Consider the following 280,128-nt stretch of genomic DNA (forward strand, 5'->3'; position numbering starts at 1 on the left):
GAAGAAAGAACCCGCAAAGAAGCCAAAGACCAGCTACAGTTCTCCATCCCTAATTCTAAATCATGGATGAATGGGAACGAAGTGAGGCAGGTGACTGTGGAATGCTGTCAGGGCACAGCACAGCACAGCCTTTACGGTCTCAGCAGATGTGCTTGTGAGGACCTGCATGAGATTCAGTAAGAGGAGACCTGCTGATGTTCCTTCATCGAATGAATGGGTAGACCCTCACCTAAGAGTCCAACTCGTCCCTCCTGTGCTTGCGGAGCAGCTGTGTGTAATTCTATCCCCGCTGCACATAAACTCAGAGTGTACCAGAGAAACTGTGGGAAATAGCCCAGTAGGTGAGGGTGCTTGCCACCAAGTTTGATAACCTAGGTTTGATCCCCAGAATCTACATAGAGGGAAGAAAGAACTGACTCCCAAATGTTGTCTTCTGACCTCAATTCATGGGCCCTAAAGTATACACATATACATGCATGCAAGCATGCACACACACATGTAGGTAAATGAATATAATTTTTCCAAAACAAACATGCTCACATACAAATGAGGTAGACACCATCTAGGAAAGGCTATAGCAAGCGAGTGAGTTTTCTGGATATGGTCCACCATTTTGTATGGATGCAATAGGTACACTCTGAGATGCAGGTTCCTCAGAGACTTAATCCCAGGATTGCCTCTCACTGCTGTTATGCCTTTCCTATCACTATTACATAACCTAATGATTCCTGGGCATCAGCTCATCCAATTGGGCAGATTTTCTGCAGAATCAATATGAAGATGTGCTTTCATGTAGTAACGCTGTGTAGACAAATGGATGGTTTCATAATTCCTGACAATGATTTTATAGAATTCCCAAATTAATATAAGTAATCTCAAGGCCCCTATAGAATAAAAGCTGTAATAGAGCTCTGTAAACCTTTATGTGTCACAGGCTAATTACACTAAGAAAAGAAAGCAGGCTTGGAACAAATTTACGATCGAGAAAAACATTCCTTCTAGGTTAGGAATGAAGCCACTATCTGGTAACTAAAAGTCATAAACTGGGAATGGACAATTTATTGTAGGTGCAAGGACAGAAAATAAATAATGGACTAGTTTATCTATACAAGACTTCAACATAATAAGACACAAGGCAGATGATTTGTCTCTTGACAGATTGTGATAACATGATATAAAAAGTATTGCTTTAAACTTATAATGAACTTATGGAGCTTGTAACTGATAATGAATATTTAGTCAGGTACTAGTTTTAATGGAAAGACATGTAAACAATTCTGCTGTAACTCCTTAAGTCTTATCAATCTATGACATGAACTATTGCCTTAAACTTACTATGAACTTATGGAATGTAAAAATGCTTAGAAACTCATGTGATCAATTATCCTGAGAAAGCATAAAAACTAAGAACAACAATAAAGTGGTAGTGCAGGCTTCCTCAGCTTCATCTGGTATGTGTGTTGTCTATGTGTGTCTTCCTTCCTTCCTTCTTTTCTTTTCTCTCTGGCTTAGGAAGAGTTAAGGAATTTCAAGCCTTTCACTTGGCCAGCCAGAGGCCTGAGTCAAAGAGAAATGCAGCCAGGTAACTAAATTTCTTTTCACTGCTACTATCAGCTTTTGGCTCCACATAGCAAGAAAGAGAGAAATTGCCAGAAGCTAGTAGCTTTTTGGCCCTGGACTAACAAGAGAGAGTTAAATGGCCAAAGGTAAGCAGCTTTTGGCTTTTATCATCAGACTTCATACCCCTTCTTGGCCTGCCTCGGTTTGCCCTGTGATGTCAAGCTGGTCCTTGACAGTTGACTAAAAGGAGCATTCCATCTGTGCAGCTTTTGAGTATTCATGTCACCCATGCTGGAGTGGGGCTTTGCCGCTGTTTCAGGGTCACCCACACTTCTTCTATAAGTTCTCACACATGCAAATGTAAGTAAACTCAATAAAGTCACTGGCCCACTCACCTGGACTTACACGGAGTAACTGCTTTCAGCTGTCCTTGATGCCCTATCTAGCATGATTAGATGTTTGCTTACTGATCCAAAGAAATTTTCTCAGTAGTGGTCTATTATGACATGTGTGTGTGTGTGTGTGTGTGTGTGTGTCTGTGTGTCTGTGTGTCTATTTGTGTGTGTATATGTGTGTATGTGTAAAACACCTGTTCCCTTCAGAGGGTAATATCATATGCCATAAGGCAAAAGTTTTAATTACAATGACTGACTATTTATACATATTTCAAGGATATTTCTTTGATATTACAGTATAATGTAATTGATAATGTCTATGTAAGCATGCATCTATCTATCTATCTATCTATCTATCTATCTATCTATCTATCTATCTATCTATATTTGAGGCAATGTATTACTATGGATCCCTGGCTGGCTGAAGCTAGGATAAGTAGACCAAGCTGGCCTAGAACTCACATAGAACTGCCTTTCTTTGCCTCCCAAGTGCTAAGATTAAAGGCACAGGCCACTATGCCCTAAGTATTTAAGATAGCTATGGTTTGTTGGGCATAATGGTTTACACACACTATACTCAAAACATTTTAGAGATAAGGGCAGGAGGATCAGGCATTAAAAACCATCTTTGGCTGGGCCGGAGAGACATGATGACTCAGTGGATTAAGGCTAGTGCCACCAAGCCTGACAGCCTGAATTCAACCTCAGAGTCCATGTGGTGAAAGGGAAGGGTGAAAGGTGAAAGGGTTCCACCTTTCAAAAAAGGAACCCCATCCTTGGCTATATTGCAAGTTAAAGCCAGCATGAGCTACATAGTAAGAATCAAACAAAAGGCCAGCAGAGTGACACATGCCTGTAATCACAGTACTCTGAAGACAGAGGCAGGTGGGTCTCTGAGTTCAAGGCCAGCCTGGTCTACGTAGAGTTGTAGGATAGCCAGAACTATCTAGAGGGATCCTTTCCCAGAGCAAAACAAAACAAGAAACATAAAGTTAATCAAATTAGAAACAATAACAACAAAGTAATTATAGGAAAGAGAACTAGCAGTTTATGCCTGTACCCCCCTCCTAGTGTGGAGGCTGAAGCAAGAGAAACAGGTTCACTCACGTCTAGCCTGGGCACAATAGAAAGCAAATAACCCCAGGGATGAAGCATTTGTTCAGTATGTGCAAAGCATGAGGTTCAAACCTCATTATACATGCATAAAAATTGAACGATTTTCTAATCAAAATTATACAGTAACAGGAGTAGATGAAAGCTGATAATTAGAGACGGCTAATTATGTGACACCGTTTCTTCTACCTCAGCAGAATGATAGGCAGCCATTGAGATGAGACCGAGACAACGTTAGTTACTATTACTATCATGACCAAAAGCAATCTGGGGAGGAAAGGGTTTAGTTTGCTTACATTTTCACATCATAGTCTGTCACTGAAGGAAGTCAGGACAGGAATTCACACAAGAGCAGGAACCTGGAGGCAAGGGTGTTGCTCACTGGTTTGCTCCCCATGACTTGCTCAGCCTGGTTTCTCATAGAACCCAGTATCATCAGCCCAAAGATGGCACTACCTACAATGAACTGGGCCTTCCTCTATCAATCCATAATTCATAAAATGCCCTAGAGCCTTGCCTACAGTCCATTCCTTTAGAGGCATTTCTCAACTGACATTCCTTCCTCTCTGATGACTCTAGTTTGTGTCAGGTTGACATAAAGCTAGCCAGCACATGTAGCAAGACTTGTCTCAATAATAAATAAATGAATAACAAACCAGAAGATACACAGTGTGTGCATGTATAAAAATATCACTTTGTCTACTATGGAAACACTCATACATACACACTTGGTTTTCTTTTTAATTATTATTTATGTATGTATGTACTTATTTATCTAATGTGCATTGGTGTTTTGCCTGCATGTATGTCTGTGTGAAGGTACTGGACCCTCTGAAACTGTAGTTACAGACAGTTCTGAGCTGCTAGGTGGGTGCTGGGAATTGAACTTGGGTCCTCTGGAAGAACAGTCAGTTCTCTTAACCACTGAGCCACCTCTCCAGCCCCCATTAAAACAACTTTTAATTATTTTGTTTTATGTGTTTGAGTGCTTTGCCTTTCTGTAGTTTGTGCAGCACATGTGTGCCTACACAGAGACATACGTGTAGATACCCAGTATAAATAAAGATGTTGTACAACTTAAACTTTTATTAATTGGCCAAAAAAAAAAAAAAAAAAAAAAAAAAAAGTAAAGCCTATAATTCTAGCACTAGGGAGTCTGAAGGAGAAGGAGTGCTTGTGTTAGGGTCCAGCCTGGACTATAAACCAAAAAACCAAGTCAGCAAAATATCTTAAGACCAGACCTTGAATTTGTGCCTTTCTTTGAGCTCAGGCTGGCCCCAACTCATTCCATAGCCAAGAATGCCTTTGAATTCTGGACCCTGCTGCCTTCACTTCCCACAGGCTGGGATCATAGACACACACAGTCTGAGTGTGGACCAGTACCTTTGTTTTCTACTCTCTCCTGCTTTACTTGCCTTTATGAATCTACTGGTTAAAAAAAAAAAAATAGAAATTACCGATACTATAAATATTTTTTTTCTTTCCTCTGCCCATTTTCCTTATTTAAAAAAAAAAAAAAAAAAGTTGTCATTACCAACCTTTCTGTGTGAATGAAACAGGAGCAAAACAAATGGCCTGGAACCCACTCTCCTCAGATAAAAGTAAAATCCAGCCTCCTAGTGTCCTGCAGGGAATGTACCCTGGGGCTGCATTTGCATTTCATCCTGGATCCAGCTTCCCTAGCTGAAGAGAGCTGCCTGGGCTCTGGGCTCTCAGCTCAGAGCTGTGTTTTGAGCATTAGTAGATTAGTTGCTTCCGGTTCACACTAGCTTTCTCAGAAGAGTGTTAGGCAGATGGACATAGGAGAAGGCTTATTGGTCTCCCTGTCCCCAGAGTAAAACAAAAAGTGACACCCCTGTTGTTGCAGACACTCTTGTGCCATCTTTTACCCCAGCCCTATGGTGCTCTGTTGTGTGGGCTAAAGACCCTTAGTTGTTGAAAAAAATATTTTCATGATTCAAAGCCCAAAGCAATCCACTCCTGGCTTGAATGCAATGGGTAATGTTGATGGGAGGTTCCCGGGTCCAGAGCCCACACTTGTTCCCTGCCCCCACCCCAAGGAGCAGTGCTTAGTGGATCCAGCTGCTGTCCTTACTGATTTATGACCCAGCTGTTGGCCTTGAATCACAGCTGCTCAAGGTTCAGCAGGTCCTGTGTGAGGGACGTGACAAGAAATGGCCCTATGCAGTTGTTCCTCTCTGGGCTATGGGGGTGATTACATTGCCAGTACCATGTTCCTCCTATCTTTACCCCAAACAGGGTTTCTCTGTGTAGCCCTGGCTGTCCTGGAACTCACTCTGTAGACCAGGCTGGCCTCGAACTCAGAAATCTGTCTGCCTCAGCCTCTCAAGTGCTGGGATTAAAGGTGTGCATCACCACTACCTAGCTGGTACATGCCTTTAATCCCAGCATCTGGGAGGCAGAGATAGGCAGATCTCTGTGAGTGAAAAGCCATCTGAGCAAGGGCTGAGAAAGACAAGAAGGGACCATCCAGTTTTTGTTTTTTTTTGTTTTTTTGGGTTTTTTTTTTGTTTTTTTCTGACTCGGTCTCAAGTGGTGCAGACTGGCCTCAAATTCACTCTATAAATGATAACCTTGGACTTCTGGTCATCTTATCTCCACCTCCCAAGTGCCGAGATCACAGACATGTGCTACTCACTCAGTTTAATGAGGTGCTGAGGAATCGAACCCAGGGCTTTGTGCAGGCTAGGGAAGCACTCTACCAACTGAGCCACACTTCCTTTCCCAGGAACATCTGACTGCAGGACCTTATGTGCTCCAGCCCCTGTCTAAATGCTGTGGTAGCAGCTTCTCTTGTCATTCTTGCCAATAAGCGTGTGAGAGAATCAGAATAGGAGAATAGATTTTCTCAGTATTTCATTAAATGGAAGGCCAGACAAGTTATAGGAAGTGATTGAGTAACACAGCTAGTTATCTGTCTGAGGAGCCAGAACCTTTTAACAACTACTGTGCCTGTTCTAGGTAGGTTTTTAACAACTACTGTGCCTGTTCTAGGTAGCTTTTAACAACTACTGTGCCTGTTCTAGGTAGCTTTTAACAACTACTGTGCCTGTTCTAGGTAGCTTGCATGTCCTACAGTACTGTTCTCTCTGTATAAAAGCTTACAGGACCTTCAGGATTGGTCCTGTCGAGGAGCTAATGAATCAATGCAGGGCCATTCTTAAAGTTACTGAGACTGTTGCTGGTGTAGGTGACACAAGAAAATTCTCTTTTTCTGTATCCTTTAACTTACCTAACCCTATTTCTGTGGGAGATTTTGGCTGGTCCCATTGCTCTTTTTGTTTGTTTGTTTGTTTTTTGAGACAGGGTTTCTCTGTGTAGCCCTGGCTGTCCTGGAACTCACTCTGTAGACCAGACTGGCCTAGAACTCAGAAATCCACCTGCCTCTGCCTCCCAAGTGCTGGGATTAAAGGCATGCGCCGCCACCACCCGGCTTGCTCATTTTTTCTTAAAGGTGTAGGATAGCTTGAGATATCCCATGTGTTACCCTGATAGCCTCAGCCCACTCGGTGCCCTTAGCACCTGTGACCTGTTCTTCCCCATTTTCTCTTGGTTCCAGCATGTCCGCCTTAAAAATATGTATTAAATTTGCAGGGGTTGATGGGGGAAATGTATATGCTGCTCTGTGTGTGTTGTGGATGTGTGAATGACAGGGACAGCTGCTGAAGTCACTATGGTGGTCATGTGGATTAACTCAGGTTGCCAGGTTTGGTGGCAAGCTTCTTTGCCCACTGCACCCTTGCCAGCCCTTTATCAACAGGTTCTAGGATTCTTGACTGACTCTATGGGGCTTGTTCCCTTCCTGAAGCGTCCACTCTGTTTCTCTCCAGTGTGGAAGAACCCCAGGACTTGATCCTGAATGTCTTAGAGTTTCACTGATGACCAAGGCAACTCTTATAAGGACAGCATTTAATTGGGGCTGCTTTACAGGTTCAGAGGTTCAGTCCATTATCATCAAGGCAGGCAGGCATATTAGCATCCAGGAAGGCATGGTGCACGTGGAGTTGAGAGTTCTACATCTTCATCTAAATACTGTTGGAAGAAGACTGGCTTCCAGTTAGCTAGGATGAGAGTCTTAAGGCCCAAGCTCACAGTGACACACTTCCTCCAACAAGGCCACACCTCCAAATAGTGCCACTCCCTGGGCCAAGCATATACAAACCATCACACTAAATTTGTGTGCCTGTCTAAGTGTCCTTGCAGTGACATTTTGCTCATTCCTGCCTGTGTCACTAGCTTCTAACTTATTTCTCCTGCTGCAGCCTCTTCTGTAAGAGATTGAGCCAACCATTCCTTCCACAGTGTGCAGATGCTTCATACCGCAAACCATCCATGATATCTACAGTTCCATGGCTTGCAGCACAGCCACATTCTTGCATGAACCTTACTACCATTGTGTTTTGTTTGCTAGGCCTGTTTTTTTCTGAGACAGGGTCTCCCACTTGCAGTCAAGGTTGGCCTGGAACTCACTATGTAGCGTATAGGCTAACCACAGTTCATTTAAAAACATTTTTCTAGCCAGACAATAGTGGCACATGCTTTTAATTTTGGCATTCAGGAGACAAAGGCAGAAGAATCTCTGAGTTCCAAGCCAGAACAGTCAAGGCTGCACAGAGAAACCCTGTTTTGGAGGCAGGAGAAGGGATGACCAAAAAAAAAAAAAAAAAAAAAAAAAAAAAAAAAATTAAACTCTCTGTTACCCCCAATTTCTATATGCTCTTACCATTATTAATCTGCTTTCGGCCTACCTACATTATTCTGGACATTTTATATAAATGAGATTAGTCAACATGTACCCTTTACGGATGCCTCCTTTTCTCTCCTTTCCTTCTTCCTTCCCATTTCTCTTTCCTCACTTTTTTTGAGACAGGCTTTTGTGTACCCAAGGCTGGCCTGGAACTCAATATATAACCCAGTGTGACCTTGAACTTCTGATCTTCCCACGTTTACCCTCCTGCCAAGGGCTGAGGTGATCCTCACAGACCAGCACTCCCATTGGAACTCACTGATAGCATCTGTAGACTGGCAAGGGTGTGACTCACCCTCATCTTGCCTCAGCGTGTCCAGTGGCTTTGATCACAAACCTGTCCCACCAGGCTCAGCTTTATATTTGCCCTTCTTCACCTTCCGTATGTGTGTGTGTGTGTATGTGTGTGTATGTGTGTGTATGTGTGTGTATGTGTGTATATGTGTGTGTGTATGTGAGTGTGTATGTGTGTGTATGTGTGTATGTGTGTATGTGTGTGTATGTATGTATATGTGTGTATATGTGTGTATATGTGTGTATGTGTGCGTATGTGTGTGTGTATGTGTGTGTGTATGTATGTGTGTGTGAGTGTGTGTGTGATAACCCCCATATTTTTCTTTTGGGTAGAACTGCTTGCTACACTATTTTCCATAGTAATATGCCATTTTATACTTCTACCACTCACTAATGAGAATCTCATCTTCCCTGTATCTCCAACACTTATTATCGTCTCATTAAAACATATATATTTCATTGTTTATGTGGGTGGATAGGTGTGGGTGCCTGTGGGAGCCCACAGAAGTTCACCAGGCCACTTGGAGGTGGAATTACAGTGGTTGTGAGCTACCCACTGAAGATGCAGAAAACCAGACTTGGGTCTCTTAACCACTTACCCATCTCTGCAAATCCTGTTCAGTTTTTGTTGTTGTTGTTATTTGTTTTTGAAGCAGGGTTTTACTACATAGCCCCGACTTGTCTGGAACTCCCTATATAGACCAGTCTGTCAGCTTTTGAATTTTGAATTAGAGATGTGTCTGCCTCTACCTCCTGGGTGCTGAGATTAAAGGTGCTTGCCACTACGGCAGGCTCCTGTTTAGATTTTATGTATGTATGATTGTGTACCATCTGCATGCCTGGTGTTTTTTGCAGGGTAGAAGAAGGCAGTTGATACCCGGAACTAGAGTTACAGATAGTTGTCAGTTGCCATGTGGGTGCTGAAAATCAAACCTGGGTCTTCTGGAGAAGCAGCCAGTGCTCTTGATTGGCAGGCCCCATATTTAGTCTTTTGACAAAATATAACTGTGAACTTCTTCTCTGACCTGGAACTCAGGACTTTTCTTTCCCAGTGCAAGTGTGAGCTACCAGTACTAGTATTTATTTGTTGGTTTTGATACAGGGCTTTATGTAGCCTGAGATAACCTCAGCCTTACTATCAAGCCAAAAATGACTGTGAAATCCTGATCCTCAGGCCTCTGCTGGGATTACAGACATGTACCCCTATGCCTAGCTCTTTTTAATATTTTTTAAAGTGTGTGTGTGTGTGTGTGTGTGTGTGTGTGTGTGATTTTGTTTTTATTGTTGTTAATTTTTTTTTTGTTTGTTTTGTTTTGAGATAGGTTCTCTCTATAAAGCCCTGGTTAGCCTGGAGTTCCATATGTAAACCAGGCTTTTCTCTAACTCAGTTATCTGCCTACCTCTGCCTCTTGAGTGCTAGAATTAACAGCCTATGCAACCATACCCAGTCCAGATTATTTGGTTCTTGAGACAGAGTCTCAATGTGTGGCCCAGACTAGCTTCAAATTTGTGGCAGTCCACTTGCCTCACTCGGCCTGATGAATTCTGGGATTATAGAATGAACCACCCAGCCATACTCACTTTTCTGAAAAGCCCTCACTGTCAAATATAGTGATGTGAAGCTGTACACGCCTTTATCTCAGAACTAGGGAGGCAGAGATGAACAGATTTCTGAATTCAGAACTAGACTTGTCTCCTTGTCTACACAAGGACTTTCAGGACAATGGCTACACAGAGACACCCTGTCTCAAAAAATGTACATACAGGCCAGGCAGTGGTGGCACATGCCTTTAATCCCAGCACTTGGGAGGCAGAGGCAGGTGGATTTCTGAGTTTGAGGCCAGCCTGGTCTACAGAGTGAGTTCCAGGACAGCCAGGGCTACACAGAGAAACTCTTTCTCGAAAAACAAAAACCAACCAACCAAACAAACAAAAACATACACACATATATACTACAACTACATATGTATATATGTGTGAGTGTATGAGAAAAGCTTTCTTTTTCTGATAGGTAAGCTAGCCTGCCAATGACTAAATGCTCCTCTATCTTTCAATGTGTCTCTTTGTCTAACACATGACCTATGGCTACCTTTTCCTTCACATTGATAGCTAATTGGGAAAGATTGTGAAGTCGAGCTCCTACCAATGGGATGAGAGTTTCTTCTTGCCTTATAATAAAAACTAAGTGAAGCCAGGTGGTGGTGGTGTACATCTTTAATCCCAACACTTGGGGAAGTAGAGGCGGGTAGATCTTTGTGAGTTCCAGGCCGGCCAAGTCTACACAGTTCCAGTACAGCCAGGGCCATACAGAGATACCTTGTCTCAAAACAAACAAACTAACTAACAAACAAACTAACTAACTAATTAACTAAGTGAAACTGTTGCGCAGCCTTGTGCCTGATGGGGAGGGGGGATGGGTAGTCACGCCCTTTTTTCTGAAAAGAAAATGCCTTGCCAGGTTACTTTCTTGTGTTTTCTTGTGCAACAATGAGAATCTTCTTTTCCAACAGTGGCAAAACCTAGACAGCCCCAGTACTTGAGAGGTTAAGGATCATGAGTTGAAGGGGAGCCTAGGGTACATAGGGACATCCTTCTAAACAAACATACAAACAAACAAAAAACCCAAACAAACCAATAAACCGGGCATGGTGGTACCCAGCCTCTGCCTCCCCAGGTCCTGGGAATCCCTGGAATCCCTGACTAGTGCCAGGAATCCCAGGTCCTCAGAATGTATGTTTCCTGGAACTACTTCCATATAGGCTTGGATCAAAGGTTAGTGACAGTACTGGGAACCGGTCACTTTTCCCAGTTCTCAGTTCCATTGGCTCCATTCCTGATTCCTATACGATTATTTCTCACTGGAGCCAGCAAATTAAAGACTTAAAATAGAAATTTACCTGCTCTAGGTAGCCAGGGTCACATCGTGAACTGTCTTGGGTTATTGTATTTAAGAGTGCTGTGGTGGCACACGTCTATATTCATAATACACAGGAGGCTCAAATAGAAGGGTCGGGAGTTTGAAATCAAGCTAGACATGGTGCTCTCGCCTGTATCGCAGCAGCTGGGAACCTGGGGCAGGATTGCCATGAGTTTCAGAATCGGATCGATTAGGCTTAGTGAGACTCTGTCTCAAAAACAAACAAACAAACAAAAACGAGGAGTAGTTGGAGAGAAAGCTCAGGGGTTGAAGTATTTGCTATTCAATCTTGAAGACTGGAAGCTGGGCTTCCCAGAACCCAGAAATGCCACAAATGCTGAGTATGGTTGGAGGCTTAACAGTAACCTCACTTAACTGTAAGGTTGTTTTGTTTTGTTTTGAGATAGGGACCATGTAATGTAGGCTAGCCTTACAGTCACCACGATCTAACTGCCTTCTGTCTTCCAAGTGCTGAGGTTAACTGTGCTTTCATGCCTGACTGTTTTCTTCCTTCACACAAGCACCTATGATTGTGCCCCTTATAATTCCCAAGCACCTCTTTCCCCGTTTCCTCAGGCTGCCTTTCTGCCTCCAATGGGCTTCTGCCCCTCAGTTCTCTGGCATGAATGGTTCATCTATGAAGGAAACTCTCCCTGCTTGTTCTGTTTTTCTCTCTATGCTGTGCTTCCTAAGTGTCCTGAACCCAACACATTGTCTTTTCATTTTTTATTATTACTATGTACGTACATGATATATGTGCAGAGGAGGGGTATCATCGTTCATACCATGATGTAGGCATGTATGGAGGAGGAGTATGAGTCATTCCATGATGTATGAATGTATGTATGTGTCGGGGAGGAGTGTCAGTCATTCCATGATGTATGCATGTGGGGAGGGCAGGGAACAACTTTGTAGAGTCAGTTCTCTCATTTCACCTTGAAGTGGCTTCCGGGGTTGAACTCAGGTCTTTTAGCTTGTATGGGATCTTAGTTAGGTTTCTATTGCTGTGCTAAAAACCATGTCCAAGAACAATCTGAAGAGGAAAGAGTTTATTTTACCTCACAGCTTATAGTCCTTCATGAGGGAAGTCAGAGGAAGGCCTGGAGACAGGAGCTGAAGCAGCCCACGGAGGAGCCTGCTTGTTGGCTTGATCCTCCTGGTTTGCTCTGTATGTTTTTTCCTTCCTTCCTTCCTTCCTTCCTTCCTTCCTTCCTTCCTTCCTTTCTTCCAGTTTAGTTTACTTTACTTTAGTTTCTTTCAGCCAGGGTTCTTCTGTGTATCTTTGACTGCCCAGTAACTCTCCCTGTAAACCAGGCTGGCCTAGAACACAGAAATCCACCTGCCTCTGCCTCAGGGGTACTGGGATCAAAATTTTGAGCCTCTATGCTAGGCCTATTTGTTTTCTTGTACAACCCAGGCTCCTCCTACCATGGCCTGGCCCCTCACACATCAAGAATTAATCAAGAAAAATGCTCAGGCAGGCTTGCCTAAGGCCTTTCTTAGGGAGACATTTTCTCGGCTAACCTTTCCTCTCCAAGATCACTCTAGCTGGGGTCAAGTAGACAAAACACTAAGAAGCACATATGGCTAGTGGTTTACCCACTGAGAAATCTTGCCAGCCCCACCCTGCTTCTCTACAGCACTGGCTCACTAGGATCACTCTAATCCTGGTCACTAAGTCTCCTGAGGTCAGGGTTAGGGAGGGTCTGGTTTGCCTCTGTGCTCCTGGGCTTTGCCTGTGTTCATTTATAACTGTGGTGAGATGCCTGACACCCGAACAGAAAGGAAGACTGGTTTTTGCCTCATGGTCTCATTCCATTGTGGTAGGGAGAGTGTTGTAAAGATGAACAGGTCACGTAACTGGGAGGTTGGGACAGGAGGTGAAGAAGGGAGAAAAGAATAAAATGGGAGAGGAGAGGGGAGGAGGGAAGGGAGAATGAGGGGGAGGGGGAAAGCAGAGGGAGGAGGAGGTAAAGGAAGAGAGTGGAGAAGAAAGGGGAGGAAGGAGGGTAACTGCTTCATCTGGCAATGTCAAGGGAAGATGCTTATCACGTTCTGGGTGACTCCTCCCTTTGTAGGTTTATCCTCTCTGGACCTTTGGTCCCAGACACATCCAAAGGCGTGTTTTAGTAATCACCTCTTAGCCATGATTCAATCCAATCCATTCAAGCTGAAGGTTAGCTAGCAAGGTAGACCCTGGCGCACAATGTTTGGTGATATCTGGCAGACCAGGACACAAACATTGGTTTCCTTTCCTTTCCTTTCCCTCCCTCCTTCCCTCCCTCCTTCCTTCTTTCTCTCTTTCCTTGCCTCCTTCATTCTCCCTTCCTCCCTCCCTCCCTTTTCTCACTATATGATCTCAGTACATGGTCCTGGCTGTCTTGGGAACGCCCATGTAGACCAGGCTGGCCTCCAATTCGTAGAGATCCAGAAATCCCCTTTCCTTTACCTCTGGAACCCTCAGATCAAAGAAATTCAAAATTATACTCAGGTACTTTGGTTTCTCACCCACTGGTTTTCCAAATGAAGATTGCAGATTGTTGCTGGAATTATATCTCCTACAAACAGTAGTTCATTCTGAAAACCATCTAAGGGCCAGGCCATTCTGGCACATGCTTTCAATCCCAGGCCCCTGGAGGTAGAAGCAGGTGGCTCTTTGTGAGTTCTAGGCTAACTGGTCTAGAGAGGGAGTTTCAGGGCAACCAGGGCTGTCATACCACACACACCCACACCCACACACACACACACACACACATACACACACACAAACCCTGTCTAGAAAAACTAAACCAAACCAACAACCAAACTAAAGCAAAGCAAAATAAAACAGAAACCAAAAGCCTATCTTATCTTCACTTTCTTCTTAGTCTCTCAGACTTTGCTTTTCTTTGATTTTAGCCACGGTTGATAGGCTAATGATGTACCAGTCCCAGTTCTCAGCTCCGCACCGTCTCTCCAGCTCCCCTCTCTCTCCCTTCTTGCACCCAGCAGTACTTTATGGTACTCAATCACTTGGACATCAGGCAGAGACTTTATATATTCAAATGCTCACATCCCCTTTCAAACTTTTTTCCTTTCTTGGATTTTCTCTTGATAAATAACATGTATCAATAGGGGGATGGCTCAGCAGGAAAAATGCTTGCCCTGAAAGCTTGAGGACCAGAGTTCAGATCCCCAGATGTGAGGAGCCGCATTTGCCATTAAAAAATGGCGCAGGCTTCTGCTTCCTGGTTCTTCACGGAAGCTTTACTTGAGAATGCGCCTGCGCATGGCGCGAAAACCGAGTATGACAATTGGATGAAAGATTTGAGCCAATGAGGGATCTGCACGTCTCACAAAGCTCTATTTAAGCAGCGGGCTTTCTGAGCTCGGCGTCCTTCCCTCCACCTCACCATATTGAAGAGCTGTTCAATAAATGCTGTCAGAAGAATCCTGAGTGTGGCGTTCTCCTTATCGGGCGAGGCTGTGCGCTACACCCAGAACCCATGAAAACACCAAGGCACAGCTCTTTGTAATCCTAGTACTCAGAAAGTAGAGATGAAATCCCCAGAGCAAGCCACCTAGGTAGACTAGCTGCATCCTTGTGCTCTGGACTCAGTGGAAAGACCTTCCTTCAATGAAGGTGGAGAATATTCAATGAAGACATCTGATGTCAGTTTTGGGCCACTGCATGATCCAGAACACATATGTGTTCACACACTTACAAACACATACACACATGCAACACATACACCCCACATACATAAACACATGAAAACTAAGATCATCAACTGTTAAGTTATTCAGACTTGAAACCTGGGTGTCACCTAGAACATCTTAGGCAATGGGTTAAAAGCCTGAACTTGGCAGTTAGACAAATGGCTTTAAATATTATTTCTAAGAAAATAAATATTCTGGGTAGTGGTGGCACACAGCTTTAATCCCAGCATTCAGGAGGCAGATTTAGAGGCCAGTCTGGTCTACAGAATGAGTTCCAGGATAGCCAGTGCCACACAGAGAAATCCTGTCTAGAAAAAAAGAACAAAAAAAGAGAATACTATCTACCATATATCACAAAGAAGTTTCTTATCCTCTTTAGCTTTATTATGTTATTTTTTTATATTACATTTGTTTGTTTGATTGTTTTTTTCTGGCAGGGTCCCACTATGTATCCTTAGCTGGCCTGGAACTCATAGACTGGCCCTGAACTCACAGAGATCAACCTGTCTCTACCTTCCCAGTACTGGGATTAAAAGTATGTGCCACCATGCCTGGCTTGCTTGCCTGTTGTTGTTTTGTGACAGGGTTTCTCTATATAGTCCTGGCTGTCCTGGCTGTCCTGGCTGTGTACATAGCTGGCCGCAAACTCACGGCGCTCCTTCTATCTGTGCCTTCCAAGTGTTGAGATTATGCCCAGCTATGTCTTTCTTTTTAAACATTTTTTTTATTTTTACTTAAAAAAATTCTATGTGTTTGTTGCACAGTGGTTAACGAGGTGGCAGAAAAGTTAACTGCAAGAGAAATTCTCCTGTTACTACAGAGTCATTCCAGGTGTAAGCACCTGGATGTGGGCCTGGACGTAACCCTCTGATGTTGGTGTTGGCAACAAAGCCTAGCCTGCCGGAGTCTCCCAGGCTTGGGCTTCAATTTGTGAGCAGAGTAAAAAGTTGTACCATGATGTTCTGAGAAGGCAGCAGCCGAGTGATGCTCCTTCTGGTGGCCTCACTGTCTGTTCTATGGCCCTCTGGCATCCGAAAACATCTGAAAACCTCTTACAAGCTCCCAGGTGATGCTTGGTTCAGGAGTCAGTCACAACAGAGTGCTGTTACTTCAGTGATTTCCTACTTGAGAGCACCATGTTCCAGCTTCTTCTTGAAAGCTGAGGTGCTACCTAGCCTACATGGCAGAGATCAGCTGACAACGCCTAAATTTCTGGAAATAACGTCAAGCCTTAAAGACCTGAGTACAGCATCTCCTTTCATTGACCAGTGCAGCTTCTAGAAGGCACCACATTGCAAGGCACCATAGGAGCAAGAAGGGAAAGGAGTATAGGAAAACTTCAAACCCAGAGGTTTCCTCCAATCATGGAACACATCTTTGTAGCATCCTTTCCATGTGCTAACACTGACCAGGGTATAGGCAGCCTGTGGTCACCTTTGTTTTTTGTTTTGTTTTGTTTTTTGGTTTTGGGTTTTGTTTTTTGTTTTTTGTTGTTTTGTTTTGTTTTGTTTTGTTTTTGAGACAGGGTTTCTCTGTATAGCCCTGGCTGTCCTGGAACTCACTCTGTAGACCAGGCTGGCCTCGAACTCAGAAATCTGCCTGCCTCTGCCTTCCAAGTGCTGGGATTAATGATATGCACCACCACTGCCCGGCTGTGTGGTCACCTTTGAATGCAGGGTCTATTTATTTATTTACTATGTAGCCCAGGGCCAGCATGGAACTCAGTACGTGAAACAGACTGGCATCAGACTCACAGAGATCCACCTGCCTCTACCTCCCATATACTGAGGTTAGAAAGTATGTTCATGTCTGGAAGGTTTGGTTTGGTTTGGTTTTTTGAGACAGAGTTTTTGAGACAGGGCTGTCCTGGAACTTGCTGGGTAGACCATGGGGCAAACCCTCAGAGATCGGCCTGTCTCTACCTCCCAAGTGCTGGGATTCACAGAGTGCATTCTCAGAGGCTGTCTTAGTTGCTGTTCTGTTGCTGTGAAGAGACACCATGACCACAGAAACTCTCATAAAGAAAAGCACGTAATTGGGACTGACTTACAGTTTTTAGAGAGTTAGTCCATTATCATGGCAGGAAGCATAGTAGCCGGCAGGCAGACATTGTACCGGAGAAGGAGCTTGAGAGTTCTACAGTGGACACATAGGTAACAGGAAGAGAGAGACCTGGAACTAACTTAAGCATGGAAACTCCTAAGCCTGCCCCTCCACCCCCATGACATACTTACTCCAATAAGACCACACCTACTCAAACAAGGTCATACCTAACCATTGTCAAGTAGTGTCACTTCCTAATGACCAAGAATTCAAATACATAAGCCAATGGAGGCCATTCTTATTCAAACTACCAGTTGAGGTTAACAATTGCTTTGCTGAAGACCTGACTTCAGTGCCCAGCACCACACGGCAACTCACAACTGTCTGTAACTCCTGTTCTAGGGGATCTGTTGCTTCCTTCTGGCCACTGTGGGCCCTAGTCATTCAAGCATTGCAAATATATATATATATATATATATATATATATATATATATATATATATACATATACATATATGATACAGGTGAAGTATTAATGTAATAAAATAAAAATAATCTTTTAACAAAATATCATATTTTACTTATATGTGTATATGTATGTGTGTGTGTGCAAGTGCCCAGAAGTCAGAAGGGAAGCGCATAAACATCATTTGAAGCTAGAGTCGTGGATTTCCGAATTTGAGGCCAGCCTGGTCTACAGAGTGAGGTCCATGACAGCCAAGGCTATACAGAGAAATCCTGTCTCGAAAAACCAAAAAAAGGGGGGGTGGGGGGAATGGGGATAGGGGATGCCATCTGAAGTGTAAATAAAATATCTAATAAAAAAAAAAGAAAGAAAGAAAAGAAAAAAAAAAAGAAGCTAGAGTCGTGGAAGATGCCTACCATAGGTGAGTTCTAGAATTCTGGTCCACCAGTACATCAGTAATTCTCTTAACTACTGTGCCACATTTCTAGCCACCCCCTTGTTAAAAATCATTTATTTATTTATTTATTTATTTATTTATGTGTGTGAGTGAGTGAGTGAGTGAGTGCAAGTAAGTGTGTAAAAGTATGTGAGTACAGGGCTGCCATGGTGTGAGGCTGGAGGCCAGAGAACAACTGTGAGCCTGTTCCCTCTACCACCCTGGGTCCTGAGGCTTGATACCAGGTCCTAAGGCTTAGTGTCAGGCACCTTCACCCACTGAGCTATCTCATAGGTCCTCTTTTAGGTTTTCTACATCCCTCTACCTCCAACAAGGCCACACCTCCTAATCCCACCAAGTAGTACCACTCCCTAATGACCAAGCACGCAAAAATGGAGGCCACGCTTATTCAAACCAGCACAGAGACTGAACACAGAGGCTGCAAAGCTTTTTTTTTTTTTTTTAAAAAAAAAAAAAAAAAAAAAACAGCCTGTGATGCACACTCAGGAAGCAGAGGCAGGCAGGCAAATCTGAGGCCAGCATGGTCTACAGAACAAGTTCCAGAACAGCCAGGGCTAAGCGGAAAAATCCTGTCTCAACAAACAAGCAAAGAACAAAACAAAATCACTTTTTTAAAAAAACATTTATTTATTTATTTATTTATTGGGGAGAGGGCAGCCATTCCAGAATGGGTATGTCAGAGGACTGTGAAGAGTCAGTTTCTCCCTCCACCATGTGGATTCCAATTACTGAACAGTTACACCAAATTATTAGACTTGCTGTGAACAGCCTCGCTGTTCTTATGATAAAGCTGCTGCTTTCCCTCCTCTTCTTCCTCTTTCTCCTTCTCCTCCTCTCCTGCTCCTCCTCCTCCCCCTCCTCTCCTCCACCTCCCTTTCTTCTCCTCCGTCTCCTCCTCCTTCTTCTTTCTGTCTTCTTGTTTTGTTTTTGTTTGTTTGTTTTGGGACAGAGACAGAGTTTCTCTGTGTAGTCCTGGCTGTCCTGGAACTCTGTAGATCAGGCTGGCCTCAAACTCAAGAGATCTCCCTCCCTCTGCCTCCCAAGTGTTGGGATTGAAGGTGTGCACCACCACTGCCCTGCTCTGCAGAAGCTTCTTAACTGATTTTTTTCCCCCTTGAGACAGAGTCCCACTCTATAACACAAGCTGCCCTAGAACTCACTATATAGCACAGACGCCTTTCAAATTTACCACAATCCTCCTGCATCTGCCTCCCACTGGCTGGAATTACAGGCATGCAGCACCACGCCCAGCTGGTCTTGTCCCTTTTGGGTTTTTTTTTCTCCATATTATACCTGGTTTCTTGCATGGCTTCTTCTAAACAGGCTCTTGTCTACTTCCGGCTGCACAGAATTTCTTTCAGTTCCTCAAATGGGCTTTGGTCTGTTCCCTCCAAAAATGTTGTTTTCTCTACTGGAGCTTCTCTTCCTTTAAAACCACTTCCACTGGTTGGTTTTCTGTCTCTCTCTGTCTCTGTCTCTCTCTGTCTCTCTCTCTGCCTCTCTCTCTGTCTCTTTCTGTCTCTGACTCTCTCTGCCTCTGTCTATCTCTGTCTCTCTGTGTCTCTCTGCCTCCCTCTCTGTCTTTCTGTCTCTCTCTCTGGTGCAAATCTGCTCCCAAGTCCACTCCAAGTAAATCTTAGGCCTCCTGCCCACCTATAAGACCACCAGATGTCCCTGCTTCCTGTGTCTTTGTGTGTCCAGTCACAGAGCTTATCACACACAGCTGCTTTGCTGGATTCAGTGTGTGTCTCCGTATATTCATGTTTCCTGTTTAGTTCAGTGCTGTACCTTCAGACCTTAGCCCTAGCCTGGCCTGTAATAAGAATTCAGCCAGGCGGTGGTGGCGCATGCCTTCAAACCTAGCAAATGGAAGGCAGAAGCAGGCTGATTATTGATTTTTGTTTGGTTTTGCTGTGTGTGTGTGTGTGTGTGTGTGTGTGTGTGTGTGTGTCTAACATTCCTTCCCAGGAGAAGACATAAGCAATGAAGAAACAACTACCCCTTCTCCTAAGGTCCCAATGACAAATCAAGGCACAATTTAACCAAAGTTCATTCTGGAAAACCAGTGAGTTCATTGGGTTCCTTACAGAGAGGCTACTTACAGGAGTGTCGGTGCCTCTCCGCCAAACAGGCCGTACCTGAAAAGCCATTACCTAGCAGGGATGAAGGCTTTTTCTTAACCCAATAGATGAAATTTTCTTTAGTTTTCCCTAGACCACATACTCTAGCCCTACCCTGACGCCAAGTTCAGTTAAGGCACAGTTTCGAATCATGTGTGATAAGGAGGAGCTGGATACTCCTTAAGAGTAAGAGTCCCACAACCTCCTACCCCTCCGTTGGGGGTGTAAACAGTCAACAGAAGGTCCAGCTGGATCTTTTGAAAGGGGGTGAAGCTGACTTCTCCAAGATGGTAGTTGCTTGAAGGGCAGTCACGAACAATGAATGTGTTTGTTTGTGTGTGTGAGTGTGTGCAAGTATGCTTGTGTGTACTTGCTCATGCAGAAAGCCAGAAGTCTACATCAGGTGTCTTCCTCTGCTTTCTTTTATGAGAGAGGGATTCTCACTGGCTTGGAACACACTGATTGGTCAGACTGATTGCCTAGGTAGCATAAAGGTCCACCTGTCCCCACCCAGCATCATCATCATTACATATAAATTAATTATATAAGAAAAGGAATATCTCCCAAGATATATGCTATGGGTAAGGAGAACTGTACTGGTACTACAACTCAGTGGGAGAGACTTGGCCAATATGTACAAGACCTTAGGTTCAATCCCCAGCACTACAAAAAAAAAAAAAAAAAAAAAAAAAAAAAAGAAAATAGGCAGACAGAAAAAGAATCCTGGGGTTGGAGAGATGGCTCAGTGTTAAGTACATTAGCTGCTCTTGCAGAGGCCCCAGGTTCAGTTGCCAGCACCCACGCTGCTCACAACCATGCCTACAGCCAGTGCCGGGGAGTCCCAACACCCACTTCTAACTTCCTTAGGTACCAGTACACATACAATGCACAGCCATACACATAGGCAAAACAGTCATACACAGAAAATAAAATAAGTGAATCTAAAACAAATGTATTGGATTCTTTCTTTCTTTCTTTCTTTCTTTCTTTTATTTTAGAGGTAGGTTTGGAGACAGGGTTTCTCTGTGTATTTCTGGCTATCCTGGAACTTGCTCTGAAGACCGGGCTGGCTTTAAACTGAGATCTGCCTGCCTCTGCCTCCTAAGTGCTGAGTTTAAAGGTGTACACCACCACTGGTACCACTGCAAAGGCAGATTTATTTTTTATTATTTTATTATTTTATTTATTTATTTATTTATTTATTTATTTATTTTGGTTCTTCTAGACAGGGTTTCTCTGTGTAGCCCTGGCTGTCCTAGAACTCACTCTGTAGACCAGGCTGGCCTCGAACTCAGAAATCCACCTGCCTCTGCCTCCCAAGTGCTGGGATTAAAGGCGTGAGCCACCACTACCCAGCCAGCTAGTGCTTTTAATTGTAAGTCTGATGACCTGAGTTCAAGTCCCATAGACCCCTGTGGGGAGAGAGAACCAACTTCTGTTTGTTTTGTCTGTGTAATCTTGGCTGTTCTGGAGCACCAAGTGTGGTGTGGTGAGCCAACTCTTAAACCTTGTCTTCTGAACTCTACATGCATTTTGTAGTATGTGCTGTCCCATACTCAGACACAACAATAGCAGGTTTTTTTTTTTTTTTTAAACAAATAAGCTGTTGTTGTTTTGTTTTGTTTGTCTGCTTTTATTTCTTTTTTTGTGTGTGTGTGTAGCCCTAACTATCCTGGAACTCTTATAGACCAGGTTGTCCTTGAACTTAGAAATCCACCTGCCTTTCTTGTCCAAGTGCTGGGATTCAACATGTGGGCTACCACTTCCCAGTTACAAATGACTTTAAAGGAATGATTTAAAAACCTCCTCCTTGGCAATACTTTTTAAAGAACACTAAACTTAGCCATGTGTGGTGCACGGCTTTAGTCACAGTACTAAGGAGATAGTTAGATGAATATCTGTAGGTTCAAAACCAACCTGGTCTATATAACAAGTTCCAGGCCAGCCAGGGTTACATGGTAAGAACTTCGTAAAACACACAAACAAAAAAAAGAATATTAATCTGTGCTTAACCAGTCTTTGGTCATCGGGCACTTAAATTGTTATGCAGTCCTTGCTCGCCTGGCTGGTCTGAAACTTTATACTATACATGTCATTTTGGCCTTGAAATCAGATATCTTCTTGCCTCTGCCTCCCAGATACTTGGTTTAAAGGCTCGTATCACCACACCAAGAACACGGTTGGTTCCCTTTGATCATCCTTAACTGGTCTTCTTAAGCTGCTGCAGTTTGGATAAGACACTTATTTGTTTAAACATTTGGTTTCCTAATGCCAGGTTTAGAGAATTCATAGTTAGATATTACATATTGGGAGGTAATGACAGGGTGAGTGGTTGGAGGAAGTCGATTGATCCCTCAGAGGATGTTTTTCAAGGGTCCAATTTATTGAATTTCTCCCTTTTCTCTCAGCTTCCTGGCTGGGCAGTGGTGGTGCACATCTTTAATTGTAGCACTCAGGAGGCAGAGGCAGGCGGATCTCTGAGTTTGATGCCAACCTGGCCTACAGAGTGAGTTCCAGGAGAGCCAGGACCACACAGAGAAACCCTGTTTCAATCAAACAAATAACGAACAAGACAAAAACAAAACAAACAAACAAAACAAAACAAATACTGGGTATGGAACCAAGACTGTGATCAGCCATAGAGCACTTGCCCAGAAATTCAAGGCCCCAAATTGTTTGGGAAACACTAACCAACACCTACAATCCCAGGCAAGAGAGATTCAGGATGGAGGGTAGGAAGTTCAAAGTCATCCTTTGCTTTTATCAACCAGAGGCTAAAATTAAGAAATTTGACAACACCAAGCTGGGCAGGATGTCCCACGCCTTTGTTTTCAGTCCTTGTGAGAAAGAAGCAGGTCCTTTCTGTGAGTTCTAGGGTAGTCAGGGTTGCAAGAGATCTTCTGTTAAACAAACAATCAAACACACAAATACACATAAAATAAAAACACATGACAAACTAGTAACTACAACAAAAGTACAACAAAAGCAGCAGTTCTTGCTCTTTGGAGTGGTTAAAATTGACGAATTTGAAACACCAGGCTGAATGTGATGTCATGTATCTTTGATCACAGCACACCCAAGAAAGAGACAAATAGATCTCTCTAAGTTTGAGGACAGCCTATATAGTTTACAAGTGAGGTTCAGGATAGCCAGAGCTACATAATAGAAACCCTATCTCAAGGGGAAAAAAAAAAAAGGAAAAAAAGGAAGGAAGGAAGAGAAAGAAATTTGATAATAGCAACACATGGGCCATTTTCTGTGGTTTAAATTCATCAATACTCAGAAGTTTGATATTATCTAGAAAAAAGGATAGTAATATCCTATAGCTGACCAATTCTGCCCTTAACATATATGATCCTTAAGTCATGTAAGTCTGTGTTCAAAGTTATATGGTCTGTAACCCAACAAAAACCAGGAAGATATTTTGTTAACTTTTTTTGGTACTGGGGATCGAGTGGGGCCAGGGTATTGTGCATGCTATGTATATTCTTTGCTATCAAGCTGCCCAGCTTCCCCCAGAGTTATAAGTAAGATGTCAGCTAGCTCTCTTTGCATGTGCATGGGTGGGAACATCTGAGTTTGTACTGCACGAATGCATGAGTGACAATGCTTGTTTAGCTTAGCCTAGGGTGGAAAGATCAGAGGATAGCTTCAGCTATCTTTCCTTCTTTCTACTTGCTTGAGGCAGAATCTCTTCCTTGTTTCTAGTTGTATAGCCCTTGCTCACAGTTCTTTCTTTCTTTCTTTCTTCCATCCTTCCTTCCTTCTTTCTTTCTTTCTTTCTTTCTTTCTTTCTTTCTTTCTTTCTTTCTTTTGTAAGGGTTAAAATTTTTCAAAAACTCCTAACAAGCTGAGCAGAACCAAGAGTGCAGGTCAGCTTGGTCGTGAGCTCTGTGTTTCAGGAACTTGGCTGACCACAAGGTAGATGGTTGGTTACGAATAGGCTCTTAGAGAATAGCCTATACAAAATGTTCCCCATGACTGTTCCTTGGACCCTGTCACAAACTGAATAATGGGCTGGGATTTTCCACAGGTACTTTTCAATAGCCCCCCTTTACTCCCCCTGGGTTGTGGTTTTCCCCCTGAGTTGTGGTTTTTGGCTTTAAATTCTCTCTGTCTCCAAAGCCCCGGGGTCAGACCCCATTGCCCCTGCGTGGGCTACAGGTCTTGACCTCAACATGTTGATCGAAATATACCTCTTGCTGATTGCATCAAGTTCAGTGTTTTGTAAGTTAATGGGTGGCCTCAAATTCCTGAGGCTTGGGTGAGGTCTTCCCTTCATGGGGGCCTTACACTTTTTTTCTTTTCTTTCTTTCATGTATATAGGTATTCTATCTGCATGTATGTCTGCACACACCAGAAGGAGGAATCGGATCCTGTGGGATACATAACTACATCTATAACTACAGTTATGGATGGTTGTCAGCTGCTTTGTGGGTGCTGAGAATTGAACTCAGGACCTCTAGAAGAGCGGCCAGTGTGCTTAACCGCTGACCCATCTTTTCAGCCTATTTTTTAAAAAAAGATTTATTTAATTTCTCTTTATGTGGCTGTCTATCTTGTCTGTCTGTGTGAATATATTCTGTGGGGGAGTTGGGGGCTGGGATGATATTTGCAGAGGCCAGAAGAGGGCTGTAATTTTCTCCAAGGCCTAATAGGTCTCCTGGGAAAGTCAAGTCTTAATCATTGAGCCAACACTCCAGCTACCTGTATGGTTTTTTTGAGACAGGCTCTTGTGAATTCCAAGGTGGACTGGATTTAGTATGGAGGTCATGGTGCCACCATGACACAGTTACTGTCCTGCTGGGTAAGTATTCTATAAACTGAGCTACATTCAGAGCTCTAAGACAGGATAATATCCTGCTTTCTGTTTTAAAATGTTACACTGCATTTATTCCTTTATTTTTGTGTGTCTATGTGTGTGCCTGGTGGGGGTGCATTAGTGCAAGTCAGAAGACAACTTGTGGGAATCAGTTCTCTCCTACCATCTGGGTCACAGGAACTAACATCATAATACTTGAGCTATCTCTATCCCCTTCCGTCTCTCCTTCTATACAGAATTTTGCTTAGTAGCCCAGGCTGATCTAGAACTGTGTATCCCAGACTTGACTAGGCCTCCTAATTTATGCTAAGGTGAGTTAAGAAAGTAGTTTAAAGGATTAACCTGCAGTAAATCTTGTGGTTAAGAGGATAAGTAGAGGTTCCTTTTGTGTCACCTGAACTTGTACCTGATGTCACATGGTCTGGGGTCTTTGTCGCATTGAAAGTGTGGTTCCATACAGCCTTGCTGTCCTGCTTGCCTCTAGTGACCCTTAGGCTATGCATTTAGCTCCCCAATAATCTACATCACCAATGCCCATGGTTCAGACTAAACACTTTGCCCATATGGATCCAAAGAGATATCTGATTATATCGCATGAGTTTTTCCCAGTTTTAAATAAAATTTAATTTAAAATTTATTTAATTTAGGTTTTTTTTTTCAAGACAGAGACAGGGTTTCTCTGCTTCTCCTTGGTTGTTCCTGTGTAGACCTGTCTGTCCTAGAACTCATAGAGATCCACCTGCTTCTGCTTTCCAAGTACTCGCATTAAAGGCCTGTCTCACCACTACCCAGGCAAAACTATCTATTTTTATTTTAAATTACATGTCTGTGTGTCTGTGTGAGTATATGCACATAACTGCAGGTACCTGAGGAATTCAGAGGCATAGAATTGCCCTGGAATGGGCTGGAGAGATGGCTCAGTGGTTAGGAGCACTGGCTGCTCTTCTGAAGGTCCTGAGTTCAATTCCCAGCAACTACATGGTGGCTCACAACCATCTATGACAGGATCTGATGCCCTCTTCTGGTATGTCTGAAGCCAGCTACAATGTACTCATAAATAAAATAAAATCTTAAAAAAAAAAAAAAAAAAAAAAAAAAAAAAAAAAGAATTGCCCTGGAATTGGAGTTATAGGTAGTCCAGTATCCGAATTTCCAGGCCAGGATCCTCAGTGCATTGTCCTATTGTTGGCTCTAGAGTATTGTGGTTGGTATATTGTACTCAGACTGACTCTGTCTGACTCTAGCAGATATTTCAGCACAAGGATTTTCTGATTTTACTACTGGACTGTCTGTCCCATGGCTGAATCCTCTATGAACATCCAGCAATCATGTTGCCATGTCCAATGCTGAGCTCCTCTGAAGTGCTCTTCAAGAGAGGTTGCACATTGGGTCCACATTGTGCCCAATAAAGCCATTATTCTATCAACTGTCCTATGGTATTGGTCCTCATTTGTGAGTTTGTCGTTCTCTAAATAACCAGCAGAGGAAGATAGAAAACATATGACTTTTATTAACTTTGAATCTGGAGCCCAACTTCAAGTTCACAAATGTCCATTGAACTCACACTAGATGTTTGTTTTGTTTTGTTTTATAGACAAGGTTTTTCTGTGTAGCTCTGGCTGTCCTGGAACCCAGTAGACCTGTCTGGCCTTGAACGTTGATATCTGTCTCTGCCTGTGAATTGCTGGGATTAAAAGGAATGGGCCACCACTGCCCAACTAGAACTAGGTTTTTGTTTGTTTGTTTGATATTTTTATCTCCATGTGCTCTAGGGTCCTCCTGAGATGCCTTGGGTTATATCTCCTGCTGATGACATTCCAGTTACATTAGATTCTGGGAAAGATGCTCTTCCAAATGCCCTCTGCCCACCCTCCCTCTTTGGAGGCTGGGATTAGGGTTGAGAGCCAATAGTTTGTCACATAGCAACAATAGTAAAGAATGTGCTATTCTGATTGGAGCAGAGGCCGGCCAGCCATAGCAAGCAGAGCAGAGCTATTTTGAGATCTTTTAGGTAGCATCCCAGTCTGATAGGTCCACACATTGCAGTCATAGTTACCATGCATAGCCCGAGCTAAGGGGCTACAAGGCATCAGAAAGACATCTCCTTTGCATATCGTTTTTTTTTTTTTTTTTTTTTTTTTTTTTTTTTTTTTTTTTTTTTTTTTTTACCATCCGTTGAAGCTTTCTTTTGATTACATAGGAACAATTCTGAATCATGGTTTTGCTTATTTTGAGTCTATCAGAATGTATTTGCAATACATTTAGTATATCATGTATGTGTTGTGTGGTGAATATGTGTGTGTGTGTGCATTCATGTCTGTTTTGCATGTGCCTGGGCTGGCTAGTTTTATATCAGTTTGATGCAAGCTAGCATCATTTGAAGAGGGAACTTTGGTTGAGAAAAGGCTCCCACTGGATTGGCCTTGCTATTTTCTTAATTGATGATTGATGTAGGCAGGCCCAGTTTACTGTGGGCAGTGCCACTCCAGGCTGAGTGAATGAAGAAGCAGCACTCCTTTATGGTCTCTGTATCAGCTTCTATCTCCAGGTTTCTACCTAGATTTCCTGCCCTGGCTTCTCTGGATGATGAACTACAAGCTGTAAGATGAGATAGACCCTCTCCTCCTCAGGTTGGTTTTGATCACGATTTATTACAATAGTAGAAACCCTGACTAAGAGAGTACCCCTGTATGGGGCAGTGTGTGGGGCATGTGCTTAGGCCAAGGGTTGATGTTGGCTGTTTTTCCTTTCACTTTCCATATTATTTTTTTTTGAGACAGGCTCTCACTGGATGTAGATTTCATTAATTAGGTAGACTAGTTGGCCAGCAACCCTCCTTCCTCTGCCTCCCAGCACCGGGATTGCAGGTATATAGTATTTGCTATCTGGATTTTCTTGTGGACACTAAGGGTCCAAGCCTAGCCTCTCATGTTGTGTAGCAGGCACTTCATCCACTGAGCATCTTACTGGATCCACTGGTCTCTCTTTCTTTCTTTCTTTCTTTCTTTCTTTCTTTTTTTAAGATTTATTATATATATATATATATATATATATGAGTATACTGTCACAGTCAGATCCTATTACAGATGATTGTAAGTCACCATGTGGTTGCTGGGAATTGAACTCAGGACCTTTGTAAGAGCAGTCAGTGCTCTTAACCGCTGAGCCATCTCACTCAGAAATCTGCCTGCCTCTTTAATTTTTAAAAATTTTGTGTTTGTGGGAATTCTGATTGCATGTATGTTTGTGTACCACCACATATGTGTCTGATACCCTCAGAGGCTGGAGGTCAAAAGGTTTTGAATGCTTTAGAACTGGAATAGAAGCCTGGCGATGGTGGCGCACGCCTTTAATCCCAGCACTTGGGAGGCAGAGGCAGGCAGATTTCTGAGTTCAAGGCCAGCCTGGTCTACAGAGTGAGTTCCAGGATAGCCAAGGCTACACAGAGAAACCCTGTTTCGAAAAACCAAAAAAAAAAAAAAAAAAAAAAAAAAAAAGTTATTAGAACTGGAGTAGAGGGTTGTGAGGGGTCATGTGAGTGTTGGCGTTGGAAATCAAACCCAGGTCCTCTACAAGTGCTCTTGAGTGCTGAGCCATCTCTTTAGCCTGAGAATTGTACAGAATGTGTACTGTATATGTGTGTTTATATGCAAAATATTTCATCGGGCAGTGGTGGCGCACGCCTGTAATCCCAGCACTTGGGAGGCAGAGGCAGGTGGATTTCTGAGTTCGAGGCCAGCCTGGTCTACAGAGTGAGTTCCAGGACAGCCAGGGCTACACAGAGAAACCCTGTCTCGAAAAACCAAAAAACAAAACAAAACAAAAAAAAACAAAAAAAAAAAAACAACAAAAAAAACCACCACCAACAACAAAAAACAAAACAAAAAAAATTTTCTTTTGCCTCTTTTCCTCCCTTTCATCCTGGTTTTTGTTTTTTTCCATACAGTTTTTCTTCTTGTGGTCCTGGCTGTCCTGGAACTTGCTTTGTTTATCAGACTGGCCTTGAACTCAGAGAGATTTAACTACTTCTGCCTCCTAAATGCTGGGATTAAAGATGTGTGCCACCAATTTAAATGTTATTTAGGGTTTTTTTTTTTTTTTTTTTTTTGAGACAGGATACAACAGGTGTGGTTTACCATATAGAGCAGGCTGGCCTTGAACTCACAGAGATCCACTTGGCTCTGGCATTAAAGGTATGGGCCACCACCAATCTGCTAAAAATCCTAGTTTTAAAGACAGCTGTGTCTGTTTCCTAGGCTGGCTTTGGACTTTCAGACTTTGACTCTTTTGCCTCTGTCTCCTTAGTGTTCATGGGTCTGCGCTGCCATCCTCAGCTTGTTTTAAGTTCATAGTTCAGTGCTCTTATATGGACTGGCATCGTCTTCAGCATTTTATTTTCCCAAAATGACATTCCATATCTAGTAAGAACTCTCCACAGTCTCTCTCCCTGTGCCCTATCAAGAACTGTTCTCTCTAGTGCTCTCAGGTATTCACTAATCCAGATATCCTTAAGTAGCAATTGACTAATTTCTGGAGATGGTTCATTAAGAGTATTGAAATAAAGCCAGGTGGTGGTGGCATTCACCTCTAATCCCAACATTTAGGAAGTAGAGGCCAGTGAGTCTCTGTGAGTTCAAGGCCAGCCTGGTCTACAAAGTGAGTTCCAGGACAGCCAGGGCTACCCAGAGAAGAGACTCAGTCTCAATTAACCTAAAAAGAAATTAAAGAAAGAAAGAAAGAAAGAAAGAAAGAAAGAAAGAAAGAGAGAGAGAGAGAAAGAAAGAGAGAAAGGAAGGAAGGAAGAAAAAAAAAAGAAACCAAAGAAAGGAAAGGGGGCAGGACTGGACAGAAATTAAATATGACGCTATGCCCGTGGATCGTGTGGAGATATCTTGACCAAGTATAACTGATGTGAGCACAGACAAGGAGATCGTGTTCCCTCTTCTGTCTAGGGTTCAAATCTATGGCAATCATCAGGGTACTTGCAAAGGTTCACGAGGAGGTTTCAGTGTTAACATGTTCATGCTGCTGTTCCATTTTTCATTCTTCCGGTAGCTGGTGTCACATATGCATGAGTATGTGATCGTGTGTACGTCAATGTTGGATGTTTTCCTCTATACCTCTGCACCTCAGTGTTATTTTTTTTTAGGCTCTTCAAAGACAGGGTTTCTCTGCATATCCTCTTATTTTTTGAGATAGGATCTCATTAAGCTTGGAGCTCACTTGTCTGATTGAGGTCTGTGCTTCCTCTGTGTCTTTGTCCTCCTCCGTGGTAGTGTTACAGGTATGTGCTCCCCTTCCTTGGAAATTGTATTTCATTATGAGTGATGGGGATCAAAGCTTGGGTCTATGCTCTGTGGCAATCACTTTTTTTCCCAGTGGGCCATCTCCTTAGGGCTCTAGTGCCTCCTCTGAGTTACATACACTTCTTACTTTTTCACTGATTTAGTATTCAGAGTTTTGAGTCTATCATCTAGGCTGTTCTCAGACTTGAGTACCTTCTGCCTCCATCCCTTCTGGATTCCATAGGACGGTGTAAAATGGTAAAGGTATATTGAGTGGTCACTAGCTACTAGGCATTATATGTAGTATCACTATTCTTTCTCCACCCCTTGGATAGAGGCCAAGGCTTTGTTGCAAACTAACTCCATGCTCTACCTCTCAGCCATAGAATAAAGTAGGCCTGACTATGAAACCCACCTTACAGGTGATTAATCAGCCTAAATTTTAAAGCTTCTAGTTGATGAACCCAGACTTGAAGCCCTCCTGGTTCTTTCTGGCTTCATTGTCTCAGTTCTTACCTGCTAGTCTTTATTGTTTCCTTGGTCTACTAAATGACAATAGACAACTTCTTTTGCATGTTTTCTTTTCTTTTTTTTCAGTGCTGAGTACAGATTCTAAAATTCCCATCAGCCCTCTACTCTACCAGAGAGCTACATCCCCAACCCAGTGATCAGTCTTTTTCTTTTGGTTGTTTCTATGTAGCCTTGGCTTTTCTGGTAGACTAGACTGTCCCTGAACTCCCAAGATACCTGCCTGTCTCCATCTCTGGAGTGTTGAGATTAAAGACATGTCCCACCCTGCCTGACTACCACAATCTATACATGTAAACCTATGACTGATTAAATCTCCCTTGATTGCATTACATGTAATCCTGCTTTAGGAGTGTTTTGTCTACATGTATGTATGTGGGCCATGCCTGGTGTTTTTGAAGAAGAGGGTGTAGGGCCCCCTTAAACTGAGTTATAGACGGTTGGAAGTTGCCATGTCGATGCTGGGAATCAAGTCTGGAGTCTTCTGGAGAGGGTGGTCTTTCCAGCCCCTAAAATCCCTTGGTTTTGTTTGTTTGTAGATAGGGTCTCTCTAAGGCCTCAAACTAAGAGATCTTTCTGTCTCTTCCTCCCAAAAGGCATAATCCCACTTCTGATGTAGTACAGGTTAGTGTTAATATGAAGGTCCTGTTCTTGATCTGCCTTCTCCTCAACCTCTGGGCCCCCAACTCTTCAATGCTGGTATTACAAGTATGTATAAGCCATGCCCAGTCATGATGTTAGAGAGTTGAACCCAGGATCTCACACATGCTGGGAGAAGAGCACTCTTGAAAATGAGCCGCATCCCCAGCCTATCCTGTGACAGTTGTCAGGAGGCACTGCATGTGGTGGGCTACACCTATCATTACAGTGCTCAAGGGACAAGACAGGTGGTTTGCATGTGCAAAGATATCCTGGGCAATTTAATGATGAGACCTTGCTCAAAGTAAAAATCGACTTGCCTCTCTAAGCCAACCCATGGCTTCAATACTCAGGTTCTGCATCCCCCAATTCCCCCAACTAGTTTGCCTGAACTAGGTTTAAAGATCACAGGGCAGGATTCCTATGGTGGGCAGCTAGAGTTGATACATAGGATCAATCCCATCAGTTTTAGATGCCTGCCATGTCTCAGAGCTAGTTCTCATTCTACCACATGGTTCCTGGGGATGGAAATCTGGTCTTCACCTCACCAGCTTAGAGGTCTCTCTTCTTGGAGAGAGGGCTTGTCTGTGTAATCCTGGAACCTGGAGACCCACTGCTCCCCCCCACCCCCAACCCCTGCTAATTCTGGTTTCTCAAGCTATACTCTTAGAAGTCAAACAGCAAAAACAGAGAATGTCCGCCCACTAGCAAAACAGGTTAAGATATGAAATATGAGAAAATAAGACCCGATGAGACAGTTGAACAAGTGTAGAACCAATTGCTCAGCCTGAGTTTTTGGATGGATCCTTGGAACAATAACAAGGGTACAGAAGGAGAAATGACTCCTCCAGGTTGTCCTCTGACCTCCCCATGGGGGTCATGGGTATATATGTTCACACATTTATACATGCCTACAGACAGACAGACAGACACACACACACACACACACAGTAAATATAAAACACAAATCTGACAAAAAATTTTATTTTTTTGATAGTACTGGTGACTGAACTTTTAAGGCCACAGGAATATTAGGCAAGTTTACTACACATCCAATAGGTAATGTCTTGAAGGTTTCCTTTAGTGTCACATAGCACCTTGGTACTTTCCCTATATTTGAGGATCCTAAACACAGAGACATCCTGTAATTTGAGAACTCTAAAAGCGTGCTGCTTGCTTTCTGCCTGGATTTGGGCTGCCCTACACACTAGACTTGATAGCATTTCCTCACTTTTTTCTAGTGTTACATTATTTTTAGCACCTAACATTTTTTTGTCCTCTCCCATATTTATATTTAAGGCACTGCAGAAAGTGGTCTTTTATTAAGCTCATCTGCTAGAAATGCGTGGAAATACCTTCAAAAGAACTTGGAAGTTTCAGGGAGGTTCAGAAAAAGAGTTCTCAAGGATTTTAAGAGTGGTAGCTGGTAAAGATGTATAGACACGTGATGGGCAAAACTGTATGTAGGGTCTAGCCCTGAATAGCCTCCCATGCTGTGGTACCTTCTTCCCCCAGGGTTTTTCTAACAATCTTATCGTAGTTCAGATTTTTCATTTTTGAATCAGACATTTCAGAGAAAACTTAAAGGACTAGCTAGCAATGTGCCTTTGAGATATGAACTGCTCCTTCCGAAAAGGCTATGAAGAGGATGGAAAGTGTTTTTACTCTGAAACACAGGGGCTTGGCCGATTTAATGGGGCTCCAAAGATCAATCTGAGAGGGCAAAACCAGGGCGCTCCGACCCTGGTGAGCTCTGATTACATTCTACGCAGAGACCCAGCCCAGCCACCTAAGTGTCTACCGACTGAAAATACGTTTTAAGTCCACTCCCGACCCCCCCCCCTTCAAGACCTCCCCTTTAAAGGGAGCCACCGAGTGACGCCGGGGGAGTTTGCGGAAGCGCCTACCGCGTTGGGCCCTTGGGCGGATCCCGTGATTGGAGCCGGCACCGCCCCCCGGCGCCGCTTCCCCCATTGTGTGAGCTGCAAGGCAGAGGCCCCGCCCTCGCCCCGCCCCCGGTTCCTCAGCCCCTCCCCTCTCTGCTCCCCCCCCCCCCATCTTGGCTCATTTCCGGCCGCCGCCGCTACCGCTATCCTGTAAGGAGGTTTCGGCAGAGGCAAGAAACAACAGCCGCCATCTTGTTTGTGTGCTAGCCTGTGGGGGGGTGGGGGGGGAGGAGAGTACTAAAGGGACCGGGCGAGAGTCGGGCAAGCGGGACGCCCGGCTGAGTGAGAACTGCGCGAGCAGGGAGTGCGGAGGGTACCTGGCCGGAGCGACAGAGACAGTGGTTGGGGGCCCGGGGCGCAAAGGCTGAGGCGACCCTTAGCCCCCTCCTGCCCGCACACACCCCCACCGCAGCCCGGCCAGCGTCGACGCCTAAGGGGGGACCATTACATAACCCCGCGCCCCGCGGCGCCTTTGCCCGCCGTCCAGGGCGGCCCCCGAGCCGAGCCCCCGGGTGGGGGGCGGGAGCTCCCGACACCTGGCTGCCGGGGGTGAGGGCCAGAGAGGCGGCCGTACTTATTTCTCCTCCACGGGCTTGCGAGTGGAGGCGGAGAGCGCGGCGCGCGGAGAGGCCGCGTCGGTGGGCTTGGCGTCAGCGCGGGCTTGCGGGCGGGCGGCCCTGCTCGGCCCGGCCCCCCTGGCCCTCCGGGCCGGCGAGCTCCACGCTCGGCGTCGTCGCCGCGCCTCCGCTGTCCGCTGCGCGATGTGAGCTGGCTCCGGTGCCAGTCTGGCTCTCGGCTCGGGTGAGCTCAGTGCGGCCATTAGGGGCCGGTGCGGCAGCGGCGGCGCGGAGCGCAGCGGCAGGAGGAGGAGGAGGAGGGCTCGCAGGGTGGGGGCGCAGGCCCGGGAGGGGGCACCGGGAGGAGGTGAGTGTGTCTGGTCGCCTCCTCCTCTCCCCCTTTTTCGCCCCCGCCTCCTTGTGGCGATGAGAAGGAGGAGGACAGCGCCGAGGAGGAAGAGGCTGATGGCGGCGGCGGAGCTCCGAGAGACCTCGGCTGGGCAGGGGCTCGCTGTGGCGGGCTGGGGACTGCGTCTGTAGAGCTGTGAGTTCCCGAGAATTCGCTGCAGCGGACGTGCTCGTGGGATCAGTGTTGCTGTACCCTCCTCCCGGCCTGCTTTAGGCCCGGCCCCTCGCACTTGCCCCTACCATTTCTGTTGAGTCCGCATCCCTCTCCGGCCACCGCAACCAGGCGAAGAGAAAAAGGAACTTCCCCCACCCCTCTTGGGTGGCGGCGGAGCTCCGGAGCCCACCCTTAGGAGCGGGGCGGGGACCCCGTTTTGAAGAAGAGATTTCCTCAGGATTCTTGTTTTTTCCTCGGTTGTATCTCCGAAAGAATTAAAAATGGCCGAGAATGTGGTGGAACCCGGGCCGCCTTCAGCCAAGCGGCCTAAACTCTCATCTCCGGCCCTCTCGGCGTCCGCCAGCGATGGCACAGGTTAGTCTCGGGACTCCCGGCCTTCCATAGTTCCCTTCTGCTTTTCTGCTCGTTGCACCTTCATTATAGGGTATTTCTGTGTATCTCTTCCCATTTCTCTGCCCGGTGTTTAATTTTAAAGGTTTTTGAATGGACTGGTCGAAGGCGTCCAGTAGCCCAACCATTTTCTTTGCCTTCTGATACATTCATTGCAACACTGTGTCATGTCAGATCGTTGTGTGTTCTGGAATTAAGAGCTTGGAAGTGTGAGCTGCATGGACCTTTATTGTTGGTTCCATGCAATTTAATTTGGGAAATGCCGATACAATTGTGTGTAAGGGCTTTTATACTTTTATACACTTTTACTATTTTTTGTTACTGGCGAATGAGGGTTTTCCAATCTTTCTCCACTATTGCACTTAATTCTTTTTCCTCAGCTTTCCCACCTTTAAAGATTTTTTTGCTCCTGTGAAGCAGGAATGGGGGTGGAAGACAAATCTTGGTGTCTGTGATCCAAGGTTTTAAGTGTAACGTAAAGTTCAGCAAAATACTGTTAAGTCCCCTCTCTCCATCCTTGCCTTAAGAGGCAGTATGAACTGCAGTTTATTTTGTATCTGTTTGGTTTGAAACTAAAATGTCTCAAACTGTGTGTTAAGGTGAGGAGACCTGAGACGTTTGTTTTGCAGGTTGTCACTTTTTTATTTAGCAGGGAAAGAGAAAAGATGAAGACTTTCTGCAATTAGGTACTTAAAATGGAGATAGTAAGTTGGAAGAGTCCCAGTCATGAACTTCCAACTAAAGTGATTGTACAAGTTTAAAAGTATACAGTAGGTTTTGTACTTGCATGTTTGTTTTGTTTTGCTTTTTGGACCTTTGTAATTTCAGTTTACAAGATCAAGGAATTCTTTTCTTCAGTCAGCCCCTTTGTTAGGAGACCTTCAGGGAGACTTTCTTTCCATCATCTGTTCTTTTTTTTTTGCTTACTGTCAGTTTAGTGTTATGATTCTGATGATCACTGACCTGGTCCTCTTTTGCTGTCTGACTTGTTTGAGAGGCCAGGATAATGAGGAATAATGGCTGGTCATCTGACAGTTCACAAGATGTTCCCCCTTACTACAAGCATCCCTTTAACTCAGAACAGGCTCAACATCCCTCCATCTGCCAATGAGAGTGTATAATAGAGTTAAAGGTACCCTGCAAGCGTAGAGAACCTGTGGGCCATGTTTTTGAGTAGGATTTATATTAAGGCATGAAAATAAGGTAGAGCCAGTGCTTTCCTCTTTTAGCAGCTGTATTATGAACCATGAGTTTTGCTCACCTGCAACAGTTGGGAAGGATGAGTCTTGCAGTGTAACTTTAGTTATATTGAGCATTTACCTGTGAAGTTCCTGTAGTCTTAGAGAATTTTTTTGAAAGTATGTCTTTGAAATTCATAGGCATAGACATTAATATTAAAGACTCATTCACTTTGCAGTTTTGTTTCATCCCCTGGCCCCCATAATAAATGTACTTTTGTAACATGTTCACAAGTTACTATATTTGACATAGCCAGTAGTATGAAATATTGTATGGAAAACTTTTTAAAATGAAATTTTTGATGTTCTGATTTGAGAGACTTAGTCTTTTGTTTTTTGTTTTTCGAGACAGGGTTTCTCTGTGTAGCCCTGGCTGTCCTGGAACTCACTCTGTAGACCAGGCTAGCCTCGAACTCAGAAATCCACCTGCCTCTGCCTCCTGAGTGCTGGGATTAAAGGCGTGCGCCACCACCACCCGGCGGAGAGACTTAGTCTTAAAGTCTGTTCATACATTTCTGTTCAGGTGGAGGACTACTGGACTCTTTGATCTGTGTATTTTGCTAAATTGTATATCTTTTGGCTAACTTTCATGGTTAAAAAAAGCAAAACTTGCTTTGTATATCTCTGAATGCAATTACTGGAGTCCTTTTTTGGGGCAAGGGGTAGGGTCTGGGGTTTTCTTTGTGTAGATATGGATGTCCTGCAACTCAGATCACCAGCCTCTCTACCTCCTAAGTGCTGGGATTAAAGGCAGGTGCCACCACTGACCTGCATCAATTACTAGAGTCTTTTTTTTTGGGTGGGGGGGTTTAAAGACAGGGTTTCTCTGTGTAGCCCTGGCTGTCCTGGAACTCACTCTGTAGACCAGGCTGGCCTCGAACTCAGAAGTCTGCCTGCCTCTGCCTCCCAAGTGCTGGGATTAAAGGCGTGCGCCACCACCGCCCGGCTTTTTTGTTCTTCTTAAAATTTTTATTTCAATAGGCTTGTTTTGTTTTGAGGCAGGATTTTTGTAGCTTTGACTGTCCTAGAACTCCTCATGTTGATCAGACTGGCCTTAGACTCACAGAGAGCCTCCTGCCTCTTCCTCCTGTTTGTTGGGGTTTAAGGCCCATGTCAAAGGACTGGCTTGCTTTAAGTTTTTTTTTTTTCCCCCTTTTTAATTTGATACATGGTGTCACTACATAGCCATCACTGGCCCACAGTTGAGACAGAGATGATTGCCTCTGCCTCCCTCCCTGGTGGGATTAAAGGTGTGTGCTACCAAGCCCAGCAGGTATATAATTTAAATTATACCAGCCTAGTTTTCTTTGTTTTGTCACAGCTGGGAGATTGAATTTACCATGAGGGTGCCATTACATTTTGGTGGTTCTTTGGATCCAGAAATGTGGTAGCAACCCGTTTTTAGGCAGCTTGTAAGGAAGCATTTTACATTTAAAACCTGGCAGTGTTTTTATTTGATCATTCTCCCCACCCCCCGCTCCCGCCCTTGCCCCCTCCCCCTCAGGGTTGTGTGGTCTTGGTCATCCTGGAACTCATGTGGAGTTCAAGATCTGTCTGCCTCAGCCTGTTGAGTGGTGGGATTAAAGGTATTGATCACCACTGCCTGGCTTGCATTTTTAAGATGTCCATTGGGTATTTAATAAACATGAAAGTTGGTTGTTGTGCCTGATTTTAATTTTATCTAGAGCTGGCCAAAGTTCTAAAAAAATTCTTTAAATTTGCATTGGTGTTTTGCCTATGTATATATGTGTGTATGTATGTGTGCATGTATATATGTATATATATGTTTGTGTGACAGTGTGGCATCTCCTGTAACTGTTGTTACAGGCAGGGGTAAGCTCCTATGTGGTTGCTGGGGATTGAACTGCTGCCCTCTGGAAGAGCAGCCAGTGTCATTATTGCTGAACCATCTCTCCAGCTGGACCCTATAAACTTTTTAAAAAGCAAATTAGGCTTATATAATATGTAGTGTATGTATATCTATCATATTTGAATGCATTTTCTTTATAAGAAAGCAACTAGCAGGGCGGTGGTGGCACACGCCTTTAATCCCAGCACTTGGGAGGCAGAGGCAGGCGGATTTCTGAGTTCGAGGCCAGCTTGGTCTACAGAGTGAGTTCCAAGACAGCCAGGGCTACACAAAGAAACCCTGTCTTGAAAAACCAAAAAAAAAAAAAAAAAGCAACTAAATCTGTGAGTTGGTAAGCGCTGAAGTATCACAAAACAAGTAAGTATTTACGCCAACTTGTGACACACACACACCCCCTTAACACCCTTATTTTCTTTTTGGGCTTTCAAGACAAAGTTTTTCTGTGTAACAGCCAGTCTGGCTTTCCTGGAACTCTGTATGTAGACCAAGCTAGCCTTGTGTTCATAGAGATCTGTCTGCTTCTGCCTCCCAAGTGCTTGGGATTAAAGGTGTGAGCCAAGTCCTGCCAACTTTTGGATTTAGGTGGTAATGCAGAATTAAGAGGACCCCAGGTACATTATGAAATTGCCATGTTGAGTCCCATGACTTGATTTATTGAAATGGGAAAGAATAAAAGCCTGCCCTCTTTTTTTTCTTTCTTTGTTTTTGTACTTTAGTATTTTTTTCTCTTTTCTGAGGTAGAGACTCATTCTGTAGCTCTAGCAGTCCTGAAACTATGAAGACCATGCTCACAGAGATTTGTTTGTTGCTTGTCTCTGAGTGTCCTGCTTGAAACTTAACTTTCTTCTATTCTTTCTCCCCTAGAAGAACATAAAAGCTATTTGTAAACTTTATATATATATATACATATAAAATTGTTCACAGAAGTTAATAGGTAAGTTTTTGAATACTTGTTGAACTGACTATTTCAGCTGATCTTAAATGATGGCAGTGATGAGTGTGATCTTTTTCCTTCATTCCTCAGTGAACATTTTGTCACTGCCTGAAAATCACTTAAAAGACACTTAAGAACAGGCTATGTAAAGATGAGTTTTAGGACTTATCACGGTTCTGTAGGGTAAAGATTTTCTTCTGTAACCCTACTGTGTTGATAACTGAAGTGGCTTGGATTTATGTTACAAACCAATATTCTCTACCCCAGTTTCAAAGGCACTAAAGACCCAGTGTATGAAGTCTACTTTGAATTTTGACCACTGGGTTAATGTATGCCCTAGAGAACTGGTAAAGATGATTACTTTGCTACAGCTTTTTTGCCTCTGCCTCCCCAGTGAGGGATTACAGAGGCAAGCCACACCTTTTGTTTTGTTTTGTTTGTTTGTTTGGTTTTCGAGACAGGGTTTCTCTGTGTAGTCCTGGCTGTCCTGGAACTCATTCTGTAGACCAGGCTGGCCTTGGTCTACAGAAATCTACCTGCCTCTGCCTCCCAAGTGCTGGGATTAGAGGCGTTCACCACCACTGTCCTGCTTTTTTTTTTTTTTTTTTAAGTTTTATTTTTCTCAAGATAACACTGTATAAAGTAAATGACTTACTATCCTACCTAGAATACCTCTGTTGAGTTGTGTTTTGTTTTTGCTTAGCTCTTGGCATTATGCTTTAATTTTGTTTTTTTAATTGTTTTGTTTTTAATTGCAAAATGTGTATATTAGAGTTGCTTTAAAATCAGATAGGTTGAACAATCAACCCCATGGTTTAGTGAGGTATTGCTTTGCTGACTGGTGAAATATAGCAGAACACTTTTGCCCCATACCTTAAATTTCTCAAGGCCTTGTAAATTCAGTTGATAGGTCCTCAAACTGATTGCCTGGTTGGCAGTGACTTTTATAGTGTGGGTGCCTTTCCCCAGCAGGAGCCTGTGTTCAGTGAGAGAAGAGGGCTAGTTCCCTCTGGCACTTAGTTTTCTAACTCCTCTTGTCTATTCAACGTGAAGAAAATAATTTGAAACACTTGAAGATGAATGCGAAGTGGTGTTTGTAGACATGCTAAATATTGCCTGATAAGTTGGGGTATAAAGTAATTAATTATTTGTGGTAAATTTACAAAAAAATTTAGATGTCATTTTTCCAGTTTAATACCCAGCAATTAATTAATAAGAAATAGGAAATAGTCATTTTGTGGTTTTTGTTTTCATTCAGTTTTTTTTTTTTTTTAAACTTTCAAGATGGGGTCCTGTGGTGTTGCCTAGGCGGTCTGAAAACTCTAGGGTTCAACCAACTTTCCAGTTAAGCCTCCTTAGTAGCTAGGACCACAGGTATGCTGCATTACACCTGCTTGAAGCTATTGTGAGTGTGAGGAACTTTAGTGAAACAATTTCTACTAAAGATTAAGACAAACCAAACATTTAACTTTGTGCTTGTTTTGGCTGCACATATACTAAGATTGGAATAGTACAGAGAAGATTAGCATGGTCCCTGCATAAGGATGACAGGAAAATGAGTTGGGCATGATCATTTGTACACACTGTAATTCCAGCAGTCAGGAGGCTATGGCAAGGAGGATTGAGTGTTTGAGCTCAGTCTTGGTTATAATGTAGCAAGGCTCTGCCTACCTCAAAACAAAAAAATGAAGAAATCAAAACATAACAGTGTTTTTTTGTTGTTGTTATTTTAGCAAATGACCATTTTTTTTCATATGATGGCTAGTTTCTGAAATTTTAATACTTTTTTTCTGTTGCTCATTTCTTGAACAGACTATTAAAATGGGGCTGTTAAGATGGGTGAATGGGTAAAAGTACTTGCTTATGCAGTCCTGTAGATTTGAGTTCAATATATAAAACCTATGTAAAAGTTAAAAAAGGAGAGCCAGCTCTACAAATTTGTCCTCTGACAACCATATGCATGACTGTGACTAGCATGCATAGACAGACACAGTGGGGAGCTAAGAAAATAAATACTAATTAAGCCTTTTAGCAGTTTAGTATGGGTTTTTTTTTTTGTTGTTGTTTTTTTTTTTTTACTTTTTTAGTTTTAGATTTATTTTGTATATGAGTATTTTGCTTCCATGTGTATGCCATAAATGTGCCTGGTGTCCTCAGATCAGAAGAGGGTGTGGGTCCCTGAGACTGGAGCTGTCATGTGTGTGCTTGGAACTGAACCCAGATTTTCTGTAAGAGCAGTAAGTGATCTTAACCATTGTGCCATTTCTTCAGCTCCATATAAAATTTGTTTTTAGATAACATTCTTTTTATATGCCTCTAAGAACAATCCTCAGTTTTGTTGAGAAGATAATTTTGAGGCTAGCGGGGTCCATCTACATAGCAAGTTCTAGGTCACCTAAGGATATGTAGTGAGAGCCAGTCTCAAAAAACAAAACAAAACCCTGGACAACAAAGATGAGTGGTGAAAGAGAATGGCATTGGAATCAGTCTTTTACCACTGAGAATCCCATGCCTTTATTAACTGAACCAGTTCACAGTCCATCTTTCTTACCTCTGGTACCCACTATTACAGGGCTGTGGTAAGGAATAAATGAGAATGTTGTATACAATGTTTAGGAAAACTGCAATCCTAAAACTCTGGGAGGATCAGGCTAATTATTTCTAGTTAGAGTCTAGCCTGGGCTACAAAGTAATACTGCTACATAAATGACCCTGAGACAAAAGAAAACTAAAGTTCAGGACAGCACTTGATGTACAATGTGTACACACATGAAGTGTTAACTAGTTATTGCCAACTCCACCACAGGACATTAGTGGCAGACTTTTATTTTAATGGACATACAGATATGGTGGATAAAGACACAGGGAAGGACTTAGAGTGTAGAGAGGTAGTGATCAAGTAAGTCTTGTAGCAGACTTCTATATCACCCACCTAAATATTAAGTCTTCTAGCACTATAAGAATATGGGGTGCAGAGAGGCAAACTTAAGAATAAAAGCACTCTTAGTCATGGTGTACCTATAATCTTAGAATTTGGGAGTTGGAAGCAAGAAACTGCAAGTTTTCTAGGCAGAAGTGTATTAGAGTGAGAGTTTGTTCTAAGAAAATTAACCAAAGCAATGTATGTGTTTCCTACCACATAATGTTTTGTATCTAAATAATTAAAAACTAGTTGGTATTTTTAAACAGTATGAGAAATGGGGAATCAAATTGTTCTTATTGGCAGCATTCAAGGTTGTTTTTTTTTTTTCTTCAAAATTTGGTTATTGAATACTTTTTAAAAAATTTTAATTCAATTTTTAAAAAATTGAATAATTTTTTTCAGTTTTTCAATTTTCATTTGCTAGTCTAGATGGGTTTTATTATATATTTGTTTTTATTTTGATTATTTTTATTTATGTGTGATTGTTTTGCCTGCATGCACGTATGCACACTGTCTGTGTCTGGAACCCACAAAGGCCAGAAAAGGGTATTGGATCCTTTGAAACTAAAGGTACAGACAGTTATGAGGTACAATGTGGGTGCCAGAAATTGAACCCTAGCAGTAGCAACAAGTACTGACTACTGAGCCATCTCTTCAGGCACTGTTTTTGTTGTTTTGAGACAAAGTCTCATTTTGTACTACAAGGTGGCCTGGAACTCACTGTAATAATAGCATAGTAGCTCAGACTTTGCTTCTGCTTGGCCTGGTTATCTGAGGTAGAATCACTGTGCCTGTCCAAAAAGATCCATTTATTTATTTATCTATCTATCTATCTATCTATCTATCTATCTATCTATCTATCTCTAGCTATCTATTTATTTTGAGACAGGGTTTCTCTTTGTGTAACCCTTACCTTGCTGCCCTAGAATTCACTCTATAGACCAGGCTGGCCTAGAACTTAAGATCTGCTTACTTCTGCTTCCTGAGGCATGATCTACCATCACCCAGCCAAAAGATACTTTCCTATAAAGAGGAAGAAAAATGTAGTGCTTTTTAGTTTTCTTTTATCACACCAAGACATAAATCATACGTACATACATATATACATACATGAACGACAGACTCATACTATAAGTCAGGCTGACTTCAAACTATGACAATCCTACCTGCTTCCTGTGTGTCAGGATTACAGGTCTGAAGCATCAACACCTAGTTTAAGGATTAAGAACTACATTTAAATGTAAAGCCAGAAATTTTGGTCACAGTGTAAAATTTATTATTGTGTATGTACATGTGTGTTTGTATGTTGGTGTATATGTCTGGACCAGCAGATGATTTTTTTTTTTTTTTTTTTTTTTTTTTTTGTCTTCTGTAATCACACTTCACCTTATTTTTTTGAGATGGGGTCTCACTGAATCAAAAGCTCGTTGTTTAGGCTAGATAGGCTGGGCAGCAAGGCTCAGGGATCCTCCTCTCTCTACTTCCCCAGGGTTGGGAATACATTGGGAATATATATCACTGCTTGGCTTTTACATGGGTACTGGGGGCTCAAACACAGGTCTTTATGCTTGAGTAGCAAGCATTTTATTAACAGAAGCCATCTCCCCAACCCTACTGATAAATGGTATTTCCTCCCTTCTGCCTTAGCCTCCTTGAGTGCTGGGATTACAGTGATGTGCCACCATATCCAGGTATTTAGTTTTGGTTTTTCAAAGCACTGATGCTACCACCCCCTTGATGAGTTTCATGACCTATTGTTAGCTTGTGAACCACAATTTAAAGAGTATTAGAACAAAGAGTTAACAAGATGGCAGTAGTCTTTTGGTCTAATGTTTTTTATATACTTGTATGCTGGGTGTTTATGCTTGCTTGGTTTATGAAACACTTCATGTTCAAACAGACATGTTTTTGTTACTGTTTTTGTTTTCCCTTCTCAGAATTTACAGATAAAGGGTAAAAGACTGATATTGGAAAAGTTGGACGTGACCAGCATGTATTTGGGAAGTATAGATAGGAACAGATAGGTGAATATGAAGCCTAGGTTATAGACACTGGTGGGTGTCTGTGAGGAGTTTGTGTCTTGTCCTGGAATCTCATAATACTTACGATGTCCCTTGGCTGAACAAGGGTACATGGGGCTAGAAAGTGTGATCATTCTAATAACCTGTATATCCCAATTGACTGGAGAGATAGTAAGTTTAGAGATGATAATCAAGGGGTTAGACATGTGTAGCTGACAATATTTATAGAAACTTAAACTGTACATTTTAGCCATTTAAATGGATGCAGAGCTATACTTAAGATATTAAAGTGAGGTAAGACTTGGAAAGAGGCAGTAAGAGAAATGAAATGTAAAGGATTCTGGCTTTAGTAAGGGTGGTCTTTATCACAGAAGATGGAAAAAAGTAAGGTTTGACAGTTAGGTGGCTAAGATATAATGTGGTATTGATTCCCAGTATAAGTAGCCAGGTGGGGAAATCTACGATTATTTCCAAGTTTCAAGTTGGGGAAGATGGTAGGGTAATTAACTAAGAGATTATAGGAAGAGAAGTGAGTGTGGGAGGTGTATGTATGTGTTACATGAACAAATAAAGGAATGAATGGGTATACTGGGGAAGTGAGTAAAACTTGGACATTTGAAGTTGCTTCTGAATTGAGAAAGGCACTGTCTTCATTTGATGTCTATTCCTTTGTAGTAAGCTGTTGCTAAATATTTACCAAAGATTAGGCTTTTGGAACATAAAGATGAACCAAGGTAGTTTCTGCTCTTGTGTAGGATCTGCTAAGGTGGTGGTATACACACACACACACACACACACACACACACACACACACACACGGAGTTTCCTTACAAACAGTGCACTGGTAATCTTTAAAGGTACATGATAGGGGCCAGGCGGTGGTGGCACACACCTTTAATTCTAGCACTGGGGAGGCAGAAGCAGGTGGATTTCTTTTGAGTTCGAGGCCAGCCTGGTCTACCTACCGATTGAGTTCCAGAAGAGCCACAAACCTGTAGGCCTGGTTGAATGAACACTACCTCCCCCAAGCCCCCCAAAAAGGTAGCTAATAGAGATATTTCAGATTTCAGACGTGGGTCTTGGATATTGCTGGAAAAAATTCATATAACAAAACATACATTTTAACAAAAGTCATTAGGGTTCAAAGTACTTAGCTTTTGTTAGACATGAGGAAGGGTATTTCACAGAAATGCAAATGATGTGGCTAGAACGTATGTTGTGTGGTTGGATGTTTTCATGGAGACAGAAGTGGGTAAGACAAACATGGTAAGGAATTTGCCATTATTGGGTTTTCACAGCAAAATGTAGGAGTAAGAAAATGATTGGAAAAAGACTGTTCTGATGGCCATGTATTCGGGGAGAGCCTGATAGCAGAAAAGCTGTTCTAAGAGACTCCCTTTTAGACCAAGCTGGACTAGAAATCAAGAGATCTGCCTGAGTAGATTAAAGGTGTGTGCCACCACTGCCTGGCCAGACGGTTTTTATTTATTTTTATTGAATCTACATTTGGTGTGTGGGTTAGAGAACTTTGTGGAGTTGTTTCTGTTACTTTTATATGTATTCTAGGATTTGAATTCAGATGGTCGGGCTTTTCGGGCAAGTTTCTTTACCTACAGAGCCATCTATCTATCTTTTTGGAGATTTAAAAATAAATGCTATGACACTTTATCTGTTACTGAAAATCAAGATGTTGTACAGTGATAAATTAACATGAAGTTTGGGTTTAATGTGAATATACCATTCACTTGATTTTTAAAATCAAGTGATTTTTGTTTGTATATGTAGGTGCACCTGTGTGCATGTGCGTGTGCTTACAGAGACCAGTAGAATATGTCAAATCCCCTGGAGCTGGATTTAGGGCAGTTGTGAACTGCCCACTTTGGTGCTGGGAACTGAACTCAGGTCTGTTGCAAGAGCAGCAAATGCTCTTAACCACCGAGCCTGTTTGTAGCCCATTCAGCTAATGTTTATTTACTTTTTTACATGTGTTTGCCTGTACATATATGTGTGCGTACCATGTATATGCATATAGGTTCTTTGACTAAAACTGAGTCATCTGCAAGAGTAGCAAGTGCTTTTATTTCCCTCTGAGCTGTCACTCCAGTCCCGAGTTCTTATTTTTATTTATTTTTATTTTTTATTTATTTTTTTTTAAGGTAAGGTTTTACTATGTAGCCCTGGCTGATCTGGAACTCCCTGTATAGACCAGGCTATTCTCAAACTGGAAGAGATCTGCCTACTTGGTATTTCTCTTATTTTTCTTTTGTGTGTATGGGTGTTTTACCCCTATGCATGTCTGTGTACATGGGGTATTGGATCCTCTGGAACTTTAGTTACAGACGATTTTGAGCCATCAGTATATTGATACCATAAATTCAATTGGTTTCTCTGTAAGAACAACTATTGCTTTTAACTTCTGAGCCATCTCTCCCGCTCCTGCAATTTATTAATTTGTTTTAGGTTGTTTTTTGTTGTTGTTGTTGTTGTTGTTTTGAGAGAGTCTTTCTGTCCTGGCTGGCCTTGAACTCACAGAGACCCATCTGCCTCTGCCTCCTAAGAACTGGGCTTAAAGGCCTGTGCTAAGCACATACATGTAAGTAGTAGACCTAAACTGGAATTCTGCAAGAACAATATGCTCACCTGCTGAGCTATCTGGGCACTCCTCAAGACTAGTTTTGTTTGGGACTGGGGAGGAAATCTACCCATCATGTGTTTTAAAACAATTCCTCTAACAACTGAGCTGTATTCCCACCCCTTAGGGTGTTTGTTTGTTTGTTTTGGTTTTTCGAGACAGGGTTTCTCTGTGTAGCCCTGGCTGTCCTGGAACTCACTCTGTAGACCAGGCTGGCCTTGAACTCAGAAATCCGCTTGTCTCTGCCTCCCAAGTGCTGGGATTAGAGGCGTGCGCCACCACCGCCCAGCCACCCCTTAGTTTTTAAATGGGTTTTCTTCTCATGTTATTTGTGTGTGCCACTACTGGACAACTTGTGTGAATCCAAGTAGTCTCTTTTTCCACCATGATGTCAGCTCATTTTCAAACATCCAGTGTCGTCTGCCTTTACTAGCTGAGCCATCTTGGTGGACTGCCCTGGCTATTTTTATTACTGTTTATTTGGTGATTTTTCTCCATAATTTGTGACATGTATAAATTTTAAGTAGTTGAAGGTTATCTTTCTTAGTTCCTTCACTATGTTCAGTATGCTGATAATAGACTATTTCCTTGGATATTCTAGTGTAAAGTAAAAAAAAATACTTAAAATAATCTTAATTATGTAAATATCAAGGATATAATGAAAAAAGTATTAGTTTATTAAGCAATTTTTGAATGGTAGCTTTAGATCACTTTCATTCAAAATTTATGTTCCAAAACTATCCATGATTTTTTTTTTTTAACTAATTTTTATTTTCATCATCTGTATATCTGTGTTTGGGGTTTGTACACATGAATGTGCTGCTTTTGGAGGCCAGCAGAGAATGTCAAGTCTCTTGGAATTACAAATGGTTCTGAGCTTCATGAATTGAGTGGCTTGCATCCTCTGCAGTAGTTGTACACTCTGTTGTCTGAGCAGTCTCTTTAGCTCCTGCATGGCTCCTTATTATGTGTTTGTGGTGGAAGGAAAGAAAACTCAAACACTTGAATGTTAAAACAGGTCAATAAGATGTCAATGTCTAGAAACTTTGGTTTTTGGCATTGTCTCATAGGCTAGAATGACCTTGAACTCCTTATCTGGCCTCTACTTCTCAGATGCTGGAATTATAGGCTCATGCTGTAACTATGGGCTAAAATAATACTGGCCACACATGCGTGTGCGTGTGTGTGTGTGTGTGTGTGTGTGTGTAAGGAAGTTTTGTAGTCAAATGCAGAGAAAAGTATCTGAATATGTTAAGAACCATTAAGATATTCTCCCCTTGCCACACAGTAAAGCATTTGCTGGTGTAGAATGCTAAAAAGTACCAATATTGAGGAGCCCAAGTCTATAATATGTACTATAATTCTTGGCTGAGGTAGAGAGTGGCTGACAGCCCATCACCTGTGGCTCATACTATTCTGATTCTATTCTATTGCATCCAGACTTGTGTGGGTTCTATATGTATTACAGTACTTACTTAGTTTTCATTTTAACTTTCTTTCTAAGGAACACTGGAATTGCCTTTTTTAATTTCAAAAGTTAGAGGTTTTTGTTTTGAGACAAGATTTCACTGGCTAAGTAAGCCCATTCTTTCCTCCTGAGTGCGAGGGCTATGGGCAGGAGCCATCACACTGAATTTAGATTAGCATTTTGAAAAAATTATTAAAGGTCTGGAAAGAAGGCTCAGTGGTTATAAGCATCTCCTGCCTTTCTGCATCTTAAGTTCAGTTTTTAGCACCCAAGTCAGGCAGCTCACAAGTGCTTCTAATTCCATCTGCAGAGAAGATGCTCTTTTCTGATCTCTTGACGGCATACACATCAACACTAAGAAGTAATAATTAGAAAACAAAGTTTTTACATTAATTTGTTACATGTCTTTGTGGTTGTCCTTGTGGGTGTGAATGAAAGTCAAAGGACAGCTTATAGGAATCATTTCTCTTCTTTATTCATGAGGGTTCTGGGGCATGAATTCAGGTTGTCAGGCTTAGCTGCAAGTGCCATTCTCTAGTGAGTCTCTCCAATCTCTCTGATCCAGCATATCTTCTAATAATTGTTGGTACTAAGTTTTCAGCTACTCATTTAGTAAGTATTGTGCCAACATGCAGTCCTTTTGACTTGGTGTTATGCCTCAGTTCTTAGGTTTTGGGTTGGGTTTTTGTTTTTTTTTTTTGTTGTTGTTGTTGTTATTGTTGGTTTTGGTTTTGGTTTGTTTTTCAAGACAGGGTTTCTCTATGTAACAAACCCTAGCTGTCCTGGATTTTTTGTAGACCAGGCTGGCCTCAAACTCACCAAAATCTGCCTGCCTCTGCTTTCTGAGTTCTGGGATTAAAGGCACACGCCATCATATCTGGCCAGTTTTTAAGTTTTATAGCTTATTTGGCTAACCAAAATTAACCTTTTAAAAAGAATACAATACTGTTTTAGTAAATGAAAAGCTTCAATAAAAAACACTTATTTTGTCTTTGGAGAGTTGTAGATGTAATTAACTTATGCTTACCAAGAATTAAATTGTCTTAAGATGTTCTGATTTTGGTTGTGTCATGTTTAACCTTTATCTTTTCTATTTGATTTTAGATTTTGGTTCACTGTTTGACCTGGAACATGACTTACCAGATGAATTAATCAACTCTTCGGAATTGGGACTAACAAATGGTGGCGATATTAGTCAGCTTCAGACAAGTCTTGGCATAGTACCAGATGCAGCCTCTAAACATAAACAGCTGTCAGAATTGCTAAGGTCTGGTAGTTCCCCTAACCTCAATATGGGAGTTGGTGGCCCAGGCCAAGTTATGGCCAGCCAGTCCCAACAGAACAGCCCTGGATTAAGTTTGATAAATAGCATGGTCAAAAGCCCAATGGCACCGACAGGCTTGACTTCTCCCAACATGGGGATGGGTAGTAGTGGACCAAATCAGGGTCCTGCTCAGTCCACAGCAGGTATGATGAACAGTCCAGTAAATCAACCTGCCATGGGAATGAACACAGGGATGAATGCTGGCATGAATCCTGGAGTGTTGGCTGCAGGCAATGGACAAGGGATAATGCCCAATCAAGTCATGAATGGTTCAATTGGAGCAGGCCGGGGACGGCCAAACATGCAATACCCAAACGCAGGCATGGGCAGTGCTGGCAATTTATTGACTGAGCCACTACAGCAGGGCTCTCCTCAGCTGGGAGGACAACCAGGATTGAGAGGCCCCCAGCCACTTAAGGTGAGTACTGTTTGTGTTTGTGTATATAGTACCCTTTTGACCATTTTAGCGGTTATTTATTTATATACCAAGGATCTAATATGTTGGTTCAAGTCATAAGCTCTTTTATTACATTTATAGAAAATATTTTTATACTTGACTGGTATCCTGTACCATTATGATTCTTCCAAAATGGTGGCCTATGAATTCCTAGTCTTTCTGGCCTCTTAACTATTGGAATATTTTTATCTCCTTTTAGATTCCACGTTATCCTTGCAGCTTCCTTATAAAAGTACAATTTTAAGATAGTAGGTATTAACAATGTTTAGGTAGAGAATTCATTTGTTCTACTTCTTCAGTGCCTCTGTATATTTGTATGCTTGTGTGTGTTTATTACAAGACTAGATTTGGACTGTTTTTTTGTTTTTTTTTTTGTTGTTGTTGTTAGTTTGTTTTTGGTTTTTCTTTTTGGTTTTTCGAGACAGGGTTTCTCTGTGTAGTCCCGGCTGTCCTGGAACTCACTCTGTAGACCAGGTTGGCCTCGAACTCAGAAATCCGCCTGCCTCTGCCTTCTGTGCTGGGATTAAGCATATGTGTCACCACTGGATCTTGGGCTATTCTTACAGAACACTAGAGTTCAGTTCCTAGCACTCACAACAAGTGTCTCACAATTGTCTGTAACTCCAGTTCCAGAGGATCCAGCTCTCTCTGGCCTCTGCAGTTACATGGATATGTATACATTGTGCATAAAAACTAATCAAGCACATACACATATCCACAAATAGAAATATATTTTTAAAAAAAGCCGGGCGTGGTGTGGTGGTGAAATGGCTCAGAGGTTAAGAGCACTGACTGCTCTTTCAGGGGTCCTGAGTTCAATTCCCAGCAACCACATGGTGGCTTACAATCATCTGTAATAGGATCTGATGCCCTCACTGGTGTGTCTGAAGACAGTCACAGTGTAGGCATATTTAAAAAAAAAAAAAGGCCAAGGTGTTGATAGATATTTTGGCTAACCTAGAATTCACTATGTAGACCAAGCTGACCTGAGTCTTAGTGGTTTTCCTGCCTCTGCCTCCTCTGATCCACTGATCAGCTCCCCTTCCAAATCTTAATTTTTTTCTTCATTCAAGGGGTATGGGAGAGGTGAGAGAGGGTAGTTCTGTCTTTCACTTTAAACATTATTTATAGTTGATTGAGAATTAAAAAACAAAAGAAACTTAAGAAACTTAATAACCAAATAGTTATTGGACCTTGTTTGAGTTTTTGTTGTTGCTTTGAGACAACGTTTTGCTTGTATCCTTGATTGGATTGGTCTCTAACCCAGAGAGCTGCCACTCTCTGTAATGTTGGGATTAATAGCATGGGCCTTTGCACTCAGCTTTTTGTGTCTTAATTGTTGTTCTTTGTGACCTGCTGAGTTTAGTTAGGATCATGAGGTGTCACTTACTGGAGCATGAGCAACTGTCCTGTGCCCTCAAGAAAATGAATTCTCCTTCCCCAGCAACATTAACTGCCAGTAATAAATAAACTTTTCCCCTGTCTATGATGAGAGGTTAATGGGCTCCATCTTGTACAGGCACCCCTTTTCCTTGTGGTCCTTCTCACTTCTTTTAAAAAAATATATAATGTGAGTGTGCATTGCATGTTACAGCAGGTGTATGAAGATCCCAACAACTCTGGAATTTGTTCTCTCCTTTTCACCTTAACGTGCATTCTAGTTGAACCCTGTTATCAAACATGTGTGCACACAAGCTCCTGTACCCACTGAACCATCTTACTGACTCTGTTGCAGGTCTTATTCAGGGAACGACACTTGTGCATTCATTTACTGTAGCAGTCATATTGTGTCTGGCATTTTACAGAGGAGTCGTCCTTCATGTTTCTTGAGTCTAGGGGTGATAAAGTATCCCATCTGTTCCTTAACACTCAACAGTCACTTTTTCTCCGTACCTTGACCAGTTGTAATTAATGCAACTCTGTGTTAATCACTCTCCTGTGCAAAACAAAGCTTCTCTGACCAAGGACCAAGGCTTACAGCAGCATTGGTATGTAGGTATAAACAAAAATATTAAGAAGGTACTTTGGCACCCTATTAATTTGGTTAGCAAATAGCTATGGGCTACTACATGAATTTCCTCCCATGGAGTAGACCTGAAATCCAATCAAGAAACTTGGTTTACCCTCATAATAGTAAGGATGCTATTGCAACATTGGGGACATCTTACTTGGAAGCTTTGTTGTAGCTTGCAAGGTGCATGGCTTGGTAAGACCATCAGTGGCTTTACTCCCTAGCAGCCTGCTGCATTTTACCTTCTAGCAAATTAAAGCTAGTCAGCAGGGATGAGTCTTCCAGCTCCATTCCATCTCCATTCTCCATGTTCTGTAACCAAAGTGTGTGTTTTTCAGAAGTAGTGTTCTACTATCTAGATCAGGTAGACAGTTGAAACAACAGCAATAGTCGATATTGGTGGCTTCTGGAGCATCTCCGATTGGCACTGAGAGTTTCGTGAAGTAACCCTATGGCTTTGGGAGCAGACTTATGCAGAATACTTACTTTTAATTTTTTTTCCTGCCAGAGTGGTGGTACATTTTTAATCCCAGTACTTGAGAGGCAGAGAGAGGCAGGTGGATTTCAGTCAATTCCAAGCCAGCCAGGGCTCTACAATGAGAACCTGATTCCAAAAACAACAACAAACCCAAAAAAACAAAAACAAAACACTTTTTTTTTCTTGTTCACACGTAACAGCTGTATTTTTATTTAATGTTTTTGTGTATAAGGGTGGGCAGCAAGTTTAGTATTAATAGGTATTTAATGTGTGCTAAAAATAAGGCTCATTTTAGAATAGGAAGAATGACACCTTGAAGACTTTTGTAGGGTAGAGGATGTTTTTTCCTTGTCCTTGCCTGGTTGTTGTGTGACACAACTTTCCCTGGGGAGACACAACACACAATGGCTACTTACCCAAATAGGGAATCACAGACTAAAGTATAAATATCACCAAAATCCAATTTGGTGAATCAGTGAGCTTTATTAGGGTATTTTACCAGAGTATGAGTTAAGGGGTTATAAGAGAAGAAATGACTCAAAGACAACTGCATTACTAAAGCCCATCCAGCCTGGGTAATAATTCACAAAGCTGTGAACCTAGACAAGCCTGCAGGCAGCTCAACAGCTTGAAGAAAATCATTTCCACGTGCCTCAATTGGTCTAAGCCTCTTCGAGACAGCTTGGTTACTTTCTACTGCTGGTGTGTCCTCAGAGTCCTCTTTTGAAGCTTTTCTCTCAGCTGCAGCTCAGCTTCTGTCTGCAGGGGAACCCAGCCTTTTGCTTACTCTGGCAAGGAGGGAATCTAGTGAATCTGATCAGTTTCAGGAAGTTCCTGAAGCTATTTTTAATTGATTGCTTACTTCCTATTTAAGGAGCTCCCAGCAGGGTGGAATGTTTCAATCTGGGATTATAACACTGGTACTTTCTTTGCCTTTTCAGGTTAGGTCAGTGTATTATGGTGGGTAATCGGACATCAGGAACTATCATCTATAAAAGGAAGTAAAATCAAATAACTGTGTAGCAGATACAAATGTAGTCTTGTCTTAATTCTCTTTGGGGGAGAAAAAAAAGGCTTCATGAGACAAAGTATAATAATGGGAAGGTGGCAATTCTGAGATAGAACACCAATTTGTATTGAGATATATGTAAATGCAGACATTATACTTATTTATAGACACTGAGGCAGCTTACAAGTGTCTGCATTTTATTTTCTTCTGTGAACTTTTAGAAACATTTGTTATTTTATTGTGCCATTCAGAGTTCTTTCATACTATGTGTCAATGAATTTCCATTTTTAATTATGGACACAATTATAAATTATAAATATACTGTAATTCAGTATAGTCATGGATATTATAATTATTTTAGAATAAATATTACTACTTTAAAATCCAAATAAGCAAAGGATTGAAGAGGACCCAGGCACTATTCCCAGAATCTATGTTGCAGCCAACCCTAACACCAGTTGCAGGGATCTGATGCCCTCTACTGTCCTTGAAAAGCACTGCATGTAAGTGGTACACAGACATACATCCAGGCAGAACACTCACTTACAAAATAAGCACAGTTGTGGTGATACATGTTCATGATCTAGCCTTGGGAGGCTAAGCAGGGGGGTTGCCCTTCCAAGGCATCCTTGGTTACATAGTGAGATTATGTCTTAAAAGAGTGTAAGTGGTACTACTTAAGAAAACCACTTGCATTATTGTGATCTTAATGTTTCCTTTACAAGTTAATAATAGTCCCATAAGAGTGAGAATGTGACAGCCATGGTACTGGTAATTCTGCTTCTCTTTCCTAAGTGCTAGGATTATAGACTTCACAGAACCAATCCTGGTATGAAAATGCAGTTGGAGTGGGGTTAAGAAAGATTATTTGGTTAAATACTTGCCACAAAAGTACAGTGACTTATTAGTTCCCAGCACCCAAGTAAAAAGCTGCCTCTGGTGCTATTTAATCTCAACAATGGAGAGGCAAAGGCCAGACTCCTTGGCCTAGTCGGCAAGATCCAAGTTTAGTGAGAGACTTGCTTGTGAGATGTCTTGGTAGGTAAAGACACTTGCCAGGCATGGTGTCTTGACTCAGATAGTTTTCTAGATTCTTTACAGGCACTATGGTAAGTGCTTGCAAGTGCATGTGGCTGGTGGTCACACATGAGTACACAAACAAATTCAATGTAAAAAACTACTTAACATTCTTCATTGTATAGTAGGATGGCTCCAGATAAACTGAGCTCAAAGAAGATAATGTTTCTAAAAAAAAGTTTTATGTAGCCCTGGCTTTATAGCTGAGGCTGACCTTGAAATTTTGGATCCTTTAGCCTCTACCTGTTGCTCAGCTTTTTTAAACCTTAATTTGTGAAATACACTTTGATAAGCATACACTTTTATTCAGTGTGTTTTTGGGTTGTATTTATTTATTTTGATTGTATAGGCATTCTTTTTTTATTTTAGAACTATTTATTTTATATATATGAGTACACTGTAGCTGTCCTCAGAACACCAGAAAAGGGCATTGGATTCCATTGCAGATGGTTGTAAACCATCAAGCGGTTGCTGGGAATTGAACTCATGACCTCTGGAAGAGCAGTTAGTGCTCTTAACTGCTGAGCCATCTCTCCAGCCTGTATGCACATTCTTAAGAGCATATATACCACCCAGGTGTATCGGTTATAGAGGACAGCCTTGTGGAGTCAGTCTTCTCCTTTCACTTTTACAAGTATAGGGGATCTAATTCAGATTGATAGAATTTTGCAGTAAGCACCTTTACCTGCTAAGCTATGTTCCTGAGTCTTGCAGTATGTTTTTTAGAATAATCAAAGGATTTTATTTAAGATGGTTTTCTAATATAGAACATGAAGTATGGTCATGGTGATGTCTTAGTAATATAGAGAATGACACTTTGTTTTCTAATTTTATGTAGATGGGAATGATGAGCAATCCCAGTCCTTATGGTTCACCATACACTCAGAATTCTGGACAGCAGATTGGAGCAACTGGCCTTGGTCTCCAAATTCACACAAAGACTGTTTTACCAAATAACTTATCTCCATTTTCAATGGACAAAAAGGCAGTTCCTGGTGGGGGAATGCCCAACATGGTGAGTACTTAGCACTGTTTCATTAAGACTTTTTCTTGTCTTTTGTTTTGTGTTCTCTCTCTCTCTCTCTCTCTCTCTCTCTCTCTCTCTCTCTCTTCCCTTCTTTCAGTTTAGTTTTTGGAGATGTAGTTTCTCTGTGTAGCCCTGGCTGTACTGGAACTTGCTCTGTAGACCAGGCTGTCCTTGAACTCAGAGGTCTGCCTGCCTCTGCCTCCATCTCTGCCTGGCTTTTTTCTCATTTTAACATTTATGTACCCGCAGAGTAGGTGTGATGTGACTCTTGAACCTCACTTAGGTCATCAATTACTTACCTATTGAGCCATTTTGTGAGCATATTAGGTTTGCATTTAGTACACTGGCATTTAGTATATATTTATTATATATACACTCGCGCCTTAGGATACATGATGTATATCATCCTTGTGCCTTGGAATGGAATTTCCACATGGAATTTTTTATTTGCTGTGCCTATTGATCAGTTGGAAGAATAATTCAGAATAAGACTAAATGTGTGTTACTATGAGAATCCTTCAGCAGGCTCTCTGGTAAGCATTGTTACTGAAGGACAGGAAAATAGAACCTTTCTGCTCTTGGAGACAGACTCTTATGGAAAGGCTTCTCTCAACGACTCTGAATACTAATTTTATTTCTGTAATTTTTCAATTAACAAAATGATTTTTTTTTGTTTGTTTTTTTGTTTTTCTCTGTTGGAATGGAACCAAGTGCATGAGTGGCTACCCTTAAGCTTCATTCAGTAGCATCTATAATGGACAATTTTCATATGTTTAAAATTTCTAGTAAGGTGGCTCTCAGTAAGCTTAGGTCAGCCATATCTATGTAGGAAGTTCCAAGCCGTCCTGAGCTGATATCAGACCTTATAAAAGACCAAAGGAAGGGGACATGTTAGGCATGGTAGAACACACTTTTTTTTTTTTATGTTTATGTTTGTTTGTTTATTTATTCTTTTTTTATATATAATTTTTTATTAGATATTTTATTTACACTTCAGATGCCATCCCCTTTCCCCATTCCCCCCCCTTAGAAAACCCCTATCCCATGCCCCCTTTTTCTTTTTGCACATACACATTTTTTTTAAATGTTAATCATAGGCTTTATAAGTTTGGTATTGCTCAATCAGAGGTGTAACCCACTACCCAACCTAGATATATCAACTATCTTTGACTGGTGGAGATACATGAACATCTGCCTCCCTGTCTCCCCCCTCTTTCTCTCTTTCATCACCTAGCTTCTCCTCTCCTTCTTCTCCTCCTCTTCTTACTCCTTCTCTTCCTCTAGGTAGAACACACTTTTAATCTGTGGAGACGGAGACCCACACCTGTGGAGGTGAATCTGATTTGGGTTCAAACAGTTTCTACTTAGGAATTAAATGGTTTGTTTTTACTTTTTAAAATTTGTTCTAGAGCAATTTTATCTTACAAGTTTATATTATTTTGTGTTGTCTTCATTGTCTGTATTTCAAAAAATATGCAAAGATTCCTAAGGAGTAATTTCTACAGGGAAAAGTTATTTTTTTTTTTTTAGAGGTATAAAAACTAATTTTTGCTGGACATGGTAGCACATGTCTTCAGTTCCAACACTTGTTTTTTTTTGTTTACTTTTTTTGTTTTAAGATTTTTTTCTTTTGTGTGCGTGTGTGCACGCATGTATATTAGTCCCCAAGTAGGCTAGAAGAGTGAGTATCTTGGGTTTCTAGAGCTGGAGTTACAGGAGTCCGTGAGCTCTGGATATGTATGCTGTGAACTGAATGCAGGTCTCTGGAAGAATTAGCAGTGCATTGAAGCACTGTGACTTCACTCCAGCCCCCTGTATGTTTTTGAGGCAGGATCTGGGACAGGCTGGCTTCAGACTTGCTCTGTAGAAACAAGACTAGCCTTGAGTCTGGATCTTACAGTTCCCTGTGAGCCTCTGATACTGAGAATGTGGAGTTTACCTATTCTTCCTTTTGGTTTAGTTCTCTTAGTCATAACTTTGACTATTATTGAAAGGTGTTATAATTTATTTTCTTATTGCATGAATCTTTCTAATAATAAGAGCTATTTATCATGTATATATTGAATTCTTCCCATCCAAATGAAAGAATGAAGTTTAGCCATATAGTAGATCATCACCACCAAGGGTTTAATTTGAAAATACTTAGTCTCTGTTAAAAGATGGCACACTGTTAAAATATATCTTTGCTACATTTGTTAGGGCCAGCAGCCTACCCCATCGGTCCAGCAGCCAGGCCTGGTGACACAAGTTGCCCCAGGGATGGGTTCTGGAGCACATACAGCTGATCCAGAGAAGCGCAAGCTCATCCAGCAGCAGCTTGTTCTCCTTTTACATGCTCACAAGTGCCAGCGCCGGGAGCAAGCTAATGGGGAAGTGAGGCAGTGCAATCTTCCTCACTGTCGCACCATGAAAAATGTTCTAAATCATATGACACATTGTCAGTCAGGCAAATCCTGTCAAGGTGAGTAGCTTTTAGGATATTTTATTTAGTACTTTGATTATGTTGATGACATTTTAGACACAGACATGTTCTGACAGTATATTTTGCTCTCCCCTTTTATAAGTAAAGCAACTTGGTACACCAGGTGCATTCCTGACCAATAAACTACACTTCTTAGTGTATGTTTTCTTTGTGTTGTTCCTAAAAATTGAACCCTGAGCCTTGTATGTGGCAGAGGAGCACTCTATTGCTGAGCTACATTTCTACCCTTAAATTTGCCAGAGGCTACTGCTGAGGCTACTGTGGCTATCAGCTAGTTTGTTCTGGGAGTTCAGTATCACCAGCTCCGAAGCATTGGGGTTAACATGACATAGTTCAGGTCCTAGGGTCTGAACTCTGGTCCTCATGCTTGTATTGCAAACCCTTAACTGACTGAGCTGTCTTTACAACTTACACATTACTCATTTGCCTCTCACGATGCTTTGAAAGGCTACCATATGGATGAAGTACAATCTATGTACTTTGTTAATTGTATTGATTGTATTTTCTTTGGGAAATCATGAAGATAGCTGCTATATGACAACAAAAAATATTCTTATTAAGTAGTGCATGCTAAAAGAGGAAGTTGTGGTATTTGTTGATTTGTTCCAGTATAGCCATATCAGCAATTACTCAACACAATACAGTTTTGCCCAATTGAATACTTTTGTGTCTGGTGTCACTGTTGTATAGGCATGTATTCTGCACTATAGCTTAGGTTGTCTTTACACTTTGAGCACTTACTAAGTTGGATGTTATTCCTGTAAAAAAAAAAAAAATTACAATATTTTGTTTTGTTTTAGTGGCACATTGTGCATCTTCTCGGCAAATCATCTCACACTGGAAAAATTGTACAAGACATGATTGTCCTGTGTGTCTTCCTCTCAAAAATGCTGGGGATAAGCGAAATCAGCAGTGTAAGTGATTAAATTTTCCTTTCAATCAAGTATTTTGAGCAGCACACTAGTGCCCTTTGACAGAGTGTAGACTATTGCTTGACTTTTGAGACTCTGGTCCTGCCATGCCATTCTGAAAGAAAGGTTTTCTATTTCTCTTTTAATTAGTAAAACCAAAAAAAAAAAAAAAAAAAAAAAGTGCAGGGCAGTGGTGGTGCAAACCTTTAGCCCCAGTGCTTGGGAGGCAGAGGCAGGCGGATTTCTGAGTTCGATTCCAGCCTGGTCTACAGAGTGAGTTCCAGGACAGCCAGGGCTACGCAGAGAAACCCTGTCTTGGAAAACCAAAACAAAACAAATAAGTATTCTTTATTCTTGTGATGGAGAGAGGGCTCAGCGGTTAGGAGCACTGACTGCCCTTCCAGAGGTCCTGAATTCAATTCTCAGCAACTACATGGTGACTCATAAACATCTTTAATGGGATCAGATGCCCTCTTGTGATGTGTATGAAGACAGGAATAGTGTACTCACACATGTAAAATAAGTAAATATTTTTTAAAAAAGTGCAGCTGCCATATTTTTCTTAGAAAACATTTTTTTGTTTTGTTTTGTTTTTCGAGACAGGGTTTCTCTGTGTAGCCCTGGCTGTCCTGGAACTCTGTAGACCAGGCTGGCCTCGAACTCAGAAATCCACCTGCCTCTGCCTCCCAAGTGCTGGGATTAAAGGCGTGCGCCACCACCGCCAGGCTAGAGACTATTTTAAAAAACTAATTGGAGACATCTATACTACTCAGACACTTTATTAAATGAGACTTTAAATTTTTTTATTCAAGTATTTTAATATTTTTTTTCTTATTAACTATAGTAGTCTAATACTGTGTTTTTTCTCTTTTCTAGCAATTTTGACTGGAGCACCAGTCGGGCTTGGAAGCTCTAGTTCTCTAGGAGTGGGACAACAGTCCACCCCTAGCCTAAGCACTGTTAGTCAGATTGACCCCAGTTCTATAGAGCGAGCTTATGCTGCTCTTGGGCTACCCTATCAAGTCAACCAGATTCCATCACAGCCCCAGGTACAAGCAAAGAATCAACACAGTCAGCCATCTGGACAGTCTCCCCAAGGCATGCGGTCCATTAACAACATGAGTAAGTGCATCTTTCAGTCCAGAGGTGATACTGGTCAAATGTGTAAATAGCATGTATAAATCAGAATTAACCCGACTGTAGGCATGCTTCCTTTCCCCTCCCTGGCCCTGTCCCTGTACTTCTGTCTCTACCTCTGCTCTTCTCCCTCCCTACCTTTTGTCTCTTTCTGCTTCGTTTTTTACTAAATGATTTGGGAAATTGAGATTTTTTTTTTTAAGTTATACCATAAAGAGCACTCTTATAGTCCATATGCCGAACACAATTACTGCCAATGCTTGATACCTTTTTGATACCTTCCTTCTTCCGTCTCTTCATAGTTGAATTTGAATTTACAGACATTAGAACCTTTCTAATAATTTATCATCATATGTCTCACGGGCCTTTACCCCAAATGATCTCATTGGTCAACCCTAGGCATTCTTGTTTTACATTTGTTTTTTCAGACAGTATCTTTCTATATGGTCCTGGCTGTCCTAGAGCTTGTTATATAGACCAGGCTGACCTCAAACACCTGCCTCTGCCTCCCAAGTGCTGGGATTAAAGTCATGCACCACCACACCTGGCTAAGCTATTCTTGTTTTTAAACTGTTAAATTTTTGGTTTGCTGGAATGCCAGCAAGTGTTCTTTTTGGTTTTGGTTGCTGCCTGCCCTCCCCCCCCCCCCCGTGTGTGTGTGTGTGTGTGTGTGTGTGTGTGTGTGTGTATGTATGTGTATACATACTTATACACAATGTTTTATTGTTGTTTTTGTTTTCAGACAAGGTCTCTGTATAAACCTAGCTGTTGAGTAACTCAATTCACCAAGCTGACTTCCAACCTCTGAGCCCTTTGTCAGTCCTACTCTTTTCATTGGCTCTTAAGAGGTTGTCTTTTTTTCCTCCCCTTGCTTGTATGTCATTGTTCTACATACATACAGAGTCCAGAAATGAGGTGGCAGTACCCTGAAACGAAAGTTACCGATGTTGGGAACCACTGTGTAGGTGTTGGCAATCAAACCCAGGTCCTATTGGAGTCAGTGCTCTTAAGATCTCCAACCTCTGTTTTTAAAGGTGTTTTTACTTTCAGTATTTTTAAACTATCTTTATTTTATGTGCATCAGTGTTTGCTTACATATTTTTCTGTGTGAAGGGGTTGGATCTATGGAACTGGGGTTCCAGACAGTTGTGAGCTACCATATAGGTCCTGGGAATTGAACCTGGGTCCTCTGGAAGAATAGCCAGTACATGCTCTTAACCGCTGAGCCATCTCTCCAGCCCCTGCATTTCACTATTTTTATTTGTAAGAGTGTGTGTTTGTGTGCAAGCATGCTTTAGGGTCCACCCCCATGTTTATTTATGTGTGTCTACGTTTCCCTGTCCATAAGTGCATGTTAGTACATGTGCCCTTAGAGGTCAGAATTACTGAATTTTGAGTTAAGGTACTCGTTGTGGTGACTTTGTTTTTTCTACAGTTTCTCACTGGGACCTTCAGCATGCCCTTTATGCTCTGCTGACTACCTACAGTGTTCTAGAGACTGTGTTGTCTTCTCCTTCCCATCACTGAGATTACAAATACACATACTATATCATAGGTGGTGTGGAATCTAAGCTCAGAGAGAACTCCTTTTAGCATGGCATGCATTCTATATCAAGCCCTCTGGTCCTGTTTTTGCTTTTTAATTTTTTATTTATCTAGAATTTGCTTGTTTTTGTATTATTAAATTTCTTGGATTAGAAATTTGTATGATGGTGGGCTGTCATGTGTTAAGAACTGAGCCCAGATCCTCTTCAAAAACAAGTAGTTTTTACCTCTGAGTCAATTTTCCAGCTTCCATTTTTGTTTGTTTGTTTGTTTTGAGAAAGGATCTCACTGGATAACTCCAACTGTCCCAGAACTCACCTCTGACTTACAGAGATTAGCTTTCCTCTGCTTTCTAAATGCTAGGATTAAAAATGTCATGCCCCTGACACCCTGTTTTGAGGCAAGGTCTGTGTTTTCCTATTTCACTCTCTGCCGTATTGAGTCCATGTCTTCTTTATTAGCCTGGAGCTCCCACATTAGCCAGATTGACTGACCAATAAGGTCTGGAGATGATCCCTTTTGCCAGTAGGTGACATTGGAGCATCACCACAGCCATGTTTCACATACGTACATGAGATTTGGACTCTGGTACTCCTGTAGCAACACTTCACCAGCTGAGTCTTTTTTTCCAACTTCTGTGCCTCTTTTTTTTACTTCATATGTTAGTCTTTATATGTTGTTAATTGCATTGTTAATAACATGTAATAACTTTTTTCTAATTTGACATTTTTCTTTGTTTATGGTATGTTTTACAGTGGCCATTTTATTTGTTTTGCCCTAGGTGCTAGTCCTATGGGTGTAAATGGAGGTGTAGGGGTTCAGACGCCAAATCTTCTTTCTGACTCCATGTTGCATTCAACCATAAATTCTCAAAAGTAAGTTTGCACCCTGTGTTCCTTCAAATTCTTAAGAATTCCTTGAGTGTTTTATTTAGTTTTTTAAATTTGCAGGTAGATTTTAGGACAGGAATGAGCAGGATGTCCACGTACAGCCTTACTTGATGTTTGAGTAACTGAGTAATGTGCTTGGGTTAATCTATACCCTCCAAAAGAAATAGGGAGTTGCAGTGTGGAACCTCAAGTGCATTCATTCTTCAATGATGGGTATTATCAGAATGTATTGTGCACATGTATGAGGTTTCTTTTAATGTTGTTTTCCAGTTATTGCTTAATAGCTTTTGTGAAAGTTAACAAGTGTCCACCGTGTCTTGGATTTTAAATAAAGAACTCCTTCCTTCATAAAGAAATGTAATACTTTTCTTTACTGAAGTACATATACACAGTGTGTAGTCTCATACACATGCCCCTTACATAGACTCAGTCAACATTAATGGCAGTAATTACTGTTAGCTCTAATTAAATGAAGTCTATCTCCAGTACTTTTTCACTCACCAGTACTTTTTCACTCACGCTATTTTCTCTTTCATTTTTAAAGCCCAATGATGAGTGAAAATGCCAGTGTGGCCTCCCTGGGTCCTTTGCCAACAGCAGCCCAGCCGCCTAGTACTGGAATTCGAAAACAGTGGCATGAAGATATTACTCAGGATCTTCGAAACCACCTTGTTCATAAACTGTAAGTAAGACTGTGTATGGCATGTATCATTCATAAGAGCTGTGTCAGCTGGGTTGTGGTGGAGTGAGCACTCAATCCCAGCACTTAGAGGCTGAGGTTGACTACACAGAGAATCTCTGTCTCAGGGAAAAAAGTTTTCATGAAAATAATGCTTCTAGGGGACTGGAGATATGGTTCAGTGATTAAGAGCTCTAAACATTCTTCCAGAGGTCCTAAGTTCCATTTCCAGCAACCACATGGTGGCTCACAACCATGTGTAATGGAATCGGATGCCCTTTTCTAGTGTGTCTGAAGACACACTAGTGTGTTCTAGTATTCATACATTTAAAAAATTTATTAAAAAGACATAATGCCTCCAAAGTGTTGGGCATATTAGCACCAATGACGTTACTACTTTTGTGTAACCAAGCTATTGATAATTTACTTTGTATGTCTTTCTCTCTTTTGAGGAGGAAGCAGGTTGTGAGAGGGTCTCTATATATCCCAAGTTAACCTTGAATTTCTAATCCTCTCTTCTCCTGTGTACTTGGGGTTGCTGTGTGCATATGTATGTCATAATGACTGGCTTCTTAAATCAATTCTCTGCTTCCTTCTTTGTTTTTCTTAATTTTATTTTACAAGTCTTTCTTCATTAAAATATAAATTAATGTGCCTAGATCAGAATAACTATTTTTAAATTTACTTTAAATTTGTTATCTGATCATGATATGGCTCAGTTGGTAAAGGCTCTTGCTGTCAAGTCTACCCCCAGACTCACATGGTGGAATGGGAAAATTGACTCCTGAAGGGGTGCTTTGCTCTGGCCTTCACACTCACTAATCCCATAGACTGCACACATGAACAACAAACAGGTTGAATAAGAATTGTTGATTTTTGGGTCTAGCAGTATGGCTCAGTTGGTAAAATTTATATATTTTATGTATTTTGAGTATTCTGTCTTCATTTACAACTTACATACCACAGGAAGACCAAGAGTCAACTAATCTGGACCCTTGGGGGTTGAACCATCAAAGAGCATACAAGGGGTAGACCAAGTCACACCCATCCCAACATATGTAGCCGATTTGCAGCTTGAGCTTGCCTTGTCTGGCCTCAATAAGAGGAAGTGCCTAGTACTGGAGAGACTTGATGTATCACGTTAAGGGGATAACCAGGGGGGACTCCACCTTCTCAGAAGAGATGGGGAGGGGAGAATGGAGAGAATGGGAGAGGGGACGGAGAAGTGGGAGCAATGATTAGGATGTAAATAAAGAGAGAGAAAATACCCCAAAAACAACTCAAACATTTTAAGAACTCATAAAGAAAAGAGAATGCAAATTAGCTACTGTAAAATTTTCCAATTGTAAAGTTGGGTATGGTGGCCGCCATCTTTAATCTCAGTACTCAGCAAGTAGAGAGGCAGAAGAATCTCTAAATTCAAGGCCATCCTGTTTAACATATCCAGCAACAAGACGACTAAGACCCTACCTCAAAATAAACAGGTATCCACTATATTAACTCTTATTTCATTTAAAAATGTGTGTGAGGCTAGAGATACAGCTCAGTAGTTAAGAGCACTGTCTGTACTTCTAGAGCTCAATTTCCAGCAACAACATGGCCCGTCACAACATCTATGAATACATGGTGTGTGGATGTGATGCTAGACGGTGTTTGATCCACTGGAGCTGCCTGATATTGGTACTAAGAAGTAAACTGGATTCCTCTAAAAGAAAGGAGTCCAGAAAGTATTTTTATGAGGATACTTTTGATGATTACAATACCTTTTGACTATCACTATAATACTATAAGTATTCTGTGTTTTTGTATTGTGAATTTATGTAAAGCTGACATGTTACTACAGTGGGTCTATTTTATGTTCTAGTGTTCAAGCCATATTTCCCACTCCGGATCCTGCTGCTTTAAAAGACCGACGGATGGAAAACCTTGTTGCATATGCTCGTAAAGTAGAAGGGGATATGTATGAATCTGCAAACAATAGAGTGAGCATGTAATTTTTTTTCTTATCTGAAGTAGGACTGTTGAGTTTTAAATGGCTTGTCTTTGTAAGGCATGGTAGTATATGTGAATTTGAGGCCACATAGTGAGAGCCTGTCTCAAAGAAAACCCCTAAACATACTTCTATAAAATTATAATCTTGGGGTTTTTTTTATTTTTTTTGGTTTTTCGAGACAGGGTTTCTCTGTGTAGCCCTGGCTGTCCTGGAACTCACTCTGTAGACCAGGCTGGCCTCGAACTCAGAAATCCGCCTGCCTCTGCCTCCCAAGTGCTGGGATTAAAGGCGTGCGCCACCACCACCCAGCTGTGGGCTCATTTATTAATGACTTTTTGTTTGTTTTTGTTGGTGGTGGTTTTTAGTTTTTTTTCAAGACAGGGTTTCTCTGTGTAGCCCTTGTGTCCTGAAACTTGTTCTGTAGACCAGGCTATGCTCAAACTCAAATCTGCCTGCCTCTGCCTCACAGCCTGCTTTAGTTCTTGCCTATTGTTTATATGAAACCAATATTTGCTTACTTTATTTTTTTCTGTTACTCAATTTTTTTCTTCCTTTCTTGAAGGCGGAATACTATCACCTCCTAGCTGAGAAGATCTATAAAATCCAGAAAGAGCTAGAAGAGAAACGGAGGACTAGACTACAGAAACAAAGCATGCTACCAAGTGCTCCTGCCATGGTTCCAGTGCCTATGAATACTGGGCCTAACATGGGACAGCAACCAACAGGAATGACTACCAGTAAGTACTTTTAATTATACATAATAAAAAGAAAATAATGCATCCAATTTTTTAAAGATTTGAAGAATAGAACATTTCTGAATATGATAATTGGCATAAATTGATAATCTACAATTGTTTTTACTGCCCAAGGGAGCCTTTCAAATAGAAAATGTTTCTATTGGCTCTCTCTAGCATCCACTGTCTTGTGTTTGAAAGGTAGCCAGTAGGTTTTGGTATACCAACTATCTTCAGGGTTCACTCAAAACTTCACTAATTGCTTTTTATTATTCAAGGTTTGTTGTTGTTGTTGTTGTTATTTTAGTTGGTGGGCTGATTTGGTATGGTTTGGTTTTTGCTTTTAGTTTTTTTGAGACAGGGTATCTTCGTGTTCTCTTTCTATAAAGAGATACTGTGACCAAGACCATAAAAGAAAGCACATAACTTGGGAAATGTTTACAGTTTTAGAGGATTAGTCCATGATCCTAGTGGGAATTAAACATGTGTAGTATGGGAGCAGGAGTTGAGAACTTTACATTCTGATCCACAGGTGGAGAAAGATAGAGACAGACAGAGACTGGGTGTAGCTGTGCTTTTGAAACCTCAAAGCCAGTGACATACCTTCTTCAGGGAGACTACACTCATTCCATAAAGGCCATACTTCCTACTCCTTCCCAAGTAGTCCCACTCACTGGAAGCCTGTGTGGCTGTTTTCATTCGGACCACTGCATGGGGTCTCACTATGTAGAGCAGGCTGTCCTTGAGCTCAGAGTTCTGCTTGCCCCCGCCTCCCATGTGCTGGGACTAAAGGTGTGGACCACCACCTTATACTTCAATATAAACAGCTTCATGTTACAATAACATTTTACTGTATATTCTAAGGCTAAAGACAATTCATTTGGTAAAGGTATCATTTCATAGCATGTATTAGCTCTATTTCTCATTTAACACCATTCTGACCTGTTAAGTAATCATTCATATATATATATATGTATATATATATATATGACTATTATGAATTATTTAATTTATTTCCTGATGAACTTCTAGATTCTAAGTAGTAAAATACAGAGTAAGAAGTAGTTGCGAAGATTAACACAAGGTGCATAAGTTATGTAGTCTTTGTTGTGTTGAGGAAAACAACAGGGCAGGCAAGTGTGAATCTTAGCAGCTATAGGAGGATGGAACAGGAAGCCATGCCTTTGTCAGTGGAGGTCAGCAACAAAGACATGTACAAAGTGAAGAGAGGAGCTTCAGCAAATAAGTGTAGAAATCCAAAGTGCCCTGGGAAAGCATACTTTAGGCTTAAGTTTTTGGCTAGTTAACAGAAGGAAAACTATTGAAGTATGAAAGCTGGCAGGCTCTGTATAATGGAAGGTCTGCAAGCAGCTCTTGTTTGTTTGTTTGTTTGTTTGTTTGAGACTGGCTCTTAAATTGGACTTGAACTCAAAATAATACTTCTTTTAGTTTTCTAAGTGCTTGGTTAGAAATTTAAGTCCACCTTACCCAGAACAATAGAAACTGCTGATGGTGGTTGACTTGAACACACCATATAGAGGTCAGAGGACGACTTGACAATAGTCACTTCTCTACTTCTGCCCTGTGGATCCTGGGTATCAGACTCTGGTTATCTGGTTTTAAAAAAAGTACCTTTATTCAAACACCTGTCTTACTGGCCAGCACACTATTCTGTGTACCTTGTTGAAAGTGTTTAACTAGAAGATATAATCTAACAAGATACCACCACAAGTTATATGTTTTAATCTCATTTTAAGTTTTATATTTAAGAAGCATTTAAGGGTCTAGTATAATATGGAGGCCATTTCTTGAGATTCTTGCCTAGTTAGAGATTGTTTAAGCTATTATTAATACTTATTAATTTTGTTGTTTTTAAGAAACAAAAGGATATTTAACTCTTTGTATTTTCCACTCCAGATGGTCCTCTACCTGATCCATCTATGATCCGTGGCAGTGTGCCAAACCAGATGATGCCTCGGATGACTCCACAACCTGGTAAATATTGAAAGAAAAAAAAATACATGATTTTTTTTTTTTTTTTAAGTCTCTGATGAAGAGCAAAATGACTGTTGCCACCTTAGTTCTTGACTTAACCCAGTAGCAAGTCTCGTAATTTTCTGCTTTGGAAATTTGAAAGTTTCTTGTGGAAATCTTCCAAGAGTGAGAGAATTAGGTTGTCTGACAGGTCCAGGAGTACAACCCAGTAAGTAAGCAAGCATCTATTTAAAACCAACTCTGGAGTCAGAGGCAGGAGGATAGCACTCTTGTGAATTCAAAGCCTACCCGGTCTATATAGTGAATTCTAGACTAGGCAGAACTACATAGTGAAGCCGTGCCTCAAAAATGAACTAAAATGAACTAAAATAATAATACCAGTTTACTAGCTGTCAGTGAGCATTTGGGAGGCCAGGATCATGTGGTGTGGGTGTCTGAGTTCAGGCTGGCCAGCACTGCAGAGTGAGACTCTTTCAAAAACTTAATGTTACAAGTAATATATAGCATGTTGCAAAATTTAGTTCAGAAACTATCAATAATACTCCTGCTTTGGGCTAGAGAATTGGCAACAGAATTGGCTGCTGTTCCAGAGGAACGCCATTATGGCAGTTTCACAAAGAAACAAACTAATAAATCAAAAAATGTCCAATGGTGGTGCACATCTTTTTTTTTTTTTTTTTTTTTTTAAAGAACTATTTATTTATTTTTATGTGAGTACACTGTCATTGTCTTCAGACATGCCAGAAAGGGTCATCTGATCCCATTAGAGATGGTTCTGAGCCACCATATGGTTGCTGGGAATTGAACTCATGACCTCTGGAAGAGCAGTCAGTGCTCTTAACCACTGAGCCATCTCACCAGCCCTTTTTTTTTTTTTTTCAAGACAGGGTTTCTCTGTGTAGTCCTGGCTGTCCTGGAACTCACTCTGTAGACCAGGCTGACCTCGAACTCAGAAATCCGCCTGCCTCTGCCTCCCAAGTGCTGGGATTAAAGGTGTGCGCCACCACCGCCCCGCTTACTTTCCATTTTTTGATTCCAGACAGTGCTCTTAACTGATGAACTGTCTCTCCAGCCCTAGTGGTACACACCTTTAATCTTAATACTCAGGAGGCAGAGATAAGCAGATCTCTGTAAATTCAAGGACAGCCAGGGTTACATAGTAAGATTCTGGCTGGAAAAACAAACATATACATATATCCATATATGCATATATACATACATACGTGCATACATACATTGCCCTTGTTTAGCCGGTATGAATGAAACAAATTGATTCAGAGTTTGAATATTATTTTGTTGGTTCTGAGAAAATGAGGAGAATCTCATCTGAATTTATGTCTTTTTCTTAAATTCAACAAAAGTATTGAGATATAATATTTTACATGTATTCACAGGTTTGAATCAATTTGGGCAGATGAACATGCCACAGCCCCCTATTGGACCCAGGCAGCCCTCTCCTCTTCAGCACCATGGACAGTTGGCTCAATCTGGGTCACTGAATCCGGTTAGTTTTATCCTTTCTGTCTTTTTTTTTCTTTGTTACTATTTCAGGAAGCACTAATGTTCATACTTGTCTTAAGCAGAACACTTTTTAGTCCATGACTAAGGTATATGTTCCTGCAAGGTTTATGCAGAAGTCTGAGTACAGATTAAACAAATTATCTGTCCTTCCATGTGTGTTTTCCAGTGATCAAAGTCAAGGGTCTCAATCTTAGTGACAAGTGCCTTTTATCTCTGACACATCTTGACTACTTGAGGTCTTTTTAAATAATGTAGTTTTCTTATATTTGGCCTTTAATATTACATAGTTGTTATAGCTCAGATTGTATCTCGGTGAAGGAGCATTTATGTAGCACATGGAAGATTTAGTTGTCTCTTTAGCACCATAAAATAGCCCTCAATCCCAGTTAAGTAGACTGTATTTTAGAGATGAGAGTAAGTTTAGTTGTATGTCATCCAGGATTTCACTACATAGCTCTTACTGTTCTAGAATTCTTTATGAAAACCAGTCTGACTTCAAAGTCAGAAATCCTGTCACTGTCTGCTTCTAGAGTGCTAGGCTTAAAGGTGCGTGCTATCATGCCTGGCTAAATACAAAATCTGAAAAACATGGGAGAGCAGAAATTAATATACAGCACAGTTGATTTGTGCTGAGGAGATGTTGTGAAAGCTTAAGCAATTGAGTCCAGATCCCCAGCAGCCTGTAAAATCCAGGCGGTGTTGGAACACACTTTGAACCCCAGTGCTACAGTTGGAGATTTCTAAGAGCTCACTGGCTATCCATCCTAGCCTAAAATGTGAACTCCACGTTTAATGTGAGATCCTGTCTCATAAAAGGAAGTTGAGGACCCTGGGTATTTGCTCAGCTAATAAGAGAGTTGTTGCTCTTGCATAGAATTCTGGCTCAGTTATGCTAGCAACAGATCTAAGTTATATGATAACCCCATCTGACTTCCACGAGTTCTCGGCATGCATGTGGTGTACATATATACATATAAGTAACGTATACACATAAAATATATCATAAGAAAATAGCAATAATTTCTTTTTAAGTAAAATGAGGTGGAGAGTAAGTAGGTACATTTCTATTGCTATGGTAAAAATACCATGACAAACAGCAGCTTAAGGAACAATTTTATTTTGGCATATAATTTCAGAGGCTAGACATGTGTAATGACATGCAAGGTATGGCAGCAGGTGCACAAATCTGAGAGGCTACATTTCAGCCACAAACAAGGAGCAGAGTGTTCCAAAAAGAAGGGGGTTAATAAGTCTATAAACTCAATCCTCACCTACTGACATACTTTGTCCTACAAGGCTGTACTTGATAAAGGTTTTATAACAGTGCCCCTAGCTGAAGACCAAATTTTCAACTACCCAAGACTGTGGAGAGAGGTTTCTCACTCATATTACCATAGTTTCTTAATTCTCCATGTTTCCTTTTATTAAAGGTCTAGACTCATGTAAGGCAGTTTTAGAAGGGAAAAGTGGATCGGTCCCAGCACGTTTGCTGATCATGATTACCACATTAGCCAGTAGTCATGTGACTTTTGCTTGTTTCCAGCCATTTAGGTTTGTGCTGTTTCAGCACCAGTAGTGAAAACAGAAAACTCAGGCAGTTACTGATTTTTTTTTTTTTTTTCAGTGTGAAGAAAATACTCATTTGTTTGTTTCTTACTAGAGTTCTAGATATCTCCGAGGCATGTGTCTCTTCACCCTCTTCTTTCTTGACCTTATGTTTGGTACTTAGAAGCCTGTTGTTACTTGTTTCTCTTAGTTTTTAAGTAATTACTAGTTCTTTTACTTATATTTCTCCTCCTCAAACTATTGTCTTTTATTTTCTCTGTGCAAACATCTGGATAGCAGAACAAGAATTATTGATAATTACAGTTGGAGAATAATTGTAAAGAAGCATTTGGTGATTTATGTTTTGGCATGGGTTTATTTTATTTTATTTTTCCTCTCTTGTTTATTTTCAGCCTATGGGCTATGGACCTCGAATGCAGCAGGCTTCCGGCCAAAACCAGTTCCTCTCCCAGACTCAGTTTCCATCTCAAGGAATGAATGTAACAAACATGCCTTTGGCTCCATCCAGTGGTCAAGCACCAGTGTCTCAAGTATGTTTTTACTATTTAAAATGATGCTTAGTGTGCAAGTATAGACCCACGGGGCACACACATAGGACAACAGTATATACTCTACTCTCTCCTACGTTTATGTGGGGTCTGAGGATTGTATTCAGATTCCCAGGCTTGACAGGCAGACTTTCTTTCTTGCTGATAAAAGTTTTCATGAGAGATGTGCCATAGAAATAGTCTATTTTTTCTTCTGTTTAAAGACAGGTCTCACCATTTAACCTTGGCCTTTAACTCAGAAAACAAATCTTTTCAAAAATATTTATTTGGAGTTTTGATATTAGATCTCATGTATTTCAAGCTGGTGTGAACCTCACTGTGTAGCCTAGGATCACCCTGAATGTCATACACTTCTGCTTACCCTCACAATTCCCAATTGCTAGGATTCTAGGTTTACCTTATCATAGTTACTCTGTTTTGTACTTATAGTGTCTTGAGCAACAGGACAATGGTTTTGTAATATTAAGCTAGACATTTCAACCTTTCAAAAAAAATACTTTTTTGGTAGTATTAGGGATCAAATCTAGTATATGCATATGCATTGAAAGTATTGTACCTGCCGGGCAGTGGTGGCACACGCCTTTAATTCCAGCACTTTGGAGGCAGAGGCAGGCCAACTTCTGAGTTTGAGGACAGCCAGGGCTACATAGAGAAACCCTGTCTCAAAAAACAAAAGAAAATAAAGTATTGTGCTTTATGAACAAATCAGCTTAGGATAACACTGAATTTTTTTCAGGTAGTCTAAGTTTCAATTCATGATACTCCTGCTTCCTAGCAACTGGCTGGAATTAAGGCCTGTACTACCAGGACTGGCCAAAGATGAACGCTTAAAAGTAAAATTTTAGGGTTGTTAGAGATGGCTTTGAAGTTAAGACCACTTGCTGTTCTTCAAATAGACTCTTGTTCAGATTCCATCTTTGTGTCAGGTGTCTCACAGGTATCTGTAACTCCACTTCCAGTTGATATGATTTCCTCTTTCGCCTGTTTTCTAATCAGGCATGCATAAATTCTAACCCTATATGATTTTGAATGTTCCCCCTTTGAAAACTGATTGTGTTTAGGTATGCACACCTTTAATCCTTGCTCTAGAGACAGGCAGGTGCATGGATCTGTTAAGGCTAGCCAGGTGTACATAGTGAAACTTTATCTCAGAATGAAAAACATTTAGTATGGGTTTTTGTTTATACTCACTGTGTGTACTAAGTACTATATGTCCTGCCTTTGTAATACTGTATATTTTTCATTTTTACAGGCACAAATGTCCAGTTCTTCCTGCCCAGTGAACTCTCCTATAATGCCTCCGGGGTCTCAAGGGAGCCATATTCACTGTCCTACTCTGCCTCAACAAGCTCATCAGAATTCACCTTCTCCTGTTCCTAGCCGAACCCCTACTCCTCATCATACTCCCCCAAGCATAGGGACTCAACAACCACCAGCAACAGCAATTCCAGCACCTGTTCCTACACCTCCTGCCATACCACCTGGACCACAGCCCCAGTCTCTACATCCCCCATCTAGACAGACACCTACACCACCAACACATCTGCCTCCCCAAGTGCAGCCCTCACTTCCTGCTGCTCCTTCTGCTGACCAGTCCCAGCAACAGCCTCGCTCACAGCAGAGCACAACAGCTTCTGTTCCTACCCCAACAGCACCATTGCTGCCTCCTCAGCCTTCCACTCCAGTAAGTACATGTTGATTGGAGTGTCCTTAGAACAAGTTAAACTCCAGCAGTGTTTTAGGTTTTCTTTCTCATTGTTTTGTTTAGTTTTGCTCCCCATTTTGCTTTATTCTGTGTTCTAGGGCCTGAAGACTCTAAGGGTAAAAGAAGTATGTCTTCACAGTAATCATAAAAATATTCTGAAACAGATTAAGTTGCAGTACTGAGAAGTTAAACTAAAACATTGTGGGACTAATTACACATAAACACACAAGTCAGAGGACAACCTGTAGCAGTCGGTTCTCCTTTTCTACAATATGGGTCCCAGGGATCAAATTCAGGTTGTCAGACTTTGATAGCAGGTGCCTTTACCCAGTGAACCATCATACTGTCCCCAATTTTATTTTTTAATACTTTGAGTTTCTCTGAGGAAGTCATCTTTGGAACGAACACTAAAATTTTGGTAGCCATTCAGGTAAAACTAACCTGCCAGCATTGGCAAACCTTGTACCTCCCATTCTTCAGATGAGCTGAGTAGTAAAAGGAGTCACCAGTGGGTCCAGTGGCACTGCTCCCAACAGAAACGGTCACTGCTGTGCAGCTTAAAGTTAAACTCTGATTGAGCAATTGACAAACTTTTGTGTGCTTTTCTTTTTTTCCCCTTCAGCTTTCTCAGCCAGCTGTAAGCATTGAAGGACAGGTATCAAACCCTCCATCTACTAGTAGCACAGAAGTGAACTCTCAGACTATTCCTGAGAAGCAGCCTTCACAGGAAGTAAAAATGGAGGTTAAAATGGAGGCGGGTCAGCCAGAGCAAGCAGATGCTCAACCTGATGGTAAAAAGGAGGTGAGGTTCTATTAGGAAAGGAGATCTGTGGGTTTCCCTAGTGGAAAAAGTAAATAAATAAGGTGATGGTCATGGACTTATTCCCAGGGGTACGTCTGTGAAATACTGAAAGTTCCTGACTTGTCTTTCAGACTAAAGCTGAGGATGGTAAAGTAGAACCTACAGAAACAGAGGAGAGAGGCCCTGAGTTAAAAACTGAAGGGAAAGAGGATCTGGAAGACCAGCCGAGCACCTCTGCTACACAGTCCTCTCCAGCTCCTGGGCAGTCAAAGAAGAAAAGTAAGTAAAGGCACAGAAGATCATCCATTTGGTAAAATGCTTGTTTCATAAACAATCACGATTTGAATTTGTTTGCCCCAATTGTGTGGATACGCCAATTGTTTACACATCTTTAATCCTAGTGCTTGGAAGGCAGAGGCAGAACAATTTGAATTCAAGGCTAGCCTTGTTTACTACACAGCAAATTCCAGGTAAAGTTAAGTTAGATAGTGAGACCCTGTGTCATAGCTGAGCATTGTGATACACTTGTAATTTGACTACTGGGGAAGTAGAGATTGCAGGTTCCTGGAACTCGCTTGTTAATGAGTTCAAACTCTACTATGACTCCTTTTTCCCAGGGTTTGGGGATAGAGGATGGAGAGAGTTAAGAATCTTTAACAGCTTTTATAGAGGACCCAGATTTGACTCCCAGCAACCACATGGTAGGTTATAACTACTTGTAACTCCAGTTCTGGGGACCAAACACCCACATTGTCCTCAGGCTTTAGCACATAAATTCATTCAAACATAGGAACGCATAAAATGAAATATTAAATGTGAAAAACAAGGTTATTAACCTGAACAAAAACACTCATCTAATGTGGACCCTTGGTCTACAGACACAGAGAGACACACAGACATATGCACATGCAGCCATGCTGGAAAGAGTGTTGACTCCTGCAAATAGTTCTTTGACCTCTACAAATGTATTTGTGCACAGATACACAAATTCTCACTGAAAAATAATACTAATATAACTTAAATTTTTAAAATTATTATTCTCTTATTTACTGAATTCTTCATTGCTTGCACTCCATAATCGGACCTTGATGTATCCTTTTTCTTTCTTTCTTTTTTTTTTTTTTTTCTTTTTTTTTTTTAAGACAGTGTTTCTCTGTGTAGCCCTGTCTGTCCTGGAACTCACTCTGTAGACCATTCTGGCCTCGAACTCAGAAATCAGCCTCCCTCTGCCTCCCAAGTGCTGGGATTAAAGGCGTGCGCCACCACCACCTGGCTTAATCTCTCTGTATCCCACAACCCTACCTCAAACATCTTCCTGCATTATCATGCCTGGTGTTAGGAGTGCTCCCATGTCCAACCATACCAGTTCAAAGAGGGCATTTCTAGCTCTGCTTGACAGAACCCTTCTTTCCACAAACAGCTTTTAGACTGCTTTTTTTTGAGAAGTTTCTTCTTGTGTTTCTAGGAGCCTTTGATTTCTGTTTTTATTTGGCCAAGTTGATTCTCAATAAATCTGTAGCTGGAAAAGTAACTCAGCTAGAAAGGAATGGAACAGCTCTGTGTTACAGGAAGTGGTTAAATCGGAGTAGGAATTAAAATTAGAAAGTGAGCCCTTACTCAAGTTTCTCTGAGGACAGTGTCACTTTAGTGTTCTGGGATACTTCAGGTACTTTTAGAACCTTTAATGTGAATATGGTTTTAACATCCCTTTGTTCAGTCAGTAATTGATTTCAATGGACTCTCCTTAAAGTTTTCAAACCAGAAGAATTACGCCAGGCTCTGATGCCAACATTGGAGGCACTTTACCGGCAGGATCCGGAATCTCTTCCCTTTCGCCAGCCTGTGGACCCACAGCTTCTAGGAATCCCTGTAAGTATTTGGAACTTTTTTATTTCCTTTTAGATGGAGAAACAGCTTTATTAGCATGATTCGTGTTACAGAAGTTACTCTACTTACTGTGTACAAGTTTTAGCATTTTCATTGTTATACAACTATCACCATGGTTTTAATTCATTTTCAAAACTTCCCCAAAATAAACCCTACCTCCATTAAAATCACTAGTTGCAGTGCTCTGACTTCTCTAACCTTAGGGCTGCCTAATTCCTCTGGTGTCTTGTAGTTTGGCTTTTCTATTCTAGTGTTGAGAGTCTCACTAGGTGTGGAATGAAAGCTTAGCAAGTGCTCTACACTGACCCCAGGCTCCAGTACAACCGTTGAGGTTCTTCCATGTTATGTTACTGTGTCACCCACTGCTTCCTTTTAATCATATAATATTCAGTTATGTTGATATTACTGCATTTTGTGTATGTATTTGATTGGCAAGTCTTTGATTATTTCTAGTTTTTGGCTATTGAGAATATGACTTCTGTGAATGTCATTGTACAAGAAAGCACTGCTTTGCCTATTTGTTTAGATTTTGAAAGAGAGTCTTAATTTATACCCCCAGTTATCCTTGAACGTTTAGGTCCTGCCTTGGCCTTCATGCACTGATATTACAGAAGTGTGTAAATTTTTATGTTTTATGATTTATGTTTTTCTTTGGTATGTTAAGAGGTGCAGTTGTTGAGTCAACAACTTATTATCATTTGAACAGCTATAGATTATGGCAGAAAGATGAGTCCCTTGGTTCTGAAGATTTATTTATATTTTGTGTGTATGAAGTTTTGTGAGTGTACGTGTGTGCATGTGTTATCCTGGTTCCTTGGTCAAAAGAGGGTGGTGAATCCCCCTAGAACTGGCGTTAAAGATGGTTTTGAGCTATCCTGTAGATGAAGAAAGCTGAACCTATGTCCTCTGTAAGAGCAGCAAATGCTTTTAACTGCTGAGTCTCTTCCTCTATTTCAACCCTCAGATTTTTGGGTTTTGTTTTTGTTGTTTTTTGTTTGTTTGTTTGTTTTGTGGGGGGGGGGTTGAGACAAGGGTTGGGTTGAGGGGTGTGTATATATTCCTAGTTGGTCTGAAATTGACTATGGAGACCTGTAGAGCAGGTCATCTATCTGCTCTCTCCTAAAGTTAGTTTTGAAATGTTTGGAAATTGTCATGCACCCAGGTTGCTTGCAGTTTTTATTCAAAGATTTCCTGAGTATTATTGAGTGGATATGGTATTGGAGTGCTGTTCAGGGGCACAGTTTATTTAAGATTTTTTTCATGTTTTCCTGTTACCTTAGAACACTTAATTCTCCAGGATTTTTAGGCCTCTTCTAATACTTAATCCTCAAAGCCTCTTAATACATTAATAGATTAATACTTTAAAGAAGTGACAGGCTTAAGTCAACTCCTGAGACGTAAGACATATCAAGACGTATAACATTATGTGGAAAATTAATGATGATAATAGAAAGACACTCCCTCTTCCCTAAATACCTTGCTCATGAGTATGTGATGTGGTGTTGCTTATACTTCTAGGATTACTTTGATATTGTGAAGAGCCCCATGGATCTTTCTACAATCAAGAGGAAGTTAGATACTGGACAGTACCAAGAGCCCTGGCAATATATAGATGATATTTGGCTTATGTTCAACAATGCCTGGTTATATAACCGCAAAACTTCAAGGGTATACAAATATTGCTCCAAACTTTCTGAAGTATTTGATCAAGAAATTGACCCTGTCATGCAAAGCCTTGGATACTGTTGTGGCAGAAAGGTAAGAAGTAGCTTTCAGATCTATCTTAAACTTCTAAGATACCTAGAATCTAGTGATGACTTGGGCTAAAAATACTCTGCTTCTGACTTTGACAGAATCTCTGCATTTCTGTTCCTCTTCTCATGTGGTTGGAGGTCAAACAGATTATTGGATCACTTTACCAGTGCACTGCCAACCCTAACAGGCATTTTTTCTCAACACATGATAATGACTATTTAGAATTTGCTTTCTGTGAGGACTTTTATATATATATAAATAATATGGATTATATGGCAGAGCTGAGCCTTTAGTGTTAGTGACTTCTTGACTCATCAGACTAAGCTTATGGAGTAGAAGGTTTACTATGTCTCTATAGGTGCAGCTTGTTCTGCACATGATGTTTTCTTGTCCTCAGTGTAACTACACATGTTGCCTGTAGGTATCTATAGATGTGTGCACATATACCTGCTCAGCCTGATGAAATTGTGTAGTAAACTGCTGGTGGTTTTTATAAGTTGATATGGCCGATTGTGATTTCTCTAAGTGAGGGCTGAGTTGGCACTGGCTTGTTTCTGATTTGCCCTTGTGACTATTCTGCCTTGTACTTGAGGTCTTTGCACTCTTAAACAAATACTATCTTTTGCAGTTGGAGTTCTCTCCACAGACTCTATGTTGCTATGGCAAACAGTTATGCACAATCCCCCGTGATGCTACTTACTACAGTTACCAGAACAGGTAAGCTCAACCACGTGTGGACCATGGTCCATGTGTCCTTGTATATAGATATACATACAATCTAGACACATTGGTGCATGTGTGCACACTCTCTAGTGTGCAGACTTACACACATTGTGGTTCATGTTACCTGCTTGAAAACATCTGCATTGCGTACATTTTTTTTCTATAGTATTTCCTAGTTTCAAAAAAAAAAAAAAAAGCCAAAAAAACTAGTTTAAACAAGTTTTTGACCCTTATCTCATCCTAATTTCTTATTTTTGGATTATAATTAAAAGGTATTCAGGCCAATTAAAAACAAAGTTATCTCCCAGAGCTGAGGCCTAGCTAATTTGTAGAGCACTTGTCTGGCATACATGAAGCTCTGGGTTTGAGCTTAGCACCTTGTAAACGGGGTATAGTGGTTCAAAGCTATAATCCAAGTACTGGGAGGGTAGAGGTTCAGGGATCACTTGAGAGTTGTTCTTGGCTGGCTACATAAGTAAATTTGAGGGCAGCCTAGCTAGATGGCATGAGACCCTGTCTAAAAAAATAGGGAAAAAAAAAAACTATATGTATGTATATATAGTTTGTTTTTCTCTATGTAGACATGAGTATCTCTGCCATATTCTTCACTTACCCAGTGGCTATAATCACAAAGTTGCATACACTAATCTCTTGATTGTGAATAATTAATCTCTTGTTGGTAGTAATCAGCCTGCATTAGAGATTATTCTAGTGGTTCTTCTTGAACCTCTCCAACAGACTTGTACGTCTAAGCAGTGACTGCCCTGGCTTGTTCAACACTGCCAACACTGGCTCAGAGGTTAAGAGTAACCTCATGGTGGCTCACAACCCCTTGTAATGTAGCCGTGTCCTTCTTCTGGTTTTGCATGAGAACAGAACACTCACATACATTAAATAAATAATAAATCTTGCATGATGGTGGCAGTGCACACCTTTACTCCCAGCACTGGGGAGGCAGAGGCAGGTGAATCTCCAAGGTTTAGACCAGTCTTGTCTACAGAGAGAGATCTAGGGTGGTCAGGACTATTCAGAGAAATCCTGTCTCAAGGGGGAAAAAAGACATGCAATACACACACAATGTATATGTGTGCGAGCGCGCACAGTAATAGTAGCACCAGCACTGGGTAGTAAAAAATCAAGTAGTATGGGTCTAAGTGAAAGGTCTTTTATTTGGTGTAATCATTTGCTACTTGTGATCCCATTGAAATAGTTAATGCTAATATGTGCTTTGCGTTGGCTTTCTGCTTTGTGTTGTCTTGTCTTGCTTTTGTTTTTTGTTGTCTTGCAATCCCTCATTTCTTCGTTTGTTTTGTTTTTTTTTTCTCCCTCATGCTTGTCGTTGTCTGCGCTTGGCTTTGATTGCAAAAACACAAAAACACAAAAACAAAAAACAATTAAAAAAAAAAACCAAAAACCAAAACAAACCCATACTATGGGTCCCATAAATCTGCATCATTGAATGTCCTTGTCGCCGTTGATGACCTGCTCTCTGCTCCCGTTCCCCTCCTTGGCCTGCTGTGATTGGTGGCTTCGTTGCTTGGCTTGGGCTGTGTTGTGTGAACGGAACAGTTCACCCCAGTATGGCCTTCTTGCCGACAGGTATCATTTCTGTGAGAAGTGTTTCAATGAGATCCAAGGGGAGAGCGTTTCTTTGGGTGATGACCCTTCCCAGCCTCAAACGTAAGTAACTGTGTCATTTGGAATCTGCTGTTTTAATTCTCCCTTCTCACAGGAGTGTTCTCAGGCACGTTGGAGTTGTCTTATACTGTTGTCTGTCTAATAATGTATCCCGCCAGTCATAGGTTACTGTTGAAATTCATATGATTTTGAGATAAATTAGATACTGGTCTCAGTTTCCTTCTCACATAGAGGTACCTATACTTTTCTCTAGCTATTGGCTACTCAACTGGTTAGCCTAGATTCTGGGATAAGTGTTTTCTGAGCATTGGACAGTCATCTTAGTAATAATAATATAAGTACTTATAAAAGTATACCTTCTCTAATCTCAGACAGGAATCTAAATTTTAGGCTAGGACAGGGAAATGGGCTCAGATACTTTGGTCATCCTGATAAGCCTTTAGAAACAGTGATCACGAGAGGGTTTGTGTAATTGTGTTTAATGCCTTGCTTTTTTTTTTTTTTGACTATTTGTGTTATTGTATTGCTTGTTCCTTGACTATCTGCATCTATTGTATTGCTAGACCCTCAACCTAGATCTGACCTTATTACATGCATGTAATCAAAATGGTATAAAAGCATAAAGGAAGAGGGGGTATAGGATAGGGGGTTCTAGGGAGGAGGGGAAAGGGGTTGACATCTGTATTATAAATAAATAGCCAATAAAAAAATAAGTATACCTTCTCTTCTAAAAATTGAAAGGTTTGTACACGAGCATTTTATTATTAAGTATATTGAGTTTAAAGGAGGCTGGACTCATAATGCTCTTCTATCTTCTCTAGTAGGTTAACAGAATACCCCCAGTTAGTAGACTTTACTATATAGCTTTAGGTGAGCCTGCCTGGAGCTTAGTAATTTCATAAGTTTTTAGTGTTTAGTAAATGCTAAGAAAAATTTCAACACATGGCCTAAACTGTGAACTATTATTGTTAATCTCTTTAACATAGAGTTAGACACTATATTTCAACTAATTGGAGAATGCTTACATTGAATTTAAAATTCGTAGTGCTGAAAAGATAGTATTAGTGAAACAAGTCTCTGTGGCACCCTGGGTCATTTAGTTTATTTTATACAGCAGCACTCCCCCCCCCTTTTTTTTTTTTAATTTAATTTTTTGTTTGTTTGTTTAAGGTTTATTTATTTTATGTATATGAGTACACTGTAGCTGTCTTCAGACACATTGGGAAGAGGGCATCAGATCCCATTAGAGATGGTTGTGAGCCACCATGTGGTTGCTGGGAATTGAACTCAGGACCTCTGAAAGAGCAGTTAAGTGCACTTAACTGCTGAGCCATCTCTCCAGCCCAACACTTTCTTTTTCAATTACTGTTGAAATACAATGTAATAGCTGAAATACAGCGTAGTAGACTCTGGGTGCCCATGTAGAATGGATGCTGAGAACCTACAAAGAGACACTTGACTCAGAACCAGAGAAGTTGACACTAGGGAAGCCTTTCCTGCTGTGGGAAGGGAAGTCAGTCAGTTTTACCCTTGGAACCACAGAGTGGCCTGTTGGTTATTCTACACTTTAAATGAGTAAGGCTGTAAGGTTGGAAAGTATCGGATTTCCTTTCTGGTTCTGCATGTCTATAATGAGCCTAAGAGACTACATTTTTAAAAAGCTCCCATGTCATTCTGGGATGTTCTTGGCCTTTGGGTCTTCCATCAAGATCTTAGGACAATCAGGAAGGTGAATGAATCTTGAGACTTACTAATTTTTGTAAGATATGCTTTTAAATTTGGATGCTGTTTTATGGGGGAGTCAGGGATCCTGGGCAGTATGGGAAGTGATAGCATATAATACTATGAAATGAAAATGTTTTGTCCCTTCAAATTTAGTCTGAGATAACTGTAGGAACCTAAAGCATGCACTTTAGTCTCTGTTCCCACCCTTGATAAATACAAGACTTAAAACAAAACAAAACAAAACAAAACAGGACATGACCATCTGGTTCCTAAAACCAAACTCCCCTACCCCTGTAGGATGTCACTGTGTAGCCCAAATTGGTCTGTAATTTCAGATCTTTTTGCCTCTGAACACTGGGATTAGAGGTGCACACCACCATAGCTACCTGTTACCTGGTTGATTTCTTTGTGCTTTTTGGAGGAGTTATAAGGGTAGGGTATTACTCTCTTTTCTTTTTTCTTTTTTTTTTTTTTTTTTTTTTTTTTTTTTTTTTTTTTTTGTCTTTCTTAAGACAGGGTTCCTCTGTGTAGCCCTGGCTGTCCTGGAACTCACTCTGTAGACCAAGCTGCCCTTGAACTCAGAAACCCACCTGCCTCTGCCTCCCAAGTGCTGGGATTAAAGGCATGCGCTACTGCTGCCAGGCTAGGGTGTTACTCTCTATTCAGCCTCCCAAATAAAACTATTCCTTTTTTTTTGTTTTGGTTTGTTTGGTTTGGTTTTTTCCCCAAGATAAGATCTCAACTACATACCTCTTGCAAAACTCACTATGTAAACCAGGCTGGCCTCAAACTCACAGAGCTCCATTTGCCCTTCCCTCCAGAGTGAACACCAGGTTTACAATCTGGAAACTGCAGATTAAGAGAACTTCATAGAACCAGATTTTAAATAGAACTGTACGTGTTAACAGACTCTTTAGTCTGCACTATAGAAGCAGAGGGAGGTGAGCTCTTGTGAGCTCAAAGCCAACCATAGCTACATATGACCTGGTTTCAAAAGGATGTATCTATGTCTGTTATTATGATGTACAACTGCATTTTCTTTTTTTTTTTCTTTTTCTTTTTCTTTTTCTTTTTTTTTTTTTTTTTTTTTTTTGGTTTTTGGTTTTTTGAGACAGGGTTTCTCTGTGTAGCCCTGGCTGTCCTGGAACACACTCTGTAGACCAGGCTGGCCTTGAACTCAGAAATCCGCCTGCCTCTGCCTCCCAAGTGAAATACTCACAGAGAATGAATTTTGTTCAGGGCATATTCAAATAGTCATTATTTTTGTTTATTTTCTCTTGTCTATTTTCTTTCCTTAGTACAATAAATAAAGAACAATTTTCCAAGAGAAAAAATGACACGCTGGATCCTGAACTGTAAGTAGTTTCCCTTGAATTATCGGTACACTCGCTGACCTTTTTTCAAGATAGCTTAATGTTCTTGGGCTAACATCTGCATATCATACAGGGGCTAAGGCTGTCACCTTACAGTGTTCATTTAGTTTTCCCTGTCAAGCATCACACTACTTCTGCCTAGTGTTGTGCTCTCCTCACTGCATTTCCTGTGCATCCTTAGACTCCCTTAGTCTACCTGACAGATTTTTCAAGCCTAGCACACTGAAGAGGACAGGTTTCCTCTTCTTACTCTGAAAATGGATGGGATGATTCTAGGGCCTCAGAAGTGATAACTGCCTTTCTGGATTGAAATTTTAGGTCGTTGATGAATAACTGTGGTTTATTGCTTCTGAAATTCGCCCTCACTGTAACATTAAAGTCAGAAAAACTCCACTGAGCTAATTTTTTTTTAACTCTTTGGGCATGACAGTTATCTTTTGATTTGTTAGAATTTACAGAAGATATTGGACATTTTTGTTTGATGCTTCAAAATCTTACAATTCGTAATGTTTATTTCCAGGTTTGTTGAGTGCACAGAGTGTGGAAGAAAGATGCACCAGATCTGTGTCCTTCACCACGAGATCATCTGGCCATCGGGGTGAGGCTTAAGACATTAGCAGATCTGTTTTGTTTTCTTTCCATGAACATTCTTTTCCATATTTTCCATATGTTTTGTATGTTCAAGGTTGCTGATTTTGATAGGGCCTCACTATGTAGCTTTGGCTGAACATGCTACCTCCTGAGTGCTGAGATCAAAGGTGTACATCGCCCTACCTGGACAAAGCTATGTTCTTCTAAGTATTTTCTTTGGGATTAGGAATCTATCTAGCTTATTGGTACAGCACATGCCTACCACAGTATGGATTTTATCCTAACACTACCAAACTGTTTTTTCTTTGGATTGTAAAAGGATTAGTACAAACCCAGTTTAAAACTATAAATAGTAGCTGAGGAGATGACACACTGGATAAAGCACTTGCCATTTAAGTGTTAAGATTCCCAAAACATCTGTAATAGCTCTATAGGTGTGGCACCCACCAATAATCCCAGCCTAGGGTAGGCATGTTTCCATATATATATATTCCATATATAATATAAAGTCTGGACCACACAGTGAACACCTATCTCCATAAAAGGAAGGAAATGTTAAATGTTGGTTTAAAAGCCAATATGGCTATAACAGAATTTGCCATATTTGAAAGTGTTTACTGATAACTATAGTCTTAAAAAGGGAATGGGTATTGGTATAAAGCCAAAGAACACTTAGTCGTCCTTCCTGAAGCATCCTAATTTGAATGATAAACTAATGACTCTTGTCCAGGCTGGAGGACCAGTAACTTATAGACTCATAGTATTTCACATGAAAGTTAAAAATGATACTTTTCATTTTGGGAGAAAGGGGCTGACCTTTTGGGTATGTGGTTTTTTTGTTGTTTTTTTTGTTTTGTTTTGTTTTGTTTTCCTCTGTAACCCTGGCTGTCCTGGAACTCTGAGATCTACTGGCCTCTGCCTCCCAAGTACTGGGATTAAAGGTGTACGCCACCACCATTTTCTGTTATGTATGTTTAAGAGACATGCTCGGTAAGATTGACATGTTAAAAATGGCTTAAGAAATTTCTTAATTGCAATTCAGAATTGAAGACCAATCTGCTTATTAAAGACCGTCATTGATACTAAATTGTGGCTGAAATAAATGGCTCTTGCAGAGGGCCTAGTTCAGTTCTCAGCTCTCAAGTCAACAGTTTACAACTACTTGTAACTGTTATTAGAATGAATCCATAAGTAACCACATATACATACGTGGCACATACTCAGCCTTTTTTTTTTTTTTTTTTTTTTTTTTTTTTTTTTTTTTTTTTTTGAGGTAGGGTTTCTCTTATAGACCTGGATGACCTTGAACTCAGTGTTGGGATTGAAAGCGTGTGCCGCCACCACCACCTGACTAAATTATTTTTTAAAAAAAACATATATTAAGTTTGCTTTGGTTTTTTTGTTTTGTTTTGTTTTGTTTTGTTTTTAATTAGAAGTTCTTTTATTATAGAATTTAATGTCAATACTCTAACTTCAAAGGTTGACACAGGAAAATTCAGAGTTGAAGATCAGCCTGGGTATAATAGCTAGGGATACATACAGTTCAGTAGTAGGGAACTTCCCTAGTGTGTTCTTATAGAAATCTGTGTGGGTATGGCTATGTGGTTGAGTGATTGGTGTGAGGAAACATGGATCTATAGACAAACTTGCTTTATAATATATATAGAACCTTGACCAACCCTTCCTCACACCCCTTTTAGGTTCTGGGATTATAAGCATGTAGCACAGAAGTGCACAAAGGCTTCTGTTTTGTTGGTAGTTGTTTTTTGAGATGCTCTCACTGGCTGGCCAGGGTCTCCTTGCTCTTCCTGTCTCCCATTCTCAGTTGGGATTGCAGTTGTTCTCTTGTTTCTGTCAGCTAGAAATCCTATAACTCTCATCTAAAAGTTGTATACCGGTTCTATCAACTTGGTTAAAGATACAGGAACTTATGCCAAGTTGTGTTTTGAGTTTACCTGGATTTGAATGATAGATTTTGTTACATGGTGCTTTAATTTTTATGTTATATAAGCAAAGTCCTGGTTTACATTTTAGGTTTGTCTGTGATGGCTGTTTAAAGAAAACTGCACGAACTAGGAAAGAAAATAAGTATTCTGCTAAAAGTAAGTCTCATTCTTAGAGGTAAACCTTGCTTTAAAAAATTACCAGTAGCTGGGAGGTGGTGGCCCACGCCTTTAGTCCCAGCATGTGGGAGGGACGGGCAGCCAGAGCTCTGAGTGTGAGGCCAACTTTCCCCGTCTTTAAAATTATCTCCTGAATCTTAGTGAAAATGAAACTAGCCAAGATTAATCAATTTTTAACTCTTTATAACAAGTATTGTGGTGCACACCTCTAAGCCCTGTACTCGGAAGGCAGGCGGATCTCTGAGTTTGAGGCCAGCCTTGTCTATATAGTGAGCCCCTCTTTCAAAAGAAAAAAAGTAATTTAGCTAAAATAATTCTATAGCAGAGTGAATATTGAACTATAAAAATTTGCTGAAAATTTTAATACATTTTTCCTCTATATTTCTGTTTTGGCACATGTCGTAATGTGGGGCACATGTCAAAGTGATAGTGACTAGAATCACTATAGAATTAATTTACAGACAACTTCTAGCCTTACGTAATACTTTGTTTTGAGGGATAAGATATCAGAGTTACCTTACTATATTGAAAGACAAATACATCAGGCTAGTTGAGCCTCAGTATTGACAGTACAATCTGAGCCATGGTAACTTTCTTCCCACTCTTTAACACTAGGAATTGTACACAAGGCCTTGGTAACTTGTAACTTTTTTATTCCTAGGATTGCCATCTACCAGGCTTGGGACCTTTCTAGAGAATCGAGTGAATGACTTTCTGAGGCGACAAAATCACCCTGAATCAGGAGAGGTCACTGTTCGAGTTGTTCATGCTTCTGACAAAACTGTGGAAGTGAAACCAGGCATGAAAGCAAGGTGTCTAGTAATCTCCATTTCATTTTTTATAGATCCACAATTGTGCACACTCCATTATTGTCGATTTCAACCTGAATGATTTGTGGTTTCCCTTTAATCTTAATTATGTAGGTTTGTAGATAGTGGAGAGATGGCAGAATCTTTTCCATACCGAACAAAGGCCCTGTTTGCCTTTGAAGAAATTGATGGTGTGGACTTGTGTTTCTTCGGCATGCATGTTCAAGAATATGGCTCTGACTGTCCCCCTCCCAACCAGAGGTAGGACTGGATGTGACCAGCTTCTCACTTTGTGGGAGAGGGAATGGCAAGAGGATTGGGTTCATGTTATAACTAGTAGAAAGGCACACTGGGCAGGAACAGGTTAGTGAGCATAGCATGTGCCAGGCTAATCAGACATGGAAGCCAAGGCTAGCCCAGTCCCCTAGTCACACCTGTGACTGAGCACAAGAGAGGATGGTGATGTCTTTGCCATATAAATAGTAATGTATGTGATGTAATGTTTTCTTTTCTTGTTTTTGATATAGGAGAGTATACATATCTTACCTCGATAGTGTTCATTTCTTCCGTCCTAAATGCTTGCGGACTGCAGTCTATCATGAAATTCTAATTGGATATTTGGAATATGTCAAGAAATTAGGGTAAGCATATTAAAAAGTGGTATGTTGTGGAAAATGTGTAAGTATTTTGGCTTTCTCATATTGGTTATAATATAGTGAAGCCATGACCTCAGTTTGTTAGTTCTGTGATATGAAGATGATATATCACCATGTGTTAACCAATAAACTAATCCTTTAGTCTGTTTTGAAACCATTGGTATTATTCATTTGAAAATGAAATGTTTCTTGAGCGTTTTATAAATGAATATAAGGACTGAAAACAGGCTGGATGTGATGGTATACACTTAGAATCCCAGCATACAGGAGGCCTAGGGGAGAGAGCACAAGTTCATTTGTCAGTTACCATGTGAAGATAGTCTTTACCTTAAAGTACATCCTGGAGAGTACTTGGCACCTAACTTGTAGCAGTTCACCTTGCACTTAATTTGTTAGGATGGGTTTCTTCTTTTTGGTCTTAAAATACAGATTTGGGGTTTTAGGATCAAGAATCAAGCCCTTCTATAAATAAAATCCACAGCATTCCTCCATGCCTTTCAAAATAATTAGGTAGTATGAGAACTGTTAGTGCATCTGGTTTTGGGTCTTGGGGTGGGGGTGTTTGTTTGTTTGTTTGTTTGTTTCTAGACAAGGTTTCTCTGTGTAGTCCTGGCTGTCCTGGACTCACTCTGTAGGCCAGGCTGGCCTCAAACTCAGAAATCCACCTGCCTCTGCCTCCCAAGTGCTGGGATTAAAGTCGTGCGCCACCACCGCCCGGCTGGTTTTGGGTCTTATTGAGAGTAAGCATTGTGTCCTTGTCCTTTTGCCTTCTTGTTTACGATATACTATGTGCAGTGGTTTGTACCGGTAGCCACCACTACTCTAGTAGGACTACTTTAACCTTCTCTAACACAAGTGATATCTTGATGTGTTAGATACACAACAGGGCATATCTGGGCCTGTCCACCAAGTGAAGGCGATGACTATATCTTCCATTGCCATCCACCTGATCAGAAGATACCAAAGCCCAAGCGCCTGCAAGAATGGTACAAAAAGATGCTGGACAAGGCTGTGTCAGAGCGTATTGTCCATGATTACAAGGTCAGTGGGGACATAGAAATGGACCAGTCTGCTATTTTCTGTCTTCTCTGACAAGTCTTGTTCAATCTTATAACGTGTAATAACTGTTATATTAATTCACTAAAGTTTATTTTTAATACATAAAATTTCAAATTTAGAATGGCTAGGTATTAGGTGATTTGATTTACAGATGAGCAAAGTAGTGCTTGCCTATAATCTCATTTTGGAAACTGAGGCAGGATGATTCAAAGTTCAAATGTGTCATGGGGGTTTGGAGAAAAGGATCAGCAGTTGAGAGCACTTGTTCTTGCAGAGGACCCAGATTTGGTTCCCAGCAGCCACATGGTCACTCACATCCATCCTTGACTTTAATTCTAGGTGATCTGTCTTTCTTTTTTGGCTTCTGTGGGCACATGGTGCACACATGTGCACACACATCAAACACTTATAAAATAAATCTAATTTTTAATAGTCATGGGTAGGATATAGTGGTATATGTCTTTACTAGCAGTAGATAGGCAAAGGCAGGTAGATCTCTCCCATACTTGTCTATATAGGGAATTGCAGGCCATCCTTGGCTAAGTAGGGACGCTTAGTCTCAAAAAGAAAGAGCTAGGTATGGTAATTATATGTGTTTAATTCCAGCATTTAAGAGACTGAAGTAGATGGAGCTCCAGGAGATTTGAGGATACCAGCCAGCCTGCTTTACATAGTGAGCTTTGTGTGTAGTGAACCAAGGGTAGATAGTGATACAAATTAGTATTCTAAATATCTCTGGCATGTGCTCTAGAGTAAGTCTTCATTTTTGCCATACAGTGAAAGCTTTTTAAAAACAGAAAGCCAGCTGGGTAGTTGTGGTGCATGTGCACACCTTTAGTCCCAGCACTCAGGAGGCAGAGGCAGGTAGATCTTTGTGAGTTCGAGGCCAGTCTGGTCTACAGAATGAGTTCCAGGATAGCCAGGGCTATACAGAAAAACCCCATCTCAAAAAATAAATAAAAATTTTAAAAAGAAAGCATAGACATTTCTAATCATATTTACATGGGGTTTTGTTTTGTTTTACAGGATATTTTAAAACAAGCTACTGAAGATCGATTAACAAGTGCAAAGGAATTGCCCTACTTTGAAGGTGATTTCTGGCCCAATGTTCTGGAAGAAAGCATCAAGGAGCTTGAACAGGAAGAGGAAGAAAGGAAGCGAGAAGAGAACACCAGCAACGAGAGTACTGATGTAAGAGCTTTCTGTGTCCACAGTGTTTACTTTGACATCTCATTGATAATACAGAAAGGAGTTGACACTTTTAGTATGGCATGAAAGAGCAATTTAAATTCAGCTAGGTGTAATGTGCTTAATCTCAGCACTTAGGGCCACATAATCAAGGCCAACCTTGGCTGCATAGCCGGCAAACTATCTCAGAACTAAGGGTTTCTGTGTTTCTAAGTAGTTTCCTGGACATTGAGTAATATAAGTTCTTGAAAAACTATACCAAAAAAGTATATCTAATAGGCCAAATTATCACTGCTACAGGTTTTGCTGACTACATATCCTTTCTAGTGTATTTTTCCAGAAGTGCTGGGGATCACAGCAGGCACAAGCCTGGAACTGAGTCAACTTGTCTCCTTCATAGTAGCCTGGTCAGTTATTGACCAGAGCACATCTAGACTTGTCTCTGGATTTTAACTTAATAAAGTCAGGGGGCTGGTTAGGTGGGTTAACACACACCTTTTTAGTTCAGCACTCAGGAGGCAGAAGTAGGCAGGTAAGTGTGAGTTCCAAGGCCAGATATAGTGAAACCTTGTCCAAAAAGAAGGAAAAAATAAAAAGGCTCGGGCACTTGGCCACCTGACCTCTACAGGTGTGTGCCATGGTGTACACAAATACAAGGGCCCTAGATGGATGAGTTTGGACTCCCGCACCAAAAAAAAAAAGTGAAAGTTTTTAAGGCAAGCATAGCAGTACCTGTACCCACAGCAAAAATCTCATAACTTTCTATAACTTAAGTTTTTGCATCAGAAAGCCTCTAAAAGAACCTGCACACAGATGGCATACAATCATCAAGCTATACATATACAGACAAAAAAAAAAGCCTTTGCTTGTAAGTTTAAAAAAAGGAAACATTAAAAGGAAAATAGTAGGTGTGACAAGCAGCTACAGAAAATTTTAAAGATTATCAGCCAAGCGTCAAAGAGGGTCTTTTACCTTCAGTGTCATTTCTAAATCTGTCTTAGAACCGAGCATTTTCATGTCTCCTTTGTGCTGCCCTACAGGTAACAAAAGGAGACAGCAAAAATGCCAAGAAGAAGAACAACAAGAAAACCAGCAAGAACAAGAGCAGCCTGAGTAGGGGCAATAAGAAGAAGCCTGGTATGCCCAATGTGTCTAATGACCTTTCTCAGAAACTGTATGCCACCATGGAAAAGCATAAAGAGGTGAGAGGCAGCCACCAGGGTAGAGGGGCGTGGCAGGCAGGTGGGGTTCTAAACTGCTCTCCCCAACTGGCATGATGAGAACTCCAGGATGCTGGAAAGTCGGAGGGAAGAAATGGTTTGACTGGAAGAGGGTTGACTGGGATAAAGAGAGTTTGTATGCATATATAGAGAGTTTGCTTATGAGAAAATGTTCTAACTGAGGCTTTTATAAATTTACATGGTGTTGTATTGTGTCTTAAAGTAGAAGCATGGTTTGTCTATTGATAAATTTTCTTGGGTTTCTGACTTTTTTTTTTTTCCCCTTCATTTTTCAAGACAGTTGTTGTTGTTGTTTCCCGAGACAGAGTTTCTTTTTTGGTTTTTTGAGACAGGGTTTCTATGTGTAGCCCTGGCTGTCCTGGAACTCACTCTGTAGACCAGGCTGGCCTTGAACTCAGAAATCGGCCTGCCTCTGCCTGCTGGGATTAAAGGCGTGTGCCACCACTGCCTGGCAAGGGTTTCTGACTTTTTAAAGACAGGGTCTTCTGTAACCCCCTGTGTAGCCTTGATAGAGATCCACCTGCCTCCTAGTTCTGAGATTGATGTCATGTGCCAACATTTTTTCAGATTTGCTATAACCGTGCTTAATGTTAGATACAAGCACTGACTCAGACACATTCACAATCATAGTCATGTATTTAAACCCCCTTCTAAATTAAAACTTAACTACAGGTCCCTCACATGGCTTTACTTATTTTTATGTGTATGAGTGTTTTGCTTGCATGCCAGAAAAGGAAGCCAAATCCTTTGCAAGTGGGTTAAAGACAGTTACCATGAAGGTATTGGGAATGGAACTTGGGTCCTCTGCAAAAGCAGCTAATGACAGAGAACAACCCCTAACTCCACTGAGCCACTGTTCTCTGTCCCCTTAACATGCTTTTCTGAGAAATTTGGGAATGGAAACAAAGCATGATTAGTAAGAAAGGAATTGTTGAGATCATTTTATGATGTAGCTGGTTCCCACTCATTGTAGCTGAGGACAGTCTTACATGCCCAGTCTAACTACCTGGTACCAGGCTCCCGAGCTCGGCTGCATCCCCAGCCCATGTTTTTTTTTTTTTTTTTTATGACAGTTCAACTCTATTCTAATATGAAATCATAACCAGTTTATTTTTATTTTATATTTGTTTATTTTGCTTTTTAAGATGTGGTTTCTCTGTATAACAGCCCTGGTTTTCACTTTGTAGACTTCCACATACTGCATCTTAAATTATAGTACTCAATATATATGTTCTGTCCCTGAGCTGGTCTGTGGTGTGGTTTGTTTCAGACAGGGTCTAACTTTGTACATTAAGCTCATCTCAAACCCCCAGAGCTTGTGTGCCTGTGCCTTCTGAGTGTCGGGATTAAAGGTGTGCATCACCACACCTGGCCTCACAATATTTTTTTTTTTTAAAGCTTTACTGAAACGAAGTGACAGGATATGAATCTTGGGTTTTTGTGGGGTTTTTTTTGTTTTTTTTTTTTTTTTTCAAGATAGTGTTTCTCTATGTAACAGCCATAGCTGTCCTAGAACTTTCTTCATAGACCAGTCTGGCCTCAAACTCTTGCCTCTGTTTCCTGAGCGCTGGGATTAAAGGTGTCCACTCAGTGTATACCTGGGTTGACAAGTTTTGGGTTCTTTAAAGTCTCAAAATGAACAAGGATGGAGAAGGGCTTCAGGTAACCCTGACCCACACCTCCTGCTGTGCTCTCCTCTCCTGTGGTGCCTTTCTTTCTATTACAGTGGCATTGTAGTTTCAGAGTCACAATGAGCTTGTCTGTTGGCAGGTCTTCTTTGTAATCCGCCTCATCGCTTGTCCAGCTCCCAACTCCCTGCCTCCCATTGTTGATCCTGACCCTCTCATCCCCTGTGACCTGATGGATGGTAGAGATGCATTTCTCACCCTTGCAAGGGATAAGCACCTGGAATTCTCTTCGCTTCGAAGAGCCCAGTGGTCTACCATGTGCATGCTGGTGGAGCTACATACACAGAGTCAAGATCGTTTTGTCTACACTTGCAATGAGTGCAAGCACCACGTGGAGACACGCTGGCATTGCACTGTGTGTGAGGTAGGTATTACATGTGGGAAGGACAGGACAGGCCAAGGTCCCCATTGCCTGAGCTGTGATGTGGACATCTGCCCTCTTGTTGGGAGTGAGAGCTGAAGAGATGGTTTTATATAAAGGGAGCTTGTATTTCAGTCTTGCATAGTTGACCTGCATCCTCTGTTTTTTCCCCCTTCAGGATTATGACCTGTGTATCACCTGTTATAACACTAAAAATCATGACCACAAAATGGAGAAACTAGGCCTTGGCTTGGATGATGAGAGCAATAACCAGCAAGCTGCAGCTACACAGAGCCCAGGAGACTCTCGCCGCCTGAGCATCCAGCGCTGCATCCAGTCTCTGGTGCATGCCTGCCAGTGCCGCAATGCCAACTGTTCCCTGCCTTCCTGCCAGAAGATGAAGAGGGTTGTGCAGCATACCAAAGGCTGCAAACGGAAAACCAATGGTGGATGCCCCATTTGCAAACAGCTTATTGCCCTTTGCTGCTACCATGCCAAGCACTGCCAGGAGAACAAGTGCCCGGTGCCATTCTGCCTCAACATCAAGCAAAAGCTTCGGCAGCAACAGCTGCAGCACCGGCTCCAACAGGCTCAGATGCTCCGCAGGAGGATGGCCAGCATGCAACGGACTGGTGTGGCGGGACAGCAGCAGGGCCTGCCGTCCCCAACTCCTGCTACTCCAACTACCCCAACTGGCCAACAGCCAGCCACCCCACAGACACCCCAGCCCCAACCCACCTCTCAACCGCAGCCCACTCCTCCCAACAACATGACACCCTACTTACCCAGGACTCAAACTGCTGGCCCTGTGTCCCAGGGTAAGGCAGCAGGCCAAGTGACCCCGCCAACCCCACCTCAGACTGCTCAGCCCCCCCTTCCAGGGCCTCCACCTGCAGCAGTAGAAATGGCAATGCAGATTCAGAGGGCAGCAGAGACACAGCGCCAGATGGCCCATGTACAAATTTTCCAAAGGCCAATTCAGCACCAGATGCCCCAGATGGCACCCATGGCCCCTATGGGCATAAACCCACCTCCTATGGCCAGAGGTCCTGGTGGGCATTTGGATCCAGGAATGGGTCCCACAGGTATGCAGCAGCAGCCACCTTGGGCCCAAGGAGGAATGCCTCAGCCCCAGCAGATGCAGTCAGGGATGCCAAGGCCAGCCATGATGTCAGTGGCCCAGCATGGTCAGCCTTTGAACATGGCTCCACAACCAGGATTGGGCCAAGTAGGTGTGAGCCCTCTGAAGCCAGGCACTGTGTCTCAACAAGCCTTACAAAATCTTTTGCGGACTCTCAGGTCTCCTAGTTCTCCCTTGCAGCAGCAACAGGTGCTTAGTATCCTTCATGCCAACCCCCAACTGTTGGCTGCATTCATCAAGCAGCGGGCTGCCAAGTATGCCAACTCTAATCCACAGCCTCTCCCTGGACAGCCTGGCCTGCCCCAGGGACAGCCAGGGCTGCAGCCACCTACCATGCCTGGTCAGCAAGGTGTCCACTCCAATCCAGCCTTGCAGAACATGAATCCTATACAGGCAAGTGTCCAGAGAGCTGCCCTACCCCAGCAGCAGCCTCAGCAGCAACTCCAGCCACCCATGGGTGGAATGAGTCCCCAAGCTCAGCAGATGAACATGAATCACAATAACATGCCTTCACAGTTCAGAGACATCTTAAGACGGCAGATGATGCAGCAGCAGGGAGCAGGGCCAGGAATTGGCCCTGGAATGGCCAACCACAACCAGTTCCAGCAGCCCCAAGGACTTGGCTATCCACCCCAACAGCAGCAGCAGCAGCAGCGGATGCAACATCACATGCAGCAAATGCAGCAAGGAAATATGGGACAAATGGGTCAGCTTCCCCAGGCTCTGGGGGCTGAGGCAGGAGCCAGTCTACAGGCTTATCAGCAGCGACTTCTTCAGCAACAGATGGGGTCTCCTGCTCAGCCCAACCCTATGAGCCCTCAGCAGCATATGCTCCCAAATCAGGCACAGTCCCCACACCTCCAAGGTCAGCAAATCTCTAATTCTCTCTCCAATCAAGTGCGCTCTCCCCAACCTGTCCCTTCTCCTCGACCACAGTCGCAGCCCCCCCATTCCAGCCCATCTCCGAGGATGCAGCCTCAGCCTTCTCCACACCATGTTTCTCCACAGACCAGTTCCCCACATCCTGGACTGGTGGCTGCCCAGGCTGCCAACTCCATGGAACAAGGGCATTTTGCCAGCCCAGACCAGAATTCAATGCTCTCGCAGCTCGCTAGCAATCCAGCCATGGCGAACCTCCACAGTGCAAGTGCCACGGACCTGGGACTGAGCACTGACAATGCAGACTTGAATTCAAACCTCTCACAGAGTACACTAGACATACACTAGAGACGCCTTGTAGTATTTTGGGAGCAAAAGATTATTTTCTCTTAACAAGACTTTTTGTACTGAAAACAATTTTTTTGAATCTTTCTTAGCCTAAAAGACCCATTTTCCTTGGAACATGTAAGAACTGTGCAGTAGCCATTTATGGTTTCAAACAAACATGCCAGATGAACCTGAGGGATAATAGATTACAAAGAATATATTTTTGTTATGGCTGGTTACCCCAGCCCTTTTTTCCCCTTGTGTGTGTGGTTCAAGTGTGCACTGGGAGGCAACTGAGGTCTGAAGCCAACCATATGCTCCTGCCTTGCACCTCCAATAGGTTTTATTATTTTTTTTAAATTAATGAAAATATGTAATATTAATAGTTATTATTTACTGGTGCAGATGGTTGACATTTTTCCCTATTTTCCTCACTTTATGAAAGAATTTAAAAAAAAATTTCTAAAACCAGAGGACAAAAGGGGTTAATGTTACGTAAAATTACATTATATATATATATATATAAATATATATAAATATATTAAAATACCAATTTTTTTTCTCTGGGTGCAAAGATGTTCATTCTTTTAAAAACATTTAAAAAAAAATTAAAAAGCCTCCGCTTTCCACCCCTCAAGTCAACTTTTGTGCTCCAGAAAATTTTCTATTCTGTAAGTCTAAGGATAAAACTTCAAGTATTAAGATAATTTGTACATGTAGAGAAAAAATGACTTTTTCATAATATACAGGGGCAGCTGCCAAATTGATGTATTATAATATTGTGGTTTCTGTTTCTTGAGAGAAATTTTTTTTTGTTATTTTTACATCTAACAAAGGAAAAAAAATTTTAAAAAGAGGGTAAGAAATGACTCCAGTGGGGTGATTTTAACATGCAAATGTCTGAGGTTTCTTCACTTGCTTTCTTCCTTACTCTGCCCCCACACACGTACACTTTCTGTAAAACTTGAAAATAGAAAGCAAAAACCCTCAACTGTTGTAAATCATGCAATTAAGGTTGATTACTTATAAATATGAACTTTGGATCACTGTATAGACTGTTAAATTTGATTTCTTATTACCTATTGTTAAATAAACTGTGTGAGACAGACACCTGGACTTTGTGTCACTTCTTTAGGGCTCATCTTTTTTCTTGGAAAACACAAGGCTAGGCCTGGAGATGAAGCTGCTACATGTACAGACCAGTCCCCCAACCAGCCATGGGAATGCCGCAGTGGCCATCCCCCTGCAGTCCAGTGCTTACAAGGTAGAAGCAGAAGGATAAAAGCTGGAAGTCATTGTCAACTGTGTTGCAAACTGCAGGACATGAGGCCTAGGCACATGAGGACCCAGCTTAATGGATCTTGTCACAATAGAAAAAATGTGCTACTTAACAAGCCTACTATTTAGGGCAAGAGGAAGTACATGTAACAGTTTATTACATTTTGATGAGTTTTTCCAAGGTTCAGGTGACAGTGTCATCTATACCAGCCAAATGTCAAGTGCTGTTAGTACCAGATGTGAAGGCCCCAGGAGAAAATCACTGTAAGAACAAGCTAGCCTGGGTTAATTAATAAATAATAAATTGCATTACTGAAACTTAGCCAGAGTCCTTTGCTGACAACTCATTCAAGCAGCAAGTAAGAAGCCACTCAGTCAGCTCTCAGACCCATGGATGGATGACTTCAGAGGTTTTTCTGTCTTAATGCAGGCTCTCATGTAATCCTGACCTCAGACTTGTAGCAATCCTGCTCCTTTATCTTGAGTGCTGGGATTGTAGGCATTCTGTCACTAATGACACAAATTAGTTCTTCATAGAATTTTAGTCTTGAAATAGAAAAGCATTATCTTAATATAAGATGGGTTTCAACATGCTAGCATTCACTACGAACAGCCCCACCTCAGATCAACTCATACAGCAGACACAGCACCTGTTTGTGGGGCAGGCCTGACCAATGACAAACATACGAATGTGTTTCCCTGTCCTTGAGCTAGCTGGCTGTGCCCTCATGTCTCTCTCTTGGGGGAAGGGGTAGGAGTGGGCTACATGCACTAGATGAACAGGGTTGGGGGTATAACTGAGTGAGTAGAGTGCTTCCTTGGAAGCTAAGGCCCTGGGTTTGTCCCTACTACCCTACTATTACTGTCCTCCCTCAAATGGCTCTGTATGAGATCTACCAAGAAAGAAAGCAGACCATGGGTTTTTTTTTGTTTTTTGTTTTGTTTGAGACAAGTGATTTAACTGAAACTTAGCAGACCAGGAATGCCTGTTGAGTCACAGAGATCCACCTGTCTCTGCCTCTGAGTGTTGGGATTAGAAGCATGTAAGCTTCTTTTAACTCTTACTGCACTTTCTTATTTGGTGGAGATGGTAATGATGGCTGGCCAAGAGTCTGCTGCAACGAGCTTTGTGGTTCTTCCTGGCATTCAAACCTTCCTCATATCTAGTTAGCTTGACTATCTCAGATCGATCTGTGAGCCTTCTTATTTTTGTTGGTGTTTCTGTTTTAATCCTAATGTTTGTTGGTCATTAAAGAGCCCTGGAATGGAAGTTACAGAAAGCTGTGAGTCACCATGTGGGTGCTCCTTATGTGGCAAACCTTTTCCCGGGGAGGTTAAACACTTATCCACTTGTGCTTAGATCCAACTCAAACACCTAGCCAATGCAGATGACAAAAAGTTATTATACTCATCAGTCAGGGCCTGGCTCGAAATAGGGAACCCACATCAGTCCAGAGTAAAGATACAAAGTCCAATCTGGTAAACTAAGGAGTTTTGGGGGAATTACTTGCAGGAGCAGGAATGACTCAGACAGCTGCATCACCAAAGCCTACCCAGCATGAGTTACATACAGCTCACAAAGCTGGGAACCTGGAGACACTGCACTGCCTGCAGGCAGCTCAACAGGTTGGAGAATAGCCTTTCTAGGTGTCTCAGTTGGTCTAAGTCTCTTGCAGGCAGCTCTTGTCTGAGTCTTCTCTGCAACTAGGCTCTCTTTGCTTACTCTAGCAGGGAGGAATATAGGGAATCTGGTCAGTTTCAGGGAGTTCCTGAAGGTATTTTTGTTGTTGTTTACCTCCTTGCTTAAGGAACTCCTCTGCAGGATGAAATGAGTTGGTTAGTTGGTTGGTTGGTTGGTTGGTAAATTTTTGGGTTTTTTGTTTTTTGGGTTTTTTTGGGGGGAGGTGCAGCAAACTTTTATTCAAGAGAGTAGGCAGAGCTCCCTAACCCCCTCCTGTTGTTACAGGGGTTTGGGATGGAAATTGTGAGGGAGATGCTCAGTGTTGTGGACAGGGACTCCTCAGCTACCGAGGGCCTCTCTCTTGCTCTGTGTCCTTGCTGGGGTGGGTGGTCCAGGGTTTCTTACTCTTTCAAGGCCATGTAGGTCATGAGATCCTCAATCCTGTTGCTGTAGCCGAACTCATTGTCATACTGTTGGACCCTAAGATCCAAACTGGGAAGATGTGCTCCCCCAGAAACAATCACAGACAGGGGGTTCAATGCAAAAGCAAGAGGTTTATTGATCCAATGAACTGGGGTTCTCCCATGTGCAGGCTAGAGGAACCCCGAGCTAAAGCTAAGAGCAGTTTTTACACCATTTTCATAGGGTTCACAAGTGCAGTTTTACAATCACCTCCTAAACAATGTTAACCACAAAATCTGACCTTAAACAGCCTTCCCACGCCCAGTTTCTTGGCAACATTATCTTATGACAATGAATGTTAGCTAAGTCTATCTTACCATAGCTCCTGTTTACCCAGGTTTATTTTGCTAAAGGCCCAGCTTCCTGATAACTTTTCAATTCTCTTATCTCGGGCCCTTCTCCTGGAATGTATGTTTAAGTCTTTGGAATGTGCCTCTCCCGGAGCGTGTCTCTGGAGAAGTTAATTTTTTTTAGGATTTATTTATTTTATATATGTGAGTACACTGTCACTGTCTTCAGACACACCAGAAGAGGGCATCTGATCCCATTACAGATGATTATAAGCTACCATGTGGTTGCTGGGAATTGAACTCAGGACCTCTGGAAGAGCAGTCAGTGCTCTTAACCACTAAGCCATCTCTCCAGCCCGAGAAGTTAATTTTTAAGTTTATGCTGAGACCTGAGATTTCTTTCATACCAGGAAATGAGCTTTACAAAGTTGCCATTGAGAGTAATACCAGCCCCAGCATCAAAGGTGGAAGAGTGCCAGTTGCTATTAAAGTCACAGGAGACAACCTGGTCCTCAGTGTAGGCCAGGATGCCCTTCACCTTCTTGATGTCATCATACTCCAGGCGGCACGTCTGATCCACAACGGACACATTGGGGGTAGGAACACGGAAGGCCATGCCAGTGAGCTTCCCTTTCAGCTCTGGGATGACCTTGCCCTCAGCCTTGGCAGCACCAGTGGATACAGAGATGATGTTCTGGGCAGCCCCACGGCCATCACGCCACAGCTTTCCAGAAGGAGCATCCACAGTCTTCTGAGTGGCAGGAATGGCATGCTCCTCTCTCTGCCTCTCTGCCTCTCTCTCTCTCTCTGCCTCTCTGCCTCTCTGCCTCTCTCTCTGCCTCTCTCTGCCTCTCTCTCTGCCTCTCTCTCTGCCTCTCTCTGCCTCTCTGCCTCTCTGCCTCTCTGCCTCTGCCTGCCTCCTGAGTGCTGGGATTAAAGGTAAGCCTCACCATATCCATCTTATTTTTTGTAATCTTTGTGTTTGTGTCGGTGGATATTACCTGTGCCTTTGCCTGCAGTGTCCAGATGAGAGTGTTAGAGCCCCTGAAGATGAAGTTCCAGGCTGTTTCGAGCTGTCTGAAATGAAGACTGAACACAGGGTCTCTAGAAGAGCAGCAAGTATTTGTAACCATGGAGCTATCTCTCCAAATCCACATCCCACCACCTTTTCTCTTTCTTTTCTGTTTGTAAACAAGATTTTACACTGGAATGGCCGTAGAGCCTGGAAATTGCTGACTTCAAACTCAATCTCCTCCCTCCATCTCCTGAGTGCTGAGATTGTAGGCAAGAGTCACAAGATCTTGTAGTCCTGCTTGAGCTCTTACTTTAATTGTGATGTCCTTTTGTTGTTTTGTAGCTCAGGGCAACTCAAGGTTCCCTCTGTTTCCCACCCAAACTCATTCACTCTTCCTGAAGTTCCATTGTGTTTGAGATAAGGGCCTGGGCACTGCAAGGCCTGCCTCAATGCCTGTAATCCCCTTTACATAGTGAGTTCAAAGCCAGCCTGAGACACATGAGATCCTGTCTCAAAAAACTCTCCATTTCCCCCCAGCACCGCCCCCCCCCCCAAATGCACACTGTCATCGCCCATCGGCCTTTGCCCTGGTTGAACCTATTGCGTTATTACGGGAAGTTTCTACCTGGCCTACCTGCTGCTTCTCCTGACCCACCTTCAATTTGTTCTACACACAGCAGCCAGAGAGTGATCTTTGTGACAGAAACTCATTATATAGCAGAGGATAAACTTCAACTGGTCATCCTCCTGCCTCTGCCTTCCTAGTGCTAGATTAAGTGTATATATCCCAATCCCTGGCTGAGCTCGTCTTTTTAATTCAAGAAGGCATTTCCTTTATGGAAACTGTATCTCATCCTCCGGTCCTCACTTTAAGGTCAGCTTCATCTTGGTGTCCAAGAATAGAAGGATGCACCTAGCAGAATCGTGAAGGCAGGAAAGAGAACACAGGACATGTCACTGAGTCTTAAGGGATTTATTTGAAATCCAAAGGAGGCTTATTTTGGTTTTGTTTTGAATTTGTTTGTTTGTTTGTTTGTTTCAAGACAGGGGTTCTCTGTGTAGCCTTGGCTGTCCTGGAACTTGCTCTGAAGACCAGGCTGGCCTCGAACTCTGAGATATTCCTGCTTCTGCCTCCGGAGTGCTGGGATTAAACAAGAAAAACCAAAAAAAAAAAAAAAGAAAAAAAAAGAAACAATAACAATGAGCTGGAGAGAGGACTCAGTTTTTAAACTCACTGGCTGCTCTTTCAGAAGACCAGGTTCAAGTCCTGATACTTCCACGGCAGCTCTTTTTTTTTTTTTTTTTTTTTTTTTTTGGTTTTTTTTTTGGTTTTTTGACACAGGGTTTCTCTGTGTAGCCCTGACTGTCCTGGAACTCACTCTGTAGACCAGGCTGGCCTCGAACTCAGAAATCCGCCTGCCTCTGCCTCTGCCTCCCAAGTGCTGGGATTAAAGGCGTGCGCCACCACCGCCAGGCCAAGGCTTTTTTTTTTTTTTTTTTAAACGTGTTATTTATTTAGCTTCTGTGTGTTTGTTTTTACGTTTGTGTTTGTTTTATGTGCGTGACACGGAGGTCAGGACAACTTTGTGGGGCAGGTTTTCACCTTCCAGCTTTATGTCGTGGACTCGGGGATTTTAACTTAGGTAGAGAGGCTCATGCAGCAAGATCCTTTACCTGCTAAACCATCTCACCAGCCTCAGCAAACAGACGGCCATAGGGTTTAAAAATATTCCTGTTCCATTAGGATTATTCTAATGGGATTAGGCATTTCTGGAAGGCATTCCGGTACAAGAGCACTTTTACTTCCTACCTGGGTGAGAGTGCGACGTTTTATCTGGGGCCTGGAAGCGTCCATTTCAGGTGCTTAGAAGGTTTGAAATTTGACTTAGAGAGGATCAATGCGAAGTACCCTCCAGGAGATTTCCGCAACGCCCCTTCTCGTGCACACTGGAGAAAACTACAATTCCCATAATCGCCCGAGCTACCCAGCGCCTCCTTAATGGAGGCGGGGCGCGGCCGAGCGTAAACCCGGCTTCCTATTTTCTGCAATGTGATTGGTCCGCAGCTCGGGCGCGGTAGCCAATGAGCACACTCTCGGAGAGCAGCGAGGGCAATATGGCTTCCTGCACCTGGTGACGGTTGAGGAAATTGAATTTGGTATCATGGAGAAATCGCGGGGCACTGAGGTAAGAAGGGAAGGGCTCAGGGCAAGCGGGAAAGGGAACCTCGAACGCCTCACCCGGCGGACGCTCCGTTTTAGTGATGTCTTGGTCGTGGAGAGTTGCAAGATTGGTAAACTGAGGTACGGAGGTTAGTCCCGGCTGGAGGCCACAGGGGTTCCTTTTGGTCTGGGGACGAAGGAAGCAAGGCAGTGCCTCCCTAGCCAGGGGCAGGGAAATCGGGCTCTGAACTTTGTCAGGGTTTCATGGTTGTGAGCTTTAGGATTATGTGGCCTGTCCCTTCCACGCGGGCCCGACCCTTCCACGTAAAGGGAGATCAGAGTTGATTATTACTCCACGCCTGGAGCGTTCACGTGCCGGTCTCCCAGTAAACTCACAGCCATCTTCTTTAGGGAGGGCTTAAAACACCCTTCTGGATTTTGGATTGACATAGCTGGAAAGTGCAAAAGGTTGTCACCAAGTATGTCAGTTTCCAAAACCGCGATATGGTTTTTCCATGGTACAGCAGCCGGTGACTCACCGGCTCTTTCCAGTTCCAAGTGGTAATAATTGCTAACCGTTATTGAGTACTGTTCTAAGTGTTTTACGTTTATCATCCCTTCCCAAAATATTATTAAATAGTGGTACTGTCCTCATTTGGTGGAAACCGAGGCAATGCAGTTGACTTGTTGTGGATTATACAGCTAGGAAGCACTAGAGATCGTATTTGAACCTTGGCCCAAAGCCTCATTCTCTTTACCTTTGTCTTGCCCTCCCCCCTTTTCTACTACAAGCTAGGTACGTTTTTATGTAGTATCTCTACCTCACTTTCTGTGCCCCAACACCTGTCATAGATGAGAAAATTGAGTCCCACAGACCTTAAATGACTTGCCCGAGGATCAGTAGCTGATTTCAGTTAGAGCTAGACTCACAGCTGTGGTACATACCACCATACAATTAGTCTTCTCAAGTCGTCCACCCAAAGCCTTCTTGGGATAGCCTGGGTCTCATTTTTTTTTTTTTCAGCCTTTTTTTCTTTCCCCTATTTTCCTTTGAGGAAGAAAACAGATTTATTGACTACATTGCAAGGGATGGTGGGCTAGGCAGCTACAAGAGGGCCACTGCCAGCCCTAAATTTGTTTCTGAGTTGAAATCATTTGGATGTACATATACTGAAGAGGGAAGAATGAGTTTGAAATGCCTTCTAACCCAGTACAAAAACTTTTGAGGTGCTTAGGATATTTCCACATTATTATATAGATCTCTGATCCCTGGCATAATTTTTTGACTATGTGTGGCATGGAAGCAATATGTTTTCAATAGATGAGTACTTTGAAATTGGAATTTTGCTCTGTACCCAAGCTCCCAGTATGAGAGGTCTTGGTGCTGGGCGGAAGCGCAGACCAATCACAGCTTGCAGTTATAGCCATGCGCTCATGGAAGAATCAATCCGTTTCTTTTTCTTTTCTTTTTTTTTTTTTTTTTTTCCTGTTCTGATTTTGGTTTTGATTTTTGGGGAACTTGTTTTATAGACCAGGCTGGCCTCAAACTCATATAGATCCACCTGCCTCTGTTTCCTGAGTGCTGGTGTTAAAAGCATTTACTACCACACCTGCCTTTTTTTTTTTTTTTTTCTTTCTTTCTTTCTTTCTTTCTTTCTTTCTTTCTTTCTTTGCATTTACTACCACACCTGCCTTTTCTTTCTTTCTTTCTTTCTTTCTTTTTTTTTTTTTTTTAAAAGAGGATCTACTAGCCAGATGGTGGTGGCACATACTTTTAATCTCAACATTCAGGAGGCAGAGGCAGGCAGATTACTGCATTCAAGGCTAACATGGTCTGCAGAGCTGGTTCCAGGACAGTCAGGGCTACTGAAAGAAACCCTGTTTCAAAAAAGGAAGAAAAAAAGAGGGAAGGAAGGAAGGAAGAAAGAAAGTGAGAGAGAAGACAGAGAGTGAAAGAGAGAGGTGAGAGTGTTGGGGTCTACTGTGCAGTCCTAGCTGACCTGGAACTTGTTGTGTAGACCAGGCTGGCTTCAAGCTCAGGGTGCTACGTCTGCCAGAGTGCTAGGATTAATGGTGTGCACCACGATACCTAGCCTCCTAGATGTTTTAAATGAATGTTCAGCATGCATATGTTGAGTATATTGGTTTTTCATGACAGGATTTCTTTGTGTAGCCTTGGCTGTCCTAGACCAGGCTGGCCTCAAACTCATAGAAATCTGCCTGTCTCTGCCTCCCCACTGCTGGGATTAAAGGGGCTGCCGTTGCCAGCTCAGTTAAGAGCTCTCACTGCTCTTTCAGAGGACTAATGTTCACATCCCCAACTCATATTGAGTGGATTAGCCAGTTTGTAACTTCTTCCCAAGCCAAGCACATGTCGTTTTCCCACTAGAAGACGCCGCCTTCAGAGCCAATGGAAGAGGAGGAGGACGACGACTTAGAACTCTTCGGGGGCTACGACAGCTTCCGGAGTTACAACAGTAGTGCGGGCAGTGAGAGCAGCTCCTACTTGGAGGAATCAAGTGAAGCAGAAAATGAAGATCGGGAAGCAGGGGAGCTGCCCACCTCACCTCTTCATCTGTTCAGCTCTGCAAACAACCGCTCCTTGGATGGAAGTGGTTCTGAGCCAGGTGCTTTCACAGTGGCCTCGAAGATGGAGAGGAGGCAGGAGGCTGTGGAAGAATTAGGGATGTGGGTGGAGCCATCCAGATATCTAAGGGACTGTCCTTAAGGCTCATTTCCTCTCTGCAGTCTAGTTTTAAAGTCTTATTCTCCAAAACCTCTTGTGTGTGTTCAGCACTTGTTAAATTTCATTAGATTTGTGTGACTAGGCTGGTCAGTCCCTAAGTCTGGATGTGAAGACAGTGAGACTCAGTGGTGTGAGTACTTTTGAACAAAGGGACAAGAGAGCTTGTGGGCTCTCCCCACTGCAGGCTGGCAAGTGGGGGGTAGAGATGTACAGGATAAAGTGGTCTGCAGGGCAGAAGGCAGGCATGGAGGTGGGCAGAAGAGAGTGGTCATGAATCATCTGAAGCCAGTTTACTTCAAAGAGGTGGTACTTGGATGCTGCTAGACCCTATGTGAGTGTGGACAGTGTGTCCTTGAAAACAGGCAGGCTCCAAAAGTGTGTCCAAGAGAGGACAGCCCTTCCCGTCCTTTCACATTGGCACCCTTGGACCGTGGGGTCAGCTTTCCTTCTATTCATCCTGGCTTCCCCTCTTTTGTCTCCTTTTTCACTTTCTTTCTCCCTCTGTCTTCTTCTCCCTCTTCTCTTAGAGTCTGAGAGCACTAGCAGGAATCATTAGAGAGGCCCTGGCTGCGGATTAGGGTCCTCTGAGAGGCTGGGAAAGCCCTCAAGATGGCTGTCACTGGAGCCACAGTACTGTTTGCAGAAGGCTCCTCAGGTGACCTAGTGTGAGGTCAGACAGTGCAGCTTAGGCACTTGCCCCTGTGAGAACAAAGCTGCAGATATGAAGGGACTGTGGTACCTGTCCTCATCACACTCCCCTCTATAAAACTTGTTCATGTGGATTTCCAGTCCCTTAGCCCCAGCCCTGGATCCAGAGCCAGGGGAGGCGCATAGATGGAGTAGCACGCTGGTCCCAGCTGCTGGAGAGGCTGCTGGAGGATCAGTTGAGCCTGCAAGTTTGAGTCTCACATAGTGAGACTTGCTCTTGGACGAGAACTCCATACACTGTTCACCCCCTCCTCTCTGTCAGCCTCAGAGCCGAACACTCACATGGTTAATGCAGTGCTCTGGCATTTGAAGAGCCCATGGTTTTGTTTGACTTAAAGTAATTATGTCAGGGAGTCTCATGCCGAGTTCTCTTCCTAGCTGTCTGTGAGATGTGTGGTATCGTGGGCACAAGAGAAGCTTTCTTCTCAAAGACCAAGAGGTTCTGCAGTGTCTCATGTTCCAGGAGCTACTCCTCCAACTCCAAGAAAGCCAGTATCTTGGCTAGACTGCAGGTGAGAGAAGCCACTTTACACCCATCCTGGGGCCTTCATGCTGAGCTGGAGCCTTTATGTGACTGATGGCAAACGGCTTAGCCAGCTTAGGGGACTCATTCCTAGAGGTCATCGGAGGTGCATGAGACCCTGCCTTAAAAAGGGCCCCCTTATTTATTTATTTATTTATTTATTTATTTATATTTTATTCATTTTTATGTGTGTGAGTGTTTTGCCTATGCACTACTTGCTTACAGTGACTGAGAAGACCAAAAGAGGGTATCAGGTCCCTTATCAAGTTGGAGGCAGTTGTAAGCCACTATGTGGGGCCTAGGAACTGAGCCTGGATCCTCTGAAAGAGTAACCAGTGCTCTTAACCAGTGAGCCATCTTATTAGCCCCCTTACTTTATTTTTGAGACAAGGTTTCACTGTGTGACTCTGGCTGACCATACTGGTCTCAAACAAAGATCTGGCTACCTCTGCCTGCCTCCCATTGCTGGGATTAAAGGTATATCCTCCCACGCCCAGCAGTTCCTCTTTTAAAGGCCAAAGCTTTTGGTGTCTTTAAGGCAGTGTTTCTCAACTTTCCTAATGCTGTGACCCTTTAATACAGTTCCTTAGGCTGTGGTGGCCCCAACTGTAAAATTATCTTCATTTCTGCCTCATAACTGTAGTCTTACTACTGCTGTCAATCATAATGTAAGTATCTGACACAGGATATCTGATATGTGACCTCTTTGAAAGGGTCACATATTCAATCCGAAGGGGTCATGACCCATAGGTTGAGAACCAGTTCTTTGAGGTCAGACTTTATGCAGCTGTGCCTCCGCTTGGCTAGTGTGCTGTATGGACTCCTTTATCATTTATTATCTTGTGTAAGTGAGCTTTCCCTGAGACACCTGATGACAGGTCCTCAGAATGTTCTTTCCAGGACATTGACATGTACAAAATGTTGCCTCTGGGAGCATGGAGAGGACTAACTGCAGGGAAAGTGGAAAGTATTAGGGAGAGGGGCTGGGGAGGTCGGAGGCCTGAGTGACATGTGTCTGTCACCTGCAGCTCTGCTGACCCCATCCCTCTGGAACTGTCTCCTGAGTGTTCTCACTCATCATTCCTTTAAAGAAGAAACCCTAGCCCTGAGGTTAGGTAGCTGCACCAGGAGCTCACCCTCAGGAGTTTCAGTCAGACTCCTTACTTGGCATAGTGGCTCATGCCTGGAAGCCCAGCTCTCAGGAGGCTGAGCATAGTAGCTGCAAATTCCAGGCCACCGTATCTCAAAAAAAAAAAAAAAAAGAAAGCAAAATAGAAACAGATTCCGGTTCACAGCTAGCTAACAACCTGCACACTTCTATTTTTTTGCCCTCTAGGGAAAGCCACCCACCAAAAAAGCCAAAGTCCTGCACAAGGCAGCCTGGTCTGCCAAAATTGGAGCCTTCCTCCACGCCCAGGGAACAGGACAGCTGGCAGATGGGACACCCACAGGACAAGATGGTGAGACAGAATCCTGGGGTGGGACTCTAGGGTGGGGATGGCCTGCTGGGAAGTTGGGGATGCAGGTTTACTACAGTGAGCTGTCTCCACCTGATGGCTTGTGTGGAAATGGCCTCAGGCCTTCCTTTCCGTGGTCCCCAGTGGCTGCTTCCTCCACCACACAGAAACCAAGAGTTAGCTGCTTTACTTCTCTTTGCATCTGTCTTTGTGGTTTCTCTCTCCTTGGTGCAGAGCAAGTTCAGGGTGTGTGGATCAGGTGGAAAGGTCCCCTCAGTTTTCCAGGCATAGTGATGCTGGGCCCCACAGTGCAGGCTGAAACTGCACTGTGCAGCTAAGTGGGCAGTTGCGGCTGCTCCTGCCCATGTTGAGTAGGTGTGGCCAGCAACTGGATACAAGAGGATCAATTTAATCCTAGATCTGAATTTCCTTTTCTGTGGAGCAAAAAGGGAGAGAAGTTTCTCTCTGATGCTTCACAGTCCTGATGGCCATGAATGGCCAGGGACTTGTTTCTAGTGCCCCATGGGGCCTCCAGGTTCATGTTGTAACATGGTTGCTGTAGGTACCCTGCCTCAGCTCTTCCTTTGTGCTCTGCAGCTCTGGTCTTAGGGTTCGACTGGGGGAAGTTCCTGAAGGATCACAGTTACAAGGCTGCTCCTGTCAGCTGCTTTAAACACGTGAGTGTCCTGGCAAGAAGGGAGGGACTGCCAGGGGGACAGCACAGCTCCGGCTGCCTGCCTCATTGCTTCCCATGCACTTGAGTTGTGCTGCTCTAGGCTGTTCTAGGCTGGACAGCATCCTTGAGAACAGTGGCCAGAAATCGGCCTTCATCCTGTAGTCCTGGAGAGATCATTCAGCAGTTCAGGGCACTTGCTCTTCCAGTGGTCCTGAGTTCAATTCCTAGCACCCACATGGCAGCTCACAAGCATCTGTATTCCCATGGACACCTGTACCCTCTTCTGGGGTATAGACACAGATGCAGACACGTCACTAGTGTGTGTGCGTAATTATATACATACATAATTATATATAATGTATTATGTATATATATAACTGTATACATAGATATATAATGTATATACATATATAATATATGTCAGGTGTAGGGGCACACACCTTTAATCTCAGCATTTGGGCAGTACAGACAAGTAAATCTCTCAGCTACCTTGGTCTACAGAGTCGAGAGCTAATAGCTAACTATTTCAAAACAAAAAAAGAACAAAAATTAAAAAATAAGAGCGTCTTGTGCCTTACACAACTGCCCCTGGGTTTTGAAGGGCTGACATTATTTACACAGTAGAGTTTGGTTGTTCTGAGTTCAGGGGTGTTCTGATTTTCCATTCTTCATGTTTTGTTTCCCCTATTAAAATTGTTTTTGTTGTTGTTGGTGGGACATACGTTTATTCCTAATACTCAGAAGGCAGAGGCAGATGAATCTGTAAGTTCTAGGCCAACCTGGTCTACAGAGTGAGTTCCAGGACAGCCAGAGCTACACAGAGAAAACTTGTCTACAAAAACAAAAAAGTTGTTTTTTATTTGTGGGACTTTTGTTAGTATATTTTGTTCATTTTTTAATTTTTTTAGATTTATTTGTTTTCTATATGTTTTCCCTGTCGTGTGTGTGTGTGTGTGTGTGTGTGTGTATACACCACATCTGTGCCTGATACATGTAGAAGTCAAAACAGGACATCAGTGCTGGGCATTGGTGGTACACGCCTTTAATCCCAGCATTCTTGAGGCAGAGGCAGGCGGATCTCTGAGTATAAGGTCCACAGAGCAAATTCTAGGACAGCTGGGGCTACAGAGCTAAACCCTGTCTCTGGGGAGAAAAGGGAGAAAAGGAAAGTGCTTCACATTCTCTAGAAGTGGGGTACTGCGGCTGGTTGTCAGCCACCGTGTGGGTGTTGGAGACTGAACCCTGGTCCTCTGCAAGAGCAACAAGTGCTCTTAATCTCTCAGCCTCTTCAGCCATGTGTTTGGTTTTGAGGAGTTGGTTTTTGTTTCTTTAATTTTGGTTTTATGGCTTTTGGGTTTTCAAGGCAAGGCTTCTCTGTGTAGCCCTGGGTGTCCTGAAACTCACTAACTCACTCTGTAGAGGAAATTGGCCTACAACTCACAGAGATCTGCCTGCCTCTCTCTCCACCAGGCCTGGACTGGTGTTTGTTTTGTTGGTTGGTTTGTTTTTGTTTTTTGAGGCAGGGTTTCGTGTATCCCAGGCTGGCTTCTAACTTGCTGTATAGCTGAGGATAGCCTAGAACTTCTGGTCTTCCTGCTTCAACCTCCCAAGTATGTATCACCATGCCCAGCCTTCCACAAGTTAACCCTCAAGGCCCATCTTACTTTTTTGCTGGCACTAGGAATTGCATGCAATTTAACACCAAGCTGCACCCTCAGCCCTGTGTAAGGCCCTTTCTGATCCAAACACCCTTCAGTGGGGGACTCCCAGTTCTTCCTGAAGTGAAGGGTTGAGGCCATTTTGGATGCCTTGGAGAAACTTGAAGTCAAGAACTTAACAGTGCCCAGCAGTTGTACCTTGTGCTAGCCTAGAACAACATCTACAACAGGGCTTCTTTTGTCTCTATTTTTATTTTAAAATTTAAGTCAGGGTCTTACATTATAGCTCAGGCTGGCCTAGAACTCACTATGTATACCAGGCTGTCCTGAGAACAGTCTTCCTACCTCAGTCTCCCAAGTACTGGCACACAGATGTCAGACATCAAGTCCAGTTTCTTCTGCTTTTGAATCCCATTTCCTAACGCCTGACAGAAGGCCTCCCGAGGCTGTCTTTTGACCTCAGTAACCCATGCCTGGCCTTCCTGGATTGTCCTGCTTGCCCTGCGCTATGACAAGTTGGTCCTAGGTCCTACTATGCCTTTCTCTGAGCATGGCCACTCCATGCTTCCCCAGGTCTGTCCACCTAGGGATGTGGATTGTTACTGGTTTAGGTCAGGTCTGAGAGTGAAAGAAGATACTTTTCCCAAAGGAGTATCCAGTTCCCATTGGCGGCAAAGCAAGGACTAAGCATTGGGAAGGTAGCCAGAAGCCAGGGACTGGGTAGAGTGTGGCTGTGTTCTGCCAGCTCGGTGTGTGAGCCAGGTTGAATGATGTTAGGGAGGTAATGTCTGTGCTGAGATACTGTTGTACAACTGGCCAAATGACAGATATCCAGGTGCACCGCGGTGTCCACACTGATAGAGGCAGGAGCTGGTTCTGCAGTGATGAGAACCATGTCTGTCTCTGGCCCTCCACCCATGCCTCTGCCTGATACCCCCGCCCTTCCATGCTTCTAGACAGTGGACATGCTTGATAATCTCTCTGTTCCTAGTTTTCTGCACTGTGCATGATGTGAAGTGAGGGTCAGAGGACAGTGGAGCTCAGGCCGAGGGGCTGGCTCCTCTTAACCCATCAATGCTCTCACCACACAGGTGCCCCTCTATGACCAATGGGAAGACGTCATGAAGGGGATGAAGGTGGAAGTCCTCAACAGTGATGCTGTGCTCCCCAGCCGGGTGTACTGGATCGCCACTGTCATCCAGGCAGCTGGTGGGTGTTCCTGTCTGCCATGTGTCCTATCCAGTAGGTGAATAGTGTTACAGTGTGAAATGAGTTTCATAAATCAAAACCTTGCCCACTGGCTTTCTTTCCCCTTCTTGGGGATTCTCATTTATATGAGAGCACAGGACTAAAACTTGAAAGAAAGTTAGTTTTGTTATGCATTTTGTATGTTTAGTTGGTTGTTTTATTTTTGAGATAGAGATTTTTTTTTTTTATGTATATGACGAGTACAGTGTAGTTGTCTTCAGACACACCAGAAGAGGACATTGATCCCATTACAGATGGTTGTGAACCACCATGTGGTTGCTGGGAATTGAACTCGGGACCTTTGGAAGAGTAGTCAGTGCTCTTAACCACTGAGCCATCTCTCCAGCCCCGAGACAGGGTTTCTCTGTGTAGATGTGACTGCCTTGGAACTCACTCTGTAAACCAGACTGGCTTCAAACTCAGAGGTCTGACTGCCTCTGCCTTCTGAGTGCTGGGATTAAAGGCATGTGCTACTGCTGCCTCACTTTTTTTTTTTTTTTTTTGAAATAAGGTTTATTCTGGGGATGATGAAGGTATAGGAGAAATCACCAGCCCAGAATGCTTTCTAAGAGTGCAGCATGGATATTGTTTTGTTCTGTATGTCGGGGACCCCACCAGCCTGGAAGGAGTTTCTAGAATAGGAAGTAGGAAATCTGACTGGTTCTAGAGAGAGAAGAAAGCCTGACAACATGCCTTCCCCATGCCACCTCTCACAGGATAGGCACCCTTATCCTTCCTTCCAGGGTACCGGGTGCTGCTCCGATACGAAGGCTTTGAAAATGATGCCAGTCATGACTTCTGGTGCAACCTGGGGACCGTGGATGTCCACCCCATTGGGTGGTGTGCCATCAACAGCAAGATTCTGGTACCTCCACGGAGTAAGTTAATGAGAAAGCTCCCATGCTGGTTCCTGTAGGGCTCTGGGCAGAAGCCTTCCCTACCCTGTCTAGAAGTCCTGGACAGTTTGGATTTATAGAGCCTGTTTGTTGGTCTTGATCATTATATATATATATTTTTCCCCCCCTGAGGATCAAATAAGAAAAAGCTTCACAGTCTAGCATACAACAGCCTAACCTGAAAGGCAAAGCAAACACCAGACTCACTCTAAGAACTGACCATGCTACTTAGACCTTTTTATCCACCAACAGATACCATGGGTGCATTTAGGCCTCACTGGTGATTCCATGCACATGTCTAAGCTAGCTTACTGTTCCACATCTGATATTAAAGAGCCATAGTAAATGTCCTTCACATCACCTGAGCAGCATATACCCTCCCAGCCACAATCACCCACGCCGCCTCAACCGTTAGGCCAGCCTTCCCACTCTCAGTATGCATGATTATAGGCTACCTAGAGAACAGATCTATTACTTCAACAACTGCTACCCCCCGCCCCATTCTGATCTGAAAAAACACACTTAGAGAAGTCTCAAAACCACACAAACTGCATCACTACTATACAAATTTACTTTATGTGTATGTGTGTTCCTGAGGGAATGTCTGTTCACCATGTGTGTGCAAGAGCCTGAGAAGGTTGGAAGAGTTGTTGGATCCTCTGGAACTGGGGTTAGAGATGGTTGTGAGCCACCATGTGGTTGCTGGGAACGGAACCCATGTCCTCTGGCAGAGCAGCCAGTGCTTTCAGCTACTGAGTCATCTTTCTAGTTCCCAGAGGCTGGATTTATAAAATGATGTCATCACTGGCCTGAAGTTGCAGAACTTAATGGTTATGTCTGTGTAGCTGATCTCTGGGTTAATGAAGGTGCTATAAGTCTGTGTCACCAATTTCCTCCTGTGTCTCTCCAGCCATCCATGCCAAGTTTACTGACTGGAAGAGCTACCTCATGAAGCGGTTGGTGGGTTCTAGAACACTTCCTGCAGATTTTCATATCAAGGTCTGGCTGGGTTCCTAGCTCATTCTCCTCTCTTCCCCCCTTCTTCCCTCTCCCCTCCTTTCCCCTGCCCTCCCACTTCCATCTCCCAGTTTTTCCATCCTTCATATGATTCATTTCAGGCGTTTTTTTTTGTTGTTGTTGTTGTTGTGGTTCTTGGGGATGGGACCTAGGGATTTCCAAATACTAGCACTGTGAGTAATGCCCCTAATTTCTCATCATAATACTCTTCGGTGACCTCTTGGGCAGGCTTCAGCCCAGTGCTGCTTCAAGTGCTGGGCCACCTGCCTCCCTGCCAAGACCCTGGTCCACTATATCAATCATGTTGCTTTGTTGGTTTTTTGGATTTTAAAGTCTCCCAGACTCTTGCCCTTGCTTCTAGCTTTTTCAGTAGTATCTGAGGTTTCTATTGCTGTGATAAAACACTGTGACCACAAAGCAACCTTGAGGGGAAATGGTTAATTTTGCTTACACTTCCATATCGGAGTCTATCTATCATCCAAGGAAATCAGGGCAGGAGCTCAGGGAAGGAACCTAGGGGCCAGAACTGAAGTGGAGGCCGTGGAGGATAACTATGTACTGATTTGCTCCCTCACAGTTTGCTCAGTCTGATTGCTAGCTTATCTTTTTTTTGTTTCCCCAAGATAGTCTTTCTGTGCAGCCCTAACTGTACTGGAACTCACTCTGTAGACCAGGCTGGCCTCGAACTGTAGATCTGCCTGCCTCTGCTTCCTGAGTGCTGGGATTAAATCGCTGTGCCACACTGCACAGCTTCATCCTGCTTTCTTACAGCATCCAGGAACATCAGCTCGGGTGGCACTGCCCACAGTGGGCTGGACCCTCCCACATCATAGACTTCCCCACAGCCCAGTCTGCTGGGGTGGGGGTGGGGCATTTTCCCAATTGAGTTTCCCTCTTCTAAATGACTTTAGCTTGTATCCAGTTGACATAAAACAAACTGGGCAACACAGAGTAATCACTTAGATGTATTATGTGTTGGTAAGAGACAGCACTGTAGGCTGGCCATGGTGGCACATGCCTTTAACCCCAGCACTTGAGGGGCCAAGGCAAGTGGCAAGTGGATCTTATATTTAGTCTGTATTATGAGTCCAGGTCAGTTTAAGGATCTAAGTTCAATTCCTAGCACCACATCAAACAGCTCAAAAGTGACTCCAGCTCCAGGGGACCTACCACCCTCTTCCGGTCTCCACAGGTAACCCCACACACAGTGTAGACACACATGAATAAAAGTAAATTAAAATCAGAGCACCATGAGAATATAAGGAAAACACACACACATATACAAAAAATTTTCCTGCCTAAATTCTCCAACCTGGTGGGAGAAGTAAGTGTCATGCACACAAATAGTGATAATAGTGAAAAAAACAGCCCCGGAGCTGGAGAGATGGCTCAGGCTGCTCTGCCAGAGGTCCCGAGTGCAATTCCCTGCAATTGCATGGTGGCTCACAACCACCCATAATGAGATCTGGTATGCAGATCTTCTGGTATGCAGGTGTACATGCAGATATACAGTAAATAAATAAAACTTAAAAAAACAAACAAACCCAGCCCCCATCTGAACAGGGGCTATTCAATCATCTGCATGGACATAGCAGTTCAGCCAAAGAAAGTCACTTTGGCTGGACATGGTGGCACATGCCTTTAATTCCAGGACTTGAAATGTAGAAGCAGATGGATCTCTGTGTGTTTAAGACTGGTGTGGTCTACATAACAAGTTGTAAGCAAGCTGGGACTCTACAGTGACATCCTCTTTCATAAAACAGCCAAACGTTAGAAAGCTACTTTGCCCGACTGAGGCATGCATGTATACGTAGTAACTGTTTAGAAGAGAGAATCTGAGGCTTGCAGAACACTGTCTCCCACCTTGGTTCTTACTTCAGGGGGACCTCACTGGGCCATCTCCCTGATAGGTACCTGGGCCACCTTGAAGTCTCCTGCACGAGGTATTCCAGGCATCCTCATTAGGTTGTGCAGGCTTCCCAGCAGGACACATTCTCAGAGGAGCAGGTTTCTAACTGGTTTCCCAGAGACAGTGGCTTTTGGATTGTCTCTGCATGTGGAAGCTAACTCTGAAAGATGGGATGGAACTTGGGATGTCACAGACAAGGCCCTGGGTGTGGGTTGCCTGGGCTGCTAGAGAACTGGCCTCTCCCACGTCTGTGGTTCAGTGCACCTCACAGAAGCAGTCCTCTTTTTCCAAGGTGGAGATTGGTTTTCCTTTGAACTTACTGGGATCTTGTGTCTTTAGCTGTTTGTCTCCTCTGTTAGCTTTCCTTGTGCTTCATATTCAACCAAGCCAAGCTTTGTCTCCTGTTTCCCCCTTGTTGCAGAGTTGGCAGATTTAGTGATTGGGGCAGTTGCTTCTTGCTCAGCCAGCACTGTTACAGACAGATGATGGCAGGTGGTGTGGCCCACCAGCCTCTCTTCCTCACACTCACAAGAATATGGGTGTGTTCCATGTGGACCAGTCTGTAAGCCTGTGCTGATTGTTCCCTGCCTGTCCTGTTTTGCACTCTGGAGGGGCAATAAGTAGAACAGGACTACCCTGGTTGGAGCAAGAAGGTGACTAAAGAGAACAAGATGCTGGTTGGACAGTAGAGGGTTCCAGACAGGCTCACTGGGACGTCACTGCCTCAGAGAAGACTTGAAGTACTGGGCTTTGACAGGATGACCACAACTTAGGCGTTTCTGGTGGGAAGCACTGGGCTGTTACTTTGCCAGGCGCCTCTGAAAGCAAGGGTGGTAGGGCAGAACGGGGTAGGCTTGTAGAGAATGCCCCAGACATGGTCCTTTGACAACAGTATAATACAGTATGTGGGTTGTTGTCTCTTTTGTTTTTTGAGACAGTCTCGTACTTGTTATGTAGGTGAGGGGTACCCTTGAACTTTCACCTTTATTTACAGTGCGTGGGTAGAAATGTCAAGACAACCATGTGCCTCCCAGGTCTTGAGGCAGTAAAGTTCTTCTACCCATTAAATCATCTAGTAAGCCGAACCGTGAACTAACCCTCCTGCCTCTGGTTTTGAAGTGCCGAAATTACAGACAGGAACCATAAAACCCAATGCACTGTAATGTTTTAGGGGTTTTCTTTGAGACAGGATGTCTTTACTTAGTACTGTCTGTCCTAGAACTTAGTATGTAGCCCAAACTGGCCTTGAACTCACAGGGGCCTGCCTGTCCCTGCCTCCTGAGCTCTGGGACAACCAAAGGTGTGCACCACCATGCCCAGCCCACAGTAATGTTTTGTATCTGCATGCAGTCATTCATTCTCTTACAGAACAGACTGGATGTGCCTAGCTCTGAGCTGAGAATGGGCCTTCAAAGGAATGTGTTAGAGAAGAGCGGGGAGAGTGAGTGGCTTAAGCCTCACAAGCCCAGACCTGTGTCATGACAGGCTGAGACCTGTGTTACTCTCCTAGAAGAGCTGCTGTCACCTGTGGTTGGTGGCAGGAGGTAGTCTAGCCGTGAGCTTTGGAAAGGCAAGGTCTGTCTGGTTTAGTATCCTGGGTTAGCTCTTCTGTTACTGTGTTGTAACCTCTGAGATTGCCCCCTCCAGTGTGTTTAGAAACAGCCCTGCTTAGTCTCAGCATCAGCAGGCCAGAGCTGCTCTTGAGTGAACTGTGTCCTGATGCTAAAAAGCCCAACAGCCCACCCTAGATACAGACATCCTGGTTGTTGTCTTGCACTCTGTGGACTGCTGTTAAACTGTGCTTAGCCCGCGGAATCACATGTGCAAACTAGTTCACACACACACACACACACACACTCCCCCCACCCCCTTAGTCTAGGCTGGGTTTGAACTCCCTGTGATCCCAGGTAGGCCCTTATCTCTTGTGTGCTAGGATTACAGCTACAATGCCACTGGACAAAATCTTGCATGTGCCACGCACAGAGGGCCAGAAGGTAGAAGACAGCGACGGGCCAAGGATCAGCATAGAGCTTGTGAAAAGCCCAGGCTGGACCCCAGAACTAGGCCAAGGATCAGCATAGAGCTTGTGAAAAGCCCAGGCTGGACCCCAGAACTAGGCCAAGGATCAGCATAGAGCTTGTGAAAAGCCCAGGCTGGACCCCAGAACTAAGTCTGCTATACTTTTGTAGGTCATTTGAGTTTCTTGGTCTGAAGTAGATTCTGGGGTTTCCATCATCCTGACTAACTGAGAGCTTGTGAGACAAGGTACCCACTTAGAACTGCAGACTGCCTGCTGTACAATAGTAAGATGAGGGCTCTGGGACTCTGAGATTTCACCACCCTTTCCTGTCTTCTGTCTCTTAAAAAAAAAAAAAAAAAAAAAAAAAAAGATTTTATGTGTATAGGTGTTTTGGCTGCATGTATGTCTGTGTTGTATGCATGATGTCCCTTGAAGGCCAGAAGAGGGCGTTGGGTCCCCAGGAACTAGAGTTCTAGGAGGCTGTGAGCTGCCACATCAGCACTGGGAGTCAAGTCTGAGTTCTCAGGAAGGGAAATATATTTTAACTGCTGAGTCATCTCTACGGCCTCTCCTTTGCTGACCTCTTGTTTAGTTTGCTTTGGTTTTTCAAGACTGGGTTTTTCTTTGTAGCCCTGGCTGTCCTGGAACTCAATCTGTAGAGCAGGCTGGCCTCAGACTCAGATCCACCTGCCTCTGCCTCCCAAGTGCTGGGATTAAAGGCGTGCGCCAGTGCACTCAGGTTTTGCTGACAGCAGGAATGGAAGGCTGGATAACTGAAGCAGGCTGCCTTCTTGTGTCCTTGCAGATGGTGGAAAGCATGAAGTACCCTTTCCGGCAGGGCATGCGCTTAGAGGTTGTAGACAAGACCCAGGTGTCACGTACACGCATGGCTGTGGTGGACACAGTAATTGGGGGTCGCCTACGGCTCCTCTATGAGGATGGTGACAGTGATGATGACTTTTGGTGTCATATGTGGAGTCCCCTGATCCACCCAGTGGGTTGGTCTCGGCGTGTTGGCCACGGCATCAAGATGTCAGGTCAGTAGAGCCCCTGGCTGGTGTGACTCCAGACTCAGCTTCCTACTAAAGACCAATAGGACCTTTGCTGTACCTCACAGTAGTGCAGTGAAGTGGACTATCATTGCTACCCTGCAAATGACAATGTTGAGGATCAGAGAGGTCAGTGACTCAAGTCAGTCAGCTCAGTCTGAACAGCAAAATCAAGGTGTAATGCAGATGGTATTGTCACAGTGCCAGCACCAGAGAGCTAGGTCCCTTGTGCTGAAGAGTCCACACTACTGCTCCAGGGTCCTCTGTTTTCCCATTTAGGGAAGCGGTTGGGGGACAGCTGAGAGCAGAGGTAGCCTGTCTGACTACATAATTCTGGGAGAAGCACGTGACAACCAGTGGCTGCCTTCAACTCCCTTTTCTTCCCCTCTTCTCTGTCATCTTCCCTAGATAGACGATGTGACATGTCTCATCACCCTACCTTCCGGAAAATCTACTGTGATGCTGTTCCTTACCTCTTCAAGAAGGTGAGTCCGGTGCAGCCTGTGGGCACTTTTCCTTTTCGCCATAATCCTTCATTGGCTTCTCTCTGGGACTATCTCTTATCTGTTTTGTAAGAGATTGTTCCACCATCCACAACATACCGAGAACCTTTTAGATTGAGGCAAGGTCCCATTGTATCCCGATTTGGCTTGTCACAGCTTCCTAAGTTCTGGGAACCACCACACCCAATAGGATTGTCCTTTGCCCTCTATTGCCATCCCAGGCCTGCAGTATCTGAAGGATTATTCCTTTACCTTCTCCTGAGTCCCCAGTTGCTTCATTTCTTTAAGGTCCGAGCTGTCTACACGGAAGGTGGCTGGTTCGAGGAAGGAATGAAACTAGAGGCCATTGACCCTCTGAATCTGGGCAATATCTGTGTAGCAACCATCTGCAAGGTGAGCTAGGCTGCTCTTCCCGCCTCCAGCATGGCTTTCTGACGGTCTGATGGCTCAGAGCTTTGCTCCACCGGCAGCGTCTCGGGGCTCTGATACTCGCTGCTCATTTTGCCCCTTAACTTCTGTATAGTAGAGAGAGACTATTCCTGCTTTTTACTCAGAACCTTCCTGTTAGGGTTTAGACTCGATATCTTAAGCGTTGACCTGTGTCAGGTATAGGTATACTATTGCCCCTCATGTAGGCCTTTCTGTCACTAGCCTCTGCTTTGCATGCCCAGAGCCGCAGCCCAGCTTCCTGCTCCTGCCTGCCGTCACTGCTGCGGCCTAAGGACGCTGTCATTGTCCACCTAGCCTGCTCTGTGTCCAGCCACATGCTCTACATACTCAGAGCATACCCGGTGGCAGTAAGACAGGTGCTTCTTGACTGGCATGGGTTGGCCATCTGGTGGCGAGGGCACACTATCCCTCTAGTACCCATTCCTGAGTACTGGGTGCCCTCCAAACACCAAAAACTGGGGTATTTTGGCAGAAGGCAGAATTCAACCATCCATTGGATCCACGTCTCATGTCCAGTCATAGCCACCTTACTTGAAAGTTTGCAGTTAATGACACACACTATCCAGTCCTCTATACCCTCCCTAGGTGTCTTTGGTTTTGTTTTTAACTGCATTCATTTACTATGTGCATGTGCATGGAAGTCAGGACAGTTTTGTGGTAGTTGGTGTGTCTTTCCACTGTATGGGCTCCAGGGATCAAACATAGGTCATGCTGGATGGTTTTACCCTTTGTGCTATCTTGCTGGCCCCTCCTAGGTGCTCTTGGATGGTTACCTGATGATCTGTGTGGATGGGGGTCCCTCCACAGATGGCTCAGATTGGTTCTGCTACCATGCCTCCTCCCATGCCATCTTCCCAGCCACCTTCTGCCAAAAGAATGACATAGAGCTCACACCCCCAAAAGGTAAGGCCTTGCAGGGTGAGGCCACAGCTCAGATCCCTGATGGATCTCAGCTGCAGGGTCCCCGCAGTGTGCTGCTCTGCCCTTAACCCCCCCTCTTACTTTGTGACTCTCCCTCTCTCTTCATCCCTCTCCCATCCAGGGTATGAGACACAGCATTTTGACTGGGAGACCTACTTAGAGAAGACCAAGTCAAAAGCAGCTCCAGCACGACTCTTTAACATGGTGAGGAGGCTCCAGTGCTGGAGTCAGGGAGTCTGTAGCAGCCGGGGCCAGTTTCAACCTCCTTCTTTAAGTTCTCACTGCTGGCTGGGCAGTGGTGGTGCATGCCTTTAATCCCAGCACTTGGGAGGCAGAGGCAGGCGATTTCTGAGTTCGAGGCTAGCCTGGTCTACAGAGTGAGTTCCAGGACAGCCAGGGCTACAGAGAGAAACCCTGTCTCAAAAAAAAAAAAAACAAAACAAAAAAAAAAACAAAAAAAAAAGTCCTCACTGCTGGGACAGTAAAGTAGCTTCTAGAAACCTCTGTAATGCCTGCTGGGCCAGTGAGGACTAGTCCCTTCTCCATAGAGGGGTTGGCACTTGAGAGTTGAATGGGATTACTGTCTGAAGGAACCTCTTCCAATGGCTCTTCTCTCTATTCTGCTCCGCCAGCAGCTCCTTGCCTACCTGGACGAGCCTGCTAAGGCTAGCACTGACCAGCTGGGCAACTGCTTTCTTCTCCCATCAGGACTGCCCCAACCATGGCTTCAAGGTGGGCATGAAGCTGGAGGCTGTGGACTTGATGGAGCCCCGGCTCATCTGTGTGGCCACTGTGAAGCGGGTGGTGCACCGACTCGTCAGCATCCACTTCGACGGCTGGGACAACGAGTATGATCAGTGGGTGGACTGCGAATCCCCGGACATCTACCCTGTCGGCTGGTGTGAGCTCACCGGCTATCAGCTCCAGCCACCGGTGTCCGCAGGTGGGACGGGGTTGCCCAGCTCAAACAGCTCTTGAATATTCTTCTCCAGGCTTTTCCCTTCCTGTCAACCACTCCTCCACATGCCCAGCATTTCCTGGTCTGAGACTGAGAAGGCTTCAGTTTACACTGAGCAGTGTGTGTGCCCTGCCTCTCACCCTGCTCCTGAACCTATGTCCCTCTCCCCGTCCCTGCAGAGTGCCTTTCTTCATCTTGCCCACTCTGTCCTATGCCTGGGCCCTTGTGCACCCAGACCCTCAAACAGCCCTGGTGACAAGGGATAGATGGGATAGCTGCTCTCCTACCCCTCCGCCATCCTGTTCTCAGTGTCTGGCTTCTCTCATTGAGGGCCAGTACCCTCATATGGAGGTGCGCTATGACCTTCCAGAACTCTCTTCTCATCTCTTGTTCTTTCAAACATTAGAACCAAACACAACTCAGAAAGGCAAAGACGCCACAAAGAAGAAGAAGAAACAGTTTGGGAAGAAAAGTAAGTGAAGCACCAAAGCAGCGAGCACGGCTTCTGGGCACTACCCAGACATTGCCTCATGCTCCTTTTCTGTTTCCTGGAACTTGCCCCATGGGGACGCTGTGCATTAGGGGATCCAGAACACAAACAGGAATGTAGTGTGTGCTGAGGAAACCGCTGATGACGTTTGAGGAAAAGAGAGAAGGGGGTCACAGCCTTTCCTTGCTGTTGCTTGTCCAAAGCAACCTGTAGATGCTGGGTTCTGAGGAAAAGGCAGAGAGAAGGATCCCTCCTCCTCCAACACTCTTTTCTGGAACAGCTGGTTATGGGGTTGCAAGAGGACAGGACAGGAGGGCAGGTAACAATGTCATTCTCAGCTGTATACTGTGAAAGGTGAGCCACAGCACGGCCATCAGGCAGAGAAGAGGTTCTGCAGTGAGGCAGAGCCACAGCAGGGACTAGGTGTCCCTGGGTAGGAGTGGTATTTGAATTAAGTCTGTGCTGTTCAAAGTGGCGACGTGAACATGCCATGGTCTATTTAAGAAATCAAACATCACCAGGCAGTGGTGCACACGCCTTTAATCACAGCACTCAGGATAGAGGAAGGTGTGTCTCTGTAAGTTCGAGGCCAGCCTGGTCTACCAAGCAAGTTCCAGGACTGCCAAGGCTACACAGAGAATTCCTGTCTTGAAGGAAAGAAGCAAGCAAGCAAGCTAGCTAGCTAGCTAGCATCCATAACTGCTTTGACCCAGGCACCTGGCCAGTAAAGGGTATTGAAAATTGGAGTCCAGGTCCACTGTATCCAGCTCCACACTGCCTGCTAGCACTAATGCTGGGTTTGTTTTATTTTCATTCATAGGGAAAAGAATCCCATCAGCCAAGACCCGGCCCCTCAGACAGGGCTCCAAGAAACCCTTACTGGAGGACAACCTTGAGGCGTTGGCGGTCTCGGAACCAGTTCCTGATGACAGTAAGAGCCGACGGACTGGGTTGAGTCAGGGACAGTCTGCTTCGTTCTCTGATTAGTCTCTTTGCTTCTCTATCTGGACACAAAAGAACAGAGTCAAGCCTGAAGGGGATTTTCCAGGCACCAAACAGTTTTCAAACCATTGGACTGGATAAATCTCCTAAACACCCCGTGTAGTTCTGAACTGAGAAGTCTCTGTCTCTCCAGCCGTGTGTCTTGGCTTTCCCTTCCTCTCCTGCCTCTAAATACCCCATAGTGGGATATCAGGTGTCAAATGTCTGGCTTAGTCTTACTGGCCAGGATGTGCTGGGGTCTTCTTCACTCTTATTGCGGTATACTTGGGGGGTCGTGTACCACAGCACATGTAGCATCAGCGATAATTTCAGGAGTTGATTCTCTCCCACCACAGGGTCTCCCACAGGCTGTCAGCTTGGCTGCAAATGCTATTAGCTCACCAGCTGTGCCTGCAGCTTTGCGGCTTCTCTTATCACTGCCCCTGGGAGGGTGAGGAGGAAGTTGGAAGTGGTCACCCAGGCTCCCTGCTACCTCTAGAACTCTCTCTGAAAGAAGCTAGCTTCCTTAGCAGCCTCTCATCCCACCCTGAGACCGGCACACCTTCACACACTCATTCTCAGCTCTCTGCCTCCCTCCCTCTTCACAGTTATCGCTGTGTGCGTGAAGGAGGAGCACCAGGACATCTCCTCGCCTGACAGGTCACCCAGTCCACAGCTGCCTCTCCCCATTGAGAGCATCAAGCAGGAGAGAGACAACTGAGACTTCCCTGGCATCAGCCTGGACCCTAACTGAAGCCAAGCCTGGTCATGGAGCAGAGAGGGAGCCCAGCTTTACTGCTATGTAGTGAATGGACAGCCTAGTCTTCCAGGCCCACCTCCGCCCTCTGGCCAGGCCTGTTGGCTGCTCAGCTTGAGTCCTAAGGCAGCACACTACTGCACCCTCAGCACACTGGAGAACTAGACTGACTGCCATGTGTCTACCTAGGCGAGTGATGGAAGTCAGGGAATGTAGCAGCTGTGGGTGGGCAGCCCAAGCTGATGCTGGGTGAGAACGGAGTCACCTCTGCTTAAAATAAATTGAGGGTCTTGTACCTTCTTGGGGCACCCTGTACCACCTGATGTCCCAGGGCCCCCACTGTGGCAGGGAATTGACCAAGGTAGTGGGTTTGAGTGATTTGGATTTGGACCTTGATCTCTCAGGGATGGCAAGAACACTGACTCCATTTCTTAGAGGGAACAGTTGGGAAGATGTGCACAGGATCTGTGCCCCTAAGGGAGACGTGGGCCAGGTTACTTGCTGTCAGGTACAAGATCAGACAGTAGTTTGGCCCATGCAGTCTGGGTGTCCTGCCTGAGACCATCCTTCTCTAGATCTGAGCTTGGGTTGGACCTATCCTTTCCACTCCCCTGCCTGGGTCAGCCCAGCCGTTGTTCAGCTCACTGTCTTCACAGTGTTTGACTTTGGTTTTTCCCACTAAGATACATTTTTGTTTTGTTTTTGAAACAGGGTCTATGTAGTGCTTGCTGTTCCAGAGCTTGATATGTAGCCCATGCAGACTTTAAACTGTTAGGGATTCACCTTCCTCTGCCTCCCGAGTGCTAGGATTAAAACTGTGTGCCTAGTCTCCAGCTAGACACTTTGAAACTGGCGGCCTAGCCCTCCAGTATCATCCTGGAAGCAGTGGGGGCTCCTGCAGTGCCCTGGGTTTGACTGGGTTATGGACAGAGCAGTGAAGCCAGTGGCTCTGTTGTGCCATCTCTGGGCCTACTCTGGTCAAGTCTCGTCTGCCATGTGCTAGACTTTGCTCAGGACCAGGCCTGGTTCATCCCTAAGGGGACATGTGAATGACCAGTCATCACAGACTGGGCAGGTTCTGAGAGAAGTTGGTCTTGACCTATCTGCTAAAGATAGCCCACCCTGTGCAGAATCTAGGCCATGAAAGAGGCCTTTGTCTGCCTGCTTTCCTCAAAGGGAGGAAGATGAAAGTCTACAGTAAAAGGCAGGTTCAGTTCCCAGCACCCACTCACAGCTGCCTGTATCTTGAGCTCCAGGGGAGCCTGTGCCTGTGGTTTCTGTGGATACAAATGTGTATATCCTTAAACATAATTATAAATAAAATCTGTGAAGAAAACAGTGAGATGCTATCAGATGAGTGGACCTCGGCCCCTAGGAGCAGATATTAGGAGGTAGGTGGCCAAGTGTGCCTTTAGATAGATGCATGAGATCCCATCTTCTTGTGCATGAGATCCCCTGACCAGAGGGCAGAATGTTTTCCCTTCATTCCAGGCCTGGCCTTCCGACTCCCCATTGTTTCACAGATGAGCAAAGGGAGGCCATGGGGCTCATGTGGTAAACCTCAGAGCTGGGACTCACTAGGGCTTAGGCTACCTGACTCCAGATTCTTGTTCTGTTAGAACAACAGAAACAGGCTCTCATAGAGCCCAAGCCAACCTCAACTTCTGATCTCCCATTTCCTGAATGCTGGGGCTACAGATGTGTGCAACCTCTACGAGACAAGTTCCTTGTGAAAGTCAAACCCGCAGAGTATATTCTGACATGCCACTTGAGTGTCAGGTGTGAAGACAGTTACCACACAAAGAGAAAAACAAAGACCACCCTCTGTCTCCATAACAACCATAGCTGTATTGTCATTGGTGGTTCTTGGAGCTCACCTGTCCCTAGTTCCAACCCTGGCACAAAGTTGGAGTAATAGTGTTGGTGAAATTAAGAAAGGCACATAACGCCGGGCGGTGGTTGGCGCACGCCTTTAATCCCAGCACTTGGGAGGCAGAGGCAGGTGGATTTCTGAGTTCGAGGCCAGCCTAGTCTACAGAGAGTTCCAGGACAGCCAGGGCTACACAGAGAAACCCTGTCTCGAAAAACCAAAAAAAAAAAGGGCACATAACTGATATTGATGTTAAAGGGTCAGATTTGTGGTCTCACTAGCTCAGGCTGGCCTTGAACTCACCTTGCCGCAGCTCAGCTTGTCCTTGGATGGGAAGTAAAGGTCTTAAAGTCTTAGCACTTGAGTTGCTGCTAGCATCATTCTAAAATGCCTTCCACACACCCCACCTCCTCCATTGGAAGCTTGCAGTGACCGTTAGACCAAATCTCTTTGCTTCTCAACCTTCTGCCGACCCAGTCTCAGCAAACCTTCCATGCTAGAAGCTAGGCTACACATTGAGATAATTTATTTTTGTAGATTTATATGAGTACTCTTACTGTCTTCAGACACACCAGAAGAGGGTATCAGATCCCATTACAGACAGTTGTGAGCCACCATATGGTTACTGGGAATTGAACTCAGGGCCTCTGGAAGAGAAGTCAGTGCTCTTAACTGATGAGCCATCTCTCCAGCCGGCTAATTCATTTTGGATCTCGGCTTTATTCACAGATGTGAAAAAGGAAGGCTGAGGATATAAATTGGTTGCTTAAATGCACAGGATAAGTGACAGCAATGGGATTGAACCTGGGTTGATCTGCAAAGTTACCGCTATTGCTGGGACACTCCTTAATATACCTTTCATGGACCACACCAAGCTTGATGGGCTTCATGCAGAATGCAGGAACACAGCAGGTGTGGCCTGGCCGTCCTCCAGGCACTGGTGCTAGGGAACATCCCTGGAGTGCCATCCTCTGTCAGCCCCACGGGGCATATGGATAATGACCCAGGCTTGGGACTGTGAGCTCTGAAGAGCCTGGCTCCAGCCAGCATGCACTTGGAAGGGGTATGGTGAGTGTGGGCTAGCAGGACAGTTTAACGGGTCAACTAAAGTAGGCAGTTGGCACAAAGCTGAGGGCCTGAGCTTGATCCCTGGAACCCTCATAGGAGATGGAGAAAATGACTCCCTTGGGTTGTCCTTAGACCTTCTCTCACACACCATGACACATGCACCTGCACACATACAAATAAACATAAAAAGTATGTTTAAATAGGAAGATTGAGGGGGCTAGAGAGGTGGCACAGTGATTAAGAGCACTTGCTGCTCTTCCAAAGGATCCAGGTTCAGATCCCAGCATACACATGGTAGTTCATAGCTGTCTGTAATTCCAGTTCCAGGGGATTTGAAGCCGTCCCAGACATAAATGGAGGCAGAACACCAAAGTAAATAAAATTTTTTAAAAAGGGAGGTGGTGGCTTCAAGAAGAGAGAGGGGACCTCTTAGGCTGTTTGTGGAGATATTCTCATGTAGCCCAAGGTGACCTTGAGTTAATCCTGCCTCCCAAGTACAAGGGTTACAATGGTTTCTCAACATCTCTGTTTCATTCATTTCTAGTGCTGGCACTGGGTTCTTCACTGTAACTGTTGACTAGAGCAAGCCTGGAGGAAGGATGATGCCACTGAGTGTCAGTTATATAATTCAAGAAGGGTTTCTCTGTGTAGCCCTGGCTGTCCTGGAACTCACTCTGTAGACCAGGCCGGCCTTGAACTCAGAAATCCACCTGCCTCTGCCTCCCAAGTGCTGGGATTAAAGGCATGCGCCACCACTGCCCGGCTGGAACTCACTCTGTAGACCAGGCTGGCCTTGAACTCTGCCTGCCTCTGCTCTGAGGGCTAGGATTAAAGGCATTTGCCACTGCCAACTGGCCCAAAGGAGGATTTGTATCCTGTAGCTTGAGAGCTTGCTTTTCCTTTCTTTGTGCATGCACATGCATGAATCTGTGTGTGTGAACATGCATGTGTGGGCATCAGAGAATAGGCATGGGTGCCAGTTCCTGCCTTCTACCTTAAAAATGTCTCTGCCTGCCTCCACCACCACCTCACCTGTCTCTCACACAGCCCTGCCTCTCCTGTGAATGCTGGCAGGATGCCCTTGAGCTGGGATGACTAACATTTGTGAGCCCCCTACATGGGCATCAAACTTGTGTTCTCTGTAAGAGCAGTACTTGCACTTAGACATCCCAGCCCCGGGGTGTCTGTTTGCTGTGAGCCCAGGCTGGCTGGCTGGCACATGAGCTTCTGGGAATCTCCTGTCTTAGCCTCCCATCTCCCTGTAGGAGCACTGGGATTATAGATGGTTCTGCTGTGTGCCTGGCTCTTATGGAGGCTCAGGCCCCCATGCTTGTGTGGCAAGTGTTGTACCCCAGATCCATGGTGAGGTATTCCTTCCTCACTCTAACCTGCCTCCACAGGAACAGTTAGTGGCCTAAATTGTGTTTCTCTAGAAGATAATTGAACTCCAGTAACTCAGAATCTGACTTCTTAGAATCAGGGTCTTCTATTAAGTTGAGGTGATAAATTAAAAGGTCATTATATGTTGAGCAACCATCCTCATGAAAAGAGAGAGAAGTGTACAGACTGACTCACGGAAGGAAGCCAGCATGAGGAGATGGAGAGTACCACACTGAAAGAGGCAGGTTAGAAAATGGCACAGGCCACCACTGGCCAGAAGCAACAAGATGGAATCCTTTTATTCCAGGCTCCAATTGAAAGTCAGCACTTTGATTTCCAACCTCAAACAGTCAGGTGCATTGCTGTTGTACCCAGTTCATGGTCCAGGCTCATGACAACCTCAGGGAACAAATATAAACACTACTCGATTCCCTCAAGTCTTCAAACCCAGAGTTGGGGGAGAGGCACAGCCTTCTCCTACCTTCCCAGCACCTTTCTTTTCACTCATTTTCTCTGTGATATGGTCTCCTCCCTTTGGACTCCACACTTGGTCTTAGGTGTCTGCATGGGACCTCCTGCATCTAGGGGCTCAGCCTGCAGCAGCCTACTCAGCCTTCACAGATACGTCAAGGCACATGGTACAACTGAGTTTAAGCTGGGTCAGGACCTGAATATCACATCAAGTGACATCTCAACCTGTGACTGACAGGTGGTTGGGAGGCAAAGCCAACACACCTGAACTTCCACTCTCCTCCCTGGGAAGAGCCAGGTCTATGAGGTCAGGATGGGGAAGGGTGGGGTCCACACAGATCCAGTAAAAACAGAAATGGGATGTGTAAGTTGTGGCATCCACAAAACATAGTCCCTTAAGGGGTGAGGAGAAGGGACATGACTGCATCGTGCAAGGTGACCATGGGTCATTGCACATCTGAGGAAAAACCCCGGGCTCAGCTTCCCAGCAGCTTTGGGACCCAGACCTCCTGCCCAAGGGCTAACCTTATCTGTTCCTCAGTGTTGTCTGTGGATGGGAGTTCTCCTGGCACTGACCCTGGAGGTTGGTGTCCTCTTGGCCTTCCTGGCAGTCCAGCCTGGGCAGGCTTCAAAGATTGTAGCTGCAGCCTTCACCTTCTGGCCACGGACACTGGGAGGGGTGGCACAGGTGGCACCCACCCGCAGGTTCAATCCAGTGAGCCACCTGAGAAGGAGAGAGAAATGGGGAGCCCAGTATGGATGAAAATGGGTGAGAGTTCCTGGGGAGGATGAGGAGGGATCAAGAACTTGGAGGCAGTGGACAAGACGAAGTCTACTGAGCTCTGGCTGGGCGGCTCACCTCCATGTCACTTTAAGCCTCTGATCCCTTCTGCACAAGGAGATGAAAACAGTGGCAGTGTTCATTGTGTACCAGGCACTGTGTCATCTGTTTTGTTTATGTCTGCTGACACTGATTCTCCAGCAGCCACGGCGATGTAGGCTGGATTGCTCCTCATCCCTTCCACAGATGACCAAAGGGAGGCTATGGGACTCACTTGGTAAAACCTCAGAGCCTGGACTGACTAGAGCTTAGGCTTGCGGACCGCAGATTCTCATTCTCTTAGAACAGCAAACACAGGGTCTCGTGTAGCTCAAGCCAACCTCGACTTCTGAGCTTCTCATCTTCCCTCCTGAGTGCTGTGATACAGCTGTGCACCGCCACAGCTGTGTTTATGAAGCACTAGAAACTGAGTCTAGAGCTTTGTGCACACTAGGCAAGCACTGACTGAGCGTCATCCCCAGCCTTTGCTTTTGTGTTTTGAGGCAGGGTCTCATATCGTCCAGGCTGACTTCATCCTCCTGAGTCCTACCTCTACTTCCCAAGTGCTGGGATCACGGGCATGGTGACCACTCCCAGCTTCTCATTGCCATTTTTATGTAACTGCCAACTGTGCATGTATGTTTCTCAGGTCCCAGCACCCCAAGCAAAGACAACATCATCCTGATTTATGAAGGAATTAAACCTTAGTTTTGTGGTACCTGTGCCAGGCTTATCTATGGGATGTTATCTTGATTAATAACGGATAGGGAAGCCGGGCAGGTGGTGGCGCACGCCTTTAATCCCAGCACTTGGGAGGCAGAGGCAGGCGGATTTCTGAGTTCGAGGCCAGCCTGGTCTACAGAGTGAGTTCCAGGACAGCCAGGGCTACACAGAGAAACACTGTCTCGAAAAAACCCCCCCAAAAACAAAACAAACAAACAAAAAAACCCCCAAAAAACTAAAAGAAAAAAAAAAAAAGAAAAGCAAGCAGAGCACCAGTAAGCAGTGTTCCTCCCTCTTCTCTGCTCCTGGACAGTTCCTGCTTGGAGCTCCCATTCTGGCTTTCTGTGCCATATATACAAACTGTAAGCTAAACATCCTAAGTCTAGTGGTGGTGCAGGGCCACAGTCCCCCGGGGAGATAGCTGGACTTGACTGGCAGTAGCTGGTCCACCTCTGGTGGGAGTCCTGATGGGGGTGTACCTGTGCAGCGGGAGCAGCTGGCAGTCACAGTGGAAAGGATTGCCGCTGAGCTCGAGGAGCTCCAGCCCGTTGAGCCACATCGGGGCTGGCAGGGACTGAAGTTGGTTCTTCTGCAGGTACAAGCTCCGCAGCCCTTTTCCCAGGCCTGAGAAGGCCCTGGGAGAAATCTGCAAGGAAGTGCCAAGTCCTGTTGTGAGCCCCTGCCAGGTGGGCCGTGCCAGGTCAGCGGGGAGCTCCATCCTCCCTCCAGTAGAGAGATGGAAGGCTCAAGGTGGTCTACGTTGGAGGGTTGGTACTGAGGTTAGAACCCAGGTTGATCTTATTCCAAGTAACTCAATGCCCGAGTTCTTTCAGTTAGGCCTAAACCCCATCCTTATAATGGGCAAGACTGTTAGGGACTCTCAACAGCAGGTCACTGCTCAGACTCAAGTTCTTCCAGGCCTCTAGCTGCACCTGAACTCCTTAAGGGTTGAGGTTTCTTCGTGTTCTCATGCCCTGCCTAAAATGCTTGCCGAAGGAATGCCTCCTATGGACTTGTGCTTCCTGCCTGCACATCAGCCATCACCCACCTGCTCCAGGTCACTGCTGTTCAGGAAGAGCTGCTGCAGCGACCGCCCCACAGGCTGAAAGGCCCCATCTTGCAGAGCCCTGAATGGGTTCCCCGAGAGCTGCAGCTCCTTGAGTGCAGGCAGCCCCTCCAAGGCTCCAGTGGGCACCTCTCGCAGCTGGTTTCTGTCAAGGTGCAGCTTCTCCAGCTCCCTGGCTGGACCTAGCGCCCCAGGTAAAACCTGGGTGATGTGATTTCCACCCAGGTAAAGGCAGCGCAAAGCCCGCGCTCCTGCCAGATCCCCAGGCTCCAGGCGGTCCACCGCGTTGTTCTGAAGGTGTAGAGAGAAGAGGCTGGGTAGGGCACGCAGAGCAGCCCCCGGGATCCTCAGGAAGCGGTTGTGCTCCAGGTACAGGTAGCCCAGGACAGGGGCCCCTTCGAGGGCTGCAGCGCTCAGGCCCGAGAGCTGGTTGTCTGAGAGGTAGAGATAGACCAGGCGGTCCAGGCCCGCCAAGGCGCCCGGCTCCAGCTCCGCGATGCCGCAGTGCTGCAGGTGCAACGACACCAGGTGGCGCAGGCCCGGGAAGGCCGCGCGGGGCACCGAGGGGAAGTGGTTGCGCCTCAGGTCCAGGAGCTGGGTGTCGTTGGGGAAGCCGCGGGGCACGGCCTGCAGGCCCTGGCCGTCGCAAGCGCTGTGCCGGGTCTCCGCGACGCACACGCAGGCTGGAGGGCAGGGCGTGGCCCACGCCGTCTCTTCGTGCGGGGAGCGAGGAGGGGCACGGGGACCGGCCTGCCGGTCCTCGTCCTCGTCCTCCTCCGCCGCGTCTCCCGGGCAGCGCAGGTCGGAAGGCCGCAGCGTATCCAGGGCCTCGCCTCGCAGGCGCCGCGGTCCCCGGCACGCGCCGTCGGAGCGCACTCGAGCGCGCACGAGCCACTCGAGCAGGGGCCGCGCGTGGCAGGCGCACCACAGAGGGTTGCCCTGCAGCCGCAGCCGGCGCAGCTGACCCGGGACCTGCAGCGGGGGCAGGGTGGTCAGCTGGTTTCCGCGGAGGTCGAGGGTGTGCAGGCGCGGGCAGTGGGCGAAGGCCCGGGGGCCCAGGGCCTGCAGGGACCCGTGGTCCAGGGCGAGCTCCCGCAGGCCGGGCAGCGCCAGGCCATCCTCCTCTCCCGTGTAGGTGAGCGGGTTGTGGCCCAGCTCCAGACGCGCCAGGCTGCGGGCCTGGGACAGGGCGGCCCCGGGCAGGGCCTGCAGCTCATTGTGGTGCAGGCTGAGGCGGCGCAGCGCGGGCAGGCCGGCCAGAGCCTCGGGGGCCAGCACGCTGAGTGCGTTGTGAGACAGTTGCAGCCAACGAGTGCGCATCAGCCCCTGGAAAGCCATGGCGGGCAGGTAGACTAGGGCATTGTGGGCCAAATTGAGAGTGGTCAAGGAGCCCAGGGCGCCGAAGGTCCCGGGCCGCAGCTCCTCCAACTTGTTCCCCTCCAGCTCCAAGCGCCTGAGTGAGCCCAGCCCGTCCAGTGCCTCCTGGGGAAGCGTGCTCAGGCGGTTGGAAGCCAGGTTGAGAAGGAGCAGGCGGCCCAGGCCACGGAAGGCCCCCTCTGCCACCAGCTCCACCTGACAGTGCTGCAGATCCAGATGTGTGAGGTAAGGCAGGTCCTGGAAGGCAGCTGGAGGGATGACCTTCAGCATATTGCCCTGGAGGTCCAGCCTCTGGGTAAGCTGGGGACAGGAGCGGGAAAGGAGGATAAGGCCTCTCTCCCTCACCTCTCTGATTCTCTTTAGCCACTGAGCAGTCTTCACTGTGAGTTTTTCCTTCGCTGCTCTTGGCTCACTTTCCCATTAATTCATAACACCACAGGGCAAAAAGAGTATCTTATCCAGACAGACACACCCCCAAGTTCACCCCAGGACCTGTCACAAATACATTATTATTTATCGGTCACATGGTATCTCAGCCACACAAGGATCTTAAATAAATCATACGGCTATTGTCTTGTTTAGTTTTTTGTTGTTGTTGCTATTGTTTGTCTTAAACATGGTTCTGGCTGTTCTAGAACTCACTCTGTAGATCAGGCTGGTCTTAAACTCAAAGAGAGCTGCCTGCCTCTGCCTCCTGAGTCCTGGTGTTAAAGGTGTGTGTCATTGGATTTGGCCCTTATTGGTTATTTTTCTTCCCATTTAGACATAGATACCCAGGCTCAAGAAGCAGAAACCAGCCAGACAATGGTAGAACTATTGGTGTAGCCCCGGCTCCTGCCACCCTGCCACACTGCCAACCCATGTCAGGATTTTCCCTCTCCTGACCTCAGGGATGGTGTTTGGCACGTCGGTGAGGTTCTGGTGCCGACAGGTAACATGGCGTCTGGAGTTGTCACAGACACAGGTCTGTGGGCATCGCTGGGCAGCCACGTGCCAAGCTGGACTCAGGATCAACACCGTAAGCAGCAGCAGCATGAAGACCCAGGTGGAGCTCTGAGGCCTGGGAGAGGGGAGAGAGCTGCTGTCCGGGGGGTGGGGGGGTTGGGGGGGGTGGGGGGTGGGGGAATCAATGCTAGTGGGCATTGAACCCCTGATTCAGGACAGCCAACTCCTGCCTCAGAACTCCTCCAGGCCTCCATCCTCTGGGTACAGGGAAGTGCCATGGCTTTGGTTCCCTACCCTCTCCTCATAGGGGGGCGTGGGGAGGGAGCTTCTGTTATCAGCCCTGGTTTATGAGGGAGAGGACTAAGATGTAGACAATCAGTTCCAACTCTGCCAGAGTCCAGATTTAAGACAGTTTGGCAGCAGGAGGGAAGGCCCAGACCTAGCCCAGGTTTTAGGGTGGACTGGGAGGTCCAGATGCTGAAGGGCCTGAGAAACGCTGTCATGGTAAGCAGGCATTCCAGGACTCTGCCTGCTCCCCTCTGTCCACACGGCTGACTGGCCTGCGACAGGGGAACTGAGGGCCCGAGTTATGTACTACAGTGGGGCAAGCTAGACCTCACTTGTCTATTTATTGATGCACCCACCTACTACCGTCCATCCCTCCACCTCACAACGACAGCACTGCCCATCTCTTCTTAGGGGTGAGCACTGCCACCATGGCTCTCCTGGCCTCCCCTGTGATCCACCTAACAGCCAAAGGGAATTTTCCAGAATACAGATAGGATCCTGATACTCCCAACAGAAACCTCCCTAGTGTCTAGCTGTCTCCGTTAGTGAAAAGTCCCAATTCCTGGTACCTCAAGAAGAATGTATAGATTCTCCATCACACGCCTCGAGTGGTATCACTGCGCAGCCCCAGCAGCAGCGAATTCACTCGGCTCCTGCTCTATGCTTGGGTCACAGGTAAATTCTGAGCTGCCTTCCCTGATGTGGAGCTGGAATGCCACCCCATGGGCCTCCCCATAGTTGCTCCCAGGATTGTTACTGTCTGGCTTTGTCTCCTTTTAGTCCCAGAATTCACCCCTTTCTCAGTGCTGGTGGCCTTCTCTAGACTCTGGCTTGAGGGTCAGGGTAGGAAGGGGGCCCTATTAGGCTGATACCTGAAGAGGAAAATGTTCAGGGCATAGAGGGCTGACATAAATCCCCCTTCATAAGGCTCCAAAGGACTACCCCACAGGCGTGCACAGGAACTTCTGGAGCTGTTTTAGGGGCCACCTCTGGGGACCCTCAGGTACAGGAAGATCCTGTGGCTCTGCAGCTGGCCTCTCAGAGGCACAAACAGATGATAAGTGCTCATCTCTAACCATCTAGTTCATCGGTGGCTCCCTTGCACCCCCAGAGCCCCCAAACTCACCTCTCCATGCCGACTGGAACTGCCAGCCCTGTCTGAAGGCCCCACACAAGGGAAAGACCAGGGACAGTCCTTGCCTGGTCACCAGCGGTACCCACCCCACCCCCTTTGCCCATGGGCTTGGCAGCCAGGACAGAGCTGAATGGAAAGCATTGTAAGCAGCCCAGCCGGGCTGGGGCTTCCCCAGGCTGTGGGCAGGGGGTGGAAGCGGCTGGAGTTACAGGCTGCACAGGCTTAACAACATGGCCCAGCCTGAGTCTTTGGACTGGAGGGTGAGCATGGGTGGCGATGGAGATGGGGGCTGTTTGGAGGAGCCTTCGGGTGGGTCAGCATCACTGGGCTCCTGCAGACTCTGTGGGACCCTAGGAAAAGCTATTCAGCAACTGAAGGTTAAAAATTAGCTCACTAGGTTGCTGCAGGAGTTAAGGTAGGAACCTGGAACTCTTAACTCCTTCCTTTCTGTGAACTTATACACTTGCACACACTGAAGCTACTGCACACATGTATCTTGCAACTATTTTCCATCTCGCTTTAACATATTGAGGGTATCCAAATTGATGCCTAGAGTCATATCCATTTTCTAATGGATTATATGGTGTTTCATTCTATGAACAGATCTAAGGCATAAACCAGGTGGTGGTGTACACCTCAGGAGACTGAGCCAGAAGGATAAAAAAAAAAAAGTGCCAGACTTACCGACTTACCGGTTTATCTGGGATATTTTAAATTTTTTAGTTTTTTTAAAATTATTTATTTATTTATTTATTTATTATTATTATTATTATTTTACTTTATATGTGACTGGCCTACTACTTATGTACAGGGCATTGTAGCATGGCTGGTAACCATAGAGTCCAGAAGAGGGCACCAGAGCCTTCAAAGTAGAAGCACAGATATTATTCGTCAACCTCCATGTGGGGGATTTGAACCCAGGTCCTCTCCATGAGCAGCCATTGCTCTTGACTAATGAGCTACTTGTCTAGTCCTGTCTTAGATATTTTTACTGTTCCTCTACACCCCGCTTTTTTCTCTGTTAGTGGTGGAGTTAGAAATTTAGGGCCACGGGCGGTGGTGGTGCACACCTTTAACCCCAGCACCTTGGAGGCAGAAGATGCTGATTTCTGAGTTTGAGGCCAGCCTGGTCTACAGAGTGAGTTCCAGGACAGCCAGGGCTACACAGAGAAACCCTGTCTCAAAAAAACAAAAAAGAAATTCAAGGCTACATAGCAAGTTAGAGGCCAGCCTAGGATCACTGAAACCCTGTCTTGAAAGTAAAAGATACATTTAAGCATGTATCTCTGGAGCGTGTACACATTTCAAGGCTGGACATGGTGGTGCATACCTTTAGTTCCAGGAACTAAAGGCCAGACACGACTACATAGTGTGACACTGTCTAAAAAACAAACCAACACGCAAACACCCTGCATCCACAGACAGCACAGCTGGATCACAGCAAACCCTCGCATAGGTTTTCAGATCCATGTTTCTGGCGTGTGGCAGCTTTCAGTTTTCAGTTTGCTTGGCCTTTTGAGATGGGGTATTGTGTAACCCTGGCTGGATTCAAAGTTGCTATGCATCCTAGACTGCTCTTGTCCTCTGGCTCCAGCTTTGAATTGCTGAGACAACAGGTGTGTGCTGTCATAGTTGTTTTAATGTTTTTTACACGGTGTTTCTCTGTGTAGCCCTGGCTGTCCTGGAACTCTGTAGACCAGACTGTCCTCAAACTCAAGAGATCTGCCTAAGTCTGCCTCCCAAGTGGCGGGATTAAAGCATACCACCACTGCCCAGCTCAGTTGTTTTTGTTTGTTCTCCTAAGACAGGGTTTCTCTGTGTAGCCCTGGCTGGAACTCACTCTATAGACCAAGCTGGCCTCAAATTCAGAGCTCCTCCTGCCTTTACCTACTAAGAGCTAGGATTGAAGGTATGCACCACCACTGTCCAGCTTCAGAGTTGTATTTTTAATTTTTTCCCTTTTGTTTATGGGTGTTTTGTGTGCATGTATATCTGTACCACATGCAATCTGATGGATCCCCTAGAACTGGACTCTCAGATGGTGGTAGACAACTTATATGTGTGTTGGCAATTAAGCTCAAGTCATCTAGAACAGCCCAGTTGTAGGTTTTTTTTTTTTTTTTCGAGACAGGGTTTCTCTGTATAGCCTTGGCTGACCTGGAACTCACTCTGTAGACCAGGCTGGCCAGTTGTAGTTTTAAAATTGCATTTATTTGCATGTGCAAATTCAACAGCGAGTGTGAAGGTCAAAGGACAACTTGTAGGAGTCGGTTCCCTCCACAGGAACTCTAGGATCTAACTCAGGTTTTTAGACTTGATAGAAAGTACTTCCATCCGCTGAGCCAGCTCACTGACTCTGCTTGGTTGTATTTTAAGAATGTCTCACATAGCCCAGGATAGTCTTAAATACACTGTAGCTAGGGATGACCCAGAACATAAGATCTTCTTCCTACAACCACTGGGATAAAAGGTATATGCCTATCTCAAGGTGAGGGGTGAGGATGTAAAAAACCAAACCTTCCTTACTGTTACAAAAATTCATCAGTGTATGGATGAATATCCCACAGGAATACTAAACATAAATGAGCTTAGTTTACTCATTCCCTTCCACCTAGGGTTTATATACAACAGAAGTTCCACTGTTTTTATGGCAGACTTTGTATGGGCATACTTTATGTTGTTCAACTTATCCCTCTGGTGGATGAGACACTCACTGGCTTGCTTCTACCTCTTGATTCTATACTGAGAATAGTTCTAAAAAACTAGTGCACAGTGTTCGTTTGTATCGCTTTCACTTCTCTGGGGTGTAAGCTAGTAATGAAGCTGTTGATGCAGGGCAACCTACAATTCATCTTAAGAGCAGTAAGGTCATTCGTGCTCTCTGGTCTAAACAGTGAGTGCCATTCCATTCTTCTTCTTCTTCTTTTTTTTTTTTTTTTTTTCCCCCTTTCCTTTTCAGATAGAATCTCTGTTGCACAAGCAGGCTTTAAATTCTAGAGCTCAAGCCAGGCAGTGATGGCACACACCTTTACACTGTATGTAGGAGGCAGAGGCAAAGTCAGGAGGATCTGAGTTTGGGGCCAACCTGGTCTACAGAGTGAGTTCCAGGACAACCAGAGCTACACAGAGAAACCCTATTTCAAACAAAATTATGTGCGTGGGTATGTGCATGAGTGTAGGTCCCCAAGGAGTTCAGAAGAGGGGGGCATTGGATTCTCCGGAGCTAGAGTTACAGGTAGTTGTGAGCTACTTCACGTGGGTGCTAGGAACGGAACAGTATACACTTTTAGTTTTTGAGAAAGGGTTTCTTCTTTGTGTAGTCCTGGCTGTCCTGGATTCACTTTGTAGACCAGGATAGCCTCGAACTCCCAGAGATCTGCCTCCCAAAGTGTGGGGATTAAAGGTATTCACCACTTGTAAGTGGACATTTTTGTTTTGTAAAGTTTTCCTTTATCCCCCCCCCCCCCCCCCCCCCATGAAATCTGACTCTGAACACTGCAACCTGGGGTGTTCTCAAACTCATGGCTTTCTCAAATTCATGGGTCTTTCTGCCTGGCCTCCCAGGCATGTGGATCGCCACACCCAGCAGCTCAGTTTTTCTCCACGAGGGTGTGAGCTATGGGCCGCCTTCTATGGCTTTTGCAACAATGAGGGAATTTTATTCTTTTCCTAGCTTGAGTATATGTGGACCCATGGAGGTCAGAAGAGTGTGTTGAACCCCCTGAAAGCGGATGTAAAGGCTATTGTGAGCCCCTAGGTGGGTTCTGAACCTACACCCTCTGCAAGAGCAGTATTCTTAACTTCTGAGCCATCTCTCTAGCCCCAAATCATGTTTTTGTTTTCATTGTTTTTTAGGTTTTGAGCTGTAGCAGGCAGAGAAGTTTCACACATCAGCATTAGGAGAACCTAGAATAGTAAACACTCTTGGGTTGTTCCTTCAAAGGAAGGGGATGCACAACCTTTTGTCCACCCAGAAAGCTGGTTACTAGTCTGATGACCTCTACACTTACCTGTGTGGCCAAGACCATGCAGGCCCCTCCCCCAGACGCCATGAACTTGTCATTCTGTCTCTAGAACCAATTTTTTGAAGGTGTCACATGTACTTTACAAAGTGTTTCCATACAGTCTGATCTTTGATTATTTTGTTCCTCAAGATTTGTGTATGCTTTATTGTATACATGATTGCTACTAGGAAAGTTTTCACCACATTATGTTGTTATAATGTATGCCTAAAATAAACTACCAAGGGTCAGACTCTGAAGAAGTTTGAATCAACAATGGCTACTTAGTTGTACTGAAGCAAACTGCCTTCTTGCCTGTAGGTTACTACTCTGAGGGCCCCACACTGACCGGTCCACAATGGTGCTGGGAACTGAACCTGGGTCCTCTACAAGGATAAGCAGTGTTGCTGTTAACCATACTGTCTCTCCAGCCCAAATTGCATTTGTTTTTTTACCTTCTTTTTTATTAGTTCTCAAGACCTGGTTTCTCTGTGTAGCCCTGGCTGTCCTGGAACTCTTTCTGTAGACCAGGCTGGCCTGCAACTCAAGATGCAACTGCTTCTGGGATTAAAGGTATTAAAGGTATGAGCTAGGACAACCTGGCTCCCATATTCTTTTTTGGAAAAAAAAAAAAAGAATTATTTTATGTATATGAGTACATTGTCAACTCTCTTCAGACACACCAGAGGAGGGCATTGGATCCCATTACAGATGGTTGTGAGCCACCATGTGGTTGCTGGGAATTGAACTCAGGACCTCCAATTCTAGGGGATCCGACATCGTCACACAAACATACATGCAGACAAAACCACCAATTCACATAAAAAAATAATTTTTAGAAATAAAAATTAATTGTATTAGCATTTTACCAGCATGTCTATTACCCCAGAGAATAGAAGATAGAATCAGTATGGTACCTTGTACTGCTGCTTAACACAAATGTCTGACACACACATCAGTGAAGAATGTTTATTTTAGGTGGGTGGTGGTGGTGCATGCCTTTAATCCCAGCAGTTGAAAGGCAGGGGCAGATGGATGACTAAATAGAGGGCAGCCTGGTCTACAGAGTTCCAGCACAGCTAAGGCTATACAGAAAAACCCTGTCTTGAGAAACAAAACTAGACGCTTTGTGGCTGGAGAGATGGCTTAATGGTTAAGAGCATTGACTGCTTTTCCAGAGGACTTGGGTTCAAAGACCCTAACACTAGAGTTATGGGTACACTCAACTGCCAGCGTAATGAGCTTTCCCAGTGCATTGGTTGGTGTCTTGGCTACATGTACGCTTACGTGAGGGTGTCAGATCTTGGAGTTAAGAGTTATGAGCCACCCTGTGGGTACTGTACTTCAATCCCCTGGAACTGGAGGTATGGATAGTTAATGTGAGCCACCATATGGGTGTCAGGAACTCAACTGTGGGTATTCCAGAGCAGTAAGTGTGCTGAGCCATCTTTCCACCAGCAAAACAAGGCCGAGCTGAGAGCACCACTCAGAGCAGAATCAGTTACTGTGACAGCCTGCTGGGAGGTAGGATGAGCTCTTGTCTGAGGTAAAGGAGACATGGAAGAATCAGCCTCATGTCACTTACTGGAAGGTAAGCAGGCCTCTTACCTCATCTTCTCTGTCACATGCCATCTTCAGTACTTGAAGGTTTCCCTCCTCACTGCCTGCTGTTCACACATTGGGACACTACTTTGAAGTCTCCAGGCTGGACTGGGAGCTCAAGGGCAAGCCTGCAGAACTGGAACCAACTTAACACTGCAGCTCACAGGGAGATGCCTGCCCCATACCATTCAGAGCAGAGGAAGCAATGAGGCCCCAGGGGAGATAGAGACTGCCCCTCTGACTGAGACAGGACACTGCCATAAGGCCTCCCTATGCTACACTTTGTGTATGTATGCAATGTATGCATGTACATGGTCCTTCCACTTTGCACATTGCTCTTGGAGACCTGAACTCAGGTTCTTAATGCTCACTCAAGTTGTCCTAACTCCCAACCACTGTCCGAGTCCTGAGCTGTCCCCACTTTTGATGAAAGAAGCTTCTGGGCCTCTGTAACTACCACAGGTGACTTTTATTTGTGAAGCTCCCAGGCACAGCCCAGACACACAACACAATGGGAAATAGGAGGTGGCCGAGCAGCCACTTTGGGAAGTCACAGGGCATCTCCCATCCAGCTCCTGTCTCAGAAAACTCAGAAGAGTAGGCCATAAACACATAGTTCAGGCATGAGGGGACCTGCCCTTCCCTCCCCAGGATGAAGAACAGGGCTGGGCCAGCCAAGGTGCTTCTTCCACTGGGTCCAAGAGCCAGGGAACCACAGGCAATTCCCACTCCTCAGCTATTTGGGGTTAGCCCCTGGCTGCTGCTCCAAGCCCCATGGTTAAGGCCAGAGTTTCACTTTCTAATGACAGCCCATTTCTGACAGTCTCTGTACCATAGGCATTATGGACACAGCAGGACACAGCACACAATAATTCCCCAGGCTTTGGTGGGACAGGAAGGCAGGGCAAGCAGGACAGCCAACGGGGCCTATGGCTAAATTGGCCTAAGTTTAATAACAAAGCAGCTGTCAGCCCTTCCCCCGGGCATCAATACCCTACAGTGGACCTGGGTTAGTCCAGCAGGGAGATGAAGATGTGCAATCCAGAAGGAAGTACATACCCACACACACACCAAACCGACACAGTATCAAAGGACCAATATGACATGTGAGACAAGACCCTCCCCTGCCTCTGGTCAAAATCCTATCCAATGGAGATGCTGGCTGAGCTCAGTCCATCCAAGTCCCCCAGTCACTGGGGCAGGGCGAGGGACAAGAAGCTGGCTTTAAATCTAGATGCTGTATAGTGTCTGCAGCAGATTGTGGCGAGCAAAGGAGCAGGATTCCAGTGCGCCATTGGGCCTGTGGAGAAGACAGCTCAGTGAGTGCTACCAACATCTCAGGATCCTGGGAGGGAGCTCCATGGTGAGAAGGGCCTGCGTCCTCTGCTGGGAAGTTAGGACCTCTGGCCTTCGCATGGGGGCTGGACTGGGACTCTTGGGACTGACCCACCCATGAGCCCTCACTACTCACTTTGTCACAAACGCCAACAGCAGGGGTACAAGAGCCTTGGGGAAATAGTCCTGCTGCACCACGTGGTTCAACACCATCAGGGGGCCATGCAGGTTGGGAATGGCCTTGATCTTGTCTTCACTCTGCAAATAAAGGTGGGTAAGCTCCAAGGTCACCGGTGAGCCCTGTCTCCTACCTCAGTGACCCACAGTGACGGGAGCCTCACCTTGAGCAGACCCATGTGGATGAGCAACCTGGTGAGGAAGGTGTTGGAACTGAAAGAGGAGGAGCTGAAGGCCTTCTTCATGAGGGCATCTGTGGGGCAGAGATGGACTGTGGTAGTAAGTAGGGCAGGAGAGGTTTAGACATAAGGGTATCCAGAGCCCCTGCCTTTGGCCCTGTCAAGAGGTAGAAACTGAAGAGGATGCAGGTACACCTGACTGGGGTCAGAGTACTGGAACCAATGGAAGGCTCAGTTTACCAGCTGGAACGCCTTCCCCACCTAGCTTCTTATAAAATGGGTGTGATGACAGTACCATTCTCTACAGCTTGCACATGGAGCCAGAGTAATGCAAACCACTTGGGGAGGTTTTAGATATTAGTTGAGAAAAGGAGAAAAGAAGGTAAGTCTCTCGTATCTGTAAATGTTCCCAGTTCCCCAGTGACCAGCCCCTGACCACAGAGCGCACAGCCTAGGAAGACGTGTGTCTCTGCTCCTTTTCTCTTGCCATGACCTAGTCCTTCCCTGGGCCTTCCTCTTTCTTCTGCCTGGCCAAACTTGACATGCCTGGAGGCTCTAACAGAGGTGACAGGTAGAAGGTGACAGAGTTGGACTGGTAACAATGACACGGGGACAGGTAGTACTTGGAGATGTTATGAAAGAGCAGGTGTCTTATTTTTGTGACCACATGTGCAGAGTCTCTCACAGAGACACAAAGGCCTGCCTGACAGGAGAACTCACAGGGCCTTACAGATTTGACTATCTGGCTTTTAAAGATAGGCAGTGTCCTGCCCTGACCCTACCTGGCCTAAGTTCTAACTATATACAACCTATGCTTTAGGAAGTTCTCCTGTGCAGGATGCAGGAGAGCATCCAGTCCTACCAGTCCTGCCCCTCTCCCCTTACCGATGGCATCCAGCACTGCTGTCTTTACTGAGGCTTCGTCCCTGAACACAGATGCTACTTTCAGGAAGGCTGAAACAACCTTCTCAGGGTCGGAGGTATCTGTCTGAGGACAAGACATAATGGCTGGTTAGACACCAGAGCCCTGAGGCTCTGACTTCATACCAAATAGCTGCAGAAGACCCTGGCAATATTAGGGGGTGTGACGTGGCATGTGGCAAGGATAGGTCTGGTGAAAACCTGGCCACAACAGGTTATAAGCAGCAAGTGAGCTAAATACCGTTTTTCCCAGGTGCTGGGGTAACATCTTTGTACACTGTGTGAAGGTGTGTGTCCTTCCTCACCTGCCTAAGGCATTCTCTACAGAGCTGACAGCACACAGCGGAGGCAGGAAAGAAAAGGCAAGATTTCTAGGCAGAGGTATGAACTCTGGGAAAGAATCAGGCTGGGAGAGGACTAATCTAGTTACATGATTTAGTTAGGAAATAGCATAAGCCAAGGTCTGAGGTATCATCAACAGTAATACATCTGTGTATTTATTGGAGCTGGCGGGTCAAATAGTCTGACAGAATTTGACATTCAACATGGTAGCTAGAAATCTTTACATAGGCAGATTCAGGTATTAGGCAGAAGGAGGCACCAAAGCCATTTAAGTAGCTGGGAAGAGGGTTTCTTAGACTGAGCAAGCCAGCTCAGTATATTTCTAGGCTATGGCAAAGCCAGCGGGTACACAGCCCACTGAAGCCCACAGGAACACACGCCAGCTTGAGGAGTACCTGTTTTAGCACAGACCCTGCAACTTCCCAGCTGGGGGCCAGCATCCACATGTGCTGGCCTGAGGAGCCTGCACCTCACAGGGCAATAGGAATGTCTTCCTGGAGCTCCAGTGTGACTGAGAAGCCCCAAACTTCTGAACTGGTAATAAGTTTGAAAATAGTTAAAGAAAAAGAAAGAGAGAGAGAGAGAGAGAGAGAGAGAGGGAGGAAGGAAGGAAGGAAGAAAGAAACTGTGTATAAGAAAGCATAGAAAGAAATAGTTTAAAAATAAAGTCTCTGAAGGAAGGAGAGAGAAAAATGAAAATATTTTCTGTCTTAAAAAAAATGAGGGGCTGGAGAGATGGCTCAGTGGTTAAGAGCACTGACTGCTCTTCTAGAGGTCCTGAGTTCAAATCCCAGCAACCACATGGTGGCTCACAACCATCTGTAATGAGATCTGATGCCCTCTTCTGGTGAGTCTGAAGACAGCTACAGTGTACTCATATATAATAAATAAATCTTAAAAAAAAAAAAACAATAAAAAAAAGAGACTATGTCAGAGGACAACATATAATTTTGTTTCAATTATCAGCATACAAATATTTCCAGTTGCAATTACATATATCCTCTTTAAGAAAGATCAGACTAGCTGGGCAGTGGTGGCGCACACCTTTAATCCCAGCACTTGGGAGGCAGAGGCAGGCAGATTTCTGAGTTCGAGGCCAGCCTGGTCTACAGAGTGAGTTCCAGGACAGCCAGGACTACACAGAGAAACCCTGTCTCGAAAAACAAAGAAAAAAAAAAAAAAAAAAAAAAAAGATCAGATTAGGGCTGGAGGGTTAGAAACACTGACTGTTCTTCCAGAGGTCCTCAGTTCAATTCCCAGCAACCACATGGTAGCCTATGACCATCTATAAATGATCTGATTCCCTCTTCCTGATGTGCTTGGAAACAGAGCACATAAAATCTTAAAAGAAAAAAAGGGGCTAAAGAAATTCATGTTACAAACAATAAAACAAAAATCAGAGAATCCTTTAAGCCAGAATAAGTCTTCAGAGGAATCTAATCTAAAGCCTATCAGGCCACTCTGAAGGAGAAAGCAGAGTGGCACCTGAGATGCTTTATCCTGAATTAAGAATACAGATTTTGTTTGATGACACATTAGAGCAATGCCATACAATAACTTGTCTTTCATTTTGTAAATTAAGGCATGTGCATGTGTTAATACATTATACAACTGATACCTATTCAAAATTTCAAAGGGCTTCTTCTGCCGTGAGTGCTGAGAAGGCTGATTCTGTAATTACACATTTATTAGAAATGATGGATCTATGAGAGATGCCTTTCCAGAGTGAAGAAGCTCACAATGCTTTCTAAGGTCAGCAGCATCCCCAGCACAAATTCAAAGACGGGCATTGAAGAACCTCTATATGGCATCTGCCTCAAGCATGACAAAGCTAGCCACCAGGCAACAAACTGCCCTTGCCTCGACTGCTGACAGCACGCAGTGGACAAACAGGACACTGGGAAGTTGACTGACCTACTCTGCAGAGTCAAAGGAGGACAGACCTTCGTATTTCCCGCTTCACAGAAAGGCCTGTAGGCTGAAGACGGATGCCCCGCTGCAGAGGGACCTTGGGTGACTGACTAGGCAGCAAACAAGAACTAGTTCAGGCGGCGCTGACTAGTTTATAGGCTCTAGCTGGCAAACAGCCCGAGCTGTATATACTGAGTCTCTGTGTCTTTACTGGGAGTGGGTGGGCCAAGACAGTCAATATGCAGGGAGTGGTCATCTTACTCTAACACTACTAACAGCCTGAGGGAACGGCTGCCATCTTCAAATCTAACACTAGACACCAAGCCTAAAGACCCAAGTTTGATAGTCAGCAGATGAAAACCAACTTCTTCTGCAAGTTGTCCTCTGACCTCCACAGACATACAAAATAAAAGAATTTTTTTGTTGTGGTTGTTGTAATTTATTGACCAGGGTCTCACTATGTATCCCCAGCTGGCCTGGAAATCTTTATGTAGACCAAACCGGCCTCGAACTCATAGTTCACCTGCCTCTGCCTCCCCAGGCTAAACTTAAACGTGTGTGCCTGGCAAAATTTAATGCTTTTTTTTTTTTTCCTTAAAAAAAGAAAAAGGAAGAAAAAGGCTAAAAACCAAAACCAAACAAACAAAAAAACCAACTAAGGACTTGTGTGATCTCCATTTCAGCTTGCCAGAGTAACAGAAACTGCTTCAGTATAAGGTTAAGGACTGCTCCTCCCTGAATGCATGACATCACGTGAGGCTGGTTGGAGCTGCAGATAGCCGGGAAAAGGGGTTTGCTCCAGAAGCAGCTAGGCAGGCAGAGCTCAGAGCTCATGGAACACACACTGGGCATTCGTAAGTGTGTCTTTGCTAGGACACGGACACTTCTGACACTACAGCTCACTGACCAACCGAATTTTTACAAAGGGGCTGGGAGGCTGGGAGTGCTCTTACCTGTTGGACTATCAGCACCGAGACCTTGGGACCCAGCCGCAGCAGCTTCTCTGGGGAGGGGAATGACAGGAAGGTGGAGAGGTCTGTGGGAGGCGGGGAGGACAGCACGGGAGCTGGCTCCTGAGAAACAGGTGACACAGGGGCTCTGTAGATTCCAAACCCCAGATCCCTCGACCTGGCCGTGCCCGTTCCCACACCAACAGCCTCCTCACTCCAGCCAGCTCTACAGTCTAGGTCCAGAATTAGCTCTTACTCAGTCACAGGTCCCCAGGTATTCTCAAGGTTTGGGTAAAAGTCAGCATAACTTTAGCCTTAGCACTCAAAGTGGAGTTTTGCCATGCAAACAAGACAGGTGCCTGGGTCAGTGCTTGCTGCTAGCAAGTACCAGGGAAACCTAACCCTGAGAGGCACTCTGTCAGTCAGCTGCTCCCAGAGCACAGGAGAGCAGCCCTGCTCCATAGGCGTGTGAGTTCTAGCTGGACTCCAGTTGTAGTTCAGAAACTGAGACACAATGAACCAACATGTGGCAGTGGGGTCAAGCAACTAACCCAAGTCAATGTCAACCCCAGCCGCAGCTCTTGACTGCCCCAAGAGCCACCAGGATAACCCATAGCGGGGAGGAGAAAAGATGAACTATGTAGCCCTGGGTAGCCCCAAAACTTTTCGGCAATCCTTCTGCATCATTCTTCTAAGGCTAGGGTGAAAGGCATGAGTCATGTTCAGCACTGCATAATTTTTGGTGTCAGAGTTTATTTCTACATGAAATAAACAAGCACACGAGTGCAGTTACATTCTGGCAAACTCTCAAACAATAAGGTCCCTCCTGGAATAATCTGAGAACCAGCCGGCCTTTGTATTTACTGGACTTAAACAGATGCTAGCTATACCCCAGGACTCTGTTCCCAGCAAATAACAAACTCACTCCACTGTTAGGGTCCAGGATCTTCCTTGAGGGTGTAGCTGGCTCCTCTCCTGACCCTCGCTGCGGTGGCTCTTCCTCTTCTTCTTCTTCCTCCTCCTCCTCCTCTTCATCCTCATCCTCTTCCTCCTCATCATCCTCTTCATCCTCTTCTCCTTCTTCCTCATCATCTTCATCCTCTCCCTCATCATCACTGTAGAGAAAAGCCAGCTAAAGCCCAGAAGCTCATGTTGACTCAGAGGTCTAACTCTGAGGCTATGGACTCTGGCTACGCCAAGAAGCACTGCACACAGGATGGCAAGCAGGATCACCAGAGTCTTCATTCCGCTAAGTATAGTGCCTGTGGTACAGACACAGAAGAATCAGAAATGGTCATTGTCCCCAAAGAGCCTCAAGTCTCACATGGAAGCGGGTAAAGGAGCCTGTTAGGATCTGACCAGACTTGGATGCCTGGGGTAGCACCATCTGCATCTCATGGAGCCACAGAGGGCTGAGTGCAGAAGAGTGATGTCCTTTTAGTTCCCCTGAAGCTCTGCCTCCCACTGGAGTGCCCAGGCCCAGCCAGAGAACACATACACAGTGTCAACATGAGAATGAAGCCTCTCTAGGGATGACCGAGGCAGGGCAGATGACACTGCAAAACTAACTTTCCAGTGCTGCCTGCCTCAACCTCTTCCATTCCTTCCTATCGGCCACTGGGAACTGAGTCCATCCCCTTCAGGTGCCTGCACCTCCCACACTTCCCTACACTTACTGCTTCTGCCAAAGACCTGCTGGGAGTTATAGAAGGCAGAGGCAGGGGGATCTCTCTGACTTTCAAGTCAGCTAGGGTCATATATTAAAACCCTGCCTCAAAAAACAAAACAATGGGGACAGCAGCCCTCCATGGCCTCCCTACATGCAGGTCTATAAGCTGGTCTTCTGCTGAACACAAAAGCTCTCCTCTAGCCCTTCCTCCAACACCTAATGCAAGGTGCCAGCTGCTAGGCTGGCAGGTAGCAGGAGATAAACCAAAGAGAAATAAGTGAGCCGGGCAGTGGTGGCGCACGCCTTTAATCCCAGCACTTGGGAGGCAGAGGCAGGTGGATTTCTGAGTTCGAGGCCAGCCTGGTCTACAGAGTAAGTCCAGGTCAGCCAGGACTACACAGAGAAACCCTGTCTCAAACAACAAAACAAAAAACAAACAAAAAAGCCAAGAAATATGTGAAGAGCAGGCCTGACCCTTGGCCTCTGGAGCCACCTTCCCAGAGTTCCCTACCTGAGGGATGCCAGCACCTTGGCCATATTGAAGCTGTCCAGCACCTCCTGAAGTTGTTCACAGCCCTCTTCTCCCAGGGCATTGCCTGATCCAGGAAGGAAAGGAATGTCAGGGAGGACAGTGCTGGGGCCAGCTGCCCAGAGGTGAGCTGAGGCTGGCCCCACAACTTACCATTGAGGTCCAGCTTCTCCAGCTCAGCCTTGTCAGCCACAGCTTCAGCAACAACCAGGGCAGCATCTCTCTTGATTTCACAGAACGACAGGTTCAGCTCCTAAGAGCAAAAGGAACAGTAGAGAGGCATGTCAAACCTGGGCCAAGAGACAAGTCCTGTTCTCGTCAGCTTCTCCTTCAACAGTGAAGCAGGCTTGGTCTCCTGCCTTTGGCATTGGGGGTTGAAGAAAAACAAAAACAATACACGAACCCAGTGCAAAGTACTTGACATGTTTATACCAAAGTGAGAAGGCTGAGACCTAGCCCACCCTCCTTCACACCAGACCCTTTACGAACTCACTACCTCCCCCCGACCCCCACCCCCATACACACAACACACAAGCAGGAGGAAAAGCTGGCACCTTCAGCTTGGGCAGGCCCCCACGAACAGCATCTGCGATGGCAACCGCGCCCTTAGAGCGCACCAGGCAGTCTCCAAAATTGATCACCTCCACTTGTCGCAGAGTCTTCAGGGTCTGAGAGGAGGGAGCAAGGGTCTAGGTGATGTGACCATTCTTACACACTGGCCTGGCCTCAGCCTCAGCTCAGTTCTCACACTGCCCACTGGCCTCTGAAGTCCTGGCTCAACCTCGAGCTCACCGCTACCCACGTTATAGTTCTTTCCAAAGCACGAACCAAATCTAATCACATCCCGTCACATCAGGGCTTCAAATCCTCCATGGCTTCCTATTACTTTACAGACAGTTTCAGACTGGGTAATACTACAAGGTCTCAAATTCCTTTTCCTTTCATTATTCCAATACCCCTGAACCTCAGTCATTTCAAATAAGGACCAACTTAGGGAAGCTCCTTGTCAGCCTGCAGACTTCTCACACTCCATTAATCATGGTGCCTGAACCACCCATCACCACCACTTGTCAAAATCAACCAGTCTTTTATCCTTAGTCAAAACAAGCAAGCTCAAGCCTAAGATCCAGTCCCTCCTCCCACCTGGTGCTAGCACCTGCATCTGTGACATCTATAACTTACCTTTCATGAGCCCTTCCCACCTAGAGGCCACTCAACATTAGGTTGCAGGGACCTTGTAACACATAACCCTATTCTGTACAAATGAGAGGGGCTGTGGGATATTCAACACGGGAGGATGGAAAGGTAGCGGCAGAGCCATGCTGGCCCAATACACCCGCCTCACCTCAGCCATGGCCACCCCACCCTTCTCAGTGAAGGTGTTGTCATTTAGGTTGATGACTCGCAACAGAGGGTTGATGGCAAATGCCTGGGCCAGGGCCGTGACACCAGGGTGGTTAATTCCATTCTGTGGCATATGGACCTCTTCCAGAGTCCCGATGATCTGTGGGGCAAAAGAGAGTTGAGTGGTGTGGCCTGGTGCTCCACTGACACCCAGTGGGAGATGCTGCCAGTGTCGGGGCACAGATCTTCAGGCAAGCATTTGAATATGGCTACATCAGATCCAGGGAGAAGACAAGGAGCCAGAGATGCCAAAGACTGACCAGGTTCACAACCAGAATGGAGGTTTCTCGTTGGTATCCTTGGTGTGGTAGCAGTGGGGCTCTTTTCTAGATGTGCAGGACCACTCATCTTTCTGAGGACTTCCTATCCAGCTACAGTCTCACTTTCAGACCATACCCTTTCTAGGCCTTTGACCCCTCATCCTCTCTCTCTTTTTTTTTTTTTTTCGAGACAGGGTTTCTCTGTGCAGTCCTGGCTGTCCTGGAACTCACTCTGTAGACCAGGCTGGCCTCGAACTCAGAAATCCACCTGCCTCTGCCTCTAAGTGCTGGGATTAAAGGCGTGCGCCACCACTGCCGATCCTCTCTGCTTTTGAGTACCACTATTTCCCCATTTGCTGACATTTCTATTTATCTCACAGACTCCAAACTACAGCCTTGAGTGTGCTCATGTTGGGCTACAATCCCACTGGCGTTTTCTTTAAAACAAACAAACAAACAAACAAACAAACAAACACCTCATTATTGTGAACTGTGTCTGTGCCTGTGAGTGCAGGTGCCAAGAGACCAGAAGAGGATCCCTTGGTGCTGGACTTACAGGCAGCGTGAGTTGTCTGACATAGGCACTGGGAGGCAAACTCAGCAAGTGCAGCACTGCCCTCTGCTAAGCCAAACCCTACTCCCCCTCCCAGCATCTTCTGTTTCTGTTGCTGTTATAAAATGCTTTGACTGCCAGGCGGTGGTAGCGCATGCCTTTAATCCCAGCACTTGGGAGGCAGAGGCAGATTTCTGAGTTCGAGGCCAGCCAGGTCTACAGAGTGAGTTCCAGGACAGCCAGGGCTACACAGAGAAACCCTGTCTCGAAAAACATAAATAAATAAATAAATAACCAACCAAAAGCAACTTAGGAAAGGGGGCCAGGCATGGTGACACGTGCTTTTAATCCCAGCCCTTGGGAGGCAAATCTCTGGAGTCTGAGGCCAGCCCTACATAATGAGACACGGTCTTAAAAAAAAAAAAAAAAAATCCGCTGGAGAGCCTGGCACTTAGGAGGCAGAAGCAAGCAGATCCCCATAAGTTTGAGGCCAGCCTGGTCTACAGAGCAAGTGCCAGGATAGTGAGGTCTACAGAGAAAGCCTCTCTAGGGAGTTGTGGGGAGGAGAAAGAAAAAGAGGCAGGAGAAATGGCTCAGAGTTTAAGAATAGTAGCTGTTTTTCCAGACCATCTGAGGTTCAATTCCCAGCACCCACATGGTGGCTCACAACTATCTGAAACTCCAGTTCTGAAAGAGGTGCTCTCCTCTGCCCCACAGGCATGAGGCATACATACAGTAGACATACACCATGCAGGCAAAACACCAGCACACAAGATAGTTTAAAAAGAAAGGGTTTTTTGTTGTTTGTTTTTTGAGACAATGTTTCTCTATGTTGTCCTGGAATTCCCTCTGTAGACCAGGCTGGCCTTGAACGCAAGAGTTCTGCCTGCCTCTGCCTTCCAAATGCTGGGATTCAAAGTGTGTGCCACCTTGCCTGGCAGTGGAGAAATGGCTCCGTGGCTAAGAGCACACATTGCTCTTGTAGAAACCCTGACTTCATTCCCTAACATCCACGTTGGGCAGCTCCCAATTGCCTTGAACTACAGTGCAAGGGTGACCCAAGGCTTGTGGCCTCTGACACCTGCACTCATATGCAAACCCCAAACCCTCTTACCATGTAATTCTTCTAGGTCGTATCAATCTGACAAAAACTAGCTTGTACACCTGGGAAGACTTTCTGCATCCTCCTAGATGCAGTCCTTTTCCACATGAGGGCTGTACCTCGTTACCCTCAAATTTTCAAGGAAAGGTCCCATGCTTCGACAGACTTGTGTACCTCACACAAAGACGCCCTTAGCACTTACTAAAAAGTAGGAAGCCCTGATTTAAGACCCAGTACCCACAAAACCCAAACATAGGCTCAGTCAATCAAGTGCTTGTCTTGCAAATATGAGGACCTGAGTTCTACTCATAGGATCCACATGAAGATGCCAGGGCATGGCATGGTGGTAGCACGTGCAATCCTAGCACCAGAGGCAAAGACAGGAGGAACCCAGGGGCTCACTGGTCAGCCATTCTAGTCCAGTTTCTAAGCTTCAGCCAAAATGAGGTAGACTGCATCCCTGGGGATAACACCTGAGTTTGTTTTCTGACACAAATATACCCCAAAGAAAGGAAAATGAAACTAACCACAGAGTTTATGTGGGTTTGAAAATGTCCACAACAAGGACCCCAAACCCAAGAACAAATGATACTGTTCAGCTACATTAGAAATAAGAGCTTTTCATCTACTGACACCACAGACTCAGGATGCGAGACTGTGGATGGAGCAAGAACCCAATCTAGGCAGAGTAGAGGACTGAGGGTACAGGCCCCAGGAAGGGCTTATCTGAGGAAGCAAGTAGCTCCCCTCCAGCCTAGAGAACAGTCAGCAAGGACCATTCCCACCAAGGGTGGATGAGGAGTCCTTATGGGGCAGCTCCCGTGCTGGCCTACTCAGAGCACAACAGGGCTGCTGCTGTGGCCATTTGCTCAGTGCTGGTGAAACTTTATTTGCTGGGAACAGAAGGGAATGAAGACCATGTTTCCACTCCTAGTGAGGGCAGAACCCATCCTCACAGCTAGAGTACCATCCATATATACACTGTACACTGTCCTAGAGCTTGGGGACAGGAGAGAGGGTACCAGGAGGTGAAGCTGGCACAGTGCTGCGGGGCCAGTGAGATGGTGCACTGGTGCAGACCATTGTTCTGCAAGTCTAAGAGCTCACAGAAAGTAGAGGGAGAGAACTAACCCCGACACGCTGTCCTCTGACCTCTCTCTACATGTGTACTATGGCATGGCACCCACACATACCTATAGTTTTTTTTTTTTTTTTTTTTGACAAATAGCTGGATGGTTGATGGAACATACCTTTAATCCCAGCACTTGAGAAAGTTCGAGGCCAGCCTGGTCTACAGAGTGAGTCAGAGCTACACAGAGAAACCCTGTCTCAACAAAAACAAAAAACAAAAACAAAAAACCCAAAAACCTGTTTTGAAAAACCAAAAGAAAGAAGAAGCCAGGTGTGGTGGCTATTCCTGGTTGTCAACTTGACTATATCTGGAATGAACTATAATCCAGAACAATTGGAAGGTTCTCCTGTGACCCTGATCTTAAGGCACAGGGACTATGAAAAATTTAGGCCCAGGCAAGGTAGTACACGCCTTTAATCCAAATCTAGGCGTGGCGGCACACACCTTTAATCTGAGCCACGCCCTCTGCTGCAGGCCTACATAAGGAAGATGATCTTGTGTTTGACTGCTTGCCTCGTGGGACTGAGCAACTGCCAGATCCTTGGACTTCCATTCACAGCTGCTGCTTACCTTGTTGGACTACAGACTGTAAGTCATCAACAAATTCCCTTACTGCATAGAGACTGCCCTACCCATAAGTTCTGTGACTCTAGAGAACCCTGACTAACACACCAGGTATGGTGACAGACAACTTTAATCTCAGCACTCAGGAGACAGAGGCAAGCACATCTCTGTAAGTTTGAAGCCAGCCTGGTCTACAGAGTTCCAGACCAGCCAGGACTAGAGACATACCCCATCTCAACCCAACAAAATCTAACAAACTGGCCTGTCAACCTGTTATGACGGCTTTTCTGTCTGGCACAGCAGGGGAAAGAAACGACTCACCCCAAAAGCTTCTGCCAGCGCAGTGGCCCCGTCATTCTCCAGGCGATTTCTGCCAGCCACAAACACCTTCAGGGCCAGCGGCTTGCCTTGGGCACTGGACTTGCGGTGACACTCAGTCAGAGCTGCTGCCAGGATCTGTAGGAAAGGCACAGCTGTGTGCATACCTTGGCCAGGCCGATTCCACCTGCCTCTCGACTGTTCTCCAGCGAAGCACGCCTCCTCCAGGGGTAGATCAGGGGACACTGCTATAGTGCAGTGGTCACAGAACTGTTATACTTTGTGATGTACTTGTTGGGGTTTGTTGCAGGGGTCTATGGCAGGTAGAGGCAGACAGGCCAGCTGGATTTTAGGCTAACTGTGGTGTGGACTCCCAGTTATCTCAGAGTTCTGCTAGGTTAAAGCTGTCATGATTTCAATCTCCCAGATGAAGGAATGAGACTATGAGAGGCCAGACTCTTGTACTGAGATAGGGTCTCATGTATTTGAGGCTGGCCTTGAACTCACACTGCTGTAACTCAGCCATCCAATGATCTTCCTGCCTCAACCTCCAGAAAAATTAACAGCCAACATGTGCAACACCAACCAGCTTAGAAACTTTCTCATCACTAAGCCAGCAGACTCTGAATCAGAATGGAGTCTTGAGTGTCTCTCCTATCCTCTATCTGAGGGAGTTCCTGCCAGACCTGTCTGTACCATCTGACGATACTTGTGCCTAAGTCACTTTTACTTATGAATAGCACCAAGTACAAATGGATGATGTAAGCCATTTCAATATGCCTAACAGAAGAGGTAAACTATTTCTGGCTAAGGATGTAGCTCGGCTGGTATAGTGCTTACATGCACAAAGCCCTGGGTTTGATCCCTAACAACACAGAAAAGGGGCAGCAGGCAGCATGCCCGTAATGCCAGCACTTCGGAGAAGGAAGGGTTGAATTTCAAGGTCATGCTCAGCTAGATGTTGCGAGATGAGGCTGTGCTGCAAGATACCCTGTCTCAAAAGCAAAACACGAACAAGCCTTTAATCCCAGCACGAGGGAGGCAGAGGCAGAGGCAGGCAGCTTTCTGTGAGTTCAAGGCCAGCCTGGTCTACATGGAAAAACCCTATCTTGAAAAACCAAAACCAAAACACAAAAACATAAAAAGCTCCCTTAAATAAAGTCAAAGGTGTTAGATGGGGAGGAGGGGACCTGGGGAAGGGCTGCAACCTGCTGCCACTCTCCTTAACAACACAGGACAACCGCTACAGAGGGGGTCACTGGCTCCTTAGCCTGGGACAATTCAAGGCCCATTCTAGGTTTTTTTGATCTGACTGGAGCCTGGGAGATACAGACTTAGCTCAATGCTGGAGCTTTAGGTTCTAGGTTCAATCCTCACTGCCACAAGAGGCAGAAAAAAAAGAATGGAACCTCTGGTGAAGGCTCAAACTCTACTCGCCCCACCCCCACACCTTTGTTCACTCTATAGGAAAATGGAGGTGGTACCAGCAATGTACACAAAGCCATCTTCATAAATACATCCCTATCCCTCTTAGCTGTGTCCCAGCCCTGGGTCTGATGGAACCTCAAAAAGAGAGGGAAAAAGGAGGACAGTCTCCATCACTGCATGGCTGGTAGTCACAGGGTGAATTTAAGGCACAGCCTTGTCCAGAAATAAGCCAATTGTGACTGGAGCTGTGCCTGCTGTTCCAAATAGCAAGAGATTTGGTACACGGATATTGCGACCCTAAGTTCTGCACAGCAAGCAGGTCAGAGCAGGTTATGCAGCAGCACTGCCTGTGTTGCCAAGGCAACTCAAGAACTTGGAATGGTTGCTTAGCAACCTAACCTTCTGGACTCCTTTCCTCACTGGCTGCAGGCTGCTGTCTTTGAGGCTTTGCTTTTCTCCTCTCAAGTGACAGACAATAGCCCCTGACCCAAGAGGTGGTCCTAAGGGCCAGAACACACAGCCCAATGTGGATGTTCGGAGGGACCGCCCAGGACTGCCAACCCACCTTGCCACCACCGATGCCCATGCCACAGTTGTTAAGCTTGAGCTCCTGCAGGGTGAAGCAGGCTGGGCTCTTGAGAAGGGCCTCGAAGCCTCGCACTCCATCAGGTCCAAATGCGTTGTCACTGAGGTCGAGTTCCACCAGCTGTGCTCCTGCAGTGATGAGTCCCTCCCCTAGTGAGATCTGGACACAGAGAGAACTCACTCGGTCTCCCAGACATCTACCAGATGCTACTTCTTTGCCTGTCCACAGGTCATACCCAAGTTGGTGGGAATGTAGCAGTTACTGGCTTAAAAATTATATATTACTGTCACTATTATTAATATTGTGTGCTTGAGTCTAGGCACATGTGTACTTAAACGCAAGTATAGAGGTCAGAGAACAACTTCTGAGAGCTGGTTCTCTTTCTCCACCAGGGCATTTATTGCCCGAATGCAGCTTGAACTGAGGTGTGCACAGTTCACACTCAAACGCATACACCTTTACCCACTAAGCCACCTTGCTAGCCCAGACACCAGCTTTTACAGCAGATTTTACCTACTATGTCCCTACACTGTAATGGGAGTGAGTGGGGCCCAGGAGTAGGAAAATCTGGGAAGGCCCTCTGCAGATGGCACTGAGCTCACTGAAGAGGAGGCAGCCAGTCAACACTAAACACCTCAAGCTTCAGGACTGACTGAGCAGAATGCTGTTGGAAACATGGGAGTGGTACAGAAGACAACCCAGCCATACCAGGAGAAAATGACTAGAGGTGGCTCTGCCAGAGAAGGGATGGGGAAAGGGGCAGACATAAGAGTGGGCAAGTAGCCCACAATGGCAGGACTTCAAGAGGGGACAGCCTGCTGTTGCCTATACCAACCACAAAGGTTCCTATTATCCTATCACTCAACAAGGACAATGGTTGCATTGCCATCTGAAGGTCTGGCTCCAGCTGTACACTGTCTAACTCTCCCTGGACCAGTACTGTCACATACCCCAGGGTTCGCTTACTTTCTCTTACTTACATCCCTAAGGATCTGTTTTCATGACTGGAATGTGAAGACACAACACATCTTCAACGCCGAGCAAGTAAGTGATTACAAGAGGCCCCAGAAAGCTGCTGTACTTTCTGTTCTGCCCTGACTAGTTTACTCAGCCTGCATTCTGAATCCTGCTTATCCTTCCAGGGTGAACACTAACTCCGCCTCTCAGGAGCTCCCCCACAGAGTGGACCAGAATCCCCTGCTCTGGCTAACACTAACTCCGCCTCTCAGGAGCTCCCCCAAAGTGGACCAGAATCCCCTGCTCTGGCTAACACTAACTCCGCCTCTCTGGAGCTCCCCCACAGAGTGGACCAGAATCCCCTGCTCTGGCTCTTCAGGAGGATGGTGAGGCAGCTTTTCTGAAACCCCACTGTGCCGTACTGAAGGCCTCAGGATGAGATGGGGCAGTCACCACCATGGTGACTTTGTCTTGAGGCTCTGTGCTAAGACCCAGGCTAGTTCTCTCTCCTCTCCCTAAGGCTCAAATGCTGGGGACTGCAATCTGGAACTGCAGGCCCTTGAGTATCACAGCAAAGAAAGTAACACAGTAACAAAGAAAGGTGGGCAGTCACAAGACACTGTGTACAGATGGCATCCTAAGGAAACAGGCCCTGGGGCACCAGGACTTTGGGAACGCCCGCTGAGCAGCATCTCCTCCCATCCAAGGCTCGACCCCCGTGGGCTCCTTCATATCCTCGCCTGCTCCCATCCCCTGTCGGGACACAGGGCAGGTACTGGGCTAGCCCTGTTTTCACCTGGGAGGCTGAACTGATTCTCCAGAGGAAACAGGTATAAGGGGGTGTCTGGGCCCATAGGAAAACACAACCTGGTCCTTACCAGAGCTGGTGGGATCTCAGACCGAAGCCTTCCAGTGAACATGTCACTCCAGTGGCATCGCTGTGCATGAAGAAGAAGAGTGTTAGCTAGAGAACCCAGGAGCAGCCTCAAGTGAAGTCTCACACCAGCAATGCCTCCTTGACAGCTTAGGCTAGATTTCCTAGTTTCAGTTTTCTCAGCAGAGAACTAGATCAATTTTGGCCACAGAGAGAGTGACCCGGAAGCAAAGAGTATGTGAAGATTCTGGGTGACAGAACACCACAGAAGTAAACAAAGGCATTACCATGGAGAAGCCCCTCTTTCCAACCCTCCTGACACCCACCTGGGGCTGTCACACCCCACTTGCAACTGTTTGCCCTTCTGTTGTCCATACAACCGCCTCTCTTAGCCAAGCTAACCTCAAGCTATGTAAGTGAAGTTGGCCTTTTTTTTTTTTTTAATTTTATTTAATATTTTATTTACATTTAAGTGAAGTCGGCCTTGAACTCCTAATCCTTTCCCAACCTCCCAAGTGCTGGGAGCACCACCATGCCCACCAACTAACTTGCTTTTTAACAACTAGAGAACAAGACTCAGACACAGAACCGTTGGATGGCAATATCATCACGCTAAAGTCCACACTACTCCATTTTATTTTCTTGTGTATTGTCTGGTAACTTCCTTTTTAGAGGAAAGGTGCTCGCCTTTAATTACTTGAAAGACTGGTTTAGGGCTGAAGAGGCGGCCCAGCATTTAGGAACCCTGGCTGCTCTTCTAGAGAACACAACTTCCTAAGGCTTCAGTTCCAGGAGATCCTAGGTCCTCTTCTGTCCTCTGCCAGGTACATGTATCGTACACACATACATTCAAGCAAAATACCCATACACATAATTTTTTTTCCCTAAAATACATAAAAAGCTAGTTCAGTGAAAATGATCAGATAAATGTCACAAATGCAGGAGCCATTTAGAACTTGGTGGCAAAAGCCACATCCCAGGCTCTGGTCACTACCGGCGGATTTGTAAGAGTGGCCTATTAGGAGCGTGTGCTAATTCTCGTGTTCCTTGGGAGAACGGGACATGCACTGTGAGCAGAAGACTCTCTGAGTTTGTCTTTCGTGGGTACCACCTCCAATGAAGACCCCTGTGCTCCTGATGCTACCTGAAGATTGCCTCATTTCAGAAAAAAGGGTAAAACTTTGTGTTCTCAGGTAGTCAGATGGAGAGGAACTTTGGCCACCAGGAGGGCTTTGGCAGGTTCCAGACCTAAGTGGTGGTTGTGGCGACGTGAGGTCTTATCTAGTACAAACCTCCTCTGCTGTACCCTCACCTTCAGCTCGGACTTCTTCTCTAAGGCCTTGGCGATGACTCTGGCCGCCTCCACGCCCACTGTGTTGCCCTCAAATCGTAGAGCTTCGAGGCCATCAAACTCTTCAATCTCCTTAATCACATCCTTAGCTATGTAAACAGAAGACACCTCAGGCTTAGGCATCCACGAACCCAGCAGGACAACTCAGGAGCCCCTTACTCATTTACTCCAAGGGCTATGAACCGTGCACCTCTGGAGAAAGAAGGACTGGACAGACTCTCAGCTTCTGAGGGAACAGAGCTATGCAGACTATTCCTCTATGACCAAGCAAGCACAGGCCTATTCACTGTGGTGTTAATCGATTAACACTAGTGACATGAATCGGGTTTTCGTTTCTGTTTTTGTTATTTTTAAAGACAAGATGTCACATAGTTGGCTTTGAAGTTTTCTATAAAGTCAAGAATGACCTTGAAATTCTGACTGATTCTCTTGCTGTCATGTGGCTCAGGCCTCCTCTCCAGGAGTCCTGAGGACAATGGCTGGGGCTGATCCCTTTGCCTTTTGCTAATCTTGCTCTAGAAGGAGCCATCTCTAATGTCAGAGACTGGATTTCCCAGATGGCTGTTCCAGGAAACAGCCTTAAAGGCAGAAGCGCAGGGCCAGGCCTGGTGACAGGCCTTTAACCCAGTACACAGGAGGCAGCGTTGAGAGGATCTCTGTGACTTTGAGGCCAGCCTGGTCTACACAGCAACAGGACAACCAGAATTACAAAGAAAGACCCTGTCTTACCAAATAAATAAAAATTAAAAATTAATTAATTAAAGGTAGATAAATAAAGTGACCTTCATTTCTTGGGTCCTTTGTTAAATCTCTCAAAAGATGCTCACATTCTATCTCCCAAGTGCCTTGTTTCCCCTCAAAGTTAGGAGTTCCTGAAAGGCTAAGGTCAGCTAGCCTGCCTAGTGACCTAATATAATGCTAGCAACATAGAAAAATTAGCCACTGGAATTTCAAAGCCAAACTCAGGACCTTTGTCTGCTTTCTACAGTGCTGGGCATCAAATCCAGGGTTTGTAGTATACAAGCATTAAATCACTGAGCTGCACTCTGAGTTCAAAGCTTGAGTTTCTCAACCCTACCTCAAGCACTGGTGACTGTGCCCTTAGGAAGTTATACCATGTCCTCAGTTTTCAAATCTGCAAAATGGGAATAAAGCCTTGGAAAGGAAACAAACAGCATACATTTATTTATTTACTGTGTTTGTGTAAGTTCACATAAATGTGGAAGTCAGAGAACAACCTGCAGGGGTCAATTCCTTCTCTCACCTGTTCCAGTGATTGAACTTGGGTCATCAGGCTAACCCGAAACTGCCTTTAGCAAGTCTGTACTTACTAAATTAAGCTCAGTGACTATTCATAAGCATGGGAGCAGGGAATTCAGCTGGACCGCACTAATCTTGCAATCTGTGAAATCTGCAACCTTGAATGAGTTAGTCTCACAGAACAGCAGAAGCTACACCCACTTCCCACTGAGATGATAGCACAGATCCCAGCACTTGAGAGTTGTAGAGCCAGGAGGATTAAGAGTTCAAGGCTCTCTTTTGAACTCTTGCTCTCTCTTGCCTCTTGCTTCTCCCTGTCCCCACTCCTTCCCCCTCCTGACTCTCTCAATGTGCTCATGGCCCTGCCTCTACTCCTCTATTCTCTCTCCCCCCCTCCCCTACTACTACCCTCCCGGCTCCCCTCCCCATGCCCTGAATAAACTCTATTCTATACTTAAAAAAAAAAAAAAAAAAAAAAGATTCAAGGCCAGTCTCTGCCACACAGCTAGTTTGAGACTAGCCTGGTCCTCGAAAAGAGCCAAGGCTACATAAACCCTGTCTGGAAAACAAAATTCTAAACCAAATCAAAACAACAACAAAACCAAAACAGGTCAGGTATAGTGGTGTGTGCCTTTAATCTTAGCACTCAAGAGGCACAAGGATCTTTATGAGTTCAACTGCATAGACAGCCTCAGCCTCATCTACACAGTGAGACCATCTCAAAATAAAACAACAAAATACAACAAGAAAGCCAACCAAACAGAGCAAGTGAAGTTGAGGGGCTGGATGTCCACAGAGAAATCTGTTCTAAGGTTCGAAAGTTCCCTTTGGGAGGGGAGTAATTTACGGGTGCATGAGACAATCTGGCAAGTCCAAACCAGTTTCTCTGGTTGGGCCAGAACCCCAAGAGGCCTCACAAGGTCTGAGGGCAGATACCTTTATTTCGAGGCAGCAAGGGATTCAGCATTCTCCGTACTAGCTAAGCCTTGGTCATGAATGGGAAGACAGGAACCTGATTCCATCTCCCAAGGATGCCTGGTTGCAAGGACTGAAACTTCCCATGAGGGCCCAACACTGTTGTTTTACTGCAGCTCCCTCAAGGCCTCTGCCATAAGGAAGATAGCTGCCCTAGGATGGGACGAGCACTGAAGCCAGGGGCTGAGCTAGATGGACAGGTATAAGACTAGTCTGAGGCATACAAACCCTGTCAAAGAAAACGAATCTCCCCCCACCCCCCTCAAGTAGTAGTCACAGAAACCTCACTGTTAGAATGGACCTTTGGCACAAGACTGACTGCCAGGACAAATGATAAAGATGAGGAAGCCCAGAAAGCCTGAGGACTAGCAAGCATTCGTGGCACACCCCCTCCCTCACACGGCCAGCCCAGAAACTTACCATCTTCTGCAGTATTCAGTTTGAGACCCTTGCCCTTAAAACTCAGCTGTCCTCCAGCTACCTGGGTTTTGGCCAGGGTCTCTGCCAGTTTGGCAATGTCTTCAGAGGCCATGACTACAACAGTGGGCTCCCCTGAAGGTCTGTAAACTGAAGAAGAAAATTGCATTAAAAAAAAAAAGATTCTTGGAAGAGAATGGAAGGGAGACTGAAGAGATGGCTCATCAGTTATGAGTACTTGCTGTTCTTACAAAAAACCTACATCTGATTCCCATCACCCACAAATGCCTGTTAAGTTCAGCTCCAGATCAGACACTTCTGACCTCTCAGGGCACCTGCATTCACATGCATATACTCACACATACACATTAAAAACTTGTCCATACACACACACATACACACACACATACACCATTGCTTACACATGTATCATACACACAATTACAGGGCTTGGAAGAAGGCTCAGTGGTTAAGAGGTTGCTCTTGCAGAGAACTATCGTTCGATTCCCAGCATCTTTATGCTGACTAAGGCCTCCGTGGGCACTGCAGACAAGTGGTACAGACATTTATGCAAGGCAACATACTCAACACATTAAAAAAAATATAGTGGTTCGGGCTGGAGAGATAGCTCAGTGATTGAGAGCCTCTTTCACAGGACTTTAATTCAGTTCCCAGCACCTACATAGCAGCTCACAACCATCTGTAATTCCTGTTCCAGGGGTTCCTACTCCCTTACACATGCAAGCAAAACACTAATATACATAAAACTTAAAAAATTATTTAAAAAATAGTGTTTCATGCCTTTCATCCCAGCACATGGGAGGCAGAAGCAGATTGATTTCTGTGAGTTCAAGGCCAGCCTAGTATAGAGTAAAACCTGGTCCCAAATAAAACAAACACACAAAAAACCAAACAAAGGGGAAAAAAATCTTTGTAAAAAGGATTCTTCTCAAAACTCAAGGCTCTGGGTTTGATATCTCAAGCATAAAGTGTGTGTAGAGTGTTCCCTGAGATCTCAAGTCAGAGTTGTGGAGTAGCCCCCTTCCTGCCATGGAGAACCCAAGAGCTAACTCACCAAGAGAAATGAATATGACATTAGAAAATTCACAGTCGGGCTGGAGAGATGGCTCAGCAGCTAAGAGCACTGACTGCTCTTCCAGAGGTCCTGAGTTCAATTCCCAGCAACCACATGGTGGCTCATAACCATCTGTAATGGGATCCGATGCCCTCTTCTGATGTGTCTGAAGATAGCAATAGTGTAATCACATATAATAAATAAATCTTTAAAAAAAAAGAAAAGAAAAGAAAAAAAGAAAATTCATAGTCTGGAAGGTGGAAGAGAGATCAGTCCTGCAAGTTCCTCTCCAAACTGCTCCAGCAGGACACCCACTGTAGGGCAGTCAAGTCTCAAAGTAGCAGCTGCTTCAAGAGTCACGCACCTGCCTGATCATCTTGGTAGCATTCTGTCTGAGGGTCCCACTCCTCAAACAGGACATAGATGGCTATGGGATCTAGGTCATCCATCCCAAGGAATGCCCCACTGCCCATGCTGGCATGACAAGGGGTGGCACACAAGGCTAAGGCCGCTGCATGTCTGGTTTCAACTCTGGCCAGAGATTGCACTTGCCACAGTAACCCCTCAGAGGTTCCTAGGAGACCAGAGGTATCTACATCATAAGAGCTGCCATCACAATAGATCAGTGTGTGAACAATACCTCAGCCTTTCCATCGTGTGTCACGACACACCTCTAACATCGAACACATGAAGCAAGTAGCTAACGACTGCAGGGCACTGCACGCTGTCTCCAATTCAGTCTGAACACTCAGATCCCAGGAGTTGAGAGCCCAGTCTACAAAGCTACCCCACATGTGATGTTCCATGAACCCTAGTGTGTTTACTGTGCTTCTGATCTACTGGATATGAACTAGGGTTGCCATGACTTTCTCCTTGGGGTCAATTAATTTGCTAGAACTCATAGAACTCAGGGAAAACTGTTTGTTTGTTTTTGTTTTTTAAAATAAAGTTATCTACTGGTTTATTATAAAGGATGTGTGTATGTATGGATATGTGTTGGGGACAGTACCCCAGACTTCTCACATTTAACAATACCTTTAACCCCCAACAAATAACTCACTCATTCTTTCATTCATTTACAGGATCTCAATGTCTATGTCTGGCTGGCTGAATTCAGTCTGTAGATCAAGATGACCTCAAAGTCATAGAGAACACAATACTCCCCAGTGCTGGGGTTAAAGGTGTGTGCCATCATTCCAGCAAACAAAGGGTATTTAAAGAATAGGAATGAACAGCCAGATCAACATAAAGAATGCACAAGGAAGGTCTGAGAAAAGAGCCCAGGGCTTCCATGCACTCTTAAGGCCCAACATCCTCCAAGACTCTCCCATGTACAGATATCTAAACATGATATTCCCAAGACTCTCCCCTGTACAGATATCTGTACAATATTCCCAGGACTCTCCCGTGCACAGATATCTGTACACGATATTCCCAAGACTCTCCCGTGCACAGATATCTGTACACGATATTCCCAGGACTCTCCCGTGCACAGATATCTGTACACGATATTCCCAGGACTCTCCCATGCACAGATATCTGTACACGATATTCCCAGGACTCTCCCGTGCACAGATATCTGTACACGATATTCCCAAGACTCTCCCATGCACAGATATCTGTACACGATATTCCCAGGACTCTCCCGTGCACAGATATCTGTACACGATATTCCCAGGACTCTCCCATGCACAGATATCTGTACACAATATTCCCAGCCTTGTCCTTTTGGAGGTTCATAGACTTTGTTACATAAGCATGATTGGCTAAATCACGGGTGTCGCTGATAGATCTGAGCTCTCTAACTCTGTTTAGGTTTTTCTAATGACTTCCTCCATTTCCCCTAGTACTACCCAAGGGACTCTGAGCCAGCAGCCAGCATTAGAACAGGTGCTGTCTATGCCAGGAAGTAGACTATAACCAAATATATATTTCATAATGTCACCACCAGAGACAAAGTGGCCCACAGTTGGGAGGTTAACAAATTGGCAGAAAGGGAAAGTAGGGTTGGCATACAGCTAAGTGAAGGGACCTATCAGGCATAGGGGGCTGCAGGTTCAAGGCCCAGCACTACCAGAGAGGAGAGAATGGATAACTCCATGTTCCCAAAGAGAAGATGGTAGGTAGCCAGGGTGTGGTTTGAATAATAGTCCCCATAGGCTTGTATACTTGAATTCTCTCTCTGCCTTTAGATCAGGTTATATAGCTCTCAGCTACTGCTCTAGTGTCATGCATGCCACCATGCTACCCAATGTGATGATAATGGATTAAACCTCTGAAACTAATAAGACGCCATTATATAATTTCTTTTATATAAAAAAGAAAAAAAGAAAGAAAGCCAGCCAGCCAAGGCCTCCCTGGTCTACAGAGCAAGTTTCAGGACAACCACAGATGTTATGCAGAGAAACCCTTCCTTGAAAAACCAAAAAAGGATAGCCTTGGTAATGACATCTTTTTACAGCAATAGAACACCAACTAAGACACAGGAAACGGTCAAGTCATTCTCTGAGCACATTCTGAATGTCAGGCCACATGTAGATAATGATCCAGCTATACAAAGGTCAGAGCCAGATTCCTTTGGTGTTAACCAAATGCCCCTCCAATGTCCTGGGCCTCAAGACATCCTGCCCATACGAGGCTTACTCTGGGCTTGGCCAGCTACCCATTTTCCTTATTTTACTCCCCAAACACCCTGATTTATTAATCAATAAGCATAAATTACAGCCCAGGATGAAGTGCCAAGGCACTCGGCAAAGCACCGAGTTAAGCATCATGTACCAGACACTGTTTGGAATACCAGGAGAACTACAGTGAAGCGCACCCCGCCTTGAAGCTTATAGTCGAAATCCAAAATATTTTGCATGTTAGTGAAAAAGTACCTGGGAGTGAGGGAGGGCAGTTCAGTGATAGAACTCTTGCCTAGCCTTTGTGAGAGGCTGTTTTCAATCTCTAGCACACACCAAAAAGGTCAGGTGCTGTGGTACACCTATGATCTCATACTTGGAAAGGGAGACAGGAGGATCAGGAGTTCAAGGCCATTCTCAGCTACTAAGGGAGCTAAGGGCCAGTGTGGACACTGTCTGAAACTGTAAAAACAAAAACAAAAACAAACAAACAAAAAAAACCCCACAGAAAACCAACCAGGCAAGGGTCAAGGAAGGAGGTGATTTTTGTTTTTGATGGGTTTCTTTTGAGGGGGCAGGTATGGTTTACAGTAGAATGACTAAAAGTGTGATCTGTAAAGACAATAAAGATATCACAGACCAAGCCAAGCAAAAAAAAATTGAGGGAAGAGCATTCCTACAAAGGCTCAAGGGAGAAGAGAAGGAACTGCAAGGCCAGTAGGACTATGGCTAGAGCAAAGGAGAAAAGATAACAAGAGACACAAGTCACAAAGGACATTCTAATGACTGTATCAGTATGAGTGACCAGGGGGGTCCCTGGAAGGTTTCTAGCAGCTAAAAGTATATACCAAGCTGCTTTTGACAGGAACAGGGTCCCAGTATTAAGACCTGATATTTGAGGGAGCAAAGAATGACAACACTGACAGGTGTTCTCCTCAGATCAAATAAGTCAGGATCAAGCCAAATTAAAGTACAAAGGCAGATTTATTGGGAGCAGCCCTCTGGTGAGTTCACTGGTCCCAAGGAAGGAAAGTAGCCTTGGAAAAAAGGGAGACAGAGAGGTGGGGGAAAAGAAAGAAAAAATGAGCTCACATATGCAGGGAGAGAGAAATGCAGACAGGGAGGGAGGAGAGAGGGAGAGGACCAAAATGTCTGGATTATGTAGTGAAGAGCTTCAGGGGAGTGAGCCAGCCCAGGCCCTGGACTGGAAACTTCAAGAAGGACTGCTGGGAGAAGCTGGAGGCCATGTCCGCTTTGGTAGGTTAAATAGGCAACTCAGCCAGCTGTCACGGGCCAGACACCCAACAAACACGAAGCTGAGTAAAAAAATCTATCTGGAACTCAGCCACCTCCTACAGTTCTACGATGAGACAATGAGATTAAAAACGTGATGGTGGTAGGGCTCCAGGTGGAAAGGAGGCACAATCTCAGTCCGTGGGACCGAGACACACAAACAAACACAAGTCCTCCCCCATTCACTTTAAAGAATGACTAACCAAAGCAAAAGAGGGATGGTATTGAGCTATCCAAGGTCAGCAGACGGCCTGCGAGGGAGCTGACACAAACGGTCAATACACAAACGCCCTCTCCTCCTGGGCGGCCGCGTGGGAGACGTCCTCAGGTGCACAGCTATCCATCGACCCAGCAAAGCGTCAGCAGTGACTCATGCCAGGTTTCCCGCGCGGACGTGGGCCGACTGGGTAGGCAGCGATGGACTGCGTGGCCCCACCCAGCTTCCCACCGCCTCCAGGTGAGATGGATGCCAACGTGAGGCGCCACCGCAGAAAGGCAACCGTGGCTAGTGCCCACTCTAGGCCTCAGTTTACCCAAACGTACAAGGAGCACCGCCGCCCAGCGCCCCATACCCCAACGCCGGGCGCAGCGAGATCAAAAGGGTAGGAACGAGGCGATCGCTTCGCCCCACCCGGATCCTGGTGGCCCAGGCAAGTGACAGGAAGAGCGTGAGGGCCCCGACTCACCACAAACTAGCGGCGCCGCCGCGTGGGGGGAAGGAACGCGCGCGTCGGTCACTGCTTGAGAGCCCGCGTGAGGGCCAGGCCGGTCACCGCACCTCCGTATGGCGGGTCCAATGATCAGTCTGCTCGCCTATCCTCGCTGCCGCGGCTGCTCGTCTAGCTTGTGCACACCACCTGCTCCACGATCCCCAGCGATTATGGCGGCGGAGGAGGATTTTTGAAAGCCGGCAGTTTCTTTCCTTCGATTTGATTTGTTCAAGCCGGAGCGGGGGTTTTGCCGGGCACGCTTGCAGGGCCTACTGGGAAGGGAAGTCCTGTTCTCCGGCGCGGGCTTGGCTGGACGCGCAGGAAAAACTACAATTCCCATGATGCACTGTGCTCGGAGTTCGCAACCCTCCTCTCTGCCCGCCCTCTCGGTTTCTGGCTCTTTCTCTACAGGTCTCTGTGGGATGGTATTTGACCAGAGTGCCTACAAACTACAAATCCCAGCAGACAATGCCGCGAAGCAGCCGCACCCTTCCGTAGAGGTTAGCTTTCATTTATGCAACTTTATTGACAAAGGCGATATAGTGAAAGGCATGTCCCTGGTTCTCTTCAGCAGTAATAGGGATCTACTTGCTAAAAGAAATGACTTAAAAGAAAAAAAAATCGAATTCCCCTAAAATTGAAATGAAACTCCAAAGATTCCTCGATAATGAAGAAAATGCAGAAAATCATTCTATCGTAGAGACAACCTTCAGACATCACCTAACTGGTTCATATTAACAATAACAGAACAAGCAGAACCACCATTGCCTCACAGTGAGGTGCACTGAAGACACAGCATGGCTGTCCATTCTTCAAATGGATAAAGTTAATCAAATCACAGAGAGAGAGAGAGAGAGAGAGAGAGAGAGAGAGAGAGAGAGAGAGAGACAGAGAGAGGTGAAGGGGGGGGGGGAGAGAGAGAGAACCCAAGACCTTCTTCCAGAATAACTGGTCTACATTGTTCCAAAATTTTGTGTGCCAGGTAAGTTGAAGAATGTTATTGATTAAAGACGATGGAAAACGATTGCTCTGGGGCGTAGCTCAATAGTTCAATGACAAGTGTATGCATTGGGTTCATCCCCATCACTGAAAAATAAATATGAAAAAGATATGTTTAATGAGTGAAATACCTGGGCCTGGGTTTCATCTTTCACTGGGCAACAGAGATTTGCTGTAAAAGACAATTCTAAAATAATTAGAAAAAATGTGTTTGTATAGTAAATGTTAGTATCAATGTTGAGTTTATTTTTTTATTGTACTGTGAATTATGTGCGCTGGTGTGAAATAAAGTAACAAGAGCAGTCTTTTCACCCTCTTCCTGGCATGTATTTCTAAAGTCCTTGGCAGACACCCAACCACTGTATGCTGCAAAAATTAGTGACTGCTGGGTGTGTGGGAAAAAACTCTATATGCAATCATTGTCTGTCTGATTGTTGAATGAGAGATGGGGGCGACAGTATTTTCCTCTATATCTTCTTTCTTCTTGGAGAAAACTGCTGAAGTGATTAGACATAAAGGAACATGATGTTTAAAACTTATTCTCAAAGAGTATTTTAAAAAAAAATTGTGTGGATAGGGCTGGGGAGTTGACTCAGCAGGTAAAATGTTCACCCGGAGGACTCAAGTTCAATTCCCAGCACACACATGGCAGTTCACAGAAGTCTGTAACTACAGTTCCAGGAGATCTGAAGCCGCCTTTTGGCTTCTGCATGCATTGCATACATATGGCATATGGGACACAAACATATTTGCAGGCAGAAACATATATACAGATATACAGATATACATACATACACACATACATATATATGCAGTGTGTGTGTGTGTATACTTTTTTTTCTCCAACTGTTCTGGAAGTTGCTCTGTAGTCCACACTGGCCCAGAACTTGGCTATCCACCTGATTTGCCTCCAGAGTGCTAGGATTAAAACTGTGCACCACCACTACCAGGGTGACTTTTTTGACCCTTACATAAAGAAAATGTTAGTTATAATTGTTTCAGGTCCTCTCCCAACACAGTATGTGCTCTTACTGTCAGAGTTGTCTCTCTAGTATGGATGAATTTTTTTTTTTTATTTTTATGGAAGATTTGCGTATTATTTACTTTTAGACAAGATCAATCTTGCTACATAGCCCAAGCTGGCCTACAACTTATGACCTCCTGACTTAGCATCCCAAGTGCTGGGATGAACACTTTCATAATAATACATTGAAAACTGAAATGGTAATTAATGCCTTCGTTTTATTTATTGTGTTACAGTTGTCTGTCAGTAGCTAATCTTGTGCTTGAGGTCACATCCTCTCTTTTAAAATGCTTCTTATTTTATGTGTATGGGTGTTTTGGCTGCATGTATATCTGTTCACTGTGTATGTGTAGTGCACAATTGGTGTGACCTGCCGTATGGGTGCCGGGAATTGAACCCAGGTCCCTCTGGAAGAGCAGCAAGTGCTCTTAAATGCTGAACACTATATTCAGCCTCTTCAAAAAAAATTAAAATTGTAAGGGCTGGAGAGATGGCTCAGGGGTTAAGAGCACTGACTGCTCTTCCAGAGGTCCTGAGTTCAATTCCCAGCAACTACGTGGTGGCTCACAACCATCTGTAATGGGATCTGATGCCCTCTTCTGGTGTGTCTGAAGACAGTGACAGTGTACTCATATACATAAAATAAACAGATCTTTTTTAAAAAATTTAATTGTATTATTTTATGTATATTAGTGTATTACCTACATGTACATCTGGGTATTTCTTGTACTTTGTGCCCATGGAGACCAGAGAGGGTGTCAGATCTCCTGGAAATGGAGTTACAGACAGGTGTGAGGCACCATGTAGTTGCTGGGAATTGAACCAGGTCCTCTGGAGGAGCAGCCAGTGCTCTTCTTAAGCACTGAGCCATCTCTCCAGCCCTCCTCCACTATTTTAAGCCAGAAAAACTTTTTACATTTATTTGGGTGTGGTGTGGTGTGGTGTGGTGTGGTGTGTGTGTGTGTGTGTGTGTGTGTGTGTGTAATTCAGGCTTGGCAGCTGGCACCTTTTCCCAGTGACCAATATCAATGGCCCACTGTTAGGAGCTGCGGTGAGCGTGACAACAGTCGCCATTACAAGATGGCGCGGGCATCCTGTGCTCCCACAAGTAAACAACTAACTGCGCAGGTGCAAAAGGCAAAAGCGCACCAAAGTCACTGCCCATCCCGGGGCGTAATATGGGGTGATGAGTAAACAGCCAATCAGAAGTGAACACGCCACTCTAGGGTATATATAGCAGTGCCTTTCCCGGGCTTGGGGTCTTTCCGCTTCTGCTGATACAAGAATAAAGCCTCGCTGTAGTAAATACCCGAACACTGCCTCACATGTCTCTTTCGCGGGCGAAGGGGACTTGAAAAGGGGCGCGGAACAGCCCACTTTATTTATTTATTTATTTATTTTCCACTCTAACATTTGAGAATCTAAATTCAAGGATGACTTTGAACTCCTGATCCTCTGGCCTCTTGTCTTAAATATATTAGAATTACAGACGTAGCCGGGCAGTGGTGGCGCATGCCTTTAATCCCAGCACTTGGGAGGCAGAGGCAGGAGGATTTCTGAGTTCGAGGTCTACAGAGTGAGTTCCAGGACAGCCAAGGCTATACAGAGAAACCCTGTCTCGAAAAACCAAGAAAAACAAAAAACAAAAACAAACAAACAAAAAAGAATTACAGACGTGCCTCATAATGTCTGGTTTGTGGGTTATGTATTTCTTTGAGACAAGAACCTTCTGTGGATGCTTTTCTGTTACTGTGATTTAAAAAAAAAAAAAAAAAAAAAAAGGCAATTTAGGGCTGGAGAGATGGTTCAGCAGTTAAGAACACTAGCTGCTCTTCCAAAGGACCTAGGTTCAAATCCCAGCACCCACATGGCAGTTCACAACTGCCTGTAATTCCAGATCCAGGGCATCTGACCCCCTCATACAGACATACATGGTGGCAAAACACCAATGTAAATACAATTTTTAAAAGCTTTTTAAAAGGCAACTTATAGAAGAACGAGTTCATTTGGGTTTATGGTTCCAGGGGAATACGAGTCAGTAATGTCAGGGAAGGACAACAGAGGAATGAATATACTATACTGGCAGGAAGTGGGTGCTGAAAGCCCCAATCTTTAATTACAAGCTCACAAAACAGAGAAAGTGAACTAGAAATGACAGGAGCAGTATGTAAACTCTCCCAGTATCGTTACTTCCAGCTTCAAGGTCACACCTCCTAAACCTCCACAAACAGCATCCATAGTAGAGGACCAAGGATTCAAATGGCCAAGACTATTTAGGCATTTCTCATTCAAATACCACTTTCCAGTCCCTGGCCCCATAGGTTCCCAGCCTTCTCGTAATGCAAACTAAACTGTGTTTAATCCAACTTCACAAGTCCTCATATGCTTTCAGAATTTCAACACTATTTAAAAGACCAAAGTCTCTTTGAGACTTAAGACTCAAGACCTCCTGTGAAATAAAAAAAGCTGGTCAGGCTGAGCAATGGTGGCACACAGCTGCACACATGGGAGGCTGAGGCAGGCAGATCTCTGAGTTTGAGGCCAGTCAGGTTTAAAGATCAAGTTTCAGTGAGAAGTCCCCCCAAGAGATAAAGACCTTGGAAATAAAAAAGTTTTGGTTTCCCAGGGAAGCAGACCAGGCTCCTCAGAGGGAACTGCAGACAATGGGCAGTTAATCCGTGATGGCTCTGAGGAAAGGAGGACACTGGAGGACAAGTGCGGGGCTGCGTTGTTCCTGGAATTTCCTCAGGGCCTCACCAAATACAGTGAGACTAACATAGCAACCAATCAGAAACTGACCTATGTACCCTCACGGGCACCTACCAATGAACTTTTAGATTACCTAACCCTACCTAAAATTCCCCTAGTTCCCTATAAAAAAGACTGAGAGCCTTTGTCTGGGGATCACAATTTGGATGAATGGTTGACCCCTGCCTCCTGGTAACTTCTGCAGAATAAACTCTCTTTGCCTTTGCATACTATTTGCATCTGGAGTCATCCTTCAGCGATTCTTGGACCCCAACACCAGGACAGGCAGGGCTACAGAGTGAAACGTGTCTTGAAAAACAAAACAAACCATAGATCACACGCTTCCAGTATGGAATGACACTAGATACACATTACCTTGTTTGTTTGTTTGTTTGTTATTTTGTTTGTTTGTCTGTTTTTTTTTTTTTTTTTTTTTTTTTGAGACAGGGTTTCTCTGTGTAGCCTTGAACCAAAGCAAGACTGAAAACCAGCAGGGCAAACTTGGAATCTTATAACTGTCTGGAGCTTTTTTTTGTTTTGTTTTGTTTTCCTCAAAAAAAAATTAAGTGATTTATTTATTTCTATTTATGTATAAGAATATTTTGCTCAAATGTTTGTATATGTGTCATGTGCATGCGTGGTGCCAATGGGGTCAGAACAGGGTTTCAGATCCCCTGGAACTGGAGTCAATGATGATTTTGGGCCACTATATGGGTCCTGGGAATTAACCCAGGTCCTCTGTAAGAGCAACAAACACTTTTAACTGCTGAGACATCTTTCCATTCCTGATATCTGGATAACTCAGTTCCAAAGATCTTAAATGGCTCTGCCCTTCCAGCTTTGTTACTTGCATGCAGCCTCTCTCTCTCCCTCTCTCTCTCTCTCTCTCTCTCTCTCTCTCTCTCTCTCTCTCTCTCTCTCCTCTCTCTCTCTCTCTCTCTCTCCCTTTCTCTCCCTCCCTCCTTCCCTCCCTCCTTCTCCCCTTCCCTCCTTTTCTCACTCCTCCAACACTTCTCCCTCTCCCTTCCGTCTCCTCACCCTCCTCTCTTTCTTCTCTTTTTCTCTCTCTTCTCCCCACCTCTCTCTCCCTTCCCTTTCTTTCTCTCTTCTCCTCCCCCGCCCAGTTCTATTTCCTGTGCGCATCTCTTCTTGACAGTTATGCCATGGCTCTAGCATCTGCAACATCTTGAGGGCTCCAGTGCACCCACACTTCACCTTCATATCTTCGTTCAATGGCCTTTCAGGTCTTTTTGCCTCTCAGACCCTTTACGCACCTTTGGATCCACAGGCTGCCTGGCCTCAGTGGCGCTCTGAAATCATAGAGGAAGAGATAGCTATACCTTTAGTCTTGTATCCTTCGTGGGTCCAAAGCCAGTACCATATGGATGACATTGCCAAGATCTGCCATCAGGTTGGGATGCAGCCCTTGAACTACATTAGTGGCAGCTTTTGTTTGCAGTTGCTTTCTACGAATAGAGAACCCCTTAGGTCTTTTCCTTCCACAAATTGGGACCCTTGGGAGGGTGAGGTGCCCCCGAGGGCAGCATGCCTTTTCTTAACAGAGCTGATCCTGTGTCTTTCAGCGCCAGCCTCGGCTGCAACATTATATTTAGTGGCGCTCTTTTGCTTCTTAAAATGTATGTTTTGTACTTTTTCCTGCTGAGCTGCTTGTTTTTCACTGTAGACCTGCATAACAATATAACAAATAACCTTATGCTAGGCATAGTGACTCTTGCCTGCCTTTAATCCTGGTGCCTGGGAGGCAGTGTCAGAAGGATCAAGAATAGCCTTCTCCACACAGTAAGTTCCAGGCCAGCCAAAGCTACATAGTGAGGCCCTGTCTCAACAAAACATGCTACTGATTGAATAGTAAGCTATCATGAAATCATCTCCTCCCAATGAATTAGTCCATCACTTTTAAAGCAAATTCTTAGGTCAAAGGCAAAAAGTAGCCTTAATATCACAGGAATGGCCTCCAGCCCCACCCATCCCTAGCTGGTATCGTTCTCTTCTGAAACCCCTTGAGCCTGCCCTCCACAGTCCACATTGCTCTCAGCACTAATCTTCCAGGCTCTCACGATGCTACCCGACTAAGCTCTGCTTAGAGCAGTCAACTGCTTTTCTAGTCCAATGTTCCAAAGTCTTCTGCATTCCTTCAAGAAACAATATGGTGGGTTCTTTCCTGCAATAGCACACACTCAGAACCTATTACTCCTGTACCAATTACTTTTCTGTTGTTGTGGTAAAGCACCATGACCAAGGAAACTTAAGGAAAGTGTCTATCTGGGCTTACAGTTTGAGAGGTGCACGAGTCTGCCATGGTAGGAAAGCAAGTCAGTAAGCCGCGGGCCTGGCAACCTGAACTCAATATGCCACAAGCATGAAACTGCAGATTAAACTAGAAGTGGTATGAGTCTTTTTTTTTTTTTTTTTTTTAAAGAATTATTTGGGATTGGGGATTTAGCTCAGTGGTAGAGTGCAAGGCCCTGGGTTCAGTCCTCAGCTCTTAAAAAAAAATTTACTATTTTATCTCTATGAGTACATTGTTGCTCTCTTAAGACACACCAGGCTGGACAGTGGCGGTGCACACCTTTAATCTCAGCACTTGGGAGGCAGAGGCAGGTGGATTTCTGAGTTTGAGACCAGCCTGGTCTACAGAGTGAGTTCCAGGACAGCCAGGGCTATATAGAGAAACCCTGTCTTGAAAAACAAAAAATCAAAAAAGACATACCAAAAGAAGCATCAAGTTCCATTACAGATGGTTGTAAGTCACTGTGTGGTTGCTGGGAATTGAACTCAAGACCTCTGAAAGAACAGTCAGTGCTCTTAACCACTGAGCCATCTCTCCAGCCCCAGGGTCTTTGAAGTCTCATAGCCCACCCATAGTGACATACTTCCTTCAGCAAGGCCACGCCTCCTAAACCTCCTCACAAGGCACAGCACTACCAACAGTAGAGAACCAAATATTCAAATACCCAAGACTCTGAGGGATATTTCTTTCAAACCACATAACTCTGTCTGGCCTGGAACTCAAGGTGATCTGTCTGTCTAGTGCTGGGGCTAAAGACACTATGCCTGGCTCCACTGTCTTATTTTTAAATTAACAACTACACAGACCCTACTTGTCCTTGTGGTGACCCTGCATCAGGGTTCTCTGATAGGTTATTTCTTCACCAGTGAAATGAGACAATTCAATCTAGATTAGAATCTATTAAAGGCAGTTAATTGGGAGGCTGCTCTCGGGCAAGTTCACTGGCCTCAAGGATTTGAGGCCAGGGAAGTCATCACAGGAAGAGAAGTAGGGGAGAGAGAAAGAAAGAGAGAAAGGAGGTGTATGCAGAGAGAGAAGAGAAGGTGAGGTGAAGAGGTGGAGGGTGGAGGGAGAGAGGGAAGGAAGGAGAGAGAGAGAAAGAGAGAGAGAGAGAGAGAGAGAGAGAGAGAGAGAGAGAGAAACTTCCAAAATGTCTGGATTTTATATATGGAGGAGCCTCTGAGAGGGCAGCCCAACCTGTGGGCTGAAAAGTTCAGGGTTGGGGACAGGATATGCCAGGTAGGGACTGAAGGATGCCTGGAGAATCTGGAGGCCACTTCTGCTTTGATAGGTAAAGCAATGTGCCTCAGTCCCTTGTCCCAGGGCACCAAACCAAACATTCTCCAGGGAAACAGAGCTAAGTGAATGGATGGATGACTAGACTTGTTTGTGAGGAATTGGCACACATGGAGACTGACAATACCCACTTCCTTCTTTAGGCTCTGATGGGGATCAAGTGTTCTGCATTAAGCTCTGTACTCAACCCTGTGACAAGTCCCAAGATCTGCATTTATCAAGTTGGAGACTCAAGAAAGTTGTTTTGTTTGTTTGTTTGTCTGTTAGGTAGGCTCAGGGAAGAGTAATGTTTCAACTGGAGACCAAAGGCTGAAAGGCCAAAGGCCTGCAGCTTGAAGACAGAGGAGGCCTTTCTCTTTGCCTTGATGTACTGGTTAAACCTCACACTGATGGGCTGAGACCTCTCCCCCTTACAGAGGGCAATCTGTTTTACACAGCCTGTCAATTTAAATGTTAAACTCATCTAGAAAATATCCTCACTGCAATGCCCAGAACAATGTTTAACACTGTTTGTTTGTCAATGTCTGGGCACCCTACAACTCGTTCATACTATACATAAGATTCCCCACCACAGGGACTGAAAATTTAGTTCAGCAGTTCTGTATGCTGACTGCATGTAAGGGCCTGTTTTGTTTTGTTTTGAATCCCCCAAACCATAATAAAATATAAGTAGTCACCAAGGGACTGGAGAGATGGCTCAGAGGTTTACAGCACTGGCTTGCTCTTACAGAGGTCCTGAGTTCAATTCTCAGCAACCACACAGTGGCTCATAACTATCCGTAATGTGATCTGTTGCCCTCTTCTGGCCTGCAGGCTATACACTGTATATATATATATATATATATATATATATATATATATATATATATATTATTTATATATAATAAATAAATATTTTTAAAAAAAAAGTAACGTGGGGCTGGAGAGATGGCTCAGTGGTTAAGAGCACTGACTGCTCTTCCAAAGGTCCTGAGTTCAAATCCCAGAAACCACATGGTGGCTCACAATCATCTGTAATGGGATTCGATGCTCTCTTCTGGTGTGTTTGAACACAGCTACAGTGTACTCGTCATATACATAAAGTAAATAAATTAAATCTTTTAAAAAAAAGTAACCGTCAAGCCAGGTGTGATGATACACGCCTTTAATTGCAGTACTTAGGGGTAGAGGCAGGCAGATCTCTATAAGTTCGAGGCTAGCCAAGATTATATAGTGTGACCCTGTCTCAAAAAAAAATATTAATTCTCACAGGAGAACAATCGCCCATAATGAGGTTTCCAATAACAACAAACAACTTACAAGGCAGCATTTACCATGTAACCTAGGCATGGTGTAGGCTCTATCTTCTAGGACTGTGCAAGTACACTCTATAATGTTTTCAAGATGATAAAAATCACCTAGCAACGTATCTCCAAGTGTGTCCTGCACTGCTAAGCATTATCTTATCTTAGGACGTCCCCCAAGCTAACTCAAGTTGTCACCATTGGCTGGGAGACTTTAGTGACATAAAGCATTTATTCAGATCTGGAATGGTGAAAATCCAGCATCAGGGCTGGAGAGATGATTCAGAGGTCAAGAGCACTGACTGCTCTTCCAGAGGTCCTGGGTTCAATTCCCAGCAACTACATGGTGGCTCACAACCATCTGTAATGGAATCTGATGCCCTCTTCTGGTGTGTCTGAAGACAGCAACAGTGTACTTACATACATAAAAATAAAAACAAATCTTTAAAAAAAAAAAATTCAGGATCAGCACAGACAGGCTTTTGGCATACAGCCTTCTTCCTTGCTGGCATGTGACCACTCCTTGATGCTCTCTCCCTGTAATCTTCTCTTGTGTCTCCTCTTATTAAGGGTTCTGATCCTGTTCATGAGATCTCCACCCACATGGCCTGATTGTTGCCCAAAGAACTCAATATATGGATTTAGTAGGGACACATTCAGTCCAACACACACCCAATTTACAGATGAGAAAGAAGGAACTCAAGGCTAAATTTATGAATACATCTTGGGTCCTTCCATAAGTGTCATCAAATTAAGATCTTTTGTGGGAGGTCACAGACCTGGGACCGTGCTAGAGCTGTGGGCACTTGGGACCTGGCAGCTTGTTGAATGTGTAAATGACCCTGAACAGGACTTCAACTAAGGTTGTCTAGTGCTGGGGTTCTCCCTGGAGATAACAGTGTCTAAGTCTGGCACAGAAGGTGCTCACTGAAAAGATACATGAATGATATACTTGTCAATTTCTCAAGGCCAAGGCCTTGGATTCCCACCTCTTGCGACTCACTCATGTGACAAATCCTTGGGGGGAATGAGTGACAGATTCAGAAGTAAGATGATCCCCCTCATGGTACAGTGGTCATGGCTTATGGGACAGGTAACAAGCGTGTGACTGAATTGTGTCCAACTCTACCTTAGATGTGTGACCTTGACCCAATCACTAACTGCTTGTCTTCATTCCTCACCAGAAAGCAGTGAGAGGACTGAGTTAGCCAGAGCCAGGCTGACTCCATCACAGGCTGCAAACATAGTTTAGGAGATTAGTCTATAAGTTTTTGTTTCCCAGAAATGAGAACTCGCATCCAGGAACCAGCGGTCAGTCAACCCCAACCATGGGCAACCAATCCGAGGATAGCTTGACATATGGCCAGAAATAAGAATAGATAGCTAGGTCTATGGCCATACCACCCTAAACTCGCCCAATCTCGTCTGATCTCAGAAGCTAAGCAGAGTTGGACCTGGTTAGGACTTGGATGGGAGACCTCCTGGGAATGAAAGATGGCTCAGTGGTTAAGAGCATAAGCAGTTCTTCCAAAGAATCTGGGTTCAATTCCCAGCATCCACATGACAGCTCACAACTGTCTATAAATCCAGTTCCAGGGGATATGACACTATCATGTAGACATACATACATACATGCAGGCAAAACACTAATGCACATTAAACAAACAAGCAAACACGGACTTGATAAATGCTTATATTTGCTCAGGATGAATAGGTAGTAGCTGTTAGTACTCTCTAAGCTTTGATGTGAGGACATGCAGGCTCACAGGGGAACATCAGAACTCTAAAACCTATCTATTGGTGTGAGATTCTTGGTACTTACCTTCATAGCACTCCACCTCTGGTTGGTGTGTCTCTGACAGTCCAGCTTAACAAACTGACGTCGCATTGAAAATGTTAGAAGCTAGCATCCAGCCAAATCTTCCTTAATTGACAGATATTCCTCTTTGAAGGGTATCTGGTATTTCACCAGCAGCTTGGGATAGCAGAATCTTCAGGCCTCTTGCCAGCTAATTCATCTGAGGCAGGATGTAGTAATCCAACTGGCTTCTGTGGCCTTATCCCCTAAATGAGCGCTGTTAGCGACGGTGCCTGAGGTAGTAAGCTGTCAGGAATACCTCAGCATAAATTGCACAGGAGGTTTGGGAACTGGCATTGTTCAGTCTTTATTGTGGGCTAAGATTTAGGCTGGTTGAGGCTGGCCTTAAATGCCTGATTTTCTTGCTTCCTGCCTCCATAAATAACAGGTGTACACCACACTGCTTAGCTCACTCAACTTTGGTTTTTGTTTTGTTTTGTTTTTAAATCTTGATTTTGGATATGAGGCAACTGGTACTGAGATTACTCCATGTGCTTTGGTGTGTGTGTGTGTGTCAGCCAGTGAACAATGGTAGAGCAAGAGACCTTAAGTATTTCTAAAGTTAGCCAAGTGATTCTCACCATATCACCCAGGAATCCCCACCTCCCACATGGACACTAAAGTTGCCAGGCCCAGACTGCCTCTTCCTTGAGCCCATGATCTTGAGTCTATCCCAAGCGACCCAATACTTGATTTTATAGAAACACCAGTGACACATGAGAGCAGCTGCACTCTGGTTCTGCTTCTGAGATTGCTCCCTGCTTCTCATCCCAGGCATCTGCTACCTCACAAGGTAGTGAGGAAGGAGGAGGCTGGGTAGAGGTGGTGCACACCTTTAACCCCAGCACTTGAGAGGCAGAGGCAGGCGGATTTCTGAGTTCAAGGCCAGCCTGCTCTATAAAGTGAGTTCCAAGACAGCCAGGGCTACAGAGAGAAACCCTGTCTCCAACAACAACAACAACTCGAAGGGGGTTGGGGGAGAAAGAAAGAGAGAAAGGAGGAAGGAAGGAAGGAAGGAAGGAAGGAAAGAAAGAAGGAAGGAAGGAAGGAAAGAAAGAGAGAAAGAAAGAAAGAAAAGAAAAGAAAAGAAAAGAAAAAAGAAAAGCGTATGAGCATGTGCTCCCTTTCCAGTGTGCCCTGAAAGTAGAGTTACTAGAAACTATCAGAGGCCATGCAGGACACACAGACTCTGGAGTCAGAACTTCCCCCTTGGACAGTTTAATCTCTGAGCTTTAGTTACCCACCTGTGAAATGGGAATGCTAAGACCTGTGTTCCAGCATTCTTTTGTGAATTGAATAAGTAAACACAGCCCTAGGTTCTTGTCCCTCTTGAGCACCTGCTGTAGCATATTTACACCCTAGCTCCCAAGGGTATGTCTGGCACAAGTGTCTGCTGAGGAGATAACATTTGTAAAGATGAAGCCTGCCAGACTCACAGCTGATTTGCAATATATTAAATATAGACACACATGCATGTGCATAAAACGGAGAGGAGGAAAAAGAGAAACTGCATCCTGGGATCGGGTACTTCAGGAATTAATAGGGCAGGTACTTACTGTGTTGGATAAACACCACGTGGAGTCAAAAGATCTGGATTCAAACCCAGCCTATCTACTGGCAGTTCTGAGGCTGCACCATGAACACTCACAGAAGATCTGTTTGTTTGGGCTCTCTTTTATCTTGGCCCTTTCAGCGACCTTAACCCCCTTCTAGAAAGATCCCCAACAAAATGGCTTTCTATGATAACATTCTACTTAGGCTTTCCTGAACTTTCCAAATAGGATTGAACTTTTTTGGGGGTTTGCGTATTTAACTCTGGCTTGTTTGGATTTTATTTTATTTTAAAAAAATCATTATCATTACTTTCTTTGAGATATTGTTTCTCTGTGTAGTTGACTGCTCCGTCTACGTAGACCAGGCCTGCCTCTGCCTCCCAAGTGCTGGTGTTGAAGGCGTGCTTCACCAAGCCCTGTCCAACTGTCCAAATTTTAGCAAGCATCCTGCTAAACTGGCTTAACTAGAATCCCTTACCTGACATTTCAGAACACTATCAATATCCACTCAGGATCCTCCTTCTCCACTATGCCCCAAGGTGATGTTTCAGTACTTGACCTATCTTCAGGAGATGGCTCAGTCCTTAAGAGCACCCGCTGCTCTTCCAGGGGATGCATGTTACATTCCCAGCACCCATCTGTGACTCCAGTTTCAGGAACTCCAACCCCCTCCTCTGGGCCTTTGCAAGGCACTAAGGACACACATGATACCCGTGCATAACTGCAGCTAAAACGCCAGTACACACAAAATAAAGATCCGACTTTAAAAACACTTAAAAACCTGTTGGGTGGGGCTAGCAGCAATCACATTTTACCTTAAGTTTTATGTCTGCTGATCCTGCCTTGCTTCTTGCCCTATGAATTCTCGGTTCATGCTGAATTCAGGGCTGAGCACAGTGTCTCAGCACCACTGCAAACCTCCACTGCAGTGGTCCCTAAATCCACCATGATGGCCCTTCCTTGAATAAAATCAGCCAGGCTTTCTTAAACAAGTGTCATTGACTCCCCCCCCCCCCATTTTTAACTTTTTATACATGAAACCCCAGCCAAAAGAGATCCTGACTGAGGTCCTTATCAAAGAAAAGGGCACAACACCACCAGATGCTTGGAGATGCTTTCCTTCATCAAAACACCTGGAAAGCCAAGTGTGGCTTTACGATTGGGGGGGTGGGTAAAAAAAAAAAAAAAAAAAAAAAAGCAGAGGTTGCTCCAGCATCCGCCCAGAAATGCAGAACTGCCAGAAGGAAATCCCAGAAAAGAAAGGGCAGTTTTGAAAGCAAATCAAGGTGAATTCCAGGCATGAACCGTCCACTGGGGAAGGGGAGCTTCCCCTCCCCCTCCCCAGGTGCGCAGCCCGCGCCGCCCACCCCGGGCGCGACCAAGGCGAGGAGGAGCTGCGCTCTCTAGGACCCGAGGAGGGAGAGCTGCAGGGAGACGGAACCTCCAGCGGGTGCTGCCGCGAGCGGCCGGCCGAGGGGGCTGGAAATGAAAGTAAAGCGCTCCGGAGCCACATGGACCCAGCTGCCCGGGCGGCGGCGCCGGGAGCAGGATGCGGCCGCCCGTAATTAAATAGCATTTACTCTTATTATTACTAATAATAATAACGTAATCATACCTCTAGTCATAGCATACCATTTATCGGGCTCGGCGCAGGCCCGCGGGGAGCGCAGCCCGGCCGAGGTGAGTGCTTTGGCGCGGCGGAGCCCAGCGGGGCAGAGGCCGGGCCACCGCGTCCCCGGCGGCGCGCAAGGTTGGGGCGCGCGAGGCTGGGGCGCCGGGGCAGGGCCGGGCAGGGCCGCGCGCGGAGGAGGCGCGGGAAGCTCGGACCAGGCCACCTGGAAAGGCGGCTTTGCAAGAATAAAGCAATAGCACCTCCATTACCGCGAACTGGTTTTTTGAGGGAGATCTCTCTGCAGATTCCCGTACCCCTGCCCCAAAGTTTCAAAGTTATTGTGTGGCCGGGCACCTGCCGCCTGGGAGACTGGGTCTCCACTGCAGCCTCCAGGGGATGTCTTGGGATTTTTTTTTCTTCCGTGGTGTGGGGCAATCTCCCTTGGGTCTGGAGCTTTGGGGGGGGGTGCGTGGATGTTTTGCGGAACCCACTGCAAGGAGGTGGTCCGAGGCTGGCAGTTAGGGTCCCCCTTTCCTTTTGTATTCGCTTTGAATCTGCAGTGTCTAGAGGTGGAGGGGCCGCGGCGAGGGCCGGGGACAATGGCCGGCTGATGGGTTGCCCCAGTCGGTTACGGCGGCCACGCGAGTCCGGGGATCCGGGGCCTGCGGGCCCAGCCCTGGGGGAGGGGGCGGCAGGAAAGGGGGGCGCGGTCTGGGTTGGCTGAGCAGGAGGGCATTTCCGGTCGTGGCATCCGTCGCTGCGCTCTGAGGCCTCCGGGGTGGGCAGTAACCAGGCAGGGGATTCACGGGAACTGCTAGGTGCTTGGATTGTGGAGACTGAGGGGCGCCCTGGCAGGGCTGGGGGCCTTGGGGAAGCAGAGCCGATCCCGTCGCCACTGCCCTCGGCCGACAGAAGGTCCCCTCTGCGATCCATAACTCTTTTTCTTTCTAGCTTAGAAACCCTCAGGCTCAGATGTTTGTAAAGTTCCTGGGTTGAGGGTCCTTTGCAGAGACAAAGCTCCCTCCCCCCAACACCGCAGGAGTGGGAACGTGTAGAAAGAGTTCATTCTTGACAGAACAGGATGGTTGGGGTGCCAAAAGTACATTGATGGGGAAGACTGGGATCTGGAGGGGCTGGGGCTTCAAGTCGGGGGAACTGGGGGACCGCTGTAAAGTGATGGGGGATTGTGTCCCCCCCACCTTCGTTGTTAGCCAGGACTTAGGTGCTTGGACACAAGAATCAGAACCCCCAAGTTCTTTCCATTTTCCGGAGAGCCTGCAGTTCATCCTGTTTGATGAAAATAGCAGACAGAATGCAGATCCTTGAATTTTTACACAAATGCGATAATTATAGCACATTTAGCAACTATGTTGGACATGAAATTCCAGCAGAATCTTTCCCTCTACTACCAAGCCTCCCCCCACTGCAGACAACCATGCCCTCCCTCCCTGATGTCTCCGTGCTTCTTTCTCCCATAGAAGTCTGCTGCAAGCTAGACATGATGCTAGGCCCAAACCTGGGTGAAGCAGGTTCTAGAAGGAGTGTGTGTGTGTGTGTGTGTGTGTGTGTGTGTGTGTCCTGAGCTCTTCTGCCTGTCATGCAGCTAAGTCAGGTAGACGTTTAGCCATCCTTGTTTTCCAGATTAGAGAATTGGGTATCTTGTTGGAAATGTACACAAGAGAGCTAGGATTCCTAACTAGTTGTCTGACTCCAGAGCTCCATTTCCAGGAGGGAGCTCTCAGGATGAGAGAGTGTCTTTATGGTTCTGAGGTTGCCATAAGGTCTGTTTAAATGGTTGGTGTGAACTCTAACCAATTTAGGTAGGACAGTTCAGAATGTGGCTTGCTGAGTTTGGGTTTTTGTTTTGTTTGTTTGTTTGGTTGGGTTTTTTTTTTTTTTTTTTGGCTGTTGAGTTCAGTGGTATGATCTTGTCTCTTGGGCCTTATTATATATGAGACAGTACAATCATCAGCGGGTTTGAGACCCTTAAAGTGATAACATGTGTGTAGTATTTTGTGTGTGTGTGTGTCTGTGTGCATGTGCACGCGTGATAGGTCTGATACACATCTCCCAGCACTCCGGAGTTAGAGGCAAGAGAATCGTGACTTCCAGGCCAAGTTGGGCTACCTAGTAAGACCTTGTGTTTTTCTGTTTTGTTTTTAGTTTTTCAAGATAGTGTTTTTTTTTTTTTTGTTTTTTTGTTTTTTTGTTTTTTTGTTTTTTTTTTTTCTGTGTAGTTTTGGCTGTTCTGGAAATCGATCTGTAGACCAGGCTGACCTTGAACTCAGAAGTCCTCCTGCCATACCTGACTTGAAACCTGTCTTAAAGAAAAAAAGGGGGTAGTGGTAACTATGGGGTGCCTTAGTGGTTAACTACTCCTGCAGAGGACCTGAGTTCATGTCCCCGCGCACCCGTGTCATGCAGTTCACAACTGCCCGTAAACGTCAGGTCCAGAGGATTTGACACCCTCTCTGCCTCTACCTGCACTTGCTCTGGGGATCGCGTGCGCACACACATGCACACACACACACACATATAAAATTAAAAAATAAAAAAATAAAATCTTAGTTAGGCATGATCCACACCTTTAACCTTAGCACTTGTGAGGCAGACACAGAGACAGGCAGATCTCTGAGTTCAAGGCCAGCCTGGTCTACAGAGTAAATTCCAGGATAGCCTGGGCTACACAGAGAAACTGTCTCAAAACAAAACAACCAAACAAAGAAAGAAAGAAAGAAAGAAAGAAGAAAGTATGGAAAGTATGTGTGTTTATATGGTGCTTTTAGTTCTTGTTAAGTTCATTTATGACAAAATGCCTTTCTCATCTGTGAGCTCATCTGTCCATCCTAGCAAAACATCAAGTAGACATTTTCTTCCTCATCACCTTTTTTTTTTTTTTTTTTTTTTTTTTTTTTTTTTTTTTTTAATATATTGGGCTGGGGAGATGGCTTGGAGGTTGAGAGCATGGTTGCTCTTCCAGAGTACTGAGGTTCGATTTCCAGCACTCAGTTGGTGATGCACAGCTGTCCTTAACTCCACTTTCAGGGGATCTAAAACCTCTTCTGGTCTCTGAAGGTACCAGGCACACAACATGGTTCACTAACATATTTGCAAGCAAAACAGCCACACACATAAAGTTTAAAAAATAAAAGTTTTATACCCATGTACTTACAGGGAGAGAGTGTGCATTCGTCATGGTGTGCGTACGGCCATCAGAACTTGACGGAGTCCATTCTTTTCTACTGTGTGAGTCCGTGGGGTCAAACTCAGGTTGCCACCTCAGACTTGGTGGCAAACACTTTTACCCACTGAACCGTCGTGCTTGTCGTGGGGTAGGCGTTTTCCAATCCTTCTTTTCCAGATGAAGAGTGTAAGGCTTAGAGAATTGGATGTCTTGCTAGAAATGGCCATAGGGCCCCTGAGTAGTTTCCTATCTCTGAATATTCCCTTTCCCAGAGTCCTGTGCACCCTGGCAAGTCAAAAGTCTCTCTAGTAAGCTGCCATGAGGCAGGTCTGGGTCTGAGCTCCTTGTAGTCTGGCTGGAAATAGAAAGGGAAATTTAGTAAGAAAACAGGCGCTGAGAGATGGCTCGGTGGTTAAGGGCCTAGTCCTGAATGAGTGCCAGGTTCAGGAAGAGACCCTGTAGGGACGGACACGCGGCGCTCTCTTCTGGGGTTTGTGCTTGCACACAGGTGTGGCCATCCACACACGTGCATACATGCATACACACAATGAGTCTTTTAAGACTGAAACCAAGAACTTCAGAAGAAAAGAGAGTTCTGGCGGTTAGTGCACTAAGAGGAGGCACGATGGCGCCTGGAAGTGTCGAGGACAGTTTCCTGTAGGAGGTAGAGCATGGGATGAAGGGGCGGGGCGCTCAGCCAAGGTGGAGGACATGGAAGGAAGGAAGGCTCAGTTAACTTCTGTTATTTCTGTGCAGGGAGACTGACATTGTCTATCTTTAAAGTTTTTCTTAGCCGGGCAGTGGTGGCGCACGCCTTTAATCCCAGCATTTGGGAGGCAGAGGCAGGTGGATTTCTGAGTTCAAGGCCAGCCTGGTCTACAGAGTGAGTTCCAGGACAGCCAGAGCTACACAGAGAAACCCTGTCTCAAAAAACAAAAAACAAAAAAAGAAAAAACAACAAAAAGTTTTTCTTTAATATTTAAAAAAAATTTATCTATTGTTTTGTTTCTATCGAGTCAGGGTTTCTCTACGTAGCTCTGGTTGTCCTGGAACTCACTCTGTAGACCAGGATGGCCTCGAACTCACAGAGATACACCTGCCTCTGCCTCTGCCTCTGCCTTCCCAGTGCTGGGACTAAAGGCATGTGCTGCCACCACCCGGCTCTAAAAATTATTTTTTGACTTAGATTTTATCTGATTGTAGTTTGTGAGGGTGGGCACTTGTGGCTGGATTTTATTGAAGAAGATACTAGGAGACACCCAGGCCTCTCTGACTGTTCTATCAAATGTGCTCATGCCTTCGTCTCCACTGTCATGGAAACAAAAACAAAGGCCAGGAAAGTAGGAACTGGCAAACGCCACAGCCATAGGGCTTCACATGGGAAGGTTAGCAGGTGCTTCAAGGCCAGAGTTCTCCTGAGGTGTCTGAATTCCCCCATCCCACAGAAAAGGCAGCAGGGCTGTAGAGAGCATAGTCTGAGGTGTGGAAATCTGAGTAATTCTAATCTTTAGGGGCTCTTGGGGCCCTCGATTATCACCCTGGAAGAGCTTGGAGCTTGGGCACGAGACAGATAGGGACCATTAACCTGAGCTTCCCATGGATGGGAACTGGCTCTGATCCTGCCTCTGCCTCCAGCCATGGTGGACGTGCCAGGAGGACACACTCAGCCATTATGTTGTCAAATTGAATTATCCCCCAGTGTGGAGGAGGCAGGCTTATTCCGCCTGGGGTGCAAGGTCTTCCTAGAAGAATTTCTATGTGAATGCTTGAAAGATAGAATAAGAAAGGCCAGAGAGAAGCCATTCCGAGCACAGACGGAAGCAGCGACAGGTAAAGCCTGAGGAATGAGTCACCTGGTGCAGCCACAGTGTAGGGACCACAGTGTGTTCCAGTTGAAGTCTGCCTCTGTTCTCACTAAGTAGCCCTGGACCTGGCTGTGGAGACCAAGTTGGCGTCAGTTTCCCAGTGACCCTCTGACCCTGGCTGTCAAGTGCTGGGGTTGCAGGCATGTGCCAGCATGTTCCGATGAGTCCTGAGGTTTGCTGCTGTTTGGTAGTAATCCAGAGAGCTAAATGAGAGAGCTAGAAGGTCAGGGCTTGGGAGGTGGCTCACCCGTTAGAGCACCTGCTGCCCTTTTAGAGGACCCAAGTTTGGATCCCACCACCCATGTTGGGAGGTTCACAACTAAATAAGTGTAACTCTAGTTTTAAGGGATCAGTGTCCTCTTCTGGCTTCCATGGGCACCAGCACTTGGGAGCACATACATATATACATATATGCATATATGCATATATACACACATGCACATATGTACATATGCATATATACATATATACATATATGCATAATTTAACATCAGACTTTAAAAAATAGAGAGAAGGAGTCCGACAGTGGTGGCACATGCTTTTAGTCCCAGCACTTAAGAGGCAGAGGTAGGCAAATCTCATGAGTTCAAGGACAGCCTGGTCTACAGAGGGTGTTCCAGGACAGCCAGGGATACACAGAGACCTTGTCTTAAAAAAAGAAAGAGAGAAAGGGAGGGAGAAGGAGAAAAAGACAGGGAAAGAGAGAAGAGAGAACTAGGCATGACAGAATTCCTCATTTAACCGCAGTATTTGGAGGCAGAAGCCGGCAAATTTCATCCTGGTCTACAGAGGGAGACTCTGTTTGTTGTTGTTGTTGTTTGTTTTGATTTTGTTTTTTTAAAGATTTATTTACTTGTTTTATATGAGTACACTGTAGCTGTCTTCAAACACAACAGAAGAGGGCATCAGATCCCATTACAAATGGTTGTGACCTACCGTGTAGTTGCTGGGAATTGGACTCAGGACCTCCAGTGTAGACCTGAGACACAGAAGGTGGGCTGTCCGCTGGGGAGGGCTGGCTGCACTCTGAAGTGGGTTGAAGCGACAACTCTGTCAGCTCCGGAGGCCATCACGGGGCCGACTCCTTTCATCGTATTTACTGGTGCAGAGCCAACAGGCTCGTTTTCCTTCCTGTGACAGCACCAGCACAGAACTACTTCCACCTTATGTGTATTTCCCAGAGAGTCTGTTTCTGTGCAGGCAGGGGATGGCTTCTGCAGGGGTTTGTTAGCACTGCTGAGAGCCCACTGGGGATGGAATACGGCATTTCTGTCTCCAGGACCCATCTTCTCTCCAGCACCATCTAGGTGACTTCTTTGGGGACAATTCCAGAGCCTTCTATCAGAGGTTGGAATGGGAACAAGGACAGTGGCTGCCACAGACTACACAGTGCTTGGCTCTTTCTGTGCATCTAGTGTCTTATGCACTTAACTACTCCCTGGGGGAAGGCGGGTATCATTGCTGGACCCATTTTGCAGATGAGGAGCCTGAGGCTCAGAGAGACAAAGAACATTTCCACAATCATATAGCTGTCAATAGAGCAGACAAGCCAATAGGACTCTAGGACCCGAAGTTTTTTGGTAGGGTTTGTTTGTTTTGTTTTGTGTTTTGTTTTTGGCTTTTTTGTTTGTTTTTCAAGACAGGGTTTCTCTGAATAGCCTTTGGTGTCCTGGAAATGCACTCTGAGGACCAGGCTGGCCATGAACTCAGTCAGATCTGCCTGACTCTGCCTCTCGAGTGCTGGGACTAAAGGTGTGCCTGGTCTTGTAGGGTCTTATGTAAACCAGGCTGGTCTTGCACTTACTGCATAGCTGAGGTCAGACCTGAATTCCTAATTGTCCCGCCTCTATTCCAAGTGCTGGGGAGATGAATGACTCAGTCAGTAAAGTGCTTGCCAGACAAGCGTGAGGATCTGAGCTTGATCCCCAGCACCATAATAAAGAAGCTGGGTGCAGAAGGCCGCGGATAAGAACATTTGTGGCACAGTCCTGAGGAGTTTGGGTCCCTGCACTCATGTAACAAGCTGCTGTCCTTGCAGACTCCCATAACCTCAGGTCTGAAGAGGATTACTGGTGCTTACCAGCATCCAGCTTAGCCAAGAAACTGTGAGCCTCTGGTTCAGAGAGAGAGAGAGAGAGAGAGAGAGAGAGAGAGAGAGAGAGAGAGAGAGAGAGAGAGAGAGAGAGACCCTGCCTCAAAGAAGCAGAGTGACAGACAAGGACCCCAGACAAGTGTGTTCCTGCTTCTACCCTATATCTACCCTACTGCTACCACTACTTCAACACCAAATCCTACCAACACCACTAACACCAATCCCAGACCCAGCCCTACCACTGACCCCAGCTCCACTCCTACTTTCACTGTTAACCTTACCCCAACCATAACCCTAACCCTAAGGCTAAGCATAACTCTAACCCTAACCCTAACCCTGTGAAACAGTTTCATCTTCCAATTGAAAACACCATAGGGGCAATTTTCTAGCATATCCATTGGAGGTATTAGGACCAACCATTTATACCTGGGCTAATAATGGAGATAGGGAACTTCTAACGCCTTCCTGCAAACACAGACGCTAAAGTGTAACAAAGAACAGTGTCCTATTAGTAAAGCCACTCCACACCCACTGTCAAGATTACTAGATTCGTGCACACACATCTAAAAGGTTGGTGCGGTGATGCATCTCTGTAATCTCAGCTATGGAGAACAGGAGACGGAAGGATCCTGGGACTTTCTGGCAGACAGTCACGACACACACCTGTGTGTGTCGCACCCTTTGAGAACCTGGCGACTGAAGTCTGTAACTGCCACATACAAGATGCCATTGGATTGCTTAGTCTCTTTCTTTTATTTGGGGAGGTGTCTAAGAATGGACCCCAGAGCCTCTGACTGCCACTGAGCAGTCCCCAGTCCCCAGCTGTAGCCCAGGTTGGCCTCAGATTCTTGGTACTCCTCCTGCTTCAGCCTCCCCAGTGCCCAGCCCAGTTCATCTCTTATCTTTCTAGACTGGTAACATTTTCTATCACCAAGATTTATTTAGTCATTTATTAAGTTATTTACAATAGGGGCTGATTTCCTGTATCTCGGCAATCCTTCAAAACATATGTCCCTGACTTTCAGAAGAAAATGGATGCTGTCAGTTTTCTTCTACCTCCAGAGGCTCTTGGGCCTAAAATCTGGCTCCAGAAGGGATCAGTAGCTTGTCTGGTTCTCTGAGGCCAGCAGCTGTCTCCTCCTGCCAGGTTGTGTTCTGAAGTACCAGTCAGGCAGGAGCCAGTCCGTGCTGTGGTGATGGTCCTGGACCAACCCTCCTGGGATTTCAGAAGTTACCTTGGAACAGCTGTTCTCTTGTTCCATCCCATGAGGTGCTGTTCCCCTACAGGTGGAGGGACACAGAGCAGGGTGGAGCATAAGTCTTGCCTTTCGTCCCTAAGTCCAGTGGCAGGCACCCCGGCAGTGCAACTACGGTATGTCACCATTCTCAGCCTCTCTCTCCCTTTCTGTGCCCTGTTTGGTGTGAAGGGCCAGAGATGGTTGTCAAAAGCTGTAAAGATCACCCAGTGTGAGTGCTTAGTAACCTCCAGAATGTTCCTGAATCTCCTCCATTCTCTGCCTCAATCCAGCCTGTATTGAGCCTCCTTGTGTTCTCAAATTCTTCTTGTCATCCGTCTTCATGCAACAGCCAAAGGGAGCTTCTTTTTTTTTTTTTTTTTTTGGTTTTTGGAGACAGGGTTTCTTCTCTGTGTAGCCCTGGCTGTCCTGGAACTCACTCTGTAGACCAGGCTGGCCTCAAACTCAGAAGTCTGCCTGCTTCTGCCTCCCAAGTGCTGGGATTAGAGGTGTGCACCACCACTGCCTGGCATAAAGGGAGTTTCTTGAAGTGAGGCCCTGTCACTCCTGCTGGATACAGACACAACATGGTCCTCTTTGTCCAGCGAGATTTGTAGCTCTCTGGTCACGCTGCAGCTGCTCCCGCCACCTCCTGCACCTTATTTGCCCCTTGTTTTTCCTGCACAGCTCGTTCTCTGCCTTCAGCTGGGTGCACACTAGTCCTCTGTCCTTCTGTGTCTCAAATGCGATGTCCTCTGAAGAGTCTTCACTCCCTCACCTACCACCTGTTTCTTCCTCTCTCTTGCCTCTGCCTGCCTTGTTCTGTGTGTTTAACACTGACCTATCATGTGAGTATGTCTGTTCATGTGTTTGCAGATCTACATATGTGTACAAGCATGTGTACATATGTGGGCAGGTTCATGTGTTAGTCCTCAGGAGCCATCCATCTGAGGCAGGATTTCATGTCCTGGAGCTCACCTAGGAAGCTGGAGTGGGTGGCCAGTGAACCCCAGGAACCTAACTGCAATCTGCCTCCCCAGCTCTGGGATTATAAACATGCATCACTGTGCCCAGCCTTTTTAAATTTTTAATTCATTTATCTTACATGTATGAATGTTTTGCTTGCCTGTATATAAGTGTGTCATGTATCAGGTCCCTTGGGAGTGTTCTTACAGACTGTTGTGAGCCACCGTACGGTGCTGGGATTGAACCTGGTTATATCTACAAGAGTCACAAGTCTCTGCGAAGCTCTCTGCTCTCTCTGTGAGCAGCTTTTAAATGTGGGTTCTGGGAATCAGGCTCAGGTCCTTGTACCTTTTTTATGTACTGAGCCATCGTCCCAGACCAACTTGTCACCTGTTTTTCTGCCTGCTCACCCGTGGTGAAGATCTGCGAGGGCTGGGGCTGGAGAGATGACTCAGTGGTTAAGAGCACATACTGCTCTTGCAGAGGACCTGGGTTCGAATCTCATCACCCACATGGTAGCTCACAACCATTCATAACCCCAGTTCTGTGGAACCCAACAGACATCCATGTGGTGCACATACATGTATACATTTAAAAAGTTCACACGTAAAGTAAAATAAATAAATCTTGAAAAAAAAAAACTCTGTAGGGCAGGGGGTTATTAACTGTGTCCCAGTACTGGTGACAGGACAGTCCCTTTCAGGTGAGCACTGTTTATGTATTGAATAAAAATAGCAAGTTGGCCATGGTTCTTACCAGAAAAGAGTGGCCTAGTCCAACACTGCAGGATCAGTACTGACTGAAGCACTCGGTGCAGCGGAAAATACATCCTGACCTGCTCTGGAGAGACATGAGAGTCCTGCCACCAGGTACGGCCAGCTCCACCTTACAGGTAATGAAACTCAGAGACATGCCCTCAAAGCAGTGTGGAACAGTGATGGGATTTAATCCCAGGGCCGATGGCCACTGTCATAGCCTGCCTTCCTGTTGCCGCTGGGCACCAGAGTAGGCAGTGCACCACAATGGGTCAGAAATCTCTTCCCTAGCAGGGGCAGTAAATGACTAACTACTCGGAGCATGGGAAGACAGTGTATGGCATTGGGGTCACTCTTTTTTTTTTTTTTTTTTTTTGTTTTTTTTTTTGTTTTTTTTTTTTGTTTTGTTTTTCGAGACAGGATTTCTCTGTGTAGTCCTCCTGGCTGTCCTGGAACTCACTCTGTAGACCAGGCTGGCCTCGAACTCAGAAATCCGCCTGCCTCTGCCTCCCAAGTGCTGGGATTAAAGGCGTGTGCCACCACTGTCCGGCCATTGGGGTCACTCTTGAGTGGTGACTTCTGGGCAATTTATGTTTGTTTGTTTGTTTATTTATTTATTTAGGTTCTTCGAGACAGGGTTTCTCTGTGTAGTCCTGGCTGTCCTGGAACTCACTCTGTAGACCAGGCTGGCCTCAAACTTAGAGATCCACCTGCCTCTGCATCCCAAGTGCTGGGATTAAAGTCGTGCACTCCCACCAGTGATGACCTGATGCTCTCTTACAATTTCCAAGGGTGACCTTCTGCTACTCTTACTTCATTTCCTCTTTAAGCTTAAATGACACCTTTATTAAAAAGTTGTCAGGGGCTGGAGAGAGGTCTCGGTGGTCAAGAGCACCGCTTGATTTACCAGAGGACCCGTAGTTTGGTTCACAGCACACAAGTCATTCAGGTGGTTCACAACAGTCTCTAACTCCAGCACCTGCGGCCTTCTCAGGCAGCTCAGTTCTCTTGTCCATGCCTATACTCTGATACAGATACCTAAAAATAATGAAAAATAAGTAGTAAAACCATAACAAGTTGTCATGCGTGGTGGCACCACCCAGCATTTGAGAGATGGGTCTTGTGAGTTCAAGGCCAGCCTGGTCTACATAGTGAATTCCAGGCCATCTAGGAATACATAAAGAAATCCTGTCTCAAAAAAAGATGTCCAGTTTCAAAGAAAGCAAACTGCAGGCTGCCGAGGCCTGTGGACACTGTTTTACACTCGCTTCGTAACCTACTTTCTTGGTGGGGTTTTAGGGGAGGTGCCAGCAGCTTGGCCTTCCTCAGCAATAGTGTAGCCTTGGGCCAGCCCTCATCCAGTCTAAGCCTTATTGTTCTGTGAACAATGGGATGATAAACCCCACTTTTGAGATGATTGTGGACGCAAACGATTCTTTTGAACCGAGCCTTTTGTTTCAGTGTCTTCTAGATCACAAGTAAAATATATGGGATTGCAAGGAGAGACAGTTCTGTCCTCCCGATGGACTTTGTGTGTGTGTGTGCATGCCATTCATGTATATATGCATGCACACATGAAGTGTGTGTACACATGTTTGCGTATATGTGTTGATGTATGTGTATGGTGTTTCTGTGTACATGAGGAGGACAGGTGACAACCTTGGGTGACATTCCTATGAGTCGTCTACTTTTCTTTATGTGTATGAGTGTTTGCCTGCATGTGTGTATGTGTTTGTACCACACGTGTGCTTGGTGACTGTTGCAGAAAAGGGATCCCCCAGAAATGGAGTTACAGGCCATTGTGTATGGGTGCCACCATTCCAAATGGGTGCCGGGAGCCGAGCCTGGATCATCTGTTAGAGTGGTGAGCGCTCTTAACCACTGAGCCATTTCTTGAATCTCCTGTCCCACTGCCCCATTACTGGGATTACAAGTGTGTGCCAGTATGCCCAACTTTTTTTTTTCATGGTTCTGGGTCCTCGTGCATATAAGGTGTGCACTTTACTGACCACATGTCTCCCCAGGCCTAGCCGTCTTCATTAGTTCTTTCAGTAAGGTTTGCTGGTGTGTCTAGTGTAGCTTCTGTTTGAAGTGATAAGCAGGAACTCTTTTTTATCTGCAGGAACTGAGATGCAGTCAGAAAGGAACGCAGTGTTGCTGGCCACATGTAACTCAAGGGCGTGACCACAGTGCATTGCCTATGTTCATAGTTGGGGGCACTGCTAGCTGTCAGGAGGGGTTTTCTCATCTCCATTCATAGTCCCTGCTGTAGATCTTCTTAACATGTTGATCTGTGGAAATAAAGCGTGCCCCTCCCTGGCATCCATGGGACAGGGAGGCCAGTAGTGGGCAGACATACTCAAGGACTATGGGTACTTATCAAGAGATATGTGTGGGCCCCAGATTGCTGGCTGGTAGGGTTGAGGATGGAGCAGTGAAAATTTTCCTGCTCTGACTGGGGAAGCCATCGAGGCTCACTGCTGCCAAGTGTTGTCAGGCATGACGGAAGCTCTGGTGGCAAGTGCATGGTATGTGGCCAGCCTGCATTCTGGAGGGACTTCAGCTCTTTAGCTAAACCTGAGGTGGTGTATGTATGAAGGCAGGGTGAAGACAGCCTGTGGGAGACCTATGTTGATGGGGGAAGTGATAAAATGGACCCCAGGGCCAACTTCCAGGGTTCAAATCCCAGCTCTGTCAATTCTCACAGGGCTACCCCAGCAGGCTGTTACACCCCTCTGTGCTTCTGTTTCCTCATCTACAAAATAGGGCTGTAACTGTTACTTTTTACAGAGTACTGTAAAGACTAAGGTGATATCTCAGGCTCTGGCAGGAGAAAGTGTGTCGGTGATGACTAATGTCAACCTACTCAGTCTTGTCCTGGGCCCCTCTGACCACTGGCTTCTAAGCACTGTTTCTCTGGGCTTCTCAGAGATGAGTGCAGCTTCTGCCTCAGGAGCTGTAACTGAGGAGTCGGGGACAGACACATGATTGCAATCAGCTAGGACAAGCATGGTGGTTTATAACAGGCATAGAGCACTGAGCTTGGGTGGAGTTGGGAGAGAAGCTTCCTGGTAGAGGAGATACCACAGTTGAGCTTTAAAGAAGCACTGGATCTGGAGGATGCCCCATTCAGAGGAGGCAACCTGATGCTCCGCCATTGCTGGTGTGTGACCTTCCAGGCCTTGCCACGGGACCAGGGGAGGCCAAGCATGTCCTGCTGTGCTGCAGATACCAGCTAAAGAATGTAGACTTTGTCCTCTTGGTAAGGGAGTCACAGGAAGTTTTATTTGTTTGTTTAACTTGTTATTCTTGAGAAGTTGCAAAAATTGTACAATGAGTCCACTTTACCCAGCTTTCCCTAACAGTGGCATCTTTTGTAGTTGATATATATTATTAAAGCCAGAGAACTAGCCTTGGTACATTACAACACGACAGCTTATTCAGGTCTCACAACATAGTGACTCTGTGTGTGTGTGTGTGTGTGTGTGTGTGTGTGTGTGTTCAACACACATACATTTGAGAGATTTTGAGAAGGGGAATGGCATTGGTGTATGTATTAAGCAGATGTCCCTGGCCCCCCAAGTGGGAGCAAATTGTAGGGGTTCGCTGGTAAGAGATGGTATTGTCCCATGAGATGCATGTGGTCGGAGAGAGGGAAGCTGTGGAGGTTCTCGCCAAACATCAAGAGATGCTTAGGAGGTTAAAGGTGGCAGGGACTAGGGTCTAACGATACCAGATGACAGTCAGAGCTCTGTCGAGAACAGTGAACAAGAATGGAGGAGGGGGAGGGGGAAGGGAGGAGATACTACATTCAGTCTGGAATGTGTTTAGTGGGAAGAAGCCAAGTACAGCTGGGATGAACATGAAGATTTTGTCGACATAGAATTAGGGTGGTGTTTTTGGTTTTGGATTTTGCTGTGGAGCCTTGGTTATCCCGGAACTTGCTCTGTAGACCAGGCTGGCCTCAAACTCAGAAATCTGCCTGCCTCTGCCTCCCAAGTGCTGGGATTAAAGGCGTGTGCCACCACTGCCGGCTGGCCTTTTTTATTATTAGTTTTATTTTATGAGCATGAGGTGTAGATCTGTTCACTATATGAGTGCAGTGCCCTCAAAGGCCAGAGGAGGGCATCAGAGCACCTTGAGCTGGAGTTTCAGATAGCTAGGACCAAGAAGGGGCTGGGAACTGAAACCTGGTCAGCTGGAAGAGCCACCAGTGCCCTTATCTGCTGGGCCATTGCTTCAGCCCCTTGAGCATAGGTCTGAGTGTGGGTGGTGGGTTCTAGTTAGAGGGCCCACAATGTAGAGGTCATAGATGGGCCTGGGCAGCAGACATCCAAGGGCTGCTACCCAGAAGGTGAAGCTGAAAGTCTTTACTGCTGAGGACGGGTACACTTGGCAGGAGGGTGGATTCTTGAGTCACCAGCATGACTCATGAGATCATGAACTGCAGGAGCTCGTCTGGGGACTGCATAGAAAACAGGAGTACTGTCCCTTCCATGGAGTTTCAGGAATATTGGCCTTGAGCCCCAGGGAAAGAAAAGCCCGCCAACAGAGACAGCAGAAGGATCCTAGAGGTGTTCGGAAGGATGCCGCAGATGCAGCACTGAGGCCAGGAAGAGGCAAGTTACAAACAAACAAACAAACCTGCTACCTCAGCAGCATGGAGGGCCCTGGTTAGGAAGCCACTTGGCTAAAGGTATGAAGTGGAATTAGGTGAGAGCTAGCTGCTGTGTTAGGGTATTGAGTGAGTCAGGGTGGTGATGTATGTAGTCAACTCTTGCTTTAACTGTAGTTGGGGGCAGGGGTGGGTCATCATGGATGGTGCCTAAGGGAGTCAGAAGTTACTGTGAGCCAGGGGAGACTGGAGCATGGTGGTGGATGGATGGGTCCTCCAGCTCAGCCTGCTTACTTGACAGAAAAGGTGACGGTCATGTGCATAGGCTCTAGGGCCAGGCTGCCAGGGTTGGTGTTCCATATACCAACTCTGTCACTGTGGATGAGGCAGTTAGTGTTTCGTACCCCTGATGACCTCTGCAGAGTGGGGACTGCTAACACTATCTGCCTTAGAAAGGTGTTGTGGAGCTTTAAGGGAGCAAGGTGCCCAGGACAGCCTCGGCCCCATGGGAGCACTATGCAGGTGGGAGCACTACGCAGGTGGGAGCACTACGCAGGTGGGAGCACTACTGTGAGTGCCATCTCTTTGGGTGAAGGTCTTCTTTTATTTATTCATCTGTAAAACAGCTGGGTGAACGAGCTGGTTATTCATTCATTTTACCACCATTAACTTACTCTGTGCCTGGACCATGAGAAGATCTTCAAGAGGCCGGCACAGTGCCTCTTGAACTGATGAACTGTGTCATGGTAATTAATCTCTTGTTCATTCTTACCTCCTCCCTGCCCACCCCCATCTTAGTGCTGGGATCAGAACCCAGAACCCTGACTTTGAATACCTGAGCTCTCAGGTTCCTGGTTCCCTCCTGCCTTACTAAGTCAGTCCCAAGTCAGTCATCTTACTTTGTATTTCAGATTTTGCCTGTGGAGGAAAAAAAAAAAAATCCAATCCCTGCTGTCTAGCAGACTTCAGTTTCTAGAGAAAATGAGTTATGGAGTATATTCTTTTTTTTTTTTTTTTTTTTTTTTTTTTTTTGGTTTTTGAGACAGGGTTTCTCTGTGTAGCCCTGGCTGTCCTGGAACTCACTCTGTAGACCAGGCTGGCCTCGAACTCAGAAATCCGCCTGCCTCTGCCTCCCAAGTGCTGGGATTACAGGCGTGCACCACCACTGCCCGGCCATAGAGTATATTCTTTTAAATGCCTCCTCTGCATGTGGGTGCTGGGAATCGAACCTGGGCCCTCTGGAAGAGCAGCCAGTGACTTCTATTTCTGAGCCATCTCTTCAGCCCTCAGTCCTGTGCTTGTTTTGTGTTGTTGCTGCTGCTTCTGGTGGGTTTGTGTGTTCAGTGAGATAAGATCTCAAACTGTAGTTCAGCCTAGAATCAGGCTCACTGTAAAGTAGTTGTCGTTGAGTCTGGCCTTAAACTCCTGGTCCTCCTGCCTCTGCTTCCAAAGCTGGGATTATAGGCATGTGCCACAACACCTGGCATGGAATATATACAATATATACATTATATATATATATATATAACTCTTGTATGTGTATGAGTGTGTATAAACGCAGGATGCATGTACCACAGTTGTGTGGCGGTCAGGGGACAACTTTAAAGAATCCATTGTCTCCTTCCACAGTGGGATCTGGGGATCAAACCCAGGGAGTCATCCCACAGGTGACTGTAATGCACAAAGCATTCTGAGACCTCTTTCTTTCTTTCTTTCTTTCTTTCTTTCTTTCTTTCTTTCTTTCTTTCTTTCTTTTTCTTTTTGAGACAGGGTCTCTATAAAGTCTTGACTGTCCTGGACTGTATTGACTAGGCTGGCTTCAAACTCACAGAGGTAGGGATTCACCTACCTCTGTTTCTTAAGGCCAGGATCAAGGGTGTGAACCACCACCCCAGCTTTGTTTAGGTTCAGGTATGGGTGGGAAGAGGGGATACTGAAAGGACCCCTCTCCTAGCTCTCATCCCTTGTAGCCCAGGGTTGGCCTGGGCCACCTACAGAGCTGGCCTCTGACCATGTGCTAGTTTGCTCTTAGCAGTACTGCCATGCTGACAGGGAGGAGTGGCTGAGGGCCCAGTAAGTGTTTGTTTGTTGCTAGACCTTTCTAGTAGCACAATTAAGAGCCCAGGGATCCTCCTTAACCAGTGTGCCCCTGGGTGGCTCTACCAAACCTCTATCTGCCATGTTGCTCTGTGAGATGAAGTCTATTTGTTAGTTTTATTCTAAGGCCTATATACACAACAGGGGACCCCTCAGTGACCCATGTAGACCCTGGGACTGAAATAGGAAGAAGAATTATCTGTCTCAAAAAACAAAAAAACCCAAGCAAACAAAAAAGATACTATCCTACATGGAATTATGCCAGACAGACATCTGCCTTGAGGCTAGGGACAGATGTCAAATACCCTATAAAAGCTGAAAGGGTCCACTTCTCTCATTTTTGAGGGCGGGTGTGATGACCTGAGATTTGGTGTTCTAGAATGATCTTCACTTGGCTGGCTGCATCATCTCTTTGCTTTTGTTTTTCTAGACAGGGTTTCTCTTTGTAGCCCTGGCTGTCCTAAAACTCACTTTGTAGACCAGGCTAGCCTCAAAGACCCACCTGTCTCTACCTCCCAAGTGCTGGGGTCAAAGGCGTGCCCCACCATACCTGGGTATGGCTGCAAATCTTATGAACTATTTGAACATTATAGCTTTATCTCTCAAATATTGGCTCATCACTCATGACTGTAACCTCAGGGACACACATCAAGAGTGACAAAAGGTGGCCATGAACCTTGGCCCATGATGCTAGGAGAACTCAAGAGCAGGTGGCCGTCCAGAAGGCTCCTGCCCAATCCTGACAGGCTACTCCTATTTGCCCTTCAAGTTCAGCCAGCTATGGTGTGGACATCTGTAATCTCAGCACTCGGGAAGCAGAGGTAGGAGATCACCCAAAGCCAGAGGCTGGTCTAGTCTACATAACAAGTGTTATTGCTAGTCAGAGCTCCATAGTAAGCTCATCCTAAAAAGAATTAGATAAATAAACCAAAAACAACCAACCAAACTAAAGGCCCAGTTCAAACCCTCCTCCCCAGAGCCAGGAGCTGTCATTTCAAGTGTTACCCTAGTCTACTCACTGCAAGGCTTCGGGTGCAGCTTGGGTACTGTCTGGCCACGTCTCTAACTCGGTTGTGAAGCCGCCTGGGGTACAGAAATGCCAGCTTTCTTATTTTATATAGCCATTGTTGAGCTGAACATACAGCAGAGGGATTCTGCTATTGTTGAAGTGCTTGCCACAAACCAGACTCTAAAATTTAGGATTTCCTGGGTACTGTTTCTGTTAGTGATATCTGTTTCCTGAGTCTAGAGGAGAAAAGAGTAAGAGATTTCACATGGCCAGTCAATAGAAGAGGGCAAAGAGGCAGGTAACTCCGGGCTGTGGAGATTACACCTATCTCTGAAGCAGGACTTCTTTACCTCTTGGCTTCTGATTGAGCCACCTTGGAATTGTTGCTTGAGGTGCTGCCAGCTGTGTTTGTGATTGAGTCACCTGGATGTCAGGACTGAGGACCAATATGGAAGTGTTTCTGCCTGCTGGGGGTTTCCTGGAAGCCATGAACATCAGGGAGGTTGGTCAGGCTGCCCTCCAACTAACTCATTATCCTCCTGCCTCAGCCTCTGAGATTACAGGCATGCAGCACTACACCTGGCTCAGTGTAGGAAATCTTGCTTGGCTGAAGAAAGGAGAATCTTCAAACATCAAACACAGGGTCAGACAGGATCAAATGTGTGACTTTGAAAGACCCTCTCCAGGGTGTACTGGGAACATTGAGGGACAAAGAGAAATCTTGCCCAGTGCCTGGGTATGGTCCCGGCTAGGGGGTAAAGGAGGGCAGAGGCCAGGTTGTGGATGAGGTCCAATCACTGGGGGTTCAGCAGATGGATCATTGCCATGTCATGTGGTGCCTGTGCTCAGACCACAGAGGTTTCCGCCTTCCACAGCTTCCCCTGCATAGGACTGAGCCCCATTGCGTGGTAACTGGTATGGCCTTGTCGTCCCTACCCACTTGTACTTCCAGGTCAAGCCTGACCCTGACCTGTTGAAGCTACCCAGCTCCCAGCCAACATTAGATGAGTGAGCAGTGGTAGAGCTGTTTCAAGGACTGGGAGATTGGTGCCGGGAGAGGGCGGAAGCCTTTGTAGGGAGGCCAGGAAGGAGTATGGTGGTTCAGGTGTAGGGAACTGGGAGAGTGGGCTGTAGGGTTGTGTGATGAGAGGCAGAGTGGGCTGCAGGGCTGTGTGACAAGGGGCAGAGTGGGCTGCAGAAACAAGGGGCTCATTCTGTAGACAGAGAAGCCAGAGCTATCATGGCTGGTCTCCCGCCTCAGCACTGAATTACAGTCAGGAGTCTGACCCAACAACCACGCATCAGGTGTCTTGCAAGGGGGAGGGTCAGTATGGCATCCTGCATTTCCTTGTGATGTTTGGACTATTATCGGTGGCAGGAACTCTGAATCTGTCACCTCCCAAACTGTCATGATGACCAGTGTGACAGGATCTGCCATCAACCCCAGTCCCCCCACTTGGGATACTGAGGCCCAAAGTCATAGTTAGAGAGAATGTAGGATTCACACCCATGTCTGAGGCCACAGCCCCTATGTCAAACACAGTTAGTGCAGTGCCCCATAAATACATTCATTGGTTTCTCCACATATGGAGGCCTCCTTGGGGTAACAGTTATGTCCCCATCAGCTTAGACATCTCCAGACCTGCCTCACTGTTGAAGATGTAGCTACAGGTGTCCTGTGGCGAGAAGAAAGCAGACATTCCCCTCCCCCAGGGCCTTCCTGGAATGAGCTTCACATCCTGGCCCAGGCCCAGGCAAGAGGTACTCACAGCAATCTACCTTGCCTGGCATTTTTCCTAGGCAGCTGCCAAGGGCTCATAGTGGCCCAGAGAGGCTGCTGGTGGAAGAAAGCATACAGTGCTTAGCCACCCGCCAGCTTACAACCCCAGCCGAGGTTTCCCTTGTGTGTGAGGGTGAGTGGGCTCTGTCTCTTGCTGCGGAGTGAGCAGGAGAGCCTGGTGAAGATTAGCGCAGGACCTGTGGCAGATGCCTCTCATATAAACAGCCACCAGGTATTGTTTTCACTGGTTGTGTTCCTTTTCCTTGGTGGTCCTATGTTCCTGGTCCCTGGTAGCACAGATGACTGAGTTTAATGCTAAAACAAGGTTTTTCCTCTAAACTTGAGATGTTCCAGGCCCTGCTCATGCCCAGGCATGTGTGGTGAAGGGCAGGTACATAGCCCTTGCCCTTCAAGTTCACCACACAAATGAGTCCAGTGGCTCACAGGTCTGCAAGGTGGCAGCATAGTCCCTGAGATGTCCTATTACTCTAAAGACCCCTTTAAACCTTTACTGTAAAACCCAAATGAAAAGGACCTCACCGATCCGTGGAGAACTACAGACGCACCCCAAATCACTCACGAGAAACACAACTTGATGCAAATCGCAAGAGGTTTACTGGCTAGCCAGGGCTGTCTTTCCTTCAAGCCCGCGCAGGGGCAGCTGAATTCAGCCCAAGAACAAAAGAAGTTTACAGCTTTTAAGGGGGAATCTACAAACCAGGTGGGGGTGGAGTTAGGGAAGGGGGAAGGCTGAGAGTGGAGTTAGGGAAGGGGGAAGGAGGGGGAACAGGTCACTAGGTCATCGATACATTTGATCTCAAATTCCTAAGATCCATGGTGTGTCACTTTATAATTGGCTATTTCGAACTAGTTTCACACTATATATCATGAGCTCCAGTTCAAGGGGGTCAGGCTTATCTCAAACTTTTAGCATCCTGGCACCAACTGTCTCAGGGCTGTTAGTTCAAATCGCGGCTAGGCTAATCTCGGGCCCATAGCATCCTGACACCATGAATCTTAAGGTTTGTTTAGTTAGGGCCATCTGTTCAAATGGTCAGCTAATTTCCTGGGACTGAGGCAACACAGTGTTTGACTTACAGGTTTTTATGTCTTTGCTTTTAAGAGTAGGGTTCAGGGGATCAACTTATGATTTTTCTATCTTTCATTACCTTGGAATGATCGGGAGGGAGAGAACCCTTCTGACAGCCGCAGGGTAGGGTGGGGTTAGCAGCTACTTCCCCAGCCCTGTCACCCCCACGCACAAGTGCTGTCTGATTGATGGACTTATGCTCTCCCTGCAGACACTGATGGAGAGGCAGAAACGGAAGGCGGACATCGAGAAGGGGCTGCAGTTCATTCAGTAAGTCGGCAGTGGGCAGGTGGGTCTGGCTTTCCTTTTCCTCCTGGCTGAGCCCTGCTCAGTGTGCACTGGACACAGAGAGGTGGGATGAGCTGGGAAACGGGCGGATAAGGCAGAGGCCATGATGTCACATGTACGTGTGCCTGTGCTGCCTGGCCCTGGCTGCCCTGGATCTTGTCCAGTATCATTCTGCCCTCGCCCTTTTCATCTTGTGCTCCACCGAGCATTAGTTTTCCCCTCCATGAGGAACCAGGAGACAAAGCCCCGCCCTTCTCCCTGGCTGACACGCTGCAAGCTCTCCTGAGCCAATGCTCTCGTCCATAGGGAGCTGTAGTTTTACCCACAGGGGTTGGCTGCTGTCAGTGGGCCTGGCACTGGCTAAGTGAGCCTTTGCGTTAGCTCAGGAGAAGGGCAAAGCCTCCCAGACTGAGGGCACATGAGACAGACTCAGTGTGACTTGTCCTGTGGGCTGAAGGTAGAAATTTGGTTTGATGAGGTCGTAGTTCCAGAGTGGGTGTTAATTTCCTAGCAGTAGTCTCGCCCATACAAGTCACCCTTGATTTTGCCCTGGCCAGTCTGTCTCCTCTTGTCCTTTCCTAGTGCTGGGGCCCTCCTAGACCCAGCCATGGCTCCCTTGCCATTGTAATTTAGATCCCTGGAGTCTGGCTTTCCTTAGAAGAGGGCTGAGCTTGAAGGCTGAGGGCAGCTGCTGGTTGGAGCTGCTGCTGGGCAGATCTTGCCTCCGGGAGAGTCTAGGGAAAATGGAAGTCCTTCTAGCAGAACCGAGTGACGCCATACAGTCTGCTCACCTCTTACCTCAGCCAGAGCTGCCTGAGGCCTACTCCTGCATCACCTCAGGCCTGAAGCACTAGCCTCAGGGCTCCACATGGGACCAACCCATGGGCTCACCCTGTCCGGTGTCTCTTTTCCCACTAGGTCAACACTACCCCTAAAGCAAGAAGAGTATGAGGTGAGTGTGGCCGTGGTTGGGTGGACACAGTGAGGGCCAGCGTTCAGGGTAGAGGGCTGTAACCTAGCCAGGCTGGATGGAGACCTGCTTCTTACCTTCCTTGTGCAGGCTTTCCTGCTCAAGCTTGTGCAGAACCTATTTGCTGAGGGCAACGACCTGTTCCGGGAGAAGGATTACAAGCAGGCTCTGGTGCAGTACATGGAAGGGCTGAATGTGGCTGACTATGCCGCCTCTGACCAGGTGGCTCTACCCCGGGAGCTGCTGTGCAAGCTACATGTCAACAGGGCAGCCTGCTACTTCACCATGGTGCGTCTGCCCCTCCCCCACCCTAGCCCTGCCCTACTGCTCCTAGCCTAGGCCCCACTCCTCACCTCTTCTTAACTCTCGCCTTGTTTTAAAAGACAATGTTTCATTATGTAGCCCTGGCAAGCCTGGAATTTTGTATGTAAACCAGGAATTTCGTGTGTACAACTCACAGGGGACAGTCACATACACCTGCCTTTACCTCCTATGTGCTGGGATTAAAGGCATGCACCACCACACCTGGTTTAAGTTTTTTTTTTTTTTTAATATTAATTTTTATTTTATGTGTATTGGTGTTTTACCTGCATGTCTATCTGTTTACCATGTGCGTGCCTGGTGTCTATGGAGGTAGCCCTGTCAGTAAAGTACTTGTCTTTATTGCTTTGTAAGCACAAGGAATCTGAGTTTGATGTTTGATTCTGAGAATACATAGTCATACGCATACACACAAATATACATGCACTCATATCTATGAAAATATATATATACATATACTTACATATTTACACACACACACACACATATTCATCCCCTCACACTGTGTGTGTGTATCTCATCCATTGGAGTTCATTGTCTAGCCAGTTCTTGTTTTGTTTTTTGTTTCATTTTTCTAGACAGCATTTCTCTTTTCTTTCTTTCTTTTCTTTCTTTTTTTTTTTTCTTTTCTTTTTTTTTTTTTTTTTTTGAGACAGAGTTTCTCTGTATAGCCTTGGCTGTCCTGGAACTCACTCTGTAGACCAAGCTGGCCTCGAACTCAGAAATCCGCCTGCCTCTGCCTCCCAAGTGCTGGGATTAAAGGCGTGCGCCACCACCGCCCGGCCCCAGCGTTTCTCTGTGTAGCCCTGACTGTCCTGGAACTCACTCAGTAGACCAGGCTAGCCTCAGAGATCCCTCTGCTTCTGCCTCCCATATGCTGGGATTAAAGGACACCACCGGGTTTGTCTACTCTGTTTATCCAGTCAGTGAAATCAGGACCGAGAGATCGTGTTTCAAAAAATAAGACAGACTCCTTTGGCTCTTACAGGAACATCCCTGGGTGCACATACCTATAGACAGATCCATAGCTACAACAACCACCACCACCACCTCAGAAAAACACACTAGCCATCGCCCCACCCCAGATGAATGAGTTAGAGTTTGAGGGTGAGCCTCTTCCTGACAGCATCTCTGTGAGGAGCTTCTGTCACTCTTAGCCCATGATGTTGTGCGCGAAGGGCAGATAAGTTAACAGATGTGTCACCAGGCAGGCTCACTGTTGTGTAACCTGAGGCTCTCCTCACAGTGTCCTGCCGTATCTGTTACAGCTCACCGTTCTTACACCATGTGTTAGAGGTTTACTGCTGTGAACAGACACCATGACCAAGGCAGCTCTTATAAAGGAAAACAGTTCATTGGGGCAGGCTGACAGTTTCAGAGGTTCAGTCCATTATCATCATGGTGGGAAGCATGGCAGTGTGCAGGCAGACACGGTGCCAGAGGGACCAAGAGTTCTACATCATGAATTGTAGGTAGCAAGAGGACTGTGTGCCACACTGGGCAGAGCTTGAGCATAAGACCTCAAAGCCCACCTCCACAGTGATGCACTTCCTCCAGCAAGGCCACACCTACTCAAACAAGGCCACACCTCCTAATAGTGCCACTCCCTATGGCCAAACATTCAAACGCATGAGTCTATGGGGGCCGTACCTATTCAAACCACCACACACCATCAGAGTAAATGCCGCCCTCTCTCTCTGAGCTCTGTCTTGAAGCTCTTCAGCTTGGTCTCTGAGCCGAGCTCCCTGGCTGTTCCTCTGCAGGGAAGTAAGGCTACTTTCCATCCCAGGGGTCAAAGGTGCTGACCACTGGGCTGCCTGGTTGTCTCCTGCAGGGCCTATATGAGAAGGCGCTGGAGGACAGCGAGAAGGCCTTGGGCCTGGATGGCGAGAGTATCCGGGCATTGTTCCGCAAGGCGCGCGCCCTCAACGAGCTGGGGCGCCACAAAGAGGCCTATGAATGCAGCAGCCGGTGCTCCCTCGCCCTTCCCCACGTGAGTGCTGTCTCCCAAGCATCTGTACTGGCCCTCCCTTGTTCACACAACCGCATCCTTCTGTGCCTTGGCTCTCTCCTCTGCCGTAGGAGGCTTGGGGTACTGATGTGATGCTGGCAGACAGCCAGGGCGACATAAAGAAACTTTGTCAGTGTTTAAAACACACAACTGCATAGTTTGATCCCTAGTCCTGCTAGAAAATAAACAGACACTAGAACCAGCCTGATTCTGTGGGCTGTACCTATAATCCCAGGAGCTCAAGGCCGGCTGAAGCAACACAGGGAGTTCCCCATCTTAGAGATAATATGGAAAAAAAGATTAAAAAAAAAAAAAAAAACTATTCCTTTGCCTCCCCAAAATAAAAGGAAAAACAAAACAGCCTTGTGGTTCCCAGCATGTGACTTAGAAAGCCAGTGGCAGCTCCCAGGGCCACACAAGATGTCCAGGAGCACAGGACTGTGCACTGGGCAGCCTAGCCCACCAGGTATATCTAAGCCCATGTCCTGCTTTCTACAGGATGAAAATGTCACTCAGCTGGGTCAGGAGCTGGCTCAGAAGCTTGGACTGCGGGTGCGGAAGGCCTATAAGAGACCCCAGGTAAGTGGGATTTGGGGTAGGCTTAGAGAAGAGGGGTGAAGGGAGGGACTAGGGACTAGGCACTGTAAGGACCCTGAGTAAGGTAGCCAGAGCCTGGTAAGGACAGAGGGAGTGACAGCAGGTGACCTTCCTCCCTGCTGGCTGAAAGCCCTGGAATGAGCATCAGGACCTTGGGAAGAGGAAAGAACAGCCAAAGCTCCCAGCTCACCCCAGACAGCAGCTGTAAAAACAGCCCTCGGCTGCCCTAGCCCACTCTAACCAGGCTGAAGATGGCCCACATTGACACTGGTGTCCTTCAGTTTTGTGTTCTCAAATGCCCCCTCGTTGTGCCTGTCTGAATGTTCGTGTCTGCTGGACTCCTTCACGTTCACATACTGTCATCTGCCGTGTGTCTGGAAACTGCATGATACAGGACATATGGCTTGAGTTTCTCTGGCCTGACCTTAAACACATTAGTGCGTGCTTCCACCTGTTTCCGCATCTGGAAGGCAGATAATTACGCCCACCTCAGGAGGCTCACGGAAAGACTGAAACGAGAGAATGCATGAGATGGTGCCTGGCACGTCGCAGGAATGTGTATGTTTAGATCCTCTTTCCAGTCACCTTTGGAAGATGGAAAAAAAAAAAAAAAAAACAAAAAAAAAAACCAAAAAACAGTGTAACCCTGGAAGCCAGAGCCAGTGGCAGCGGTAGTCCTTGGGAAGGGACCACAGCTGGCGTCAGGGTCTGTGTGGTTCTGGCTGGTGGAATGCTTTGCTTGTCTCCACAATCTTAATCTCTGCCCACTTCTCCCCAATTTCTGGCAGGAATTGGAAACATTTTCTCTGCTTAGTAATGGCGCCCCGGCTGGCTTAACAGATCAGGTAGGAAGGGGTCTGAGACTCCTAATGTTTCCCCAACTTCATACCAGCCTGTCTTCTCCATCCATTTTTAAGAGCTCTGGATTCACCTATTGGGGTGACCCCAAGCAGTAGATGACAGACATTCCTGTGTCTGGTACAAGGCTCACAGCCCCTAGCATACTTTCACCAACCCCTACTCCTTACTGGTACATCTGCCCACATCCACAAACGTCAGGACTGGTCACAGTTCCGTGGGGTTTGTGAGAAGGCCAAGAGGAGTGGAGAAGATAAGGCCAGGCCTGCCTCAGTATAGGAAATATCTGAGAACTCATGAACAAGCATCAGGTAGTGCCTAGGCCTGCTCCTGGCATCCTGTGGCACCTACAAGAGAGATGGCAGAGTGCAGATGGTACACAATCACACGTGAGCTTCAGCTGCTGCGTTTCCCACAGGCTTCTCCAGCACAGGACTCATTTTTCTGGCCAGTTGGTCACTCTGCATGTGTGTCTAGAACTGGGTGGCCTGGGTTGTACTCACAAGCAACTCTCATTTACAAGGCACAGTCCCCTGGAGCTTAGGGCGCAAGACAAGGAAGGCTATGACCTCGTGGGGCAGAGCCCAAGGCTGCCTTGTTGGGAAGCAGCCTCACCCAGCTGGGGGGATAGCTTTAGCCAGGTAGAGGAGGAGCAGGATTCACAGGCCATGGAGCTGAGGCCCGTAGTCAGGAGAAGAAGAGACATTCCTGAGACCACTGGTATAGTTAGCTCCTCCTCGGGGTTCAGGAGAGTGAGCTCTGTAGCTGCATGTGTTGAGGGCCAGATCCTGAGAGCACACTTATCCTGGCCTGTTATTGCAAAGGTGACTGTAACTAGTAGGCCTCTGTGCAAGAGGACTGGGAGAGAAACCTGGACAGTAAGGGCGGCTGGAGGGCTGGAAGCCACTTGTTCTGCAGGGCCTAGATAGCACTGTCCTTAGAAGCATTCACTGGGGCCTCCTTTGTCTCCCCTCCCCACCCCAGGCAGGTATAGCCCTGGCTCTCCTGGCTTGATCCAGTCTATAGATCAGACTGATCTAGAACTCAGAGATTGACCTGCCTCTGCCTCCCAAGTGCTGGCATTAAAGATGTGTGCCTTTATCACCTGGACTCCCTCACCTCCTTTCTGTGTACGTTGTGTATAAAAGCTGCTCTGTGAACAGCATGGTGGCCTTGGTCTATGCAATTTATCTGTGATATACAAACACCCTGAGGGATGGACAAGCACTTCACATATTCACTGTGTTTACTGCGCCATCTGTGGACAGGCTCAGGGGTGGGGCTGGAAGAGCTCCTGGCTCCAAGGAATGGACAGGATAGGGTCAGGGCAGGCGTTAGACAGCCCTTCTCTGACCCAAAGGGTTGCACTCTTGACCAGTATTTGGGCTGTAGAACATCTCCCAGAGTGCTGGCTGAGCAAGGTAGGTGAGGCAGGGTCTGGATGGATTTTACTGCAATTGTTGCTACTGCTACCCTTAAAGCGGGTAGCTAACAGTGAGTGTCTGGGCCTTCTCCCAGCCTCCACAGAGACAGGAAGGACACAGGGTATTCCTGGGCCTCATAAGGATCAGACGTCAGGGAAAAGAGGAGCATTGCTTTTCAGGGTAGAGGAGTGATTGTCCCTTGTGGCTGAAACAAGGCAGAGGAGTTCACTGGGGATAAAGAAGGGAGGCTGGGAAACTAACTGCAGGCCAGCCTCCCTGCGGTCCGTTATACACATGGTTAGAACAGAGTGTGCCAGGCACTCCTCTGAGGTGCTGCATCTCTGTAACAGTTCCAGGCAGTGTGGCTTTGGATCCTTACTTTACAAACAAGGAAACAAGTCCAGATAGGGCGCTGACTTGGCCAGACCAGAAAGCAGGCTCCAGCATTTCCCCGATCCCAGACAGCGCTCTGGCCCCAGTACTCTGCAGCTGGAGAGTATGGGCTCCCTGGAACCCCCTTGAGGAGGACTATGCCTGGGCTCTACAGAATGTCTGACTCCAGGCCAGGTTTCTGCCTGACCTGTGAAGTCTGTCTTTGCAATAGGGATTGGATCCCACAGAGGATGACATTCTCCTTGGAGGGAGCAAAGCTTCCTGTGAGGCTGAGGGCTAAGTCTTGGGGAGGGTACACATTCCTTTTTGAATTAGAAGCTATCTGTGATGTGGAAGGCTTGGTAAAATCCTTGTCACAACCTTTAATCCCAGCAATTGGGAGGCAGAGGCAGGTGGATCTCTGAGTTCAAGGCTAGCTTCATTTATATAGTGAATTTCAGGGCACACAGGGCTTTTGAGACTCTGTCTTAAAAAAAAAAAAAACCAAAATAGCCCAAAACCCTTGCCTCAGGGAATGGATGAGAATCTACCCTTTTCTAGGTACCTGGAAACGAAGACTCAGAAGTGTACCCCTTGCCTGGGACTATTGCTCCCCTGAAGTGTACCTCCTAGGCTAGTTTCCCCCACGCCTTTCCCAGCCCACACCTGCTCAGACCTTGGCTTGAAAATCCAGCCCACCTGTGATAGACAGTTGTTCCTCAGTGAGTGGCCCTCGGCTGGCCCTGTGAAAACGTGCCAGGCCCTGAGGCCATGCCATTCCACCCCACATCTTTCCTCTCACAGGGAACTTCTAATGGATTGGGATCTATAGATGACATTGAAACAGGTATGTCTCAGCTGTGGAGAATGGAACACCCCAGGGACTTCCCTGAGGCAGGACAGAAAAGAGCATGGCTTAGTCCTCAGCCTGTCCCTGTCCATTCATGCCTGCCCCTGTTGGATACCTCATGTTAGAGCCCTCACTTCCTACTTCCTTTTGTCTGTTCGTGGGCTTCCAGTTATGTATAATAAGTGCTTGAAGAAAGCACTGCTAGCCCCAGAGAGAGAGGTGACATTGGTGGATATTAGAGCAGAGTCAAGGCGATCAGGACCCCCCCCCATCCCACCCCCCAGCTCCAGGCTGTCTTTCTTCCTGGACTACCTCTGAGCCATTGCCACTGGGGCAGGGAATAGGGAAACCGGGTCCCTGTGGAACAAGGGAAGAAGGGAAGATGTTAGCTTAGTGACTGGGCGACAACACCCCCACCACACAGGGCCCTTTCAGCTACTGAGCTCACTCCCTCCACAGACTGCTATGTGGATCTCCGAGGCTCTCCAGCCCTGCTCCCCTCCACTCCCACGATGCCCCTGTTCCCTCATGTTCTGGACCTACTAGCCCCCCTGGATGGCAGCAGCAGGACACTCTCCAGCACTGAGGGCCTGGATGACTTCTCAGATGGGGATGTGTTTGGTCCAGAACTGGACACCCTCCTGGACTCTCTGGTGAGCCATGCTGCTGACTTCTTGTTCTGTCCCTTGCAGTCTCTCACTTAGAACCCCATAGTCCCATGAAGAGACAAGGGAAGGGCCCCATCTTCATATCTCAGTTGGGAAAATGAAGGGCCTTGGGAGGGTCTTGCCAGAGTCTACAGAACAGATCCCAGGAGAGACCAAGCAGAGCCCCAGTTCCTCCCCACAAGCAGTTACTGTCAGGCTATGGAGGAATAACTGGTTCCTGGAATCCCCCCCCCCCATGGGATTGGATGGTTATGTTCTCGTCTGACCCTTGGCTCTGTCCCCACTTTGCAGTCTCTGGTCCAGGGTGGCCTGCCTGGCAGTGGTATGCCTAGTGAGCTGCCTCAGCTGATCCCCGTGTTTCCTGGTGGGACTCCACTCTTGCCACCTGTGGTGGGTGGCTCCATCCCCGTGTCCAGCCCACTGCCTCCTGCCTCCTTTGGCCTTGTCATGGACCCCTCCAGGAAGCTGGCTGCTTCTGTGCTGGATGCCCTTGACTCTCCAGGGCCCACGCTGGACCCCCTGGATCTGTTACCATACTCTGAGGCTCGGCTAGATGCCCTTGACAGCTTTGGGTCAGCCCGAGGCTCCCTGGACAAGCCGGACTCCTTCCTAGGTGAGACTTTGATGGCTACTTTTTCCCTCTTCTCCCTTGACAGTGCTGCTTCATCTCTCATCTCTGAAGCTCTGCACCTCCACGGCACATGCCCACATGCCCATCACAGCCCAGGGCAGTACATATTGTCTTACTTAGCACTACTGGAGCTTGAGCCTCCAGCTGGGTGTCTCACTCTAGATCAAACAGTAGAGCTGTTCATGATTCCATCTGGTGCTCTGCCCAGCCCTCCAGAGCCCTGGACCTCCAGACTCAGGCCCCATGGAGATTATCCTGATGCAAGGTCATGAGCTCAGTTAGCCCTTCTCTGGGAGCCGGGGACATAGGCAGTTGACCAGGACTTGATAGGGTTGGCTTTTGTGGTCAGAGATAGACTAGGGCAATCAAGACTGAGGGACCCGTGCGATGCCGTGGGTAGACAGAAGCCAAGGTTTCCTTCTAGGGGACCTGATGGCTCAAGGGCATAGGATCAGTGAGGATCTGGGTCTGGGATAGCTAGAGCGGGAGTTCCCAGGGGTGTGTGGGTGAGCCATGGTCTCACTGAGCCAACCTTTCTCCCATAGGCAACAGGAAGCCTCAGAAGGCATAATAAGCAAGGGTAAATATGTTGGAGCCTCTTTGCTCCAGGGCTGTGACCATGCAAATAGGAGGGCGAGCCCATAGCACTTCTCTGAGGTAGAAAGTACAGGGGCATCCTGTACCCCTCATACCCTCTGTGCTAGGGAGCATAACCCATGCTTCTTCTCCTTCTCTAGAAGAGACCAGCTCACAGGACCACCGACCCCCAAGCAGTACTCAGAAGCCAGCCCCCTCGGTGAGTGACTTGAGTGGGGCTCCCTTACTCATCCTGTGAGCCCCAGATTGGGGGTGAGGTGAGCTGTCTGCACTGGTGAGATGCTACATTCCTCAAGAGGAGCACCTTCAGGATGGCCCTTATGCTGGAGAACACATTTAGGGAACTCCTTACCTCTATGGTAGAACAAGCCATAAGCGGTATCATGTCTCTATCTCCAGGCTCAGTCTGTTCTGGGTTCAAAAGAGCACTGGACCAACTTCAGTAAGCAGCATGTAGGCCAACTTCAGCTTAGATGCTAGCTGTGTGGGCCCTAGAAAATCATTGGCTCTCCCTGGGTCTTTTCTCCTGTCTGATGGTGTCTGGGACACTTCCAGGAGAGCAGTAGGCCCTTAAGCAGGCCCACTGCAATTTCTCTACTTAATTCAAGGAAACATTCTAGAGCCAAGATGGCTTCTACTCATTGTCCAGGGGCTTCTGAGGCAGTCATGGTGTTTTGGGCTCTTATATTACAATACAAGGCCTAGGAAGATGTAGAGGAGAGTCCTAGGCTAGTGTTCTGCTACTGGGTAGGACAGATTGGAGTAGAGGTCAAAAGACATACCCTTTCTCACTGCCTTGGCTGGCCCTGGTGGTCCCAGGTACCCTCAGGGCCAAAGATGGCCAATGTCTTCCCGTTGTAGCCGGAGCCCTCAATGCCCAACACCGCCCTGCTCATCAAGAACCCTCTGGCTGCCACCCATGAGTTCAAGCAGGCCTGCCAGCTGTGTTACCCCAAAACAGGTAATTCCACATCCCTCTGCTCTGGAAATGCCAGGAATCTCAGGAGTGTAGAGGCCACATTACTGTGTGTTAGTGGGAGATTCCTGTAGGAAGACAAGGTCCTCCTCTTCAGGAAATGGGCCTGATTGGGATCTTCCCTCTCTCTGCAATGTTCTAGAAACATTGAGTTGGGCAGACTCACCACTAATTAGGTCCAGGCCTGTTTGGGAAGTCATGTGGGTTCCTGGGAGGGCTTTTCAAGTCCTCCTTCCCCTGTAAGCACATGCTAAGGGAGATACGACAGGAGCTTCAGAGACCCAGATGAGGGCTTGTGGGAGTTTTGGATTTGCATCCCTGTGTTCCCTGCCCATAGGCCCCAAGGCTGGCGACTACACCTACCGTGAGGGCCTCGAGCACAAGTGCAGAAGGGATGTCCTCCTCGGCCGGCTCCGGAGCTCGGAGAACCAGATCTGGAAGCGCATCCGGCCCCGGCCCACCAAAACAAGTTTTGTGGGCTCCTACTACCTGTGCAAAGGTGGGTGGACCACAGTGGAGCTGGTTAGTACCAGCTGGGTCCAGCTCCTCCCAGGCCTACAGCAGTGACCACAGGAGAGATGAGAGAGCTCTGATGAAGCCTGAGTCCCCATATGAGAGCAAGCATCTCTCTTGACCTTGTCTAAGGACAGAGGTCATTCAGGATATGCTATGGAGCCGGAGCCATATAGTGGCCTGCACCATTGCATGTGAGGGTCCCACAGGCCATACAGCCAGGGTCATACCCTGCAGGATTCCAGGATAGGCAGAGTCCCAGAAAGCACACAGGAAAGGCTTGCAGGCAGCAGTTGTTTTTAATGATTACATTATTTTCCTTGCCTCATAGAAATCTGGTCAGTACCAAACAGACGTTTTTGGTTTTCTTCAGTTTCCCTGAACAGTCACGAGCTTACGTACATCTGTACTCAGCCCTTTTTTGCCCTTACTCCCCAAACATCTGCATGTTACCTTTTGGCACTCAGCATCCACCCCAGGATCCACCTTTGCCCTCTCACCCACCTCATGGCAACCACCCACACAGGCCTTCCAGACCATTCAGTGTCCTCCCTGAAGCCCTGCCCATCGCTGGTGGGATGAAGGCCAGTGCCCATGTCCACATCTCCACCCTAACTGTTCCTCAGGCACACTCCTCCCACCCCCACCCCCACACTCCAGGACACATGCTCTGCTCTTTGAGCCTGGTGGCCCAGTTTGGAATCAATTCCCTGTACCACCCTCCTCCCCCTCTGCAGCTGAGGGTGCAGCCATTCCTCCAGCTCCAGCTCTGTGGCCCATGTTCCTGGTCCTAATCACAGTTATTCACTCCCCAGTGAACAATCCTAAGAACCGCCCCTCTTTATATATCTGTGTGCATTCTACAAAGGCCTTTGTGCATTGCTTGACCTGCACAGACACTGGGGACTGGGGTTAGGGGTGAGCTGGGAGGGGTCTGGAGGGTGTTGAGCCTTCCATACCAGGGCCTGGTATTTGGACAAGGATCCCTCTTGGAGATCAGCAGCCACCAGTGCTCTGTCCTGGTGGATCCGCACCGCAGTGAGATCACTGGGTGCTGTGGGCTGCCTCCCCGACCTGGTCTAACATGTGTCCTCTTGCCTCTTTGTAGACATGATTAACAAGCAAGACTGTAAGTACGGGGATAACTGCACCTTCGCCTACCATCAGGAGGAGATCGATGTGTGGACAGAGGAGCGGAAGGGCACCCTCAACCGGGACCTGCTCTTTGACCCTCTAGGGGGTGTCAAGCGTGGCAGCCTCACCATTGCCAAGCTCCTCAAGGAGCACCAGGGAATCTTCACCTTCCTCTGTGAGGTACCTGCCTGCCCAGCCAGTTCACCAGTCCCCCATGGTCCCGGGCACAGTCAGGGCTATGCTGCCTCTGCACTGGCTGCTGTGGGAGCTGTTAGTCCTGGAACCTGTGGGCGTGGTGAGGCATGGCCTGAGAATCACCAGTTCCAGAGACTGTTGGAAAGTTAGGCCCTGGGGATCCTATGGAACCCAGATCCTGTCTGGCTTCTCATTTTACAAAGGTAAAATTGAGGCCAGGAGAAAGCAGTGAGCACCCCGTTTGATCTTCCCGGGAACCCGGAATGTGCAGGATTTAGATCTTTATCCATACCTTTTGGGCAGTCCCAGCACAAAGATACTGTCCTGGTTCACTGGAGGTGCAGAGGGTTGAGGGAGGTGTTGCCTGGATGCTATATGGCCATGTCAACCTGAGCAACACACCGCAGAGCCCAAGGCCACCTCCTGAACAGAACTGGCGATCTTTAGGGCCAAGGAGACTTAGAACCTTGTCTAGTGTCATCCCTGAATCCCGTATCATGGGTATGACAGATTTAGCCTAGGTCAACTGTCTAGAGCAAGGTGTCCATGGCCAGCCTTTTCACATCTCTCCCGACGTGGTCCAACCTGGCTGTGCCTGCTGTTTCCTGCCCGTGACCCAGCTATGCCATCCCACAAGTGTCCACCCAAGTTTCTTTATTCTTTTCCTTGGCAAGCTGTGATTCTAGCAGCTTCACCGAGCTTTCCCAGCGTTGGGTTCCTTTGTCTTTTTGAGGGGGTGTTGAGATAGGGTCTCACTATTTAGCCCTGGCTGGCCTGGAATTTGCTACATAGACCAGGTTGGCATTGAATTCACAGAAATCCACCTGCCTCTGCTTCCGAGCACTGGGGTTAAAGGTGTGTGCCACCAGGACCACCAGCCTTTCCTAGTCTTGAGAATACAGTTGTACCTCCTTGAAGGTGGGAACAGTGTCATGGTTATCTCTGAGGAGGAAGGGTTGGGTGAGGGGTTGGTGAGGCCCAGTCTCCCCTGATCTGCTGACCTTAGAGCAGATGAACTTGTGCTGCCTCCCCTTAGGAAAGACTTGGCTTGGGGATCATAGCTCATAGCCATAAGACAGGAGCTCTTGAACTTAGTTTTCTCTGTGTTTGTCCTGCACAGAGAACCTGTCAGATAAAGTAGGTTAATTATCCAGTTTACAGTTGAGAAAACCGAGGCTCAGGGGTATGGACTAACTCCTGCCCTAGGCACTGGAGTTGTGAGATCTGAGGGAGGAAAGAGGGAGAGCTGAAGCACGAGTCATTTATGGGCTAGAGACCTGAGGTTCACAGAGCCTGGGTTCTCTTCCACACTCCCCCTACCTAGGGCAGGGTTTACCAGATGTCCTTCCCAGGTGGCCTACTGAAGGCCCCAGCCCCTCTCCTCCCTGAACAGATCTGCTTCGACAGTAAGCCCCGGATCATCAGCAAAGGCACCAAGGACTCTCCATCTGTCTGCTCCAACCTGGCTGCCAAGCACAGCTTTTACAACAACAAGTGAGTCCTGCAGCTGGTCAGTGGGCAAGACAAGGGCAGAGAGGTCCCTGGAGGGCTGTTGTCAAATGAGGAAAGGACTAGGCCAACAAGGGACAGAGAATGGTGACACACCTACCTAGAAAGGACAGGAACCATGTTTGTTGAACACTTTCTGTCTTCCAATCATTGTCTTGGGTATTTAATGGTCTCAGCAGCCCACTAGGGAGGGAGTTACTGCTCCCCTGTACAGAAAAGAAAGCTGAGGTTTGGGAGCAGCTTGGTCAGCAGGCAGATACGCCCTGCTGATGGCTTTAACCAGCACCTTCTATTTTCATGGTTTCAGTGTCAAACAAGGCATGGGAGGAGCTGGGTCAGGAGGACACCATTGCCTTTGCTTTTTCTGACTCTCTGCCATGCCTCATCATTAGAGATGGAGTCTGGTCCTGGAGTTATGCAGCTCTGGATCCATATGGCAGCCTGGCCAGGGGCTGGTTGTAGGTTGGAGCACTAGCCATGGCAGCCTTGTGTTTCCTCCTCTCTGAGAGTAATGATGTTCCCATCTTACTGGGTTTCATTCGAGGCCACTGAGTTTCTCCACCCAGAGAAAGTGCTTCATTATTATTAACTGGACCATCTCAGAAAAAAAAAAAGCTCTGAAGAGCATTTTCCTTCAGACTTGCTTGGCACTGGAAAGGTAGCCCCACTACAGAGAAGGAGGGCAGAGGGTGGTGGGGACTGTCAGCATCGTGCACATCCCATGTGCCCTCCAGGTGCCTGGTGCACATCGTCCGCTCCACCTCTCTCAAGTACTCCAAGATCCGTCAGTTCCAGGAGCACTTCCAGTTTGACGTGTGCCGCCACGAGGTGCGCTATGGCTGCCTGCGCGAGGACAGCTGCCACTTCGCCCATAGTTTCATTGAGCTCAAGGTCTGGTTGCTGCAGCAGTACTCAGGTGAGGGACAGGCAGAGGAGATGAGGTAGGCTTGGAATTGGCTGGGAATGAACAGGCCAGGGCCTGATGGCCAACAGATGGGACTTCAGGCGAGCTGGGAGCTTCCTGGAGGAGTTAGTAACCCTAACCCTGGACATCACAGACAGAGCTCTGCTCACAGGGTGTTGCTAGGTCCAGAATCTGGGTCTCTCCCTGTCTACGGAATATGCCAACATACAGATGGGAAAGCAAGACTGTGTGAGACTCAGAGCCTGGTAGACACAGGCCCTGAACCCTAACCCTGCCTGAGCAACAACACCCGCTGCCTGAGTAATGGCCAATAAGGCATCTTTTCCTGAGCCACCTTCTGTTTGTCCAGCCAGTGGGTTTAACTCTGTTCACACATCTATCCATCACTGCTTTACTGAGCATCCTCTCTGTGTCAGAGCATCCAGCCGTGAACTAAGCAAGGCCTTCACTCTTGAGGACTTAATGGAGCAAGAAAAGCAATGTCTTAGCAAGAATTAATCCTAGGTTCTATTTGGCCAAGGATGCATATTCTTCCCCACTGCCTACTGTAGTTTTATCAGCATGATTTGGTGCTGTATGGGTAAGATACTGTACATATGACAGTGAGTGTCCATGTAGACTTAGAGTTGATAGTGTGTTAACTTCAGGTGTGCATCACTGATGTGTGGAAGCAGAGCAATGGGAGAGGGACCCAGAGGGGCATTTCCAGTCAGGCGGTGAAAGCGGGCCAGTCTAGGGAAAGGCAGGGAATGCTCCAGGCAGCAAAGGACTTGAGGCCAAAGATTATCCCAGGGGGTAGAGCAGTGATAAACGTGAGATGCAGTTATGATTCAAAGTCATCAGGGGTCTTAAGTCATCTTTTTGGCCTTAAAAAGAAATACAGTCACACACTGCATAGTGATGTTTTAGTCAATCATGGGCCAAAGAGCAGTGGTTATATTACAATGGGCTCAGGTGTGCAGTGAATTATAATGAGTGAACACCACTGTTGCTTGTTCTGGCTTTGCTACACTGCACCTTTATTGTTAGGAGTAATCCTAGTTTAAACTTAAAAAAAAAAAAAAATTAAGATGCTGACTGAGTAGCCAAGAGATGACTCAGAGGATAAAGGTGTTTGGCACCAGGTGTGATCCGAGTGTGACCCCCAGGACCCACATGGTAGAAAGAGAACACTAACCCCTGAAGTTGTCCTCCGTCATTCACACACCCACCTGTGCCACTTATACACAAAATAAATAAACATGATAAGAAAATAGCTTTTAAAAGCCTGCTGTGTGACAGTGACAGCAGCTTCATCCTCTGTTCCCAGCATTTCAAAATGCTGCGTATCTCAGAGCAAACGCCCATCATGGCAGGTGACTGCAGTTGCGTTACTCTGAATCTGCTGTGCAGTGCCAGGAGGGGTTTTAGGTGAAATGGAATTTCAAAATCTCGACAGCAGAAAACCTGGAACAAGGGCAGGAGTGGAGACAACCAGGGAAGATGTAGCTCCCTACGTGGTGGCAGTAGAGGTGGCAGAAGCGGTCACATTCTAGGTATACTTTGATGGTGGAACCAGCAAGATTGTTGGTAGACCAGGTGTGAGGTATCGAACAAAAGGTTGTATTAAGGTCAAGCTGTCAGGGTGTCTAGTAGAATAGGGGTCTGTGTTCTGATAAGAGTGGTGTGTGTAGGATGAGCGTGTTTGGGAGAGCTGATACCAGGGTTCTGTGTGGGATGTTGATTCCAAACTGTCACTTGGACTTCAAGTAGAGATGTTGAGTGGGCAGTCAGGTGTGGCAGGCGGTAAGTCCAAAGGGAGATGTGAGCTGTGGGTCTGCATTTGGGGATCATCAGCAAGAACCTGATGTCAAGTGTGGCATGTGCCCCGGGTAAGCAACAAATGGAGAGTGGCCACGGCAGAGCCACAGCCACAGAATGACCAGACAGCTGGCCGTAGGAGGCACTAGAAAGGGAAGAGGGGCTGCAGGCAGGGAGCTTCAGGAAGATGTGCTGAGCTGGAACTGGAAGGCAAGTAAGGATCTCATCGGCATTCTGGGGCCATCATGCTGGGACATTGGGGCTTTGGAGACTGGTAGTGAAGAGCCATGTGCCTGGTATCTTGGTAAGCCCTAAAAACCTTGGGGCTGCCCAGCAGGATTCTGCTTGAGTCTCTAATGAGAAAAGCAGGGGTTCTAAAAATGGAACACTGGCTTGGGAGTCCAGGAGCTTTCTTCCTGTGTTACAGATGGACAAACTGGCCCAGAGAGGACACGTGCACTCTCTGTGTCCTGAGTCTTAGTGTGGTCAGAACTGGCCAGCTAGGACTCCTTGGCTTGGGATGCATCCCGGTATCCCACAGGTGCTGTGTCTCATCCTTTGCCAAGCCCTGTGTTTTCTCCCACCCTGTAGGAATGACCCACGAAGACATCGTTCAGGAATCCAAGAGATACTGGCAGCAGATGGAAGCCCACGCAGGGAAGGCCGGCAGCAGCTCGGTAAGGCCTGGGGCTGGCACTGGGCAAGGGTGGACACCACAGGAGCTGTCCGTCTCCTTTTACTGTGACATGTGACCCTGCAAGTTGCACTCTTTCCTGTATTTCTAGAGTTCACGATTTACTACACGCTTTGGTATTAGTCAGTGAGTATCTCTTTCCTATGTGCAGGTGTGTGTTTTCATATACAAATATACGTTTATATACATAAATATTCACACTGGTTTTGGGGGGCTTCTGTTTTGAAACATCTGGGAGTGGGCTTCAGACAGATACCCTCTCACCTCTGATCACCTTTAAAAGGGTAATCTGAGGTTAGAGAAATGGCTCGGCTATTCTTCCAGAGAACCCACATTTGATTACCAACACCCACATGGTGGCTCACAACATCTCTAACTCTAGTCCCAGGGAATCTAGTGCCCTCTTCTGGCCTTTGTGGGCACTATACGCATGGTACACAAAAGACATACATGCAAACAAAACACCCATACACACAAAATAATATTTTAAAAATTTTTTGTAATGAGGGTACTTTTTTATATACCCAAACACCGGAAAATTAATAGAACAGTACCATTTAGATGCTGTAGTTTGTCCCCTAAATTCTAGGTGACACACTGTTCCATTGGCATGTCTCTTTCTTCCCTTTTTTTTTTTTTTTTTTTTTTTTTTTTTTTTTTTTTTTTTTAAGAATGGCTTTTTCCTTGGTCTTTGTCTGTGTGACTGACTGACTGGCATTTCAAGTCTCTGGTTTTACAGCTAATCCCTCCCTGTGGTGTGGGCGTACCTGTTTTCTCCTGCTGCAGAGGCAAAGCCATGGGCTCACACTCCATGTCAGGAGGCATGGTACCTCAAGATAGCACATTAGTTGGTGACTGTGACAGCTTGTCTGAGGTGCCTCCAACTGTCAAGCTCCCTGTACTAGAATTTTTTTTTCTCCACAGTAATTAGTAATGGCATCCTGGATCAATAGGGCATGATGGTACACACCTGTCATCCCAGTACTTGGGAGGTGAGGCAGGAAAGGAATTGAAAGCCAGCCTCAGCTGCTTCGTGGGTTTGAGGCTAGCTTGGGCTACAAGAGAGACTCTCTAACCTGCCATTCCTGGCCCTCAGAAAACTCTCAAAGGAGATGCCTTGAGCCCATGTGAATAGCTTTGAGGGTCAGAGTGGTACCCACTGACTATGTTGTTTCTCTCCTGTGCTTCCTGTGGTCTGACTGTATGAGCCGTAACATTAGGGCATTCACTAGATTTGCCCGGTGGCAAATCCCAAGTCCCCTGACATGGTACCACGTGTGTGCCCCACCTGTACCATTCCTACTGAAATAACTGAAAGAAATAAACTGAAAGAAAATATTAATGAGGTGAGTGAGATTAACAAATTAAGTCTAGGCTGAATAGTTAATTACAGGATGTAGAGACACTTGTTAGAATTGATCAGTATTTTGTTTTTATAGTTAACAAGTTAAAAATGCTGAGACTATTTCTGTGCATAAATATGTAGTACAAAATGGCAGAAATGTGTTTAGAACTTTGTTGGAAATTCAATACTAACCTCATACCAAAATTCATGAATACATTTTAAAAATCACAAATGAGGGCTGGAAACTCAAACGACCCAGCCGTGAAGACGGCTGAAGCTCACGAGTGTGCCTGCTGGGAGCGCTGCGCTCTGCTGCCCCTGGCTCTGCAGCTCCTTGCGGCTGTTCTATCTGCTGCAGCAGAGGAGATGAAAGACAAGATGAAAGAGTCTGAGGAGTCAGATGATGACATGGGATTTGACGTGTTTGATTAAATTTCTGCTCCCCTACAAATAGAGCCCTTTTATGTATCTTGGGGAGAAAATGAAAGCGCTTGCTGAATCAGGTGCAGTGGCACATGCCTTTAACCTCAGCTCTCAGGAGACAGAGGCAGGCAGATCTCAAGATTCAAGGCCAGACTGGTCTACAGAGCTGGTTCCAGGACAGCCAAGGCTACACAGAGAAGCCTGTGTGGGAAAAAAAAAAAACAAACCACTTGATGCTTTTGCAGACAACTCAGGTTTGGTTCCCAATACTCACATCAGGCAGCTCACAGTTGCCTGTGACAGCAGTTCCAGGGCATCTGATGCCCTCTGGCCTCCATGGACACCTCCGTGCACACTCTGTACATAAACTACCAAAGAACAAGCAACTCAACAGCAATAGCTTTAACACACACACATACACGCGCACACACACATATAACACAAGCACGCGCGCACACACACATTCATGTGTGCATACGCACACGCACATACACACGCACATGTGTGCTTCTTTTACTGCTGTGATGAAATAGCACAACCAAAGCACTGTGGGGAGGAAAGGGTGTATTTGGTTTATGTATCCTGAATCAGGCCACTGAAGAAAGCCAAGGCAGGAGTTCAAACAGGGCAACAATCTAGAGGCATGAACTGATGCAGAGGCCATGGGGGTGCCGCTTACTGGCTTGTTCCTTGTGGCTTCTCAGCCTGCTTTCTTAGAGAACTCAGGACCACCAGCCCATGGTTGGCACCACCCACATGTGCTGGGGGGCCTTCCCTGTCAATCACTGATTAAGTAAGTGCTCTACAGGCCTGCCTACAACCTGATCTTATGGAGGTGTTTTCTTAATTGAGATTCCTTCTTCTCAGATGACTCTAGCTTGTGTCAAGTTGACAAAACTAGCCAGCACAGCCTCTAACTCACAGAGATCTATCTGCTTCCATCCTCCCTGTCCTCCTGGCTGGGATATGTCACCATGCCTGGCAATTTTTTATTGTTTATGTGTTTGACTGTTTTGCTTACATGCATGTATTTATAGCATATGCATGCCTATTGTCACAGATGTCAGAAGAGGGGACTAGAGTATGAATGGTTGTTAGCCACCATATGGGTGCTGGGAACCAGCCAAAGTACTTCTTCTCTAAGAACAAGTGCTCTCAAACACAATTTTTAAAAATCAGATATTCTAATAATGTGTGACCCAAAGATATACTGATTTAGTATTTACATGCTGAGATAGGAGAATAAGAAAATATTTAAAGCTTTTGTTTTCTGTGGACCATTATTTTTCTAAAGCACAGGAAGTCTGTATGTATAGTAAGAACACTGCAGTTCACAAGGTACAACAGTCTGGAATTTGAGCCTTAGTCAGGCAGTGTTTCTGGGTGTTACAGGGTATGACACCACAAGGTGCAGTGTGTGTATATCAGGTACTTAGAACCAAGGGTTTGTTAATCTGACATGATGCAGCGGGAAGTGTTGCTAGACACACCTCAAATTCCTTGCATGTCTGATGTTAAATTAATTTCTGCCTGTTATGTATTCAGAAGGTTTTGGTATTGTGAAATTTCTGAAGCTCCCAAATTCAGTTTATTGACCCTTGTGGGTTCGACCACAGTTTAAGGAGCTGTAGAGAGTAACAGCACGAACTGTTCTTTCAGAGGCCCTGAGTTTGATTCCCAGCATGTCAGTAGCCTATAATCCAGGGGTATACACACACAAACACTTAATTTCGGAATAAAATAGATGGAGATTGTAGCTTGTGCCTTGAATCCCAACACTCAGGAAACAACTGCAGATCTCTTTGAGTTCAAGGTCAGCTTGGTCTCTGCAGCAAGTTCCATCTAGGGATACATAGTGAGACCCTGTCTAAAAATAAATACAATCAATTTAAAATAAATCTTTAAGAAGAGAGGCTATTCTATATAGTGGTTGCACAAACCAGACCTCTAAAAGAGTACAGATGAGTGAAGACCAGCCAGGTGGGCAGGAAGACGGTAGTTCAGAGTCCATCACCACATCTGCTTCCCCTAGTCAGAAGTCATAGGGCCCTTAGCTGACAGCTCACTGCCTGCCAGTAAAACTGGACAGTAGACTAGCCAGTTTAAGACTGAGTGGTCCTAGGACTCCCAGAGGCCTCAGGCCTGGTGGCTACAGCTTCACCAACCTACGCTCCCATCTTCCAATAGGGTACCCCAAGGACACATGGACCCAGCACCTTTGACTTGCAGATGAAGTTTGTGTGTGGTCAGTGTTGGAGGAATGGGCAGGTGGTAGAGCCGGACAAGGACCTCAAGTACTGCAGTGCCAAGGCCCGGCATTGGTAAGCGGGCACAGTACAGGTGCTTGGGCAACACGGGGCACTGCCAGAGCCACATGAGGGAGGAGGCCGAGACCTAAGAGACCTGGGCTCTGAGAGAGGAAAGAAAGACTTCCTCTCTGACTCTCCCCAATGATTCCCATTTCTGGCCTCCAGCTGGACCAAGGAGAGGCGGGTCCTCCTGGTGATGTCCAAGGCCAAGAGGAAGTGGGTGTCCGTGAGGCCACTGCCATCCATTCGGAACTTCCCACAGCAATACGATGTGAGCATCTGTGGGGGAGGGGATGCAAGAGCTTGTGGGTCCTGAAAGGCTTTGAACTGCCTAACACTATGACACAGCCCTGTGAGACTCAGCAGGCTTTCTTTTGCCCACCCACAGCTTTGCATCCATGCTCAGAATGGCCGCAAATGCCAGTATGTGGGGAACTGCTCCTTTGCACACAGCCCTGAGGAGAGAGACATGTGGACCTTCATGAAGGAGAACAAGAGTGAGTGACAGGCTTGTCCTGTATTCCTCTATCACCTCGATGTAATCTCTAGAATACATGCTTGGGTGCTTCCCTAGACTCTGGGCTTCCTGTGAGTGATTAGTCCCTCAGGCCAGGCTACATAACTGCAGAGCTTAAGCTTTTTGTACTTCCCAAGTCCAGCAGGGATCATGGGTAGAATGGATGGGAAGCCCCCTTACCAAGCACTCTGTTCCCTGCCCAGTCCTTGATATGCAACAGACCTATGACATGTGGCTGAAAAAACACAACCCAGGGAAGCCTGGCGAAGGGACCCCCATCAGCTCTCGGGAAGGAGAGAAGCAGATCCAGATGCCCACGGACTATGCTGACATCATGGTAAGCCCTGCCCCCATGCTGAGCCAGGGCCGGTTGGGAGGGCATCCTAGAGGGGCTGAGAGGGGCAGAGGTGTGGAAGCAGGCACCCACAAAGCTGTGCATGCAGATGGGGTACCACTGCTGGCTCTGCGGCAAGAACAGCAACAGCAAGAAGCAGTGGCAACAGCACATCCAGTCTGAGAAGCACAAGGAGAAGGTCTTCACTTCCGACAGCGACACCAGTGGCTGGGCCTACCGTTTCCCTATGGGCGAGTTCCGACTCTGTGACAGGTGCTGAGAGGGCCATGCGACTGGGAACACGGGGACGGGGAAGGCAGGGAGCAGGTGGGCCTGAGGACAAGGATGTTGGGACCAGCTCCATCTCTTGACTTGGTGTATCATGAGATGAGTACAGTACTGGGGGTGGGCAGGGTGGAGGGGTGGATTCAGGCCTATCGTTGGCCCTCCTTCACAGCACTGGCTGAGGTCCTAGAGAGTGCTGCTGTGTCGGGTGGGTTCCCTGAGCCGGGACCAGAGCTGTCTGGGGAGAAGCATACTTTAGGAAGATGGGAAGGCATAGAGCTCAGGCAGTGAGCCTTATGCCACCCACAGGCTCCAGAAGGGCAAGGCCTGCCCAGATGGGGACAAGTGCCGCTGTGCCCATGGACAAGAGGAACTCAACGAATGGCTGGACCGGCGTGAGGTGCTGAAGCAAAAGCTTGCCAAGGCTCGAAAGGACATGCTTCTGTGTCCACGGGATGATGACTTCGGCAAATACAACTTTCTGCTGCAAGAGGATGGGGACACCACTGGTGCCACCCCAGAAGCCCCCGTTGCTGCAACTGCTACTGCTGCCACCACCACCACTGGGGAGTAGGGCCAGGTCTCAGCTATGGCAAAGTCCTGGGGTGGGGGGTGGGTTGGGGGCAGGGGACCATCCCATCAGGCAGCCCCCGGTCCACTGGGTCCCTGTCCATCCTTTCCACCCCCAATACCCCAGGTGTGTATACCCAGGTCATCTACTGCAACCCCAAGTGGTCCCAGGATCCTTGTCCTGTCAAAATGGGGTCAGACCCTCCCCAGTTCTAGTTCTCCTGGTTGGAGAGGGAGCGGCCTGGCCAGCTTCAGCCTACAGCGTTACATTCTGTCTGCTCCTAAATGGGTCCAAAGCTCAGGGCTGGGGAGTCTGGGGTCCCCACTTGAATATTCAGCAGGAGAGTCCTCTTCCTTCTCTACCTTCCGTTTCTTCCTTTCCATGGGGCCAGATCAGGACACAGCAAAGGGCAGGAGGCCCTGACTAGCTTAAAGTATAGTCATGAAATGGAGTTGGGAACACCATACTGGTCACCACCTGGGGTTCAGTTTCCTGATCTGCGAAAGGGGCAAAGGCTAAGGCAGATGCTATCTGAAGCTAAACTGAGCAGTCTAGGTGCTCCCAACAACCATCCCCTGCCCAGCCCTCGCCTCTGTGAGCCACAACTGTAGACCGTACCTCAGCCTTGGAGTCAACATAGCCCACACCCCATTTTACAGAAACAAAAACTGAGGTCTGGCAGGAGGAGCAGTTTGCCCGGGGTCTTTAGCCTTCTCTGGTGCAGAACTGGGGTGTAAACATTGGTCAAAAGACCCCACCCATTAGCAGCTGGAGCCTCTGGGCTCCTCAGTCCCATGTAATATCCCTGGGACCTGGAAAAGGGCTGCTGAGACAATAGCTGATCTTCTTAGTTCCATGTTGAGGGATGCTGGGGTAAGTGATGGAGGTTATATCCCCCAAGAGCTTTCAGAGACAAGTGACAGAATACAGGCACCATGAGCTCAGTTCTGACAAGGTACAAAGCATGGGGAGGTGCTGAAGAGTATGAAGAGTGGGGAAGCGACCTAGGCTCCATGGGTCACTATGGGACCCTCTGTAGTCCTCTCCAAAAGACCCAGATACATATACTGTTATCACCATCGAGCCCAGCCCCACCCTATGCTCAACCCTGCTGGCTGCCTAGGACCCCAGCTGACCCCCAGCCCATGCCTCCATTTACCAAGGCCTCTTTTATCGTCTGAAGTATGTGTATACCTTATCATCCCACCCCCACAGGTAGACACAGCCTCCCTTGCCTCCCCAAGACATTCCAGAATGCTCTACCCCATTGGCACAAGAAGTGGGGCACCCCCCCAGAAGGAACCAGAAACTAAGGCTATCAAGGAGTGAGATAGAATGAACAGACACTCCTGTTTTTCCTCCAGCCAGGGTTGCCAGTGCTTGCGGGCACAGTGATAGGCACCTGGGCATAAAGGACCCATTCCTCATCCTGCCACTGCCCAACCTTCTCCCGATAACCATGGCATGCACCTTTTCCTCTCCCCTGACCCCCTTCCCTGACCCCAGCTGGTTAGCACTGCAGAGTTTGGGTGCTGGCAGTGTGGCTGGAGGGGAGGTGAGACCACAACTAAGGTAGGGCCATGGCCGTGAATGTGGATGACACTTGTTCTCCTGACCTGTGGTGTTGCAGTCTGTTGTCACCAGCCTTGTTTTAGTGTGTATATATGTCGCCCCTGTGATGCATATATACACAGGTATTAAATATATCGCTCTATATAATATTATATATGTGTGTGGTATCCAAGGAATCTCTTCTGTTGAGGGCTAAAGATAAAGAATTTGGCACAAAAAATGCAGACATCCTTGTGAGTTTTAAGTGTTTATGGGGTCATCTGGTTATTTAGGGCACTTAGACTGGAGCCATGGCTCAGAGATGATTTGGGCAGAAAGGGCAGGGTGGCCCACACCTGGACCCTGCTCTGACTGCTAGTTTCCCACAGATCCATGTCTAGAGAGGACCAGTGTGCTTGGGAAAAGGAAGTAATTAGTGTTTGTTTCCCACCAGAGGAAAAGGATGAATCCAGAGTTTTCCTGCTGTTCATCTGTCCAGGGGTCCCTGAGATCTGGGCTCCCTTACATTCTAGACCTGTGTCCCCCACACGGAAGAGACGAGAAAGGAGATAGGAATGACCTGGGGTGGGAGACAACAAAATATCTTAAATGATGGCTATAGTTAATCAGATGTGACCCCTCTAGGGCCTCTGGTTGGAAGGCTCGGGTTTGAAGCAGGGCCTAGGAACAAGATTGCACAGTAGACATGGAGTGGGGGCAGTGGGAGGGGTGCTGCATTTCTCAGCTGGGCAGTAATCAATCTAATGGTCCTTTTAAAAATGTCTGTATTAAAATTTAAGAATACCACACTTTAATATTAAATATCATAAGGTCTAGTATCTTGATAATAATGTAGATGTTTTAATAACAATTTTTGTCTTCTTAAAATAAAATGAGAGAGAAGTTTGCTTCTTTTAGCCTTTGTTCTAGAGAATATACGTGTGCGCTGTGACTCTTGTCCCCCAGGTGTCACTCCTGCTCCTCAACTACTGCATGTATTCAGGGGGGCAGGGCTGCCCAGGACTCCTGGACAGAGCTAGCCCCAGCTGGCTGTGCCTGGAACAGACATTCCAGGGGGTGAGGGGCAGTATCCCTATCCCTGTGTACACATGGAGACCCAGCTGACCCAGCTCAGCAGCACCTCCATAGCAAGGACAAGCTGTGCTCTGTACAGGTGGCCCTGCAAGCCACCCTTTGGCAGCTTTCTTACAGCCTGCCGGCTCACAGCCCTTCCTGTGGGACTGCCTGTGGCTTTCTTCCACCATCATGTGCCACTCTGCATTCTGTGCCCTTTTGGGGTACAGGCTGTCCAGGAAGGTAAGGGGTCATGCCAGGCTTTACAACCTTGATCCTCTGAGCCCAAGAAAGATCCAAGGTTATACAGGAAAGATTTGTCAACTTAAAAACAAAAAACTCTTTGAGACAGAGTCTTAATATGTAACAGTGGGTGATACCAGCTTTGAATGGTTGTCCCTGCTTCTGCTTTCCTGAATGCTGAGGTTATAGACCTGTGTTACCACACCCGACAGTTTCCATAACTTTCAAAGAAGACTGGGCATCCAATCTCACAGGGGTATTTTTTAAAATTTTCTGGAGGTGCTCAGTCTCCAGTGAGTGCTCACAGGACAGTTTCACTACAGAGCCCTGGCTGGCCTGGGCTGGCCTGGAATTCTCCCCCCACAACCCCACCCCCACCCCCCATTTGATTTTGTTTGGGTAGCCATGGCTGTCCTAGAATTTGCTTTGCAGGCTAGACTCAAACCTGCATGGATCATCCTGTCTCAGAGTACTGAGTTTACCCACCATGCCTTCTTGCCAGTTAGCTTTAGGCAAGATAAGTAGGCAGCAGGATAGTATGGCCTGGGAACAAGGGTCCTGGACCTATGAATTCCCTGAAGACAGCAGTCATTTGGGCCAGGTATACAGGAGGAATTCAAACTAACAAATGATGGGATGAAAAAAGGAAGACTGGAGAGGGGCTGGAGAGATGGCTCAGTGGTTAAGAACACTGACTGCTCTTCCAGAAGTCCTGAGTTTAATTCCCAGAAACCACATGGTGACTCACAACCATTTGTAATGGGATCTGATGCCCTCTTCTGGTGTGTCTGAAGAGAGTGACAGTGTACTCACATAAAATAAATAAATCCTAAAAAAGAAAAAGAAAAAAAAAACAGAAGACTTAATCCCAGCATTTGGGAGTCAGAGGCAGACTAGATCTCTGAGTTCAAGGCCAGCCTGGTCTACAGAACAAGTGCTAAGACAGCCAGGGCTACACAGAGAAACCCTGTCTAGAAAAACAAAACCACAAGCCTGTCCTCGGGCTGGAGGATGCATGCATGAGCTTGCATTGGGACATTCCTTAAGCTCAGGAAATTAAAGTGAGTAAGCAAGACTTCAGTAAACATAAGGAGTTGAATGAACCCAATTTAAAATTCCCTTTATTCTCTTCTGATCTTCATTCCGCTCACATTAGAAAGCATTGCCCAAGTGAGCACCCACCCCATGCAGACAGATCCTAGGGATCCAAGACTAACTACTACTGAAGAGAGTTTGCAGTCTGACTTTTACATCACAGTCAGTAGGCACTTACTATTCTGCTTTTTTCCCTTTTTATTTTATTTCACATCTGCAGTTCCATGTACCAATGAAACGGGATGTTCAGAGTGTCTGATAGTCATGCTGTGGGTGATGGCCCCGGTGGAACACGGGTCTGTTTCTGGCTTTGGCCTGCATGATACTGCACTGACGTGGCATCAGCTCCTGCACTCTCTGGTTGCTCTGGTTGCTCCTTGGGGCAAGTACAGGTGCCAAGGACCTGGAGGCAGCCTCTCCAGTGAAGACATTTGAGCGTTCTGCCAAAACACCTAATAGTCCTCAACCAGGGGAGCCTGTGCAGCATTCTGGGAAAATCCCCCAGCCTCAGGAAAAAGGAGCCTGAACACTGGACCTGATTCATGAACAGTAAGTTTGTATTGGCCCCTCTAACACTGCTTTGGGGCCTGGGAGTTAAATACACCCTGCTGGCCAAGGGGGACCAGAAGACCATCAAAGTTCTCACTTAGAAGGACCTCCATATGGAGGTCACAGCTTGCCTCTGATCAAATGTAGCTCTTGTCACATAAAAACACCTTGTTAGTGAACTAGGACAAATAAGTCAGGAAAAATGAAGGGTAAAGTACAGGGATGGAGTCAGCACACTGATTAAAAAACTAACAGACCCAGACCATCTACAGGAGGCTTTGGACCTCTAAGTCCAGAAACCCGGAACATGTGGGCAGTCCAAACCTCTGCCCCTCCAAATGTCTCCAGGTACATACTCAGCCACACTTCCTCCCCACTGCTGCTGTCCCCAGCCACAGGTGACACTGCCAGCTGAACCCCTTGAGTACAAGGAGAGGGTGTCAGTGTGCACTGAGCATGGATAAGGCTTCACTAGGTCTGTCATTTAGCTCTGAACTGTTTGCAAGGTCTAGCCTGGTGCCACGAACATGGTGTGTTAATCTATCTCCTGTCGTGATCAGGATGCCTGGAAGCAGAGGCTTTGTAAAGAATGGAAACATAACTCACTCCACAGTTCTGAAGCCTCCAAGTTCAAGAAGTATGACCTGGTTTGGTATCATCTGGTGAGGGCCCCTTGCTGAATATCCACGCCAAAGGAAGCAGTACAAGCTTGCACAAGCTTGCTATTCCAAATCTATCTTCCTCTCTCTTTGGTTTTTTTAAGATGGGGTCTCTCACGGACAGTGGTGGCACACACCTTTGATCCTGACACTCAGGAGGCAGAGGCAGGTGGATCTCTGAGTTCAAGGCCAGCTTGGTCTACAGAGCTAGTATCAGGACAGCCAGGACTACACAGAAAAACCCTGTCTTAGAGAAAAAAAAAAAAAAAAGAAAAAGTCTTTCTATATAATCATGGCTGTCTTGGAACTTACTGCATAGACCAAGCTGGCCTCTGCTTCTCAAGTGCTGCGATTAAAGGTATGCCTGGTTTCTGTGTTAAGCCAGAAACCAGTTTTGTACCAGTTAATGCACCAGCCGGGCCTGAGTCTGCCTCGGTTTGCAATCACAGTGCAACTCAGGCCTGAACTCCAGTTCCCACCTCACTCTTGCCTCGGGTACAAAGCTCTTGCCCAGAGCTCCTGCTGGCACAAAAATAGAAAGGAGGGTTCCCGTTGTACTCACCAGATATGCTCTGCTGACTGAAATATACAGTGCTCAAAAAAATGTAACTGAAAATTTACTAGTACATACTTGCAAAGAAACATTGGAAGGTTAAATAAAAACACTAAATTTATTATAAGAAGAATGAGGTAGGGCTGGAGAAATGGGCTCAGAGGTTAAGAGCACTGACTGCTCTTCCAGAGGTCCTGAGTTCAATTCCCAGCAACCACACAGTGGCTCACAACCATCTGTAATGGGATCCAATGCCCTCTTCTGGTGTGTCTGAAGACAGCTACAGTGTACTTACATATAATAAATAAATAAACCTTTGGGCCGGAGCTAGCAGGGCCAGAGTGAGAGGGAGAAGGGAAGGGGCGGGGAGGAACTTAAAAAAAAAAAAAGAAGAAGAAGAAGAAGAAGAAGGAAGAGGAGAGGAGGAAGAGAAGGAAGAGGAAGAGGAGGAGGGAGAAGGGTCAGGGAAAGAAATGCTGTGAGGTATGGCCTGTCGGGCTGGAGAGACGGCTCATCTTTACTACATCTGGAATCAAATGCAAGCAGATAGACACCCCTGTGAAAGAGTTTACTGGATCATTTGAAGTCGGAAGACTCACCCTAAATCTAGGCCACACCTTTTGGTAGCTTTTTACCTGCTTGCCCTTGCTTGTGCTGGTAAGTTCATCTATTCTGTTACTGAGCCATCCCCTTCAATAGTATTAGAATCTACTTCTTCTGGATTCCAATATAGACCGAAAACCGACAGGTCTCTAGGAATCCTTTAGGATTCCAGCATCATACTGAAACTGTTGAGACATCCAGGCTCTCAGGACAGAACACCAGATCTTTGGCTTTTTGGTCATGAGACAGCCATTGATTGCTAAGCTACCCAGATCACAGCCTGTAAGCCACTAGAATAAAAGAATAAATCATTCATATCTATATCTATCTATATCTATATATATGTGTGTGTACATATATACATATTTCTATACTATATATATAGTATAGAAATATATATATATATTTCTATCAGTTCTGTTCCTCCAGAGAACTCTAATACACTGCTCTTGTAGAGGACCCAAGTTCAGTTCCCAGCACCTATATGGGGCAGCTCACAGCTACCTGTAACTCTGGTGCCAGTGGATCCAACATACACTTCTGGCTTCTGCTGCCATATCACAATACATATAATGAAAATAAAGAAGATAGTTTTAAAGTATAGCTTTTCCAAGGTCTTTGATCCTGTACTGAGATTTCTATACATAAATTAAAAGTAGGGTAGACAGAAGGCTCAGCAGGTTAAGGCACTTACAGACAACCAGACAACCTCAGTTTGACACCTGGGATATTCACAGTACAAGGAGACAACCAACTCCCACAAGTTGTCTTCTGACCTACACATGTGCACCATGGCATGTGGATGCCCATACACACACACATAAACACACACACACATAAACACACAGATAAATGTGCAAAGGCTATAATAAGAAGTAGCCAGGCATGGTGATGCACACCTATAATCTCATCACTCAGGAAGCCACAGAAGGAGGATCAAAATTCAAGACTATGGCTGGTGATCTGGCTTGGGGTAAAGGCAGTGCTGCCAAGCTTTACAACCTGTGTTCTACTCTGGGACTCATAAGGTAGAAGGGGAGTGCCAACTTGCAAACTATCCTCTGACTTACACACACATACCATGGTGTGTGCACCTATACACACACACAAAATAAATACATGAAAATAATAATAAAAAGATTTTGTTTTCATGTGTATGAGTGTTTGCTGTATATGTATATGTGCACCATGTATGTGTCTGGTGCCTGCAGGGACCAGGAAAGAGAGCTGGATCACCTAGAAGTATACTTAGGGTAGTTGTGAGCTACCATGTAGGTACTGGGAGCCAAAACTGGGTCTTCTGTAAGAACAAGAAGTACTCGTAACTGTTGAGCCAATTCTCTAGACACAATTAAAATATATACATATATGTATTTTGTGTGTGTGTAGAAATATATATATACACACACTTATCCTTAACCGTCATAGTTTTTCAAAATGACAACAACAAGAAGAGGCAATAGGAGATAGGAGAGGATGATGGAATGGAAGCATATGCTCAAATTATATTATCTATGTGTGTATGAAACAATGAAGGAATTTAGTTGAGGGCTTAGAGCACTTGCCTAACATGCACAAGGCCCATAGTTCCATTCCTTGTACTGGGGAAGAAAGCCTGGCCCAGTCTGGTCATACAAACCTCACCCCAGCTACTTGAGAGGCCAAACCAGAAAGAACACAAGATCACTGCCTGTCTGGTTCCAGAGTGAGTTCTGGAGCTGTGGGTTATGTAATATATAATATGTAATTCCATTCATCTGGGGAGGATCACTCAGGAGGAAAATATGGTAGTTAAAGAATATGCTAAAGACCTGGGGCAGCAGATGTTGGAGGACACTTCCAGCTCTCTGTAAGATGTGATTTGGGAAAACAGCCATGGATCGCTGTGAGATCAGACACGGGACAGAAAACCAGGAGCTTTTTATCTACCCCAGGGTGTCTAAGCTGCAGAAGCAAGCCTAACGGAAGTTACTGTGCTCAGTTTTGAAGTTGAGCTCCAGAATCAGTTTCTGGCTTGTTCAAGATTCTTTGGCCTGGCCAGACGGTGGTTGCTCACGCCTTTAATCCTAGCACTTGGGAGGCAGAGGCAGGCGGATTTCTGAGTTCGAGGCCAGCCTGGTCTACAGAGTGAGTTCTAGGACAGCCAGGGCTACACAGAGAAACCCTGTCTTGAAAAACCAAAAAGATTCTTCCCCCTGACATCTCTGCCTAAGTCTGACCTCTCTGGCTCCACTCTTGGAAGAATGAGGACATGCAAGTGCAAGTGTGTGACTTCACCCATACACAGTCAATGTCCTGTGGATCACAGCACACCTGTGGGAAAAAGGAAGGGCCTGTGGTAAGTGGCCAGCAGCCACATAAGCCTCAGTGATGGGCAAAGTGAGGTTTGTCACTCAGGGCAAGCCTGAATCAAGTAGGCAGGGCTGTCCCCTTTCAGTAGTGTCCACCTTGACAACCATCCTAGGGACCTATTTTCCTCTTCTTTTTCTGAGAGACCAGAAACTTGGAGAGCAGGTTTCAAGGTGGACAGATAGTATAAAGCCCCAGCTATGCACCCCACATGTACGCATACACACCTTGCAAGGCTCATGTGCGTGGCACATACACATTCAAACATGCCCAACCCCTCGGGACTCACAAACTGCCATGTGAACTGAGTGCATCGTGCTGTTACAGCATCTTTTGTGCTCAGCTGCCTGGGATGCTGGTCTAGTCTGTCATCCTTCTTTCTACCTCTGATTCCAGCCCAGGTTGATTTGCATGGTGTACCCTGCTCTCCACTGAACCTGGGCCTCCAGGCCTCCCCTACCTCTCAGCTCCCTGTAAGTAAGTGCCTGTGCTCACTTGCTGTGGGTGTGGAGCTCTGCTCACCGTTCTCATCTGGCAGCCCTGGTTATGGCTCCCAGACTGGGGGAGAACTTCCCTTTGCAAAGTTAGATAACAGGCCGGGTTCTCTGTCAGAGGATTGGCGCTGTGGCTCCACGTGCTGCAGCTGGCACAAGGCCAGGTCCGCCCTGCCAAGCAGCGAGAAGGGAAGGCCTGGCTGCTGCCGTAGCTGGCAGGTGGCCGAGCTGGGGGTGGACAGGCGGGCTGGGGCTGGGGCTGCCCATTGGCTGCCTTAGGCTCACACCCCGCCTGCCTCCCTAGCCTGTGGCTCCCCAGCAGCCCCTGCCTCTCCAGCTGCTTCTAAACTCCGGAGCAAGCACCTCCTGCTGGGCCATGTCGAGCTGCAACCAGATTGGAGTGGCCCCTGCCATGGACATGCCTGAGGTCCTCAAGTCCCTGCTGGAACATTCTTTGCCTTGGTCAGAGAAGAAAGCAGGTAGGAACACAAGTGGTCTATATTGGCAAGGTGCCTAAGTGCTTAAGGGGTGGAAGCAGGCACAGGGACAGTAGCAAGATGGGTAGGAAGGGCTGCAATGCAGAGAAGGACCCCAGGATGTATGTGGGCACCACACCAACTCTGGGGCTGCCCCTGTGCCTGCTGGCTTTGGGTGCCATGGCCAGTGTGCAGCTACTGACAGGTGCTGTGCTCACGTGGGGCAAGGATGGACTACAGTGCCTGAAGGAGTCCAACTGGAAGCTGATTGCTTCTTAAGCTCCCTCCCTCTGCACGTTGGGGGTGAGCAGAGGAGAGGCAGAGCCAGTAGATTTGGGCAGCAGCTGTGTCTGGAGAAAAGGCTCTCTGCTCACCACTTGCTCGCTGCTGGAGGGCTGAACTCATGGATGGGATAGAAGCTGATTATGTAACAGGACCACAAGCCCCACGTTCCTAGGTTACCACAGGCAACCCCGGGGCTAGGGACAAGCAGAAGAGCAGAGTGAGTGGCAGAGGGTGTGGAGGGGGGTGGCTTGGGCAGCCAGTACCAGGTAACTTACAAGTCTTTCCTGGAAAAGTGCTTTGGGGAGTTGGGGAACTAATTTAGGGTACTCTCTCCTGATATTTATGTCGCCAAATCTCTCAGGCTCAACCAGTTCTTACTACCTTTATCAAAAATGTTCCTGCTGTACTGGGAATCAACCCCAGGCCCTTTGAATGCTAAACACAAGCTTTGTTGTGGTGAGCCACCAGTCCCGCCGCACTGCTTTTAGAGGAGACCACCTGTCTGGGCTGCCAGGGGTGACAGGAGGTCAGGGTGTTCTTTTGGGGCCTTTTTCAGGCATCTGCCTCATTCTGTGCTGGCATTTGATATATCTTATTATCATAGTGTCCCCCCCCCCCTCCACCCCCTCCACTGGACTTCTTCCGGCAGGACTTTCCAAACTTAAGAGCCAAAAGGACAGCCCCTGCATTCCTTTCACCCTCTGGAGCCAGGAATGGGCTTAATTTTGTTAGCTCTGGGAAGGCAGGACAGCAGGCTTTGATCCTGGGAAATGTCTGAGGTAGTGGGTTTCCCCAAAGCTCATGGCAGGGTCCTCCAAGACCTTTTATGGATCTTTGGACCCAATCCCTTTAGACCACAGCCTGGGGCTTCTAATACTGAGGCATTTACGTGCCCTCCTGGTGTTCCTGTGTCTAATAGCACAAAGGAAGTCAGCTGATCAGCAGGAGAAGCCCATGTCTACATCCCTGGGAAAGACCCCTGACAGTTAGATGAGCCTCAGCTAGGGTCCATACCCACAAACAGGCCACAGAGAGCTTTCTGGCATCTCTGGGTGGAAGAGTCTTCAAAATGTAAAGTAGATTCCTTCCAGTCCTGCAGGTACTAGGGAAGATGATGCAGCAGCCTCATGACCCCACCCAGCTGTCCCAAGATGCCTACTGCACTGCAGACAAGGTCAGCTCCAGATGTAAGAGGGGTTGACTCGAGCACTGTTCTTTGCATGAGACTAACAATGCTTTGAAATGTGGTCGAAACTGCTCGTTACTGGCTCCTAGATAGTATGCAGAGCCTTGGGAAAGCTAAAATTCCCCATCCCTTATATGAGGGTCCAGCGTCCAGCACTTAGGGGACTTGCCCAAGGTTTCAGGCAGAGCTTTGCCAATATTTGGTAATCCTCTGCCTGAGGATTAGTTAGCCCAGTATACCTGGGTCTTAGGCCTGAGTCTTGGACAACCTGTCACTCCAATGAAAATCAGAACAAGCCATCCCACAGGACTGACAGCAGCTGTGGCTAACTTGGAAAAACAAATCGAGGGGAAAGTGGTGGAGGAGCCAACTATGTCACAAAGCCTCAACTCATATTACTACTCCCTGCTGACAGTCACTACTCCCCAAAGCTCCCAGACTTTCCAGAGCACTTAAACGTCTGCCTGGGCAAGTGCACGCCCACCACACTGAGCCAGAAGACTCAGCATTCCTCTGTAAGGACTTTACGAGTTCCTGTTGGGTTTTTCCTACCCATTTCCCACCACTCTGCCCTTCATCTCCATGTAAGTAGGGGGTTTCTCCTGGAAGACTGCAGAATCCTTCCTTTGCCTTCTCCTCCCCTAGCCCAGATACTCTGCAGCACAGCCAAGTCATATGCAGGGTGGAGCTAAGTTCCAGCGGGAAAGAATTTCAGAAGTGAGCAATGCAGAGTGTGAGAAATTCCAGGTGTGCCCTCAAGAATGCTCTCCCACCACTGTGTGCTCTGTTTTCTAGTTCAAAGACACTTCCCAGGAGCCACAGGGAGCTCCTCAGGCAGCCTCTCAGGCAGCTCCGGGGCCTGCTGCAGCCTGCGCCAACTTCTGCCTCTCTCTAGTCCCCAGTAGATAAATTCCTGGTCAGTACTGACCAGACTGGAGACTCCCTTGGTTTCTTCATGGTCCTTACTCTGAACTCTTATTCAACCAGCTTCCCTACACCATCTGGCAACCTCTGACTCAGTTTCTCACCTCTGTCTCTTAGCCTATAAAACTCAGCTTCTCGTCTCTGCTCTTGCACTTTCCCCAAAGATTCGCTTTCGGCACTCACCCCATTTTCTGCTTTGTTTTTCTTCAGCTTCCTGAGAGATCCTGACTTCTTCCCTCATCCACAGGGCCTTGACTGTGCAGCGTCACCCCATCTACCTTTCTGTCTTCTCCACTTATCCAGGCCTCCACATACAGGAGCCTGATATGCTTTAAAGTCAGACTTGGCAAAAAGGGGCACTTCTGGACAAGGCCATAAGAAGCAAAGCCTTCAAATTAGGGTCAGGATGTGACCTCTGGTTCTACTCCCCAGTGAGCAGTCTAGCCTTTCTAAGAAGGGTGAGGAATGCCTATGTTGCTGGCTCATTGCCAGGACTAAATGAGCTGTCCCACATGGAAGTGTTTTCAACTGTGACATCCCATGCGGCTCTCTCTCAAAGGCTGAGAACAGTGTGGCTTGGTTTCCGCTCTTTCTACCTATAATCTGACCCTTGTTTCCTTCCTGCTTACATTGACAACTTGACCCTCATTTCCTTATGTTCACCTCCCTTTAGAACTGGATGTTATGAGATTGTGTGCACACACAGGGCTGTTTCCTTGAAGTGCATGGTGAGACTCCTGGGGCATGATTCCATCAACCACACACCAAACCAAACAACTCTGCTATAGTACATTCGGCAGAGTCTTATGGTTATTTGCTGGGCTACAACAAAAGGGGAGAGGGGAAGGGGCTCACTCCAGTCCTCTTGGTGAACTGAAGTAAACAGGCGGAGGATGGACTCCATGAAGCCTGAGCTGACCCAGACTTGGTCTTATGAGGCCTGTATGAGGACTCACACAGCTTGGGAAACCAGAGAAAGCACGGTGCTTGCTCAGGAGGGAGGAAATGACACAGGGCATTCTACAAGCTGGATATATTTCATAATTTACTCCTCATTTCAGCCTGCTAAGTAGTGTATCTTCCCCATTCTTTTAGTGAAAAATGAACTCAGAGAACTTGGCCACGTCAGGGCAAATAGGTGGAATGGCCCCTTTCTTTTCCTTCTGTCTTAGGCCAGGATCTTGTCCTCTGTCACATCCTACCCACATTAGAAACATGAAAAATTCATCTTCATCAAATGCTAGACACTGGTGGCAGTGTCAAGAGGCACCCCTTCCAGGTGGCTTTGTATCTGGCCAAACCCCTCCTAAGTAAGGCTCCTAAAGGAATGACCTGAGTCTCTCAGCCATACTCGGGAACATGTGCCAACCATTCCTACATCACTGTGTGCAGCACCATTGCAAGGGAGTCTGGATTTCCATTCTCCAGTGAGAACACTGATGATCTAGAATGGGAGGGCCACATACTTGACAATGAGGTCACCCAGTGCCTGCTTCCAGGCTCATGTCTATCCATGGAATTCCCTGGTCTCAGAAACCATGTGGTATTTCTTGGTCATCCAGTTATTCGCTATAGTTCAGTGAGCATTTGCTATGCTTGTGGCTCAGGCATGGATGATACAAACACTGTCCTTGCTTAACTAGAACTGGCAACCCGATGAGGAAAGATAGCAATTATGGGTCCAACTGGCCTTTCCAAGGGGAGGCACTTAAGCCAAACCTAGAAAGTAAGGCAGAGATAACTACATGAAGAACTTTCAGGGTGTAGGGAAAGTACCTCAAAGGCCCTTCCCTTTGTCTGCAGAACAAAAGGCCATTGGCACTACAGAAAGTGATCCTTGGGGAAGAGTGTGCATGTAGTATGGTTGGAAAGATCCCAGGGTCAAGACCTCAGTAGTTGGGCCTTATAGCCTGCACCTATTTCTGTATTACCAACAGAACTTCAGCTAGGGAAACCAAGCTGTCAGGTAGTGTCAAACACTGCCCAGGCTGGTTGGGGTGGGGGAAGGTTGTTCTCCATAGTCATGGTACTGTTGGGGCAGTCTCTTAAGGGTACTGAAGGAAGAGGCAAGAATTTAAAAAGAGGCCCCACCCACCACTTCTACCCTAGAACACATTCAGACCAAAGTACAAAGCACAGAGCCACGGTTTCCCAGCCACAGGTATGTGGGCTACAAAAGAGAGTTGCTGGCAAGGCTGGTGCTGGGGACTTGCCAAAGAATGGTTAGTGCTTGTTCTTCCAGATTCCACCGTAAATCAAACACACAACTGCTAGTTCATATTAATAACACTCTAAGTGTATAAGACTTGGCTCTAAAAAGTTTCAACCTTCTTACCAACACAAAACAGAGACAGCAAGCCAACAAGTATTTATTGCTACTCTGAACAAAGCACTGTACTTGCCAGCCTTTAGTATTGGGACACCAAGTGTCGTCTTTCTAGAATTCAATAGAAGCCTTAACATTAGGCCTGCTTTTGCACATCCCAGGTTACTGTACCATTTGTCAGTCCTTCTAGGTGCTAAGTGGTCAAGATCACTGTAGAGTCCATGCTAATGAAAATTATTTGTTCAGCAGATACTTCAAGCATAGACTTTCTAACTTGGGTTGTTCAGCAGGTTTCTGACTGAAAAGAATAGAACCTAAAACTCTCCCTGTTCTGGTAAACAACATTTCTCACCCCATTCTGGCTCTGGTTTAACCTCTATAACCTATCCTTATCATCACACACAAAACAACTCCTCAGCCAACCCATCCTGAATGGAAGGAAGAGGCTGGGTGAGTGCCTACCCCTCCATCTCACATATTACGTAGGTGGGTACCTGCCAGTGCTTATCATAGATAATCTCCACAGCCCCCTCTCTACTCAGGAGGATTCTCCATCTGCTTCCCAGAGGAAAATGGCTGAGGCTTAGAAGCCATTTGCACAGTGCTATAAGCAGGTCATTGGCTCAGAGGAAGGTCTCCTCAGGTCTACTCTCAAGGCCAGAGTCACAGCTGTTCCAAACATCCTGAGGCAGGCATTGTACTGAAAAAAACTATTATTGGCCTGGCACAGCAATTCTTTTAATCCCAGCACTTGAGAGGCAGAGGTAGGTGGATCTTTGTGAGTCTGAGGATAGTCTAGTCTACAAATAGTGAACCCCAGGCCAGTGCAGAGCCACACAATGAGATCCTGTCTCAAACCCACCCTCACTAAAAACAACAACAACAAAAAAAACTCACTATAATTGACCAGCAAGATGGCTCAGTGGGACAAAACACTTGCCACTAAACTTGACAATCTAAGTTTAATTCCTTGGAACCATGGTAAAAGGAGAACTGACTTCCAAAAGTTATCCTCTAGCCTCCAGATGTTTACTGTGACCTGTGTGTGCGTGCACATGTGCGTGCACTAAATAAGTGATTGATTAATTAAGAACTGTTAATAGAGACTAGTGATGTACCTCAGTTAGTAGAGTGCTTGCCTAGCATGCACAGAGTCTGGGCTTGAACTCCATAAATTGGTGCTGGGGGTGCATGCCTATGATCCTAACACACAGGAGATGGTGGCAGAGGGACATAAATTCAAAGCCATCCTAATCTACATATCAAGTTTGAAGCCAACCTGGGACCCAGGAGACCATATCTCAAACAAGCAAAAAACTCAGAAAATGTATCGATACAGAATAATATGCTGACACAGCATACTTTTCCTTCTTTAAAGACAGGGTCTCACTGTGTAGCCCAGGCTGTCCTGGAACTCACTCTGTAGACCAGGCTGGTCTGGAAGTCAGAGATCTGCCTGCCTCTGCCTCCCAAGTGCTGGGATTAAAAGTGTGCACTACCACACCCAGCTGCCACATACTTTTAAAGCTTAACCAGGTACTAACATGTTCCTGTGAGGGAGTCTATTTCTCTATAGGGCTGTCCCACTATGGCAATTAGCAAATTCCTTCCCACAACACTTCCTCCTGTACTCTGAGAAGAGGCAAGGTCACAGCTATCACCATAGCAATGACAGGAGACAACAGCAGAAAAGGCAGCTGGGGTTCTTGAGATCAGCTGGAGAAAGAAGAAAAAGTAATGTCCCTGCCTTCAGGATGGTGTTGACTGTGACAATCCCCCACAGCTTGCAAAGAAGCACTAGACGGAACACGCCTGGAGTGCTGTTCCTTCAGGACTTGGAACGTCCACCTTTTGATTATCCAGGGAAAACTCTGAAGTGTTGTCAGAGAAGAGACGCAAAGCTAGATCAACTTTTAAAGTCTAGGCCTGTTACCTTCCTGCATCCTAGTCACTTGCTTGGGTGAGCCACTCCAGGCTGGTGATCTGTCATCCATTTGTGGGTAGCTATAGCTCAGTAGAGAGGGAGGGTAAGGGAAAGGAGGGAGAAGGGGAGGGAGAGAGAATGAGAGCACGAGTGGGAATCTTCACTTCTCCTCATGTGTCATATTCATTATAGACAGGTAAGATGCCACCTTTCCCTTACCAATCCTGCTCTGCCACACTAGGAACTGTGCCCCTTCTCAATAGTGTAAGAGTTAGCCATGAAAATGTACACTTCAGTCTAGTCTAGCCAGTTCCTCTAGAAGCAAACCACTTGGAGATTACTACTTCTTTTAAAAAATATTACGTTACATTTGTGTGTGTGTGTGTGTGTGTGTGTACAGAGGAATTATTGTGCTCATGGAGGTCTGAAGACAAGTTTTGATTTAGTCCCTCCTGCCATCATATGGTACCCAGAAATTGAACTCTGGTTGTCAGACTCGGCAGCAATCACCTTTACCCCATAAGCCATCTTGCTCACCCAGCTTTCCTTTTCTAGAGTTACATATGTTGCTTCATTTTCTTGGTGGTGCTCTTTTAAATTTATTTCTAAAAACCTCTAGGTCAGTTTCTCCTAAAGATATCCTAGATACACACAGAAGTCCTCCAATTAGTTCTGTAACGCCTGGGTTTTCTGTGCAGTTTCCTTCTTCCACACTGGATTTATATCCATCAATTTTGATTAAATTAGGAAAGATATTTGCATGGGAACACCATAGGCTAAATCCTGCTTTCTCCCCGAAAACCATCAACATCACAAAAACTTGTATTTTGGATTCACAGTCCATCATCCTATTCCTATGGCTAACTCAACGTCCTTTAGTCTCTTCCTTTAGGCCTACTCAACTAAACTTCTTTTTCCTCAGGTCCTAACACAATTCTGATTCCATGCACTTCTAGCTGTCTAGTTCCGTACCTACTGCATGAACCACAGACTGCCTTTCGGCCAGACTCAGCTCCTCCTTCGGAGGCAGGGAGCCATGGGAGGGACAGAGTATAAGCAAGCCAAGTCCCTGCCCCTCTGGGAGTTTAATCCCAGAGCGTCTAGTATTGTCTGGGCTTGAAGCCGAGTGTGACTTGTACTGCAAAGAGGTACAAAGTTCTGCGAGCCATCTTGATGGTTTGTACACCCCTTCACAGACCACAGGTTTCCTAAGAAACCCAGCAAGTATGTTTTGTTTTGCTTTTTGATTTTAAGAAAGGGAAATTCGGAGGCGCCCCGAATTGTGAAGACTCTAGTTCAATGTTGAATTTTAAGACTGAGGAAATGGGCTCCAGTGGAGCAACTGGATATTCCCAAGGTCACAAGCGAGTAGCTAGTAGTAAGGAAGTCTGTCCCGACGCTAGTTCGTGGATAGGTCCCAGGAATGCGCTCTCCGTACTAGTGTTTATTCTGCAACTACGCCTGCTCCAAATCCCTAAATCAGTGGGCAACCTGACACCCGCTTGAGCGGCAGAGCTTGGAACCCGCCTGCCCTCTGCTAACCTCGCGGGGAGTGTGGGAGGAGCGCTGGCTGGGCACCCACGCCCCAGTCCCCTTATCCGGGCAGAGTCCGCCAACAACGGAACAGACCAGCCCTGGCCAGGCCCAGGCCAGAGCCAGCCCCGCCCCTCTCCGCCCCGCCCCTCTCCGCCCCTCCGCGCCGCAGCCGCACGTGCAGAGCCTCGTGCAATCGCGCCGGCCCCGCCCCCTTATCTCATTGGCTGCAGTGCGCCTTAAGGCTCAACTCTGCTGCCGCTCCACGTGACCCCAGGGGCTGGGCCGTCGCGCCCAGCTCCGCCTTCCTCTGAGGTGGCTTCTCTGACGGAAGGAGGAAAAGGAGGCTGAGATGGACTGGGAGAAAACCTATAGGCACGAAAGTGGTGGCGAAGGGAACGCGACTGACAAAAAAAAAAACCAGGGGTGCTCCACAGAAGGCCTCGATGCTCCCAGGCGGGCGGAGCGATACTCCTCACCTGGCCCAGCACGTGTCTATATCGTTTGGTTCCCACAGCCAATCCCAGTTTGAAGAACTGTGCCCGCCCTCACGTCGAGCACACCAATCGGAAGCCACGCTCCGGGACCGCTGGCCTGGCCTTATGAATAATGAATGAGACGGAACCAGTCCGCGGGAGGGGTGCGGATGGAGAGAGGCGGGGGTGCGGTAGCGCGTCTGCGCAGTGCTGCTCGTGTCAGCAGCTGCGGCGGGTCGAGCCGCTCCGGCCCGTCTCGGGGTGCGGGCGGGGGAGGCGAGGCGCACGAGTGGGGCGCAGGGCACGATGTCCGACGCGGGCGGCGGGAAGAAGCCGCCTGTGGAGCCTCAGGCGGGGCCGGGCCCGGGGCGTGCAGCTGGAGAACGGGGCCTGTCAGGCTCCTTCCCTCTGGTCCTGAAGAAGCTGATGGAGAACCCCCCGCGCGAGACGCGCCTCGGTGAGGGGGGGCGGCTCGCGCGGTTCTGGGGGCGGGGTTTCTGTAAGGGCGGGGCCTTGTGGGGGCGGGGCGGTCCCGGTCAGAGGTCAGGGTGAAGCGGTCCAGTGCAGTGGGGTTATGCGGGCCCCGACATGACTGGGGGTGGGAGGCCTGCTGGACTAGGCCTCTAGCCCAGAGAGAAAGTCAGGGAATGATCTGGAAGGGACGGGTCAACAGAACTTTGCAAGGAAGCAGCCGCTTAGATGGGGCTCCAGCGGGAGTTGCCTGCATCCCTAGGATGCTGCTTGCCTTAAAATGCGGGTTCCTGGGCCTCACCTAGTCTGCGGATCCTGAGACGGAACCTGTATTTTAAGAAGCACTCCACTGCACCCTCGTGGGTGCAGAGTTCACCACCAAAGTTTGAGAGGCCCTGATCATTGTAGCAGATGGCCTTGTATGTCTTTGGGCCGTCCTGGAGGAGGACGATTCTTCCTCTCTACGAGTGGACATTGAGCAGGTCCACTGGTGCTTTACTGGAAATGCATCGCTAGGACGCTGCTGAGGTGCAGATGGAGGAGGCGGTTTGAAATGAGGGTCGGTAATATCTCCCAGTTGTTTTTTTTAAATCCGAGCCTGGTTTTATTAAAAGAAAAAGGGGGAGGGATGAAGGATGGGCAAAGGAGGGCTGTGATGAGGGATAGAATGTGACCACTGAGGTCTTCCTGGTTGATTGATGGGAATCACAAGAGCAGAACCAGGCATCATCGAATTGCCCAGGCCACAAGGGTCCCTGGGGCCTTGTGTGGAAAGCAGACTTGCCCTGAGTATTTGGCGTGGAAGAGCAGCAGGACTGCCACCTATTGTGGGGTTTTAGGTCCACTGAGGTGTGCTTTTAGTCTGGTCCACAGATTTTCAAGAGCTCAGCTTAATTAGAGTATCCGGGAAGGAATTGGCTTTTTGTGGATTGCCTGTACTGGGGAACTCATTCCCCTTTCTAAAATGCCATTTTTTTTTCCTGGGTGTGTTCCTGGGCTACTGTGCTTATGGTTGTCACTGTTGCGTTATAAATAGCCTCTGTTCATCAGGTGAGGTAGATTCTCTCCTCCTGCCTCAGGACCTCATGTGCACAAACCCTTTTGTTTGTATGAAGGTGATGCTTTGCTCTACATCTGAGTGTAAGACAATCTGCAAGGGTTGGTGCTCACAGCTGGCAGCTCTTGCTTAAGCTTACCAGAGAGTAGCAGGCCATACAGTGTTTTTTGCCTTACATTTTCACATACTCACAAAGCATTTTGACATAGTCTTATCTTGTTTGTGTTATTGTCTCCACCTCGTAGGTGAGAAAAGTTGAGACTCTTGAGAGGCATAGATGGTTTCTCAAGGTCACATGGGTGGGCCTGCTTGCTCTTAGATTGGTGTTCTTTCTGTTGTATGGAAGTGACAACCACTGGTGTCAGTCCCTGTGATTTAAGACTTGGACACCTCAGTCATTTACCTTTTGAAATTAATTTAAAACGTAACCTTATAAACACTGAATTAAAATAGCCTGACTGATTGTAGAGGTGCTTGCTTGCAATCCCAGCACTGGAGAAATAGAGGCAGGGGATCACTAGTTCAAGGTCATACTCTGATGCACATCAAGTTTGAAGTCACCCTGGATTTCATGACCCTATCTCAGAAAACCAGAAAATAAAAAAAATTGTTTTAATTGCTTTGGTCAGACAAAATGTGGACCTTCCTGTTGCTTGTCCTTTTGTAAGATTGTTTTTTTTTATCTCCTCTTACCGCTTTTGATCCCAAGTGACCCCACCCGACTGGCCCAGTTGTTTCTGAACAGAATGTGGACTCAGAGAGATGGGCAGGGAGGCCATCTGGCCCACTCAGCCCACAGGCTGGGAGTTTTGTTGCCTCCCAGTTGTTTTTAAATCAAAGCCTGGCTTTAAAAAATTAAATTAAAAAGGCAGTCATGAGAATTCATGTTAAATCATATTATAAGCTTTGAGCAAGTTCTGCTTGTGAGAACCTCCACCTCGCAGGGTCTGGTCATTCTTCTTGGACTAATAGGCTGCCCTTGGCCCTCTGGTCTTGGGACCCAAGCATGACTGCTTTTTCTCCTACATAATATTTGATGTCTCTTTTTTTTATACTTCTAAATCCAGAGTTCAAACTTGTCTCCTTCACTTTTGAAAGCCCATTGTGATTGTGTCATGATTTATCTCCCACTTCTCTGCTGAGCCTCCTCACTCTGATTTCCTTCTTGTCTTGTCACAGTTCTCTGTATTTTTCACATAATTGCCCTCCCTTGGACATCCATGTGCACAAACCTGACTAAGACATGGGGGTTGATCTCCACTAATTGATTAGCTTTGCTTTGAATAGAAACAGTCTTTCTTCTTCAGCTCCTCCCTTCTCTGTCCTCCCAGGAAACCTGCCTCCAGTTTTTTTCTGCTTATTCAGGGATAAAGCCTTTTAAACTGGTTGCTCTGAAAAGCGCTCCAGATCCTCTCATTGCAGTCACCTGAAGCCAATCTGTCTGAAAGTCCAACGTTTTCTGGGCATTACACAGGTTCACATAGCCACTGCTTAGCCTCTTTGTTGGCCCCTGAAATCTGGAACTGAATCCAACACAGTCCCTGTCCTCAGTGAGCTCATAGCAATAAAGAATGTGTACTGTGTACCATGTACTCAGTAATAGTCATTTTCACGTGCTGTCTGTGTTCGTCACAAAATAGGTGACAGAGAACATACCAAGACTCAGGTTAAGTAACATGGATCTGGTCACATGTCCCACAACTAGTGGGTAGCAGCTCTGGGTTGCTATGGAGAAACCTAACTGCAGGGAAAAGGACAAGGGAACCTAGAAGTTATTGGTTTGAGAATCTCAGCCCTTTCCACTCTAAGATATCAGTAAAGGTCAGAAGCACCACTGCCTTCCTCATAGTCTCTCCTATAGATACCTGCCCACAATCTGTTTTGTATTAGCTCTGGGACCACCTCATGCCTCAGAGTATGCAGCTAGCATTTCACAAAGACCAGACACAGAAAAGAATGTAGTACCACTCCTTAAGGAGACCAGCCTGCCTGGTTCAAGCACCAGGGTACAATGAGAAGATTGCATGTGCTCTTGAAACGTATATAGGGTTTGGATGGAAACAGGCCTCTGAGAAAGATAGGTCTTCTCCAAGGCTCACTATCCCCATCGTGGGATAAGTTACTATCTTGTGTGGTGTCTCATCATAGATTTTGTTTGCAGATAAGGAAAAGGGGAAGGAAAAGCTGGAGGAAGACGAGTCAGCAGCAGCCAGTACCATGGCCGTCTCTGCCTCCCTTATGCCACCCATCTGGGACAAGACCATCCCCTATGATGGCGAGTCTTTCCACCTAGAGTACATGGACCTGGATGAGTTTCTGCTGGAGAATGGCATCCCTGCCAGCCCCACCCACCTGGCCCAGAACCTGCTGCTGCCTGTGGCAGAGCTTGAAGGGAAGGAGTCGGCCAGCTCTTCCACGGCATCTCCACCATCTTCCTCTACTGCCATCTTTCAGCCCTCGGAAACTGTGTCCAGCACAGGTTGGTGACAGGCCTTTGGGCAGGCCCACCTGTCTCATCTAAGGAGCCCACTTCCCACTGAGTTCTGCTGTCCACACCCCTGTGTGCCCCTTTTCTGAAGCAGGTCCTGGGGGGCTGCAGACTAGAAGAGCCCTCTGTTCCCCACTCTTGAGTACTGTCTGTAAGACTGGGGATAAAACAGTCACCCTGGCGGCAGTTGGTCTTCCTCTGTTGGGGCACTGCTCAGGATGCTGGAATGAGTTCCCAGGCTGCAGCTCTGCTAGAGAAATCCCACTAGGCATTTGATGCTGTATTTGGCCACAGATCCTTGGGAGGTTTAGGCAACACTACTAAACAGCCCTGCTACTGTCATTCTGACTGTATATGCTAACATTTACTGTCATTCTGACTGTATATGCTAACATTTACTGTCATTCTGACTGTACGTGCTAACATTTACTTAGGACTTAATTTATGCTTGGCTTTAACAAAAAAGTCATCAAAACAATCTTACAAGATTAGTTGTACTATTATCTGTTCTGTAGATGAGGAAACTGGGGCACAGAGAAGTAAGAAACTTGCCCAGGTCACCCAGCTGAAAGGTACTGAAGTAGCATTTGAACCCAAGATGCTCATCCGCATAGCCAGGTCCTGCTTAGGCATTAACACAAATTATATTCCCAGTGCTTTAAAACAAAACAAAAACAACCCCACCAGGCAGTGGTGGTGTACACCTTTAATCCCAGCACTTGGGAGGCAGAGGCAGGCCGATTTCTGAGTTCTGAGTTCGAGGCCAGCTTGGTCTACAGAGCGAAAGACTGTTTTGTCTTAGGGATTGTTTTTTGGTTTTTGGTTTCTTTTTTGGTGGTGGTGGTGGGGTGTTTTGTTGTTGTTTTGGTTTTGGTTTATTTCCTTTCATATCTAAACATACTCCCACTGGGGAAGATTTGTCCCCCTGTTCAGAACCATGCAAAGCTTCTGTAGCCTTAGAGATGTGATGACAGGTATCTCCTGGGATCCACACCACAAAGCTCATGGTTGTTTCTGTTTAACTTTTTAAAAGGGAAATCTTTCAAATAAAATATAAAAAGTAAGAAGTTGGGGTGTATATCAGTGGTAGAACATTTTACTATATATCTAAAATATCCTTTTAGAATTCATTATTTTTAATTATGGGGGGCTAACACGTGGGTGCTGGAAACTGAACTCAGGTTAACTACAAAAGCAGCACATGGTTTTAGCCACTGTATCTCTGTAGCCCCAATATACCTGTAATTCTTATTACATAGAAGACTGAGGCAGGAGGATCACAAGTTTAAAGCTAGTCTAAATAACATAGTGAGACCCTATCTCAAAAAAATAAAAAAGTGGCTGGAGATGTAATTCAGTGGCAGAGGCCTTGCTTAGCATGCATACAACCTTGGGTTCCAGACTAGAAAGATGGCTCAGCACTTAAGAGTGTTGGTTGTCTTCCAGAGGACCCAGGTTTGGATTCCCAACACATACATGGTGGCTTACAACTATCTGCAGCTATCCAGTCCAGGGGATCTAACACCCACTTCTGGCCTCTTTGGGTAACAGGAATGCATGTGGTATACAGACAAACATGCATAGACATAAAATAAATATTTTTTTTAAAAGCCTTGCTTGGGTTTCTTTCTCAGCACTGCAAAAAATAAATTTTAATTAATTAAATAAAAATTAGAGACAAAGGAAATGGGTTGGAGAGATGGTTCAGCCATTAAGATCACTTAGTGTTTCTGCAGAGGATCTGAGTTCGGTTCCCAAAACCCGCATCATATCTCACAGCCATTTGTAACACCAGTTCCGAAGGACCAAACAGTCTTGCATGGGGTATACACACATGCATGGAAATAGGACATTCACACACACATAAAGTAAATAAACCTAAAAGAAGAAAAAAAAAAAAACAGAGATGGCTTAGTAGTAAGTCAGTAAATCATTCAGACAGTTCAGACCCTTAGCACCGTGTGGGCATGACACTGCTGGGGTCAGACACTGGTTGGCCAACAAGTCAGGTTCAGTGAAAGACCCTATCTCAAAAAATAAGGAAGAATGGACTGGCAAGATGGCTCAGCAGAAAAAGGAATTTTCCATGAAGTCTAATGGGGTGGTGGGACTCAAACTTGGGACCACTGTAAGTATAATCAGGACAACTCAGCCCCAGGACCCACACAGTGGAAGAAGAGAAACAACTCTTGGAAGTTGTCCTCTGGCCTCCAAACATGCTGTATGATATACGTGCAGATGCACAGAGAAATAAAAGTGAGTGATTGAGAAAGGCACCCAGCATTCAGCTCTGGCCTTGACCTGTACATGCACTCATGTCTACATATTAAACAATGTTTAAATACTTTACATGTGGAACTGACAGTAAATCACAGAGATCTGCCTGCCTCTGCCTCTGCCTCCCAAGAGCTGGTAATAAAGGAATGTGGCACCATACCCAGCCTAAGGAGATATTTTTAATGAAGTGTGTACAAGTGTACAGCTCGGTGGATCCTCACAGGGTGACCACCTAGGTCAGTGCTGTCCAAATCAGGAAACAGAACTGCTGGTATCCATGAATGCCTGTGACCCTGAGCAGTTGGCTTCTCTAAGATAATCACTGTTTTTATCACCAAAAATTACATTTGTTAATACCTGAGCTTCTTACCAATAGAACTGTCCTCTGTTTTGTTTTTAAATCTTACAAGTGGGTTCCCAGTACTCCGGAAGCAGAGAGAGAAGATTGTCACAACTTGAGGCCAGCCTTGTTTATAAAATGAATTCTAGGCTAGCCTGGACTACATAGACTGAATTCTAGGACAGCCATCAGAGACCTGGTCAGCAAGTGTCAGGGTCACCAAGATCAGTAAGGGTGCTTGCCCTCAAGCCAGAAGACATTGTGGGAGAAAACTGACTTCTACAAATTGTCCTCAGACCTCCGTTCTTATACAGTGGTACCTGTGCACATAGACATGTGCGTGCACCGCTCACACACATACACAAACGAATATACAAAGTGTGAGCAGAGGATGCAATGCAGTAGTCAAGTGTTTACCTTGCATTTGGGGTCCCAGGTTTAATTCCCAGCACCATACATGCACATATAACAATATTGTAAATTCACTGAATCACTACCCTTATATTTATAACTTTATGTAGTTTATAATATACATGTAAATTATGTGGGCATTTTATTGTCTTAATGGTAACAAAACAAATGCTGAGCATAGTGGCACACACTTAATTCTAGCACTTGGGAGGCAAAAGCAGGCAGGTTTCTGTGAGTTTAGGCTATCCTGGTCTACAGAGTGTGTTCTAGGTCATACAAAATTACACAATAGTGAGAACTTGTCAAAAACTAAAATAGTTTCACAGAACATAATAGAAGCTGGGTATGTTGACTTATACCTGTGATTTCAGTACTCAAGAAACTAAGACAGGAGGATTGCCATGAATTAAGGCCAGTCTGAGCTACATAGAAAGGTAGATATGAAATGAAAAGCCTTTATTTTTTTCACTTACTTTGTAGAAAAAGCATCAGTAGTATGTGTTTTGTGTCTGACCTCCTTTATATACAGTGTTTTGTAAAGGTCATCTTGTCACTGTAGGTGGGGTTTGCCAGTTCCCATTGGTGACTAATACCATGTGAGCACACGGCTGTTGTAACATTCTGGTGTTGAAGGACAGTGGAGCTTACTATGTGGTATACTTGGAGTTCTTAACAACGCTACTAGGAACACTTGTGTGCCTGTGTCCTGGTCAGTACTTCCATGCATTTCTCTTAGGCATTTACTTAGGAATAGACTGGATGAGTCAGTGGATATGAATGTATTTCCCTTCTCCTCTTCCTTCCTCCTCCTACTCTTCCCTCCTCTTCTCCTCTTCTCATCTTCCTCCCTCTTCCTCCCTCTTCTTTCTTCATCACAGGATCTTTCTATGTAGCCCTGGCTGCCCTGGAACTCACTGTGTAGACCAAGCTGGCCTCAGACTCAGAGAACCACCTACCTCTGCATCCCAAGTGCTGGGATTAAAGGCATGCGGCACCATGCCCAACATTTTTTACTTTATTGTATGTGTATGAGTGTTTGCCTGTGTGTATATATGTGTATGGTGTATAAAGTGCCCACATAGGCTAGAGGAGGGTGTTGGATCCTCTGGAACTTGAGTTACAGGCAGCTGTGAGCTGCTATGTGGATGATAGAAACTATAGCCAGGTCCTGTGCAAGAGTAGTGAGTGTTCTTAACCACTGAGCTCCAGGACTCACAAACATGTATACCACATATCCACAGCTTTTTTCGGGAGGGGTGAGACAGAGTCTTTTGTAGGGAGTGTGGTAGGGAGACTCCTGATATAAACCGTTGTCAGTCTCTCAGTCTGCGTCCTCACCCTGTTGTTCAACTTGAGACACAGAAGGTCAAAGACTGTCGTGATTCAGTGATTTGCTTGCCATTTATTCAGGAAACAAAATACTTAGAAAATCCCTTCCATTTTAGGGGCTTCTGTTTCTGTTCCTAAACAGAAGAATTCATGGGTCAGTGGTTGACCACACCCAACCTGATCCAGTTGAAAACCTAAATTTGACCATGTCACACTTATGCCATGAACAGGGCAGATAATTTGGGGTGTGTGTGTGTGTGTGTGTGTGTGTGTGAGAGAGAGAGAGAGAGAGAGAGAGAGAGAGAGAGAGAGAGAGAGAGAGAGAGCGAGCAGGAGTGAGCACATGCACGCTGGCTGGCTTTAATGCTTTGGCTTTAATTTTGGCCTCTTTTTTTGTTGCAAGGTCTGTAGTGACCTTCAGGCTTCTACACATATTATGCCAGTTTGACCCTGGAGTCCTGATGTGGTCAGATATCTCCTGCAGGGCAACATTGCCGCTTATTAAGAACCATGGCTTTAACCTCTCTGTTACACTATGTTTTCTCTGCCAGGACAGTACCGGGGATGTAGTTTGTATTCAGTAACTATTTATTGGCTGGATATTTGGTGTACTCATATTGGCAATATTGAACATGTAGGCCAGAGGTTCAGTTTTCTTTTAAAACAGCTCTTATCTCAAACATACAACCTTTGAACTCTAAAATTGACATTAACCCAATGTTTACCTACAAAACAGGCAGCCATATGGAACAGGAAGAACCAGGAGCCAGAGTCAGCCAGGCCAAGACTTACATTTTAGTTCAGTTATTTACCTGTGGGATTCTGGAAAGCCAATTATATTTCTCTGAACCTTGGTATCCTTTTCTGTAAAATCAGAGTTAACATTCATTTTTTTTTCAGAGCTGTAACTGAATGAGCACAGTGACTGATGTTGGGGGTGGGTTAGGGAGACTCCTGATATAAGGCTCTCACCCTGTGTCCTCACTCTGTTGTTCAACTTGAGACACAAGAGGTTAAAGGCTGTCGTGATTCAGTGATCTGCTTGCCATTTCTTCAGGAAACAAAATACTTAGAAAATCCCTTCCATTTTGGGGTCCTCTGTTTTCGTTGGTGTGTTCTGTTCCTAAACAGAAGAATTCATGGGTCAGTGGTTGAGCACATGCTTAGCATGTGTGAAGCCCTGGGTTTGATCCATAACATACACAAAAAAAGACAGAGTCATCTTAGGGATTGAACTACATGTGTCTGTCTGCCTTTGAAGCTGGTCACAGTGTGGTTTTCTTCTAAGTGACAGTGGTCTGTGCTGCCTCCAAGTTATATGGTGCAGTGATATTTTCCTTCTGTCCAGTGAGATGTTTCTAGATCATCTGTCTGTCTTTCAGAATCGTCCTTGGAAAAGGAGAGGGAGACACCAAGTCCCATCGACCCCAACTGTGTGGAGGTTGATGTGAACTTCAATCCTGACCCTGCTGACCTGGTCCTCTCTAGTGTACCAGGTGGGGAGCTTTTCAACCCTCGGAAGCACAAGTTTGCAGAGGAAGACCTGAAGCCCCAGCCCATGATCAAAAAAGCCAAGAAAGTCTTTGTTCCTGATGAGCAGAAGGTAACACCCAGTGTCCTTTATTAAAGGCACAAAGTGGTTTCAGAGTCAAGGGTAAGCTGTGGCATATCTCAGTAGTGCAGCTCACTGGCACACTCAGTTGAGTAGTGCTTGCCTGGGACACATGAGGTCCTGAGCTCCGTCTCTAGTACTTCAAAAAGAGAGAGGAGCTGAGCATGCGGTGCACATCTCTAACCCCAGCACTCAGGAGGCAGAGGCAGGCAGATATCTGAATTCCAGGGCTACACAGAGACTCTCGTGAAAACAAAAAGAGAGGGAGGGAAAGAAAACCGGAGTAGGGCCTGTGCTTCCCCTTATGTGATTTTATGTGGAGAACCCTTCCTACTATGGACACCACTTAGACAGGAGTTGTCTACCAGAAGCCACACCAGCAGTAATTTGAAGAGAAGAAGTGCTCAGGTGTGGCTTGGGTTCTAATCACTCTGACACTTCCTTCTTCCCAGGGCTGCTGGGTGTTAGTGTTCCACCTCTCTGGTATGAGAAGTCGCCAGGCCATAGAAAGTGAAATTGGAAAGTTTTAAAGGACAAATGACACCTTGTAAGGCTGGGGAGATGGCTTAGAGCAGTGGTTCTCTACCTTCCCAATGCTGTGACCCTTTCATATAGCTCCTCATGTTGGTATTTTTGTTGCTACTTTACAACTGTAATTTTGCTACTGTTTTGAATTATAATATATCTCAGTGGAGGTGCTTCCCTTTAATCTTACTAATTGGGAGGCAGAGGCATGTGACTCTATGTGAATTTGAGGCCAGCCTGGTCTACAGAGCTAGTTCTAGGACAGCCAGGGCTACACAGGGAAACCCTGCCTCAAAAAAAAAACAAAATAAATAAATCGTAATGCAAATATCTGGTTTTGGATGGTCTAAATACGAGTTGTGTGAAAGGACTGTTTTGTTCCCAAAAGGGGTCATGACCCACAGGTTGAGAAATGCTGGCTTAGTGGTTAAAACATTTGCTACAAAAACATGAGGACCTAAATTCAAATCCTAAGAAGCCATTCAAAAGTTGTAACAGGTAGTGACAGGCAGTGTGTTGCTGTAATTCAGTGTTCTTATCAGGAGATGGGAGGCAGGGGTAAGAAAATTGCTGGAAGCTCTGGGCCACCTGTCCTGCCAAACACAGCAGTGAACAACAAAGGGACTTTGTCTCAAACGAGATGGACAGTGAGGACCAACACCCACAGTTACCACTAACGTCCACACATGCACCGTGGGGCATGCACCGACTCTCCCCCTTTGTTCCCCCTCTGTTTCTTGCATGGTCTTGTAAAGTCAGGTTTGATCCCAGGGCACTAAACTGTACCTAAGTTGTTGACTTTTAACCATTACTAAGCGTGATGTGGTGGCACACAGTTTTAATCCCAGCACTTAGGTGGTAGAGGTAGATAGATTGCTGGGAGTCTAAGGCCAGCCTGCTCTACAGAGTGAGTTCCAGGACAGCCAGGGCTGCACAGAGAAAATCTATCTCAAAGGAAGTGGGGAGGGGAGAGAGAGCTTGAGAACACAAGCCTGACTGTCTCAAAAAAAAAAAAAAAGATAGAGACAGAGAAAGAAAGGAAAAAGAGATGTTAACAACCACCAATATGCCTAAAGGAAGCAAGGGCTGAGCACACAGCTGTACAATTGTACAATGCCTGTCAACGCAGACCTGGTCTCTGCCATGCAGCTGCCCCTTGAAGACAGGCAGTGTCCCACAGTATTCTTCTCTAGGGTCTTAGCTCGAGTTCTTACCACAGCATTGAACTGTGTGTCGGAGAGGTGAGGATTTGGGGATGGGAAGGAAAGATTAAGTTCTCTTAGAGAGAATGCCAGACACCCACAGAGGGCACTTTCCCACAGGATGAAAAGTATTGGACAAGACGTAAGAAGAACAATGTGGCAGCTAAACGCTCCCGAGATGCCAGGCGCCTGAAAGAGAATCAGATCACCATCCGGGCAGCGTTCCTGGAGAAGGAGAACACAGCCCTGCGGACGGAGGTTGCTGAGCTTCGCAAGGAGGTGGGCAAGTGCAAGACCATCGTGTCCAAGTATGAGACCAAGTACGGGCCCTTGTAACCTGTGCCCCTTGCCCCGCAGGGCACTGCCTGCACCTCAGACCTCTGCCTGGGGCTTCCTGGACCCCACTCACTCGTGTGGAGACTTAGGACTCTTCATGGGCACATGGTGGCGTACCTGCTCTAGGAGCACTCACGTCTCAGCTTCATTATAACATGGCTAGCACATGTGGTGACTTCCCCAGGGGACCAGGATCCTCTCTGATGGGGAACATGAATGAATCTACATAGACAGGTAAATGGCCCAAGTCTCTCTTGTTGGATGCTCCGGCTGAATCAGAAGGGGCCTTCTGGAGTCCAGGTTCTCTTGTACAGAGTGCTCAGGCTTTCCTAGCCTTCCCCTCAGTCTCCAGTTTGGACTGACAAGGGCTGTCTACAGAATGAGTCATTATTGTCACCCTAATGTCGTCTCAGGTAGCAGGTGCATTTCCACTTGGGGTGTGTCTGTCATGTACCTCACCCTCCCCAAAAAAATCTTTGAGAGAAACATTCATTCCCATCTGTCTCAGAGCCAGGTCATGCTAATACTCTGTTAGTGTATACAGGGTGGTGGGCCACAGAAGTGGGGTCTGTGCATAGCCTGGAATTAGGGTGGGGTTTGGGGCTTGCAGTAGAAATGCACCCAACCATTCTTAGCTCCAATTTTTATCTTGTGGCTCTCAGACCTGAAGCAGCCCTGGAATCAGTTTCCTCTGCATCCCACTTGCTATGGAAGAGAAATTCCCAGGATGGCTGGTCTCTGGGCTCTAATTGCCAGCGCCTTTGTATCTCTGGGCCATTCTGGAGGCTCCTAACTTCCACTAGCCTGATCTCTGACTATTTTCACCCAGTATCCCTCCTCAGATCTTAGGTTTAAAAAGAAAACCCATCACCTAGGAAGCTTGAACTTCCTGGCTCTAGGGTACCACTTCTGCATGGTGTTTAGGAAACTGTCCTCAGTCTCCTGTTGTGGGCACCAGACCAAGGGGTTGTCTCTTGGGAAGCTCCATGGGACCCTTGCTCTGGCTCACCAATGTACCCAGGCCAGAATCCAGGCTCCCTGAAGGCAGAAGAGGGCCTATCACTTCACAGATTAGAATCCCTCTTCATGAGTATTGGCAGGCCACCTTCTGAGTTGTATTTGCTGAAGTTACAGTACAGCTCTCATGGGACAGCAGGCTCTGGAGACATTGCCACTGTCCTGCAGTCCCTCTGGAGCCGAACGGTGCGCACACAGGTCTGACCATGGGTTAGCGTGATTTTTTGCAGCTTTGGCTCCCCCTGCCTCACAGCTGCACTTTTCTATTTGCTGGATTGGAAATCATGGAACCCTCTGCTCATGTGAGTCAGTTAGGGCGCCCTCCAGGAGGGTGTGTTTGTTTGCTCAGGGTGGGCAGCCTGTGTGAAGGAGACAGAGGTGATGAGGGTGCTTTATTATACTTAACACTGGCTTTAGTTTAAATGGTGGCTTAGTTTGGGGCCCCAATCTTTTAAGACTTTTCATAATGATGTTAAGACCAGGGCAGACTATCTACTGGCCATGGACTGCAGCCAGGAGATGCCCTGCCCCTCCTGGGACCTGCACAAAACCTCTCTGGGGAACTTGACAAAGGTCCCTAAGGCTAAGGGAGGTCTCCCTCCTACTAGGTCCCTGACTTTGACTCTGTGGTTCTCTAGGAACCGTGTGCACACTTGTCTCTGTTGTAACCACAAAGGGCAGTAGCACCCAGCATGTCAGTGTCCTGCCCGGGCTGCCTGCCTCCCACCCACCCAGCACTCTTCTCTAGGCTGGCTGTTCACCCAGAGGCAGTCCTCATTTTGTTACTGGTGGACAAGCCTTGAGCTGAAAACCTCTTCGTTTTCTTTGGTAGAAAATGTAAGGTTTGTGTTTTTTAAGTTTTAGATTTAAGGAATGGATACTTATCTCTGGATGCCATCTGTGTTCTGACCCTAGTGGGTGGATGGGGCTTACTGTCTCCCCTTGGTCCCCCTTCTGCCTTGTGGTGCCCTCCTTTCCTCCCAGAAGTAGGGAGGTGGTTCTGGCTCCTCCTGAAGTGCTTACAGAAACAGTGTCTGCTTGCTTCTTGGAGGAGCCTTTTGAATGAAAAGTGACAGGGAAACAAACTGGAAGGAGCATGCCTGGAGGTTGACATCTCAGAAAAAAAGTGTTCCCGTAAGCTTGGCTCCTCTGTTGGCCTTAGGATCCAAAGCTGCACAGAAAGAGTTGATCTCTGCTGTTTGTCTTGCTGTGGAAGCCTCCTGACTCCCTCTAGGAGCTAACAACTGAAGCTTGAAGCTCTGGTGCTTGGATCTTTGGATTCTGAGGAGCACCAGGCTCCAGAAGCCAACTTCTATTTGGCTTTCCATGGGTTTGTCTTATGATGAGAAGCGTTCTCACTTCCTAAACATCCTGTTCCCAGCTATGACAGCCTCAGAAAAGACACCTGAATGAGTTAGAAGCCTGCAGGAATGTACACTCTCGAGATGTCTAGATAAAGAACTACATGCTTTTGGAAAGATCCACCTGTGGAGGACCTGCCTCAGTCACCTTACCCTTGGTCCAAAGGCTAAGTTAAGTGGGTCTGACTCTTTTGGTTGGGGACAGCACTAGACAGTGACCCTAACCCTTGGTCCACACTCCCTGCTGAGATGGTGCTGTGGTGTGCTTTCCACTCGGGCAGCTCCTACAGTCCTCCAGCCTGGGGGCAGATGGGAGGCTTTCCAGGGGCCCTGAAAGGTATGCTCCCTGTAAGAGGGGCCTGTAAGTGGAGCTCTTCGTTTCCAGGGCAAAGCCCCACCCACAGCTTCTTTAACATCTGTTAATTAAGTGCAATAAATTTTTCTAGAAAAAGGCAAAGATGATTTCCAGGTAGAGATTGCTGTCTTGGTGTTGGATGCCAGAGCACCACTTGGTTTTATTTTTCTAAGTGCATGTGATTGTGAGTGTGGGCTCTGCATCCTCCTGGAAGCCGCATTCCAGCAACCCTTCTCCCTGCCTTTGCTGGGGGGTAAGAGGCCAGGAGAAGACCCCTTTGTCCCCGCTGCAGAGGTGGAAGCAGACAGCAGCCCATTGGCCTTACGTGTGTGTGTGTGCCTGTGCGAGTGTGTCACTGCTGGTGGGCCAGAGTGATGTGGTAGGGAGGGAAGTTGGGAATGTGTCCTTTTCAAACAAAATTAAATATTTTGAGACGAGAATTTGGCAGTGGTCTTTTCTGTTATTCCCTTTATTTCCTCTCTGCATATGTCGGCATGAGAACCAAGCCAGAAAACCTCATCTCTTTGGAATCCCAGGCAACACCTCTGTCCACACCAGTGAGATACTCTTGGCCAAGTCTCCTAACTCCTCTGTGCCTCAGTTTCTTTACCTGTCAAAACAAAGTAATTCCCACCCTGTTGTTCTTGAGAAGGGTGGACACATGTCAGAGCAAAGGTAGTTTGAGCAGACTGTGATACAACCAGGAAAAAAAAAGACCAGGAACACAAACACCTGATGGCAACTATGGTTTAAAAAAAAAAAAAAAAAAAAAAAAAAAAAAAAAAAAAAAAAACAAAAACAAAAACGAAAAACAAAGATGAATTAACAGCACAAATTTAAGCCAGGTAGGCAGTGGTGGAACGTGCCATTAATCCCAGCACTGTGGAGGCTGACCACTGAGTTTGAGGCCTCGAGGCCAGCCTGACCTTCAGAGTGAGTTCTAGGACAGCCAAAAAATCTGTCCCACAAATTAAACACTAAGAAACTCATAATCCTCCTGCCTCAGCCTTCCATGTACTGGGTTTAATAGGTATTCCATTTTTTAAAATCAATATATAACTTTTAATTATATATAGATATTTTTTTGTATGTGGACCTATGCATGAGTGCAGTGGCCCATGGGGACCTCTAGAGGCAATGGATCCTTTGGAACTGCAGTTACAGATGGTTGTGAGTGGTTTGAACTGGGTGCTGGGAACAGAGCTCAGGTCCTCTGCAAGGGCACCAAGAAATCTTTGTTTGCTTGTTTGTTTTGCAAGTCAGTGTTTCTTTGTGTAGCCCTGGCTGTCCTTGAACTTGCTTTGTAAACCAAGATGATGGCCTCGAACTTGGACATCAATTTGCCTGCCGAGTGCTGGGACTGAAGGTGTGCATCGCCACTGCCCAGCTGAAGTGTGGACTTAAAAGGCAACCACGTGTTGTCTCTATACTTTATAGCTCAGACTCTTAACCACTGGGCCACCTCTTTGACCTGACCACATTCAGCCAGAAGCCTTTCTTTAAAATGGTGATACAGGCAGCAGCAGGCTCTGGGGCACCGTGTAAGCCTCTGCTTGTCTTCCGCCAGTGCTGTGCACTCCAGGCTGACTTTCAGGGGTCCTGGCTGGTGGGAGAAAAGGTTTTTAGGCCTTGGTCTGCTGCTTCCACCTGTGCTGCCTCACTGTTCTATTACACCCTCAGAACACTGTAGAATGGACATCATTGTTTAAAGAGGAAGAGATACAAGCATTGCATGGTGATGCACACCTTTACTCTCGGGGTTTGGGAGGCAGAGACAGGGCAATTTCTAAGTTTGAGGCCAGCCTGGTCTAGGTCTACAGAACAGCCAAGACTATGTAGAGACCCTGTCTTAAAGAAAGAAAGAAAGAAAGAAAGAAAGAAAGAAAGAAAGAAAGAAAGAAAGAAAGAAAGAAAGAAGAGAAAAAGAAATTGGGATTGTTCAATTCCCCCCCCCCCCATACAGCCATGCTGAAAGGAACATTACAGAAGAAAATTGAGGCATCACCCATCTACTATTAGAGTAGACATTCAAACTTGGGATGAATAACAGCTCAGGTCCTGTGGCTTCTGAGCCCTCATTGTTTTCACCATTATCTCCTACCCAGGTGCCAGTGTGCCTGGCCCTGCCACACTGACAGCAGAGTCCACCCTCCAACTCCCTTTGGCTACCAGAAGTCAGCCAAAGTAGCCAAAACCAGATCTGATGTCTACCCATGGACTGCTGAGCCTCCCAGCCTGCCTGGCAGGAGTGGAGAGAAGACTGATGTCTACACAGCAGGAGGCCACTGCCTGACCCTGTCCCACACTTGCATGAATTGTCCCCCAACCCTAGGCACATATACAGTGATGATCAAGATGGATTGCCAACTTAACAGGATCTAGAATCACCCAGGAGGCAAAGCTCCTGGCACACCTCTGTGCAGGTACCCAGACTAGAGTAGCACCTGGCCGTGCATGTGAGGGTGGTCTAGATTAGATTAACTGAAGTGGGAAGACTCAGCTGAGGGAAATGCCTTCTCATGGGTTAGGTTCTTGGTCTAAAAATAAGTAAAATATGAAGGGCCAGCAATATGACTCAGCAGTTAAAAGTGCTTTGGCTAAACCTGATAGCCTGAGTTCCAGTCCCCCAGGATCCACATGGTGGAAGACAAGAACCACTCCAGAAAGTTGTCCTCTGACCTCCTCATACCTGCACTTCTGCTTCCCCAATAATCTGGGTTTAGTTTGCTTGTTTTTTCGTTTGTTTGTTTGTTTGACAGGGATCAGGCTGGCCTCTAGCTCCCAGAGATCTACTTACTTTGGCCTCCTGAGTGCTGGGATTAAAGGCATTGCCACCTCAGCAAGATCTGCCTTCTTGATGTTCCTTTATGGGAGGGTCAAGGAGAGATATTAGACCCCACACCTGTGAGCCCTGCCAGCTGTAACTCTGCCCTAGCTACACATGGGACAGGACCTTCACAGTGACATTGTTTACAAACAGCAGAGATCCTAAAAGGAAAGTGAGCAAAGCATGTCTTCACCCACAACCGCTTTGATCCTGCCCACCTCTCTGGGTCTTGTGACCTCAAGTCCTGGAGCTTATTCTCTACTAAATCATTCTTATTTAGACTGATATCTCCTTGGGGATTGCTAGCATATAGGTGTCTGTGGTTAAGGGGGCACCTATACAACTGTATGGAACTCAGCACCCATCTCGGGTGGGACTTTTTTGGTGGTGGCAGCTGTAGCTATGTGTGTGTGTACATCTTTGAGGCAGGGTCTCACTCTCTAATCCTGACTTGTAGCTAATCTTTACTACTTTGTGAATTCTTTTTCCTGCCATTTATCTTCCTGGTTTCACCCCCTAACATTAGGTAGGAGAGAAGGATAGATGGGGGAAGAGAGATGGAGGGAGGAAGGGAGGGAGACATGGTGTGGAAGAGAGAGGGAGAGAGGGGGAATCTAATGTCTTTTATTTCTTCTTTGAGCATGAATACTAACAGACTGCAACCTACCCTCTGTACAACCATCCGTCACCCACCACACCTTTCAGGATCCTAGCATTTTTATTCCCCTCTGAAAAGTCCCCAGAATTACAAAATCACAGAAACTATCTGTAGCTAACAAAACCATGCCTTTGCTAGAGCACGAGGCAAATCACAGTCAGCTGCTGTGGACAGTCCGAAGCAGCCCCACACCACTATACCTGGGATTAAAATGAAACACGAATTTTTTTTTTCCGAGACAGGGTTTTTCTGTAGCCCTGGCTGTCCTGGCATTCACTCTGTAGACCAGGCTGGCCTCGAACTCAGAAGTCCACCTGCCTCTGCCTCCCAAGTGCTGGTGGTGGCATCATGTTCTTCCTTAAATTTTTTATTGCATTTATGTATTCTCTCTCTCTCTCTCTCTCTCTCTCTCTCTCTCTCTCTCTCTCTCTCTCTCTCTCTCTCTCTCTCTCGACAGGGTTTCTCTGTGTAGCCCTGGCTGTCCTGGAACTCACTCTGTAGACCAGGCTGGCCTCGAACTCAGAAATCTGCCTGCCTCTGCCTCCAAGTGCTGGGATTAAAGGAATGTGCCACCACCACCCGGCGACTGTTACTTTCATTTTTGTTTCAATACAGTTTTTTTCTGTTTTGCTCAGACTGCTCCTGAACCTTTAGGCTCAAACAATCCTTCTACCTCAGCCTCCTATATAGCAGCTAGGACTGTATGTGCAGGTATCATACCTTCCCTCCCATTTCTCTTCACAGAGAAGCTGTTAATGCCTTGATTCAGCTCACAGCCTGATCCTATCCAACAACAACCCTTCCGGTTCTCAAATGTAGCCATTTCCTGCCATCCTACTAGCCGCCTCAGGCCAGCAGCATCTTTCTGCCTGAATTGCAGTGGTCTCCTAATTCCCTATGTGTATGTACCTAGCAGACTCTTCTCCTCTCAGCAGCCCTGCATCCGTCTAGCATGTCCTGTGGCTCTGATTACACGAGAGCCAAATCGGAGCTCACATCCAGAGCCCCACCATGTCCAACTTTCTGTTCCCCTGCCCTCTCCCTGGTACTTAGGGTCTAGGTCTTTGACCAGGTGCACCTCCCACATCACAGCATCTGCAGTTCTCCCTGCGCTGCTGGAGAGTCTTCTGCAGACCTCTTGGACTCCCGCTTTTCTCGGCGCCTGACCTTCCTGCACCTGGCTCATGGTGACTGCCTGACAGGATCCACATGGGAGCTGCCGACGAAATCCCAGCACAAGGGCTTGTGGTATCAATGCCGACCACTAGGTGGCAGGCTATTCAGGCACATCCAGAACAGTGACCTAGGGTTCTGCTTCCGGAGTTGTCCTCTGGGTAAAGCCTCCAGAGAGACCTTTCTGTACCAGATGGCGCTGTGGAACACCAGCTGACCCACTCTGCACTGCTAGCCTTCCAATGGTTGTAGTACACACAGTCTAGGGGTATCCGCAGACCCTGGAGAGAGTACTAAGAGCCACAGACTAAACTTCTAGGCTCTGGGGAGAGACTGAGCCCATAGGCACCAAAGAGTGAAGAGGTAGAGTTGGGGGGGGGGGAATGAGTTCAGCCAGAGAGAGCAAAAAGTGTGAGATGGGATGCCCAGCCTGGGGTTGCACCCTCTTTTCTACAGTCCTCTGAATACAATTGACAAGCCTGGCCCAGAGCCTGGATTTCCCCATCTGTCAAAAGGAGTGATAAATGAGAACAAGGAGTGAAACTCTGTGGGGAGCTGAGGTGGCCACCTGTGTTATAACTGAGGCTGAGGGGCGCTCTCCTGTGAGGGCTGTGTATAGAGGATCAGTACATGGACTTAGGAAGAGGCAGGTAGACAGGAAACCCGGAAGCTTAATGTCCTGCTGTCCAACAGGACATCTCTGGGGCCTCTCCTGCCCTGAGGCCTGTGACCTGAAATAAATATCCATGTGTCTTCAGGGGTAGGGGTGTGTGTGCGTGTGTGTCTCAAGGCCTAAGAGTAAGTGTGCATCTACCCCCAGGATCCCTCTCACTTTGGCAGAAGGCCACAAACCAGGAGAAGAGGGAATTTCCTCATCATGCCTGGAGTCCCAGAACCAAATGACCAGCTCAGTCAGCAATGTGGCAGTACCCATGAAAAAGGCTGGACAGCCACTTCTGATGTCCCCACCCCCACCATCTTAGAGCAGCTAATCGCGCTCCCTCTTGCCACAGGGTTTCCTTGTTTGGAGGATATTTACATGCATTTTACATTCAGACCTTTGCAGGTTTTTCTCCTAAGCCAGCATAGCTCTGATTCTCAGCCCTGGCCCCTAAACAAGGAGACTGTGTAAACCTGCTTGGGGGTGGGGGGTCGGAAGCAGGGAGTGAGGAGGTGAGGAGGAGTTGGGGAAGGTTACTTCTTTATGCTCAGAGTCAGGCTAGCATTCATCGAACATTTCTGTGTAAATGGTGATTTGTTTATATCTATTTCATTCGCAGAATATCCCTTTAAGCTGTGTGTGTGAGTGTGTGTGTGTATGTGACTAGACTCAAGACATAAAACATGATAGGCTTGTGTTCTACCACTGAGCTACACACCCAACCCCTCTTAAAGTATCTTATGCCCATTTTACAGATAAGAAAACTAAGAATTCAATGGTTAAAAGTGTTGAGAACTGCACTCTGCCTGGCTTGGCAGCTACTGTGTTGCAGACCGCACTGCCCCACGCTTCAGGGCTAAGTGCTCTGGTCAAGAGAGAGAGTGGGGATGGAGGGGCAAGAGACTCGAAGAATGGAGACAAACCAGAGTGTGTGGTCAAGTCTCAAGTCTCATTTATTGTGTCTCTTTCTCCTTTATTGTCTCCAACACACATACAACTCCTCCTACTACTATACCACCCTACACCACACACTTACAAGGAAATCCTGGGTATTCATACAAGCAGGGGAACACAGGTGAAAACATTTTACCACGTGCACCACTGTCTTAGGATGGTGAGGCCTCCCTTCTTTTAGGGGAAAGGGTCTCAGTATGTCCTCTTACCCGTCATTGACTATCCGGCTTAGCGAGTAAGTTAGAGGTTAATCCTAGTCAATCTTGATGACAGAGGTTTCAGAGTCCCCTACTTCCAGACTGTAATATCGGACCTGTATGGGTTTCATTTGAATAGCATCTATCTGTTGCCGTACAAAAGCCATTAGTCTGTTGAACAGCATCAACCCGAGAGATGAGAGACTTAATGCCTAAATAGTATAAAAGCAACACTCTTTTTAAAGGACAACACACAGAAATACAGAACTGATCATAGTTTTGATCTTAACAAAACAAGTAAGGAAATCCCTGTCCCTGCTCAATCAATCTCAAACCCAAAAAACAACTATAATAACTGTGGTAGTGGGTTTAAACAATATACCCCACTAAATCATAAGTCAGGTAATTGCAGCTGGGGTCACTAAACAGCAAAACAAGCTATGTGGGATAAACAATATATTTATCAGAGTGTGCTTCAGCTGTTGTAGGCTTTTGAAAAACAAGTCTCTCATCAGGGTATATGGTTCCAGATGGCTGCAAAGTTGATAGCCGCTTTCTGCTTAAAGTCAGCTCCCAACATAAAAGCACAAACTGCTCTCGAAGAGGATCTGACTTCGGTTCCCAGCACCCATATCAGCCAGGAGAGCTCTGACACCTGTGGTCTCTGGGGCATTTTCCTGTATTTACCTCCACACACATAGGTGCATACATAATTAAAAATAATAAACGCCATATTTTTTAAAAAGGGAGAAATCAGGATTTCAAGGATTCACACAGTGAGTTGGCCTTAAACCCCAGCTCTGGGGACCTTCTTATTGACATACTGGAGTGTGGAGCTAGAGGGGGGACCTAGGGTCCTTCTCTTTGGGCTCCTGCCCGTCTGCTAGGAAATGTATATGCCTTCTCTTTTGGTTCAAGGGATGATATGTCTCTGGGGGAGATGAAGGGGAGTGGGGTGTTAGCAGAAGGCAGGAAGGCTCCCAAATTTGGACTCTAAGCGTATATAGGGCTCCGTAGTTCTCTAAGCGTTCTGAGTCCTAGGGGATACAGAGGCCGAGGTCCTCATCTTTCTCATCCAGCATCAAGGCTGCTCCCCTGACCCCAGATATCTCCTGGAGGCCCTGTACTCTCCTTCAAACCCAGAACCTCTGAACTTCTGAGCCTGGGGAACAAGGACCATGTTGAAGTCGAAGGCTCCACAGCTGGACTGTTAAAGATTCCCAGCAGTGTTTACAGAGGGATAAAAAGCTGGCACTGTCTGCACACTCCTAGATGTCAGGCCATATGCTTGGTGTTTCTCAGATGTGTTCTTAAGCAATCTTTCCCAGTGTTGTCCTCTGGAACTCCATATTGATAACCCCATTGTACAAGTAACAGGCACAGAAAGGTGAAGTAACCTGCTCAAAACAATACAGCTGAGAAATGCCATGGGCAGGATTCAAACTGAGGTCTGTGTAGGTCCAGAGTCTATGCCTTACGCTCTTGCTGCTCTAAACTGAACTGTTAAGAGGCGGTGGTGGAGCACGCCTTTGATCCTAGCACTCAGGAGGCAGAGGCAAATGGATGTCTGTGCATTTGAAGCCAGCCTGGTCTATACAGCAAGGTCCTCATCTTTAAAAAAAAAAAAAGAAGAAGAAGAAAAAGAAAAAAAGAAAAAAGAAAATCAAAGCCAGCTTGGGTAGCTGCTCTAAGATCCAGACAGGACTTCTAGCTGAGTAGAGAGTCTACCTGATGACTGTCAGCCCTGGACTGGGGATCTTGGGTCCCCTCTACTCTCTTGGTTTTAGAGACCTCCTGGAGATACAAGCAGTTCTTTCTCAAGAGACCCATCTGTTTACCTGGGCAGACCTGGGTTTTGTGACTATAACAACTGAGTCAGGCCTGGCTTCCCCATGGCATCTCAGAAGACTGTCAAGCATCTGTACTAGTTTGAGATGTAGGGAACAGGACAGGGAGTGCGAGGTGGAGGAAGCTGAGTGGGGGGTGGGGAGCTGGCCAAGGCCTGAGAGTTTAAAAATACATCCTGTCAGCTACAGCCTGGGCTCCTAGGGCCTGGTGACATCACAGGGGCACAGGATGTCCCTGGCAGAGGCTGGAAATAGCAGAGAGGGGACATGGCAGGGGGAGGAGCTGAGGGGCTCCTGATCTACCCCTTTCTGTGCCTGGAAGCTGTGTTTACAGAGATCAGCTCTCTAGGGACAAAGGGGATCGATCATCAGTCACACTCCTCAAGAGACTCCATATTGCATCAGGAAAAATGGGGACCAGGGAGATTGTGCCTGAGACCCCACTTGGAGAGATTCGGGAGTCCCTGGACACAAGTTAGCATGTCTGGCTTAGCATTTGTGATCCTGGAAGTCTGCTGGGCATGGCTGGGAGGAGCATTATTTGGCAGAGAGCCTCCTTCCCCTCAGTGGAGGGCTGGGGAAAGGCTCCCAAAGCTCAGGCTTTGGTGTGACTGACAGCTGTCAGAACCAGCTCCTGCCCCAGACCCTTCTCCTCACTCCCAGCAGCAGGAGGGACTAGGTCAGGAGTAGCACTGTCATTTTATAGATGACACTGAGACCCAAGGTGGACAGAGAGGCTCCAAGCCAGACTCCAAGCACATCACGGCTGGCTAGGATGGATCTGGCCTTCCTAGTCCAGTAGCTGATAAGGAAGGAACCAGCTCTACAGCTAAGATGGAGCTTAGGGGTGGGAAGGAGGATGGGGTTCATCTCTCCCTCTTCCCCTCCTGCCCCTGTTGTACTCTGAACAAAGTCCAGCCCATCGTCTGGCCAAGACTCTCCTTGGAGAAGCCTCCTCTCTCTTGAATCTACAAACCTGTAAGCCTCAGCCTCACCCAGGTGCTCCCAGACCCCTGAAGTGCTTGCTAATCAGGCCTCTGAGCAGTTGAACTGCTTCTGCTGTGTGGATTGACCCCATTGTCCTGCCCAGGAACCTTCTAGCACAGGCTTTAGCCCTGAGCCACCGATGCGCCGTCAGACCACAGTCATAACGATGAGGATTATTGCTATGTTTTTCTCTTCGTGGGCCAACATTTTCTTAATAGCTGTACTCTCATTTTTATTCATCTCTCCAGTCCCTGGGTCAGTGTCTAACCGATGCCTGCGTAGAAGAATTATATCGGGACTTGAGTCCGCCCCATTCTGGAATGGGCTTTGTTCGAGTCTCATGTCCTCTCCAAGCCTGATAAAGTCGGGGCAAGGTCCAGGTTTTGGGACTGATAGAGGCTGGGGTTGGCTGTGTCTATTAGTATTAAAGGGCTGGGGACGGAGAAGTCAAGGTACTTGAGGCCAAGACTGGCTGTTCCTGGCCCCATCTCTCCTCCCTCTATCACATGCTCTCTGCCTCAACTTTCCATGCAGCTCCTAAAATCAATGTAGGCCTCAGTTCCCCACCTGCCCCTCCTACCTGAATGTTTCCCAAATTTTAGAAACCCTGGGGAGGGGCCTGGCACTTTGGAGGTAGACCCCTGTGCGTTCAATGGCCAGCCTGAGATACATAGCTACTGTTAAGAAACAAAGCAATTCAAACCAAACTCTGGAGATCTAGAGGCTCGGTTATTGCTAAGGTGACCCGTGCGTGCACTGGGGGTGCGGGGTGAGGGTGATTGTTGTGGAAACCTGGATCCAGCTGTGTTGAGCAGCCTTCCAGTGACTGCAACCCTGTTTTAGGGGCGCCTCCCTGGGGCAGCACCGAAGTGGAGGGCGATGCTCTGATCAAGAGAGAAAATGTAGTCTGTGATCCGCAATGGTCTTGCCCCACCCCCACCCCCACTTCCTTCTTTTCTAGGAGCGAGGGGCTGTGTCAGCTCAGGCACCTGCAAAATCAGCTCTAGACTGCAGGGCCCAGATAAATATCGTCAAGGCGGATGTCGAAGTAATCGCAAGCCGGCTGCAGGAACCGAACTGCAGCCGGGCAGGGAGTCGGGGTGGGGCGTGGAGCAGAGGCCGCGGACCTAAAGCGCAGGTACTCCAGGCACACCGACTCCCCCTCCTCCGTCCTAGCATCCCAGCTTCCCTCCTCCCTTCCTGAATCCCTACTCATGCTCCTCCCTCTTCAGGCCCTGGACACGGAGGCCAGCACGGCGGGCGCCGAGGGGGCTGTGTAGTCACGCGCAGGGAACAGCAGGCTATTCATAGGAGGACGTCCCCGCCTGCCTGGCCCTCGACTCGCCTTACATAACCCTCCTTTCCTTCTTCCTCCTGTGCGCTCCGCGGGGCGGGGGGAGTAGCCTCGTGGAGCTCAGACTCCAGCTTTCCCTTACTGCCCCCAGGAGAGCTGAGGGCTCACTGAAGCTGGGCACACCCCGTGCGGGTGGGCGTGGCTGCCTAGGTACGAAGAGGTGGGTGAAACCCCTCAGCCCAACGTGGGGCCCTGGCTTCTTTAACTGGAGGACCCCCCTGCTCAGGAGCTTTCTTTTACAACCACTCCACCCTGTCAGGGAAGCTCACTGTGGTTGTTCCATGCCTCTTTTGATTACTTGGGTCTCCTGTGCTTCTTAGTTTCAGTATGCCTACCTACAAAATGGCTTTTCCTTCTAGCTTAGTTTAAAATAAAATAAAATAAAATAAAATAAATAGCCTGGCGGTGGTGGCCCACGCCTTTAATCCCAGCACTTGGGAGGCAGAGGCAGGTGGATTTCTGAGTTCGAGGCCAGCCTGACAGCCAGGGCTATACAGAGAAACCCTGTCTCGAAAAACAAACAAACAAACAAAAAATAGCCAGGTGACTGGGAAACTTAGTGGCCCCTGATGCCCTCTCAAGGAACCTGGCATAGAGCAGGAAGGGCAAGGGCCCAACCCGGAATCCCTGGGGCAGTCAACTGCTTGTGGACCTTGGTCTCTGCTCTGGCAGCCTCTGACCCTGCTTGCTTCTTGGCTCTTGGCTCAGTAAGGTTCTGAGTGGAGCTGGAGCCCATGTCTGGTGCCTGCAGCCCCTCAACCACATCCCCACCTCAGGGGGACCACTGTCTGTGGCGAGATGTTTGCCTGAAGGATTTGGGGCTTTTGTGTTTTGTTCTGTGTAGCCCTGGCAGGCCTATCTGGAGGTCGCAAAGATTCACCTGCCTCAGCCTCCCAAGTGCTAGGATTAAAGGCTGGCCTGAGCTCTCACTATGCAGCTCAAACTGACCTCAGAGTTGAAGCAGTCTGGGATAGCTCCACCACTCATTTTTAGCACCTGTTAAGAGTAAATTTCTAGGACTGGGGAGACGTCTGGGCCTTCCCTGATGCTGGCAGAGTTGTCTCATTTGCAAAGTGGAGACTGTCACTTCTCCCCTCTCCCAAGCTTGGCTTACCAGCAGGATGAGAGCCATTGTCCCTGTTCCACTTAGTGGCCTGGAATGTGAGCCAGGGCTTTATGCTCATCTTACCTTCAAACAACAAAGGGGGGTGGGGGTGGGGACATGTGACATCCTGGCTTGTATCTTTCCTATCATATCTGGGTTGGAGCCAGCCCCTGCGCTGGAGAAGAAAATATAAAGGTCTGTCAGGGGAGCTGGAGAGGCGTCTCGGCAGTTACAAGTGCTTGGTACTCTTACAGACAACTCAAGTTCCCTCCCCACAACCAGTATCAGACAGCTCACAACTGCAGGTAACTTCAGCTCCAGGGGACCTGACATTGGCAGACTTGCCCTAGCACAAGTGAGTTCACTGGGGAGGGAAAGAGAGGAGAACCAAGCTGGGCAATATAGTAAAAGCTTGTCTTAAAAATAAATAAATAATAAATAAATAAATAGGGCTGGAGAGATGGCTCAGCCTGACTGCTCTTCCAGAGGTCCTGAGTTCAATTCCCAGCAACTACATGGTGGCCCACAACCATCTGTAATGGCATCTGATACCCTCTCCTGGTGTGTCTGAAGAGAGTGACAGTGTGCTCATATTCATAAAATAAATCTTTAAATAAATAAAGCAGGGCGGTGGTGATGCACACCTTTAATCCCAGCACTCAGGAGGCAGAGGCAGGTGGATTTCTGAGTTCAAGGTCAGTCTGGTCTACAGAGTGAGTTCCAAGACAACAGGACACAGCTAGAACAACACAAAGAAACCCTGTTCTAAAAATAATAATAATAAATAATAATAATAAAATGACCGGGGAAATGGGTAGTCAGTCACCCTTTTCTCAAGCTGTAGACTTTGTGACACTGCCACAGGCCCACCTGTGGCCCTGTCACACACTATAGCTCTCAGCAAATGTTTGCTGAATAGTGAAGGAATGCCTGTAACCTCCGCCCCAACAACCCAGCCTTCCTAAGTACTTGGCTCACGTGCCTGGGACTCTGCCAACAATATCCTAAATGAGGCCTGACATCTGGGGTCAGCTTCTGGGTCCCAAGGAGCCAGCCCCTCTCTGATCCAGCCCCAGCCTTTGAGAGCCCTCTAGGGCCCACTCAGCTGGCCTTTACAGTTTGGCCCATAGGGGAAGCTGATAGAGAGCCTCTACTGTCTGGTGCTTCCCTCATGTATGAAGTGAAGGTAGGGAGTCAACTCTGGCGTTTTCAACGATGTACATAAAGTTCCTGGCACACACGAGCCTTTAGTAAACAAATGTCATTATTGCTGCTTATTAATGTGGCCACCATAGTGAAACTTACTCCACAGTGCTTTCTGTGAGGGTCACCACCTCACCACCTTCCACACTCAAACCTGAAGAAGCAAATGCCATCTTTAAGCTAAAGAGCTGAAATGTAGTTGGTGGTGCAACACCTTAAATCCCGGCACTCAGGAGGCCGAGGCCCGCAGAGCTCTAACTTCGAGGCCAGTCAAGGCTGCAGAGTGAGATCATCTCAGAATTTCAAAAGAAAACAAAAAAGGAGAGGGTCAGAGAGATTGTGACTGACACCACACAGCTAGAAAGGACATAAGGTAAGGAATCCAGGTCAGCATTTTGGGGTTCTGTTCTCAAAAGAATTTTGCTCAAATGATAGCAGTGACACAGGGAAGCAGGTAGGAGGTAAAGTGGGATTGCCAAGGTCCCCACAGGATGTCAGGCTCCTTCCTCTAAAGAGCTGGCCCTCTCCTTGGCCAAGGTGGCAGGACAGGTTGTAAGAACAAGACCTTTGCTCAGACTGGCTGCCCCCCACCCAGTCGGCCAGCTGCCCATACCCTCTGCCAGCCACTGTTCCCTGTCAGTCAGCCAAGCTGTGAAGCAGTCTAGGACATTGTGTCCAGAGAGAGGTCCCAGCATGCTCCCTACCTCTGAGACCCATGGTGCTAAACTGACCCGCCCCTCTGGGCCTTACGCCAACCTGGCCTCATCCCCAGCCGTGACATGAACAGAAGGCCAGAGCTGCCCTCCCAAAGGCTGAGGTTCACCTAGCTCTCTGCCTGCCTCGCTTCTAGCCTTTCCTAAGAGAGGTGCACTGCTCATGCCCTTTGCCTGGAGGCTAACCTCTGACAAGTCCCATGGGACAGGCTCCCAGGATGCCTCTCGGGATGAGTCAGCTGGACGCTGGGATGCCTGTTTTTCTCCCCTACCCATTTTTTTTTTCTTTGCATGTATCAATATGCCAGCCAGCCGACTCAAGGTGAAAGGCCCTCTTACCCAGAAACCCAACTGTGTGGGGGCCCTGTGCCCTATAAGCTGGGCATGGCCTTGTCTCACTTCTGAAAGATAAGAAAATTGACCTGCAGAGAGGTCAGCTGCATGCAAAGCCACAGAGCCATAAACTGATCCCACAGTGTCAAGGACTATGGGGCTGAGGGGCACGGCCCTCAGGACAGTTGTCATACATGCTTACATTTGTAACTTCATTATTGATTTTACCATCTCATATAATCCAGGCTGGCCTCTGGCCTCAGTATGTATCTTGGCGAGGGGCACGGGGGGGGGGGGGGAGCCTTAAACTGCTGATCCTCTTATTACCACCTCCTAAATGCTGGGATTGCAGGGGTGCACCACCATGCCTGGCTTGAACTGAACAAATTTTGACATGCCCATGAATCCATCACCATCCACAACCAAAACAATACATCTGTGGGTTCCATCCCCTCAAGGATTCTGCATCCCTCATCCCCGTTAGCCTCCCTGCTCCTCCCCAGGCACTGCTACTTTGCTGTTTTTAGATTAGTGGACATTTTCTGTAATTCTTCTCTAAATGGAACCAATCAGTATGTGAGTATGTGTTCTTCCCTTTTTAGTCTGGCTGACATTCTGTGTGTGGTGGTGGTGGTGGTAGTGTGTGTGTGTGTGTGTGTGTGTTCAGCCACGATGTCTCATGTCATCAGTTGTCGCGGCCCGTACTGCCCGGCTTTGTGGGCCAAAATGTTGCGGCCTGCTCCGCTCCACGCTTGGCGGCCACTGTGTCTTGGCCCAAGCTGCCGCTCCAGTCCAAGGGCCAGGGTCTAGCAAGAGAGAGTGGGGATAAAGGGGAAGAGACTCGAAGAATGAAGACAAGACAGGGTGTCTGATCAAGTCTCGTTTATTGAAGGGAATTCTGAGGTATTTATACGCTTTTGCCATGTGCCTTGTAGGTGCGTGGATACCACGTGCCTTGCAGGTGTTGATATGACATAAGCCTTACAGGCATCTATAGCGTGAATAGCACGTGCACTGTGTGCCTTGCAGGCGTGGCCACCACGTGCGCCTTGCAGCTGGGGGCAGTAAACAGCAACACAAAATATGTGAGATATCAGAGTGTGCTTCAGCTGTTGTAGGCTGTTGAAAACCAAATCTCTTATCAGGGTATATGGTTCCAGATGGCTGCAGAGATAATGTAGCCGCTTTCTGCTAAAAGTCGGCTCCCAACAATCAGTGGTCTAATTTTCTTTTATCACTGAGTAATAGTCTTCAGCATGGTTATACAATACAACATGTCCAACCACACAAGGATATTAAGATGTTTCCAGTTTGGGGTTCCATTTGTCTGTTTGTTTATATATTTCTCTTCTTGAGACAGAGTCTCACTATGTAGCCCTGGATGTCCTGGAACTCACTGTGCAGACCAGGCTGGCCTTGAACTCACAGAGGTTGCCTGCCTCTGCCTCCTGAGTGCTGGGATTAAAGGCGTGCGCTACTATGCATGCCATAACTACTACTTCTTATGGGGAATACATAGACTTGAAACAGTCAGGTTATCTGCTGAACACATGATGGTCACAAAGATTTCCTCTGTGCTTTATTTGTTTGTTGACTTAAGACATGGTCTCAGTGTGTAGCCCTGGCTGGCCTGGAACTGGCCATGCAGGCCAGGCTAGTCTTTAACTTTTTACATTCCTGCTTCTGCCTCCTGAGCTGCAGGAGGTGAGCTGGCACCACAGGATGGGTGCTGCCATCCCCTGACTTTCCTATTTTCTTAATTTTTAAATTGCATCTGTTGATTCATAGTGCGCGGGGTATGGCGGGGGCACATGCATGAAAGCACACTTGTGGAGTCAAAGAACAACTTGCTGGGCTCTTTTCTGCCATGTGAGTCTCGGAGTACACAGCTGTCAGGTCGGTGGTGAGCACCATAGCCTGCGTTTTCTTTCTAAGAGTTTCAGAGTTTGAGGTTCTACATGTCTGCACTTTCACTGGCCCTGCTGGCTTGGGAGAGTCATCTACACTGCTATGCTCATGCCTTTGCCTCCCTTCCATTTCTCTAACCTTGATTCTTGTTCCTCCTCTGGCTTCACCACCAACCCCGCTGGGGTCCCCTCAATACCAAACCCAAGGGATCTCAACAGTTTCCCACTGTGGAGCTTGGCACATGCATGAGCTCCGGTTCCTCGCCTACTTTTATCCACCCTTCCAGAGTCTGTAAAGCCTGCCAAGGCTGGATGGGAGCCTTCTCTAGGCACACATTGCTCTTCATGCTTTCTTCTGGTATGGATCTGATCAGAGTCTTAAGGCAAGACGATGGGGCTCTGTTCCCATCCCCCACCCTCCACCAGATTTCCCATCACAGGGCCTAGGGCTTTTCCTCAGAGAGCTCAGGGCCTAGCTAGCATAAAGGAGGGGTCGGGAAAAGTTTGTTTATAAAAAGAGGAAACCTGGGGGGCAAGAGAAGACCCCAACTTCCCACCTAGGTTGAAAGGCTGATGGCGAGGCTCCCAGGATCTCTCCAAGGTTATCTGTGCTTCTGGCCTTCCTGCCCTGAGTATAGAATGCTCATTTCTGCCTCCTACCCTTTGAGACATCGCCTCTCTACTTCTAGGGGTCATTACTTCACCTTGTAGGCTCAAAGCCTCTTCCTAGGGAAGCCCCCTCTCCCCTGATCATCCAGTCTAAGGGGTCATGTGGTTACTAGCTACCCTCACTGGCTGTGATTATCTTTCTTTAAAAAAAATATCATCTGGGGGCTGGAAAGGTGGCTCAGTGGTTAAGAGCACTGACTGCTCTTCCAGAGGTCCTGAGTTCAATTTCCAGCAACCACATGGTGGCTCACAACCATCTGTAATGAAATCTGATGCCCTTTTCTGGTGTGTTAGAAGATAGCTACAGTGTACTCATATACATAAAATAAATATTTAAAAAATATAATCTGGGTGGTAGCAGTGAATGCCTTTAAACCCAGCACTTGCAGAGGCAGAGAGGAGGAGAGGCAGAGAGAGGCAGAGAGAGGCAGAGAGAGGCAGAGAGAGAGAGAGGCAGAGAGAGAGAGAGAGAGGCAGAGAGAGAGAGAGAGAGGCAGAGAGAGAGAGAGAGAGAGGCAGAGAGAGGCAGAGGCAGAGAGAGAGGCAGAGAGAGGCAGAGGCAGGCAAATCTCTGAATTTGATGCCAGCCTGGTCTACAGAGTGAGTTTTCAAAATCAGGACAAGACAAAACAAAATAAAAAAAAATTATTTTTGCTTTATTTTTATATTTTAAGTATTATTATATTATTCTTATTATTTTAGTAAGATCTGTCTTGGAACTCGCTATGTAAACCAGACTTGCCTCAAACTCATAGAGATCCTCCTGCCTCTGTCTTCTGATCGCTGGGATTAAAGGTGTGCTCCCTTCCCAGCTTATTTCGCTTTTAATTATGTGTATGTGTGTATAGGGCATGTATGTACATATGAGTATAGGTGCTCTCAGAGGTCAGAGGCGTTAGATTCCGCTGGAGCTGGACTTACAGACGGTTGTGACCTGAGCTTGACTCTCCACCGCTGAGTCACCATCTCCAGCTGCTGCAATTATCTTTTTTTTCTTTTAAATGTGTATAAGTGCTTTGCCTGCATTTAAATATGTACACCATGTATTCGACTGGTATCCAGTCTCCTGGGACTGTGCTAGGCATCAAACCTAGTTCCACTGGAACAGCAGCTAGTGCTCTTAACCACTGAGCCATCTAGCCTCTTCTATAATTATCTGAAGGAGCCAGTCTTACGAAGTAACTTGAAAAAAAAAATAGTTTTTACATGAGGTCTGTGGTGGTGCTTCTTTTTTGTTCATTGTTTTATATTTTTCATGTATGTATGTGGGTGTGTGTGTATGTGTGTATTTGTGTGTGTATGTATGTGTGTGTGTACATGTGTGTCTGTGTATGTATGTATGTGTGTGTGTATGTATCTGTGTATGTATGTGTGTATTTGTGTATGTGTGTATGTGTGTGTATGTGTATGTAAGTATATGTATGTATGTGTGTATGTGTGTGTGTGTATGTATGTATGTATGTGTGTGTGTGTATGTGTGTGTGTATGTGTGTGTGTGTATTTGTGTATGTGTGTATGTGTGTAAGTATATGTGTGTATGTATGTGTGTGTATGTATGTATGTGTGTGTGTATGTGTGTATGTATCTGTATATGTATGTGTGTATTTGTGTATGTGTGTGTATGCATCTGTGTATGTATGTGTGTATGTGTCTGTGTATGTATGTATGTATGTGTGTATTTGTGCATGTGTGTATGTGTGTGTCTGTGTATGTATGTGTGTATGTGTGTGTCTGTGTATGTATGTGTGTATGTGTGTGTCTGTGTATGTATGTGTGTGTGTATGTATTTGTGTATGTGTGTATGTGTGTGTATGTGTGTGTAAGTATATGTGTGTATGTGTGTGTGTATGTATCTGTGTATGTATGTGTGTATTTGTGTATGTGTGTGTATGTGTGTGTATGTATCTGTGTATGTATGTGTGTGTGTGTGTATGTATCTGTGTATGTATGTGTGTATTTGTGTATGTGTGTGTATGTGTGTATGTATCTGTATATGTATGTGTGTATTTGTGTATGTGTGTGTATGTATCTGTGTATGTATGTGTGTATTTGTGTATGTGTATGTATGTATGTATGTATGTATGTGTGTATTTGTGCATGTGTGTGTATGTGTGTGTGTAGGTCAGTAGACAGCTTTTGAGAGTCACTTTTCTCTTACCGTGTGGATCTCAGGTATCAACTTAGGTGGTCAGGTTGGTAGCACAAGTTACTGCCTGGTGAACCTTCTGGTTTTCCGTAGCCTGCCCAACATCTCCCTGTTCCCCCTGTATTTCCCCACAACAAGGTCTCATGTAAGCTAAGATGGCTTCAGACTCTCCGTATAGTCAAGGAGTCAAGGCTGACCTTGAACTCCACCTCCCCAGTACTGGGATTGGAGGCCTGCACCAGCTTCCCGCTCCCCCAGTTTATAATGCTAGAGATGGAACCCAGGCCCTCAGGAATGCTAGGCAAGTCCTCTACCAGTCAAGCTACATCTCCAGCCCCATGGTTGGTTGGTTGTTTTTTGTTTTCAAGACAGGGTTTCTCTGTGTAGCCCTGGCTGTGCCCTGGAACTCACTCTGTAGACCAGGCTGGCCTCAAATTCAGAAATCCACCTGCCTCTGCCTCCCAAGTGCTGGGATTAAAGGCATGTGCCACCACTGCCTGGCTGTTTGTTTATTTATAGTCTAGAGAACCTTACTTCAAGAGACTGGAATCCTGTCTTCTATTCTTCCAGTATTTTCCCCCTGTCTAAAAAGTATCAGAACATATGGAGGGCATCATGTTTTGTTTTGTTTTTGAGACAGGATTTCTTTATGTAGCTCTGGCTGTCCTGGATCTCACTCTGTAGACCAGGCTGGCCTTGAACTCACACTCACCTGCCTCTTCTCTTCACGAGTGTGGGGATCAAACGCATGTGCTATCATCATCCGGTTTTGTTTTTGATGGTGCTATGGTATGCTACATTAGGCAAGGACCACTGAAGCATTCCTGGCTTCATGTTGAATGCTCAATATGGAGTGTGAAATAGAGTGAATTAGGTTACAGTAGAGCTAGGAGAACCCAGAGGTCCAGGCTGCAGGCCCAGCCCCTTCCCCTGGTCAGCTTTCCCTAGCCCTGCTGCAGCCCAGGAGTAGTTTGGGTAGGTCTTGTGTGTAGAGGGTCTCAACTGTTCCATGGTCCTGCCTAGGAACTAGCCCATCATTTCACCCATTCTATGCAGGGATGATGTCACAGCACAGAGGCCTCACTAGAGCAGGGAGAGGCACTGGCCAGAAGCAGCTCAAATGGCCTAGCTGGAGAGGGACCTGGGCCTACCATTGCTTATTGTACAAGTGAGATGAATGTCAAGAGAGTTTCAAGGTCACCCAGTGAATTGGCAACTTTGAGGACCTAGAACCTATTTTGTTTTGCTGGAGTGAAGTTTCCTAAATTCAAAGTCATATTGCCCAGGGGCTTGGAGACTTTCTGGCTGAGCCCAGGCAAGATCTGGCCAGACTGATCAGGTCCAGGGCAGGGAGGAGGGGGTGTGTGTTGGCTCACAAGGAGAAGGCTACAGAGTGTCATCCCTGTGGCCTAAGGACACTGACTCACGCAGGCAATGACAAAAGAACAGGGTTCACTATGACTCACCCCTATTTCTCTATCTGCCTCTCCAGGGTGAAACTCCCGGGAGGTTTTAGGGACACTCGGCAAAGGCTCCTCCTATCCTGAGGCAAGGGACTAGGCCCCAGGAGAAGGGTAGAGCTCAACACACGCTTGCTGACACAAGCAGACTTCATCTCAGCAAAGGGCAGGGCAGGTGCAGCTCAAGCCCTGCTCTGAGAAGAGTCTCCCTTTCCACCCCAGCTTGGGTTTCGGCCTGTTAGCTGATGCAGGGAGGTAGAACTGGACTGGGCTGGTCAGAACATCTAGGATGGACAATAAAGCCATGATGAAAATGATACCTGCCTTGTTTAATCCAGACCAGCCAGTGTGCTCAGTATCGTCCACCCATTACTTCCTTTGCACAAGAAGGTGTGATTTTAGCCCCACCTTAGAGGGGAGAGGGTGAGGCATGGACACAGGGGAGCCGTGTGCTCAAGGTCTCAACACCGTAGAGTGGCAGGGTGCGACGGAACCTGTGTTGAAGGGGTCTACTCTTCCTGACAGGCTCCCCTGGAGAGAGAGAGAGCCTTGTGTTTCTCTTCAGTAGCAAATGTGCAGTTTTCACTACTTCCAAGAAACCCGGGGGCTGCATTCTCCTAAAAGCCTTGTGCTTACAAGCCTTGAAATTGTCCTGTAGTCCCAGGACACTCTCATGTACAAATGAGTAAGGCCTTTGGGGAGGAAAAACCCTTTCTCGGTCTATAAGACCATCTATCTATCTGTCTGTCTGTCTGTCTGTCTGTCTGTCTGTCTATCTATCTATCTATCTATCTATCATCTATCTATCTATCTATCATCTATCTATCTATCTATCATCTATTTATTTATTAGAATTTGTGTAGCCCTGGCTGTCCTGGTACTCACTCTGTAGCCCAGGCTGCCTCGACCTCATGAGTGCTAGGATTAAAAGGCATGTGCCACCACTGCCTGGCTTTTCTTTAATAAACATGCTTGGTGGCAAGTGACCGTACCTATTGAGCCACCTCTCTGGCCTCCACTGAGTGTTTTTTCTAGCCCAGGCAGCCCCTTGATCCTCTAGGCTCCTGACACTTCTTCAGAGCAACTGAGCTCTTTGGGACTAAGTGGAGGTCTGAATGCATGAGGATGCCGTGGGGGGACCGGGGAACCGGCTGGGGCAGACTGTTCCAATCTGTAGTGTCCCTCCCTTGAACTGGAAGGGCTGGCTGTTCCAGAAGCTTTAGCACCTGGGCTGGGCATCACCCAGACCCTTAGTGTCCACGTATGGGATATAGAGTGGAACAAGTGATCATGGTACCTGCTGAGTCAGGACTTGTGTTTACACAAACATAAACAGCCCTGCCGACAGGCAACATGGACATGAGGCATGAGGCAGGCTGGCCTTCTGTCAGGGCCTCTGCAGCTGACTCTGTGGAAACCAAGACCTGCCTTTGGGAGAATGGTTAAGAGTTGACATCAGGCCGGGCGGTGGTGGCGCACACTTTTAATCCCAGCACTTGGGAGGCAGAGGCAGGCAGATTTCTGAATTCGAGGCCAGCCTGGTCTACACAGAGAGTTCCAGGTCAGCCAAGGCTACACAGAGAAACCCTGTCTCGAAAAACCAAAAAAAAAAAAAAAAAGTTGACATCAGGGCTGCTAGGACCCTGTCTTCAAGTTGATGTTTGGTTGGAGATTTTTTTCCTTAGTCAGGGTTTCTCTGTGGAACTTGTTCTGTTAATTAGGCATGCCTTTGCCTCCCAAGTGCTGGGCTAAAGGTATACGCCACTACTGCCTGGTTGGTTTGAAAGTTTCAGGTTTGGGTGGTGAGGGCTTGCCCACCTTGCCCCAGGTTTTCTTCCCTGGTCCTCAGTTCTATCAACCATCTGAGATGCCACACCTATGGAGGCAGTTGCTTCACAGGGGCTGACACTAACCACTACCGATGGACTGAATAAGAAGAGTCAGACAGGACTCAAAGCATCAGTTAGCTACTTACTAATTTTGTAAATGTAGGGAAGCAGCCTACCTTGGAAGCCACTTCTAAGCTCTAAAATGGATAAAATGTCTTTCTCATTGGGCAGCCATGAGGATGAAATAATTCAATGACAACCTTCACAAACAGCCAGTCCCAGTGCTCTCGGCAGCAGCAATGTGCACTAGGTTAGG

At 46.1% G+C, this 280,128-nt stretch overlaps 6 protein-coding genes and 1 non-coding gene across 20 annotated transcripts; 5 read left to right on the forward strand and 2 right to left on the reverse strand.

Annotated features, from left to right (window-relative positions):
* Positions 1 to 34,252: 34,252 nt before the first annotated feature.
* Positions 34,253 to 95,833, forward strand: Ep300 (EP300 lysine acetyltransferase). Of its 3 annotated transcripts, XM_076911675.1 has the most exons (32): positions 34,253 to 34,546; positions 43,195 to 43,238; positions 48,773 to 49,410; positions 54,863 to 55,039; positions 57,251 to 57,512; positions 58,334 to 58,447; positions 59,321 to 59,566; positions 61,908 to 62,001; positions 62,561 to 62,698; positions 64,560 to 64,677; positions 65,251 to 65,425; positions 67,340 to 67,417; positions 68,812 to 68,921; positions 70,897 to 71,034; positions 72,305 to 72,736; positions 73,380 to 73,559; positions 73,691 to 73,838; positions 75,310 to 75,428; positions 76,965 to 77,204; positions 77,830 to 77,918; positions 79,524 to 79,604; positions 82,586 to 82,642; positions 83,181 to 83,258; positions 85,286 to 85,353; positions 86,036 to 86,186; positions 86,298 to 86,444; positions 86,711 to 86,824; positions 87,715 to 87,880; positions 88,925 to 89,089; positions 90,127 to 90,288; positions 92,098 to 92,379; positions 92,555 to 95,833. In XM_076911675.1, the coding sequence occupies exons 3-32, from the start codon at positions 48,961 to 48,963 to the stop codon at positions 94,742 to 94,744; spliced, it is 6,969 nt and encodes a 2,322-aa protein (XP_076767790.1). In that variant the 5' UTR covers positions 34,253 to 34,546; positions 43,195 to 43,238; positions 48,773 to 48,960; the 3' UTR covers positions 94,745 to 95,833. The 3 variants fall into 3 exon arrangements, with proteins under 3 accessions (XP_076767790.1, XP_034372486.1, XP_034372487.1); XM_034516595.2 differs by lacking the exon at positions 43,195 to 43,238; XM_034516596.2 differs by lacking the exon at positions 43,195 to 43,238 and having other exon boundaries at positions 76,986 to 77,204.
* On the forward strand, positions 40,097 to 40,203 carry LOC117719460 (U6 spliceosomal RNA). The gene has a single exon (XR_004608183.1). It is a non-coding gene; the product is annotated as a U6 spliceosomal RNA (small nuclear RNA).
* A 5,669-nt stretch (positions 95,834 to 101,502) lies between the features above and the next one.
* On the forward strand, positions 101,503 to 123,915 carry L3mbtl2 (L3MBTL histone methyl-lysine binding protein 2). 6 transcript variants are annotated; one of them, XM_034516601.2, is made up of 17 exons: positions 101,503 to 101,635; positions 104,000 to 104,237; positions 105,443 to 105,576; positions 106,924 to 107,047; positions 107,642 to 107,721; positions 110,470 to 110,620; positions 111,370 to 111,504; positions 112,433 to 112,521; positions 117,274 to 117,505; positions 117,926 to 118,002; positions 118,309 to 118,413; positions 119,226 to 119,373; positions 119,513 to 119,595; positions 120,100 to 120,334; positions 120,756 to 120,821; positions 121,660 to 121,770; positions 122,429 to 123,915. In XM_034516601.2, exons 1-17 carry the CDS (start codon positions 101,612 to 101,614, stop codon positions 122,539 to 122,541), a joined length of 2,145 nt encoding a protein of 714 aa, XP_034372492.1. In that variant the 5' UTR covers positions 101,503 to 101,611; the 3' UTR covers positions 122,542 to 123,915. The 6 variants fall into 6 exon arrangements, with proteins under 6 accessions (XP_034372492.1, XP_034372495.1, XP_034372494.1 ...); XM_034516604.2 differs by having other exon boundaries at positions 110,470 to 110,587; positions 122,481 to 123,915; XM_034516603.2 differs by having other exon boundaries at positions 101,504 to 101,635; positions 110,470 to 110,587.
* Chadl (chondroadherin like) lies at positions 121,364 to 133,862 on the reverse strand. Its single transcript, XM_034516597.2, has 6 exons — positions 133,712 to 133,862; positions 132,238 to 132,412; positions 129,958 to 131,652; positions 129,389 to 129,555; positions 127,892 to 128,090; positions 121,364 to 121,843 (listed from the first exon to the last, which is right to left on the reverse strand). The coding sequence occupies exons 1-5, from the start codon at positions 133,822 to 133,824 to the stop codon at positions 127,904 to 127,906; spliced, it is 2,337 nt and encodes a 778-aa protein (XP_034372488.2). The 5' UTR covers positions 133,825 to 133,862; the 3' UTR covers positions 121,364 to 121,843; positions 127,892 to 127,903.
* A 5,911-nt stretch (positions 133,863 to 139,773) lies between these two features.
* Positions 139,774 to 166,530, reverse strand: Rangap1 (Ran GTPase activating protein 1). Of its 4 annotated transcripts, none has more exons than XM_034516775.1 (16): positions 166,196 to 166,530; positions 160,521 to 160,667; positions 157,827 to 157,954; positions 156,519 to 156,578; positions 154,663 to 154,842; positions 152,673 to 152,807; positions 148,682 to 148,840; positions 147,891 to 148,004; positions 147,490 to 147,589; positions 147,319 to 147,403; positions 146,064 to 146,253; positions 145,142 to 145,261; positions 141,900 to 142,002; positions 141,000 to 141,088; positions 140,795 to 140,916; positions 139,774 to 140,623 (listed from the first exon to the last, which is right to left on the reverse strand). In XM_034516775.1, exons 2-16 carry the CDS (start codon positions 160,630 to 160,632, stop codon positions 140,554 to 140,556), a joined length of 1,767 nt encoding a protein of 588 aa, XP_034372666.1. In that variant the 5' UTR covers positions 160,633 to 160,667; positions 166,196 to 166,530; the 3' UTR covers positions 139,774 to 140,553. The 4 variants fall into 4 exon arrangements, with proteins under 4 accessions (XP_034372666.1, XP_076767793.1, XP_034372668.1 ...); XM_076911678.1 differs by lacking the exon at positions 166,196 to 166,530 and adding an exon at positions 165,713 to 165,807; XM_034516777.1 differs by lacking the exon at positions 166,196 to 166,530 and adding an exon at positions 161,593 to 161,798.
* A 14,119-nt stretch (positions 166,531 to 180,649) lies between these two features.
* Zc3h7b (zinc finger CCCH-type containing 7B) lies at positions 180,650 to 227,167 on the forward strand. Of its 2 annotated transcripts, XM_034516773.2 has the most exons (23): positions 180,650 to 180,971; positions 201,803 to 201,861; positions 202,798 to 202,831; positions 202,940 to 203,137; positions 205,005 to 205,163; positions 205,680 to 205,760; positions 206,567 to 206,623; positions 209,237 to 209,279; positions 209,742 to 209,935; positions 210,242 to 210,563; positions 211,319 to 211,377; positions 212,040 to 212,139; positions 212,492 to 212,653; positions 213,776 to 213,981; positions 215,390 to 215,490; positions 216,240 to 216,421; positions 218,822 to 218,907; positions 222,880 to 223,013; positions 223,167 to 223,272; positions 223,390 to 223,498; positions 223,722 to 223,855; positions 223,962 to 224,125; positions 224,447 to 227,167. In XM_034516773.2, exons 2-23 carry the CDS (start codon positions 201,809 to 201,811, stop codon positions 224,709 to 224,711), a joined length of 2,949 nt encoding a protein of 982 aa, XP_034372664.1. In that variant the 5' UTR covers positions 180,650 to 180,971; positions 201,803 to 201,808; the 3' UTR covers positions 224,712 to 227,167. The 2 variants fall into 2 exon arrangements, with proteins under 2 accessions (XP_034372664.1, XP_034372662.1); XM_034516771.1 differs by lacking the exon at positions 180,650 to 180,971 and having other exon boundaries at positions 201,788 to 201,861.
* Positions 227,168 to 234,180: 7,013 nt separating this feature from the next.
* Positions 234,181 to 258,229, forward strand: Tef (TEF transcription factor, PAR bZIP family member). 3 transcript variants are annotated; one of them, XM_034516114.2, is made up of 4 exons: positions 234,181 to 234,357; positions 246,698 to 247,015; positions 252,764 to 252,984; positions 254,841 to 258,229. In XM_034516114.2, the coding sequence occupies exons 1-4, from the start codon at positions 234,255 to 234,257 to the stop codon at positions 255,054 to 255,056; spliced, it is 858 nt and encodes a 285-aa protein (XP_034372005.1). In that variant the 5' UTR covers positions 234,181 to 234,254; the 3' UTR covers positions 255,057 to 258,229. The 3 variants fall into 3 exon arrangements, with proteins under 3 accessions (XP_034372005.1, XP_034372004.1, XP_076767796.1); XM_034516113.2 differs by lacking the exon at positions 234,181 to 234,357 and adding an exon at positions 243,208 to 243,465; XM_076911681.1 differs by lacking the exon at positions 234,181 to 234,357 and adding an exon at positions 243,554 to 244,038.
* The last annotated feature ends 21,899 nt before the right edge of the window (positions 258,230 to 280,128 follow it).

The sequence above is a fragment of the Arvicanthis niloticus genome, chromosome 13 (genome assembly GCF_011762505.2).
Source record: "Arvicanthis niloticus isolate mArvNil1 chromosome 13, mArvNil1.pat.X, whole genome shotgun sequence".
NCBI classification, from domain to species: Eukaryota; Metazoa; Chordata; class Mammalia; order Rodentia; family Muridae; genus Arvicanthis; species Arvicanthis niloticus.

Excerpts from the sequence above, each read along its gene's own strand:
- Rangap1 (XM_034516775.1), bottom strand. The coding sequence starts at position 160,632 with ATGGCCTCTGAAGACATTGCCAAACTGGCAGAGACCCTGGCCAAAACC. Across the intron at positions 148,005-148,681 it reads GTGGGGTGGCCATGGCTGAG|ACCCTGAAGACTCTGCGACA; the intron begins GTGAGGCGGGTG and ends CCCTCCTCTCAG. Across the intron at positions 140,624-140,794 it reads CTGTTGGCGTTTGTGACAAA|GCCCAATGGCGCACTGGAAT; the intron begins GTGAGTAGTGAG and ends TCTTCTCCACAG.
- Zc3h7b (XM_034516771.1), top strand. The coding sequence starts at position 201,788 with ATGCTCTCCCTGCAGACACTGATGGAGAGGCAGAAACGGAAGGCGGAC. Across the intron at positions 212,654-213,775 it reads CTCCTACTACCTGTGCAAAG|ACATGATTAACAAGCAAGAC; the intron begins GTGGGTGGACCA and ends GCCTCTTTGTAG. Across the intron at positions 215,491-216,239 it reads CACAGCTTTTACAACAACAA|GTGCCTGGTGCACATCGTCC; the intron begins GTGAGTCCTGCA and ends TGTGCCCTCCAG.
- Chadl (XM_034516597.2), bottom strand. The coding sequence starts at position 133,824 with ATGGGCAAAGGGGGTGGGGTGGGTACCGCTGGTGACCAGGCAAGGACT. Across the intron at positions 132,413-133,711 it reads GTTCCAGTCGGCATGGAGAG|GCCTCAGAGCTCCACCTGGG; the intron begins GTGAGTTTGGGG and ends CCCCTCTCCCAG. Across the intron at positions 131,653-132,237 it reads TGCCAAACACCATCCCTGAG|CTTACCCAGAGGCTGGACCT; the intron begins GTCAGGAGAGGG and ends TCCTGTCCCCAG.
- L3mbtl2 (XM_034516601.2), top strand. The coding sequence starts at position 101,612 with ATGGAGAAATCGCGGGGCACTGAG. Across the intron at positions 104,238-105,442 it reads TGGAAGTGGTTCTGAGCCAG|CTGTCTGTGAGATGTGTGGT; the intron begins GTGCTTTCACAG and ends TTCTCTTCCTAG. Across the intron at positions 107,048-107,641 it reads GACACCCACAGGACAAGATG|CTCTGGTCTTAGGGTTCGAC; the intron begins GTGAGACAGAAT and ends TGTGCTCTGCAG.
- Tef (XM_034516113.2), top strand. The coding sequence starts at position 243,315 with ATGTCCGACGCGGGCGGCGGGAAGAAGCCGCCTGTGGAGCCTCAGGCG. Across the intron at positions 243,466-246,697 it reads CCCGCGCGAGACGCGCCTCG|ATAAGGAAAAGGGGAAGGAA; the intron begins GTGAGGGGGGGC and ends TTTTGTTTGCAG. Across the intron at positions 252,985-254,840 it reads TTGTTCCTGATGAGCAGAAG|GATGAAAAGTATTGGACAAG; the intron begins GTAACACCCAGT and ends ACTTTCCCACAG.
- Ep300 (XM_034516595.2), top strand. The coding sequence starts at position 34,453 with ATGGCCGAGAATGTGGTGGAACCCGGGCCGCCTTCAGCCAAGCGGCCT. Across the intron at positions 55,040-57,250 it reads GTGGGGGAATGCCCAACATG|GGCCAGCAGCCTACCCCATC; the intron begins GTGAGTACTTAG and ends TACATTTGTTAG. Across the intron at positions 73,560-73,690 it reads AACCTGATGGTAAAAAGGAG|ACTAAAGCTGAGGATGGTAA; the intron begins GTGAGGTTCTAT and ends CTTGTCTTTCAG.